Below are 267403 nucleotides of genomic sequence, written 5' to 3'. Positions count from 1 at the left end.
CTAATCGCTATTTATTCCATTCCGGATAAGTTCTAAAATTACACAACTTTTTCATCCAGTTGACGCTATCTGGGACCCTGTTTAAACAATGCACCATGCATGATACTTTTTAATGAGACCTGTTTAAAACATCGTAAATACTTCAAACACAATATTTTTTTGACTTTAATTTGAGTTTGGAAAAAGTGGATCATAATCTATCAAAGTTTACTATTGATCGCTTTCTAAATTTTTCCCTCCCTCAGCTCGTTACTGATGACCTTTGTTTGCGGCCTGTTGACCCAAACAGGAAGTTGTCTAAATGACTGTTTTTTCCGGATTGGACTAAATAGCGATAAGGTGTATTACTATTAGGCAACTTCTTCTTCTTCTTCTTCTTCTTCTTCTTCTTCTTCTTCTTCTTCTTCTTCTTCTTCTTCTTCTTCTTCTTCTTCAGCGTTGGAGCACACACAACTAGCTGTGTTCCCTTTTAACGGAACAGTTGAAAATGGTAACGTATTCACAAAAAAGTTATGTAAACTGTAAGTTTCTGTGTATTAGCCTTCTGTAAATAGGAGCACCGCCTTATGGAGTATATACCTTAGTAATTTAATCTAATTATGTATAGCACATACATATAAAATAAAAGAAGTAAAAATATTTTTGTTTCATTTAAGTTTAATGACATACAAGGACTTGGTTTTTTTTTCTCAAAAATATCTCATATAGAATATAGCAATGGACGTTAAAATCAACTAATAGTGTTTAAAATCTGAAAAAATGGTAAACCTAATTTTGTTAAAACGATAAAATAAGGTGAAATATGATAAAGTATGATAAAATATGAGGTATTTATCTGATTGAAAATTAGCGAGTTCATATTAAAAAGAAAGAGTTTATCCTATAAAGCCTTGAAGGAGTAAAAAAGTACACTTTAATATTACTAAAACTAAAGTAGTTTTTGGTGTTAACTGTGAAATGTTTGTTGAGTAAAAGTAGATGATCACTTTATTTAATTGTTGCTTTAATCATCAAATAGTATTGCATCAATAATGATTTTTAAATGAGATTAACTAGATATATTGCATGTTTTGTTATTTTTTTTTTAACTAGTATATATTACACATTATATTTTATATTTCAGATCGGTTGCCGGATTATGTGACCTTTACTAAATTATAACAGTAATTCTCTTGAATTAAACTGTCATTATGTTGGCTTGAATTATGTGCACTAGTATAAAGTCCTTCAGACAAATGTCTATCTATCTATGTTTATGTGTTGATCTTTTCAAGAGTTTTCAATCTGTCCATATGTAACTGGAAAATCAGATTTCTGGTTTTGTTCTCAAAACTGTCCATTTATTTGTTAGAGTTGTAGAACACTATTTTTTTATTTTGTACAATCTATTATTAGCTGAGAAATTGCTGTCTTGTCTTTAAAAATGCTATTCCATTTTTCAGCAGTAATCTCATTGGTATAATGACTTCTCTTATATCTGTGAAATACTTTTCTTCTCTTGTTGTACTTAATATTGGACAGGTTGTTAGGAAATATATTATGACTTCATTATCACTGCAGCAAAGTTGACATGTTGGTTTTACTGTGTAATGCGTAAATTTATGTTTATCAGATTGCAGTATATATGTCCCTATCATTACTCTGGATTTTATTATTGCTTATCGTATAGTTCGAATCGTAGAAATAGTTTTACATTCCAGACAGGGTGTGGTTTGTTTGTTTCTTAATTGCTTGTGTTTAGGAATGTTAAGCTTGATTTGTTTGCTGCATCGGCTATGGTCTTTTCAATACAGAATTTGTCCACTTTTATCTTGGTAGTATTTTTCCAATGTTCCTTCTTTGGAGTGATCTTTTGTAATTGATTGATATTTGGAAGCTCATACAATTCTAGCATATCCATTATTTCTTCTTATTGTCAAAATTTGTTGTTACTTGTCTGGTTTATATTTGATGAACTTTATAATTTTTACATGTTAACAGTGATAAAATAATTGATAGAGATCTTTTATGAATTTCTACCTCTATTGGTAAAGCTCCTATTAATACTGAGGGGCCTGATGGGTTATTTTCGTTCTTCGTGATCGGCGCAATTTTCGCTATCGTGTACCGTTTTTCTATAGATTTTTTTTTTTATATTTTCGTGATCCGTGATCATTGAAATTTATTTTCTGTGAATCGTGATTGACAAATAAATCAACTCGTGAATCGTGATGAGACCCCCCCCCCCCCCCCCCCCCCCCCAATCAGGCCCCTCAATACTAAGACTGCTGCATTAGAAGTTTTTTCTGGTATAACATGTATAAGGATTGTATATGCCGAAGATTTTCCTATTAAAATTTTCAATGCAGTTGTTCAATATTTGATTTTGTCGGAGGTAATCAATACTTCAAGTCCGTATATAAGCTGCTTGATACTTTAGTCTTAGATACATGCTTTTTTATTAGTTTGTTCATGTTTTTTTTGGCTTTGAACTAGCTGTCAGTAACTGCGAGTACTCTCAGATTTGTACTTAGTGTCTTTTTTGTTGGGATCTATATATACCCTGCCACGCCCGGTCTGTGTTTTTGTTACTTGTTTTTCTGCTTTGTATCGATCTGATGAGTTAAGCCCTTTTCAGCTGATTTTTATAGTTTGTTCATATTTTGCACTGTTACACCACTGTCCCAAGGTTAAGGGAGGGTTGGGCGCCCGCTAACATGTTTAACCCGCCACATTCTGTATATGCATGTCTCGGATCAAGTCAGGAGCCTGCCAGTGTTATATCTGTATATCATAATTGTACTTCTTTCATTGTTTTTTACATAAATCAGGCCGTTAGTTTTCTCGTTTGAATTGTTTTACATTTGTCATTTAGGGGTATGAGTTTTGCTCATTGTTGAAGGTCGTGCGGTGACCCTAGTTGTTAACTTCTATGTCATTTGGTCTCTGGTGGAGAGTTGTCTCAATGCCAATTATACCACATCTTCTTATTTTCATATCTATACTTGTACAACATATATGTTTTATAGATATTGTATGAGGTTGGATGATCTAGATCATTTCTACCGTGGACTCGATCTGTCCCATCAGTGCGTATTTCGTTCTTCTTGCAATTCGTATAATCTCTTGAATATTTATTTGGCTTTAGTTCTTTTAAGCCAGCAATGTTTACCTCGTTTCCATCGAGATTCAATTTATAGTTGCTTTTTGTCTTTGGACAATAAATAATTTGTGTTTTCGTTGGATGTATAGTATAATGATGTTCGTTAGCATAACTGTTCATTTTCATTGTTAGAAATAAATGCTATATCGTCAGCACATGTTGGGGTGCATCAGTGCATATTCGATGTATATATTTATCTTATTTTCTTGCTTTTTTCACATTTCTCGATTAGCGTGAGAAGCATATTTCTCATTTTTAGAGAAAACTTTGTTCTCGGCAAATGATTGGTCGAAATTCAATTTTGAAGTCAAATTTTCTTGATTTCTTCTGAATTTCCTATTGTGACGTCACGAAAAAGGCGACCATGCCTGATGACGTCACATATAAAGAACACAACTTTCTGCAAATCTTTGAAAAGGATGGATAAACTTTTGTTTATATATATCGCCTAAAAATCCTTAGAGAAACAGATTCCACCACTACATATCGTGTATTACGATATTTCTCCACTCTCAACAGTTAAAATTTTAATTATTTAAAAGGCTCGGCAAGCCTCGCGCTTTTTAAATAAAATATTAAAATTTTACGGTCTCGAGTGGAGAAATATCGTAACACACTTGATGCAGTGGTGGAATCTATATATTTCCTAGGTGATATCCTATGGCATGTTGTTCTAATTCTACCAGAAGATTTTGTAAAGATGAGTGAAAAGTTTTCCTCCCTGTCTCACACCCTGTTTGATATTGAATGGAGTACTTATACCTTCCAGCCATTTCACTTTTGACGTCAAGTCATTATAGAGTTCTGTTAGGACCTTCCAATACACTGGATGTATTCATTGGTTCAGCATTTTATCCATAATACACATGCGTGACATCAATTACGTTTGAGGGCGTTGTGAGAAAACGGTTCAATATACTTTTTGATACGATCTTAAATTCGTGTTTCGTAAACGAAAAACTTTACTTAAATACTTTTACCTCAATTGAAAGAAAGAACATACCGTTTTTTCCGTTGTGACAAGGCTATAGACATAAGACATAACGTTTTATTTAAAGTCGGTAAATGCAATACAATTACAAACATAACCTCTGAAGAGCTTTTAAAACCGACAAAACAAAAACACAACAAACAAAACATACATATCAAGTTAGGCACACATACAATTAAACAAACAAAACCTACATATCAAGTTAGGCACACATACAATTAAACAAACAAAACATACATATCAAGTTAAGCACACATACAATTAAACAAACAAAACATACATACCAAGTTAGGCACACATACAATTAAACAAACAAAACATACATATCAAGTTAGGCACACATACAATTAAACAAACAAAACATACATATCAAGTTAGGCACACATACAATTAAATATAGAAAGCAGGAGTTCATATTATGCATACATACAACACATACTGCTGTATTCTGGTATCTAAAAGAGTAAAAGTTTTCTGAATAATCTTCATAGGCTATATTTTTTGAAGTCATTGCGGTAGTGACTATATTCATGTTTCCGGTAAGAAAATATCATGAACCAGGGATAAAGTAAATGTACTTGTTATACTTTAAATCTTATTCCTCTCAACTTTTCATATTTCACGATATAAATGTACGAACCCGATATATATGTATAATTTGCATATGCTTGGACATTTTTCAGACATGTTTCAAACAAGACATTTTTCGGTTTACGATTTCAGTGATGTTCATTTAGCCTGAACATGCAAATAATTACAACAAATGCAATATTCTTGCTAGGTTTTACGATGATCGGATGTAATACGATATAAAGACACAAAATTGAAACGTTGGACATGATGTTTTTGCACAACGTCTGACTATACTGTATAGGGTTTTCTCATGGTTGAAGACCGTATGGTGACCTACAATTACCTATATCATTTGAACTATGGTGGATAGTTGTCTCATTGACAATAAGTAATACCACATCTCCTTATTTTTATACTGATAATTCATTGTATAAATAATTCAAAGGTGTATATCTATGGTATATTTTATTAATTTCCTAAATTATGTAATTTCTTTACATTCTTTGTTGACAATAACTGAACCAATTTAAAAACAGATGCATTTGCAAAATGGAAATGGAAGATATATATTGATTAATACATTTTTCTTTTTCTATAATTGAAAATGTTCTTATATCCTAATGGTATCGTCCCCTGCATTCAAGTTACATATGCTGCTACCTTTTATGTTTTTGATACAGGTATGATAAAGACATTTCCACATATATTTAGCATGCCAGTCAATCTTAAAGGTATCATCCCTGGTGTCACCTGCATCTAGAATACCACACTGCTATTACTTGAGGCTGACACTGGAAGGACTGTAAACATGCTGAACCTTATGAGCTTGACAACTTTATATATATCTTTTTTATAACTATGTATTATTTATTTATTATTATTTTTTTCTCGAAATATAATAAAACACACTTGTGTGACAGAAATGCAGTTTAAGCCTAAGACAATATTTGTAATTCAATGTTTAATTGTAATCCATGATAAATTACCCGTTTGAACAATGCCTTAACGAAAACTACATGGAAAATCATCCTTTAAGCCTTGGTTGCTATGAAGCTCGTTGTTGCTAGGGTGCTCTCCTTGAGGTCCGCGCTATTGGTATATAAAGACACCGATACATTGTGCGAGTTCGTTCATTTGTTATTTGGCTGTTGATGAATAAGCATCGGAAAGAGAATACCAGCAAATAAAGAAAGTCTAACTGAGAAGTTTGTAAACCAAGTTCGAGTTGAAAGCTTGTGGTTTGAAGCAAGCGGTTTAGAAGTCTTTACGATTGTTGCAAACTACCGGGTTGTTCTGAAACTGTAATTTCCCATGGGAATGGTCGCAGTCCCTCGAACAGGTAGTTTGTAATAGTCTGGTGACTTCGGTGCTTCGGAGACTAGGTGTTTCAAAACTAGTTGTCTCAGGATCTAGGTGTCTCGGAGACTAGGTGTCTCAGAAACTAGGTGTCTCAGAACTAGGTGTCTCAGGAACCTATGGTTTTGAAGCTTGTCCTCTTATAGTTTATGAAAGGTTATAATTGTTGAGCAAATCGGTTGGGACCTCGGAGTCAGTGAAAGGATTAAGGATAAATTGAGGTTATAGTTTTTAGACTACTTTTTGATACAAAGTTAATTGTGTAAATATTGTTGTTTCTTTATTAAGTTTCAAAGTTTAAAGGTTGGTCTCGTAGTTTTTAGTAAAGCTTCCAAGTTGTAGTTAGATTTTGAGTTAATTAAAAGATTGATATTGGAGTATCTCAGATTCTGTGAAAACGGATACGAACAGATAGTTTATAAGCCAAACACGTTACAAAATTGGTGGCAGCGGTGGGATCTGAGAGACTTCAGTATTATATGTAATTACATTTTTGATTGTGAGTTCATTTTCTATTTGTCCTTGCAAGAAGCAATACATTGTTTTGTAAATACATTGATTGTCAAGTTGTGTTATAAAATATTTTTAAAAAACTTGTTAAATTTATTCTTAAAATTATTCTTCAAAATATGTCGCGAACATACAGAGAAGATGAAATGTTGTATGACCCTGATAGTTATGAAACAAGAAAATTGTCAAGGGAGATAGATAGATTAAACATGGAAATAGGGCGCTTAAGAATTAAAAGTTTTGAAAATGCCCCAGACTTTGCTCAGTCAGTTCCCATCTATCAAACAACACGTCCAAGACAATCTGACTCTGGAATTGCTACTGCTAGAACTCCAAACCCCGACTTTGGTACAGGCAGCGATATACTCCAAAGTACAAACGCTGGGAAAGGGGTGAAGTTAACAGTTATGTCACAGCCTGCAATAACTGATAAACATATCCCACTGGCAGCTTCGGTAAAATCAACACCAGAGATGAGAACTTATCCAGACTCTGTTCTCGAGACCAACTTTGTCACTGAAAGGCGAAAGAAAAATATGCCAAAATCACCAGACGAAATAAGTGCATATAGGGGAGAGAGTTCTATCCATGAAAACAAAAATATCATAAAGCCCGCTACGTTTGACGGCCAGGGGTCATGGATAGATTACAAGTCTCATTTCGATGCCTGTTCGAGTATAAATGCTTGGACTGAGGCAGAAAAGGGTTTATATTTGGCAGTCTCAGGGGGTACTAGGAAATCTACCCACAGATAAAAGACAAAATTTTAAGGAACTTGTGAGGTCTCTCGAAGAGAGATTTTCGCCTGTCAATCAAACCGAATTGTACCGAACACAATTACGGGAGCGTCGTCAAAAGGCTTCAGAAAGCCTTCCTGAACTAGGTCAGGACATAAGACGCTTGGCAAACCTGGCGTACCCCACAGCCCCGAATGACGTACGAGAAACACTAGCTAAAGAGCAATTTATCGACGGACTCGAGAGTGTCGACATGAGGCTAAGAATAAAACAAGCTAGACCTGCTGACTTGAACGACGCAATTCGACACGCCGTTGAACTAGAAGCTTTTAATAAGGCTGATATAAAGCGAGAGGAAGGCAAAGGTTATTTAAGAGCTACAAATAGAGATGCGGACATCAGTGACACTAGCGACAAAACAGTAGAGCTACTTAAAAACATGCAGACAGCTTTGAATGATCTGCAACAAGAAGTAAAAGCTTTGCAACAAACTCGAGGAAAAGGGTGGTTTCCTTTTAAAGGGAATTCAAAATTCCAGAATCGCAAGAAACGTGGATGTTTCAATTGTGGGAAATTTGGACATTTCAAGAAAGATTGTCCCGAAAGTAGTGTAAAGAGAGTACATTCGACCACCCCACACGGATCTGAAGTGTCACACGAAAAACAGAACGGTGTGATAGGGGTGAATAAATTAGCAAAAGAGGCTGGTATGTTTATCAAAGCTAAAGTAAATGGTACCAAAGCAAAGATGCTTATAGACACAGGGGCGACAGTATCTCTTATTTCAAAGAAACAATTTGACAGTATGCATTCGCATGTTCTGTCACCAATGGACAGAGAGATATTGACTACCAACGGTTCTCCATTAGTTCTATATGGGAAAACATTCCTTGATATTGAGATTAATGGATTTGTTTATTCGAACATAGCTGTAGTAGCAGACCTAAACGTAGATGGTATATTGGGAATAGACTTCCAAAGGAGCCATAATTGTGTAATTAATATTACTAAAGGTAGTATTTTGGTAAACGGAAGAGAGACCCGTTTACATTTTGAAGGTCAGATAGGCTGCTATAGTATATATGTTGCAACGACTGCAAAACGGCCTCCTACAAGTGAAGTACTGGTGTCTAGAAACATCAGAAAACCAGTTCTACCAAACCAAGAAGTTGGTATTGTAAATGCAAATAAAGGTCAGGAGAAAAGCGGATTGACTTGCTACCAGTGTAGCAAAATGTTTAAGAAGTCGGCTTATCGCAGACGTCATATTAAAAGGTTTCACAGGGATAATGACGTTAAAATCGTTGAGGTACCAAGGGAACAAGACGTTTACTTTAAGGACGAAGATGTGAACCCAGAAAGGTCCAACCTTTCCGATGAAAGTGAATACTCCTTAGACAGTGTAAAAGAGTTGTCAGGTCCCAGAGAGTCGACGAAGCTGATAGAAGACGTCTCAGAAAGTGCAAGCTCCGAAAATGAAGATGAGAGTCTGATACAAGAAAAGAATGATAAAGAGCCTAACACAAATGTAAAGACTTTTGATGAAGTTTGTTTGAAAGGAAAGAGCACACGAAAGCCAAAACGACCAGAGAAAATTGTGGCTCAAAGGCAGGAAGAATTACTTGAACTTTTGAAGTACAGAAAATATATCAAGACTGTCAGAAGTTAAAAGTAAAAGAGGTTGAGCAGACAATTATGAAAGAATTTCTATCTTTGGTTGAATGTTAATCGGTTATTGCAGATAGCAGGTTTTTTTTTATATAAAATATTATTGTTATTTTAACTGTTGAGTTGTGTTGTAGAAAACTAAGTACAAAAAAATTATATATACCTATGTATAAGTCCGTCGGATGGGGACGTTAAATCCGAGGTCCCATGTTCAGGGAAACGTCACACCCTATGCATGTAAAAGAACCCTGTTGTAAGCCATAAGTGCTTCTTGTCGAGGCAAAATTACTTCAGAACCTATTTTTAGCTATTTTTGTTTACAGTGGCAATCTCATTATTCGAATTTTGGAGAAGCTAAGGACTAATCATTTATAAAAAAAATCAGTAAGCAGTTGCTTTGAGTTGATACAAATAGAAAAAAAAAATATGTTAGTCATGCGAGGACGCATGAAATCGGAGGCGTGGGTAATGTGACAGAAATGCAGTTTAAGCCTAAGACAATATTTGTAATTCAATGTTTAATTGTAATCCATGATAAATTACCCGTTTGAACAATGCCTTAACGAAAACTACATGGAAAATCATCCTTTAAGTCTTGGTTGCTATGAAGCTCGTTGTTGCTAGGGTGCTCTCCTTGAGGTCCGCGCTATTGGTATATAAAGACACCGATACATTGTGCGAGTTCGTTCATTTGTTATTTGGCTGTTGATGAATAAGCATCGGAAAGAGAATACCAGCAAATAAAGAAAGTCTAACTGAGAAGTTTGTAAACCAAGTTCGAGTTGAAAGCTTGTGGTTTGAAGCAAGCGGTTTAGAAGTCTTTACGATTTTTGCAAACTACCGGGTTGTTCTGAAACTGTAATTTCCCATGGGAATGGTCGCAGTCCCTCGAACAGGTAGTTTGTAATAGTCTGGTGACTTCGGTGCTTCGGAGACTAGGTGTTTCAAAACTAGTTGTCTCAGGAACTAGGTGTCTCGGAGACTAGGTGTCTCAGAAACTAGGTGTCTCAGAACTAGGTGTCTCAGGAACCTATGGTTTTGAAGCTTGTCCTCTTATAGTTTATGAAAGGTTATAATTGGTGAGCAAATCGGTTGGGACCTCGGAGTCAGTGAAAGGATTAAGGATAAATTAAGGTTATAGTTTTTAGACTACTTTTTGATACAAAGTTAATTGTGTAAATATTGTTGTTTCTTTATTAAGTTTCAAAGTTTAAAGGTTGGTCTCGTAGTTTTTAGTAAAGCCTCCAAGTTGTAGTTAGATTTTGAGTTAATTAAAAGATTGATATTGGAGTATCTCAGATTCTGTGAAAACGGATACGAACAGATAGTTTATAAGCCAAACACGTTACACTTGCATTATGTATTATTAAAGTTTAAGCTGCTTAAATGTTCACGCAAGACAGTTATATATCGCTTGATTTTATTGAATGTTTTACTCTCAAATTAGAATGTTTTTGTCATGTCAAATGTTAATGCCCTTAATTGGAATAAAAATATACTTCTGTATGATTATTTCTTTTAATACACAACTTTCTTATGTTATCATGTTATGGACATTGTAGAGTAAAATGAAATTCATTCTCAGTTTCACCTTAGGTACATAACATACATACTGATTGATATTTTAGTCTTAGATGCATGATTATTTTATTAGTTGTAGCTGTCAGTAACTACGAGTACTCTCAGACGTTTTGTTGGATGTATAAGTACCCTGCCACGTCCACTCTGTGTTTTTGTTAGATGTGTTTCTGCTTTGTATCGTTCTGATGAGTTAAGCATTTTTCAACTGATTTTTATAGTTTGTTCTTATGTTGTACTGTGAATTTATCATATTCAATCTGTATTACCCAAAAATTTGTGTTGGTGATCAGTCTTACTGTTCAAATATTCTGATTGTCTTTTATAGTTTTCAATATATTAAGTTAAACCACTGATTCAGAAAGTGATGAGCAACACACATCATGATACTATCGCTATTCCCTTGTCTGTAGTGACGTTATAGCTATAGATTTCAATGAATGTATCTATGTATCACTGGAAAATTATTAAATCAGGGTTTTCGTTATTAAAAATTACTTGAAATCTTACTAAATTCTTTCATTGATAAACAGATTTGGTTTTGACGTTTTACTGTACCTCTAGTAAACTTATTACAAACGGGATATCACATCCTTATTTTTACGAGCCAATCTGATGAGTCAAGCCATTTCCAACTATAAATTTTACAGTTTGTTCTTATGTTTTGCTGTTACAACACTGCCTAGGTCAGGGGAAGGAGGAGACAAAGGAGGGAAAGGTTGTTAGATGATGAGCCCTCACAAACATGTTTCATGTTAATCCAGCCTCATTTTGTATGTACTTGTCCAAATTAGGAGCCTGCAATTCAGTGGTTGTCAATGATCTCGTTTGAATTGTTTTACATTTAGTCATATTCGGGGCCTTTATAGTTACTTGTGTGGTATGGTTTTGCTCTCGCTGATGAAGGCCGTATGCTGACCTATAGTTACTAAAATCTACGTCATTTGGTCTCAGGTGGATAGCTGTCTGACTGGCAATCAAACCACATCTTCTTATTTTGATATACGCTCCATCCATTCTCTTTACATCCACAAAACAGAAAAATCAACCCTTTTTTTATTTATTTAAAAATTAATGACAACTTAACACAAAATTCTCGGTAGCTTGGCGGTGTTCTTTTTCAAACTTCCATTCTAAAAAAATAAACGAATTATAATAGTAATATATATGATTTCCTAGAAAGGTCAAGGTTATGTTTAACCTCAAAATCTTAGGCAAATAAATAGCCAGTCAATGAAATTTCATCTTTCTTTGTTTTCTTTCTATTTCTTTGCATTTCTTTTTTTCTCTTATTGAATTGAAATCTTTCAGTGTTGGGGGAAGGATCTAAAAGCTTGAGATACCCTTTAAGGTCAAATTAGACGAGTTTCTAAATCACGGTAGGTATAGTGCCCTTCTGGAATCATGTTTTTTTCGAGTGATTTGATCAAAAATGTAAACAAACAATTCTTTTCTGATAAGACGTAAAACAAGATGCGAGAACCTTATATTTAATATCCAGAAGGTAAATTAGTATTTGTGATAAAAAATTATTATCAACCTTACATTTTTTTGTTTTAAAAGTGTTTAGTTTAGCCTCACAATTCTTTATTCCAAAATAGATTAAAGCCATTTGTATGCACATACCAATGCAAATGTCAACGGAAATGCTTACATGGAATCTATATATACTGAGATATAAAGACACTTTACAAAAATTCTTGTTTTTGCATCGAAAAGTACATTTTGGAGAGTAAATTCATATTTATATGTCAGTGTTTTTTCGAGAGCAGTCCGTGTTTTATGTATTCAGGTATCTTCATGAAGGTGTACCGATATGAGTTTCATACATTAAATATTTCGTGATGTAAACAATCTTTACGTGAGCTTAGACATATTGGACTGAGACGTACATAGAAAATACATCCTAAATGTTTCATTTTCTGTTTGGCTTGATGATAAAATTAGTTATCTTGGTGTAATAAGGGTTGTACAGATTTTTTTTTACAAAAAGCTTCTTTTTTTTTTTTTTTTGCACCCCAATTTTTTTTATTTTATTTAGGGGTGTATTTTTTGCAATTTTTATTTTCTTTGGTTCTTGTCTTGAACATGTATGAAATATTTGCCACTGAACGTTAATCAGCCAACAATCAATCATTTAAAATCGTCCGTTTATAAATTTTATAATTATAAAGAAACAACTAATGTTTCAACACTATCAGGCAAAGTTGACCTTGGATGGATTTGGCTATGTTCAAATGTTTTGGTTCTTATACATATTGTTTTACTTTGAGCGTTCTGGTTGAAAGTTAATCCAGAAAAGAGCTTCGGACGCATGAAATTTATAAAGTGTTGTTTTCATTTTTTTTTTATTAGATATTCCATTCAATTCAAATGTTATTGTAATATATTTTTTTTTTTGTGGGGGGGGGGGGGGGCTCTTTTAGTAGAATATTTGGGTTTATATATATTGAATTTTTCAATTTTTTTACTGCTTTTCCTTAGTTTTCTTGCCTCTATGTATTTTCGTCACTGTACTATACATATATATATATATATCAATCATAAAATATTAGTAATATGTTTTTGTGACTTATTATAAGAATAAATAGCTCTTCGCTAAATCACAGTTTCAAACTAGAAAAGTCAGTTTTTAAGTCAAATATTGTCTTCTTTCTTATTCATATTATTTTCAAAAAACCCGGACCATTTGTTTAAAACCGGACGTTTTAGATGTTGCTCTCGAAGAAACACGGACAATATAAAACACTGAATTATGAGTGAACTACACGGAAATTGTACGTCGTTTGTGCTCAAAGCATGTATAGCATTCAGAATAAGATGAACAGTCACGAATATACTATTATATTCGCGAAATAGCAGTAAATCGTTCTGATCGCATGTAATATCACTCGAAAAAACCTGATCTACACTCGAAAAAAGTGGACCGATTCATTCGAAAAAACACGATCTCAACCGGACACTATACATACCGTGTACATGGTAATTATAATGTTTAGGAAATTATTCAACCAATGCATGCACGTATATATACTAAACTAAGTTGTTCATTTAATTAACTTAAAGAGTTTTGTTGCCGAAGTTTACCAATCATGACCCTGTGAAACAATCAAAATTGAATCATAGAACAAGGTAAGCAAGTGTATTCTTAAATAAGACCATAGAGCGATGCCAATTTTCTCGTGTTTCATAATGAAAATTAGCTATTCAGTTATATAAAACATTCATCTTGTTTGTTAGAATTGAAGAATCAAATGACTTGAAAGAGGTATGGCCAATTTCCCCTGAATAACTGTCATTCGCAAAATCAAAATCCGACAGTTGTTGAAGAGTCTAAATAGTACACATTAAATATTCTTCAATAATCTTAATCATGTCAATAGACTTATATAATGTTATTCAGCGCAATACATTGTTCAAATTGTCGTATAAACATTCCTCTTTTCCTCGACTGCGACATCACCGAATGAGCGAATGAGAGTCAACACCGAATTGTTACTCACAATGAGCAACACGACGAGTGTCACATATGAGGTAGATTGTGCCTAGCGTCCTGAAGCACCTGATAGCGTCCCCGGTTTTTGTTATTACTCAGCAGTTTTTCGTTTTTTTTTAGTGTTTTATATACTGGTGTTTCTCGTTCTTTTTTTTTGTGTATGTATTCGACTTATGAGTTTTGATTCTACCTTTGGTATCGTACGCCTCTTTTTATCTGTCTTTCTTATGACTTATGAGTTTTGATTCTACCTTTGGTATCGTACGCCTCTTTTTATCTGTCTTTCTTATGACTTATGAATTTTGATTCTACCTTTTGTATCGTACGCCTCTTTTTATCTGTCTTTCTTATGACTTATGAGTTTTGATTCTACCTTTGGTATCGTACGCCTCTTTTTATCTGTCTTTCTTATGACTTATGAGTTTCAATATACCTTTGGTATCGTACGCCTCTTTTTATCTGTCTTTCTCATGACTTATGAGTTTTGATTCTACCTTTGGTATCGTACGCCTTTTTTTATCTGTCTTTCTTATGGCTTATGAGTTTTATTTCTACCTTTGGTATCATACGCCTTTTTATCTGTCTTTCTTATGACTTATGAGTTTCGATACCTTTGATATCGTACGCCTCTTTTTGTCTGTCTTTCTTATGACTTATGAGTTTTGATTCTACCTTTGGTATCGTACGCCACTTTTCATCTGTCTTTCTTATGACTTGTGAGATTTGATTCTACCTTTGGTATCGTACGCTCTTTTTATCTGTCTTTCTTATGACTTATGAGTTTTGATTCTACCTTTGGTATCGTACGCCACTTTTTATCTGTCTTTCTTGTGATTTATGAGTTTTAATTCTACCTTTGGTATCGTACGCCTCTTTTTATCTGTCTTTCTTATGACTTATAAGTTTTGATTCTACCTTTGGTATCGTACGCCACTTTTTATCTGTCTTTCTTATGACTTATGAGTTTTTATTCTATCTTTGGTATCGTACGCCACTTTTTATCTGTCTTTCTAATGACTTATGAGATTTGATTCTACCTTTGGTATCGAACGCCTCTTTTTATCTGTCTTTTTTATGACTTATGAGTTTCGATACCTTTGATATCGTACGCCTCTTTTTATCTGTCTTTCTTATGACTTATGAGATTTGATTCTACCTTTGGTATCGTACGCCACTTTTTATCTGTCTTTCTTATGACTTATGAGATTTGATTCTACCTTTGGTATCGTACGCCACTTTTTATCTGTCTTTCTTATGACTTATGAGTTTTGATTCTACCTTTGGTATCGTACGCCTCTTTTTATCTGTCCTTCTTATGACTTATGAGTTTCGGTACCTTTGATATCGTACGCCTCTTTTTATCTGTCTTTCTTATGACTTATGAGATTTGATTCTACCTTTGGTATCGTACGCCTCTTTTTATCTGTCTTTCTTATGACTTATGAGTTTCGATACCTTTGATATCGTACACCTCTTTTTATCTGTCTTTCTTATGACTTATGAGTTTTGATTCTACCTTTGGTATCGTACTCCACTTTTTATCTGTCTTTCTTATGACTTATGAGTTTTGATTCTACCTTTGGTATCGTACGCCTCTTTTTATCTGTCTTTCTTATGACTTATGAATTTTGATTCTACCTTTGGTATCGTACGCCTCTTTTTATCTGTCTTTCTTATGACTTATGAGTTTTGATTCTACCTTTGGTATCGTACGCCTCTTTTTATCTGTCTTTCTTATGACTTATGAGTTTCGATATACCTTTGGTATCGTACGCCTCTTTTTATCTGTCTTTCTCATGACTTATGAGTTTTGATTCTACCTTTGGTATCGTACGCCTTTTTTTATCTGTCTTTCTTATGGCTTATGAGTTTTATTTCTACCTTTGGTATCATACGCCTTTTTATCTGTCTTTCTTATGACTTATGAGTTTCGATACCTTTGATATCGTACGCCTCTTTTTATCTGTCTTTCTTATGACTTATGAATTTTGATTCTTCCTTTGGTATCGTACGCCACTTTTCATCTGTCTTTCTTATGATTTGTGAGATTTGATTCTACCTTTGGTATCGTACGCCTCTTTTTGTCTGTCTTTCTTATGACTTATGAGTTTTGATTCTACCTTTGGTATCGTACGCCACTTTTTATCTGTCTTTCTTGTGATTTATGAGTTTTAATTCTACCTTTGGTATCGTACGCCTCTTTTTATCTGTCTTTCTTATGACTTATAAGTTTTGATTCTACCTTTGGTATCGTACGCCACTTTTTATCTGTCTTTCTTATGACTTATGAGTTTTGATTCTACCTTTGGTATCGTACGCCACTTTTTATCTGTCTTTCTTATGACTTATGAGTTTTGATTCTACCTTTGGTATCGTACGCCTCTTTTTATCTGTCTTTCTTATGACTTGTGAGTTTCGGTACCTTTGATATCGTACGCCTCTTTTTATCTGTCTTTCTTATGACTTATGAGTTTTGATTCTACCTTTGGTATCGTACGCCACTTTTTATCTGTCTTTCTTATGACTTATGAGATTTGATTCTACCTTTGGTATCGTACGCCTCTTTTTATCTGTCTTTCTTATGACTTATGAGTTTTGATTATACCTTTGGTATCGTACGCCACTTTTTATCTGTCTTTCTTATGACTTATGAGTTTTGATTCTACCTTTGGTATCGTACGCCTCTTTTTATCTGTCTTTCTTATGACTTATAAGTTTTGATTCTACCTTTGGTATCGTACGCCTCTTTTTATCTGTCTTTCTTATGACTTATGAGTTTTGATTCTACCTTTGGTATCGTATGCCACTTTTTGTCGTTTTTTTATATTTTGCATTAAAGTACATCATGATCCAACATAAATTGATTAGTAATTAATAGACCATATCATAACTTCCATTCGAATTTTGGCTTTGGTTCAGAATGTAAGTCTTGTTTGTTTTTGCGATAAATCTTACATATTTGCCAAAAAAAGCTACAATGAAAATATGAGCCATATCTGGGTGTTTAAAATGTTGTTGCATGACTGTTCAGAAATACAACATAATGGTGTTAGAACCTCAAAGTACCTTAATGAAGCTGTATTTCTCCGGATTTTAGTAAAGACTGAGAGCCTTTATAAAATGGCCCAATTGGAAATGAATTCAACGGAAGTTGGTCCTTCCTCTTTGAAAGAGTGATATTATAATTTTACAACTTAATTACAAATTATGATTATGATCCTAGCTTTTTCATAAAGTGGAGAGAAGGGACCTCTGAATCTATCGTTGAATATACTTATACAAAACAAAAGCACTATTATGTTCCCTACTCTTAATCCAAAATCTCACGCATTGCCACTAATTATTTTCATATACCATATATAATAATAAATACACTGTGTGCTACACATTTGCATTTAACTTTAAGAGTATAAAGAAAACAATCAACCATCAAATTTAATAGGTACCAGATCGTCTAGAATTGACATTACCGCAGGAAACATATAAAAGTCTAAAACAACATTAACGGTACCACTTTTACTGCAGCAGATTCCAATTTCGACAATGAATGGCTCTTCAGTGATGCACAAGGCCAAGTAATTTTGAAAATCCAAAATCTTATACAATAGTTGAAGAGCTGACTAAACCAGAACAGGACACAAAGTTTGGTCAACTCTGGACAATGAATCAGAGATTTGCCTGAAGAAGATGAATCGATTTCACGTATTTTCATGCCAATACTAAAGTACAGGTCTCCAGGCATATGGTACATTCGGGGACTAACAGTCCACCAGCAGAGGTATCAACCCAGTCGTAGTAATAACATTAACGCATAACATTAAAGATTGGTGCAAAGATACCGATAACAGATAATTATATACGACTAAGGTGAAATAATATCGTATTTACACATATTTCGCCGCAACAAACGGCCTTCTTCTGTGTGATTTTATTTTAAATGCAATAAGGGAATCGGAAAATCCTGAGTGTAAAATATACAGGTAATGAATGGCAACCAGAAATCTTGAAATACATACAATAAACTACACTCAATACTGAACGAGTGAGTGCGTACTTGTACATCTCAAAGCGTCAAAAGGAAAGTATAAGCGCAATCTTATTATTACAGTCAAAATTCCAATGATGCATACAGCGAAAAAATCAGCTATTTTTCTCTGTTAATGCTATTTGAATGAAAGACATTAAGTTCTTTTATCCAGAATCGTTCTACTGATCCTTGCTTCCAATATGTTGGTGACTTAAATCAACCATTCCACAAACACCTCAAATGGCATGGGAGCCATATATCATAAAAAATGAAAACAACACGTTGTAAATTTAATGCGTCCGAAGCGCTTTTCTGGATTTACCTTCATCAGGAACGCTTAAAGCCGATTATTTGATAGCCAAGGATGTATAAAACCGAAACAGTTGAAGAGCTATATAATAAAAAATGACCTATAATAATAGCCAAATCCTTCTAAGGCCAAATTTGCCTGAGGGAGTTGAAACCTTAGTTTCTTTCAATTTCAAAATTTATAAACGGGCAAATTTAGAAAAGTTTGGAATCAATCATGTCAGTACCGTATTACTGACTACTGAGCTGATGATACCCTCGGGGACTGATAGTCCAACAGCAGAGGTATCGACCCAGTGCTGTAAAAAAAGAAGCCATATCTCCCAGTGAGCCAGTACTTCAGACAGTCGGACCACAATCTCTCCTAGTGAGCCAACACTTCAGACAGTCGGACTACAATCTCGACGACCGCATGAAAGTTCTAGTGATTTAGCAGAACATTCAAATGAATAATACCCAGCGGGAGGATAAAGTAACTAACTGTCCTCGGTCTGAATATTCAAAAAGAAATTGCTAGGTGTGTTTTTTGGCTGCATTCATCAGTTATATTTATATAAGTCACAACGTCACACTAAACTTAGACCAATGTATACATAATTGGTTAGTCGGGGGATGCCTCTTCATAAAGGGTTGTAACACTGTTTAGCAGTATCCAGCTAAACGTAGACCAATGTATACATAATTGGTTAGTCGGGTGATGCCTCTTCATCAAGGGTTGTAACACTGTTTAGCCGTTTGCAACATGTCAGAATACCTTTTTTATATACAACTGGAAGTTATGTAGGGAACAATTAATCAATGTTTCGTTGTTCATACTTACTCTTTTTCACAGATGAAGAAGGCTAAATTGTCCGAGCAGAAATCATCATGCCATGTAAATCCAGTACTGTACCAAAGTATTCCACAGTTTTCACTCTGACGTAGATCTGGTTGACCAGGATTCCAATCGATGTATGACGCAGAGTGTCCGCTTTCAATCCATTTCCATTCATTTTCTATCTCAATGTCTGTTAGACCAATCCAGTAGCCATGGGGTGGAACTGTGAAATAATTGCCTGGACCTTTATAACTTTCTTATTCCAAACTCAATGTAGCAAATGAATTGCGCAGAAAATAATTTCAAACGATATATTACATGTCGTTATCACGAATGTGACCTACCGAATTAGACTATTTACCGGATTTGTAATAACATAAGCAACACGACGGGTGCCACATGTGGAGCAGGATCTGCTTACCCTTCCGGAGCACCTGAGATCACCCCCAGTTGTTGGTGGGGTTCGTGTTTCTTAGTCTTTACTTTTCTATGTTGTGTCATCTGTACTATTATTTGTCTGTTTGTCTTTTTATTTTTGGCCATGGCGTTGTCAGTTTGTTTTCGATCTATGAGTTTGACTGTCCCTCTGGTATCTTTTGTCCCTCTCTCACAATCATTCAATAAACAAATATTGTTGCTTAAAATATCTGTGGAAAAGACCCGAATCAAGAAAGCTTAACATTGACCCACAGGGGTTTGTTACAATTTTCCGGGTTAACTATCCATACGAAGCCCGAAAAAAACACAAGGGAGGAAGCTCATTTGCAACGTTGCTTCGAATTATTGTTTCAAAATTTTTCTATGACTTTATAGTTATGGTTATAGAGGTTACTTAAGGGAATACATATATGTCATTGAAGAGATAAATCAAGTGGGAACAGATTTATTCAGGTCACAAAGTTAGTGAAAGTCATAGAAAAATTTTGAAACAATAATTCGAAGCAACGTCGCAAATGAGCTTCCTCCCTTGTGTTTTTTCGGGGTTCGTATAGATAGTAAACCCGGCAAATTGTAACAAACCCCTGTGATTGACCTATGAACGATAAAAATGGGATTAAGTTCAGATGAACCCTGCCAGACTGACATGTTTGCCTTTCAATCATTCCACACACCATATACTGTTGACGTATTTTATATAGTATCTAGAAAACGCACCTTACCATGTTAATTAACTATGAAAAAGAGGTCATCTTACAATAATCACATAACAAAATACAGTACTACAGCCTATTGTATCAGATAAACGCATCTAACTCCGAGGATAGCAATAGCTCAGTAATCAGTACTTCGGTACTAATATGATTTATAAGATACCTTTCTCAAATTGTCCGTTATGAATTTCGAAATTATTTACAATCTAAAGTTTCAACTCCCCCAGGCAAAGTTGACCTGATATGGATTTGGCTATTATTCTAAGGTCCTTTTTTGTCATAAAGCTCTTCAACTGTCTCGGTTGTTATACACAATTGGCTTTCAGATATTTGTCTTTGAGGGTTCCTGATGAAGGAAAGTCCAGCAAAGCGCTTCGGACACATGAGTGTTTTAGCTACGTGCTTTGTGTTTGTTCCAAGTGAAAGGTGCATTTATCTGTATGTGCTCGTGCTATGTAATTATTGCACTGTGCATTCATTTGAGGTGTTGTAAATGATTTATATAGGACTACTGGTTGTGGTATTTTAACACTTTAAATTCTGATTTATTTGGGTACGAATCCATTGTTTGCCCGGTACACGTTAAAGGACTCTTAAATATAGACAGTGTGTACCTGAACTGAAATTACGACCTCTGACTACAGTAACGGGTATGTTAACTGTCCGCTAAAATATACGTTTTCCACTTGATTTAAATTGTAGTCACCAAGAAAGTAATTTGAATCTGATTATTTATAAATTATGAAACATTTCAAACCTGACCTGATTATTTCGTAAGGAAATCAAAAAATTGCAAAGTAAAAAATACTAAAGAAACTCCCAATATGGTGTCTAATGCTGATTCCTTCCAAAAGAGGACCCAAGTCTGAAGAATCTTATTCTCTCTTTTCAGTTACGCCAGTATTTATGAAGCTGTTAGTAAAGTAGTTCTAAACTGAAGTATAAAATAATCCGTGGACTATTGCGGACCTACCTAGATGAAGACAAGGAAAGAGATCTGATTATGTCTGATGGTTTGGGACCACGTGGCAATTCAGTATCAGTCTATTACAGAATCAAAGAGTTAGTTCATACAGATAATTCACGTCAAGGATGTACCACTCTGAGCAGATGATGGAACAGATACTTAGAGCGCTGGATTGGGTACAAAATAAAGGCAACAGTAGTATACCGCTGTTCGAAACTCATAAATCGATAGAGATAAAAACAAATCCGGGTTACAAACTAAAACTGAGGGAAACGCATCAAATATAAGAGGAGAACAACGACACAACAAAAACACAACATTAAAAATGTAACACACACAGAAACGAACTATAATATAACAATGGCCATTTTCCTGACTTGGTACAGGACATTTTAAGAAAAAAATGGTGGGTTGAACCTGGTTTTGTGGCATGCCAAACCTCCCGCTTTAATGGCAACGTCAAACACAACACCAAAACGACAACATCACATGACAGGACCACAATACAAATAAATGGGAGAACATATAGGACAAAGAAACACACGAATAATAGCTAACAAAATGTACTAGGCTTAAAATTCAATACGCCAGACGTGCGTCTCGTCCACACAAGACCATCCAGTGACGCTCAGATGAAAAAAGCTTGAAAGCCAAAACAAGTACAAAGCCGAAAAGCACCGAGGACCAAAACTTCCAAAAAGTTGCGCCTTACACGGCCAGGGTTTTCTGCCTGGGACAAGAACATCCTTATTATTTAGAATAATTTATAATTTTGCAAACAGTAAATTTTATAAAATGACTACATAATAGATATACATGATAAAACTGAAGTGGGGACTAACTACAGAATAAAAACGGATACATTACATAAAACAACTTAATCTAACATATAAAAATACACAGCCGAGTTAGCCAAAGCATCAACGCACAAAGTGTGTTATTCTAAATCATTTCAGAGAAAGACTCCGATGTCAGAATATGTTAACAAGCTGTCAAACTGGCATGTCCGAATATGTCAACAAGCTGCCAAACGGCGATAGAATTATAATAATGTTAAGGCCCATTAGAGGAACCTGTCTTCCAAAACATACATATCGGTAAATATAGAGCGACTGCACTATACAGATCAGATGAAAGCAATTGAAAATGCAATAAATGCATATAAACAGGCCATCGTGCATCGCAATGTCACAATGACTGGTAATGTCGGAATTGTGGTGAATCAGGACATAAGCAATGTGAATGCACGAATGGTGATTTAGCTGAAATCGAGAGTACCCAGACGCCAGCAAAACCAAAATCTGGACGTGGCATTGAAAAGTCTCTAGTGACACCAACTGAAAAACTACACGATGAAACATGCAATAAGGCAATCAAAATATGTAAAACAACTTGCTAGACAGTTATCTTAATTACAAAATTTAATCAACCATAGAGCAACAATCCTTATCAAAGACCTTGACGATAAACAATGTATGCCCTTATCAAGGAATGGACCCTTCCACACATACCTACGAAATGTGAAAATGTTATACTACCTTTAAATGTAATGTTTTTCAGACTGTTTTGTATAAATTTGTTTTCATCATCAGACTCTATCTCAACTAACGCTGCATCAATGTGTTTGCAAAAAACCTGCAAATAAAGTTGCTATTTTAACTTTTTTACAACCTTATCTGGTCGGTGTTTTTTCTCATTTAGAAATGCTAACAAAATATGGATTGCGTGTTATAAAAACTGTGTTTGTGACATTATTCGGTAATTTTCCTCTCCACTGGCAGACACCGATTTTGCTATCTGAATATGAACCAGTGGTACTGAGGTTACTTTCTGCCCAGGAACCAGTGGAACCGAGGTTACTTGATGAAGGTCTTTCCAAAAAAACACGTACTAGCATTGGTATATGATGCGTATGTGTGCCTGTTCCATGCTTACTTGATGAAGGTCTTTCCAAGAAACATGTATTAACATTGGTGTATGAATAAAGGCAACAGTAGTTTACCGCTGTTCAATAGTCATAATTCGATTAAGCAAAACAAAATCCGGGTAAAAAACTAAAACCGAGGGAACACATCAACTATAAGATGAAAACAACGGACAACAGAAACACTGAACTACAACAAAAGCAAACGCCAACATACATACATAGAAACGGACTGTCTGATAACAACTACCATAAGAAAAATGGTGGGTTGAACCTGGTTCTATGGCTAGCCAAACCTCCCGCTTATATGGCAATGTTAAAAATACCGCTAAAATGACAACACTACGTGACAGGAATACAGTACAAATAAATGCAAGAACACTCAGCACAGAGAAATACATAAATAAATGATATAATAGTACATTACAACATGTAAACCACAGAATAACAACGGACACCTCCCTTGTACACACCAGTACACCACAAACTAAATATAAACTCTGCGTCACATGAATAGATTTACGTCACAAAAAGTGACGTATTTTTTGTGACGTTTATATTATCACAGGAAAATTTCTAAAAATAAAATAGATTTTTACGTATGATACGTATTTGCGCCATACGCCTATCGTCATGACCATATGCGTATATACTCATATTGTCCGACCATACGCGTATAGTCCGGGTGTTTAATACGATGGACGTTGCATTAAGTACGAACCATCAAGGTGTCATTAATTAAGAGTTTTTGATTGCGATTATTACATTGTTACATGATTAATGAAATAAAGTTAATTTTACTCAAATCAAAATTTAAGTAAAAGCATTTTACATGGTCATTTTCGACTTGTCCTTACGAAACACAATATGTGTCGATTTTGACTTTGGAACAGAACTTTAAGAAATATTTAAATGTACCGTTTAACAAGAAGTCAACTGTTTAACTCACAGGTACTTGGAGCACTGTAACTTCACCTTTATTTTCCATTATTGTGATGTTTTAATTTGATTTTAGTAAATATCTTTTTTTTATATCTTAAATTATTTTTAGTTATCTAATAAACTTTAATGCGTTCATGCTCCTATTTATACAATCACTGTAGTTCAAACGTGCTGTTCCTATATTTTTTTGTTGTATGAACTACTATTATTGTAAGATCGTATGAATAGGAACAAAAACACATCAATTAAGCGAAAATAGGTAAAATTTAGAACCATTTGAAAAAATAAATTATCTAAATACCGGGGAAAGAAGAAAAAATACTCATATGGTCCGGCTCGTTAATATCCAAATGAGTATATACTTATATGGTCCGACCATACGTGTATGGTCAGATCATATGAGTATACGTATATGGTCATGACCATATAATTATTTGATGCAGGACTCTCCAAGAGGCACACAATAACATTGGTATATTATAAGAAAGTGTGCCTGTTCCATGTTTACTTGATGAAGGTCTTTCCCAGAAACACGTACTAACATTGGTATATGTTACGTATGTGTGCCTGGATACGGATATTTGTATATCTGTATTGATCAGATTTCTATTTGTAGCATGCCCCCTATGCTCATAATTTACGTTCCTTAAAAGTTCTCTAAATTGTGTAATTTCTTTTGTATTACTCGTATTTATTTGTGATCGATTATCTGTCGGTCAATCAATTGTGTGTTATTCACATCTTAACAATGATAAACAATTGTATTTTCGCATGTATTTTCCCATTCAGCGAAAATTATACACAGTGAAAATTTAACCTGCACATTTTGTCATGAAATCGCGAAAAAAAGCCGACGCGAAAAAAACCCGATATACGGTATATATATGTGTTGCTGATCCATGCTTACTTGATGGAGGTCTATCAAGAAACACGTAATAACCTTTGTATGGAATATATATATATGTGTTCTTGATCCATGTGTACTTGATGAAGGTCTTTCAAGACAAACGTACTAACATTTGGGGTATATAATACGTATGACTAGCTGTTCCGTGCTTACTTGATTAATGTCTTTCCGGCCAAGAATTACGTACTTTCATTGGTATATTATATGTATGCGTGCCTGTTCCATGTTTATTGGATGCAGGACTTTCCAAGAAGCACGTACTAACATTGGTATATTATACGTATGTGTGCCTGTTCCAATTCGCAAGCAGCTCGTCTAGTTATATATGAATGACATTTAATTTCATCAACTATGGATCTATTGTAAATATGGTTAATGATACTCACCATAGCATCCGCAAAGTCTACACTTGTTTTACTATAGAAATAACAGGACAGTCCATGACTTAACCAACCGTTTGGACATGCTCCGTTGGCAACTGTAATATAATTTCCTGTATGTAACTAATGATACAAGATTAGCATAAAGCTTATCTTACAGTCAATAGTTTTAAACATAAAATGACAACATTAGTCAGTTAGAGTCTATTTACAGTATCATCTTCATATAGTTTATAATATGTTATAGACTGTGCTCTTCCTATCAAGGATTACAAAACCAATCCTTTTTAAAAATGGAGTTTAATTTTGACGAGTTTCACTCTTGCTATTCAAGATGGTCGTTGATTGCTTTAACAGTGACACTCATATATGTAACGGGCACCTGCTTTACTGTCGTGTTGACAGCCTCTAGCTTAAGGTAGCAATACACAGTTATGAGTGTGTTTCGCATTTTTGAAGTTTGTGAATATGAAAACTATTGTGCAATAAAATTATTTTTTTAAGATAACTGAAGAATAGTATAGCATCCGACGTGTGTTTATATGAACATTAAGATAACGTTTTGCATGTTTTATGGGGTATTTTCTATCTTACGGTCAGTATTTTCATATTAATACCGGTCATAGGTCCAGCAATTATTGTAATGTTTACTAACCGTTTTATTCGCCGGAACTGTTCGATGAAATGTTAAGGTAAAAGGAGATGAAATGCATATGATTTTTATTTGATCTCTTAATAGATACATGTCAATGATTTCAGAAAACGTCCTTACTAGTATTTGGACCGTGACATTTTCACCCATTTTGCAATATTTTGTATCAAATAAATACACAGTGTTGCCATGGTTACACCAAAAACAGTTAGAGTTTTTCTGCAAACAAGGAACTCTGTGATCACTATATATATGTAAACGAGTCCTCCAACATGCACATATATGACACAAACAATAAGCTCAATTTGTTAGAAAGCTAGTGAAAGAGGGTGGTTAATTGAATATTGACTGGTTTACCTAGTGTGTCTGTTTTGTTCACGCATCGTTGTAACGGAATTTGATGCGACTGTCATACAAGTGAGAAGTTTAGCGCTATAAAACCAGGTTCAATCCATCATTTTCTACATTTGAAAATGCCTGTACCAAGTCAGGAATATGACAGTTGTTGTCCATTCGTTTGATGTGTTTTATCATTTGATTTTGCCATTTGATTAGAGACTTTCCGTTTTGAATTTTCCTCGGAGTTCAGTATTTTTGTGATTTTACTTTTTGCTACATAAGTGTATTTGGTGACCGCTCGGTATCGTCTTATTGGTTTTTGTTTTTCAAACCGGGATAAACATGATAATGCTTCGTTTCTTATTGAGGGCTTTTATTTCATTCGAAACACCGTCGCCTCCAAGAGAAGGTATATAGTGTTGCACATGTCCGTCCATTCTTTCGTTCGTCCGTCAAAAGTGTAGTTTCCGGATGATAAGTAAAGTGCTGTACTGAAAACCAGTTTACTTGGAACTTCATTCTCTTAGCTTTACTGTGTACTAAAGTACATTCGGAAGATTACTACGTCATGTTAAGGAATAACGGGATTTCCCTTTGTTTATATGACAGTCACTAACCAGATGTTATCGATATCGGACATCCCCACTTTAGACGAGCGATCAGCTAGATGACCTTATGACTCAAGCCTGGAATTATTATATACAGGTAATATAGTTCACCCACACACATAAAAAAAAATTACAGTGGTGTCAGAAGTCGGCACGATTCCACTAACTTCTTCTGCGATTGTATCATTGTATGGCGTATTGCTTCGTTGTTATTTGTGATATATAAGCTATTATCGTTTTCAGACTTTACATCTAAATAAAATCTACACAGCCCCTTTTATTAACATTTAAACAATACACAGATTTTGCATACACCATGTACACTCAAACAAAATAACTTTATGAAGAATTAAGGAATACATCTTCCACTTGCAAAGGGCTAATTTTTTGTCCAGATTTGGCTATACTTTAGGTCTTTTGGTTTGATCTTCAACGTTTGTATACGTTTTGGTTTTTTAAATATTTTGGCCTCGAGCATCACTGAAGAGGCATTTATTGTCGAAATGCACATCTGGTGCAGTACAGTTAGTACCATTAATGTTATAACTATCACTGGCTCGATACCTCTGATGATGGACTGCAAGACCCGAGGGTATTACATGCCCAAAGGTCAGTACTTCGGTACTGGAATAAAAATACTGATATTGTTTGATTGAAATTTGCTGTTATCAAATTTTGAAAATCATTTGAAATCAAGGATAAACCTCCCTTCTGCAAAGCTCTAATTCCATGTCCGGGCGTGGTTATACTTTAGGTCCGTTTTGGTTTCATCAGTCCTTCAACTTTGGTATAAGTTAAGGTTTTGTTTTTAAATATTTCGCCCTCGACCATCACTGAAGAGAGATTTATTCTCGAAATGCGCATCTGCTGCAGTAAAATTGGTACCATTAATGCTCCAATCTATGTATGTTGACGTTTGTTTTTTTTGCAGTTCAGAGTTCTGCTGTTCCGTTGTTTTCCTCTTATAGTTGATGTGTTTCCCTCGGTTTTGGTTTGTGAACCGGATTTGTTTTCGTTTAATCGATTTATGACTGTTGAACAGCGGTATACTACTGTTTCCTTTATTTACTATCACAGGGTCAATATCTCTGCTGGTGGATTATTAGTTCCCGAGGGTATCACCTTCCCAGTAGCCAGTATTTTGGTACTCGCGTGAAAATATGATTGAAATTTGCTGTGATCAAATTTTGAAAATATAGCCTTACAGATTATTCCCTAACAATAAATGAACCGGAAAAAATCATTGAATTCCAGTTATTTTGCTGAATCAAATACATAATAAATTTTCATATAGTTACAAAATATTTTTTTTCAATAATTTTTGCTGATACAACATAAAGAGGACAATAGATTAACATTTCCGATGATTTAAGAAAATGCAGGTGTCACACTCTCGGGACATTTACAACAGATGGCAATTCCATTATGGAATTTTGAATTTCGCGCGAAGATGGCCCCGAACTTGGTCAACAGCCAATAAACAAATAAAGAAAGTACGATTTCTACAGAAGTTCACACGATGACACCCCAACCACACATGAAGGCAACACAAAGATGTGAACTTTAATTCAGCTGTTTACCCGCTGGACACACGAAGGTACACGATGACTACACGATGTCGTAACGAGAGTACGATGCGTTCGAACTAGGTCATAAAGGCGTCACGTGACCTGCTGGTGTATATAACCTTCGCTCGACAGTGGGAAATTCAATTGCTGATCGGAGATTATCGGGAGCAGCACATACAATACATTTCAACTCTATTTTCAAATTTAATTTAACTTTAACATACCACCAAGGCAATGAGAGAGGCAGAGGGAAGAGGAAATATAAAACTCAGAAAAGGAAAGCTGAGGATTAAAAGGTCAAAGAAGACAGCACTGAGTCTCCAACCAGAGAGAAAAGGGGGAAGAAATCCAAGATGTCAGTCCTTGTCAAAGTAAAACTCCAGAGAGGTCTCCAGAGGGTCTCAAGGGTCGTCAGCGGTCTGAAAGGTCTCCTCAGCAGTCTAGGAAGTATTCTCAACACTTCCAAGAGTCTCGACAGCATTTACCCTCTCCCTATTTTCGTAACAGACATGCCAAATCATCGGATGAAGGTAAATATTTATAACTCATTTCTGGTATAGATGAGGACTAGGAGTTATTGATTTTGTTATATATTCCGTAACATTGTCTTCCTGCATGTACTGAAAAAATATTTCCATTTGGTATCTTTTCAGATGAGTCAGCTTCCCCTGCCTTCCCTGCAGACAAGTCCAAGTCCAAACCTCAAGTGGACAAAGGCGACAAATGGAAAAGCAAGACCACGAATAAGAACCCACCCCTGAAGTACCATACATCTTCACAGAGACACAGGAGGAGGCAATCGCTCGCTGGGCGGAGAGTTGGAAGCTACTGTATGACATAAAGGACAAATAGTACAAAGACAAGGCATTAAGGAGGCACCTATGGGAGGGAAAGGCTGCTGAGTCAGGTTTTAATTAGAAGTATACATTGCTGTAAATGAACATATCAATAATTTTACGAATTATTTGATTTGATTTCTGTCATTGCAGATTATTCAATGCCGAAATGGTACCACACACAGAAGACTCGACTCTCGACGTAGAAGCCTCACATCATACATCACAGGAAGGATACACCAGCTAGTGTGAGCATATCATTGACATTACATGCAATCTGAATTTTGTTGAACATTTTCAAATTCCAAAATGTTTATTTCTACATATAACTTTCAAATGTACTGATATTTGTTTTCTATTTTTGTCTCTGCAGTTTAAGGACAAGTTTGAACAGCGGTATACTACTGTTGCCTTTATTTGCCCTGGCTGAGACAGGTTAGCTGGCTAGGATTTACGACAGTACCATAGCAGGCAGTCTTGCAGATGAACACATGGAGCCCGCAAAGAAGTACACTGGCTACCTTACACCTTCGAGGACCAGGAAAGCCTGCAGAGGCCTGGTGCTGTGATCACATTCTGCACATCTCCAACCTACTTAATAGTCAGCCAACTTGAACGAACAGGAGGGTACTATCCACAGCGGTACCTACTACTTCGCCAGCAGAACTGCCTCCTCATCGTCAGCCGAGTTCCAGCCAAGTCCCAGACAGTGGCCTATCTTCCAGCTCCTCCTCCGCCAATTTTTAAACCCAGTCGACAGTGTAAATGTCATCAAAGACATCGATCCCTCAGCTTTAGTACCACATGACGTAAATAATGAAAAAGCCTTTAACCAGAAATTCAGAGTCCGCTCATGAAAATAATCAAGGAAAAAGAAAATCCAGAAAAAAGTCAGAAAAAAATCACACTGACATTTGAGATATTGTTAAATAGTATGGGACTTTATATTTTCGAAACTTAGATTTTAATTTATCAAAATGTTGGGGATTTATTTTATTAATAAGCGGAAAAAATAACAATCTTTAAGTATTTTCAATCAAATATTCAAAAACAAACGCCATACACATTTTGCTTTAAGTTACAACACAATATGTGCAAATAATTTTTTCTTCTTCACAATGTAAGTGTTTCTGTGTCAATTTTACTGTCACTGCTTTCTGGAAATAATGACATGATCATTTTGTCCTGCCATGGCACCGAACTAGTCATTGAGGTAAAGTAGCGTTCCATCATTAACATGTATATGGAAGAATTTTTCTTCATAACGTAAACATTAAAGACATGTGCTATCATTAACATTTATATGAAGGAACTATTCCTTCATTGATAAACATTAAAACCCTATGCTTTCATCAACATCTGTATGAAAGGACTGTTCCTTCATTAATGCTTATTAAAGACCTGTTCTATCATTAACATGTATATGAAAGGACTGTTCCTTCATTGATAACTATTAAAGACCTGTTCTATTATCAACATATGAAATTACTTTTTCCTTATTAATTAAAAACCTGTTCTATAATCGATATATTAAACGACTATTTTGACATTAATAGTAATTAAAATGAAAACCTAGTTACGAGCATCTCTGACGAGACATTGATTGTCGAAATGCGCATCTGGTGCAGAACAATTGGTTCTATTTATGTTGTTACTACAGAGGAAGCATATATTATGGTTAATAAGAATCAATATATGTAACGACTATTCATTTATTGAATAGCATTTATAAACCTGTTCTATTTACCTGCATAGAAAGCATGAGAGAAATACAAAAGCTGTATATAAACTGAACTCATATTCCACTTCTTAGATAAACCTAACGCTAGCCCTACTATATATTCAACTAAGCAGTTCATCTTATCATTTTATTACAGAAAGATAACACGCCACAAGGACAAGTAAATTCAGTTACGGTTATTCCAGTATATACTTACTTCAGTGACTGTCTACATCCTGCTTATTATCTGTTTCCTTTCCTTAGATCTGTGTCCTATGACGGCATGACACTCAAATATGTGGCCCTTTCCTCATATTTGTGTCCCGTGACGTCATAACAGCTCTTTGTTCCCATCCGTGTCTTTTTTATAAAGAAGACTTTAGTAATGTGACGTAAATTGGAACAGGCACGTGTATAGTACGGCGTGTTTAAAACGCTCAGCCATAACATATTCTAAGACCGTTGTGTAACAACAGAACATAATAACAAACTGTTGAACGTTGTTTTCAATTTAGACTTGTTTATATTTTTTTTGTTTGAGCTTGCATTATATTCGATTGCCAAATAAACATATGTTATATGGCCTTCCAAATACCGTTTCGATTCCTAACATTACTTAAGAGACATTAATTGTCGAAATCCGGATATGGTGTACTAATTTTTGCACCTTTTGTTTGCGGTACACCATCTTTTCCGCAAGTTTATTGTTTTCTGTTAGGTATTGAATTAATAGTTAAGATCCATTTTGTTACATCTGGTGATCCGTTTATTTGGCAATCGCCAATGGCAATCAGCAGGGTTTAAGAACATCCGTTGTTCGACCTGCTAGTCAAATGCGTTTTGTTAAAATATACTTTTTCACTCTTTTGGTCTTTTGGAAAATGTTGTTTGTGCTGTATTTAGACCCCTCTACCAAGAAATTTGTTTTGCATGCACACGTTAAAAAATTGCGGTTTTTATCCAACGCAATCATAGGTTTGAACGTTGTTTTCAATTTAGACTTGTATATATTTATTGGGTTGGTTTGAACCATAAGGTCAGCACAAAGCTCACAATCCAACTTACAACAGAATAATAAAAAGACGCAAAATCTTTTTTCCGGTTGTTTGACTTTCAAGACTTCTTTACTTATTTGACGACGACCACTACCTATTATGTCTTTAATATTATGACTGTTTGCGCAAAATAAACTATGTCTTTGATTTAGGAATGAATAAAAACTTGATAATAAGGTTAACTAATAACTGAAAAAAAAGTATAGAAGAGAGGCGAATTATATACCAAGTGAACATTCAAACTCCTATGTCGCAAATGAACTGACAACGCCATGGCTAAAAAAGAAACTGACCAACAGACAACCAATAGTACACTAAACATAACATTGAAAACTAAAGACTGAGAAACACGAACCCCAACAAACACTCGAGGTGATCTCAGATGTTCCGGAAGGGTAAGCAGATACTGTCGTGCTGCTCATGTAAGTACAAACCCGGTGATAAGTCTAATTCGGTAAGTCACAATCGGGGAAAAGGGGACGGGATTGTAGTTTTTTACACTTTTTTTTAATTTGCGAAAAGCTTTTAGCCTCTCTTCTTTCAGTTCCATGCGAATCTCTCCTTGGTCCCTTCCTTCTGACTCCAGCTTCTCGCCCCACATACCAAGGCTCCTTTTTCACTGTCGAACCCCCTAGGTACATAGTTTAACACGCATTAACTGTTCAATGGGATTCACTGGGCTCTTCTTATTTGAATACCACAGTCGTATTGTGACAGATAAAATATTTCCTCGAAAACGTTTTGAATAAAAGTAAAATAACAAAAATACCGAACTCTAAGGAAAATTCAAAACGGAAAGTCCCTTATCAAATTGCAAAATTAAAAGCTCAAAGACATCAAACGAATGGAAAACAACTGTCATATTCCTGACTTGGTACAGGCATTTCCTTATGTAGAAAATGGTGGACTAAACCTTTTTTTATAGCTAGCTAAACCTCTCACTTATATGACAGTCGCATACAATGTGTGAACAAAACAAACAGACATAATAGGTAAAAATGTCAAAAATAAACAGTCAACAATGTGTTCTAATCTTAATCACTCTAAAACATATGCAAACAAAGAAAAACAAAATGGCATATAGACAAACCACATAAGCAAAAATGAAAGACAAGAATACAAAAAAATGACGATAGCACAATAACACAATGGCGAGATGTATAAGTACCGAGCCACGCCAAGAGGATATTACCAAAAATAGACTAAACAGTAAAGTAGATAATATACAAAGACAAATAAAAGATAATAATGACATCAACACAAAATACAGTTCATAACTTGTTGAAATGAACATAGATTTCTCAGGTCCATAATGCCATAAAGAATCTGCGGAAAGGACACATATTTGAGGCTCTACATAGATTTGATGTTTACATATGTCTCTGCACTTTCCAAACATAAGGTCTCCAACATACCTGATGAAGACTATTCTAGACATTAGGTGTTCACCTTCTTGATGATGATTATACAAGACAAAACATTAGTTCTCTAAAGTACCTGATGGTGATAATTCTAGACAAACATTATGTCTCCAACGTACCTGATGAAGATTATTCTAAACAAATATTATGTTTCTAACGTACCTGATGATGATAATTCTAGACAAACATTATGTGTCTAACGTAGCTGATGATAATAATTCTAAACAAGCATAATGTGTCTAACGTACCTGATGATGATAATTCTAGACAGACATTAGGTCTACAACGTACCTGATGATGAATATTCTAGACAAAAATTACGTCACCAAAGTACCTTGTGATCATAATTCTAGACAAATATTAGGTCATCAATGTTCCTGATGAATATTATTCTAGACAAACATTATGTGTCCAACGTACCTGGTGATGATTATTCTAGACAATAATTAGGTCTCCAACGTACCTGGTGATGATTATTTTAGAAAATAATTAGGTCTCAAACGGACCTGATGATGATTATTATAGACAAACATTAGTTCCCCAACGTGCCTGATAAAGATAATTCAAGACAAATATTAGGTCTAAAACATACCTGATGATGATTATTCCAGACAAACATTACGTCACCAACGTACCTGGTGATGATAATTCCAGACAAATATTAGTTCTCCAACGTACATGATGACGATTATTCTAGACAAACATTAGTTCTTCGACGTACCCGATGATGATTATTCTAGATAATAATAAGTGCTCCAACGTAAGAATAAGAATAAGAATATTTATTGAATCCAATTAAAGGGCCCGTTTCCGAGCACATACATATATATATATATATATATATAGTATTAATTATACAGTAATTTCTAAGATATATTACATTAAAAATAAATGATGAGTTAACTCTACTCCATACCAGATGGTGTTTGAAATAAATAAAATAGAATATTAACCCTCTCTAATACATAAAAAAAAATTACATCACTACTACATGTATATTTAGTTTCTGGAATGCAAATTTTCTCTTATTTCAAAACAAGTTCTAATAAGTCTTGACACTGACGTATATGATAAAGATTATTTTAAACAATAATTAGTTCTCCAACGTACCTGATGATGATTATTCTAGACAAACATTAGGTATCCAACGTACCCGATAAATATTATTCTAGACAAACTTTAGGTCTCAAACATACTTGATGATGATTACTCTAGACAGGAATTAGTTCCCCAGAGAACATGATGGTGATCATCCTAGACAAACATTAGGCCACCAAAGTAACTGTTGATTCCCATTCTAGACAAACAGTAGATGTCCAAAGTGCCTGGGGAAGATTATTCTAGACACACATTAGTTGTCCAACGTACATGATGAATATTATTCTAGACAAACATTATGTGTATAACGTACCTAGTGATGAATATTCTAGACAATAATTAGTTCTCCAACGAACCTGGGGAAGATTATTCTAGACAATAATTAGGTCTGCAAAGTACCCGATGACCATTATTCTAGACAAACATTAGGTTCTCAAAGTACCTGATGAAGATTATTCTAAACAAACATTAGTTCTCCAACGTACCTGACTAATGATGATTATTTTAGACAGACATTAGGTCACCAAAGTAACTGATGATGATTATTCTAGACAAACATTAGGTTATTAAAAGCAACTGATGAAGATTATTCTAGACAAACATTAGGTGTCCAACGTGCCTGGTGAAGATTATGCTAGCCAAATACTAGTTGTCCAACGTGCACGATGAATACTATTTTAGACAAACATGATGTGTCTTACGTACCTGATGATGATTATTCTGGACAAATATTAGGTCTCTAACGTACCTGATAATGATCATTATAGACAAACATTAGGTCTCTAAAATACTTGATGATGATTAATTTAGACACTAATTAGTTCTCCATCGTACCTGATGAAGATTATTTTAGACAAACATTAGGTCTCCAACGTACCCGATGAATATAATCCTAGACAAACGTTTAGTTCTCAAACATACTTGATGATGATTATTCTAGACAGTAATTAGTTCCCCAGAGAACATGATGGTGATCATCTTAGACAAACATTAGGCCACCAAAGTAAATGATAATGATAATTCTAGACAAAGATTTGCTCACCAAAGTAACTGATGATTCTCATTCTAGACAAACATTAGATGTCCAACGTGCCTGGGGAAGATTATTCTAGACAAAAATTAGCTGTCCAACGTACTTTATAATTCCCATTCTAAACAAACATTAAGTGTCCAATGTGCCTTTGGAAGATTATTCTAGACAAACATTAGTTGTCTAACGTACATGATGAATATTATTCTAGACAAACATTATGTGTTTAACGTACCTGGTGATGAATATTCTAGACAATAATTAGTTCTCCAACGATTCTGGTGAAGATTATCCTAGACAATAATTTGGTCTGCAAAGTACCCGATGAACATTATTTTAGACAAACATTAGGTTCTCAAAGTACCTGATGAAGATTATAAATAAACAAACACTAGTTCTCCAACGTACCTAACTAATAATGATTATTTGAGACAAACATTAGGTCATCAAAGTAACTAATGAAGATTATTCTAGACAAACATAAGGGATCCAACGTGCCTGGTGAAGATTATTCTAGCCAAATGTTAGTTGTCCAATGTGCACGATGAATACGATTTTGGACAATATGATGTGTCTAACGTACCTGATGATGATTATTCTGGACAAATATTAGGTCTCTAAAGTACCTGGTAATGATCATTCTAGACAAACATTAGGTCTCTAAAATACCTGATGATGATTATTCTTGACACTTATTAGTTCTCCATCGTACCTGATGAAGATTATTCTAGACAAACATTATGTGTATAACGTACCTGGTGATGAATATTCTAGACAATAATTAGTTCTCCAAGGAACCTGGTGAAGATTATCCTAGACAATAATTTGGTCTGCAAAGTACCCGATGAACATTATTCTAGACAAACATTAGGTTCCCAAAGTACCTGATGAAGATTATAAATAAACAAACACTAGTTCTCCAACGTACCTGAATAATGATGATTATTTGAGACAAACATTAGGTCATCAAAGTAATGATGATATGATTATTATTGACACTTATTAGTTCTCCATCGAACCTGATGAAGATTATTCTAGACAAACATTAGGTCTTCAACATACCTGATGGTGAATATTCTAGGCAAACATTAGGTCATCAAAGTACCTGATGAAGATTATTCTAGACTAACATTATGTGTCCAAAGTTTCTGATGAAGACTATTCTAGACTAATATTATGTGTCCAAAGTACCTGATGAAGATTATTCTAGACTAGCATTATGTGTCCAAAGTACCTGATGAAGATTATTCTAGACTAACATTATGTGTCCAAAATACTTCATGAAGATTATTCTAGACTAAAATTATGTTTCCAAAGTACCTGATGAAGATTTTTTTAGACTAGCATTATGTGTCCAAAGTACCTGATGAAGATTATTCTAGACTTACATTATGTGTCCAAAATACCTGATGATGATTATTCTAAACAAACATTAGGTCATCAATGTACCTGGTGAAGATAATTCAAGACTAACATTAGGTGTCCTACGTACCTGATGACGATTATTCTAGACAAATGTTAGTTGTCCAACGTTCATGATGAATATTATTCTAGACACACATTATGTGTCCAACGTAGCTGATGATGATTAATCTAGACAAACATTAGTTCTCCAACGTACCTAAGGATGATTATTTTTCTAGACAAACATTACTTCTCCGACGTGCCTGATAAATATTATTCTAGACAAATATTAGTTGTCCAACGTACATGATGAATATTATTCTAGTAAAATTGAGAATGGAAATGGGGAATATGTCAAAGATACAACAACCCGACCAAAGAGCAGAAAACAGCCCTAGACCACCAATGGGTCTTCATCACAGCGAGAAAATCCCGCACCCGGAGACGGGCTTCAGATGGCCCCTTCACATAAATGTGTACTAGTTCAGTGAAGATTGACAACGGAGCAAAAAGGGTGGCTAATGATATCAAAGGAACATCCAAACTCATAAGTCGAAAACAAACTAACAACACCATGGCTTAAAAAAAGACCAACAAACAAACAAACAAACAACAGTACACAAAACACAACATAGAAAACTAAAGTCTGAGCAACACATTCAAGTAGTGATGATGGAAATCAGTTGTGAAAACAAATATAAGTCATGACAACGGAATCAGTCGTGAGTGCGAAAATTATTATTGACAACAGAAATCATTCGAGACAACGAATTTCAATTATCACAAAGAAAGAAAATCAATCGTGGCAACAGAAATAAGTCGTGACAACTGAAACAAGTCGTGACCGTGGGAATCAGTCGTGACAACGGATTACAGGTGACGACAACGGAAACAAGTCATGACAATGGAAGTCAATCGTGACCACGGCAAATATTTCATTTTCTTTGCTTATCATTTTCGTACTTATAAGCAGGATTCCTCAACTAACAATAATATATAGATATAAATAACACATATACAACATGCAAAGTTTATTTCAACCAATTATCTCTGTACCACTAGGACGAAGTCTGAAAAGAGTAAACAAAAAGATTTTATATCATACATTTATATATACCGCGTCTACATACATTTCTATTATACATTTATATATACATGTCTACATACAGTTTAAATAGTCATGTCTACATACTTCGTATGATGTGTCATGGTAGGATGGCATTTATACCTTGTATACATAAAGTTTAATGATACATTTCAATATGTATAATATTTCCGGGAAGGATGACACCAAACTTCGTCTACATAAAGTTTGATTGAAATTTTCTATATACCTCGTTTAATGTGTCCGGGAAGGAAGACATTTCTATATACCTTGTATAATATGTCCGGGTAGGGTGACATTTCTATATACCTCGTATAATGTGTCAGGTAGGGTGACATTATATAAATAACACATAGCTGAGAGGGTGATAGAACAGATTGTTACCCCGAGAAAGAATTGTCAACTGAGGTGAAGCCAAGGTTGACAAAGTCTTTTCGAGGGGTATTAATCTGCTCTATCACCCTCTCAGATATGTGTTATTTAATTTATTATACTGAATGCTCTGTTATTACTGTCTATTAAATTTCAAATTCAAAGTAATAAACTATGTCGTCTTGTACATAACAATCATCCGTATTTATTAAAGCGCACACTTGAGCAAGCGTCTCCGTGAAGGGTAATAGATTATTTGCCATGGAACAGAGTAAATTGTCTCCCTCGTATTAACCAATCGAAGTCTGGCATTTTGACATGAAGTATAATAATTATATATACCTCATCATCATAAAGTTTAAAATGATGACGAAGTCCTCAATAACAGTAAGAAAATCAATATACTAATGAATCGGAAATCGTTAACTTTTTTCGAAACAGTGCATTACCACGTTCTCATTCTGGTGACAGCAGTTATGTCAATTCAAGTAACCAAATAAGGAATAATGATAGTAATATTTGGACAAATATTTTCAATTTATTTTGTTTGTGTACTTTTTAACATGAGTTTTGTGCTTATTCAATACAGGATTGGGCTGCAAACAAAAGAAGTTATCTATACCTCACTCTGCGGAAAATTACCTGATCATGTAATTTGGTAAAGAGTTATTTTTTTCATGAAAACAATAATGTAGGGTGTCCCAAAAGTAAGGATTGTTTTTCAATGTCATAATTTGTAAAATGTAAAAATGATTGTTGGCCTAAGTACATTTTACTATTGTTTTTGTTTTTTTGTTTGAAAAAAAATCAGTATCGAAATTATAATCTATATGGCCTTAGTCCTCTTTCACAAGTAACACCTACCTCATATTAATAGATTTCTATATACTTCGTATAATTCGTCCTGTGAGGTGACTTGTCTATATAATTCACAGAATGTGTGCAGTTGAGTGACATTTATTTATTTTTCGTCTACATAAATTTTTATAAACATTTCTACAGATCTCGTATAATATATTCTGGTAGAGTGACATGTCTACATACTTCGAATAATAATGTGTCCTGGTAGTAAGGCATTTATATATATATATAGGGAAAAAAATAAGGCTGAAAATGCACCAAATATTTATATTCAATATGAATATTCATATTTTGTCTATTACAACCACAAATTGTTCAACAATGTTCTCCATAGTATCCTACCGGTTTCACTGTTTCACAGATCTTCAAGGATATGGTTGCTGGCGACGTCGTCAGGGGTAACGTCCATCAGCGACATTATTATTTAGTCCTGAACGTCATAATATAGCACAACGTAGGTACTAAAAACGAAAGTGAAAGTACATAATTATAAAGAAATGCCTTCCAGATTCTCATTTCATCTATTTAATTTAGGACGGTATTTCTTAATAATATAATTGTCTTTATTAATTCTCATTGGTTCCGTTGTATTATCTGAACACTGATAAAATGGAAAAATTAAGAAATTTGGATGATTTGATCCAGCGCATCTATAGATTTTAAATTTTTGATGGAAAATTGGAAAAGATACTTAGATGACGGTTTTATTTTATGGAATAACAGCATAGATATGTTAATGGAATTCAAAGATTTACTCAATGAAATAAACGAGAACATTCAATTTACTATGGAATACAATAGAAACCAATTACCTTTTTTTAGACATTCTTATCTTAAAGAACGGAACCAACATAGAAACCGATATTTTCTATAAACCGACTGATTCCAAACAATATCTACTTTTTACATCATGTCATCCAAAACATACTAGAGTCAATATACCATATAACCTAGCTAAACGCATATGTACTATCATTTCAAATCCAGAATTAAGGGATACAAGATTAAATGAATTAAGATACATGCTCTTGGACCGGAAATATAAGAGAATAATTGATGATGGAATAACTAGAGCCAAATCTTTTAGCTTACAGGAATTACGGAAAACTAAATCACATTCAAAAGAAAACGTTTTACCGTACATTTCTACTCACAACCCCAGAAATAATGAAGCTTTCAACACTTCACATAACAATTTACCATTTTTACAGAGCGACCAGAGGATGTTGAAATTATTTAATTCACACAAAGTAATTAAAAGCAAACGGCAACCGAAATCATTAAAAAAATTGTTGACCCGCGCAACATTTCAAACTGAAAATAGTCAACCAAAGGTACAAAAATGTGGACGACCAAACTGTGAATCTTGTTTATACTTATCCGAGAAAACAGAATTCGTTTTTAAATCAGGACACATTTTTAAAATCAAGAACAGTTTTAAATGTGCATCGGAAAATCTTCTATACATCATCACTTGCAGTGTTTGTCAAGAAAATTATATTGGACAAACCGGCAATACCATTAGAAAACAAATGCCAGTACATAGACAGCAAATTCGAGTCCCGAGCACAAGAAAAATCCCACTTAGCGAACATATTGATAGATGCGCTGGATCAAGTCATCCAAATTTCTTCATTTTTCCATTTTATCAGTGTTCAGATAATACAACGGAACCAATGAGAATTAATAAAGAAAATTATTTTATTAAGAAATACCGTCCTAAATTAAATAGATGAAATGAGAATCTGGAAGGCATTTCTTTATAATTATGTACTTTCACTTTCGTTTTAAGTACCTACGTTGTGCTATATTATGACGCTCAGGACTAAATAATAATGTCGCTGATTGACGTTACCCCTGACGACGTCGCCAGCAACCATATCCTTGAAGATCTGTTAAACAGTGAAACCGGTAGAATACTATGGAGAACATTTTTGAACAATTTGTTGTTGTAATAGACAAAATGTGAATATTCCTATTGAATATAAATATTTGGTGCATTTTCAGCCTTATTTTTTTCCCTATTTTATGCACAGCGTGGACAAAATTTAAAACTTTTTAATATATATATATATATATATATAGGAAGATAGTTTATTGTTTTCTGTTTGGTATTAAATTTATAAATTTTAAAAGATCCATTTTGTAACATCTTGTGATCCGTTTATTTGGCAATCGCCAATGGCAGTCAGCAGGGTTTAAGAACATCTGTTGTTCGACCTGTTAGTCAAATGCGTTTTGTTAAAATATACTTTTTCACTTTTTTGGTCTTTTGGAAAATTTTGTTTGTGCTGTATTTAGACCCCTCTATCAAGAAATTTGTTTTGCATGCTCACGTATAAAAATTGCGGTTTTTATCCAACGCAATCATAGGTTTGAATCTTGTTTTCAATTTAGACTTGTTTATATTTTTTCGTTTGGGCTTGTATTATATTTTCCTTCGGGTTTATACGATCCGTTCATCCTATTTCGACTCTTTAAAATTCAAGAGTCTATCCTAAATTGAGGTAAATTTTATGGCCTTCCAAATACTGTTTCGATCCCTAACATCACTGAAGAGACATTAATTGTCGAAATCCGGATATGGTGTACTAATTTTTGCACCTTTTGTTTGCGGTATACTATCTTTTCCGCAAGTTTATTGTTTTCTGTTTGGTATTAAATTTATAAATTTTAAAAGATCCATTTTGTAACATCTTGTGATCCGTTTATTTGGCAATCGCCAATGGCAGTCAGCAGGGTTTAAGAACATCTGTTGTTCGACCTGTTAGTCAAATGCGTTTTGTTAAAATATACTTTTTCACTTTTTTGGTCTTTTGGAAAATGTTGTTTGTGCTGTATTTAGACCCCTCTATCAAGAAATTTGTTTTGCATGCACACGTATAAAAATTGCGGTTTTTATCCAACGCAATCATAGGTTTGAACGTTGTTTTCAATTTAGACTTGTTTATATTTTTTCGTTTGGGCTTGTATTATATTTTCCTTCGGGTTTATATGATCCGTTCATCCTATTTCGACTCTTTAAAATTCAAGAGTCTATCCTAAATTGAGGTAAATTTTATGACCTTCCAAATACTGTTTCGATCCCTAACATCACTGAAGAGACATTAATTGTCGAAATCCGGATATGGTGTACTAATTTTTGCACCTTTTGTTTGCGGTATACTATCTTTTCCGCAAGTTTATTGTTTTCTGTTTGGTATTAAATTTATAAATTTTAAAAGATCCATTTTGTAACATCTTGTGATCCGTTTATTTGGCAATCGCCAATGGCAGTCAGCAGGGTTTAAGAACATCTGTTGTTCGACCTGTTAGTCAAATGCGTTTTGTTAAAATATACTTTTTCACTTTTTTGGTCTTTTGGAAAATGTTGTTTGTGCTGTATTTAGACCCCTCTATCAAGAAATTTGTTTTGCATGCTCACGTATAAAAATTGCGGTTTTTATCCAACGCAATCATAGGTTTGAACGTTGTTTTCAATTTAGACTTGTTTATATTTTTTCGTTTGGGCTTGTATTATATTTTCCTTCGGGTTTATATGATCCGTTCATCCTATTTCGACTCTTTAAAATTCAAGAGTCTATCCTAAATTGAGGTAAATTTTATGGCCTTCCAAATACTGTTTCGATCCCTAACATCACTGAAGAGACATTAATTGTCGAAATCCGGATATGGTGTACTAATTTTTGCACCTTTCGTTTGCGGTATACTATCTTTTCCGCAAGTTTATTGTTTTCTGTTTGGTATTAAATTTATAAATTTAAAAGATCCATTTTGTAACATCTTGTGATCCGTTTATTTGGCAATCGCCAATGGCAGTCAGCAAGGGTTTTAAGAACATCTGTTGTTCGACCTGTTAGTCAAATGCGTTTTGTTAAAATATACTTTTTCACTTTTTTGGTCTTTTGGAAAATGTTGTTTGTGCTGTATTTAGACCCCTCTATCAAGAAATTTGTTTTGCATGCACACGTATAAAAATTGCGGTTTTTATCCAACGCAATCATAGGTTTGAACGTTGTTTTCAATTTAGACTTGTTTATATTTTTTCGTTTGGGCTTGTATTATATTTTCCTTCGGGTTTATATGATCCGTTCATCCTATTTCGACTCTTTAAAATTCAAGAGTCTATCCTAAATTGAGGTAAATTTTATGACCTTCCAAATACTGTTTCGATCCCTAACATCACTGAAGAGACATTAATTGTCGAAATCCGGATTTGGTGTACTAATTTTTGCACCTTTTGTTTGCGGTATACTATCTTTTCCGCAAGATTATTGTTTTCTGTTTGGTATTAAATTTATAAATTTTAAAAGATCCATTTTGTAACATCTTGTGATCCGTTTATTTGGCAATCGCCAATGGCAGTCAGCAGGGTTTAAGAACATCTGTTGTTCGACCTGTTAGTCAAATGCGTTTTGTTAAAATATACTTTTTCACTTTTTTGGTCTTTTGGAAAATGTTGTTTGTGCTGTATTTAGACCCCTCTATCAAGAAATTTGTTTTGCATGCACACGTATACAAATTGCGGTTTTTATCCAACGCAATCATAGGTTTGAACATTGTTTTCAATTTAGACTTGTTTATATTTTTTCGTTTGGGCTTGTATTATATTTTCCTTCGGGTTTATATGATCCGTTCATCCTATTTCGACTCTTTAAAATTCAAGAGTCTATCCTAAATTGAGGTAAATTTTATGGCCTTCCAAATACTGTTTCGATCCCTAACATCACTGAAGAGACATTAATTGTCGAAATCCGGATTTGGTGTACTAATTTTTGCACCTTTTGTTTGCGGTATACTATCTTTTCCGCAAGATTATTGTTTTCTGTTTGGTATTAAATTTATAAATTTTAAAAGATCCATTTTGTAACATCTTGTGATCCGTTTATTTGGCAATCGCCAATGGCAGTCAGCAGGGTTTAAGAACATCTGTTGTTCGACCTGTTAGTCAAATGCGTTTTGTTAAAATATACTTTTTCACTTTTTTGGTCTTTTGGAAAATGTTGTTTGTGCTGTATTTAGACCCCTCTATCAAGAAATTTGTTTTGCATGCACACGTATACAAATTGCGGTTTTTATCCAACGCAATCATAGGTTTGAACATTGTTTTCAATTTAGACTTGTTTATATTTTTTCGTTTGGGCTTGTATTATATTTTCCTTCGGGTTTATATGATCCGTTCATCCTATTTCGACTCTTTAAAATTCAAGAGTCTATCCTAAATTGAGGTAAATTTTATGGCCTTCCAAATACTGTTTCGATCCCTAACATCACTGAAGAGGCATTAATTGTCGAAATCCAGATTTGGTGTACTAATTTTTGCACCTTTTGTTTGCGGTATACTATCTTTTCCGCAAGTTTATTGTTTTCTGTTTGGTATTAAATTTATAAATTTTAAAAGATCCATTTTGTAACATCTTGTGATCCGTTTATTTGGCAATCGCCAATGGCAGTCAGCAGGGTTTAAGAACATCTGTTGTTCGACCTGTTAGTCAAATGCGTTTTGTTAAAATATACTTTTTCACTTTTTTGGTCTTTTGGAAAATGTTGTTTGTGCTGTATTTAGACCCCTCTATCAAGAAATTTGTTTTGCATGCACACGTATACAAATTGCGGTTTTTATCCAACGCAATCATAGGTTTGAACATTGTTTTCAATTTAGACTTGTTTATATTTTTTCGTTTGGGCTTGTATTATATTTTCCTTCGGGTTTATATGATCCGTTCATCCTATTTCGACTCTTTAAAATTCAAGAGTCTATCCTAAATTGAGGTAAATTTTATGGCCTTCCAAATACTGTTTCGATCCCTAACATCACTGAAGAGACATTAATTGTCGAAATCCGGATTTGGTGTACTAATTTTTGCACCTTTTGTTTGCGGTATACTATCTTTTCCGCAAGATTATTGTTTTCTGTTTGGTATTAAATTTATAAATTTTAAAAGATCCATTTTGTAACATCTTGTGATCCGTTTATTTGGCAATCGCCAATGGCAGTCAGCAGGGTTTAAGAACATCTGTTGTTCGACCTGTTAGTCAAATGCGTTTTGTTAAAATATACTTTTTCACTTTTTTGGTCTTTTGGAAAATGTTGTTTGTGCTGTATTTAGACCCCTCTATCAAGAAATTTGTTTTGCATGCACACGTATACAAATTGCGGTTTTTATCCAACGCAATCATAGGTTTGAACATTGTTTTCAATTTAGACTTGTTTATATTTTTTCGTTTGGGCTTGTATTATATTTTCCTTCGGGTTTATATGATCCGTTCATCCTATTTCGACTCTTTAAAATTCAAGAGTCTATCCTAAATTGAGGTAAATTTTATGGCCTTCCAAATACTGTTTCGATCCCTAACATCACTGAAGAGGCATTAATTGTCGAAATCCAGATTTGGTGTACTAATTTTTGCACCTTTTGTTTGCGGTATACTATCTTTTCCGCAAGTTTATTGTTTTCTGTTTGGTATTAAATTTATAAATTTTAAAAGATCCATTTTGTAACATCTTGTGATCCGTTTATTTGGCAATCGCCAATGGCAGTCAGCAGGGTTTAAAAACATCTGTTGTTCGACCTGTTAGTCAAATGCGTTTTGTTAAAATATACTTTTTCACTTTTTTGGTCTTTTGGAAAATGTTGTTTGTGCTGTATTTAGACCCCTCTTTCAAGAAATTTGTTTTGCATGCATACGTATGAAAATTGCGGTTTTTATCCAACGCAATCATAGGTTTGAACGTTGTTTTCAATTTAGACTTGTTTATATATATATATAGATATATATATATATATATATATATATATATATATTAAAAATTAAATACACAAAAAGAGTTTTAAAAGCAGCATTGTGTTCCCCATAGCGACGTTCATAGTCTTGAAAAGTCCCAAGATGGATGAAAGCGCTAGACAATGCTGCTTTTAAAACTCTTTTTGTGTATTTAATTTTTAATATATAATTCTGTACACCGCTTGAAAAGAAACTTTTTTTTGTATATATATATATATATATATCTCGTTCATCTATATAAAGTTTAACTATCATGCATATATACCTCTAATGATGTGTCCGGGTAGAATGACATGTATATATACCTCGTATAATGTGAGTAGTATAGAGGTGGTTTTCAAGTCGTTTTTGAGGGGGTGAATTGCGGAATTTGATTCCTAATGTCGTCGCAAGACCAGAAATAAATATGGCGCATGTGTGACCGAAAGTAATTTTCGGAATTTCTCGGCTGGGTATGTAAGGTGTATGATTCTCTTGTTTTAACGTTATGTGTTATGGTCATTTGAAATGTGGATTGAAGTTGTGTCATGAATTAACCAATCGAATAGTTGGAAATTTCATCATAGAGAAGAAACGTTGCGGAAAATTTCCACCAAATGAAAACCTTGTCACATGGTGCTTTCGTCTCATGTTCTGATGCGGAACGGATAAATCAAAGTTTCAGAGGAATTGATTTATCAATGTTAACAAAGGGAGATAACTAGGTTTTCCTACTTTGTATAGCATATAACTTCCGATTAATGGCATCACCTTTAACGACACAGTACTGTACCTGGACACAATAAAACAAACTGTAAAAATAAGTTGGAAAGGGTTTGACGTACTAGACAGTTACTTATCACAAATATCAACTAACAGTTTGACAAAAGATACTAGATACCGAAAAATAAGAGTATTCAAAGAAACTGTTCAAAGTTAAGTTTCAATAAACAAATAAACTATGTTTACCAGTGATGTTTAAACTGTCTTAAATATCAATCTGTACATGTCAAACAGATTTAGCGAAAATACGCCATATGCAGTCTACAAAAACAGTACCATTAACGACAATATTGAAAGAAATGACTACAATGTGAGTTTGATATGCTGTCAAAAGAAGTTTATAAAAAGGACTAATAAGTTTACTTATAGATTGATCCTTCTGTATTTAGTTTTTTGGCTTTGAAATAGCTTTCAGTAAATGCGAGTACTCTTAATTCGGTACTTTGTGTCTATCGTTTTATGTGAGTACCGATTTTTTCAGTTAAGCTAATTGCAACTGATTTTTACAGTTTGTTCCTATGTTGTGCTGTTACATTAATGTCTCAGGTTAGGGGAGGGTTGAGCGTTCACAAACATGGTAAACCCAGCCACATTCTTTATGTGCCTCTCCCAAGTGAGGAGCCTGTAGTTCAGTGGTGTCGTTGATCATGTCTGTTATATTTGTTTTTCGTAAACTGTTTTGTTATAAATTAGATTGTGAGTTTATTCCTTTGAATTGATTAAGATTTTCATAGATATAGGAAGATGTGGTATGAGTGCCAATGAGACAACTCTTCATCCAAGTAACAATTTATAAAAGTAAACCATTATAGGTCAAAGTACGGCCTTCAACACGGAGCATTGGCTCACACCGAACAGCAAGCTATAAAGGGCCCCAAAAAATTACTAGTGTAAAACCATTCAAACGGGAAATCCAACGATCTAATCTATATAAAAACGAGAAACGAGAAACACGTTTGAACTACATAAACAGACGACAACTACTGTGCATCAGATTCCTGACTTAGGACAGGTGCAAACATTTGCAGCGGGATTAAACGTTTTAATGGTACCAAACCTTCTCCCTTTTTTTGAAACAATAGTATAACATCACAACATAGAAAGACACACTATAAAATATCAATTGGAAGGCTTAACTCAATCAAAAAACGTAAATTAACACAAAATGAACGAATAACTTTGATCTGTAATACCTGAATGCAAATACATAGTTAAAATAAATTATAAGGGATAAATAACTAAGGTCAAAAGTAAATAAACAGGTTGAAACAAAGTTAAAGTATGATACCACTGTAAAATGTTAAACAATATTTAGAAAAATCATCACTTTTGAAAAAACCTGCGTCATATTATACACAGGTAAATAAAAATAATTTTGTTGTTAAGTGTACTTCTTCTTGCCCTTTACAGCCGCCTTTACGGTATGGCTTTTTCTCATTGTTGGAAGCCATACGGTGTCCTGTAATTGCTTACATCAACTTCATTTGAATTTTGGTGGATAGTTGTCTTATAAACAATCATCCCACCTCTCTTTATTTTCATGTTTATCATCTTATTTATTTACGAATGAAAGAAAGAAAGAAGTGCAGTTTTTAAAAGAATGAGTAAATGTTTCATGAAGAAATTATGTAACTTATATAAAATCTGCTCCTTCATCACACTTTTCATTAGGAAACATTTGTACTGAAAAACTGAAAGGTATGATGAAATGGTCCCCCAGATAGGTACAATTCAAATTTAGTGAATGTAAATGCCATTGCTGATCTAAATACATTTATATAATGAATATTTTAGGCACACACTAATAAAAAAAAAAATAACAAAAATACCGAACTCCAATGAAAATTCAAATCGGAAAGTCCCTTCTCAAATGGCAAAATTAAAAGCTCAAACACATCAAACGAAAGGAAAACAACTGTCATATTCCTGGCCTGGTACAGGCATTTCCTCATGTAGAAAATGGTGGATTAAACCTGGTTTCATAGCTAGCTAAACCTCGCACTTGTATGACAGTCGCATAAAATTTCATTATATTGACAACAATGTGTGAACAAAACAAACAGACATAATAGCTAAAAATGTCAAAAATAGGGGTACAGCAGTCAGCATTGTGTTAAAAGTTCGTTCAGATGATATGCATTATGTTTCATAAAAATACTGTTAATGTATACTTACAACAGAACGTTGTGTAGGGAAAATTAATTAATGTTTTGTTATTCATACGTACACTTTTTCACAGATGAAGAAGGCTAGCTTGTCCGAACAGAAGTCATCATGCCATGTGAATCCAGTACTGTACCAAAGTATTCCACAGTTTTCACTCTGACGGAAATCTGGTTGTCCTTTCACCCAATGACTATACATGTTGGACAATTCTCTCCCACTTTCAATCCATGTCCATTCATTTTGTATGACGACATCTGTCAGTCCTACCCAGTATCCATGTGGGGGAGCAGAATCTACAAACACATGATAGAGAAAGATAACACAATCATCACACCAGAAAATATCTATTCATTTTCCATGTATAGGATAGTACAAATGCATGAAAGAGAGAGATTACACAACCATGAACGTATCTATCAGATCTATCAAGTTTACATAAGAGTGTAAAAATCTACAAGCATATTACGAAGAGATTACACCACCAGCCACATCTGAAACAGCAACAGCATTACTGTATCTATCAGATCTATTCAGTTTCAATGTGAGGGAACATGATCTACAAACAGATGACGAAAAGAGAACAACATGTATCATTAATGTATCTATCAGATCTATCCAGTTTCCATGTGAAGGAAATATTAATTGAGGGTCACAAAAAAAATACACGACAAAGAGAGTACATATCAATCACATCTTTTACTATAGAAACATTGCTGTATCAATAAAAAGTAAAATAACAAAAATACCGAACTCCGAGGCAAATTCAAAACGGAAAGATCCTTATCAAATGGCAAAATCAAAAGCTCAAATACATCAAACCAATAGAAAACAACTGTCATATTCCTGACTTGCTACAGGCATTTCCTTATTTAGAAATGGTGGATTAAACCTGGTTTTATAGCTAGTTAAACCTCTCACTAGTATGACAGTCGCATAAAATTCCATTATATTGACAAAAATGTGTGAACAAAACATACAGACATAATAGGTAAAAATGTCAAAATAGGGGCACAGCAGTCAACATTGTGTTATAATCTTAATCACTATAAAAACAAACATATATATCAACAAAGAAAAACAAAATGGCATATACACAAAGCACATATTAAGCAAAATGGAAGACAATAATACAAAAATTGACCATAGCACAATAACACAATGACTGGTTAATGTATGTTCGTGTTGATACCTTCGCTATTCGGAGCTCTCCTCGAAAGCTGCGAAAGTACAGTGGTATCCATGAACACTCCCTAACAGGATAAACAGAGATGTGTCACTAACATATGTACAACCCACCACAACGGACAAATCCCCAACCCAATACCACGGTAGTGCAAAAGTGATGTATAAGTACCGAGCCAAGCCAAAGGGATATTACCAAAAATGGACTAAACAGTAAAGGTAATAATTTACATAAACAAGTAAAAGAGCACTATAACACGTAATTAAGATGATAAACAGTATCTAGAATCCATACTTCAAGACCATCATGTATTATTTGTGAAGTTGATACGGAATATTTATCAACAAGGTCTTGGTATCTTCCGATGAACTTTTTTTAGAAAAAAGGACGTTGATTTTGGTACTGAGATGACCGCTTATGACAAATTCAAGGTACAAGTCTAAAAATGAGGCGGATGAAGCCGTGTCTGTTGTTTCTTCAATTTCTAGTTCTTGAGGATATATTAATTGATCCCAGTCAGAAAAGTTTGAATTGTAAATGGAAAGAACATTATCGATATGTCTGAATGTCAAATTAAATGATCTGGCTTCTTTGGTCTTCTTGTTTTTGACAAGTGTCTGAAGGAACTCCGACTCATATGAAAATAAGAAGAGGTCGGCAAGGAGAGTCGCACAGTTCGTTTCCATACGAATGCCGACAATCTGTTTAAAAAGTATACTTCCAAATTCAACAAATATGTTGTCAATAAGAAACTCCAGCATACTGATCACTTGTTTTACCTTTTTGTTCACTATTAACAAAATATTCCGTATGGTATCCCAAAGTAATAAATTTATAGCGTATGCTACCATTTTTTTTTATTGAAAAGCATTGTGGATTATTTCTTTTAGACGATTTTTCAATTTCACATGATGAATGGTGGTATACAGGGTTGAACAATTAAAAGTTTTGGTGGAACTAATTTCAGTGAAAGATCGATATTTAAAATTATCCAGAAGATCTTTAGAGTTTTTTAGAATCCACATATGGTTAATACCACTATGCGAATAAACAGTTTAACAGTATTTCTGATTACCCTCTTTAACTGCGGACAGAATCAGATCTATCCAGTTTCCATGTGAGGGAAATATCAATAGAGAGTAATAATAAAGAAATACACGCCAAAAAGAGTACATAATCAATCACATCTTTAACTATAGAAACAGTGCTGTATCTATAAGATCTATCCAGTTTTCATATGAGGGAGCAGAATAAACAAGTTTAATTACTTTGAACAATATTTTGTTCAAATAATTTGAATAAGATTGAACAACAGGCCAAGCCTATGTTAGCCCTCTCTTCAGAATATACAATTACATGACTAAAAGATTACACTGACAATCACATCTGAAACTAAATTAATATTACAGTATCTATCAGATTTATCAGTTTCCAAGAAGGGGACGAGAATCTATAAATACATGACTAAACGATTACACTGAAAATCACATCTGAAACTACATTACTATTACTGTATCTATTAGATTTATCAGTTTCCATGTGGGGGACGAGAATCTATAAATACATGGCTAAAAGATTACACTGACAATCACATCTGAAACTACATTAATATTACTGTATCTTTCAGATTTATCAGTTTCTATGAAGGGGGACGAGAATCTACAAACACATGACAAAACGATTACACTGACAATCACAGCTGAAACTATATTAATATTACTGTATCTATCATATTTATCAATTTCCATGTGGGGGACCAGAATCTACAAACACATAGCCAAAAGATAACACTGACAATCACAACTGAAACTACATTTATATTACTGTATCTATCAGATTAATCAGTTTAAATGTGGGGGACAAGAATTTACACACACATGACTGAAAAATTACATTTTCAATCACATCTGATTTTGTTATACTTGCTATACGTCCTTTTTGTTATGATCGGCTATTCAAGTTATTTGTATTTGCTTAGTAATTTAAAAATGTTTTGACTTTTAGCATCACTTAAGAGACTTTAATTGTCGAACTTTGTTTTAGGTGCAGTAACATTGGTACCGCTACTCCGTTACTCTTTTTAATAAGATATCAAGTTCTAGATATTCAAAATAAGGGGTGAAATAATACTCGCACTGTATACAAATTTCTGAAAAAATCAGAACACATTAATTAGGTTGTCATTTTTTTTCTGTTACCTTATGTTTGACATTTTGTGTTTGTGGGCATTTAACTGATGTTTACAGTTTTTTATGTTGCGCTGTTACACCACTTTCCCAGGTAAAAGGGGGGGTTGGGCGCCAGCAAACATGTAAAGTCTCTGATGCATGATTTTTTATTATTAATTGTTTTTGGCTTTTAACTAGCTTTCAGTAACTGCGAGTATTCTCAAGTCGTACTTTCGTGTTAATTTGACTTGTTACACAATTTGTAATGCATTTTTGTTGTTCAATGTTTAATTATTTTGTGCTATATCTTGTTTCACTATTTTTAACATGTACCACCTTTGATAAGTATTTAGTATGACGATAATTTTCACTGCCGTTCTCGTACTATGAACAACAAATTTATTTGTTTTGTAAAAAAATATCTCCGTACTCCTAACAACAAAATTATTATATTTAGATTAAGCTGTTATACTTGTCTTTTTGACATTGTGTCATAGATCAAATTTATTCGTTCAGTGTATGTTTACTTGTTTTTGTTAATATGTTTTTTTATTGAGTTAAGCCATTTCAATTGATATTTCATAGTATGTCTTTCTATGTTGTAATGTTATACTACTATTTCAGGTTAGGATGAAGGTTGGTGCCTATTATAACGTTTTAACCCACTGCATTTGTTTGCACCTGTCCTAAGTCAGGAACCTGTTTCAGTGGTTGTCGTTTGTTGATATGGTTCTTAAGTGTTTCTCGTTTTTATATAGATTACACCGTTGGTTTTCCTGTTGGAATTGTTTTACACAAGTCATTTTGAGGCCCTTTATAGCTTGCTGTTCGGTGTGAGTAAAGGCTCCGTATTGAAGGCCGTACTTTGACCTATAATTGTTTACGTTTTACACATTGTGACTTGAATGTAGCGTTGTCTCATTGGCACTCATACCACATCTTCTTATTTCTATTAACACCGCCACATTCTTTATGTGCCCACCCGATGTCAGGAGCCTGTAGTTCTGTGGTTGTTGTTAATGCATGTCTGTCATATTTGTTTTTCGTAAATTGTTTTTTTTATGAATTATGCCGTTAGTTTTCTCAAGGTAGAAAAATCTTATTGTTTCGAATAATCGAAACATTTTATAAACAGAAAAATTACGGATAATGACTATCAGTGATGTTTCATGCGAGCACCAAGTGCTGACTACTGAGCTGGTGAAACATCGGAATGAAACGTCCGCCGACAGTGAAATCGACCCAATGGTTATAAATACACGAAAAGTATAAAGTTTATAATTTAGAACTCCAGACGCACGTTTCATCTGCATCAGATAGTGCTCGAATCAAAACAGTTGGATTGCTTACTCAAAAACAAAATTAAAAAGCATTGAGAACTAAAAATACCAAAGCATTATGCCATATATGGCTAAGGCTATCTAGACTGATGGGCAGAAAAAAACAGTGTTTCGAATAATCTAAACATTTTAAAAACAAATTTACAGGAATTTATGTATGATTGATAATTCAAGCAAGCACATAACTGCTGACTACTAGGCTAGTGATACTCTCGTGGACAAAACGTCAACCAGCAGTAAATAAGATATAGCGATTTAAAAGAATAATTAAAGACGCCACGCCTATGATTTAGTACGTCAAACGAATGTATCGTCTAAAGACGTAAAACATTGTAAAAAGAGATATAAAACGGTCTTATTTAGATTATATGTTCAATGCGAAATCCAATTTTAATTAGATTAAGTGATTACCGTGTGTGTGTGTTTATGTTTTAATGTCGTCTGGATGAAATTATCCTCTTTTTGTGATTCTATCTCTACAAGTTTTGATCCAAATGCCTTACACAACGTCTGAAAATTCAAATTATTCATTTAACATATAATAGTTTGCTTTTTATAAAAATGTACTTCAAATAAAAGATAAGATATTAATATAAAGTGTGAGATTTCAATGTCAAAAAGAAGTATATTGCTAACTATTCTAAGTTTCAATTTACTATCACAAATGTTATATCCCGGATTTGTTTTCTCTTAATCGATTTGTGACTTTTGAACAACGGTATACTACTGTTGACTTTATTTAAGCATAACTATTTTGCTATCTGGAAAGATCTACAAATGATATTTCTTTGTATGTTCTTTATAATAGCATAGTTATTTATGAAAGTACATATATATACAACGAAGACATTAATCAAACAAAAGTACTTTTCAATCGATCAATGTATTATATTTGTAATTATGAATAACAACAATCTCATGAAATGTGTGTATGCATAATGTGCATTATAGCTTTAACATTATTAACAATGATTGTGTTTACTATAGTAAATATACACAAATTGTGACTTGGATGGAGTTGTCTCATTGGCACTCATACCACATCTTCTTATATCTATATAGGTCAATCGCTGAAAAATTCAAAGCAGCTTATATCATCTATATGTTTAACATATTCCTATTATGTTGGTTTTTACCTGTGCTATATTTAAGCGCAATTTTACAAATGTCGTGTACTATTAATAGTGAATTGTTGATATTAAGTAAAATACTGTATACAAGTATATACAAGTTTTCACCGTTTAAAATGTATAAATACTTATCTTACTTTCAGCGTATACATTCATGCTGTATTTCTAGTATACCAATATCTATTCTTGATACATATTTGAATATGGTACATGTAATAAATCCACGAAATGCACTATCGGATATTCCTTTACAGTTCAGATTACAGATATCCAAGATATTTATTTCTTCCAGACGTTTTACTTCTTTAGTAAATATCGCTAACAAAACAGTCACAGGAGATTTGAAAAAAGGTGAATTTCACATACATTATTTTCTTAAATATGTTTACATTCTGCATTCCGCTTATTTAGATAAGATTATATGCACACATTATGTGAATAAGAAACATGTATCCACTCGAGTAAACAATGGAAGACAGAAATGAACAAATAAAGGCAACAGTCGAATACCGCTGTGCAATAGTCAATTTTCGATTAAGCAAAAACAAATCCGGGTAACAAACTAAAATCGAGGGAACCACATCAACTATAAGAGGAAAACAACGGATCAACAGAAACACTGAACTACAACTACAACGTGATTTAGACATAACAAGGTCAAATAAAGCCAGTAAATTAGAACATACTCACCCCTTCTCGTTCAATGGAAAATCAGTTTTTTCCTTCTAATTTTCATAGTACATGGCTTTCCGAAGGCAATATGAAATGCTATACATGAATGACTTTTCATTGTAGATTAATTATGAAAGTGAACTCAAAATAACTACACTGATGAAGTTATACAATCCCCATGAGGCATTTTCCACAGGAAAACAGCCTACAGATTAAAGATGAAAGAGAATAGAATTATAAAAAAAAAACATTTTGAATATTGCAAACGTCTTACCTATACTTAAATGCCGTATTCACAGGTAGTGTGTTTTATTGGTCACCCGTTAATATATGTAGCATGATAAATTGTACTTTTTATGTTTGTAGAGGTATGTACATTGTCGATTTCTTTATGATTGTTATAAAATCATTTTTAACTGTACTCACGGTAGGTATAGTGTCCGGCTGGGATCGTGGTTTTTCGAGTGTGACCACTTTTATTTCGAGTGGATATGATCAAAAATGTAAATAAATAGACTTCCTTTCTTGTAAACAGTGACAAAATATGCTAGAACCTTATATACAAAATCATAGTAACGTTTATTATAGCCTTACAATGCTTTATTCCAAAATATCGATTAAAGCCATTATTATACACATACCAATGCAAATGTCTACGGAAATGTGTAAATAGAAACTATGTATGCTTGGGTATACAGACACTATACACAAAATCTTGCTTTTGCATTGAAAAGGACATTTTGGAGAGTAAAACCATTTTAAATGTCTGTGTTTTTTTCGAGAGCAGTCCGTGTTTTTTCGAGTGTGTCCTTGTTTTATCGAGTGAAAAAACTAAATTCCTACGGCTTAAAATGAATTATGCCAGTGCGTTTACGTTTAAAAAACAATGAAAAGGTTCGGTTCATATAAAGTACTTTTCAAAGCACGAAACAATGCATTAAACCAGTTTGATAATGCTATATTAAGACGTACATTTCATAAAAAGTCATCCTTTATTTGCATTCAGAAATCTTCATATAAGGGTACCGATATGGATTTCATACAGTAAATATTTAATGATGTAAACAATCTTTATGTGAGCTCAGACATGTTGGACTGAGACGTACGTAAACATAGTGTGTAAAGCGGGTAAATTTGTTTTTTTACAGAAAATATATTCTTAATGTTTCATTTACTATTTGTCTTGATGGAATTATTTGCTATCTTTGTGTTATCAGGAGTGTACAGAATTTTACACCGGTTTGAAAATATATGCACCGTGAGGCGCAGCCTAAGGTCGTATGCATTTTCAACACCGGCGTAAAATTCCGTACACCCCTAACTGCACGAATTTATTTCTAATTTAGCGTTCTTTAACTTTTTTTATTCCCGGGAATAAAATTGAAAAAAAATATTATGACCAACTCTAACTACACATTTTTGAACACCGACGTTGCTATGCATTTTTCAAATATTATCTATTTCATTTTTTTTTTATTGTGGAAAATTTGAAAAATTTATTATCTGGGGAATATTGGAGAAATATATTTTTTCTTCACTTGAATTTTTTTTTTTTTTTTTTTGCAAAATATTTCAAAAAAAATATTTTTTTTAATCTGAAATTATTTTTTTCTTATTATTTTTTTTCCAAAATTCTAATTTTCATAATTTTGGCAAACATTTTATTTTTTGGAAATTTTGGAATATTTTTTTTACCTCCTTGTGAACTAAGGTGGGGTGTTATTTACACCCGGGTAATTAACCAATCCGAGTGCAAGATGTTTGCTTCATAAGATATAATGTTTGATCGTTCTAGAAATGGAAATCAAGATCAATGTTCAATTGCTCCTACTGTGAAGAGGAGTCTGATCAAGCGTATGCTATGCTCGGTCACACAGTAATAAAGCACCACCATAGCTGAAAAATGGACAATGTATATTTGTGAGGTGAACGCATACATATACACATTTATTCTTTTTTTATTATTAAACCAAAAGGATCGTATTAAAGCTTACAGATTATTTATTTCGTTGTTTATTGAATACATTGGACAAGTCCCCGAGTTTATCACCAGCTCAGTAGTCAGTACTTCGGTATTGACATGATTTATAACAGACCTTTCTAAAAAATATTTTACCTCCAAGGGGGACAGGGAAAGAGAAATATGGTAACTTAAGTCCTCTTTCAACCGACTCTTGCCAAAGTGAGACGTCCGTTTGACTGTGTGGGATGTTCAAGAACGCAGCCACGTCACGTCCGGTCACAATGGGGCGTGTAGAGAAAGTGCTACGCTCATTGCACATTGAGAACCCTTGCAACAGCTCTTTGAAGGGTCCGTAGGTTCTGTTACAGGACCTACTTTTTGGATCTATTGTTAATTTGTTCTCGTCCTGAACATGCACGACACATTTGCCACTGGACGTTAAGCAACCAACAATGAATCATTTCGAATTATCCATTTATAAATCTAAAATCACAAAGAGGCTAAGGTTTCAACTTCATCAGGCAGAGTTGACCTTGATGGATTTGGTTATTTTTTTAGGTCCTTTGAGTCATATAGCATAAAATTGTAAAGTGTTGTTTTCATTTTTTATTAGATATTCCATTCAATTCAAATGTTATTGTAATTTATCACTTTTTATTTGGGGGGTGGGGGGTCTTCTTTTAGTACAATATTTGGGTTTATATTGAATTTGTCTTATTGTTTATTCCTTTTACTTAGTTTTCTTGCTCCTATGTTTTTTCGTCACTGTTATATATATCAATCATAAAATATTATTGACTGTAAAAACAAAGGTAGCATGCAATGAAATACAAAAAAAATATGAGTCCCTGTACTGGGTTCTTAAGACCGTTTTAAAACGGACCCATTGATTTCTTATATATCGTCATACTGCTAGGTTATGGTAAAATGTTTTCAGAACAGAAAGATATCATTAAATTGAAAAAGGTTAAATTTTATCAACATTGTAATATTTTTTTTTTCTGTGAATTATAGGGAAATATAATATTGTCCTTCACTTAATTACAGTTATAAAATAGAAAAAGAAATTTTCAAATGTCAAGAATGCCTTATTTCTTATTCACATTTTCTTCAAAAAACCCGGACCATTTGTTAAAAAACCCGGACGTTTTAACTGTTGCTCTCGAAAAAAACACGGACAATGCAAAACACTGAATTTTAGGTTAAATACAACGAAATTGTGCGTTTTTTGTGCTCAAAACGTGTATAGTAGTCAAAATAAGATGGACTCATGAATACAACTATTTTAATTGCGAAATAGCAGTTAATTTACCTGATCGCATGTTTTATCACTCGAAAAAACACGATCTCCGCCGGACACTATACCTTCCGTGGTACGGTTTGTAGACATGGACAGATAAATGAGGAACTATTGCAAAAATATGAAATTATACTTTGAAATGGCAGCTAACCTATTTGATAAACTTAGTAGTTTAAATGTAAATGGTACTAAAAATAAAGCTGAAAGAGACAGAGTACTTAAATGTCTGACGGAACAACCTCTTGTAGGGTCGTGGCTATTCTCATTAAAAAGTGACTGAATTATAAGTTGATAAATTAACATAACGATGTAGAAGGACGATTAGTTTTACTTAATGTAGAAATTGATGAAAGTGTTTTTTACACTAATGTATGCAACTAATTGTAAAACTAATAAAAAATGTCCATCCAGTAAATAGTTTAAAATCTTTAATACAAATTAATAACTTAACTGACATTTGGAGATATTTAAATAAAAATAAACAACAATATACTTGGCGAAGAAAATATAAATCACAGGCAAGTAGGATTGGTGTGAATCTGATAGGTTCAAACTTCATACCACTAGTAGAAAGTTATTAAACCTGCAATAATTGATTCTACTGATCACCAAGGTGTTTTTATGAAATTAAGAACTGGTCCATCAGAAAAGGGAAGGGGGGTACTGGAAAATAAATAGTGCTATATTAGAAGATAATAACTACATACAATTAGTTAAAAAAGAAACAAGTAAAATAACAAAAATACCGAACTCCGAGGAAAATTCTAAACGGAAAGTCCCTATAAGCAAATGGCTAAATTAGAAGCTCAAACACATCAAACGAATGGATAACAACTGTCATACTCCTGACTTGGTACAGGCATTTTCTTGTGTAGAAAATGATGGATTAAACCTGGTTTTATAGCTAGCTAAACATCTCACTTGTATGACAGTCGCATACAATTCCATTATATTGACAACGATGTGTGAACAAAACAAACAGACATAATAGGTAAGAAATAGATAGCTGCTTTACAAGTAATCGTAATTTAAAAACCTTTGTTTGGCATGGGATGTATTTGAAATAAAGGTAAGGGAGGCAACTATAGCTTATTGAAAAACTAAAGCAAAATTTACAAGAGAAAATTTACGATCTCTTGAAAAAAAATTAGAGATGAGCAAGAATCTGAGAATAACATTTTAGATAAGGATATTGAAGAACTTGAAAATGATTTACCAAAATTTACGAACAAAATGCTAAAGGGTCTTCAATCAGATCACGAGAGAAATAGGTTGAATTTGGGGGGGGGGGGGGGGGGGGGGGGGGGGGGGGGGAAATAAAAAATATTTTTTAGGTTTAGAAAAACAAAGACAGGTAAAAAAATCAACTAATAAATTAAAAGGGGAAATGATGAGATTATAACGGATCAAGGTGATATACTGTGTAGTATTAAAGAGTATTATGAAAAATGTATACTCGACGCAAAGCCCTGATAAAACATCAAGCGATCAATATATATTTGAGACAAAACTAGAGAAAGAAATGAATGAAAATGATAAATCAGTCTGCGATTACAGTAGACGAATGCCTAGATGCTATTTATAAAATGAAACTTAAAAATTCTCCTGGATTAGACGGGTTAACAGTCAAATATTATAGAAATTTTGGGATAAATTAAAAGTACATAGTAGTTAAAATTCTTAATATTGGATATAAAGATCAAACACTTACATATACTCAGCGTACAAATGTATGAACACTCTTATTTAAAAAGGGTGATCCCTAAATAGTTATCGCCCTATTTCTCTTTTGAATATTAACATAAAACTTTTTTCGTACGCTCTAGCACAATGATTGGAAAAGATCCTACAAAAGCTTATTTGGGAGATCAGACTGGATATGTAAAGAATAGATTTATTGGTTTTAATCTTAGACAGATACAAGATATTATTGATTTCGCTGATTTATACAAAATTGAAGGGACAATATCCTTTGTTAATCTTTCTAAAACGTTTGACTCTTTAGAATGGAATTTTATGTTTTCAGTTTTAAAACATTTTGGATTTAATGATTCTTTTATAAGATGGATAAAAAAAATTGTGTAGCGATATTATAACATGTGGTTGGATTTCTGATGTCTCCAAAAGCACCAGGGTACTCGCCAAGGATGTACTTTATCGGCCTTATTATTTGTTTTATCTATGTATACATTTTGAGCACTGTAAAGAGGAACGTGAAAAACTTAATTGGGAAATAAAATTTAACAGATGAATAAAATATTTTGTTTTTGGCAGAAAAGAAATCATACTATTTTGGGGGAAATTTTGATAATTAAAACATTAATTGTGCCTATTTTCTCTTTTATAGGAACTGCTTGTATATTTCCTGAGAAATATTTGTAATTAAGAGAAAAAAGTTGTTTTAAATTCGTTTGGAATAATCAACCAGATAAAGTTAAAAGAAATTCGATCATTGGTCCATATGAAAAGGGGGGTTAGAAATAATAGATATAAGAAGTTATTTCATTGCTTTAAAAACTATGTGGGTTAAAAGACTAGTAAGTGATTGTGAAGGAGATTGGAAAATCATACCTCAGCACTATTTCTATACTTTTGGGTCAAACTGGCTTGTATTTCAAACAAACAGTGGGGATAATCCAGAAGAAAGCCTTGAAAGAATCCCAGATTTTTATAAAACTATCCTTCAATGTTGGAAATTAACTGATGGGGGTCTAACGAAAAAGCCTGAAACATTAACAGATATAAGAAAACAAATATCATGGAACAACAAATTATTTAAATTTGAGATTAAAGCTATAGTTTTAAAAATTTGGATAAAAAGAAATCTTATTTATGTAAATAATATCATAGATGAAAAAGGCTGCGTTTCACCAGATGTCAGTTTGAATAAACTAAAAAAATAAATCAAACTGGATAACTGAAATTAATTTAGTGAAGAAATCAATACCAAAAGACTGGGCAGCCATCTTAAAGTCACAAAATTCTATAAAAAGCACTGTTAATATAAAAAGAAACCAATTTATATGAAAAGGTTTACCTATAAAATTAGAATCACTATCAAACAAAATTTCATATAAGTTTCTGATAATTAAAAAGATTGAACCAGCTATTGGACCAAAACATTAACAATGGCTGCGTATACTTAATATAGATGATATGTTATATCAAAACAATTTATATGCATTTTTATTCAAATATTTAAGAGAAAATAAACTTAAAACTTTTAGATGGAAATTGCTACCACATATTCTACATACAAAGAACTTTTATTCAGGTGGAAAATTGCAAACAATAGTTTTTGTAACTTTTGTACACAAGAAGAAGATTGCGATCACTTCTTTATACTGTGTCCGTATTTAGAAAACTTTGAAATAGAATAAATGCAGTTTTAAAGAGGAGTAAAACAACTTTTAAGTTAAAATTAAAATATTTAGTATTTGTTTTAAAATTTCTGACGAAGAATACTTTGGCTTTAACTACTTTTTAACAATTGTTAGTTTTTTTCAATTTACAAAGCGTATTACATATCTGATCAAAAGACAAAAAAAGTCAATGTTTTTTTTTCAATTTTCATCAATGAATTCAATAGAAGAGTAAGTATGACAATTCAAAATAATATTTAAGTAACAATTAGAAAACATTTGAACAATAATTACGAGTGATATTACTGAATATATATTTGATGTAATATGAATTTTACAACTAATTACTATCTTGAGTAATTAGTGGATTGTAACAAGGAACATCAGGAGGAGCTTGGACTCCTGAAGGATATTGTAACAAGCCAGAAATTGAAATAAATATTTAATTATGTTGTTAAAAAAGAAGAGATTAATAAAAGTCAGCATAAGCAAAATTCATGACGTTGGTTTTCTCGTTGAAAATTTCACAATTTTTTCATGTGGGGATCTTTTATAGCTTACTCTAAATGTGGGATATGCTCATTGTTGAAGACCGTGCGGAGATCTATAGTTTTCTACACATCCACATCATTGGTCTCTTGTTTATAGTTGTCTCGTTTGCAATCATATGCACCTCCTCATTCTTCTTTTATTCTTTTATACTTGTGAGATTTTTTTAAATGATCTTTCTTTATCTTAATCATTATTTCATATTTTATAAATCATAGAACAAACGTATAAAAAACATTTTATAAAACTCAGTTTAATACAAATTCATTGATAATCTAAACACTCTTAGGATGCATTGCCGCTCTCTCACAACAATCTTTGCATATGACGTTCATATTTCAGTTAACATCTTACGCTCGTGCATGTTCATACTATACGGACTTCGCTAACCTGTGTGTGCTAATTACACCAAAACTGATCCAACAGGTAGATCGACACTAAATAAGTGTTACGTTCACCATCACGAATAGATACGATGTGTCGGAGTCTCAACTCCCTAACGACATGTTTTCCCGGTTTCAGATCTTCGGATACTAGTATCGTCGTCTGGTCTGTTATTTTACCGAATATATCACATTCTCGTTTTTAACATTATGACTTGGTGTGGATTTGCATGGCTGGTGTTGCATGCATTAAGAAGGCGCTTGTTCTGTCTACGCAACACGGACCGGTTTATCGAAGAACTCTTAGGACTAGGACATGTCCTAAGATCATCTAAAAATATATCAGACTAAATTATTCTGCCCCATGTCACCCACTTTTCTTTTCATAGAAGACTTCAATAGCCCATAAAAGGTCATTTACCAAATTTTCAGCAGATTCTAGATTTCTTTTCTTACAATTTGAGACCCAAATAATGCCAATGCTAAATATAAGGTATAATTCCACCTTATGTAAAAATGCTGTATTTTGATTGGATGAGAAACATGGTATTTTTCACCAATTTCTATGTATTGAGATTTTCTTTTCTCTGCCGGGGTATTTGTCATGAGGGAATTCCATGTGCCGGGGTATTTGCTAGCAAATACCATGGCAGATGGGGAATACCATGTCTAAAAATAACCCAATGAATTATTTCTTATCTAATAGGACAAATTTATGGTCATTCTTAATATACGGTTCCAAATGAAATATTTAGGATAAAAAAAACATCGTTATTGAATTTGGAGCGAATTTTTACTACTGGTGAAATTCGAAGCATTTATATATATATATTTTTTTTAATTTCTTATATCATATTTTCCTTTACGCTAAATCTTAGGACAGCGGTGAGGACATCCTAACTAAGATAGTCTTAAGATAGCTTCGATGTGCATGCTGAGAAATGTCGTAAGTCGGTTCTAACATCATCCTGATTTATTCCTAATTTAGGTGTAAGGACAAATCCTAGGACAGCTTCGATAAACAGGCCCCCGGTCTTTTGGAGTTCGTGCGATTCCCTGAATTGTTGTTTATTGTCATGATTTGTCTCTTCTTAATTGATTTACGAGAATTGAACATCGGTAAACTACTGTCGCATTAATTTATCATACATATATACTTTTATTCATATACCTGGGATTTTTCATGTTTGATTATACAAGCACAAACAACAGGATTCCAGTCTACGCATCTCCTAGAATCAACGCTATCCTCATTGAGGCTCACAACCGAGTCTGTCCAATCAACGCTATCCTTATTGATAATTTCAACCGAATCTGTCCAACCAACGCTATCCTAATTGATACTCACCACCGAGTCCGTCCAACCTACGCTATCCTTATTGATAGGCAACACACAGTCTTTCCAATCAACGCTATCCCTGTTGATATTCGCTACCGAGTCTGAACATAAACGCTATCTCTTTTGATACTCACCACTGAGTCTTTCAAACCAATGCTATCCTAACTGATACTCTAAACCGAGTCAGTCCAATCAACGCTATCTTAACTGATACTCACCAAAGAGTATGCCCTATCAACGCTATCTTAACTGATACTCATCGCCTAATCTGCCCAACCTACGCTATCCTTATTGATACTCACTACCGAGTCTGTCCAACCTACGATATCCTTATAAATACTTACCACCGAGTCTGTCCAACCTACGCTAACCTTATTGATACTCACCACCGAGTCTGTCCAATCAACGCTATCCTTACTGATATTCAGCACCAGGTCTGTCCAACCTATGCTATCCTTATTTATACTCAGCACCGAGTGTGACCAATCAACGCTATCCTTATTGATACTCACAACCGAGTCTGTCCAATCAACGCTATCCTAATTGATACTCACCACCGAGTCTGTAACCTGCGCTATCATTACTGATACTCACCACCAAGTCTGTGCAATCAACGATATCCTTACTGATACTCAGCACCGAGTCTGTCTAACCTTCGCTATCCTATGTAACTAGACAGCACCGAGTTTCCCCAAGTAACGCTATGCTCATTGATACTCAAAACCGAGTCTGTCCACTCAACTCTATCTTAACTGATACTCACCATCGAGTCTGTCCAACCTACACTATTTTTATCGATACTCACTACCGAGTCTGCCCAACCTACGATATCCTTATTGATACTCTCAACCGAGTTTTTCCAACCTACGCTATCCTTTTTTATACTCGCCGCCAAATTTGTCCAATAAACGCTATCATTAACTGAGACGCAACACCGAGTCTGTTCGATCAACGCTATCCTTATTGATACTCACCACCGAGTCTGTCCAATCAACAATATCCTTACTAATACTCAGCACCGAGTCTGCCCAAATAACGCTATCCTTATTGATACTCACAACCGAGTCTGTCCACTCAACTCTATCTTAACTGATACTCTTCATCGAGTCTGTCCAAACTACGCTATCCTTATTGATACTCACCACCGAGTCTGCCCAATCAACGCTATCCTTATTGATACTCTCAACCGAGTCTGTCCAGCCTACGCTATCCTTTTACATACTCACCACCGGGTCTTTCCAATTATCGCTATCCTAACTGATACTCACCACCGAGTCTGCTAAACCGACGCTATCACAATTGATACTCACCACCGAGTCTGTCCAATAAACGCTATCCTCACTGATACTCAGATACTCACCACCAAGTCTGTGCTATCAACGCTATCCTTATTGATACACTCAACCGAGTCTGTCCAACCTACGCAATCCTTTTACATATTCACCACCGAGTATGTCCAATAAACGATATCCTAACTGATACTCACCGCCGAGTCTGACCAATGAACACTACCATGATTGATACTCACCACCGAGTCTGTCCATTAAACGCTATCCTAACTGATACTCAGCGCTGAGTCTGCCCAATCAACGCTATCATTTTTGATACTCACTACCGAGTCTGTCCAATAAACGCTATCCTAACTGATACTCACAACTGAGTCTGCCCAATCAACGCTATCATAATTGATACTCACTACCGAGTCTGTCCAATAAATGCTATCCTAATTGATACTCACCACCGTGTCTGTCCAATAAACGCTACCATGATTGATACTCACCGCCGAGTCTGTCCAATAAACGCTATCCTAACTGATACTCACCACCGAGTCTGTCCAATAAACGCTATCCTAACTGATACTCAGCACTGAGTCTGCCCAATCAACGCTATCATTTTTGATACTCACTACCGAGTCTGTTCAATAAACGCTATCCTAACTGATACTCACACCTGAGTCTGCCTAATCAACGCTATCATAATTGATACTCACTACCGAGTCTGTCCAATAAACGCTATCCTAACTGATACTCACTACCGAGTCTTCCCAATGAACTCTATCCTAACTGATACTCACTACCGAGTCTGTCCAATAAACGCTATCCTAACTGATACTCACCACTGAGTCTGCCCAATCCACACTTGTCTGACTAATCAGATAACAAGAAGAATCATATATTAACCAACCATTTGGACAGTTCTCTGAAAAACCTGTAAAATTCCGATAAATTATGCTAACATATTCTTATATGTTTAATCCTCGCATAGAATAACAATTCAAATATCCTGGAGTAAATTCAGTTGTTCGGAAGGTTGTATCGAAATAAAATCGCCTAAAATGTCGAATTCGAAAACAGTTACCATTTTTTAAAGAAATAATGTAAGACATGTAATAAATTGTATATTCAAAACTAAATCAATTTTGTATAAGTTAGAAATACCTGCTGGAATAAGGATCAGGAAAATCAGATTAAATCTTAACATCGCCATTGTTCTGTATAAAGATAAGAGTTTTATCTGCCAATCATGCCATATCTAAATATCTATATCAAAATCATTTTACACAAAGGGATTAACCATCAAAAGTTTATAATCTATTTGGAACAATGCTAACGTAGATAACATTGATTTGAAATGTGCACAAACTGCATTATTCGTCCATGCAAGCTTTCAAGATCAGTACAATCAAAGTAACTTTTTTGTTTTTTACAACTAAATAAAGAAATGAAATTACGTATTTGGTGGAAAAAAAATATCCGACTAAAGGTAAAACCATAAACTGATGTCCTAACCTATTAAATGTTTGTCTTTTAAATCCTGTATGTTACCAGCGATAAAACAACGGCCTTATAAAACCATACACCCTGCGGTTTGCTTTAGTTGCCTAGTCGGTTGCTGTAAAACTACACACCCTACGGTTTGCTTTAAGTTGTCTAGTGAAACTACACACCCTGTGGTTTATTCTAAGTTGCCTAGTAAAACTATACACCCTGCGGTTTACTTTAAGTTGCCTAGTAAAACTACAAAACCTGTGGTTTGCTTTAAGTTGCCTAGTAAAACTACACACCCTGTGGCTTGCTTTAAGATGCCTAGTAAAACTATACACCCTACGGTTTGATTTAAGTTGCCTAGTAATACTACACACCCTGCGGTTTGCTTTAAGTTGCCTAGTAAAACTATACATCCTGTGGTTTGCTTTAAGTTGCCTAGTAAAACTACTACACACCCTGCAGTTTGCTTTAAGTTGCTTAGTAAAACTATACACCCTGCGGTTTGCTTTAAGTTGCCTGGTAAAACTACACACCCTGTGGTTTGATTGAAGTTGCCTAGTAAAACTACACACCCTGCAGTTTTCTTTAAGTTGCCTAGTAAAACTATACACCCTGCGGTTTGATTTAAATTGCCTAGTAATACTACACACCCTGTGGTTTGATTTTAGTTGCCTAGTTAGACTACACACCCTGTGGTTTGCTTTAAGTTGCCTAGTAAAACTACTACACAACCTGCGGTTTGCTTTAAGTTGCCTAGTAAAACTACACACCCCGTGGTTTGCTTTAAGATGCCTAGTTAAACTACACACCCTGTGGTTTGCTTTAAGTTGCCTAGTAAAACTACTACACACCCTGCGGTTTGCTTTAAGTTGCCTAGTAAAACTACACACCCTGAGGTCTGCTTGAAGTTGCCTAGTAAAACTACATCACCTGTGGTTTACTTTTTAGTTGCCTAGTAAAACTACACACCCTGCGGTTTGCTTTAAGTTGCCTAGAAAAACTATACACTCTGTGGTTTGATTTCAGTTGTCTAGTTAAACTACACACCCTGTGGTTTACTTTAAGTTGCCTAGTAAAACTATACACCCTGCGGTTTGATTTAAATTGCCTAGTAAAACTACACCCCCTGTGGTTTCCTTTAAGTTGCCTAGTAAAACTACTACACACCATGCGGTTTGCTTTAAGTTGCTTAGTAAAACTGCGCACCTTGCGGTTTGCTTAAAGTTGCCTAATAAAACTTCATACCCTGTGGTTTGCTTTAAGTTGCCTAGTAAAACTATACACCCTGTGGTTTGTTTTCAGTTGCCTAGTAAAACTACACACCCCGTGGTTTGCTTTAAGTTGCCTAGTAATACTACACACCATACGATTTGCTTTAAGTTGCCTAGTAAAACTACACACCCTGTGGTTTGCTTTAGGTTGCCTAGTAAAACTACACACCATGCGGTTTACTTTAAGTTGCTTAGTAAAACTATACATCCTGTGGTTTGCTTTAATTTGCCTAGTAAAACTATACATTCTGCGGTTTACTTTAAGTTGCCTAGTAAAACTACACACCCTACGGTTTGCTTTAAGTTGCCTAGTAAAATTACACACCCTGCGGTTTATTTTCAGTTGCCGAGTAAAACTACACACACCGTGGTTTGCTTTAAATTGCCTAGTAAAACTACACACCCTGCGGTTTTGTTTTCAGTTGCCTAGTAAAACTACACACACTGTGGTTTGCTTTAGGTTGCCTAGTAAAACTTTGCATACTGCGGTTTACTTTAAGTTGCCTAGTAATACTACACACCCTGCGGTTTGCTTTAAGTTGCCTAGTAAAACTACACAACCTGTGGATTGCTTTCAGTTGCCTAGTAAAACTACACACCCAGTGGTTTGCTTTAAGTTGCCTAGTAAATCTACTACACACCCTGCGGTTTGCTTTAAGTTGCCTTGTAAAACTACACACCCTGCGGTTTGCTTTAAGTTGCCTAGAAAAACTACACACCCTGTGGTTTGCTTTAAGTTGCCTAGTAAAACTATACGCCCTGCGATTTGTTTTCAGTTGCCTAGTAAAACTACACACCCTGTGGTTTTCTTTAAATTGCCTAGTAAAACTACACACCCTGCGGTTTGCTTTAAGTTGCCTAGTAAAACTTCACACCCTGTGGTTTGCTTTAAGTTGCCTAGTAAAACTACACACCCTGCGGTATGCTCTAAGTTGCCTAGTAAAATTAAACACCCTGCGGTTTGATTTAAGTTGCGTAGTCGGCTGCTGTGGGCTTAATGAGAATGTTATGAGGTAAAGGTTTAAACTCAAAAGACTACAAACTTATACTACACACCCTGCAGTTTGCTTTCAGTTGCTTAGTAAAACTACACACCCAGTGGTTTGCTTTAAGTTGCCTAGTAAAACTACACAACCTGTGGTTTGCTTTAAGTTGCCTAGTAAAACAACACAACCTGTGGATTGCTTTAAGATGCATAGTAAAACTTTGCATACTGCGGTTTACTTTAAGTTGCCTAGTAATACTACACACCCTGCGGTTTGCTTTAAGTTGCCTAGTAAAACTACACAACCTGTGGATTGCTTTCAGTTGCCTAGTAAAACTACACACCCAGTGGTTTGCTTTAAGTTGCCTAGTAAATCTACTACACACCCTGCGGTTTGCTTTAAGTTGCCTTGTAAAACTACACACCCTGCGGTTTGCTTTAAGTTGCCTAGAAAAACTACACACCCTGTGGTTTGCTTTAAGTTGCCTAGTAAAACTACACACCCTGCGGTATGCTCTAAGTTGCCTAGTAAAATTAAACACCCTGCGGTTTGATTTAAGTTGCGTAGTCGGCTGCTGTGGGCTTAATGAGAATGTTATGAGGTAACGGTTTAAACTCAAAAGACTACAAACTTATTTCCATGAATTTATACTTGTTTTCCGACTTGTAAATAATCAAGATGATCAAAGAAACCATAAGGCAGTAGCAATTTCTGCGTTCATAGAACAATACAAATAAAACTATAGACACATAATTTAATTTGAAGACATGCTTTTCAAAATAGTATAATGTCTTTGCTATGTTTGCTAGAACCTGGCGCATCAACTATTTACTTTGACATTTCATTTTTGTTATAATCAATTTTGAAAGATTTTGTCCTTTCCCCATATGCATGTCCTGGCAAAAGCTAGTGAAAAACAGTTCATTTTAATAAACAGTTTCTATTTCTTTAGTCATGTCTTTTTTATAAATCATGTAACACAAGTTTGACTCAAGATACTGACTGCATCGTGGGTCTTAATCTGCATACACAATGTTTAACTAAAAGTAGCCTAGACTGAATGTAGCCGATTGGCGAAACCAATGAAATCAACGAATGAGTGTGTACATTGAGAAGTGAATAAAATAAACGAATGAGTGTGAAGATTGCGAAGTGAATGAAATTAACGAACGCGTGTGTAGATGGCGAAGTGAATAAAATGAACGAATGTGTGTGTAGATGGCGAAGTGAACGAAATGAAAGCAGTACCTTCGGGTGAACCCCAGGGAACGGTTCTAAAATCCTTATGTAATCGGCTGTATATCAACAACAATCTATATCGTCATGTACCAGTTTTCGACATTTTGCTTAAGTCTCACTCTTAAACAGAACCGTGCACAACTCAGAGACATGCCAATAGCTGCAACAAAATCTTGAGCAACTTTTAAAATGAGCCAAGCGTCGGTAGATGATCGTTCATCAAGCAAAATGCTTCATTCGTTCGGTAACCAAAAACCGCAATCCGATTGGTTACGACTATCACATGGTAGGTATTACCTTGAAACTGGTCAGAACTACCCATATCTCGGTTTAGAACTGTCAGAGGAAATGGATTTGTTATATGTCCATGGTTATATCAAAAGCTAATCGAACATTAGGATTTCTAAGGTGGATTTTAACAACGTCCACAAGATATTAAAGAAAGTGCATACAAATTGTTAGCGCTACCACACCTTGAGTATGCATCCGCAGTATGGGACCATATAAAAAGTGCCTCATAAATAACAAAATGGGAATGGTACAACGAAGTGCAGTCCGCTTTGTCACCTCAACCTATTCTTGGGAACCCGAATCGGTTACCAACCTCTTACAGAATCTTTTTTTTTTTTTTCTTTTTTAACGACAATATATATTTTTTCACCAAATATGCTTGTTACATTGTTACTTGTAGAATCTTGGTTGGCCAACCCTAGTAACACGCAGAAAAGGAGCCCGGCTTTTACTCCTGAATAAGATCAAGATATTTAAGCATCAGTCACCATTCCAGATTATATCAAGAAACCAACCGTAACAACAAAGTAACATGACAGAGACAGGTTCTCAACAGTCTATTATCAACGGATGTCTATAGACACAGCTTCATCCCAAGAACAATTGTTAACTGAAATCAGCTACCTGAAGGTACCATCCGAGCGACATCTTGCGGGTCTGTGTGTGGGAGTTCCTGGTGTTACTGTGGATACCTGTTTTAACCCTATACAGTTGTTGCTAGCATCAATTTACTTTCTTTGTAGATCTTTACACGTTGTTTTTTTAACTTGGCGTGTGGTGGTGGACACAGGCGCATAATATATATGCGTTATGGATTTTTTCACCGACTGCAGATTATTCACATAGATAAAGAAAAGAATATGCAATAACAAACAAAACAAAGAGGAAATAAAAAAGACTTTCAGGATTGCCGATCATTAAATCAAATAGTAATTTTTATTTTCTGAATTACGTATGAACGGGCTGCTTAATAGTTTTATTTAAACAGTATTTAATAATGAAAAATTATAACAATGAAGTAGTACAATGTTGCATGAAATTCAAATATGGGATTCGGAAACAAGTTTGGAAAAACTTTTATAAATTCGTCTCCCGAAAAAATGACATCTATTTAACAAACAATATGACGTGCCAACAGTATATTCAGTTTAAGGCAACATATAATAAATTTTAATAAATACCATTAAAACAAAAAAACAACGAAACAGTAAACTTTTACTTTCTTGATAGACAGTCACTGGAACCACCACACATGTCCGATTATAGTCGATTACGGGCAATCCACTCGATTTTACATCAATATATATATAACTAATAAAAACATATACAAGGTCAACTTTCAAAACGTCCTAAGAGTTTGCATGTAATTTCATATGTTCTTTGATTTATTTATATAATTTTGGTAAGGGAGACGAGGTAAATACGTTGGAAAGGGGGAGGAGGTAATTGCTTTGAAAAGATGGAGGAGGTAATTGATACATTTTCCATTTTCGGAAAATGAAATCTGTAACAAACATAAACTTTTAGCTTCCTAACCAAATACATGTACAATGAAAGTTCCAACTATGTACTGGCTTCCGAAGCTGCACAAAACACCTTACAAATATAGATTTATTTCATCTTCAAGCCATTGTTCCACTACTAAACTATCTATTCTACTTACAAGTACACTTGGTACAATCAAAAACCTGGAAATAAATTGTTCAAATAAGGCCTTTGAAAATAGTGGAATTAATTACTCTTGGAGTGTCAAAAATTCGTTGGAAGTACTTGATAAATTGCATGCCTATATTGGGGATTTCAAATCTGTTCAAAGTTTTGATTTTTTATATAGTTACGATACTGTTGTCAGGTCATTAAAGATGGCATATTTTGGAATTAATATTGATTCACTCATAGGGTCTTTGCATCGGAAATACACACATTTATTCTAAAACCAGTTGTTGGCATGATACGGGTTATGTTCTTCTCATATATTTTATGATGGTATGATACTAAACCCCTAACGGTAGGGATTGTGCTTGATTTTCATATGATGAAGACATAATCTTTCAATCAGTTTAATTGAGGTCTGGAGCTGGCATGTCAGTAACTGCTAGTAGTCCTTTGTTAATTTATGTATCATTGTCATTTTGCTTAGTTTCTTTTTTACCTATTCTGACATCGGGCTCGGACTTTTTTGGAGTTTTACTGCATTTTTGCGCCTTTCCCAAGTCAGGAGCCTCTGGCCTTTGTTAGTCTTGTATGTTTTTTTAATTTTAGTTCATTTATATGTTTCGGAGTTAAGTGGAGGAGGTAATTGATATATTACTATAAAAAGGGAGACGAGGTATTTCTTTGTAAAGATGGAGGAGGTAATTGATATATTAATTTGGAAAGGGAGACGAGGTTATTGTTTTGGAAAAATGGAGGATGTTATTAATATATTACTTTAAAAAGGGAAAGAGGTAATTTCTTTAATGATTAATGCAGAAGGTAATTGATATATTACAGTAACTTTAAATGTAATTCTTAAATTTCAAAGTTGACGAAGGTTAAATTAGTACAAAGTAGAAGATACACAGCATTTGTAGTCTCGCAATTAACATTGCAAAATATGGTGTATTCAATATCAGTGGAGTGACTGTTAAAAGACTGGGTATTCAGTATTTGTTAGCAAGTCAGACATCGTTTGTTCCCACAACCCTTGAAAGAGCACATCGACAAAGAGCCTGATTCAGAGGACAGATCAGCTCTCACCAGCAGGTCTTTAAAGCTTTTGGGCCTACGAAAAGCCAGGACAGGTAGCTTGGGGAAGGTCTTGGATAGTTAAGGACGATTTTTTATTTCCAATTTTTGCGGATAAGGTGGGATAACTTGTCAAATTTAGGATGGTAAGTCAGCACAAACGGGACATTTTTTGTTGACCTTTTTCTCTTTAAAGTTTTTACCTGGTAGTTAGTTTAAACAGTATTTATTATTGAAAAATTATAACAATAAAAGAGTACAATTTTACATAGCAGTCAAATATAGATATTTGGAAACAAGTTTGGAAATACTTTTATAAATCCGTCTTTCGTATACCTGGTAGTTCTTTTGTCGTGATTCAATCTTATGTAGCCGTAATGATTAACATGATATAAGTAAGTCTATTCAATGTGTATAGTTCATACAGGTGCTGTTTATATACCATGCATATGTAAATCCTCGGATTTCAATAACCGTAGTATTTGCATTAAGGAAAAGCAGCTTTGGATTAAAATATCACAAATTTCTAAAACTTTATCTAAATTTATTACAAATGCAGGAATTTACAGTAGATGTATAATTCTTCTTGTAAGGGATTGATAAATGGAACATGATATTAGGTATATGATACGGATTCTGTGTTTTGTTCAAAATATTCAATTTACCATGTTTATATAACATATCTATCACTAATGCGCATGTCTCACCTAGTTCCGAGTGAATTTATCAACTCTGACTGATAAAACCCCTCTTTTTACTATCCATACGTTGTTTTCAGTATGGATAGTAAAATGGTGGTTATAAACATAGAAAATTAAATACTTTAAGCCAAGGAACAACAAAAATCTGTTTCATATACCCAAGCGCCTGTGATAAATAGTGGTCTTCTGTGGGAAGGTGACATCATTGTGGCTCATATCTCAGTGTTACTCAAGTCACCCTCCTAATATCAGTGCGCAAGTCAGGAACATCGTCAGTGATTGCTTTTGTTCATACCTAAGTGTTACTCCGGTATCCCTACTTTATCTGTGTGCATGTTCCAAGTCTGGAACGTCGTCAGTGATTGTCTTTGTTAATACCTTAGTGATTCTCCAGTACCCCTCTTTTATAAGTATGCATATTCTAAGTCAGAAGTGTCGTTAGTGATTGTCTTTGTTCATACTTAAATGTTACTCCAGTGACCCTCATAATAATAGTGTGCCTGTTCCAATTCTGGGACGTCGTCAGTGATTGTCTTTGTTCATATTTAAGTGATACTCCGGTACCACTCCTTTATCAGTGCGTCTGTTCCAAGTCAGGAACGTCGTCAGTGATTGTCTTTGTTCATACCTTAGTGATACTCCGGTATCCCTCCTTTATCGGTGTATCTGTTCCAATTCTGGAACGTCGTCAGTGATTGTCTTTGTTTATATTTAAGTGATACTCCGGTACCACTCCTTTATCAGTGCGTCTGTTCCAAGTCAGGAACGTCGTCAGTGATTGTCTTTGTTTATACCTTAGTGATACTCCGGTACCTCGCAAAATATAATGACATTTCTCATGTTAATTTTCTGCTTTACTAGCCTAGGATTGGAATATGAGTAATAGATAATTTGATTGTTTGTATTCGCTGCATCATTGGAGATCTAGATCAGAAGGGTCATAATTGTCTACCGTAATAAACTTTCTCATGCAGTCATCCATGTGACGTATTATTACACAAAGATATCATAATAACCGGGTTACAATTCTAATATTGGCATTGGTAAAATCAATGTTTGCTTTTAACGATTAACAAAGTTTTAAATTCGATCTAAAATAATATTTTGTAACACAAATACAGTCTATAAGATGTGTAAATCGTATCGATCTATAACGGAGAGAAAATATTTGTATACAAATAGAATGAGAACAGTGTGACGTTTTTAAAGTGTCCAAAAGTGTTTTTATAAACAAATCAATACATGTAAACATACACAGATTAAAGGTGCTGGCACAGATCAATGCTTCTGATAGGATTATTCGAAGTGACTACCTATTTATTTTAGAATCCAACTTGGACAGGATATAGCTTAACAAAAATCATAACTAAAGGTAAGAAAATACTACACACAATACATGTGTTAACAAATGCAAATTATTATTTTACAAAATAACAATGATTCGCCATATTTACAAAAGTGGGACATTATTTTACGAATTTGATATTTATCTTGTAAACTTTCCTTCGTGAATTTTCGAATACCATATTTATTTAGTTATTTTTTGTAACAAATCATAACATAAATCACGTTACAGGTAAAAATGGACGCACCAGGTGTTCGGAAAAGGTAAACACGTATCATTATATGGATTATTTTTTATTTATTTAAAACTGTGTTAAAAGGAATTTTGTTCATTTTTAAAATTGTATGAATCTTTTATGAAAAAAACACAATTTCGTACAAAAAATATAATAATAAAAACAAGCTGTATAAAGCAACCAATAAAGTTTCCTTTAAGTATAGCAGTTCCAATTTGTTAGCCCACTAAGTTATGCTGGGTCTAAACATCTGTTTAATTCATAACAGGATCTTAAAGTGACTTAGTTAAGCAATTCGTAGAAATTAGATCTCTCTGATACCAAACTGACGGTTAGAGTGTTATTAAAGTGTCATTGCTACCCCCACATTCCATTTCAAACAGAAGTAGAAGTTAGTTTTTATTCTCAATTTTAACCCGAATTTACATTGTCCAGTCTCCTTAAATCTGTTTGTCATTTCAAGGCAGAATTGGAATGTGCATGTCAAAATTCTTCATTTTTTATGGTATATACTACAGAGTCTGGAAAAGCCTGTATCGCTCACCTAGATATATATCGAATGTCAACCCTTTTTTCAAAAAGTGAAAAATAAATATAAATGTCATATTGCCGGTTAGTAATCCGACTCCCTCATAATCCTTGAATCAAGCTACAAGAGTTGGATGACAACACATTCCGTTCGACCAAGTCCTCTGCATTATACTAAAGAACAAAAAACATCACTATCTCAAATCAATTTCTACTAGATTCCATATTTATATAACACCACTATCTCGAATCAATTTCTACTAGATTCCATATGTATATAAAACGATGCAAATGTATTCAATTTCATGAAGTTCGACGGTTCTTTACAGGATTAATGTTCGACGGTTCTTTACAGGATTAATGTTCGACGGTTCTTTACAGGATTAATGTTCGACGGTTCTTTACAGGATTAATGTTCGACGGTTCTTTACAGGACTAATGTTCGACGGTTCTTTACGGGATTAATGTTCGACGGTTCTTTACAGGATTAATGTTCGACGGTTCTTTACAGGACTAATGTTCGACGGTTCTTCACAAGATTAATGTTCGACGGTTCTTTACAGGAGTAATGTTCGACGGTTCTTTACAGGATTAATGTTCGACGGTTCTTTACAAGATTAATGTTGAAGTTCGACGGTTCTTTCCAAGATTGTTGTTTCGTTGCATTAGAATTAAGAATTACATCAAGCTATTGATTTATAAAAAAAAAGTTTCCGGGAGAACTTCTGTTAGACGGAACAAGTATACGTTGACAGATTGAGTTCTCTGCTAGTTAGCGGACTAAAATGAAAAGAGGAATGTTTAATAAATGACCGTTCTTTACCAGTACATTATTCCTACCAGTTTATACTAGCCAGAAATTAGAATTCCAATAGGCTTGGCTTGGCTCGCATGGGAATGTTACGAACGGACTACGGACGTAAAGTAATGACAATTTCAATCAATGCAAACATGTATGATCAGATGAAATGCATCCGTGAATAATCGAGTGATTTTGTGGCGAAATATGATGTCAATAAATGTTTGTTCTTAGTTCATAGCTTTTTGTCACGTCAATAAATGTTAGGTCTTAGTACATATAATTTTGTTGCTTAAATGAAATTGTCGATGCTACGTTCATTTCAGAAAGTATTAATTTCCCAGTTATGTCTATAGTATTGTGAAGTATTAATTTCCCAGTTATTTCTATGGTATTGTGAATTCTTGATGTTTCAATAGACCAGCTTAATTTTTGACAAATTCTTTTACTAACATTTTTAATTACTTCCCAATAAAATGTTATATAGTAAATCTGTTGGAGTTAATTTTTCTTTTGAATTGATATATAATTTTTTGTAAGTTTTATGTATTAAAGCTACAACAGCTTGTTTTGGAATAATAACGGTTTTGTTGAAGTATAATATGGTAATTTAGACCAAAGATCTATTAATGTTCCCTTACCGACATCATGACACATTCGGTTATATTGATATAATCCAAATGATTAAAGAACATTCTTCAGTCCTTTATTACGGAGGCGTGTCTGTAGTTATACTCAATATCTTGTTGAAATGAAATAAGTTTAATATGATGTGAAATAATGAAAATGCTGTGACTAAACAAAAAATGCACCACACGTTGTAATATTCACAGGAATACTAAACTATGCCCAGTTAAACTAAAAATAAACGCACACTAATATTCACAGGAATACTAAAGTATACCCAGCTAAACCAAAAATAAACGCACACTGTAATATTCACAGGAATACTAAAGTATACCCAGCTAAACCAAAAATAAACGCACACTGTAATATTCACAGCAATACTAAAGTATACCCAGCTAATCCAATAATAAATGCACACTGTAATAGTCACAGGAATACTAAACTATACCCAGTTAAACCAAAAATAAACGCACACTAATATTCACAGGAATACTAAAGTATACACAGCTAAACCAAAAATAAACGCACACTGTAATATTCACAGGAATACTAAACTATACCCAGTTAAACCAAAAATAAACGCACACTAATATTCACAGGAATACTAAAGTATACCCAGCTAAACCAAAAATAAACCCACACTGTAATATTCACAGGAATACTAAAGTATACCCAGCTAAACCAAAAATAAACGCACACTGTAATATTCACAGGAATACTAAAGTATACCCAGCTAATCCAATAATAAATGCACACTGTAATATTCACAGCAATACTAAAGTATACCCAGCTAATCCAATAATAAATGCACACTGTAATAGTCCCAGGAATACTAAAGTATACTCGGATAAATAAAAAAAATAAACGCACACTGTAATATTCACATGAATACTAAAGTATACCCAGCTACCAGAAATAAACGCACACTGTAATATTCTCAGGAATTCTAACGCATACTCAGCTCTAAAAACAACTAACGCATTTTGTAATATTCTCAGGAAAACTTCAGTATACTCAGCTCTGTCCAATATAGAACTGTAAAACGAACAGAAAGTCACAAAATTGATGGGACAAAAAGTATCAATCAAAAAATCAGCTTCGACAGCTTGTTTTCCTAATATTTATTTGATCAACAATGTAAATTTCATAAGTAAATGTAAATAAACTGAATTGGGATTTTTGTCCTATGACAAGTTAGTTCTAAACAAAGAAATCACACAATGTGATATACACTGTTCTACTAAGATATACTCATACTGTAATATTCTAAATAATATTAAAGTATACTCAGCTACTTACAGAGTAAGAAAAAAAAAGCAACCGCACATTGCGATGTTTTTGGGGGGGAAGGTATACTCAGTATCTTACAGAGCAACAAAAATAAAAATAACCAACTTCACATTGTGATGATCTTAGGGGGGAAAGTATACTCAGCTACTTACAGAGTAAGAAAAAAAAGCAACAGCACATTGTGATATTCTAAGGGGGAAAAGGTATACACAGTATCTTACAGAGTAACAAAAAAAAATAACCAACCTCACATTGTGATATTCTTAGGAATAAAAAAAGTATATTCAGCAACTGACAGAGTTACATAACTTACTACGCATTGTGATATTATAGGTAATAGTTAAGTATACTCAGCAACGTACAGAGTTACAAAAAAAATCAACCACACATTGTGATTTTATTAGTAACCGTTAAGTATACTCAGCAACTTACAGAGTTACAAAAAAAACAACCACACATTGCGATATTATCAGTAATAGTTAAGTATATTCAGCAAGTTACAGAGTAAAAAAAAAACAACCACACATTGTGATGTTGCTGCACATTGTGGTATTATCAATAATGGTAAAGTATACTCAGCATTTTACAGAACCACTATACATTGTAATATTCTCACTAACGATAAGGTATCCTCAGCTACTTAAAGAATAACACAAAACCACCACATACTATGATGTATTCTCAGTAATACTAAAGTAAACTCTGCTATATATATAAAACACCACACATGTTCTTCTAATGTATACTCAGCTACTTACAGAGCAACAAAAACAACGTTCATTGTAATGTTCTTAGGAATATTTAAATATAATCAGATTTTATCAGAGCAATAAAAATATTAACCACACATTGTGACATTCTTAGGAATAAAAAAAAGTATATCCAGCTACAGACAGAGCCGTTCTGTTACAATTTTTTTTCCATGTGTTCTACAAAAACCGTCTATATTTTATCAACTTGTTGGGTACCTGTTTCTTACATCTCTGATAGAAACTACACTTGGCTGATTGTAACAAATTGGCTCGAAGTTCCGACTTTAGATGTCACACTACCACTTCAAATTCATTATATATTCAACCAAAGTTTTCAATTTTTACAGTTCTCTAAGTATTTGCATTAAGTTGAACTCCCTTAAAAACCATATATGTCATGAATGATCTCGAATTTATATCAATACTTAATTGATATGGGGTGCCGCTTGGGTTCTAATACACCACCCTTTTCATATAATTTGAGTTTTAAAAATGTATACCTTTTCATTTATTGCGTAGGTAAAAATGTAATCTTTTCCCATATTGGTCGGGTTTCGTGTGGTGTGTTGGAAAAGTGAAATACTAAAGTGTCAAAAGAGGGAAAACTTGTGAATACAAACACAGCCGGGATTTCCAAGAAAGAAGGACAGACAAACTTTATTAACCTTATCATATATTTCTGATAGTTTTCCTCACCTTTTCACATATTTTCCAACTGGAAAATGTGACATATTCCAGCGGCACGTCCTATCACTTTGTACAGAGGAAGCACCCCCCCACCCGAGTCAAAGTCTTGTAATGAAACATGACGTTCTGGTAAAAATAGCATATTGGTTTACTGAGAATCTTAATCAGCATACCGTTTAAAACATCAACCCGAAAATTGGGATTTAAATTAATGCACAAGTAGATGTGAGCTCAAAGTGACATTTCTTGATCAGAATTTACCTTCATTTAAATTTATATGCTATTTGCTAGATTTTTGTCAGTTGTGTTGTATATATCTGTGTCTGTGTTTACCCAATTTTGGCTGTCTGATCATAATTAATGTCACATTAACCTATAGCTATAATGTCTGTTTGGGCTTCTCACCCAATTTTGTCAATGTAATGGAACTATAAACAACTGTCATACAAGTGGGAGATTTAGTGAGCTACGGTTTACCCCGTCATTTTCTTCGGAGGAATATGACAGTTGTTTTTCAATTGTTCCATTGGTTGATAACGTTTAATATTGTCAGTGTTTATGGACTTTTTGAATTTACCTTGGAGTTCGGTATTTTTCTTACACTGTTTTCGAGCTTTATGTCTGTATATATCAGAAGCGGATTTAGGGGAACCAAGGGGCGCGGCCCCCTTATAGAGCTACATATATAATAAATGTATAGAATTTTTACAAGTGTCACTCCAAACGTTGGCTTGCCAGGCTCCACCTTTTCAAAGTCCTTGATCCGTATCTGCACATATGATGGTTATTTGTTATTTTCTTTTAATAGCCATAAACTAGATTTGTTTTCCAGTTCCGTAAAGATTATTGCACGATATTGTTAATAGTTTTTTTATAACCCCTCTTTTTAGAAAGTGCCATTTCATAATTGACCGGACGTTCTCGTATTAGTGTAGAAAGTCGCATTAGATAATTAACTTGACGTTCTTGTATAAGTGTAGCAAGTCCCATTTAATAATTAACCGGAAGTTCTTGTATAAGTGTAGCAAGTCCCATTTAATAATTAACCGGAAGTTCTTGTATAAGTGTAGCAAGTCCCATTTAATAATTGACCGGGCGTTCTTGTATTAGTGTAGCATGTCCTATTTGATAATTGACCGGATGTTCTTGTATAAGTGTAACAAGTCCCATTAAATAATTAACCGGGCGTTCTAGTATTAGTGTAGCAAGTCCCATTTATAATTGACCGGGCGTTCTTGTATTAGTGTAGCAAGTCCCATTTGATAATTGACCGGGCGTTCTGTATAAGTGTAACAAGTCCTATTTAATAATTAACCGGAAGTTCTTGTATAAGTGTAGCAAGTCCCATTTAATAATTGACCGGGCGTTCTTGTATTAGTGTAGCATGTCCTATTTGATAATTGACCGGACGTTCTTGTATAAGTGTAACAAGTCCCATTGAATAATTAACCCGGTGTTCTTGTATAAGTGTAGCAAGTCCCATTTAATAATTGACCGGACGTTCTTGTATTAGTGTAGCAAGTCCCATTTGATAATTGACCGGGCGTTCTAGTATAAGTGTAGCATGTCCTATTTGATAATTGACCGGATGTTCTTGTATAAGTGTAACAAGTCCCATTAAATAATTAACCGGGCGTTCTAGTATTAGTGTAGCAAGTCCCATTTAATAATTAACCGGAAGTTCTTGTATAAGTGTAGCAAGTCCCATTTAATAATTGACCGGACGTTCTTGTATTAGTGTAGCAAGTCCCATTTGTAATTGACCGGGCGTTCTAGCATTAGTGTAGCAAGTCCCATTTAATTATTGACCGGACGTTCTTGTATAAGTGTAGCAAGTCCCATTTATAATTGACCGGGCGTTCTTGTATTAATGTAACAAGTCCCATTTGATAATTGACCGGGCGTTCTGTATAAGTGTAGCAAGTCCCATTTATAATAATTGACTGGACGTTCTTGTATAAGTGTAGCAAGTCTCATTTAATAATTGCCCCGACGTTTTGTATTAGTGTACATAGCAAGTCCCATTTGGTAATTGACCGGACGTTTTGTATTAGTGTAGCAAGTCCCATTTGATGATTGATCGGACGGTCTTCTGTTAGTGTAGAAAATGCCATTTTATCTTTGACTGAACGTTTTTGTATTAGCGTAGAAAGTGCCTTTAAAAAAAGCGGACGTTCTCATATTAGTTACATTGAAAAATATAAATATGGTAACTACAATAAGAGTTATACGTAAATATTATCTATTATAAGTACATATTCAGTGACTATTCAGCAAATAAGCATAACAATTATTTGATTTATTTAATCTTACACATTAATCTACATAATGATCTTGATTATAGATAATAAACTATTCCATATCAAGGATCTCTTAATTATCAAATCAAATATGGACTGTTATTAAATTTTTTCTTTTGTTTTATTTAAATGTTCAAGTTTGCAAACGTTTTAAGATTTTCGTTTTAGATAATAAAAGCTATAATATTATGTTTGTGTTTTGAAAACAAATGACATTATTTGTAAACGAGTTGTATAATTACACATACTTTGACTGATCAGTAATAATAGGTTAAGATTGCAAGAACAAACTGATGTGGTATTCGTAAATTTTATATAATTTCTTACTCCGTGCCGACGTTTTGTGCTGGTGCAAGCAATCCTTTCAACGTACCATCAATGGGCTCTCTGTCAGTAGTTTACCGCTATGTTCTTAATCTATTATTTTTTTTTATTTTTTCTGTCAATGGCTCGTCTTATTTTTATATTTTTCTTACTTCCAATTATTAGCCGAGCTGTGAAAAAGTCAAACTCATCTTATAATATAAGGAATGCCGTCCAGGTGTCCGTAATGTCTGGGCTTTTCGGTTTTCGGACAAAGTCTGTTGAGCTATAGATAATATCTTCACCAAATTGGGCTTGACAATGAGAAAGATTTGTATTGATTGTGGTTTCAATAGACCAAAAATCAAGGTCTCAGCACCTTATGATAGACTAAAGTTTGGGCAAAACTTTCGCTTCAGGATGTTGTCTTTTGAACCATATGTCCAGTTTACCAAATTTGGTTTGAAAATGCCCCATGGAGAACGAACACAACTATTGATTTGAGGTCAAAGTTCAAGGTCAAGGTCACAAAAGATCTATTAATGGACTGAACTTTGGGTAAGTTTATGATTTCCATTGGTATCATTTTTGGTCCTACGTTTACCAAATTTGTTTTGATAATGCCCATGGATAAAGAATTGGGTCTGTGCATTTCATGTTGGTAATCTGTATATCGGTAGCACTGTATGCAACGTTTGCTGTAAACGTCCTTGTAGAACCCTACTGAATTTTAATCTTTTGTATTTTTATCTTGAGTTCCAGTTTTTTCTTATTGGTATTGCATTTTAATATCTTTCAATGCAATCTTCTACGTTACCACATAAAACAGAATTTCTATTTTCTCTGCTTCCGGTTCATTTTCTTACGCCGCCAACTCTATCATCTCTATCATTTGAAATTTACATGAAACATACAGAAAATATTTGATGGCAGCGGCATATCCAGGATTTTTTTTAATGAGGGGCGGCGGTAAAATCAGACAAATGTATCCCACGGAGTTCGCTATGCCCGTGTCTGTTGTGACGCTTTGGATTTCAATGAACGTAATCTATGTATTACAGTACTGGTAAATTATTAAGTCAGGGATTTCGTAACCACAAATTCTTCAAAACCTTTACTAGATTCTTCCATAGATACAAAGATTTGGTTTGGAAGTTTGGTTGTACCTGTGGAAAAATCTGTTTTTCAAACCGGATATCACATCCTAATTTTTACAGAGATGTTGTTTACCGAGCCCGGAAATTTAGATATGATCCGGGTAAACTTTTTGATCCTTTAAATAAACTTATTCCAAAAGTTTACCAATTCGACACCGCAATTAGATCTTTGAATATTGTTTTTATTGGTATTAATATTACTTTTGTTACCAGTAAATGAAAATCAAACTAAATGTTTTTTTTAAATGCACATCCATGGCTCTACAGCCTGTCGATATCTGTATCTTAGCATTGCACAAGGTCATGTTTTTCTCCGACTGTTAATGACGTCTTTACACTAAATCCATTGGATGTTGGATGTGTACTGATTGATATTTTAGTCTTAGATGCATGATTTTTTATTAGTTGTTATTGGCTTTGAACTAGCTGTCAATAACTGCGAGTACTCTCAGATATGTACTTGTGTCTTTTTTGTTGTGGGGATGTATAAGTACCCTGCCACGTCTGGTCTGTGTTTTTGTTAGATAATACGTCTGGTCTGTGTTTTTGTTAGATAATACATTTAACAAAAACACAGACCAGACGTGGCAGGGTACTTATCTGCGTTGTATCGATCTGATGAGTTGAGCCCTTTTCAACCGATTTTATAGTCTGTTCTTATGTTGTACTGTTACACCACTGTCCCAGATTAAGAGAGGGTTAACGCCTTCAAAACTAGATTAACCCCGCCACATTCTATATGTGCCTGTCGAAAGTCAGGAGCCTGTAATTGAGTGGTTGTTGTTTGTTGCTCTTTTTCATATTTGTTTTTTCGTTTATTGCTTTGTATAGTGTGTCCTTGTTTTGTGCTGTTGCACCACTGTCCCAGGTTAGGGGAGGGTTTGGTGCCATCTTACTAGTTTAACCCTGCCACATTCTGTATATGCCTGTCCCAAGTCAAGAGCCTTTAATTCAGTGGTTGTCGTTTGTTGCTGTTTATCATATTTGTTTTTCTTTCACTATTTTGTACATAAATCAGGCAGTTAGTTTTCACGTTTGAATTGTTTTACATTTGTTGTTTCGGGGTCTTTTATAGCTGACTATGCGGTATGGGTTTTGCTTATTGTTGAAGGTCGTACGGTGACCTATTATAGTTGTTAACTTCTATATGTCATTTGGTCTCTGGTGGAGAGTTGTCTCATTGGCAATTATATCACATCTTCTTATTTTTATACAAACACAAATTTTAGGCCAAAACACCCTTCCCCCTAGGGAGTGTTGTTTTTTTATGAAAAAAAAAATGAAAAAAACGGCTGAAATTGTAAAAATCAATGCGTGAATATCGTATCGCGGGATAAAAACACAAGTATTACACACAATGTAAGAAAATATCAAATATCAAATTTATTTCCACTAGCTACGATGCAGAAATAAAGCTCTGCAAACCTCGCTTTTCTTCCCCCTGTTTCTAAAGCTTGTACAGTTATATTTTGCCCAATTGTATGTATAGCGTATGTACATGATACAATCATAAAACTGGATTCCCACATCAGTACATAATATTATACAATCATACACATGTACATAATATTATACAATCGTAAAACTGGATTCCCACATCAGTAGAAAATATTATACAATCATATACATGTACAAAAGTAGATACTATAATAAAACTGGATTCCCACACCAGTACTACATAATATTATATTATCATAAAACTGGATTCACACATATGTACATAATATTATACACTCATAAAACTAGATTCATACATCTGTACATAATATATAAAAATCATGCACCTACATAATATAAGTACAATCATAAAACTGTTTTACACACCAGTACATAATATGATACAATCATAAAACTGTTTTACACACCAGTACATAATATAAGTACAATCATAAAACTGTTTTACACACCAGTACATAATATGATACAATCATAAAACTGGATTTACACACCAGTACATAATATGATACAATCATAAAACAGGATTTACACACCAGTACATAATATGATACAATCATAAAACTGGATTTACACACCAGTACATAATATGATACAATCATAAAACTGGATTTACACACCAGTACATAATGTTATACAGTCATAAAACTGGCTTTACATATGCATATATTAATTAATCATAGGCAAGAAATCATTGTTTAACAATATTAAAAAATTGACATGGTCAAATCAAATATTGAATCACTGAAAGAGATTCGAAGAAATATTAACGGTCATTCTAGGGTCACATACAATCTCTGATAACATTATATTTAATGGCCATTCCGTTACTACAAAACATATATTATCTTAGAAACTTTGTGACCATTCCATACAACAGGTACTATAAATACTTTTAAAAAGATATCTGACGTAAAACTATCTAGATGTGAGCATAGAGTTTAAAACAAACCATGAATCATTATCAAGTTTTTTTTTATCATATATAAAAAAAATTGCACACAATTTGACGGCTAAAGACTGACGATTCTGAAAGTTGAATATATGCGTTTTTCTCAGTTAAAGAATTAGAATATATACTGGTACTTAACTAAATGTATATAGAGGTATGTTTCAGAGATAAAGAAGTACCTAGCTGTGAAATAGACATAAACATAAGATACATGTATTATAATCTGTAATGAATAACAAACTTGAAACAGTTTAGAACCATGAAGAAATGTCATATACATATATAACGTTATGTCAAGCACAACTTTAACTATTAGGGATACGACCTATTTCGGTGTGTATACTGGGACGGACGGACGCCAAAAGGAGATGATTTATGTATACAGCTTTTGACAAGTAATTAAATTGCGATATATGTATTTTGACATTCTTTATTTCAAGTATAATATTTTGTACTCTTTGAGATTATTATTATTACGCCTTGGAAGTGGATTACGGTTAGAGTTAGACTTCACTTGCATGTACACAAGTCGATAAAATATATTTATAGCACTCGAGCTATTAACAGCCTAATTGACCAACATTAGCTTCAGTTGCAGCTCTAATGAAACTTTCAGCGATGTTATCCTACTCATGTATTAAAGGCTAAGCCTACAAAGTCAAAAGAGTTTAACAGTGGTGACACCTTCTATACCTGAGAATGACACCTTCTATAGCTGAGAATGACACCTTCTATACCTGTAAATGACACCTTCTATACTGAGAATGACACCTTCTATACCTGATAATGACAACTTCTATACCTGAGAATGACACCTTCTATACCTGATAATGACACCTTCTATACCTGAAAATGACACCTTCTATACCTGATAATGACACCTTCTATACCTGAGAATGACACCTTCTATACCTGATGACACCTTCTATACCTGATGAAACCTTCTATACCTGAGAATGACACCTTCTATACCTGAGAATGACACCTTCTATACCTCATAATGACACCTTTTATACCTGATGACACCTTCTATACCTGATAATGACACCTTCTATACCTGATATTGACACCTTCTATACCTGATGGCACCTTCTATACCTGATAATGACACCTTCTATACCTGATGACACCTTCTATACATGAGAATGACACCTTCTATACCTGAGAATGACACCTTCTATACCTGATGACACCTTCTATACCTGATGACACCTCCTATACCTGAATTCATTCTATTTATCTGGATAATTTCATTTTAAATTTGATTTTATTTCCGTAATATTTTCCTTTAAATGTAGCATACATCTTTTTTGTTGGTTTTTGTTCAATTCAATTCAGAGTAAAGATTGGTGACTTCATGCGTGCCGTTACCATAGTTAAGCGTCATTAGGTCACAAATTAAAACTATTACTGACTGCGCCAGTAAAAATAAGAAAATGTACTTTATATGATTGCGTTCTTCTGATTTACAGTTTCAGCTTCATATGATTGATGATTACGAACCGTTGCATACGCGGAGTATATGATTAAAAATATTCAAATAATAGTTACACAACAAAATATTTTTGAATTTGTAGATTACTTGGTGTAGTGATATTTACATGAAAAAGACAACAGGTAATTAAAACTATGTACGTTGATATTTATTCAGTTAATTTGTGTTGGGGAGAACAGTCGGTGTAAAGTATGAAAACATGACCATTTGTGACTGTCTTTTGAGGTGGATATTTGCCGAAAATATTTTTCTAGTATCTGTCGGTATTACGACTGGTGATGGAATTGCAATGAGTCCATGGATGACTTTATAGAATGTTTTTCCCAATGAGACAACTCTCCACCAGAGACCAAATGACATAGAAGTTAACAACTATTGGTCACCGTACGGCCTTCAACAATGAACAAAACTCATACCGCATAGTAAGCTATAAAAGGTCCCGAAATGACAAATGTAAAACAATTCAAACGAGAAAACTAACGGCCTGATATATGTTCAAATTAATGAATGAAGAACAAATATGATATAGAGCACTAACGACAACTACTGAATTATAGGCTCCTGACTTGGGGCAGGCACATGCAGAATGTGGCGGGGTTAAACGTGTTTCCTGGCGCCAAACACTGCCATTAACCTTGGACAGAAGTGTAACAATACGACTGAAGAACAAACTAAAAAAATAAGTTAATTAGAAATGAGATAAACTCATCAGATCGATTCAAAGCACATAAAACCCTAACACAAACACAAAAGACACAAAATACCGATCTGAAATACTCGCTTTTAACTGAATGCGATTGAATTCAAAGCCAATAAGGGAGCAACCATTTAACTTCCAGTTGGGGGAAAGGGGGGGGGGGAGGGTATGGGTTTTTTGTCGGAGTCAGAAATTTTTTTCTGCGCAAAGTGCGAACATTTTTTTTTTAGTTTTTCGACGCTATCAATCAAATTATTTTTTTCAAAATTTAACACTATAAGGTATAGGGAAAATCTGGATTCAGAGTATTTTTTTTGTCATCTGCTTGACCATCAAATTGAGGAATATTTTTTTAGGAAAAAACATTAACACCCCACCCTTGAAGTTAAATGGCCGTTCCCTAATAACTAATACAATTAACTGTCCAGTGTTATCCGCGAAAGAATAGTTGTAATATACAAATTATCACACAGTCCGCTTTATTGTATTTTCAAATCATCATTTAATATATTTTTCATAAATTATGTTTGTATGAAAATCCTCCATGTTGCCTGACTTGTAATGTATTTGATGTGCCGCTGTTTTGAAGAAAACACCTATAGAACATGTTGAACACAATGGAGATCGGTACATATGGAGTTTTACAAATATTAAAGATTTTTTTGTTGTCATTTTAAATTAAGAATGCTATCAAATTATGAATGGATGTTATAATGAATAACATATCCGTATAATGACTGATGTGGTTCTATTGTTGTACAGAAAACATTCCCTTTAATAGCGTCAATTGTCGTCACAGCAATGTACGTGGTGATAATTGTAGATATCTACATGTAGCCACACAAACTGCATGTATCTGAATAATCTCTTGTGAGGTAAAATGCCACTCGATAATTCTATTTACAAACAAATAATTTGTTCACAACGGGAAGCCATATTAAAGCTAAGATCGTAGTGATAACGACCTATTATATTTACTGAGGTCGGGTAGACAATATCATTAAGTAAACGGATGAAAGGGTCGATCATTTAATATACAATATATGTAGCCGAAGATGTATTGAGCTTTTGTAAAGTTTTATATACAATATAATGTAGCCGGGAATGTATTGAGGTTTTGTGAAGTTTCATTGCACACCTTGATGCACTTTAAAAATAATAGATTATTTTACCTGAGCATTATTTGAAAAGACCAAGAGAAAATTGTAAGGTATGCTTCAATTTTATATTACATATTCAATAATGTATAACTAAATACTATAGTAATCGGTTATGTTTTCTGCACCACTTGTTCTGACAATGATCATTGTAGCTGTCTGTTCTGACAATGCTCATTGTAGCTGTCTGTTCTGACAATGCTCATTGTAGCTTTCGATAAACAATGAACGTAGATGTAAATATAAATAATTTCCATGTATCGTGTTAAGTCAGCCATTATACAAAGACAATATTTCATAAATAATTACAAAATATTTAGAAAAATTACCAAATAGTAATCAATACGACAGTAGGAAATATGGGTCCGGGTCCGACACATCTTAGAACATACATTAGGATAATATGTTAGAACCATTGGTGGCCTTCTGCTGTTTTCTGTTCTTTGGTCGGGTTGTTGTCTCTTTGACACATTCCCCATTTCCATTCTCAATTTTATTTAGGTTTTACGGCACATTTGATACTGCACGTCAAAACAATCTTAGGACTAATTCAGCTGGAATGTCCTAACCGCTGTTCTAGAGACAGCTTTTTCTCTAAAAAAGCAAACTTTTCATCTTAATTAAAAAAAAAAAACGAAAAATGTGTATACTTTAGTTTAAAATGCATCACAATTAACCGATCAATATAATAGCGAGGATGATAATAACAATTGATTATGATAATAATAATAATAATTGAAACTAAAGGAATCCTTAATTTGCAAATGCAATTCACCATGTTCACAGTTACAATTCAAAGATTTCATTGTGTAAATCAATGATATCAAAGATCAGCCTATATAAATCCTTTCGCATATAAGATGGATAGAATAATCATTGGTTTTTACTACTTGCAAATATTTCAATATGTTCATCTATATGTGTTGCTGTAGAGAAGGACACCAGCATTTATATTTTGGAACTTTTTTATCTTACCAAAAAGTTCATATCCCTGTTCAGTATAAAGCGGACGAATACCTGGAGCTATCAGGCAAGTGGTCAGTAACACGATGTTGATTTAATGCACTTGCCTCATTCCTAAGCTGGCAATAAAATTGAGAATGGAAATGGGGAATGTGTCAAAGAGACAACAACCCGACCACAGAACAGACAACAGCAGAAGGCCACCAACAGGTCTTCAATGCAGCGAGCAAATCCCGCACCCGGAGGCGTCCTTCAGCTGGCCCCTAAACAAATATATATACTAGTTCAGTGATAATGAACGCCATACTAAACTCCAAATTGTACACAAGAAACTAAAATTAAAAATAATACAAGACTAACAAATGTATGATATTGTATTTTCGTTTACCAATATTAAAACATGCTGGACAGTGGATGATATCTTCGTTCAACACACCTTTATACTTTGTATAGCTAGCAATGTATTTAATATCATCTTCAAGTGAATTCCATTTACCCAGGATATTTGGAATATTGGGCGGGGGAGGGGGAGGGATGGTACTCTCTCCGATGTTTTAAATTGTACTGTGTACTAGAATTGTAAGTTGATGTGCCCTCTGTAGGTATATATCATGGGATCTTTCTAGATAAGACCTTATGGAGTAATTTATTTATATGTCGTCTTCTCTGGAGGGAATGCTATCCATATTCTTTGAACAACTTCCCCCTTGAAGTTCCCTTTATACAATTTTTCCTTGCGGTTCCCTTTTCTAAGACCAGGGGCGTGTTTTTTTTGTTCTTCGGTAGTGAGGCAGAAGATGTCCATTTCTATTTTTTTTGCATTGGGAAGATCTTCTGGCTCTCTTCTACCTCTTCCTTTTAAATAGGTGGTTTAGACGGCAGAGGCACATAACAAAAATGGCGTCGTTAAGTCTAAATGACATTAATAAATGTATGAATGCAACTATATTAGAATGTGAGCTTTGTGATAAACATTTTATGGTATGGCAGCCTTAGTAGTACATCCCTGTAGGGACGATAAGCTGGATAAATATAAGAACTACACGGACAATAACAGTAAGGGGACGATTATTTGATATTCTGGGGAGGGGAGGGGCAGGACGATTTTTTTGCGGATTTATTATTCATTTTAATCTGTCGCTAATCATGTCTATTTTTTCAGCTCTTACCAGGCCCCTATATTCATATGTAAAATCCTCCTGTCCCCCCCCCCCCCCAAAAAAAAATATATGGTTTTCCCCTCGTTTAACACAAGTTTAACATGTTTCAATTGATTTATTGTTGGTGGCTTATTTTTAACGTCCAGTGACAAATATTTCATGCTTGTTCAGGAAAACACGAGTTTAAAAGTCAGGTATATAACATAAAAAAGCCTTTAAAATGTTAAAGGAGATGCTGTATGATTGCCAATGAGGCAACTATCCACCGGAGTTCAAATGAATGGATGTAAGCAATTATAGGCAACCGTACGGTTTTCAACAATGACAAAAACCCATACCGTATAGTCGGCTATAAAAGTTCCCGACATGAAAAATGATAAACAATTCAAACGAAAAATCTAACTCTCTAATTATATATTACAAAACAATTTACAAAAAATCAAATATGAGTCGACAGATATGAACCAACGACAACCACTGAACTACAGACTCCTGAATTGGGACAGGCACATTCAGAATATGGCAGGGTTAAACATGTTTGTGAGCGCTCAACCCTCCGCTAAACTGGGATAGTGGTGTATCAGTACAACACAAGAACAACATGAATAAACTGTAAAAATCAGTTGCAATTAGATTAACTCAAAAGATCGGTACGAGACTCAAAAAAACAACTAACATTAACACAATAGACACAAAGCACCGAAATAAGAGTATTTGCAGCTAATGAAAGTTTGTTCAAAGCTAATTACAACGAACACTGAAATAAATCTCCCAGATTAAAGTATCAATCAGCTAGTACACAAGCAACGGATTTAGTCATAAACAGTCTGAGAAACACCATGACCTTGTATACCTTGTATACATGTACGTGCATATACAATGAAGGTTTTCGAAAAGTGGTGGTCTGAAGGTTATGCCTATCGAAATTTTGCAATAGAAATAATAGTTAGGACCAGCAGAATTTATTCAAGGACCACCAGGGAAAATGATTTTGAGAACTCTGCGATGTCTTTGCTTTACACCTGTCCCAAGTCAGGAATCTGATGTTCAGTAGTTGTCGTTTGTTGATGTGGTTCATAAGTGTTTCTCGTTTCTCGTTTTTTATATAGATTAGACCGTTGGTTTTCCCGTTTGAATGGTTTTACACTAGTAATTTTTGGGGCCCTTTATAGCTTACTGTTCGGTGTGAGCCAAGGCTCCGTGTTGAAGACCGTACTGTGACCTATAATGGTTTACTTTTATAAATTTTGACTTGGATGGAGAGTTGTCTCATTGGCACTCATACCACATCTTCTTATATCTATTTATACAAAAATAATCCAGTTTGGTCACTTTAAAAAAAAATGGATAGACAAGATGTCCTTTTCGATCATATGCCAGACAATCATTGACAAATTCTTGTACAGTTTAAGATTATTCCTGAAAGTCAAATGGTCGGGGCTTTAATATTTGTTTAGCAAAATTGAGTTAGGACAGCATAAAGAAAAAAATGTCACGATCACAGCGATTTCTTCCAACCAATTTTCTTTGTTTTTACACGTATTGTATAATTGCATCAATGTCAAAACAGAGCACACTATATTACAGTCATGCCTACCGTATCGGAACTAACGTATCTTAATTTTCTAATGAATCATCGTAAACTTCATTTATGTAATCCAACATAAAAAAAAAATCAGTTATTTTCGACGGCAAATTGAATTTTTGTTTTATTGCTTCTTCTACAGAATATCTCCAAAAGAGGTCCAGATTAATTTTTTTGGACTCTTCACCAGAAGACTTTCTGGAGATGTACAGAAGAGACCAATAAAACACGCCCCAGTAATTATTCGAGCAGCATCTTTATGGACGATTCGATTAGTTCTGATTTTTCCTAGCTTCGGTTATTTCAAATAGAATTCCCATATATTAAATTTGGGTCTTATCAAGACATTGGCACTCATACCACATCTTCTTATATCTATATACAAAGTTTTTCTAAAGAATCTGTGTAAATCTTATCTTTTAGATATCTCATGATATCATGCAATGCGCATACAGGCGTTCGTATAAATTTCTCTATTATGGTCTGCCCATTTGACATCAGATGAAAAAGTAAGACTCAAGTGTTTATACTTAGACAAATTTTCCCTGGGAGTGTTATACATATACAGTGACGTCACATCATAATGGTTTTTCTGGTAAAATACATAGATTTGGTCTTGGCAGCATTAAATGTACAAGCAACATCAACTGTGTCATTAAAAAACAATAGAAATAAGAAAGGACATACAATCGATCCTTAGGGAACACCAGCATTTAATGTCTTCCAGTTCGGAAAATATTCATTTATGCCTCCCTTTGTTGTCCATCTTTTAAAAACTTTTAAACCAGTTTAGGAGATTTCCCTTTAACCCATTTTTTTTAAAGTTTTTATAATAGTCCCTTGTGCCAAACACGATCAAATGCCTCTCAAATGCCATGCTACAAACTCTCTTGACAAAGATGAAAAATCATTTATCTTTATTCTCAAGTAAGGATCATTCTAAGACCTTTATAATACACCTAAACTGGTGTTCTAAACTTAGGATAAACTTCGAAACATATGCTAAGTTAAAACATATTTGCATTCAGGTGTCACAGGTCAAATTTATTCGTTCATTGTGTGTTTATTTACGTTTTTTGATTGAGTTAAGCCTTCCAATTGATATTTTATAGTGTGTTTTTCTATGTTGTGATGTTATACTATTGTTTCAGAAAAGGGAGAAAGTTTGGTACCATTAAAACGTTTAATCCCGCTGCAAATGTTTGCACCTGTCCTAAGTCAGGAATCTGATTGCAGTAGTTGTCGTCTGTTTATGTAGTTCATACGTGTTTCTCGTTTCTCGTTTTTATATAGATTAAACCGTTGGTTTTTCGGTTTGAATGGTTTTACACTAGTAATTTTTTGGGGCCCTTTATAGCTTGCTGTTCGGTGTGAGCCAATGATCCGTGTTGAAGGCCGTACCTTGACCTATAATGGTTTACTTTTATAAATTGTAACTTGGATGGAGAGTTGTCTCATTGGCACTCAAACCACATCTTCTTATATCTATTGATTATCCCAATTTTGACTAAGATATGTTCTAAGATGCTCTACGGCGTGTCCTATTCGATTAACGTGTCCTAGTCCATGACACATTCGATTAACGTGTCCTAGTCCATGACACATTCGATTAACGTGTCCTAGTCCATGACACATTCGATTAATCAACAGTTCAATAAATTAATCTTTATTATAATCATAATATTGTAAATATAAAGTTAATCCAAAGAATACTGTAACAATACAACTCAAAATTACGCTTTTAATCTATGAGATTGTAGTTGTCAGAAGAAAAATATTAATGATAAAGGCAAATAGTTTTAAAATTGTACCCCTGTGGACATAATTAAAATTGTACCCCTGTGGACATAATTAAAATTGTACCCCTGTGGACATAATAAAAATTGTACCCCTGTGGACATAATTAAAATTGTACCCCTGTGGACAAAATTAAAATTGTACCCCTGTGGACATAATTAAAATTGAACCCCTGTGGACATAATTAAAATTGTACCCCTGTGGACATAATTTATTGTACCCCTGTGGACATACTATTATTATTAGTTTTAACTATACAACGTATAAGGGGAATGTTGAGATCTCACAAAAAAATGTTTAACCCCGCTGCATTTTACGCGCCCAAGTCAGGAACCTCTGGCCTTTGTTAGTCTTGTATGTTTTTAAAATTTTGGTTCATTTATTTAGTGTGACGTCCATTTTCGCTTGACTAGTATACATTATTGTTTAGGGGCCAGCTATCTTGCTGTGTTGAAGACCCCTTGGTGGCCTTTGGCTGTTTTCTGCTCTTTGATCGGGTTGTTGTGTCTTTGTAACTTTACACCCCTGATGACATAGACTTATAATTTGTTTTAACTTTACACCCCTGATGACATAGACTTATAATTTGTTTTAACTTTACACCCCTGATGACATAGACTTATAATTTGTTTTAACTTTACACCCCTGATGATATAGACTTATAATTTGTTTTAACTTTACACCCCTGATGACATTGACTTATAATTTATTTTAACTTTACACCCCTGATGACATTGTCTTATAATTAGTTTAAACTAAACACCCCTAGGAAAGGTGTTATAATTTAACCATATACCTGTGTTTTTTTTAAATCAAGTAATGTATTTCATTCACCGAGTCAGTTTCGTGTTCCTGAATGGTGACAAGAGTCAGTTTCTTGTTACTGAGTGGTGACAAGAGTCAGTTTTTTGTTCCTGAATGGTGACAAGAGTCAATTTCTTGTTCCTGAATGGTGACAAGAGTCAGTTTCTTGTTCCTGAATGGTGACAAAAGTAAATATGAAACGGAATTACTAAACATTTAAAAATAAATACAATTGTATTTTTATCTACATAAAAATCAATTGGTGCATTGAAATACGGAAAAGCACCAAGTACACGTTTATGTGGTAAATAACATTAGTACCTTGGTACATATTAGTATTACCATATCAGTAGGGACCATCTATGTTTCATTATATCATCAATGAAGGATTGATCATCAACACTCATGTCGTGTCAACAAACACATTTCGCAGGTAAATAGATTCGCAGAGTTCAATTCGATTGTCAGTAAAAGTTTTTTTTTCAAATCTTTTCTTTTATTAGTTCTCGTCATCGAACTGCACGAAATACTTACAACTGGACGTTAAGCAGTCTTACTTACTTATACATAAATAAATCGTAGTAACATGAATTTTAAGAAAAGGTATCTTTTAATCTGGTGTCAAAATGCAATCATGTACAGGTAAAATTATACTTAAAGATTATGAAAATTATCTATTAAAGAACCAGGGTAACACGGGGAACCAGTAGTCAAACAGGAACGTCTTGTCTTATCTCTGTAAAATAAACAACTCCGTAAAGTTAAACATAATTTAATTTAATTTAGAATTTATCATTGTTTGTTTTAAATATTTAGTGGGTATTCGATAAAAGTCCATCTAACAATTAAATTGTGGTGTATTACTTTTTGTTGGGAAAGTTATTAAGTGAAGGCTGCATGTTTAGGTAAGGAACTTTTTTTTTAGATGTTATACTTTTAGACTGGATTACCCAACCCTATCTATAGTTTTTATTTCCCCGTCACTTTTGTTACATGTTCTGCAAATGATAAACGTTGGATTAGGATTTTTTTCAATACAAGTAATTCCATTTTGATTCTCTTTTTCTTAATATGTGTTTTTATCTAACTCCAGTAACCATGGTAATCGTTATTAAAACGATGAAAGTTATGTCACGTTAGTTATCAGTAGATCATGCAATGAAAGTGATGCATCCACTTAACATGTACCAAGACATAAGAATGTATGTAGTCATACAGAATGGTTATTCTTTTATATTTACACGGAATCTTCTGTTGCTAATTTCTTCAGTTTGGAGACAACTTTCCTATATTTAACTCCAATGTTTTGTAAAATGACCCTTATAAACAAGTTGAACTCATTCTTCTTGAAGTCTTTAGGTAAGGAACTGGATTCAAAATTTAAATATACAATGTACTTGGTTCCGCGCGAAAAATTTGTATAGTGTCCGGGACAATACAGAAGGTTCGCTCTTGACTATTATATTTAAAAACTTTCGAAATATTTTACAATTAAAGCTATGTACATTTTTGTGTTGCCTAGATCATCTCAGAGCATCATTTCAATGCAGTTCTGAATCGAAAAACTGTGTTGGCGGACGATACAGTTGTTGCTAGGTTGTTCCAATCCCTGATGGTCATTGGAAAGAAAGATTGGCCGTAGGAATCTGTACAGGTACTTGTAAAAGCAGTTTTTACTTCTAGTCTGGCTATTGTTTTTGAGTTGGACATTGTTGACGATCTTTGTCAATTAGATCATGCTGTATCTTGAGTAGCATGCAAAATCTGTGTGTTTTCCTCCGATCTTCAATGCTTTCCCATGTTAATGTGTTTACCATATGTGTGACACTGCCAGGTGTTCTGTCTCTGCAGCTGTTATGCACAATTACTGCTCTTTTCTGTACCTGTTCTATTGTCTTGATCTTATTTTAGTTTGTTGGGCCCAATACAGCGCATACATATTCCTCTTCTGATCAGGTCTCATCATGGATACATATGCAGCTGTTTTTACAAGTTTTGAGCAGCCTTTAAACATTTCTGCGGATAAATCCTAATGTTTTATTTCCTTTTCAAACAGTAGTATCAATGTGTCTATATGTGGATATGATAGTTTAGTGTAATGGTGTATTGATACTAACTCAGTCTAAAGTCAGAATGGTATTATTCTATGTATGATAGTTTAGGGAGCTACCATTTGATTTTTATGGGGGAGGGGGTGGGGGGGGGGGCTAGGATGAAATTTGAAAAAAAGGCAGGACAGGAGTTTTGAGTAAAAAAAAAAGGCAGGATGAGCTACTTCGCAAAAAAAAAGGCAGGATGACAATTTATGTAAAAAAAGTCAGGATAAACTAATAAAAAAAAGGTAGGCCCGAATAGAATGAAAAATAAAAAGGCAGGACAGAGATTACAACTAAATGAAAATGCAGGACAACATTTTTCATCCTAGTCCCCCATAAAAAACAAATGGTAGCTCCCTTAGTGTCATGATGTATTGATACTGACTCAGAATAAAGTCAGAATTGATTATTCTATGTATGATAGTTTAGTGTCATGATGTATTGATACTGACTCAGACTAAAATCAGAATGGCATTATTCTATATATGTATAATAGTTTAGTGTCATGATGTATTGATACTGACTCATGCTAAAGTCAGAATGACATTATTCTATGTATGATAGTTTAGTGTCATGATGTATTGATACTGACTCAGACTAAAGTCAGAATGGATTATTCTTTGTATGATAGTTTAGTGTCATGATGTATTGATACTGACTCAGACTAAAGTCAGAATGACATTATTCTATGTATGAAAGTTTAATGTCATGATGTATTGATACTGGTTCAGACTAAAGTCAGAATGGATTATTCTATGTATGATAGTTTAGTGTCATGATGTATTGATACTGGTTCAGACTAAAGTCAGAATGGATTATTCTATGTATGATAGTTTAGTGTCATGAATTATTGATACTGACTCAGACTAAAATCAGGATGACATTACTATATGTATGATAGTTTAGTGTCATGATGTATTGATACTGGTTCAGACTAAAGTCAGAATGGATTATTCTATGTATGATAGTTTAGTGTCATGATGTATTGATACTGACTCAGACTAAAGTCAGAATGACATTATTCTATGTATGCTAGTTTAGTGTCATGATGTATTGGGCATTTAATGCGTTCTTCACGCATGATTTGATGGGGAAGGGACATGACTAGGTATATATCTTGGCTATTGCTGGTTATTTATATACTATCTATATATTCATTTCCTTTTACCTACAAATGAGTACTTTTATATTTGGTTGTCAACACGAACCTTGTTTAACAGAACAATCGCTTATACCACTGGTTGATAAGAACCAGTATTTTCTAAATATAGAAGTGTGCAAGGAGCAACGAATTTTGATATTTTAATGGCCAAATAAAAAAGGTTAAGTGAAGTGAAATCTTACACACATTTCAATATAACATGTTTCAGTTGGCTGAACAATTCGAGTTATCAACTATTGTTTAAACTCACATAAAACATGAAAAAAATCTGAATGTCGTCATGAAATTATATCTTAAGAAACACACGAACATTTTTTATGATAAGTAGTAATGTATACTCGACATCACACCTCTAGATGTAGTAGAATATTAATGTTCTATTGTATATCTATATAAACTACTATGCGGGTGACCTTTGAACTCCTACAAGTAACATGTATAGCTTTGATGCTTTAGATAATACTTACAGGACTAACTTTGTAGTCAGTGTAATGGTAAACTTAGGTCATGATATGTTTAATATATTCCACTTTATTGCTGTTTTCTTCATCATGGCCCTTATTAAGGAATATGATACGTTATTAACACAAACAACATATTATTAAATGCAAATCGTCGGTTGCTAGAACAGAACAAATTGTATTAAAGGTTTTATTTTAAATGCTTTGATAATAATCACACATACTTAAAAGTATTCAGAATGTTAAACTCAATCAGATATATATTTTTCGTCTTTATTTCAGGTATATCAGATAACCGCCATGATTGTGTTTTCGTTACGGTGATGTTTGATGACGAAAGTTAACGGACATTTCATCTTCGGCAGGGCATCATACTACAGGTTACACATCTAGTGAATAAAAAGACTTGTCGAGCATAAAATGTAAAGAATTTTATGGGTAAAAAAACTATTGTCAACTATACGTGAGTGGTGGATTGATTTACGCTTGCATGTTCGTCCGAGGGTAATGTGAATTTAGTAAATTTGTGTCGAAGAAAAATTACATGGCTAAACTGTGTCGTTATTAAGACAATTGCATAATTAGATGGACACGAGTGTGGCGACTTGATACCGAAAATAAACTTACTCGATACCTGAGTGATTAATATGAACAATTCTACTTCATTTATGTCAATTCTAAACTTGTTACCTGTAACTATTCTCCGTTACTCGAACTTTTAACGGTTTTGTACATTACTAAATGAGATATTATAATACGGATAATGGCAACCTATCTACTGATTGCCACTACATTGTCCTTCGACAGGAGTGCATAGTGATTGACACTACACTGTCCGTAACAGAAGTGCATAGTGATTGACACTACTGACAATGCTACGAAAAACTGAGTGACACACGGCTTTCACACAACTAGCAATGCTAGGCATAGTGTTGTCAATAACTAGCATGGTATTATACCTGGCAGAAACAGGTTTAAATATACACCTGTGTATAACCCGAATTACCTCCGATTTCACGTCATCTGTAATCATTTTATCTCTGACCGCCGGACCATTAGTTCTTGTGAACGTCATCTCTACAATACTGGTGCTAAGAACCATGGACTTCAGTGGGAGAGGATGTGCCCGTACAATCTGCATCCTACTCCATTTTTTACAAGTAGGACTTATTTGGCGATGTTTAAAATTGCTTTTATTGTTTGATGAACATGACTGGAGGGAGTTTATAATACTCAGATTGATTCATACAGCTATGCAAAGCTTCCCAATCTTAATCCTGAAAGGCAGCCATTTCTTCAGTGGTCACGATACGACTTCAGAAGTAATAACTGTAGTAATTGTAGGAGTAATCGCTAATGCTGTTGTGTTTTCAATGTACAATACACAAAAGTTTCTCTTTGAAAACGACGACTTTTCGCAATTAGGTGTTCGGATAAGAAAACCGTTTGGTATCCTAATGCTAACATTCGGTACCATCTTTCTCATGGCCTCACGATGTGGATCTATTATGTTATTTCAAGCTGTTATACCACTTTGGCTTCCTCTGCCAATAGGATTTCATTTTCTAGTATATTTATTTTCCACAACTATTTTTCCTTTTTGCAATAACAAAGGCAGCATTTTACAAGTTTTTAAAAATATATGTTTATCTTATTTTAACATTTTTGACATTTTCAACAAGGAGAAGCAAAAGATAATTTGCGTGAATGTTCTTCTGTACAGTGGACTACTTGTAGAAAATGTCATCATGACAGGATTCTGGATGATGAACAACAATTGGGATTATAAATACCAACTAGGAACAACTGTCTCAATTATACTCACGTTTGTATGTGGAATGTTTCTTAAATGTTGCAGTTGTAGTTATCTGCAGAATGAAACATTCAAACCATTTTCTGACGCTACTTACCAACTTGCATTAGAAATAGCAATGAAAAATACATCTCATGATTTCTCTGTAAAACACGGGATTGAGATACAAAATCATGAACAATATGGGGAAAATCATTGTTCAATTATTAGCTTACAAAATGGATATATTCATAAAGTTCCACATTCTATTAACGGAAACAGTAAGAATGGGACATCCGAAAAATTAAAGGGAGAAATATCAAGTGAAAAGGACGAGTCCACACCATCAAGGAAAAAGCGAAGAAAACATAGTAGCAATGTAGATTTAGCATCTAGTAATAGTCGAAATACAAACACTTTAAATGTAAGTGACCCAAGTAATGTTTTCTGCCATATAAACAACTCAAATTTGCAAAATGCTCAAACAATGCCATGCCTTACAGTCAAAAGACGACCAGAACTGTCTGTGCGAACATCTGATCGAAAACCAAATAATTCGGAGACAAAGCGATCGTTCTGTAAAAGTCCACCAAAAAGTAGAAAATCTCCCCTTCCATTATTTCCAAACGAGTGCTCTGATTTCGTTTCAAATAAAACATTTGAATCAAAGCACGTGCTTAGTAATTCTGTTGAAGAATACAACGTCGGTGGCAGTGACACGTCATATTCTGTCAGTTATAGTTATTACGCGGACTCCAGTGACTGGTCATCCATGTCATGTGATTCTAGTAGTGCGATGACGTGGCCCCCGTCAAATCCTATATCATTTATAAATCTTCACTGCTTGCCGAAAGATAAGATATCGCCCACCGATAGTGTTCAGCATTGGTTGACCCAGTTAGACGAATGGGAACAATCCATTGAAAACGATTCATTTGATATATCATCCAAAGACAGAAATTCATCTCCAGTCCCGTCATCAGAATACACAGACAAAAGTCAAAGTTCAAGATACAAAAACGTCCTGATAGGAACACAAGCAAATAGACACACTCCTGCACTAACAAACAGAGAATCAGACATTTTACTGAGACCAAAGGACGCATTATTACAATTCAGAGAATCAAAACCTTTAAGTTACCTCCCTTATGATCCGTCGGATTATAAAAAAACTCAGCAGTTAGCTAACGAGAATACAATTGTTATATGGCATGAGAGAGATACGACACCGACAAATACAGTTCAGGAATCTATGGTATAGAATAAAAAAAGTCAATTATTATACTATTGTCTTTCTTTTTAAGACATGTGCATGATAATAATGATATGTATTCTATAATTCGTTAAGTTTAACTTATCTTCTTAGAGGATTTCTTACGTACTACAAAGTAAGAAAAGTATAGGTCACCGTACCGCCTTCAACAATGAGCAAATCCCATACCGCAAAGCCCATACCGCATAATAGCATGAAAAGCAAACAATATTTTAATAAACAAAATCAAAAACCTTGCTCGAAATCGGTGTCAAACGTTTATTTTTGTCCCTCGCCGATCTTCTCGAGGTGGATATTGTAACATTACTCCTCTGTCACAGGTCGCCCGAAAACTTTTATAAAAAGTACAATTTTGAACTCCACTAAGACCAAATGTATGAAAACGTGAGAAGACTATACCATTATACGAAGCTGACCATACTAAATTGCCTCTTTGATTTGCCAATTTTTGCGAGAGTATCAACTGATCATTGCTATCCAATGGAACGTTGTTAAATCTACTTCTTTGGATCTACTGTTCCGGAAGTTTTCATGATTGATAAGATTATTTATCATTCTAATATGACGACCTCTATATATATATCGTTCATCAGTATAATCACAGTTTATCTACTTTTAGCGAAACGCATAAAATACACAAAATTGGCTGTTTCGCGTTACGCCTACCTTACGACCTGTTACACTCGTTTTGCGACAGTAAAACCGACATTTAGCGTAGCCCAAGCTTCAAATACAATACGGTTATCTCTATTTTAATGCATAATAAACAAATCAGTCCATTTCAGTTATTATTTCGGTGTAAAATTTCATGAAACGAAAATTCCGCGAAATATTGTTAACGTATTTGTCAACTAAACAAGGTGAGTCATATGAATGCTCTCAGCTTCAAATGTAAACACCGAACGTTTTCAGACTTCTTGTACTCCTCAGATTAAAATACAATTAGATAAAAAGAATATTTTTTGGTGAAAAAATGTAATTTTTGTCTCGCCTTGACGGAGTCAAAAAGCGAGACATAGGTATGCTGTTTCCGGCGTCGGCGACGACGACGACGACGACGACGACGACGGCGGCGGCGTCAACAATGTATAAGTTTGTGATTAGGTCTAGTTCATGGTGAACCACTAGAGGTAGGTCAATGATATTTGGTATGCAGTTGTATTAGCATTGACACATCTCATTACCCTGGAGATTATTCGACCCCGCCCCCTCAGTCAAGGTCTATTGACTTTGAAACTTTGCTTAGTTTACATGTATTAGTTTGTGATTAGGTCAGTTTATGGGGAACCGTTAGTGGTAGGTCAATGATAATTGGTATGCAGTTGTATAAGCATTAGCACATCTCATTTCCATGGAGAATATTTCGTCCCTACCCCTCAGTCATGGTCTATTGACTTTGAAACTTTTGCTTAGTTTACATGTATTAGTTTGTGATTAGTTCAGTTTAAGATGAACCACTAATGTTAAGTCAATGATATTCGGTATGCAAATGTATTGGCATTTGCAAGTTTCATTTCCATGGAGATTATATAATCCCACCCCCTAATTATGGTTCATTGACTTTGAAACTTTTACATAGTTTACAAGTTAATGTTTGTGTTTAGGTTTGTTTAAAGAGAACGACTTATGAAAAGTCAATGGTATTTGATTTGCAGTTGTATTAGCATTGGCACATCTCATTTCCATGGAGATTGTTTAGCCCTGTACCTTCAGTCATGGTTCATTGACCCCGAATATTTGCATAACTTACATGTTAAAGTATTGCTATTTTAATTTCAACATTTGCATTATCAAAATAACAAATAGGCGAAACATATCTCTGTGTTAACAGTTTATTAATTGTCTCGCCTGTGACAAGAATGCGAGGCATAGGGATTGTAATCTGGCTGCGGCGTAAACTATATCAGAAGGTAGAAGACCTGGACGCTTCATACCTTGTATGCAGATACCTTATGTTACGAAGTTTCCGACTGTCATATGTCCTATGTCCATTGTCCTTGAACTAATTTTCATGGTTCATTGATTGTTTGAAATTGGTTTTTTTTTGTCATGTGAATTTCTCACTTATTATGAGTAATAGGATACCTGTATTTGGTATATGGGTTCCCTGCACGTCTACATGTCCGTCAAACAGGGTTCACTTGACTTCGACATTATTTCATGGATCAGTGATCAAGGTTAAAGTTTGGTGGTCAAGTCCGTTTCTCAGATACTATAAGCAATAGGTCAACTATATTTGGCGTATGGAATGATTGTAAGGTGTACATGTCCGACTGCCAGGTTTCATCTGACCTTGACCTTTATTTCATGGTTCATTGAACATTTTTTAACTTTTGTGTTTTTGTCCAGGTTTTATTTGACCTTGACTTATTGGTCAGTGTTAAGTGTTCATGGTTTTGTCAGTTAATCAAATACTATAAGTAGTAGGTCAACCATATTTGGTGTATGGAATCATTGTAAGGTGTACATGTGTGTTTGGCAGGGTTAATCTGATCGGACCGTGAGTATAGGGCTTTCACGGTTGACAAAATAGCCGTTTTGACAAGTTAACATGAGTCTAACAACTCCTACGATTTTATCTCTACTGTAGCGAATGGTATCTTGTGAACACTATGCCAGTACTATTGAAACCGTATATCCTAAGCTGCTATACTAGTACTATTGAGACCGTATATTCTAAACTGCGATACCAGTACTATTGAGACCGTATATCATAAGCTGCTATACCAGTACTATTGAGACCGTATATCCTAAACTGCGATACCAGTACTATTGAGACCGTATATCCTAAACTGCTATACCAGTACTATAGAGACCGTATATCCTAAGCTGCTATACCAGTACTATTGAGACCGTATATCCTAAGCTGCTATACCAGTACTATTGAGACCGTATATCCTAAGCTGCTATACCAGTACTATTGAGACCGTATATCCTAAGCTGCTATACCAGTACTATAGAGACCGTATATCCTAAGCTGCTATACCAGTACTATTGAGACCGTATATAATAAGCTGCTATACCAGTACTATTGAGACCGTATATACTAAACCGCGATACCAGTACTGCAATACTGCTATCAGTAACAGGATAAACAAAACGGGTTACAGGATATAATTTAATATGGTGATATATATATATCTTTTACGTAAGTTACTATTACCAAAAACAAAATGACAAAACGACAAAAGTAAAACAATATGCGAGGTAATTACTTGATGTTGGGTTTATTAGAAAGAGAAAAACAAAATAATGAACATTATGAACTGCTATCTTAGACTAACGTTGCTGGTGGTTATTTTAATAACATTTGAAAACCAATTATTAACGGTATTTTTTGGTACAACATGTAAAAATTGACGAACAATCCACCAATACACAGAATAAATATATAGAAGTTTTTACTCTTAAAAACTACCTCATTGGCCATGAACATTGAACGATTTTTACCGAGACCTTTCCTAATTAGCTGAAAATTCCTTTTAAACATGGTAATAGGAGTGGCAAAATATTGCAACACCTATCAAAAAATGTTTCAAATTATTCTTGTATGACATTATCAAGATTGCAATCTTTTATATGTTCTTCCAAAAGAAATGTTTGTTTTGATTTGCTTATAAAGAATTCGACTTCTTCTTAAAATGACACATATAATTTTTTATCATACCTCCTATACATTTCTAGGAATATGATTGGTTAAAAGCAACCGCGTGGAGACCGTGTATATTTCATATAGGTTTAGTAGGCGTGGTTTATTTCAATACACGGTTAATTAGTAGAGTAGTGTTACGTCCCTTTGTAAAACAAGACGGTGTTGAGGAAAAATCTGAAAGGTTTCAACAGACGAAGATATTGATGATGAACGATGATTACTTTAGATTTGTTGCCTTACTCGGCAGTATTCGACACACTGCTTTGGTTGCCTTACTCGGCAGTATTCGACACACTACTTTGGTTGCCTTACTCGGCAGTATTCGACACACTGCTTTGGTTTCCTAAGTTAGCTAGCTTCACGTAGTAGCGAGCACTTTCTGACATTGATTTCTTTGTTTCAGTTAGTGGACATCGTGTAGGTAGTTGTAGTGTGAAGTTTTTATTTTACTTTGTATTACTTTTCTAACATTTGGCCTTGCGGTCATAAAACTTTTGAGTACGATTATCGTACTCAGACTCAAAAATCAACCAATCATAACACAGTTTTATTACCTAAAGCACTGGCCTAGACAGGCTAAGCGGAAGTTTGTTTGCAGGTTAAACTGGTTACACCCGACCACATGTTGTACCAATACCAATCTACACCATGTGTTGTTCGTTTTTTTTTTTTTTTTTTTTTTTGTTAGTCCTTGTTTTAACATCAATTTTGTAGGAGAATTCGCATTTTGGTGGTTTCTGTGAATAGTTGTATCGTCCAATAGTTTTCGTAAATATAAAAGTAAAGAGATGTAGTGTGATTGTCATTGAGACAAATATCAAATAAGTCCAAATAGCGTAGATTGAAGCATCTATAGGTCATTACACGGCCTCCAACAATGAGGAAACTCCGTACCGTATAGTTGGCTATAACATGCACCGGCACAAATTACTTAAAACCTTTTCTAAAGTTTTCCATAGATATAAAGATTTTGTTTGAAGTTTGATTTCAAACGGGATAGCATATATTAATTTTTACGGAGATGTTGTTTTACAGAGCCCGGATATTTAGAAACGATCCGGGTAAACTTATCGATCCTTTGAATAAACTTATTCCAAAAGGTTACCAATTCAACTGTAATCAGATCTTTGAATATTGTTTTTATTGGTATTAATATTGAATTTGTTATCAGTAAATTAAAATCAAACTAAATATCATTTTTATATACATATGTACATTCATGGCTCTTCAATCTGTCGATACCTGTAGCTTGGCATTGCACAAGGTCATGTTTGTTTGAATGTTAATGACATGTTTACACCAAATTCATTGGATGTTGGATATACTGATTGATATCTTAGTCTTAGATGCATGATTTATTTATTAATTGTTATTGGCTTTGAACTAGCTGTCAGTAACTGCGAATACTCCCAGATTTGTACTTAGTGTCTTTTTGTTGTGGGGATGTATAAGTACCCTGCCACGTCCACTCAGTGTTTTTGTTAGATGCTTTTCTATTTGTATCCATCTGATGAGCTTTTTCAACTGATTTTTATAGTTTGTTCTTATGTTGTACTATTACACCACTGTCCAAGGTTAGGGGGAGGGTTGGCGCCTTCAAACTAGTGTAACCCCGCCACATTCTATATGTGACTATCCCAAGTTAGGAGCCTGTAATTGAGTGGTTGTCGTTTGTTACTGTGTAACATATTTGTTTTTCGTTCATTATTTTTTACGTAAATTAGGCCGTTAGTTTTCTCGTTTGAATTGTTTTACATTTGTCATTTCAGAGCCTTTTATAGCTGACTATGCGGTATGGGATAGACTCATTGTTGAAAGCCGTACGTGTTGATTTCTGTGTCATTTGGTTTCTTGTGGAGAGTTGTCTCATTGGAAATCATACCACATATTCTTATTTTCATATACAGACATGACAGAATGTGAAATAATTCAAACGAGAAAACCAAAGCTTAATGTCAAAACAATTACTGAAAAAAATTAATATGACATACAGCAACTAACGACACCCACTTTGGTTCCTGGGACAGGTACATAAAGAATGTGTCAAAGTTTAACCAGTTAGAAAGTGCTGAAGCCCCCCCCCCCCCCTTAAACTTAGTACAGCGATGTTACTGCACACCATGAGAACATGAGAACAAGCTGTAAAAATAAGAACTGGCTGTAATTCTTTTTATGTTTTATTGTTACATGCGGTTTGCCGAAAACAGTGATGATGTATGTAGGTCAAGGAAACTAATAGTGTAAAATGAAGGCCTATTTGTTGATATAAACCTGTAGACACACACCCAAATAAAAAATTGTCTCTTTGACACATTCGCCATTTCCATTCTCAATTTTACCCATACTAGTTTGTATAGATCATATTCTCTTTATTTACACCCCAGTTCTATTGTTATACTTCATAGTTTCTATTTCTGAAACATGTGTAAATTGAATAGATCTATTGTTACGAATAACAATGGATTTTGACCACAGGGCGTGACGAGCGGGGTTTCTGGAAACCCCTGCTTCTACATCCCGAAAACACAGTCCATTGTTATTCATTACAATAGAAATTGATTATTTTCTAAATAGCATGAACATAAGAAATTACTAATAGTGTTCACTACAAGTTGTTTCAAGATATTAAAAAACACATTTTAGAAAATTCCAAAAATTTTTAAAAAAAAATAAGCATCTATTTTGAATTAAAAAAAATCCTTTACTTTAAGGGAAAAATAATTTGATTGATAGCATTGAAAAACTAAATAAAATTGTTCGCGATTTGCGAGAAAACAAAATTTCTGACTCCGATAAAAAACCAAACCCCCCCCCCCCCCTTTCCCCCTGTGAAGTTAAAATGGTTGCTCCCTAAATACTCCTTTGCTTGAAGGTAAATTTTTTGATCCCAGTCATATGTCTCTATTCTAAGGCATTGATCTTAAAAAAAAACAGGGATTCTAACTCCCGGACCCTTCATCTTTAGTCTCTTCTACCAAATCCAACGCTTGACTCAAAATATCGTCCGTCTTATACCCGTCCATATTGACAACTGCATACAAGGAGCATGATGTATTTTTTTTTGTGATAAGAATGCACGAAACGGTCAACCTTGAACTGCTGATCCATATTAGCACCAGGATTTAACGGGAATATGCAAAACAGCAACTTTGACATTTGTAAAATCTACTCACTTGTCAAAGTTTGAAAGCACATAGACAAAGTAATGTTACTCGTGGGGTTTCATGTAAAAAAAAATGTTTTTGTTATAAATCATGGTTCGATTTTGTCAATAAATATGCTATCCGTTCTTTTTCATTTGATAATCAATGTTAACAAATATTGGGTTTAGCATTGGGTGTAAATTAGTTATACACCTCGGGATACGGCGTGTCTGGATAAGAAACCCCTCCAGCCTCCGGCCGTCGGGGTTTCTTATCCAGACACACCTATCCCTCGGTGTATAACTATTACAAAATTATTTGCAGTATCGCGTGTCAATAACAACTTCAGAGGATTGTGGTTCTTACCTGTTTGTATCTGATTTCGATATCACCACATTGCAGACGATTCGATATACTAGAGATAGAATACCTTTATGTCGAGGATTCGATATGCTAGGGATAGATTACCTTTATGTCGAGGATTCGATATGCTAGGGATAGATTACCTTTATGTCGAGGATTCGATATGCTAGAGATAGAATACCTTTTTGTCGAGGATTCAATATGCTAGAGATAGACTACCTTTATGTCGAGGATTCAATATGCTAGAGATAGAATACCTTTATGTCGAGGATTCGATATGCTAGGGATAGACTACCTTTATGTAGAGGATTCGATATGTTAGAGATAGCATATCTTTATGTCGAGGATTCGATGTGCTAGAGATAGCATACCTTTGTGTCGAGAATTCGATATGTTAGAGATAGCATACCTTTGTGTAGATATTCGATATGTTAGAGATAGCATACCTTTATGTCAAGAATTTGATATGTTAGAGATAGCATACCTTTGTGTCGAGGATTCAATATGCTACAGATAGAATACCTTTGTGTTGAAAAGGATTTTGGTTCTTACCTGTTTGTATCTGATTTCCATATCACCACATTGCAGACGATTCGATATGCTGGAGATAGAATACCTTTATGTCGAGGATTCGATATACTAGAGATAGAAAACCTTTGTGTTGATGATTCGATATGCTAGAGATAGAATACATTTATGTCGAGGATTCGATATACTAGAGATAGAATACCTTTGTATCGAGTATCCGATGCGCTAGAGATAGTTTACCTATGTTTCGAGGATTCAATATGCTAGGGATAATGATGTATTTTGCTATTTTGAGTATCATTACACATTGTCTTGTATTATATCAGAGAAACATATTTGTGAATTAATATGTTTGTAAAATAGATAAATTTGTATTCATAATATGTATATGTAAGTATTAAAGGTCATTCATTGTGAGCATTTGATTTCTGATTGATTGTTTTGTACTTTCAGTGTTCAAAACTCTCCGAGGGGTCTATATATACAATAGAATCGAACCAAACTGGACCACTTTCTTGAATGTTGTCAGGTCATTTAAACAGAGGCGGAAGAAACCAAAGATGTGGATACTAAAAAATTCAAAAGATATGTTTGAGTACATTTAATCTAACTCTCTTTCCTGTAGCAATAGTATTAGCGGTAAAACATTTGATTTTTCTACCCTTTGCACAAGTATTCCTGATTACAAAATAAAAGATTAATTGACAGAATTGATCATTCTTTGTTGCATAAAAAGAAATGTCAATGTAGATACAAGTATCTTGTTTTAGGGAGGGACAAATCGTACTTTGTAAAATATCACTCTGATTCAAACAAAAACATATCTTAATTTCTTGATTGACAACATATTTGTTACGTTTGGAGAACGTGTTTTTCAACAAACTATTGGCATTCCCATGAGAACCAACTGTGCTCTTCTGATCAATTTGTTCCTGTATTCATACGAGTCTGACTTCATACAGGAGCTTCTTACCAAGAATAAAGAAGCTAGCATTATCCTTTACTTTCCGCGATATAAATGATGTCCTCTAAATAAACAATTCAAAGTTTGGTAACTATGTTGAACGCATCTACCCCAGTGAACTTGAAAACAAGGATACAACAGATACAACTAAGTCTGTCTCATATCTTGACATAAATTTAGAAATTGACAATTAGGGTCGGTTGAGAACAAAAATTTAAGACAAAAGAGATGATTTAAGCTTCACAATTGTGAACTTTCCATTTCTATGTAGCAACATCCCAACAGCGCCTGCATAAGGAGTATACACCTACCAGTTTTCAATGATGCTATTAAACCAGGAGTTCCAAGTGGTGAAGTTTAAGTCAACGTTTCGAAAATATTTCAGACGCCATCACGAGTTAGTTGACCGTTATGGAACATCTGTTCCACAGATTATGACACATATGTTCCAATTGTTGTTACCACAATCCCATCCTCTTCTCCTCGAATATGACCTATCATATTAGACTTTTCATCGGGTTTGTACTAACATGAGCACCACGACGGGTGCAACCTGTGAATCAGGATCTGCTTACCCTTCCGGAGCACCCCGATCAACCCCACCCCATCCCGGTTTTTGGTTGGGTTTGTGTTGTTCAGTCTTTAATTTTTCTATGTTTTGTTTTGTGTTTTGTATACTGTTACGTGTAATACATCCTCAATTCAAACAAATTCGCCTTTCTGTGTCTGCTTGCAAAACAATGCGCTTGTTCCGCGTGCAAATAGTTACACCCAAGCAGCATCGCGGTTCTGTAACCGCACTGAGGCCTTTACCTGGTGCTCATAGTTTGTCTCCCAAAATAATATGAGGCAAGATGATCGAGGAAATCAAGTCCTAAAATAACTGATCATTCTATTCTATTCAAACCTATCAATCATATTTACCAAATGCTATTATGACTGATATAAATTTTCAAGGACGGTGTTCACACCCAGTCGCAAAAGAATTAATAATTCTTTACTGACAATTGAGTATCAGTATCAAGTTTACAAATCGCGCAGAAGGAAGACAACAGTCATTATCTAAAAGTTGAAACATAAATTTTCGTTCATATTAGGTAAAAGCACACCAAATCAGCGAGTATATATTACATATGATAAAATAGAAATGTTCATCAATAAATCACGGGTTCTTAGTAAAAGTACCAATAGTATCAACAGAATAAAATGTTCATCAATAAATCACGGGTTCTTAGTAAAAGTACCAATAGTATCAACAGAATAAAATGTTCATCAATAAATCACGGGTTCTTAGTAAAAGTACCAATGGTATCAACAGAATAAAATGTTCATCAATAAATCACGGGTTCTTAGTAAAAGTACCAATGGTATCAACAGAATAAAATGTTCATCAATAAATCACGGGTTCTTAGTAAAAGTACCAATGGTATCAACAGAATAAAATGTTCATCAATAAATCACGGGTTCTTAGTAAAAGTACCAATAGTATCAACAGAATAAAATGTTCATCAATAAATCACGGGTTCTTAGTAAAAGTACCAATGGTATCAACAGAATAAAATGTTCATCAATAAATCACGGGTTCTTAGTAAAAGTACCAATGGTATCAACAGAATAAAATGTTCATCAATAAATCACGGGTTCTTAGTAAAAGTACCAATGGTATCAACAGAATAAAATGTTCATCAATAAATCACGGGTTCTTAGTAAAAGTACCAATGGTATCAACAGAATAAAATGTTCATCAATAAATCACGGGTTCTTAGTAAAAGTACCAATAGTATCTTAGTAAAAGTACCATTAGTATCAACAGAATAAAAATTATTCATGCACGTTAATGTTATTTTAAAATATTAATTAGGTTAATAGATAATGTTGAAGTATGATCTTGTTACAGGTCGTAATTTTTTCAGAAACCTAGAACAATTGTTTAGTCAATTGAGCATTGCTTGTTGTCAGCTTGTCTTCGACTTATGAGTTTGAGTGTTATCTCCTGCCTCTCTTGTATCATACTATCAAACAAAGTTACAGGAATCTGTTGAAAAATGAGATGTGGAAATTCTTCAGCACATTTTCCTTAGGCTTTGATGTGAAATTAACTGATTGGCTGATCAGTTAATATTTGAAAAAAGGAGAAGTAGATACCGAATGACAATCAATATCAGACAGACGACACCATGGTTAAAACAAAAGCAAACTCTTACTCGGCAAAACGAAAGAGTATTTACCTTTATCATTAAGACATGGAATAGTTATACCTATTCATAAAGGAAATGATAAAGACAAAACAAATCCGAATAGTTATCATGTCGTAACTTTAGCTTCTTCGTTAGGAAAACTATTCGATAAAATGATTTTAAATCGGTATAACACGTCAGGTGTTTCTTATCGAACAAGGAGTAGGCCAAGGCCGTATACTGCCTGCCTTGCTATTTTCCGTGTTTATCAATAGCTTTATTTGAGAACTTATATCGACAAACATTAAAACTGATGCCCAGGTTTGTTTTCGAAAGGGGTATTCTGTCCAAGATAGTATGTTTGTCATGCATGCTTTAATTTCACTATATTTGAGTTCGGGAAAGAAATTATTTTGCGCTTTTGTAGATTTTACAAAAGCTTTTGACACAGTGTGGAGGGTGGGACTATGGCAAAAACTATTAAAAAATAACATTGGTGGGAAAATGTTTAAAGTTATATTGAGCATGTATACAGATATTAAGTCTTGTGTTAAAAATGGAGAACTAATTTTCCCGTGTGAGGTAGGTGTAAGACAGGGCGAAAAAATGTCACCCTTTCTCTTTGCCTTATACCTGAATGACTTGAAGGAATATCTGAATGAAAACTCTGTGGATGGTCTAAAATTTATGAATAAAAACTTTACAGAGAATCTTGATTTGTATATCAAGTTATTTATTCTTCTGTACGCCGATGACACAATTATATTTGCGGAGTCGGCAGAAGGGTTACAAAAGGCTCTGGATGTGTTTGAGCAATATTGTTTTGAGTGGCAACTCACTGTTAATGTATCAAAAACAAAGATTGTGATTTTTTCAAAGAGAAAGTTTAATAAGAATGTTACTTTTAAACTATGTAATGAAATTATTGAAAATAAAGATTCATATATGTTTATCTTGGTCTGCTGTTTAATTACAACGGAAATTTCTTTCAAGCTCGGAAAAAATTGGTAGACCAAGCTTAAAAAGCACTTTATGCTCTTTACAAGAAGATACAAAATATCTCACTTCAGATTGATTTACAGTTAAAATTATTTGATGCATTGGTGGTTCCTATTTTGACCTATTCCTCGGAAATATGGGGATTTGAAAATAAAAATAATACTGAAAAATTACATCTACAGTTTTGTAAGCGCAGTTTGGGGGTGCGATCATCTACGCCAAATTTTATGGTGTATGGGGAACTTAGAAGATTTCCACTTGAACTGCAGATCAAGTTAAAAATGGTATGTTTTTGCCACAAGCTAGCAACAAATGATAAAAAAACTATCGGGTAAACTGTATAAGTTACTTTGGTACATGCATGAGCATGGAGGTTATAATTTCAAGTGGTTTAACTATGTAAAATCTGTGTTTAATGATTGTGGCTTTTGTGAACTATATAATATTCAGGGGCAAGTTGATTATAATTATATTAAAAGTAATGTAAGGAAGCGTCTCCAAGACCAGTTTATTCAAAAACGGTTCTCTGATATAAACAACTCATCAAGGGGGGATTTTATTTACACTTTAAAGAAGAGTTTTGCTTAGAACCATATCTGTTAAAATTAAGGCGGGGTCATAGAGTAAATATATGTAAATTAAGGGTATGTAATACAAAGTTTCCCATCGAAACAGGAAGATGGAGAAATGTACCGCGAAATGAGAGAATTTGTCCACTTTGTAAAGCTGGTCTTGGGGATGTATACCACTATATATGTAAATGTACCAATTGTGAAGTTAAGGATTTAAGGGGGAAGTTCATACCTCCATATTATTTAAAATATCCAAATGTAAAAAAAGTACTAGGCATGCTTAAATATTGTAATAGTAATGTGCTGTCTAAGCTGTTAATTTTTATTCAAAAGGTAGAAAAGATGCTTGTCTAATTTAAAACTGTAATAAACAAAGGCTTATTTCTGAAGATGTATAATTCAACAATGTATACTGTTTGTATTATGAACTATGTTGTAATTAATATTGTGTATAATATGCTCCTGTTACGCAGTCTTCTGCGCTGAGTTTTCTTTAATAAACTATGAAACTATGAAACAAATTGTGGATTACTTGTAGGCCCGATCAGCATACGAACAATTTTATTAGCCGATGACACAACTTCAATAAACGCAGTATTAAATGGTACTCAAACATTAATAAACGCTGTGAACAGTTATGCACTCAAATGGCGGCTAAAATATAATGCGTCTAAAAGCAATGTTATGGTTTTTGCACTATCAAGAAAGACTCTCACCAATAATGACTCTCACTGCAACATGTATTAACCTAGGTAATGTTGTACTCAAAAGATAATGTACATTTAGTTACACTAAAACATTTATTAATTCAGATTGTCAGCTACTCTACACCGAATTTTAAATGTTAGCAATTACTCAAAGATGCTTCGTCAGAATTATACTAATAATGAATAAATAAAGTCCGTCTGACTCTAGCATTAGTAATGTTGGTTTATGGTCTGTAGAAGGATATATAATAAAATGAAACTTTTGTTTTTTGGAAGCTTGTGTCGTGCAAAACCAACAACAATACATAAAAGATGATCACCCCGGCTTTTGGTGGGTATTGGGTTGGTCAGTCTTTAGTTTTCTATGTTGTGTTTTGTAAACTGTTGTTTTGTCGTTTGGTCTTTTTCTTCTTTTGTCATAGCGTTGTCTGTTTATTTTCGACTTATTCGTTTGGATATCTCTTTGGTATATTTCGCCTCTCTATTTCGTATTAGACACATGTTAGCTGGTGAGTCCAGTCAAATATCATTGAATAAAGATTATATTAAGATTTTGATGAAATATCAATTCAATGTTTTGTTGAAAATATCTTGGCTGAAAATTCTTTCTCTAGACGAACGGCTGTGGAGCAAAATTGTGAAACAGACTATTGACATATACGAGGAAAGCAAATGGAAACACTCAGTTGAACGTCGACCAGAACTTTAGTTGTAAGCTAAAATGCATACGGAGCATCGTTTATTACGACTAACGGTAACCTATCCATCTTTAAATTTAAAATTTATGACGCCTGTGAAATTAGGAGCCACATAGCTATTAAAACAGGCAAATGTCCATTGTGTAACTTAGGTAATACGGATATACTTAAGATTACATATTATGCTGTAAATCTATTTTACAAATTTTGACAGAACTGTTTTACAAGATATTTGATATAATTGACGAAGAAGATTTCGTTAATTTCGTTAATAAGGATGATGACGAAATTGTAGAGTCGTTACTTCATGTACTTGGAATTATGGATCATACCATGCAAACCCTAAATGTTGATGTGTGAAGCTTCTTGATGTGCCATTCGTTTTATGTGTTTGAGCTTTTGATTTTGCCATTTGTTAAGGGACATTTCCGTTTTCAATTATCCTTGGAGTTCGGTATTTTTGTTATTTTACTTTCTTTGTAAGTATTTAAGGTCATTCGTTATAAGGATTTGATTTTTGATTGATTGTTATTTTACTTTCAGTGTTCTAACCTCTCCGGAGGTCTTATATCTGTAATAAAATTGAACCCAACTGGACCACTTCTTGAATGTAGTCATATAATTTGAAAGAGTTGCGGAAGAAAGCAGAGGGATAGTCAAACTGATTAGTCGAAAAAGAACGGACAATGCAATGGCAACATAAAAACGAAAAAATACCAAAAAACAAAGAGTCTACAAAACATGAAATAAATACTATAAATGATCTATTGTAAACCGGTGAAATCTGACATAAATTCCATTGATTACTATATGAACGAATGAATTTTTGCATTTCACATTTCAAAAATAATTTAGAAATTGATAAGAAGGTTAGTAATACGCATATTTCAAGAATTAAAAACAAACTTGTAGTACTTTAAATCCCTTTTGCGGTTGAAATTGCATACAAAGCAACCAACAGCGTTTAAGTGGTTTGACGTTAATACTACAAGGACATTTTAAAGATTCATCTGCATTCACAGCCGTGCGGCTAAACAGTGAAATAGCAAAACAATCATTTCACTATAACATCACAAGAATAGGCTTAATGAACATTTTAATGTCATTCTCCTCTCATGTGACCCATTTTGCAGACATAAGCTAATTAATTTATTGTCGGTTGGCGTGGATTAAATGCGGATACTAAAATATTTCAAAGATCTGTTAGAGTACATACAATCTAAGTCCTTTAAAACGATGAACATTTTACTTTTCTACCTTTGACACTAGCGCCCCCTTTTCCAAACTTAAAGAAAAGGTGGAAGAATCGTTCCTTCTTTGTTACATAAAAAGACAAGTATCTTGATTTAGGGAGGGATAAATCGTACTTTGTATAAAAAATCATTCTGATTAAAAAAAAAGTCTCTGAAGCTGCTTCAAGATGCTTGCTTTTTGAGGGGACGTGTTTGTTTTCTACAAACTATTGACATTCACATGGGAACCAACTGTGCTCTTCTTCTGGCCGACTTGTTCCTTTATTCATACGAGGCTTACTTCATACTGGAGCTTCTTATGAAGAATGAGAAGAAGCTAGCATTATTCATTAACTTTACGTTCCGCTACATAAATGATGTCCTCTCACTAAATTATTCAAAGTTTGGTAACTATGTTGAACGAATCTATCCCATCGAACTTGAAATAAAGGATACAACAAATATAGTTAAGTCTGCCACATATCTTAACTAACATTTAAAAATTGACAATTAGGGTCAGTTGAGAACAAAACTTTACGACAAAAGATATAATTTCAGCTTTCCAATTGTGAACTTTCCATTTCTATGTAGCAACATCCCAGCAGTGACTCCATATGGAGTATATATCTCCAAGTTGATATGATATTTTACAACTTGCCTTTCTTTTCATGGTTTCCTTGATAGAGGGTTGCTGCTTACAATAAAGCTATTAAACCAAGATCCCAAGTGGTAAAGGTGAAATTTGTATCCTCAAAGCTATTCAACTTCGTACTTTATTTGTCTTTTTTTATAACTTTTTTTATTCGAGCGTCACTGATGAGTCTTTTGTAGACGAAACGCTCGTCTGGCGTACAATGGTTTTTTTTCCAGGTGTTTATGATGAGTTTATTTACATGAGCAACACGACGGGTACCTCATGTGAAGCAAGATCTGCTTTCCCTTCCGAAGCACCTGAGATCACAACCGGTTTTAGTTTGGGTTCGTGTTGCTCAGTCTTGTGTTTTTATACTGTTATTTATCTTTTGGTCGTTTTTCTTTCTTTGTCTTGGCATTGTCAGTTTGTTTTCGACTTATGAGTTTGAATATCCCTTTGGTATCTTTCTCCTTTCTTTATGTTTCTGTCCTGAATAGACATGAGATAGTGGCCACTGGACATTCATCAAAAATTATTAAAATATTATCAATACAAAATTCCCTTCTATATCTGCATGGACACAAATGTGCCGTTTTCTTGTACAAATAGTTACACCCAAGCAGCATCGCGGTTCTGAAACATCAATGAGACCTTCACTGTCAAGGTGCTAATACTTTGCCTTACAAAAATATCAGTCAAGATGATCGATGAATTCATGTCCCAAATAACTGATCATTAGAAAATAAAATCATTCTATTCTATTCAATCCTATCGAGCATAGTTGCTAAACGCTATTATGACTAATATACATTTTCAAGAACGGTGTTGACACACAGTCGCAAAATAATAAATAATTCTATACTGATAACTGAATCAGTATCATGTTTACAAATCGTGCAACAACAGTCATTATCTAGAAGTTGAAACATTATTTTTTTTACATATCAGGTATCGAAACTTCAATTTATCGGATATTTGTTACATATGATAAATATAAAGGTTTATCAATAAATCACGGGTTCTTAGTAAAATTTAAAGTACCAATATAATCAACAGAGTAGAAACTATTCGTGTCTGGTTTAAGGTGGATTTCGTGCTGCTCAGTTTTAAGTTTTCTATGTTGTGTTTTGTGTACCGTTGTTTATCTGTTGATCTTTTTTTTTCTTTTGCCATGGCGTTGTCAGTTTATTTTAGACTTATGAGTTTTAATGTCCCTTTGGTATCTTTCGCCTCTCTGTTAATGTTATTTCAAAACATGAATTTAGTTTGATCAATAATTTAAATGAATATGTCATAGATAACACAAGTCGTAATTTTTTCAGAAACATAGAACAAAATTACAAGCCTGGTATCTTTGACGAGAAATGTATTACAACTAATGGGTCGATGTCACTCCTGGGAGAGGTTTCCTCCCCGAGAGTATTATATAAAGGCAACAGTAGGATACCGCTGTTCAATAGTCATAAATCGATTTAACTGAAACAAATCCCGGTCACAAACCAAAACCGAGGGAAACACATCAACTATAAGAGGAAAACAACGGAACAACAGAAACACTTAACTGCTACAAAAACAAACGCCAACATACATAGAAACGGACTATTTGATAACAACTGCCATATTCCTGACTTGGTACAGGACATTTTAAGAACAAAATGGTGGGTTGAATCTGGTTTTATAGCTAGCCAAACCTCCCGCTTATATGGCAATGCTAAAAATACCGCTAAAATGACAATATTACATGACAGGAATACAGTACAAATAAACGCAAGAACACTCAGGACAGAGAAATACATAAATAAATAATATAAAAGTACATTACAAGATGTAAACCAAAGAATAACAACGGACACCTCCTATGTACACCACAATAGAATTATGAACTGTGCGTCACACGAATGTATCATTGATATTGTCATATCTATAAATGAACTGTTAACAAAACTTTGAATTGTTCGAAACTTTCAGGACTATTTACCCCAAGAATAGATAACCTTAGTTGTAATTTGTAAAAACTCTTAAGTCAATAATAAACTGACAACGCAATGGTAAAAAAAAGACCAAAAGATAAACAAGTTCACAAAACGCAGCATAGAAAACTAAAGGCTGAGCAACACGAACCCCACCAAAAGCCTGGGTGACCTCAGGTGCCCCGGAAGGGTAAGCAGATCCTGCTCCACATGTTGCATTCGTCGTGTTGCTCATGTTACCCGGTGATAATTCGGTAAGTCTCATTCGGGGGAAAGATGACGGGATTGTGGTTACAATTGGAATTTAGCTGTATTTGGCTAATTCTTTCGGAATTTCTGGCTTTAAATGCTTATCAACTACGTACTTTATTTGGCCTTTTAACTTTTTTATTCGAGCGTCACTGATGAATCTTTTGTAGACAAAAAAATTACTGTACAATACTGTCAACTACACATTAGGAGAGCTTTCTATCAAATGGTCTCAGTTCACAAGGTGTTGTCACAATACTAAAAAACATAGTCAAAATACAGTAGGTCCTGTAAAAATAGTTGATTCGAAATAGCGGAATAGTATGGTCAACTACACTACTGATTGCAACACTACTACTAAGTATAAAAGCTTTCTTTAAAATGCACTCAGAGAAGTTGCGTTCAGACAATGTCACTGCTGGCGGAGTATTATTCCCCCGATTTATTACCAGCCCAGTAGTCAGCACTTCTGTGTTGACATGAATTATCATCGATATGGTCATAATTATAAATCAACTGTTTAATTACAAAACTTCGAATTTTTTCGAAATATTAAGGATTTTCTATCTCAAGAATAGATTACCTTAGCTGTATTTGGCAACACTTTTAGGAATTTGGGGTACTCAATGCTCTTCATCTTCGTACTTTATTTGGCCTTTTTAACTTTTTTTAATAGTACGTCACTGATGAAACGCGCGTCTGACGTTCACAATTTCAATCCTGGAATCTATGATGAGTTTATTTACAACCCCTCGGTCGTTGCCACTGCTGGTGGAGTTTTTATCGCCGAGGGTATCACCAGCTCAGTAGTCAGCAATTCTGTATTAACATGAATTATCATTTATATGGTCATAATTATAAATTAACTGTTTACAAAACTTAGAATTTTTTGAAATACTAAGGATTTTCTACCTCAGGAATATATTACCTTAGCTGTTTTTGGCATCACTTTTATGAATCTTTTGTAAACGAAACGCGCGTCTGGCGTTTTCAATTTCAATCCTTGTATCTATGATGAGTTTATTTACAACCCCTGTGTCGTTGCCACTGCTGATGTAGTTTTTCTCCCCGAGGGTATCACCAGCCCAGTAGTAAGCACTTCTGTGTTGACATGAATTATCATTGATATTGTCATAATTATAAATAAACTACTTACAAAACTTAGAATTTTTCGAAATACTAAGGATTTTCTACCTCAGGAATAGATTACCTTGGCTGTATTTGGCAACACTTTTATGAATCTTTTGAAAACGAAACGCGCGTCTGGCGTTTTTAATTTCAATCCTTTTATCTATGATGAGTTTATTTACAACCCCTGGGCCGTTGCCACTGCTGATGTAGTTTTTCCCCCCGGGGTATCACCAGCCCTGTAGTAAACACTTCTGTGTTGACATGAAATATCATTGATATTGTCATAATTATAAATTAACTGTTTACAAAACTTAGAATTTTTCGAAATACAAAAGAGTTTCTACGTTAGGAATAGATTACCTAAGGTGTATTTGGCAAAATTTTTAGAAATTTGGAGTTCTCAATGCTCTTCAACTTCGTACTTTATTTGGCCTTTTCAAATTTTTTGATTCAAGCGTCTCTGATGAATCTGTTGTAGTCGAAACGCGCGTCTGGCATACACAATTTCAATCCTGGTATCTATGAAGAGTTTATTCACAAGGTGTCATTGTTTATGAATGCAATTATTCTGGAAACCAAAATTGACAAAATTTTACATCCACTTAATTTGAATTTTGGTGGATAGTGGTCTCATTGGCAATCATACTACATCCCCTTGTTTCTACATTGACAGACTGAATGATGGATGGATAGATCGATCAAAAACATACTTGATAGCCTTGGTTATAACAAATAATTTTATATAAATATTACCTTACCTGTACTTAGCAAAACATTTTGGAATTTTGGGTCCTCAATGTTCTTTAACTGTGTACTTTATTTTGCCTATTAGCGTTTTTAATCCGAGCATCACTGGTGAGTCTTTTGTAGAGGAAGTGCGCGTCTGGCGTAAATATTTTAAGCCTCGTATCTATAATGAGTTAATATGTAATTTCAAAAATTACTGCAATTCAGGATGACGTATGTGAACTTAACCTACAGCATATTGAAAGGGGATAATAGCAAATCTAAAGGATTTTTTAACTTCATTTTGTACTGTCAGTTCAAATTTTGAGACAAAGTTCTGCATGTCACAATGAAGATGATGATTCAATGTGACTTTGAAATATACTGACGTCAGTACAGATTGTGAAACAAAGTTCATGATGTTATATATATGAAGTGAATACATTCATGTAGAAAAAGAACTATGAGGTTTTGCAGTTTTTATGAAACGTTGATAAAAACACATCTGACATAGACATAGAAGGTATCACACTAATCAATCAAAATTCAAAAAGTAGTAAAATTTACTTTAATATTTTTTTCTTTTATTGACATTTGATTTACGTTAATTATTACAACATCAATGTATTTATAATAGATACCATTAATACATTAATACAGATACCATAAATACTTTAAACACAGATACCATTAATACATTAAATACAGATATCATTAATACATTAAACACAGATACCATTAATACATTTAACACATACCATTAATACATTAATACAGATACCATTTATACATTAAACACAGATACCATTAATACATTAAACACAGATACCATTAATACATTAATACAGATACCATTTATACATTAAATACAGATACCGTTAATACATTAAACACAGATACCATTAATACATTAAACAGATACCATTAATATTTTTGTTCTATCAGAAACTATTCATGCAAATAGAAATCTGTATCTTTGTTTTTACAATTATCAGACATTGTAAAAAAAATAAGGATGGTACAGAATTCCAGGTGCATGACCCCTTTTTAGAGTAACCTTACAGCTAGTTTATTGTTGAAGACTGTATGTTGCCCTGTAGAGGTTTTTGATTATTTTCGTCTTGTGCTGCTGTATTATTGATGATCTCCATTTTTTCATATTTATCTGGCAGGCTAGGATCAAAAGTTTTGGAAACCAAAAAATAATACATTACAGAAAGGGCCTAAATAAAACATCAAAAACAAAGGTCGACTTTGCCTGAGTTAAGTTACAACCTCAGTTTTTGGTACCATTGCATTTTCTATGAAGTGGAAGTAAACTCACAAAATATATTATTTAAAGCAAGCCCCTACCAGAGGTTAGCTTCCTATGGACTAATAAGCTATCAGCAATAGTATCCACCCAATGGTACAAAGCAGGATTACACAATGTCAAATCTCTACAATAAATATATGTCCATTCTAGCTGAAGTATTTGAAATGAAGGTAAAATGTAGCACTTAAGAGCCTTAATTGCTCTATTTTGGTATTGATTTTTTTTCACAGATAAGATATTTATGCAAATAGTTTTTTCTTTGAGTTCCATGATAACATTTTTCTTCTAAGCCCAACCTCAAAACAAAAAGGCTCTCCCCCAAGCAGTCACCAATTTTAACAACTAATGTTATGATTTGTAGATTTTAATTTTTCTGTTTTCCTTTTGTCTGCATCCATTTCTACCGAAAATGTTGAAAAGATCATAACAATCTTCATTGAAAGACAATATCTCAAGTGAAGAATTAATTGACAGTTTTGATGGATAAGGTTCTGCAGACCTTGACACTCTGAACTTTCCCCCTGATAAAATTTTCTATCTACATAGTTATTTGGCATTCGCTTTAATTTTAACCCACAGATCTTTTTTCCGTTGGTTAATAAACCATTCATACTGGACGATAAATCATAAATTAAAATCTACACACACTGAAGATCAATCTTTAAAATCTGCACACTGAAGATCATTCATTAAAATCTACACACACTACAGATCATTCATTAAAATCTACACACACTACAGATCATTCATTAAAATCTACACACTAATTCATTTCAATCTACACACACTGTTGATCATTCATTAATATCTACACACAAAAGACCATTCATTAAAATCTACACTCACTAAATTTCATTCATTATTATTATGAAATATTCATTAAATATCCACACACTGAGGATCATTAATTAAAATCTACACACACTGAGGATCATTTATTAAAATATACATGCACTGATGATTATTCATTTTAATCTACACACTGAGGATCATTCATTAAAATCTTCACACACTGAAGATCATTCATTTAAATCTGCACACACTGATGATCATTCATTTAAATCTACACACACTAAAGAGCATTCATTAAAATCTACACACAATGAAGATCTTTCATTAAAATCTACACATATTGAAGATCATTAATTAAACTGTACAGTAAAAAAGGATCATTCATTAAAATCTACACACTAAGGATTATTCAAAATTAAACATGGTTCCAATTGATTCCTTGGTTTAAGCAAACATATTTTTAACACAAATTTGAATAATGAGTACACAAAGTAAATTAAGTGGAATATTTTAATAAACAGTTAATTGACAATTTAAGTAACATGATATATTTGGCAAATCTTGTCTTGATGATCATTTTTGATTTCACAGTCTATCTGTCTATACTATATTTCAGATAAAAGGCAAAACCGCTAGCATTAGTCAATAATTGTTATTTAAGATCCATTACGCCTATAATATGTCAATTTATGGTTTCAGTAATATTGGCACTTTCATAGATCTTGAATTGCTGGTCAGTTTGTTGTTAACAGTTCCTATCAGCAAAAACATTTCATTTGGTCAAATATTGTCATTAGAGGGTAAATATTCCTATATGAAGTCATCTGATAATTTTGATAGAAATGCAAAATAGGAAAACATTGAATTTTTAGGACTTGTCCCATTCACATTTTCTATTATAGTTTTCAAAATATAAAACAATAGCTTACATGTTATCCTTGTTTCTATATTTTAGCCAGGGCAGCCATGATAGTTGGTTAGTGTGGACAAAGGCACAAATTTTAAATTAGGCATCCTATGAATCATTCAAGCCAAATTTTGATCAACCTTGTCTTCACTTTTAAGAGACGAACAATCTGGTCAACAGGTTTTAGAGACAAAGACAACAAATGTTTAGTGACGGCAAAAGATCACATAAATCTAAGATCACCCCAAAATTGAATAATTTGTATCTTTTTCTTTTTTTTATACCAAAACCTTTTTCATCTTAACATTGTTCTTAGTAATAAGTGGCATTAAGTGCCAGTCTTTGTAAGAATCAGGCAATTTAGAAAAATTTCAAAACATGGCTGAAAAAAACCCACCGACAAATCTATCCTATTTTGAAGTTACCCTCATCCTGAGTTAGAAATGGTAGGTCTTTTGTTTCTGCTGTTCTGGTAATTCGAGAAATCTCTAGATAACTTTTGGTTAGAATGATAGCAAATTACAGAGTTATCTCCCTTTAATTGTTAATTTCTAGTGCATTTCAACCAAATTATATCTTGAGTTACCAGAACAGGAAGAGGAAACGAATGTTATATTCGTGCACCATGATACAATTTGAACATAAATTAATGTCAACTTGAGTGGGTTTTTTTTGTCATGTTTTCACCACTACCTGATTCTTAGGCAGATTGGCACTTAACATATACTTTGTACAGGTGGTTAAAATAGATATGTATTTAATCCACTCTGAATTTGTTAATCAATACATTTTACCTTCACCATGAACAGTTTACCTGATAAATCAACTAATATACTGCAGATATATAATTATTCTAGACAACATGTTATCTTACAATATCATTTTATAATCTCACTATAAACAGTCAACATACACATCTGACATCTGGAATACGATAGTAAACAGAGTTCCATTAGTAAACAAATAATTCAGGAAACTGCATATCATACACAGGTACAACATTATCACTAAATGCTTTCCTATTCCTCTCTGGACTCTCTGGAGGTTTGGATACCATGTCTAAAATCTCACTTAGTTTGTTATGGAAATGATTGGACTGAAACAGTAACGTAATAAACGTTTAAGTAAACAATTAATTTAGGAAACTTGTATGTCTAGCAAACATTGTTCTAGTATTATCTAAACAAAAAACCCAACTCCTTTTACCAGTAATATAAGGAAACATTTTGTAAATTTGTTTTTCTTCAGATGCCATTTCTTGATCATGAAAATGTGTTTGTCCAAGTTTAGTAACATTCAAAGAAGGATTAGTAATGTTATTGCTGTCTAAAAATATTTAGCCCGAGACTGTACGTAGTCTATCTTTCAGTAAAACACAGAAGTTAAAATAAATATTATTTACTTCATAAAAAAGCTCCTGTCTACGTTTCATAAAACTCCTTGAAGGTTAGACAAACTAATTGATGTCTAAAGAAAACTAACTATATACTAAACCTAAAAGTTGATGATGCTGAGAAGAGAATGTAGGAAACCTATATCTGGTTTCTGCAACGTTTGTCGCAGACTTAACAAAAAGCATAAAGGAAATTTGCATTTGTGTCTAACACATTTAATCATGGTTCACATATTGTCACTAAATCAATGAAAAAGACTATGAACTGTCAAGCAGTGCTCATGAATTACACCCAGCATATATCCAGAAGATAAGACTTATACTGGATAACAAAAATGTGATGACAATTTCATATACCAAACTCAAAGGTAAATTCAAAAAGGGGGAAATAATTACTAGCAGTGGCTGAGAAAAATGCAACAGAACTGTATTACAGGCAGACAGATGTAAACCAGTACTTAGTTCCCCATGATTAATAGTCTTCATTTGTGTTATCTTAATATCTCTGTACAATTTGTTTACCTTGGCCTCAGAACGAGCTACTATTTCTTCAAATGGTGCTGTCCTAAAGGTATGTACAATCTCAAGTCGTCTCTTCTCTTCTTCTTCCTTCTTCTCTCTACTGTCTTCAGCTTTACACATAAAGAAAACAACAATTTACACATTGTCCGTTTTTAAATTTAGAAATTATTAAGAAACTAAGGTTTCAACTCCCTCAGGCAAAGTTGACTTTAGATGAATTTGGCTATTTATTTCAGGTATTTTTGTCATATAGCTCTTCAACGGTTTTGGTACTTATACATCCTCGGATTTCAAATGTTTGGCTTTGAGCGTTCCTGATGAAGGTAAATCCAGAAAAGCGCTTCGGACGCATGAAATAATTAAACGTGTTGCTTTCAATTTTTTACACAGGGCTTAGACAGACCTTAATGAATAGGTTTGTCAAAACAATAAACATGATAATATCACCAAACAAATATAACTTACAAAAAAAATAAGATGAATAAATTTAATGCATTGCCAATATTGATATAGATCATTTTCCCGGGCACAGCCCAAGTTAATTTTCACCAAATTTGTTATTTCTTTAATAGTTTTCATAAACACACCGCTAACATCTTTACATTGTATAAGTTCCAATGCTTCCTTGACCCAAACATATGCAAATATGTCCTCATCTGAAAATGCATTGTTACCTTTCAGTTAAAGGAGTAATTAAACTTTTTTTAACTGCTGTTAAACATTCAATTAAGACCAACTTTTTAAAATTTCCTGTCCTGGTGAAAATCTAGCATTTAAACAATAAAATTCCCATAGCACTAGTAAATGAAATATGGGAGAAAACAAGTCAGATGCTGAAATCCTTGTCTGTTTGCCGACACTGGCTGGTATACATAAATCCTGGGTTAAATATTTAGATGTGCCCCGTTAAAAAAATAAAGTATTTAACTGTGTTCTTTTGTTACCTGTAGTAAGGCACTCCTTTTGTGCAGTCAGCACTTATTTGATGTACTATAAGTATACCACATGTGCTATAATGTGTCAGAATAAGAGGCTATCAGAGTGACAGCAAACCGGATTTCCTGCAGAGGTCGAACCCTGAATAGTTGAGCAAGTATGGACACTACATTTAAGCTTAAAACAGCTCTGAATTTGGATTGTTTGAATATTTGACACAGCATAGGTTTGTGACACAAAATGAATGTGGTCAAAGAACTGAAAAATTTGAAATTGGACATTTACCTATTATAGTCCAATATCCAAAATCTAAGCACATTGTTAGAATCAGCATATCAAAGAACCCCAATAATTCAATTTTTTATGAAATCAAACAAAAGTTTAATTTAGGACCCTTTGGACCTCAATGTGGACCAATTTGATAAAGGAGCCCAAAATCCAAAATCTCTAAATACATGGTTAGATTCAGTATTTCAAAGAACCCCATAAATTCAATTTTTGTTGAAATCAAACAAAGTTTAATTTTGGACCCTGATTTGGACTGACTTGAAAACTTGGCCCAAAAATCCAATATTTAAATACAGGTTTAGATTCAGCATTTGAAAGAACCCTATATATATTTAATTTATGTTGAAATGAAACACAGTTTAACTTTATCCATATACTTATTAATTTTCTGTTCAAAGGGAAATAACTCAAACTGAATAAATGATATACAAATAGTTCTCTAAAATTAGATATGATTTAACCACTAAAAAATAGTTCTCTAAAATTAGATATGATGTTATATCTATTTTCAAATTATAATCAATAAAATTCGATATGATTTAACCACTAAAACATTGTTAGAATCAGCATATCAAAGAACCCCAAGAATTCAATTTTTGATGAAATTAAACAAAATTTTTATTTAGGACCCTTTGGACCTAAATGTGGTATAATCTAATTAATAATGAAAATAAATACAGGTTTAGATTCAGCATTTCAAAGAACCCTATATATATTCAATTTTGGTTGAAATCAAATACAATACAACTTGAAAACTGGGCCCAAAATCAGAAATCTAAATATATGTTTATTAATAGACAATATAAGCTTAGTTTTTAAAGGAGTTCACCTCATCAAAATATATATATATATATATATATATATATATATATAGCATTCAGAAAATGAGTTTATACAGAAAAACAAACAAACCTACCACAAAATTCTTCAAACAATTTACCAAAGAAAAGAAAAAAATAATCCAAAATGTCATTTATCATTAATACAATGTCTTTTAAATATCTATAAAACTTATCTGTAAGTGTAATCAAACTTTATATATATAATTAACCATTTCTTTTCAAAGGGAAATAACTCAATCACATAATAAGTATCACTTTTGGCTACTGGAAAGGGCCCATAACTCAACAACGAGAAAAGCTAAAGTCGTGAAAATTGAACTGAACCTTCATTTAGTCACAGGGAACAACATATCTAAATTTGAATATGTTAGGGACACTGTTTGGCAGCCGCCAGCCCGGCGTACATCCCCAAATCAATAACCGATTTTTCCTTCGAAAATCCGGTTAAAAATCAATTTTCAGAATAAATTCTTATACAAAGAGTTAACCCAGTGCTTGTTAATCAACTCATCATAGATACCAGGCTTCAAATTTGTATGCCAGACATGCCTTTCATCTGTTATCTCCTTTTAATATGCTGTAGGTTTCCTACTATGTCATCAAATATTGCAGTCATTTTTAACCAGGCTTAAAAATGTTTACGCTAGATGCGCATTTTGTCTACAAAAGACTCATCAGTGAAGGTTGACTAAAAATACTCAGAAGTCAAAAAAAGTACTAAGTTGAGGAGAATTGACGACCCAAAATTCCAATAGGTTTCAGCAAATAGAGTCAATACAAAGAGAGATATTAACAAATAACCTACAAGTTAACTTACCCAACATTTTCTTTAATGACTCAACAGTAATTTCCTCTTTCACAGATTTCTGCAAAAATAACAATAAAGTACATTTTCATAGCCAAGAGGTAATCCCTTCTTCTAATTGGAATAAAGGCTCACAAGAGCTGAATAACTCACCTGTTAAAAATACATCTTCTATTGCTGACCATTCATTTTCCTGTTTACATATTTATTCAAATTTTCAAAACAATAAACAAAAACTTGAAAACTGCTAACAAATTATTATTGAAAGGCAAAATTCCTTTAAGGAGTCATCCAATATTACCCCTACCCTAGACACCATTGGTAAAGTTTCAGCATTCTCTACCTCAGGCTGTATAGATCCTGTGTTACACTTACCCTAGACACCATTGGTGACGTTTCAGCACTCTCTACCTCAAGCTGTATAGATCCTTTGTTACACTTACCCTAGACACCATCGGTGACATTTCAGTACTCTCTACCTCAAGCTGTATAGATCCTTTGTTACACTTAACCTAGACACCATAGGTAAAGTTTCAGCATTCTCTACCTCAGGCTGTATAGATCCTGTGTAATACTTACCCTAGACACCATTGGTGACGTTTCAGCATTCTCTACCTCAAGCTGTATAGATCCTTTGTTACACTAACCCTAGACACCAGGAGTAAAATTTCAGCAATCTCTACCTCAAGCTGTATAGATCCTGTGTTACACTTACCCTAGACACCATTGGTGACGTTTCAACACTCTCTACCTCAAGCTGTATTGATCCTATGTAACACTTACCCTAGACACCCTTGGTGAAGTTCGAGCACTCTTTTTCACTAGCTGTTAAGATCCTTTGTTACACTTACCCTAGACACCATTGGTAAAGTTTCAGCACTCTCTTATTACCGTATATCGGGGTTTTTTCGCGTCGGCTTTTTTCGCGATTTCATGACAAAAATGTGCAGGTTAAATTTTCACTGTGTATAATTTTCGCTGAATGGGAAAATACACGCGAAAATATAACTGTTTAGCATTGTTAAGATGTGAAAAACACACATTTGTTGGCCGACAGATAATCGATCACAAATAAATACAAACTAAATTACACAATTTAGAGAACTTTTAAGGAACGTAAATTATGAACATTGGGGCATGCTACAAATAGAAATCTGATCAATACAGATATACAAATAACCGTGTAAAAGTGATTTATTTTTATTCTAATTTTTATTGTTTGGGTTATGACACCTATCAATACAATAGCTCGTCACTAATTAACATCTGATTGCTGTGTTTTAAAAAGGTGTGACACGTATGTTAAGCCAATTTAATTATCATGAAAACAGAGATTGTAATTAAGTATACTCATTCTTGTGATCTGTTGAACAACACAAAAGACTCCATAATTAGTAGTAAATTGTATACAACTTTCAAATTTTGATAAATCTTGGAATATGCAGGGAAATTTACCCAGGGTAAAATTTTCGCATTTCTTTAGCTACCGCAAACAAAGCGAAAATTAAACACAAGCGGAAAAAACCGATATACGGTACTAGCTGTATAAATCCTATGTTACACTTACCCTAGACACCATCAGTAACATTTCAGCACTCTCTACCTCAAGCTGTATAGATCCTATGTAACACTTACCCTAGACACCCTTGGTGAAGTTTCAACACTCTCTTCCTAAAGCTGTATAAATCCTATGTTACACTTACCTTGGACACCATCGGTGACATTTCAGTACTCTCTACCCCAAGCTGTATAGATCCTATGTAACACTTACCCTAGACACCCTTGGTGAAGTTTCAACAATCTCTACCTCAAGCTGTATGAATCCTATGTTACACTTACCCTATACACCATTGTTGACGTTGCAGCACTCTCTACCTCAAGCTGTATAGATCCTATGTAACACTTACCCTAGACAACATTGGTGAAGTTTCAGCACTCTCTAGCTCAAGCTGTATAGATCCTTTGTAACACTTACACAGACACCATTGGTGAAGTTTCAGCAATCTCTACCTCAAGCTGCATAGATCCAATGTAACACTTACCCTAGACACCATTGGTGAAGTTTCAGCACTCTCTACCTCAAACTGTATAGATCCTATTACACTTACCCTAGACACCATTGGTGACGTTTCAGCACTCTCTACCTCAAACTGTATAGATCCAATGTAACACTTACCCTAGACACCATTGGTGAAGTTTCAGCACTCTCTACCTCAAACTGTATAGATCCAATGTAACACTTACCCTAGTCACCATTGGTGAAGTTTCAGCACTCTCTACCTCAAACTGTATAGATCCAATGTTACACTTATCCTACACACCATTGGTGAAGTTTCAACACTCTCTACCTCAAGCTGTATAGATCCTATATTACAGTTACCCAAGACACCATTTGTGAAGTTTCAGCACTCTCTACAGAAACTGTGTAGATGCTATATTACACTTACCCTAGACAACATTGGTGATAGTTCAGCACTCTCTACTTCAAGCTGTTTAGATCATATGTTACACTTACCCTAGACATCATTAGTGAAATTTCAGCACTCTCTACCTAAAGCTGCATAGATCCAATGTAACACTTACCATGGACACCATTGGTGAAGTTTCAACACTCTCAACCACAAACTGTATAGATCCTATGTAACACTTACCCTAGACACCCTTGGTGAAGTTTCAGCACTCTCTAGCTCAAGCTGTATAGATCCAATGTAACACTTACCCTAGACACCCTTGGTGAAGTTTTAGTACTCTCTACCTCAAACTGTATAGATCCTATATTACAGTTACTCTAGACACCATTTGTGAAGTTTCAGCACTCTCTACAGAAACTGTGTAGATGCTATGTTACACTTACCCTAGACAACATTGGTGAAGTTTCTACACTCTCTACCTCAAACTGTATAGATCCTATGTTACACTTACCCTGGACACCATTGGTGAAGTTTCAGCACTCTCTACCTCAAGCTGTATAGATCCTATGTCACTGGCACTGCCACTTGTACCCACATCTATAATAAAGCAACAAAAAAAACTAGCATACGCCAACAATTTCTTTTAAAACAGGTAAAACTACTTTTTATAGTCCTTAAAACTCATATAAAAAGTGAGTGTTTTAATCTCAAAAGAACTAGAATAATTTCCCTGTATATCCTCACTCAGCAATGAGCAGAAGCCCTGCAATAATATTTATGATCTGTTGATCTCAAATTTCCCGAGAACTGTAAAATAATCAGCTTTTCAGACAAGATAACAAAACAATAAGAAAACTCTAAAAAGTCCTTTGTTCACTAAATATTTTCTGAAATAATAAACTTTGACAGTATACATGATTGAAAAATTGAGAAGTTTTAAATACTTTGATCTATTTTGCTTACAAAAAGATACTTCAATATTTAATTAAATGCCTATAACTATTTTAACTTCCACCTGGTTAAAAATGAAAATACAAATAACCAGCTATATACATCAATGAGATAATACATGCTATATATATGTGTCAATCAATTGTACCAAGGTATATGCATGCTGATATAGCAGTGATTAATGCCAGTTAGTTAAAGGAATATTAGGTAAATGTTTTGAAAGGACAGAGTAATCTTTTATCTTAAATGTTCTGCATTCATTTGGATAATATTGAGTTTTCAATAAAACTAGAGGCTCTCAAGAGCCTGTGTCGCTCACCTGACTCTACTTTGGTTTTAGAAAACATGTAAAGATAGATAAAAATCATAACAGATACCCAAATAATGATTGAGGCCAAATTTTGATTAATATTGGTCCCGTTATTTAATAAAATATCCTGGTGGCCATCTTGAACAGTAAATCGGCAACAAAGTAGCAACACTTGGTCAGCACTTCATAAGGAACATTCATGCCATGTTTGGATTCATTCCATTCAGTGGTACTCTAAAAGAAGACATTTGTATGTATTTCCCATAGGGTCCTATGTTAAACTAAGCCCCCCCCCCCCTAGCAGCCATCTTGGATGATGGATCGACTGCAAAGTAACAACACTTGGTCAGCAACTCATAAGGAACATTCATGCCATGTTTGGTTCAATTCCATTCAGTGGTTCTCTAAAAGAAGACAATTGTATGTATTTCCCATAGGGTCCTATGTTAAACTAAGTCCCCCGCTGTCGGCCATCTTGGATGATGGATCGGCTGCAAAGTAACAACACTTGGTCAACATCTCATAAGGAACATTCATGCCATGTTTGGTTCCATTCCATTTATTGGTTCTCTAAAAGAAGACATTTTTATGTATTTCCCAAAGGGTCCTATGTAAAACTAAGTCCCCCGCTGGGGGCCATCTTGGATGATGGATCGGCTACAAAGTAACAACACTTGGTCAGCATCTCATAAGGAAGATTCATGCCATGTTTGGTTTCATTCCATTCAGTGGTTCACTAAAAGAAGACATTTGTATGTATTTCCCATAGGGTCCTATGTTCAACTAAGTCCCCCACTGGCGGCCATCTTGGATGATGGATCGGCTACAAAGTAACAACACTTGGTCAGAACCTCATAAGGAACATTCATGCCATGTTTGGTTTTATTCCATTCAGTGGTTCTCTAAAAGAAGACATTTGTATGTATTTCCCATAGGGTCCTATGTTAAACTAAGTCCCCCGCTGGCGGCCATCTTGGATGATGGACCGACTGCAAAGTAACAACACTTGGTCAGCATCTCATAAGAAACATTCATGCCATGTTTGGTTCCATTCCATTCAGTGGTTCTCTAAAAGAAGACATTTTTATGTATTTCCCATAGGGTCCTATGTTAAACTAAGTCCCCCGCTGGCGGCCATCTTGGATGATGGATCGGCTACAAAGTAACAACACTTAGTCAGCACCTCATAAGGAACATTCATGCCATGTTTGGTTTCATTCCATTCAGTGGTTCTCTAAAAGAAGACATTTGTATGTATTTCCCATAGGGTCCTATGTTAAACTAAGTTCCCCAATGGCGGCCATCTTGGATGATGGATCGGCTACAAAGTAACAACACATGGTCAACACCTCATAAGGAACATTCAAGACATGTTTGGTTTTATTCCATTCAGTGGTTCTCTAAAAGAAGTCATTTGTATGCATTTCCCATAGGGTCCTATGTTAAACTAAGTCCCCCGCTGGCGGCCATCTTGGATGATGGATCGGCTACAAAGTAACAACACTTGGTGAGCACCTCATAAGGAACATTCATGCCATGTTTGGTTTTATTCCATTCAGTGGTTCTCTAAAAGAAGTCATTTGTATGCATTTCCCATAGGGTCCTATGTTAAACTAAGTCCCCCGCTGGCGGCCATCTTGGATGATGGATCGGCTACAAAGTAACAACAATTGGTCAGCACCTCATAAGGAACATTCATGCCATGTTTGGTTTCATTCCATTCAGTGGTTCTCTAAAAGAAGTCATTTGTATGCATTTCCCATAGGGTCCTATGTTAAACTAAGTCCCCCGCTGGCGGCCATCTTGGATGATGGATCGGCTACAAAGTAACAACACTTGGTCAGCACCTCATAAGGAACATTCATGCCATGTTTGGTTTTATTCCATTCAGTGGTTCTCTAAAAGAAGTCATTTGTATGCATTTCCCATAGGGTCCTATGTTAAACTAAGTCCCCCGCTGGCGGCCATCTTGGATGATGGATCGGCTACAAAGTAACAACACTTGGTCAGCACCTCATAAGGAACATTCATGCCATGTTTGGTTTCATTCCATTCAGTGGTTCTCTAGAAGAAGTTCAAAATGTAAAAAGTTAACGCCGACGACGGACGACGCTGGACGACGCCGGACGCCGGACGACGGACGCCAAGTGATGAGAAAAGCTCACTTGGCCCTTCGGGCCAGGTGAGCTAAAAAAGTAATAGCTTAATCAAAATGACAATGTAGAGCTAACCATTTTTTATGTCAATATGCACACCAAATTCTAAAATGGCCTTCTAAATAGTCCTTTCATAATAACAAGTGAGATGTTTAGCTAGCTATAAAACCAAATTTAATCCACCCTTTTCTACATAAGAAAATGCCTGTATCAAGTCAAGAATATGACAGTTGTTATCCATTCGTTTGATGTGTTTGAGCTTTTGATTTTGCCATTTGACAACAGACTTTCCGTTTTGAATTTTCCTCGGAGTTCGGTATTTTTGTTATTTTACTTTTCACTCAATTATGTTAAAAGTGACAAAAATAATAAGATCTCACCACATTCAGATAAAAAATACTTTTAATTCATTTGTATAGTTTCTTTAAATTAAGATCTAAGACAACACAAGTAGAAACAATAAAATGTCTCAGATCCTCACCTCACTCAGTTTATATCTGAATAACAAAGACCTAAGACAACAAGAGCAGACACACTGAAATGTCTCAACTCCAAGCTTAGCTCACTCAGTTTATACCTAAATAATAAAGATCTAAGACATCAAGAGCAGACAATCTGAAATGTCTCACCTTCTAGCTTAGCTCACTCAGTTTATACCTAAATAATAAAGATCTAAGACAACAAGAGTAGACACTCTGAAATGTCTCACCTTCTAGCTTAGCTCACTCAGTTTATACATGAATAATAAAGATCTTAGGCAAAAATAGTAGACACACTGAAATGTCTCACCTCCTCAACTCATTCCGTTTATACCTGAATAATAAAAATACAAGACAACAAGAGTAGACACTCTGAAATGTCTCAACCCTCAACTTACTCAGTTTATACATGAATAATAAAGATACAAGGCAACAAGAGTAGACACTCTGAAATGTCTCAATCCTCAACTTACTCAGTTTATACCTGAATAATAAAAATACAAGACACCAAGAGTAGACACTCTGAAATGTCTCAACTCTCAACTTACTCAGTTTATATCTGAATAATAAAGATACAAGGCAACAAGAGTAGACACTCTGAAATGTCTCAATCTTCAACTTACTCAGTTTATACATTAATAATAAAGATACAAGGCAACAAGAGTAGACACATTGAAATGTCTCAACCCTCAACTTACTCAGTTTATACCTGAATAATAAAGATACAAGGCAACAAGAATAGACACACTGAAATGTCTCAACCCTCAACTTACTCAGTTTATACCTTAATAATAAAGATACAAGGCAACAAGAGTAGACACACCGAAATGTCTCAACCCTCAACTTACTCAGTTTATACCTGAATAATCAAGATACAAGACAACAAGAGTAGACACACTGAAATGTCTCAACCCTCAACTTACTCAGTTTATACCTTAATAATAAAGATACAAGGCAACAAGAGTAGACACTCTGAAATGTCTCAACCCTCAACTTATTCAGTTTATACCTGAATAATAAAGATACAAGACAACAAGAGATGACACACGGAAATGTCTCAACCCTCAACTTATTCAGTTTATACCTGAATAATAAAGATACAAGGCAACAAGAGTAGACACATTGAAATGTCTCACCTCCTAGCTTAATTCACTCAGTTACTACCTAAATACTAAAGCTCTAAGGCAACAAGAGTAGAAACACTGAAAGTCTCACCTCCTAGCTTAGCTCCTTCAGTTTATACCTGAATAATAAAGATCTAAGGTAACAAGTAGACATACTGAAATGTCTCACCTACTAGCTCAACTCACTCAGTTTATACCTGAATAATAAAAATCTAAGATAACAAGAGCAGACACACTGAAATGTCTCACCTCCTAGCTTAGTTCACTCAGTTTATACCTAAAAAATAAAGATCTAAGGAAACTTACTGAAGGTATAATGAATTTAGACAACAAGATTAGACACACTGAAATGTTTCATATCTTTTACTAACTCAATTAATACATGTACAAGAATAACAAAGATCTAAGGCAACAAGAGTAGACATACTGAAATGTCTCACCTCCTCAACTCATTCAGTTTATACCTGAATAATAAAAATCTAAGACAACAAGAGGTAACTATATCTTACAAATAGATAATACCATCACTATCTTAATAACATCTATATTTCTCAACAAATTTCATTAAAAGTTTACACATGGATCTTTATCCATCATCAAAAAGTTTACACACGGATCTTTATCCATCATCTAAAAGTTAACACATGGATCTTTATCCATCATCTAAAAGTTCACACACAGATCTTTATCCATCATCTAAAAGTTTACACATGGATCTTTATCCATCATGTAAAAGTTAACACACGGATCTTTATCCATTATCTAAAAATTCACACATGGATCTTTATCCATCATCTAAAAGTTATAGTGCTCTATTCATTGTTTTTTGCCTAGTGGATTTGTTTGTGGATAAGGGAATTCAAACTGTTTCTAACTACAACAAAATCAGTCATGTAAGTGAAGTTTGTTAAATTTGTTAAGAAAGAAACGCAAAACAAATATAATGGTTTACCTTCCTCACCTAGAACAAAGTATCAATCTAGCTAATTAACTTTACATGGTTGTCATAGCAAATACATGTAGTTCAATAATAACTTCTAATAAAACACAACAATCATGCTGTTATAAAACAAATTACAGTAAAATCAGTGAAACCTCCACCTCCAACAGACATGCACCTTCACACACAATATTATCTATAATTTACTTGCTAATGATCTTGGACATTGTATATAATATGTTTATTTCTATATACAATTGTTAACTAAATAAAGAACAATATAAATACGAGTTTTTTCAATGAATTAATCATTCTTAGTATGTTATGTTCATTTCTATTCCTATCACAGTGTTGAATAAGACTAATGAAAGCCCTTGGACAAACTCTTGAAATTGCTAAATTTGTAGCTCTATCTGAATGTAAAACCAAATCTGTCAGGCAAATTAATTTCTATTAGTATATTAAATAGAGCATCTTCAAAGTCACTAAAGTTTCTAAGCATCTACCTAAAGTACCAAACACTACAAACCAGTAAAAGTCTGAAATGGCCTATATCTGTACTCGACTGTACTGATTTTTACTCGACCAGTCTGAATTGGTCTGAATTTTACTTAATATTACTCGACCCAGTCTTAACCATACTCGACTGTACTGATTTGTACTTGACCCTTATCTTTGCTATTGAAAATAGTCTCAACTATTACTCGACCAGTCTGAAACAGTCTTAACCCAGTCTGGACCAGTACTCGACCAGCTCTCGACCTATTTTTTCAGTCTGAACCATACTCGACCAAAGGTCTGAACAATACTCGACCAGTCTGAACCATACTTGACCAAATAACCTCTTCTTTATAATTTTGATTTTTTAAATAACTTTCTCTTTAACTCACATGACAACAGCCACAATTAAATAAAGATATATATAAAAACATTTTTTTACATTCTTTAATAATACATGATCCTCTTAGATTTGGCAAATCGAGATAGTTAAATTATCTAATTTTAAAGTCTGAGTCTTGTTAAATAAAAGACTTTTTTTACCTGACAACCACACCTATACTGAGGGTAATAAAACCTTATTAAAAATAAGGTGCTTTTTGTTTGGCATGCGTTTTTTTTTAAAACAAAACTTGATTTTCCTAAATTCCTAAATAAAAGCGAATGTAGGACAGAAAGTCACAGGACAAAAAGTCACAATTCAGTTTTGAGATTATTTTTCTTTGAACAATAAAACACTTATTTTTAAAAAAACATTTTTGTATTTTTCTTGAAACAATATCAATAATGATCAAATAATTGTTAAGAAAACAAAATGTTACAATGTCTTGGTACTTAAATGGCTTCATGGTTCTAAGAAATATATCCTTTGCATGATTAAAATTCTATAAATCTTTATTTATCAAATTAAATCTTATGAACAATTTTCTAAACTGTAAAATGAATATGTGTAATAAAAAGTAAATATTTCAAGATCTTTCTCATAAATATTCAAACAATTGTATACAAATTATTTGTGACTTTTTGTCCTATCAAATTTGTGACTTTCTGTCCTGTGACTTTCTGTACTTGGGTTTCATGGTTACATACAATAGTTATATAACTATCTTTTTAATGAGCGCGAGGTAACAACAGCCAACAAAATCACTGACATTGTTTAACCTTATATCAGAAATATATCTATTCCTATTTATAATTTGGGATATATATATATATTTTAAAAGGGATAAAAAAATTAAAGAAAGGAATAAAATTTTTCTTCTGATTAGGGGTAAACTATAAAGTAATACATCCTGCTTGACCCACACTGATTAAAAAGATCACACCTGGTCAGAGAGTAATAAATTTTAAATAACATCCATTGAAAATTACAACATCCTGTAAAACTTAAATAACAAGGCTTTTTGAATTCACTAGATAAGTAATACACGAGTTTAAGAAATATAGGGTTTTCTTTTTACCTGTAAAACACCTGTGTTGAGGTAATTAAACCATTAAACCTTATTAAACTGCTTCTTGTATGCCATGTCTTTAATTTTGACAAAACGTATTTAAATTTAATTAAAATAAATTTCTACTGCAACTTTGGAATACATATCCTTTTTTAAAAGGTTATCATGCAGGATTGCTATGTAAGTTTTATTATTATTATTATATTAAATTTTTGGTTTTACAAAACAAAGGTGTCAATTTTAACATTTATTAAGTTCCTTTATATACTATTTTATATTTATTTTGATAAAAAAAAAATTGAATAACATTTAAGATATTTGAATAATGGTTGAAAGTTCTAGTATTTTTGATGTGCATAAATCAATGTGAACATGATATCATGTATATAAAAATTCATTTAACGAACTTAATTTATTACATGATATTTTTTTAATCCAACCAGAAATTTGATCACCTTGTTTTATTTCAATTTTAAATGTGATATACATTTTATATATATATATATATGAATAACAGTTCCTAAATTAATGAAAAAATAATATAGATAGATACAAAAAATAGGTCTAGGTTGGTTAAGACTTGGTCGAGTATGGTTCAGACTAGGTCGAGTATGGTTCAGACTAGGTCGAGCATGGTTCAGACTTGGTCGAGAATGGTTAAGACTATGTCGAGTATGGTTCAGACTCGTATAAAATGGTTAAGTACTGGTCGAGTACAAGTTCAGACTGTTTAGTATGGTTCAGACTACAGTCGAGTAATATCAAGTAAATTTCAGACCAATTCAGACTGGTCGAGTAAAAATCAGTTCAGTCGAGTACAAATATAGGCCATTTCAGACTTTTACTGGTTTGTAGTGAAAGTATTACTATCCATGATCCGAAAAAAACATCAAAATACCTACCCATTGCACTGAATGGTTTCTGTGCCAAAGAGACATTAAGACGTGAAGCATCTTGTCCACATTCAACCAATAACTCCTGTAACATGACCTGATCAAACAACCATTCATCTCTCATTGTGTCACTTGATGGGTAGCTGTAACAAATACAAAGCATTGTGTCACTGCATGGCTAACTATAACAAATACATATCATTGTGTCATTGGATGGGTAGCTTTAACAAATACATATCATTGTGTCACTGGATGGGTAGCTGTAACAAATACAAAGCATTGTGTCACTGGATGGGTAGCTGTAACAAATACAAAGCATTGTGTCACTGGATGGGTAGCTGTAACAAATACATATCATTGTGTCACTGGATGGGTAGCTTTAACAAATACATATCATTATGTCACTGGATGGGTAGCTTTAACAAATACATATCATTATGTCACTGGATGGGTAGCTTTAACAAATACATATCATTATGTCACTGGATGGGTAGCTTTTACAAATACATATCATTATGTCACTGGATGGGTAGCTTTAACAAATACTGACTCAGTAAAAAAGTAGGAACAATAGATCCAAATCATTTATTAAAAAGACAGGTATATACAAATAAGATTCAAATCATTTAATTAAAATTTATATATATCATTGTGTCACAGGATTAGCATGATTAGCAGCTATTCAAATTTTAATCAAAAAACTAAATTGGAGTTGCATAATAGCATTATTTGTCATTATGAAAAAGTTTTGATACATTGTATGAAGCACAGGCAGGAAGTTTAGGAGTTAGTATGCGTATATGACATTGATCATGTCCATGGAATCCAAAAGTGAATCCCAGAAATCATTCAGATGAAGAAATGAAATAGAAGGTACAAAAGAATATCATGTGCGTAAGATTCAGTGAAAGATACTTCTGTCAAGCCGATCAAGAGGAGTTGCTGATACGAAAGAAGGACAGAATAACAAATGATCTGACAAGAAGACATATAGATCATTATATACTGCCTACTTAAGACAGCAGAAGTTATGGAAAGAAATGACAAGCATACCCCAACTCTTAAAGGAAAGTATAGGAAAACAGGAAGTTGGTGTCTGACAGACCCTATAACTTCTCAAATGTTAATAGAACAGGAAGTAGGTGTCTGACAGAGCCTATAACTTCTCAAATGTTAATAGAACAGGAAGTAGGTGTCTGACAGAGCCTATAACTTCTCAAATGTTAATAGAACAGGAAGTAGGTGTCTGACAGACCCTATAACTTCTCAAATGTTAATAGAACTTACACCCCAGTTCTATTGTTATACTTCATAGTTTCTATTTCTGAAACAAGGTTAAATTGAATAGATCTATTGTTACGAATAACAATGGATTTTGACCACAGGGTGTGACGAGCGGGGTTTCTGGAAACCCCTGCTTCTACATCCCGCAAACAAAGCCCATTGTTATTCGTAACAATAGAAATTGATTATGATTATAAGAAATTACTAATAGTGTTCACTACAAATTGTTTCATGATATTAAAAAAAACACACATTTTAGGAAATTCCAATAAGCATCTATATGGAATACAAAACTAATCCTTTAACTTCTTTTTTGCTTGAAGGTATTTTTTTTATCCCAGTCATATGTCTCTATTCTAAAGCATTGATCTTTAAAAAAAATTGGGATTCTAACTCCCGGACACCCCTCCCCTGGTTACCTAGTGGCCGATCCGGGGTTGGGGGTTCCGCGGGTTGGACCCGACTTTTATTTAAAAGATCAATGCATTTGAATGGTTGGACCCCCCCCTTTTTTCTCGAGTTGGGAACCCCCGGCTGGATCAGCCCCTGATTGCCCCTCAAAAAAGGGAGTTCCTCAATTTTAAATATTGTATGTTTAGCGTGTCTTGTAGTCGGGTTTCTAATGCAGACACACCTATTCCTTAATATTTTCGAATATGAATGTTTGTTTATTCTCGAGATGAGGGAGGGGGCTTTTGTTTTTGATAAAATCGTAAGATATAAAATACAGTTATGATTACCTTTATTAGACTGATACAGGTAAGTACTTTGGGTTATAATATTGCCTTTATCTTTAGTCTCTTCTACCAAATCCAACGCTTGCCACAAAATGTCGTCCGTCTTATACCCGTCCATATTGACAACTGTATACCAGGAGCATGGTGTATTTTTGTGTTTGTAATAAGAATACACGAAACAGTCAACCTTGACCTGCTGATCCATATTAGCACTTGGATTTAACGGGAATATGCAAAACAACTTGACATTTGTAAAATATACTCACTTGTCAAAGTTTGAACGAAGATAACCAAAGAAAGGTTACTAGTTGGGTTTCATGTAACAAAAAAAAATTCTGATATATCATTGTTTGATATTATCAATAAATATGCTATCGTTTTTTGTTTTTTTTTATTTAATAATCAATGTTAACAAATATAGGGTTTAGAATGGGGTGTAAGTTAGTTATACAACTCGGGATACGGTGTGTCTGGATTAGAAACCCCTCCGGCCTCCGGCCGACGGGGTTTCTTATCCAGACACACCTATCCCTCGGTGTATAACTATTACAGAAAGTAGGTGTCTGACAGACCTTATAACTTCTCAAATGTTAATAGAACAGAAAGCAGGTGTCTGACAGACCCTATAACTTCTCAAATGTTTATAGAACAGGAAGTCGGTGTCTGACAGACCCTATAACTTCTCAAATGTTAACAGAACAGGAAGTAGGTGTCTGACAGACCCTATAACTTCTCAAATGTTAATAGAACAGAAAGTAGGTGTCTGACAGACCCTATAACTTCTCAAATGTTAATAGAACAGGAAGTAGGTGTCTGACAGACCCTTTAACTTCTCAAATGTTAATAGAACAGGAAGTAGGTGTCTGACAGACCCTTTAACTTCTCAAATGTTAATAGAACAGGAAGTAGGTGTCTGACAGACCCTTTAACTTCTCAAATGTTAATAGAACAGGAAGTAGGTGTCTGACAGACCCTATAACTTCTCAAATGTTAGAAGTCATTCTATGAAGAAAATTTGTTTAGTAGTACTTGAGAAAAGTGTGATGAAAAACATTTGTGTTCATACAACATACTGAAAAACAAGTATCAGCAAACACGAAGTAGATGTCTGATAAACTTGAAAATTGCTCCCACCGCATAATCCATCACTGTCAGACTGCCGTCCAATTTTGAAGGTATTCTGTTTTTTTCTTTTTATAATTACTGAGAAAAGTGTGGGGAAGATAATGAACAGATGGACAACATCCCCCACTCATAGAGCTCGAGAGGAGGCATACAGATGGACAGCATCCCCCACTCCTAGAGCTCGAGAGGAGGCATAAAAAGGAGACATCAAAACATGAGAATCTTAGAAAGTAAGTTTTGGCATGAATATATGCAAGTATAATCTGTCCATTAAATTTATTCAATTACATTACTCTGAAGAATGTTCATTTTTACTTAATATAAAGCACATGTGAATAATTTTACAAATGATCATGTGCATATTTGAAAATTAAACTTGTATATTCAATGTTTCCCAAGTGATTTCTGATAACACTATTTGAAGAATGATAATAAAAGTACAAGCTTATTCCCTTGATAGCCTTGGAATGAGGATAAAAGTACAAACCTATTCCTTTGAGAGCCTTGAAATGATGATAAAAATACAAACTTATTCCCTTGAGAGCCTTGGAATGAGGATAAAAGTACAAATGTATTCCCTTGAGAGCCTTGGAATGAGGATAAAAGTACAAACTTATTCCCTTGAAAGCCTTGGAATGATGATAAAAAAAACCTTGAGAGCCTTGGAACGAGGATAAAAAGAACAAGCTTACTTTCTTGAAAGCCTTGGAATGATGATAAAAATACAAACTTATTCCCTTGAAGGCCTTGGAATAATGATTAAGTACAAACTTAATCTCTTGAGAGCCTTGGAATGATAATAAATGTACAAACTTATTCCTTTGAGAATCTTGGAATGTGAATAAACGTACAAACTTTTCCCTTGAGAGCCTTGAAATGAGGATAAAAGTACAAACTTGTCCCCTTGAAAGCCTTGGAATGATAATAAAAGTACAAACTTATTCCCTTGAGAGTCTTGGAATGGGGATAAACGTACAAACTTTTCCCTTGAGAGCCTTGGAATGAGGATAAACGTATAAACTTTTCCCTTGAGAGCCTTGGAATGAGGATAAAAGTACAAACTTATTCCCTTGAAAGCCTTGGAATGATGATAAAAGTACAAACTTATTCCCGTGAGAGCCTTGGAATAATGATAAACGTACAAACTTATTCCCTTGAGAGTCTTGGAATGAGGATAAAAGTACAAACTTATTCCCTTGAGAGCCTTGGAATGATGATAAAAGTACAAACTTATTCCCTTGAGAGTCTTGGAATGAGGATAAAAGTACAAACTTATTTTCTTGAGAGCCTTGGAATGAGGATAAAAGTACAAACTTATTCCCTTGAGAGCCTTGGAATAATGATTAAGTACAAACTCATTCTCTTGAGAGCCTTGGAATGATGATAAACAAACAAACTTATTCCCTTGAGAGTCTTGGAATGAGGATAAAAGTACAAACTTATTCCCTTAAAAGCCTTGGAATGATTATAAAAGTACAAACTTATTCCCTTGAGAGTCTTGGAATGAGGATAAACGTACAAACTTTTCCCTTGAGAGCCTTGGAATGAGGATAAAAGTACAAACTTATTCCCTTGAAAGCCTTGGAATGATTATAAAAGTACAAACTTATTCCCTTGAGAGTCTTGGAATGAGGATAAACGTACAAACTTTTCCCTTGAGAGCCTTGGAATGAGGATAAAAGTACAAACTTATTCCCATGAAAGCCTTGGAATGATTATAAAAGTACAAAATTATTCCCTTGAGAGCCTTGGAATGATGATAAAGTACATACTCATTCTCTTGAAAGCTTTGGAATGATGATAAACGTACAAACTTATTCCCTTGAGAGTCTTGGAATGATTATAAAAGTACAAACTTATTCCCTTGAGAGTCTTGGAATGAGGATAAACGTACAAACTTTTCCCTTGAGAGCCTTGGAATGAGGATAAACGTATAAAGTTTTCCCTTGAGAGCCTTGGAATGAGGATAAAAGTACAAACTTATTCCCTTGAAAGCCTTGGAATGATGATAAAAGTACAAACTTATTCCCGTGAGAGCCTTGGAATAATGATAAACATACAAACTTATTCCCTTGAGAGTCTTGGAATGATGATAAAAGTACAAACTTATTCCCTTGAGAGCCTTGGAATAATGATTAAGTACAAACTTATTCCCTTGAGAGTCTTGGAATGAGGATAAACGTACAAACTTTTCCCTTGAGAGCCTTGGAATGAGGATAAACGTATAAACTTTTCCCTTGAGAGCCTTGGAATGAGGATAAAAGTACAAACTTATTACTTTGAAAGCCTTGGAAAGATGATAAAAGTACAAACTTATTCCCTTGAGAGCCTTGGAATAATGATAAACATACAAACTTATTCCCTTGAGAGCCTTGGAATGATTATAAAAGTACAAACTTATTCCCTTGAAAGCCTTGGAATGATTATAAAAGTACAAACTTATTCCCTTGAGAGTCTTAGAATGAGGATAAACGTACAAACTTTTCCCTTGAGGGCCTTGGAATGAGGATAAAAGTACAAACTTATTCCCATTAAAGCCTTGGAATGATTATAAAAGTACAAAATTATTCCCTTGAGAGCCTTGGAATGATGATAAAGTACATACTCATTCTCTTGAGAGCCTTGGAATGATGATAAACGTACAAACTTATTCCCTTGAGAGTCTTGGAATGACGATAAAAGTACAAACTTATTCCTTTGAAAGCCTTGGAATGATTATAAAAGAACAAACTTATTCCCTTGAGAGTCTTGGAATGAGGATAAACTTACAAACTTTTCCCTTGAGAGCCTTGGAATGAGGATAAAGGTACAAACTTATTCCCTTGAAAGCCTTGGAATGAGGATAAAAGTACAAACTTATTCCCTTGAGAGTCTTGGAATGAGGATAAACATACAAACTTATTCCATTGAAAGCCTTGGAATGATGATAAAAGTACAAACTTATTCCATTGAAAGCCTTGGAATGATTATAAAAGTGCAAAATTATTCCCTTGAGAGCCTTGGAAAGATGATAAAAGTACAAACTTATTCCCTTGAGAGCAATGGAATGAGGATAAAAGTACAAACTTATTCCCTTGAGAGCATTGGAATGATGATAAAAGTACAAACTTATTCTCTTGAGAGCATTGGAATAATGATAAAAGTACAAACTTATTCTCTTGAGAGCCTTGGAATAATGATAAAAGTACAAACTTATTCCCTTTAGAGCCTTGGAATGATGATAAAAGTACAAACTTATTATCTTGATAGCCTTGAAAACATGATAAAGTACAAACTTATTCCCTTAAGAGCCTTGGAATAATGATAAAAGTACAAAATATTCTCTTGAAAGCCTTGAAAACTTGATGAAGTACAAACTTATTCTCTCAAGAGCCTTGGAATGATGATTAAGTACATACTTATTCCCTTAGGAGCCTTGGAATGCTTCCACTGGATGTGTGGGTCATAAAGTTGGCTTTAAATTAATCCAATTTAATTTTCATATGAGACAGCAATGTTGTCCAAAAAAAAGAACAGAGTTCCAATGTCCCCCTTGTTGCACATATTCTATCTATCCAAGGTACCAGGGCACTAACTAAAAAAAGCACTTGTTAGAGAAATGAAAGCTTCATGGCAAATGCAATACTATTTCCATAATAATAAATATTTCCAAGGGGCATAACTCATTAAAAATATTTGATCAGACCTTATTTTCAAAAGTGTCAAAGACATTATTGCTTATATAAAGCTATGATATAAGTTTCAGAAAATTCTGGCAAGAATTGTACACATTAAAGCGCTAACAATGCAATTTTCCAAATAATTAATGTTTCCAAGGGGCATAATGCTTTTAAAAATAATTGATCAGCACTGATTTTCGAACTCATCCAAAACTTTATTGATATAAACATATGATATATGTTTCATAAAAATCTAGCAAGAATTGAACAAATGAGAGCGCTAACGATGCAATTTTTCATATAATTGATATTTCCAAGGGGTATAACTCTTTAAAAAATAATTGATTGGGACTGATCTAAGAACTCCAAGACATTGCTGATATAAATTTCATAAAAATCTGGCAAGAATTGAACAAATGAGAGCCCTAACGATGCAATTTTCCATATATTTAATGTTTCCAAGGGGCATTACTCTTATAAAAATAATTGATCAAGTGATTTTCGAACTTGTCCAAGACTTGGCTGATATAAACCTATGATATAAATTTCATAAAAAATCTGACACTAATTGTACATGTGAGAGCTCTAACAAGACTGGACAGATGGATGCACAGAGGATGGACAGGCGCCCAGTATTTCTATGTCCCCTACAACGCGTTGCGCAGGGGAACAAAAAGATTGTTTTAAAAGTACAATTCTATATGTGTTAACTGAGCTGAGATAATGAGGTTAAGGAAAACTGACATTTCCAAAATGGACACCTCAGACAATAAGGCATCTATATATTAATTAGTATAATATCATATAATATCTCATTACATAAATATTCTGTATGTTAACATATATATATATAAGTATATACACACACTGAGAATTGCCAACAGAATATACATATATATAAGTATACACCAAGAGATGTCAAGATAATATGTGTAATAAATATTAATTGGAGGCAGTGTCTCAAATCTATACTTACATCTCAGAACTGAATTTTAGAAACAAAATAAGATTTTACAATGTACTAAATAATTATCAGTAGAGCAAGAACCAAAAGAACAAGAAGAACCATGCAACATTCTCTATGTACCTGTCCCAAATGAGGAGCCAGTAGTACAGTGGTTTTTGTTGGTTCATGTCTGTCATATTTGTATTTTATAAATTATTTTGTTATAAATTAGCTCATTAGTTCTCTTGCTGGAATTCTTTAATATTTTTCATGTTGGGAACTTTAATAGCCCACTATATGGTTTGTTTTTTTCTCATTCTTGAAGGCTGTACGGTTGTCAATAGTTAATAACTAGCACTCCATCTTAACTCTGGTGGATAATTATCTCATTGGCAATCATACCACACCTGTACTATAAGAAGAATAAGAAATACTCCTGCAACGTAACGTAAATCACTTGTATAATTTGTCACAGGAGAGACTATCACTTGTATGATATATCAAAGGGGAGACTATCACTTGTATGATTTGTCAAAGGAGAGACTATCACTTGTATGATTTGTCAAAGGAGAGACTATCACTTGTATAATTTGTCAAAGGAGAGACTATCACTTGTATGATTTGTCGAGTGAGAGACTATCACTTGTATGATTTGTCAAAAGAGAGACTATAACTTGTATGATTTGTAAAAGGAGAGACTATCACTTGTATGATTTGTCCAAGGAGAGACTATCACTTGTAAGATTTGTGGAAGGAGAGACTATCACTTGTATGATTTGTCGAAAGAGAGACTATCACTTGTATGATTTGTCAAAGAAGAGACTATCATTTGTATGATTTGTCAAAGGAGAGACTATCTTTTGTATGATTTGTGGAAGGAGAGACTATCACTTGCATGATTTGAGGAAGGAAAGACTATCACTTGTATGATTTGTCAAAGGAGAGACTATCACTTGTATGACTTGTCAAAGGAGAGACTATCATTTGCATAATTTGTCAAAGGAGAGACTATCACTTGTATGATTTGTGGAAGGAGAGACTATCACTTGTATGATTTGTCAAAGGAGAGACTATCACTTGTATAATTTGTTAAAGGAGAGACTATCACTTGTATGATTTGTCAAAGGAGAGACTATCTTTGTATGATTTGTCAAAGGAGAGACTATAACTTGTATGATTTGTCAAAGGAGAGACTATCACTTGTATGATTTGTCAAAGGAGAGACTATCACTTGTAAGATTTGTAGAAGGAGAGACTATCACTTGTATGATTTGTCAAAAGAGAGACTAAACCTTGTATGATTTGTGAAAGAAGAGACTATCATTTGTATGATTTGTCAAAGGAGAGACTATCTTTTGTATGATTTGTGGAAGGAGAGACTATCACTTGCATGATTTGAGGAAGGAGAGACTATCACTTGTATGATTTGTCAAAGGAGAGACTATCACTTGTATGATTCGTCAAAGGAGAGACTATCACTTGTATGATTTGTGGAAGTTGAATGATTTGTGGAAGGAGAGACAATCACTTGTATGATTTGTCAAAGTAGAGACTATCACTTGTATGATTTGTGGAAGGAGAGACTATCACTTGTATGATTTGTCAAAGGAGAGACTATCACTTGTATGAGTTGTGGAAGGAGAGACTATCACTTGTATGATTTGTCGAAGGAGTGACTATCATTTGTATGATTTGTCAAAGGAGAGACAATCACTTGTATGATTCGTCAAAGGAGAGACTATCACTTGTATGATTCGTCAAAGGAGAGACTATCACTTGTATGATTTGTTGAAGGAGAGACTATCATTTGTATGATTTGTCAAAGGAGACACTATCATTAGTATGATTTGATGGAGAGACTATTGTATGTATGATTTGTGGAAGGAGAGACTATCACTTGTATGATTTGTCGAAAGAGAGACTATCACTTGTATGATTTGTCAAAGAAGAGACTATCATTTGTATGATTTGTCAAAGGAGAGACTATCTTTTGTATGATTTGTGGAAGGAGAGACTATCACTTGCATGATTTGAGGAAGGAGAGACTATCACTTGTATGATTTGTCAAAGGAGAGACTATCACTTGTATGACTTGTCAAAGGAGAGACTATCATTTGCATAATTTGTCAAAGGAGAGACAATCACTTGTATGATTTGTCAAAGGAGAGACTATCACTTGTATGATTTGTCAAAGGAGAGACTATCACTTGTATGATTCGTCAAAGGAGAGACTATCACTTGTATGATTCGTCAAAGGAGAGACTATCACTTGTATGATTTGTTGAAGGAGAGACTATCACTTGTATGATTTGTCAAAGGAGACACTATCATTAGTATGATTTGTTGGAGAGACTATTGTATGTATGATTTGTGGAAGGAGAGACTATCATTTGTATGATTTGTCAAAGGAGATTTGTATGATTTGTCCAAGGAGAGACTATCACTTGTATGGATTTTCAAAGGAGAGACTATCACTTTTATGATTTGTCAAAGGAGACACTATCATTGGTATGATTTGTTGGAGAGACTATTGTTTGTATGATTTGTGGAAGGAGAGACTATCTTTTGTATGATTTGTCAAAGGAGATTTGTATGATTTGTCCAAGGAGAGACTATCACTTGTCTGGTTTTTCAAAGGAAAGACTATCATTTGTATGATTTGTCCGAGGAGAGACTATCACTTATCTGGTTTTTCAAAGGAGAGACTATCATTTGTATGATTTGTCAAAGGAGACACTATCACTTGTATGATTTGTCAAAGGAGAGACTATCACATGTATGATTTGTCAAAGGAGACACTATCACTTGTATGATTTGTGGAAGGAGAGTCTATCACTTGTATGATTTGTCTAAGGAGAGGCTATCACTTGTATGATTTGTCAAATTAGACACTATCACTAGTATGATTTGTCAAAGGAGAGACTATCACTTGTATGATTTGTCAAAGGAGAGACTATTGTTTGTATGATTTGTGGAAGGAGAGACTATCTTTTGTATGATTTGTCAAAGAAGAGACTTTCACTTGTATGATTTGTCAAAGGAGACACTATCACTTGTATGATTTGTCAAAGGAGAGACTATGACTTGTATGATTTGTCAAAGGAGAGACTATCACTTGTATGATTTGTAGAAGGAGAGACTATCACTTGTATGAATTGTCAAATGAGACACTATCACTAATATGATTTGTCAAAGGAGAGACTATCACTTGTATGATTTGTCAAAGGAGACACTATCACTTGTATGATCTTTTGAAGGAGAGACTATCATTTGTATGATTTGTTGAAGGAGAGACTATAACTTGTATGATTTGTTGAAGGAGAGACTATCACTTGTATGATTTGTCTAAGGAGAAACTATCACTTGTATGATTTGTTAAAGGAGACACTATCACTTGTATGCTTTGTCAAAGGAGACACTATCACTTGTATGATTTGTCGAAAGAGACACTATCATTTGTATGATTTGTTGAAGGAGAGACTATCACTTGTATGATTTGTTGGAGAGACTATCATTGGTATGATTTGTCGAAGGTGAGACTATCACTTGTATGATTCGTCAAAGGAGAGACTATCACTTGTATGATTTGTTGAAGGAGAGACTATCATTTGTATGATTTGTCAAAGGAGACACTATCATTAGTATGATTTGATGGAGAGACTATTGTATGTATGATTTGTGGAAGGAGAGACTATCACTTGTATGATTTGTCGAAAGAGAGACTATCACTTGTATGATTTGTCAAAGAAGAGACTATCATTTGTATGATTTGTCAAAGGAGAGACTATCTTTTGTATGATTTGTGGAAGGAGAGACTATCACTTGCATGATTTGAGGAAGGAGAGACTATCACTTGTATGATTTGTCAAAGGAGAGACTATCACTTGTATGACTTGTCAAAGGAGAGACTATCATTTGCATAATTTGTCAAAGGAGAGACAATCACTTGTATGATTTGTCAAAGGAGAGACTATCACTTGTATGATTTGTCAAAGGAGAGACTATCACTTGTATGATTCGTCAAAGGAGAGACTATCACTTGTATGATTCGTCAAAGGAGAGACTATCACTTGTATGATTTGTTGAAGGAGAGACTATCACTTGTATGATTTGTCAAAGGAGACACTATCATTAGTATGATTTGTTGGAGAGACTATTGTATGTATGATTTGTGGAAGGAGAGACTATCATTTGTATGATTTGTCAAAGGAGATTTGTATGATTTGTCCAAGGAGAGACTATCACTTGTATTGATTTTCAAAGGAGAGACTATCACTTTTATGATTTGTCAAAGGAGACACTATCATTGGTATGATTTGTTGGAGAGACTATTGTTTGTATGATTTGTGGAAGGAGAGACTATCTTTTGTATGATTTGTCAAAGGAGATTTGTATGATTTGTCCAAGGAGAGACTATCACTTGTCTGGTTTTTCAAAGGAAAGACTATCATTTGTATGATTTGTCAGAGGAGAGACTATCACTTATCTGGTTTTTCAAAGGAGAGACTATCATTTGTATGATTTGTCAAAGGAGACACTATCACTTGTATGATTTGTCAAAGGAGAGACTATCACATGTATGATTTGTCAAAGGAGACACTATCACTTGTATGATTTGTGGAAGGAGAGTCTATCACTTGTATGATTTGTCTAAGGAGAGGCTATCACTTGTATGATTTGTCAAATTAGACACTATCACTAGTATGATTTGTCAAAGGAGAGACTATCACTTGTATGATTTGTCAAAGGAGAGACTATTGTTTGTATGATTTGTGGAAGGAGAGACTATCTTTTGTATGATTTGTCAAAGAAGAGACTTTCACTTGTATGATTTGTCAAAGGAGACACTATCACTTGTATGATTTGTCAAAGGAGAGACTATGACTTGTATGATTTGTCAAAGGAGAGACTATCACTTGTATGATTTGTAGAAGGAGAGACTATCACTTGTATGAATTGTCAAATGAGACACTATCACTAATATGATTTGTCAAAGGAGAGACTATCACTTGTATGATTTGTCAAAGGAGACACTATCACTTGTATGATCTTTTGAAGGAGAGACTATCATTTGTATGATTTGTTGAAGGAGAGACTATCACTTGTATGATTTGTTGAAGGAGAGACTATCACTTGTATGATTTGTCTAAGGAGAAACTATCACTTGTATGATTTGTTAAAGGAGACACTATCACTTGTATGCTTTGTCAAAGGAGACACTATCACTTGTATGATTTGTCGAAAGAGACACTATCATTTGTATGATTTGTTGAAGGAGAGACTATCACTTGTATGATTTGTTGGAGAGACTATCATTGGTATGATTTGTCGAAGGTGAGACTATCTTTTGTATGATTTATCGAAGGAGATTTGTATTATTTGTCCAAGGAGAGACTATCACTTGTATGATTTGTCTAAGGAGAGACTATCACTTGTATGATTTGTCAAAGGAGACACTATCACTAGTATATTTGTCAAAGTAGAGACTATCACTTGTATGATTTGTCAAAGGAGAGACTATCACTTGTATGATTTGTCAAAGGAAACACTATACATTTATTTCCCATGCTGGAGGGAGATATTAAGATTTGTTCACCCAAGAATATTCATATTTCATGAGGGCTCTGCCCGAGGGAAATATGATTTTTCGAGGGTGAGCAAATCTTCATATCTCCCGAGGCAAAGGGAAATGAATGTTTTATTCCACTGCCTATGCTTTATTTACTATCAATACATGAAATATTATTTTGCATAGATTTTTTTTCTTATCCGCTTGTTTTTGTAAGTCAAACTAAACATGAAATACCCATTTATAAACAGTAAGGATCAAAATTTAATTATAAGTCTTTGTTTTATCGTCTAAAATAAATTTGAACATGATAATGTTTTTTGCTATCGCATAAGAATAAGAAGTTCAAAACGTTATGTACATTAACGGAGCGTAACATCGCACAAAAGAGAGACTATAACTTGTATGATTTGTTGATGGAGAGAATATCACTTGTATGATTTGTGGAAGGAGAGACTATCTTTTGTATGATTTGTAGAAGGAGATTGGTATGACAATTTTCTGTACTGCTTACCTGTTTGGTCTGTTGGCTCTATTGAAAGCAAACTCTGGAAGGTAGTGTGGGGCTTCTTTTCTTCTTGTCTCTATAATCTAAAAGTACATATAAAGGATAACAGGGAGTACCAAAAACCTAAAGATATAAACCCTTACACTTTTATAAGGCAATATGTTATCACAGACTTTATGTGCTTTCTTGTTTCTGTTCAAAGTTGGTGCTTAAAGACTTTTTATTGCATTTATCAATCATTAAGTTAATGACCAAATAAATTAAACTAAATTTGCACTCCAACAACAATTAAACAAATTTTATTTGACCAAAGTGTTGGAGTCCAAAACTTGATACTGTGAACAGGGAAATTTCCGCAGCAGTTTTATTTTTCGTTCTTTTCCCAAAAGGAGTTAATATGCGAAAATAAAATGACAGTGAATATTTCAAAGAAAACGCAACACATAGATAAAGACCATTGATGACCTTTTATCAATAGGATATGTAAATGACCAACTTAAAACATTGTTTTACTGACGACAAAACATTCCTGTAAATGAAAGTCATTGTTTAAAATCAAAACTTTACCTCATGATAGTCACATGTAAGACATCTCAAGCAAGTGGACATTAAGGATATTGCTAGATAAACAACTATCATTACTGTTATGTAAATGACAACCGTCAATCAGTAAAAGTGTTATGTACTGGCTGTTTCTGTATTGGCCCTGTTATAGATTCTCAAACAGCTGTATAGGCCCTCGACTCTTCAAGTCTTTGGTTCAAATCTAACCTCAAATCTATAACTGGGCCTATACAGAAACAGCCAGTTAATAACACTATATTACTATTACTTACTTCTGAGATATACTGACAGACTGGTTGTTCACAAATGCCTGGTTAAGTAAAGGTTAGCTGTTAACAATACCTTCTTCTGAGATATACTGACATACTGGTTGTTCACATAACAACTGACTGGCTAAATAAAGGTTAGCTGTTAACAAAACTTACTTCTGAGATATACTGACATACTGGTAGTTCACATAACAACTGACTGGCTAGGTTAAGTTAGCTGTTAACAATACCTACTTCTGAGATATACTGACAGACTGGTGTTAACATAACAACTGACTGGCTAGGTTAAAATTAGCTATTAACAAAACTTACTTCTGAGATATACTGACAGACTGGTAGTTGACATAACAACTGACTGGCTAGGTTAAGGTTAGCTGTTAACAATACCTACTTCTGAGATATACTGACAGACTGGTTTCCACATAACAACTGACTGGCTAGGTTAAGGTTAGCTGTTAACAATAATTACTTCTGAGATATACTGACAAACTGGATGTTCACATAACAACTGACAGGCTAGGTTAAGGTTAGCTGTTAACAATACTTACTTCTGAGATAAACTGACAGGCTGGTTGTTCACATAACAAGTGACTGGCTAGGTTAAGGTTAGCTGTTAACAATACTTACTTCTGAGATATGCTGATAACCTGGTTGTTCAAATATTAACTGACTGGCTTGGTTAAGGTTAGCTGTTAACAATACTTACTTCTGAGATATACTGACAGACTGGTTGTTCAAATAACAACTGACTGGCTTGGTTAAGGTTAGCTGTTAAGAATACTAACTTCTGAGATATAATGACAGACTGGTAGTTCACATAACAACTGACTGGCTAGGTTAAGGTTAGCTGTTAACAATACTTCCTTATGAGATATACTGACAACCTGGTTGTTCACATAACAACTAACTGGCTAGGTTAAGGTTAACTGTTAACAATACTTACTTCTGAGATATACTGACAGACTGGTTGTTCACAACTGACTTGCTAGGTTAAGGTTAGCTGTTAACAATATTTATTTCTGAGATATACTGACAGACTGGTTGTTCACATAACAACTGACTGGCTAGGTTAAGGTTAACTGTTAACAATACTTACTTCTGAGATATACTGACAGACTGGTTGTTCACAATTGACTTGCTAGGTTAAGGTTAGCTGTTAACAATATTTATTTCTGAGATATACTGACAGACTGGTTGTTCACATAACTACTGACTGGCTAGGTTAAGGTTAGCTGTTAACAATACTTACTTCTGAGATATACTGACATACTGGTAGTTCACATAACAACTGACTGGCTAGGTTAAGGTTAGCTGTTAACAATACTTACTTCTAAGATATACTGACAGACTGGTTGTTCACAACTGACTTGCTAGGTTAAGGTTAGCTGTTAACAATATTTATTTCTGAGATATACTGACAGACAGCTGGTTGTTCAGGCTAGGTTAAGGTTAGCTGTTAACAATACTTACTTCTGGAACATACTGACAGACTGGTTGTTCACATAACAACTGACTGGCTAGGTTAAGGTTAGCTGTTAACAATACTTACTTCTGAGATATACTGACAGACTGGTTGTTCACAACTGACTTGCTAGGTTAAGGTTAGCTGTTAACAATATTTATTTCTGAGATATACTGACAAACTGTTTGTTCACATAACTACTGACTGGCTAGGTTAAGGTTAGCTGTTAACAATACTTACTTCTGAGATATACTGACAGACTGGTTGTTCACAACTTACTGGCTAGGTTAAGGTTAGATGTTAACAATATTTATTTCTGCGATATACTGACAACCTGGTTGTTCACATAACAACTGACTGGCTTGGTTAAGGTTATTTGTTAACAATACTAACTTATGAGATATACTGACAGACTGGTTGTTCACATAACAACTGACTGGCTTAGTTAGGATTAGCTGTTAACACTACCTTCTTCTGAGATATACTGACAACCTTGTTGTTCAAATAACAACTTACTGGCTTGGTTAAGGTTAGCTGTTAACAATACTTACTTCTGAGATATACTGACAGACTGGTTGTTCAAATAGCAACTGACTGGCTTGGTTAAGGTTAGCTGTTATCAATACTTACTTATGAGATATACTGACAGACTGGTAGTTCACATAACAACTGACTGGCTAAGTTAAGGTTAGCTGTTAACAATACTTACTTCTGAGATATACTGACAGACTGGTTGTTTACATAACAATTTACTAGCTAGGTTAAGGTTAGCTGTTAACAATACTTACTTCTGAGATGAACTGACAGACTGGTTGTTCACATAACAACTGACTGGCTAGGTTAAGGTTAGCTGTTAACAATACTTACTTCTGAGATAAACTGACAGACTGGTTGTTCACAACTGACTTGCTAGGTTAAGGTTAGCTGTTAACAATATTTATTTCTGAGATATACTGACAGACTGGTTGTTCACATAACTACTGACTGGCTAGGTTAAGGTTAGCTGTTAACAATACTTACTTCTGAGATATACTGACATACTGGTAGTTCACATAACAACTGACTGGCTAGGTTAAGGTTAGCTGTTAACAATACTTACTTCTGAGATATACTGACAGACTGGTTGTTCACAATTGACTTGCTAGGTTAAGGTTAGCTGTTAACAATATTTATTTCTGAGATATACTGACAGACTGGTTGTTCACATAACTACTGACTGGCTAGGTTAAGGTTAGCTGTTAACAATACTTACTTCTGAGATATACTGACATACTGGTTGTTCACATAACTACTGACAGGCTAGGTTAAGGTTAGCTGTTAACAATACTTACTTCTGAGATATACTGACAGACTGGTTGTTCACAACTTACTGGCTAGGTTAAGGTTAGATGTTAACAATACTTATTTCTGAGATATACTGACAGACAGCTGGTTGTTCAGGCTAGGTTAAGGTTAGCTGTTAACAATACTTACTTCTGGAACATACTGACAGACTGGTTGTTCACATAACAACTGACTGGCTAGGTTAAGGTTAGCTGTTAACAATACTTACTTCTGAGATATACTGACAGACTGGTTGTTCACAACTTACTGGCTAGGTTAAGGTTAGATGTTAACAATATTTATTTCTGAGATATACTGACAGACTGGTTGTTCAAGCTAGGTTAAGGTTAGCTGTTAACAATACTTACTTCTGAGACATACTGACAGACTGGTTGTTCACATAACAACTGACTGGCTAGGTTAAGGTAAGCAGCTACCATACCATGGACAGCACATTTATGTGTTAGGGGTAAAGATGAATTAGTCATTGCTAATTGCTGGAAAAAAATATCAATATTATTCTTTAACATTGTATAAAATAAGTTTTATCAAATATGATTTAATATTCTATTCATGAATTATGCTTGATATTTTAATGTTGGTACCATATGAAAAATATTTCTCATGCAGCCATCTGAATTTGCTATCAGTATTTCAACAATGGTACATTTCTTAAAAACAAATTTTATTTACATGTACACATGTGACAGTTTAGGTGGGTAGATTGCTATAGAATTACATGTTAAATGGCATCAATAATGATTATTTTCATTTCCCAGCTCATCAGTTATAACTTCTACATTATTAAATACTGTAAATGAATCAATTATAGAATTTATTTAATTCCCTTGATTTATTGTCAAAACATCAAACAGACAGTCATTTTACCAGATATGGGTTAAGCTAGAGAATTCCTAAGAAGTAGTGGATTCAGAAACGATTAACAACTTGAGACTAACCCGGCACATATATTATCTTTAACAAATCCACTACTTCTTGTAAATTCTCTAATACAGAATACCTGTAAAATGAAATTCTAATGAAATCTTTATGTAGCAACTCTTTCCATTGGCTAAAATTTACAGAGCTCCAGTAGATAAGCTGCGTCTTTGCCTGATCATGCAATAAAAACAATTGAAAACCCAATGCAATTGACTATTACAGCGTTCAAAAACCCAATTCATGCAAAGGAAAACCCGATTTAATGTCAAAACCATGGGTTCTCAACCCTTTTAGTTGTTTTCGTGTGCGTTATTCACCCTTATCTATACATTATCGTCCCGTAAATCAATTGTTGTAATATTTTTAATTGGAAATCTATCGTTCTTAAAATAGAGCGTTACATCAAATAGTTGATCTGGGTCCCTGTTGGAATTGTCTGTTGCTCAAAAAGGTAAGCCTGCTGATGTAAATAAATTTCGATCTTCTCTGCATTTATCCAATAGGCATAAGTGATCATAATTATTTTGGTTTTGCTCAGGATTTATGACAATGAATGAATTAAAACCAAATTAAATTTCCAGTAAAATATTAAATGTTTTCAGCTTCTTTTTGATAACTGAGGGATCATTATGATAACAAGACTCAGCTACATGTAGTGTTATCAGGAAGCGTTCCTCGGACACACTGGTTCATGCATAGAAAACCATGTGTCAAGGGTGAGTATATGCGTCTTAACGAGAACATTGTTAGTACAACAAACACGGGTTTCGTCTCCTGTGACTAATCAGTGGTGCAAGAATTAAATTAGTTGGAACAGTGAACGGCCAAATCAATTATATAGTTAAAAGTATTGGAAACCAAAAGTTCTTATAAGGGACAACTATAACGACCAGATAATTTTATGTAAGTACAATTAAACAAACACATTCAAGTATTATTTCAGTTTTAAATGAGTATTTTTTTTTCATTGCTGTTGATGAGTGAACACACATATTTGTTTGATGTCAATGTAGCTTGCCGTCTTTGTTTTTTATCTAATTGTTCTTATGACAATAAGACAATTGGCAAGTGTAGTACAACATTTTCATTTATTTATTTGATGTTGCAGGATCATTTAAATTGAGTGTGGTCTCAAGTCATTAAACCACCCCTTGGTCATATCCTTAACCTGGTCATTCTAGTCAAGGTTTTAAGGTGTATCTTAATCCAACTGGGAACTATATTTTTTTTTTTTAAGTAGGTCTGGCAAACAGTTGATAGGACAGGCAAAACTGTCCTACAGGATCCAATGACAACAAGTACTACATAAAAATCTAAAAACTTAGCCACACCTACCCCAAATAAACCCTAACCCTGATCCAATGATCACAAGTACTACATAAAAATCTAAAAACCTAGCCACACCTACCCCAAATAAACCCTAACCCTGATCCAATGATCACAAGTACTACATAAAAATCTAAAAACTTAGCCACACCTACCCCAAATAAACCGAAGGGTGATCGAATGTGCTCTAGAAAGGTACTTAGTTACTGCCCCACTAGTGACACCAGTTTATATAAATTTAGAGAAAATACAAAACTAGCAGAACAGTTAAACAAACCAGACACAAATTAAACGAACAATTGCTCATCAGGGTATAAACCAAATATAAACTGTTATCACAGATATATGTCTCGCTTTTTGGTTATTTCGATAATGCAAATGTTGAAATTGAAATAGCAACACTTTTACATGTAAGTTTTGCAAATATTAAAAGTAAATGAATCATGACTGAAGGTACATGGCCAAACAATCTCTATGGAAATGAGATGTGCCAATGCTAATACAACTGCATATCAAATACCATTGACTTATCATAAGTAGTTCCCTTTAAACCAACCTAAACACAACCTAATACATGTAAACTAAGCAAAATTTCAAATTCAATAAACCATAACTGAGGGGGCGGGGTCAAATAATCCCCATTGTAATGAGATGTACCAATGCTAATACAACTGCATACCAAATATCATTAACCTACCACTAGTGGTTCCCCATAAACCGATCTAATTACAAACTCATACATGAAAACTAAGCAAAAGTTTCAAAGTCAATAGACCATAACTGAGGGGGCGGGCCAAATAATCTCCATGGTAATGAGATGTGCCAATACTAATACAACTGCATACCAAATATCTTTAACTTACCACTAGTGGTTTACCATAAACTAGACTAATCACAAACTAATACATTGTTGACACCGCCGCCGTTGCCGGAAACAGCATACCTATTTCTCGCTTTTTGACTCCGTCAAGCGAGACAAAAACAGCCATCTCATATATATATATAATGAAAGAAACACATTTAAGATGGATGGACATCTCGGTTTGATATAAATTCATTATAACATGCCTTAATTCAATATCTTGTTGATGAAAAGAACTAATACATGAAGGAGCTTGGTGGTGAAATACACAATTTGATATTTGCTTGAGGGGTGAATTGGAATTAATAATGCAATTGAAAAAACTGTTTCACTCAATTACATAAAAAAATGGTAGGTAAAACCCCAATTTGTGAATTCTTATCTGGAGCTCTGAATTAATACCTTCAAATCCACAACTGACATATGCCTTGGACAACCATTTGAATTACTGGAATCCATAAATGTTAGTTTAATACAATTTAATAGAAATTAACATAATCTACCTCAAAAATACTGTTTCAAAGAAATCTTATCCAAATCTGTGTTGCACAAATAAAAAAATAACCTCAGTTTAAGTGTTCTTGCTTGTATGACATATGTTGTGCTATGATGTAAATGCACCAAAATCAGTCATGACGTTTCATAGAATTAACAAATAAGAATTTTATTTTAATTTTATAGGAGGTACATACCTGTAAATCTAAACCAAGTCTAAGTAATTCTATAACCATTTCATCACATCCAATTTCAACACATAATAAACACATTGTACAATACAGGGATTCAAAGTTGTTCACTTTGTTGGAAGTCATCTGAACATTTTCCAATATATGCCAATAAAACTGCAGGCCATTCTGAAAAATAAATACAAAACACAAAATAACAAAAAAAATCTTAAAAAAAAAAAATCTTCCAGTTCTCAGACACTTCCACATCAGCAAAAAAACCCAATGCTGGCTTGCCTTTATCTCCACAAAATAAATAGAATGTGCTATAAAAGTGGAATGTGCCCATGGGACACAGATGATGCCCCCACTTATAACACATATAATGTTATAAAGGGGCAGAACTCAGGGCTTATAACAGTATAAGTGACGCTACCTAAATTCGTACTTGATCTGAGTTTTGTGGTAATAAGCATTGTGTATAAGTTTCCTAACATTTGGTTGAGGCAAACTTAAGTAAGAGAACGGAACAGAAAAATCAAGAATTTCTCCATTTCTAAAGGGGCATAACTCTAGAACAGTAAAAGTGATGCCACCAAAATTCAATCTTGATCTGTGTTTTGTGGTAATAAGCATTGTGAATGAGTTTCACAACATTTGGTTGAGGCAAACTAAAGATAGAGAACGGAAACCAATTTTTGGATGTACAGATGTATGGATGTACAGACAGACAAGGGTAAAACTTAATGCCCCCTCCGCTTCTGGTGGTGGGGGGGGGCATAAAAAATCAGTAAAATTTCAAACTATTCTTTGAAGCAATAACTCTGATGCATTCATAAAACTAAGGTTTTTACGTCTGTCTGTAGGAAGTTTAGTTCCGGTAAATTTGAACCTTGTCTAAATGTTAAACAGAAGTGAAAATGCTTCTATCCTTTAAAGATATGAATGTCACAACTGTAAAAGATCTGGCAATGGAATTCCTCATGGGGATTACTTGGGTGAACTTTCAGACTCACTTTCAGATTAAACATGTGGAATAAAGTATGTGAGGTTCGTTGGAAGAATAAAGTATGTGAGGTTCATTGGTAAAACCTAACATTAGACTGTAACACAACCTTTGTTTAACTCATTCGATCCCAAGAGATTTCTGGAAAATCAGGCATTTTCGAAAATTTGCAAACATATGCAAATTATATGCAAATTAGTAGACTCTTGATGCTCTACCTGATGCTGATCTTTTAAACTATGTATTGAGATTTGGGGGCAGATGGCATGGGTGGGGGGTGGGGTGGGGTGGGAGTTGATATATTTTTTGGTGGGTTTGACCACACCCCTACTGAAAAGTGGTCATTTTCAGTCTATTTTTCGATTTTAATATGACCTTGAGAGGTGAACATTGACCAAACTGTGTTTCTTATAGTATTACCTTATAGTTACAGCAGTGTATCCATTCTGACTGGAAGTACATGTGACTTGAGTGTCTTGCTGGGGAATTATTATTGGCAAGCCAGGTCTGCCTAAATGTCTGTTTTTACAGATTTCTGACAAAACGGTGACCTAGATTTTACAGACCAGATTTCTTTTGGCCGTATTATACCTCCTTGTGTTCCTGTACCTCCTATGCATGTATTTATAATAGTTAATACCTACAGCCCATACCAGTAACGTAGTGGCCATCAAAAGACTCCCACCCCCACCTGATTTTGGCTACTTTTCACGTTTTTCCGATTTTGAACTCTAAAAAGGCCATTAAAGTTGCCATATTTTCATAAACACACATCTGAGATAAGTTTATGAACCATGAATTGCATGGTTGAAGTCCCTGCTGTCAAGATAGTTCAGCTGGGGTAGTTCGAAAAAAAGTATGGAGGGTCATATGGGCCATTAAAGAATGGTGGTCGCCATCACGACTACAGGCGGGATTGGGGGCGAAGGGGTCTAAACGTAATTTATCGAAATCGTCAAATTTGACTTCTGTTGGGTTTTACGGGCGTTTTGGGGTGTAAAACTGACCAAAACATTCTTTTAAGGTTGAAAATAGGAAAACAAATTTTTAAGTTTAACTCATTCGACCCCAAGAGATTTCAGGAAAATCAGGCATTTTTCGAAAATTTGCAAACATTAAAGTTGCCATATTTTCTTAAACACACATCTGAGATGAGTTTATGGACCATGAAGTGCATGGTTGAAGTCCCTGCTGTCAAGTCAGTTCAGCTGGGGCAGTTCTAAAAAAGTATGGATGGTCATACGGGCCATCAAAGAATGGTGGTCGCCATCACGACTACAGGCGGGATTGGGGGCGAAGGGGTTAAGCAAGCAAAAACAATATCACTGAACTTTTCAGTTGATATTTTTGGTCGAAATTATCAGAAATTTATGTGTTTTGACAGCTGATAATGAATAGGTTGTTGAAATAGGAATTCTAAATAAAGCATGAAGATAGATGCAGTTCCTCTATCAGTTTATTTAAGAATATTATACAGAAAAAAAGATACATTTCCAAAAGAACTTAAAGGAATGAATTATTGTGTGATTCTGATTTAATGATATACTTGTGCCAAAGCTAAGGTGCAATAAACAATATTGATCATATTCTTGATTGTCTTTATAGTTCCATTTCAATGTTTTTGGTTATCTATGAAATTAATAGGTGTTAATATCCGATCTTTGGTGATCTCTGTTTAATTTCACAACTTTTCTAGAATCAAGGCTGAATTCAAACTGATTTAATTTATCTGTCTGTTCAGCTCTTTTGGTTTTTGTGATCAATGTGTGTTGTTGAGTTGGGGTCTCATTGACCTCTGCCCAATGACTCTTTTTATTCATGATTCTTTACAGTTTTGGTGGTTCTGTTTTGGCAGTTTTTGGATTTCATTTTGCTAGACACAATTTTTCAGCAAAATTTAAGTATTTAAGGGACACTTTTTATATTCTATAAAATCAAATACCAGTTTTCAAAACATATTCAGATGGTAAAGTATTACTAAAAGTAATTTAAAACTTTTATTTTATGTTTTCATTGCATGTATTAATCATTAAATTTTGATTTATTATATTATATCAATTCTCATTTTATTGTTTCATTCACACAGTCATTAATAAAACCAAAATTCAAATGTGTTAAGTTTTATAATAGCTTAAAGAAACACTAATGATATGGTATCATTACTCATTTTTCTTGACTGTACATTCCAGTTTAAACTACTACTAGGGGATGCATGTTCAACGACCTTGACTACCCATGACGGTCTTGCACGGTGGGCAATTTTTTTGAAACCACTACTAGTGGCCGGGGTGTTTAACAACCTTGACCACCCATGGGTCAGCCTTGGCTTAAACTCTTTTCGGCCATTTTAATCATTTATTTTTACCTTAAGGTAATTTATATAATTTGAGAGATCAAAACATAACATAAATATTATACATGAATAAATAGTGAAATGAACAATAATTGGATGAAAAATAAACGAATAAATAAATTGATGAATAATAATTGGTAGATGAAATAATTAAATAATAAAAAAATATAAATAAATAAAGAACAACAAGAATGTGTCCATAGTACACGGCTGCCCCACTCACACTATCATTTTCTATGTTCAGTGGACCGTGAAATTGGGGTCAAAACTCTAATTTGGCATTAAAATTAGAAAGATCATATCATAGGGAACATGTGTACTAAGTTTCAAGTTGATTGGACTTCAACTTCATCAAAAACTACCTTGACCAAAAACTTTAACCTGAAGCAGGCACTATCATTTTCTATGTACAGTGGACCGTTTAATTTGGTGTCAAAACTCTAATTTGGCATTAAAATTTGAAAGATCATATCATAGGGAACATCTGTACTAAGTTTCAAGTTGATTGGACATCAACTTCATCAAAAACTACCTTGACTAAAAACTTTCACCTGAAACGGGACAGACGGACGGACGGACGGGCCGACGGATGGGTGGACAGACAGATGAACTAACGGACGAACGAACAAACGAACGGAACATAAAAACATAATAAATAAAAATAGGTGCCACTAAAAGCCAGAACAGGAGAAAACAACAAACAAATGACAAAGAGCAGCAGCAACATTGTTATAGTACACCAGCAGCCAAGTAAAGAGTGGAGAAATTTGGTATGCCAAATTGAATTGTGTATATAATATGTGAATTTAGTAGCTAAATTTGTTGTATAAACCAAGATAGGCCTAGATATGTGTTTGTGAATTTAGGAAAAATAATTAAGAGTTGTATATGTGCATTAAAAAAGATAAGGAAGTACAATAAAATAATAAAAACATCATTTTAAAGAGTGTACAGTGAAAAGTGACAAAAAAGGGGAAGCAACCTGGGTTTTTTTTTCAAGCATCTTTGAAATTCACAAATTATTTATGGCCTTAGGCTAAGGTAATTGGTGTTAATTAACTGTGTTTCTGACACCAAAGCTGTCAAGTGAAGCCATGTACTTAATGGGTCGCTTAATTTTACAATTAACACAGCTAGTTGAACATTTTATCCAGGAAGAATAATGAATTTTTCCGAATTTGCCTGTATTCCAAAGGAAAATCACTTATGAAATCTATCTTTTTTGTGATGCAATGCCCCTTTCTGTTGTATTCTATATAACTCTGCAATCAGTGCTGTGATTCATCTTTTAGTAAGATGGTTTGAGTTATCTCCTTTTTGGATGCAATCCAAATTTTATAGCTGAAATTTAATCAAGTTTCATAGTTTGAACTGTTACAAATATGTTTGAACTTTTTATAGTGTTAGACTAAGTACAAATATTGTTGATGATTAAATGGAATTTAGACAACAAAAACTTTGTATCTCTATGGCTTTTGAAATGTATACAATTGAAAGGTGAACATTTCGATTGTAAATTTACTTTTAAACCAATAATTGTTAACTAAGAAGCTGGCATTTGTTTCAATTATATGAAAGGAATTCATTTCTATATAAATCATACATGAAAAAATCCTGAAACTTGTGTATGAAGTCTCAAACTTGGGAGAGGTGTTTGAGAAAACAGAGCACTGGGAATGTCTGAATCTGCTTGCTGAAAGTAGATTATGGTTAGGTTCCTTCTGTGCAATACATTATTTGGTACTAACAATACTCAACAAAGAAATTTTGATACTTTTACTTATCTTGGCCGCTTCAAAACCACCACCCTGTGTCAAACATAGCCAACACCCCGCATGTGGCGTTTTACATGGTGTATTTGGTGGATGGGTGGGATTAGGTGATTGTTAATATTTCAATCTAGTTAGAACAGTATAACTATTTGGTGGACAGGTGGGATTAGGTAATTGTTTATATTTCCATCTAGTTACAACAGTATAACTATTTTGTGGCTAGGTGGGATTAGGTGATTGTTTATATTTCAATTTAATCAAAACAGTATAACTATTTGGTTGATGGGTGGGATAAGGTGATTGTAAATGTTTCAATTTAGTTACAACAGTATAACTATTTTGTGGCTAGGTGGGATTAGGTGGTTGTTTATTTTTCAATCTAGTTAGAACAGTATAACTATTTTGTGGCTAGGTGGGATTAGGTGATTGTTTATATTTCAATCTAGTTAGAACAGTATAATTATTTTGTGGCTAGGTGGGATTAGGTGATTGTTTATATTTCAATCTAATTAGAACAATATAACTATTTTGTGGCTAGGTGGGGTTAGTTGATTGTTTATATTTCAATCTAGTTAGAACAGTATAACTATTTTGTGGCTAGGTGGGATAAGGACGGATCATCATTACGTGATTGTTTATATTTCAATCTAATTAGAACAATATAAATATTTTGTGGCTAGGTGGGATTAGGTGGTTGTTTATATTTCAATCTAGTTAGAACAGTATAACTATTTGGTGGCTAGGTGGGATTAGGTGATTGTTTATATTTCAATCTAGTTAGAACAGTATAACTATTTTGTGGCTAGGTGGGACTAGGTGGTTGTTTATATTTCAATCTAGTTAGAACAGTATAACTATTTTGTGGCTAGGTGGGATTAGGTGGTTGTTTATATTTGAATCTCTTAAGAACAGTATAACTATTTTGTGGCTAGGTGGGATTAGGTGATTGTTTATATTTCAATCTAGTTAGAACAGTATAACTATTTTGTGGCTAGGTGGGATTAAGTGATTGTTTATATTTCAATCTAGTTAGAACAGTATAACTATTTGGTGGCTAGGTGGGATTAGGTGATTGTTTATATTTCAATCTAGTTAGAACAGTATAACTATTTTGTGGCTAGGTGGGACTAGGTGGTTGTTTATATTTCAATCTAGTTAGAACAGTATAACTATTTTGTGGCTAGGTGGGATTAGGTGGTTGTTTATATTTGAATCTCTTTAGAACAGTATAACTATTTTGTGGCTAGGTGGGATTAGGTGATTGTTTATATTTCAATCTAGTTAGAACAGTATAACTATTTTGTGGCTAGGTGGGATTAAGTGATTGTTTATATTTCAATCTTGTTAGAACAGTATAACTATTTGGTGGCTAGGTGGGATTAGGTGATTGTTTATATTTCAATCTAGTTAGAACAGTATAACTATTTGGTCTATGGGTGGGATAAGGTGATTGTTAATATTTCAATTTAGTTACAACAGTATAACTATTTTGTGGCTAGGTGGGATTAGGTGGTTGTTTATATTTCAATCTCTTTAGAACAGTATAACTATTTTGTGGCTAGGTGGGATTAGGTGGTTGTTTATATTTCAAAATCTATAGAACAGTATAACTATTTTGTAGATGGGTGGGACTAGGTGGAGATTTATGATGGCTTTCTTTATGTTTTTATCTAAATTAGGAAAGAACAAAAGTTAAGAGAACTGCTGACAGATTGCTTTGATTGCAACATTATATAACTTCAACAGAATGGAGAATGAAAATGGGGAATGTGTCAAAGAGACAACAACCCAACCAAAGATCAGAAAACAGCACAAGGCCACCAATGTGTCGTCAATGCAGTTAGAAAATTCTGCACATGGAGGCAAGCCTCAGCTGGCCCCTAAACAATAATGTATACAATGCATGTTCAGCAGCCAGAATGTTATTCTTTGACCAATCGGTGAATTTTAAATGTTTTATCTTGACCATGCATTTATTGTTCTTTCCTATATTACCATCATGGAATGTTGGACTTCAAAGACAACAGCCATAAGAAGTAGTAAAACAGGCATGGACACATTTTGACAGATGAAAACATTGATTGATTGATTGATTATCTGTGTTCAACACCACTTTCAGCATTCTTGGGAATATTGTCCAGCCATTTTTTATTGGTGGAGGAAGCCAGAGTCCATGGAGAATTCATATAAACTACTTATACCCCTCAAAAACAGTTATTTTGATTTCAATATTGTTGTCATTAATGTTGATTTAAATGCAATTTTTATCTAAAATTTGTAATCTTTATGTAAACAAACCTTCTTCATAAACAGGCTGTCATGTCGGGAATTTTTTTCTACAACTAGATCTAAATCACCAACATCTTTAGGTATTCTGGAATAAAATTTGTAATTAACATGATTAAGCTGAATACAAATCAATTTTCTTGTTTAAACATATTTATTTTATAGTGGATTGGGAAACAAGTTATTGCAACTTATATTAATCCCTTTCAACTTTGCTGATGCAAGTGCTGCCTTGTAGCGGCATTATCCTGCTCTTTCGAAATCTACAAGGGTGTCTTTTACGTGCAAGAGATATTGCTCTCTCTTACCACGGGTCAGCCATTTATCGTCTCAAGACCATACTTGCAAATGGTGTCTAGGGAGAGCCTAAAATTCAGTCCCTGAAATTTTCTCCCCGGAACAGGGATTGAACCAGGAACCTTTGTGTTTGTTGTCCGATGCACTAACCACTACACCACGGCTCTCCTATTTATGAACTAAATAAAATTATCAATTTTCTTGATCGTTTTGGTATATTTTTTTATTGGCATTCTCGTACAAATCTTTGAATCACCTATTGGCATGGGAGTAGAAATCTTTGAATCACCTATTGGCATGGGAGTACAAATCTTTAAATCGCCTATTGGCATGGGAGTAGAAATCTTTGAATCATCTATTGGCATGGCAGTACAAGTTTTTATCCTGCAATCGATCTTTCCACTATACAAATACAGGGGTACAGATAACTTGAAGTGATATATTATATGTTTATAGTCAACTGGTATCCTGCTTCTGTTGCGAGCGAATGGCTATGTTCAAATTACTGTTAACATCACAGTTCAATTTGGGATACTCATTGCGGTCTGCAGTTAAGTCAATGTCCATTTCATTAAAAAAATCAAATTCAATGATTGGGATGGAAAACAAGAGTGAACATACTGAAATGTCTCACCTGCTTTATTATCAATGATCTATTTTATGTTGATAGAACTAAAAATAAAGTTTTACTACAAGTATAACTTAAACTTAACATTATCAATGATCCATGAAAAACCAAGCCAGACAGATACCTTACCATCATTACCATGATTACATACATCAGTTGATATTTTGCTTATAGTATACAAGAAACAGACCAACCTGTAATTCAGTGGTTGTCATTTGTTGCTGTGTTACATATTTGTTTTTCGTTCATTATTTTGTACATAAATTAGGCTGTTAGTTTTCTCATTTGAATTGTTTTACATTTGTCATTTTTGGGCATTTTATAGCTGACTATGCAGTAAGGGATTTGCTCATTGTTGGAAGGCCATTCAGTGACCTATAGTTGTTAATTTCTGTGTCATTTGGTCTATTGTGGAGAGTTGTCTCATTGGCAATCATACCACATATTCTTTTTATACAAACAATGAAAACATGACATTGACCGATGAACCAAGTAAAGGATGTCAAAGTCAGATGCACATGTACACCATACAATCATTCCATATATCATTGTATATATCAAATATAGTTGAACTTTTTGCTTATAGTATCTGGGAAACAGACTTAGCCAGGAAAACTTAACATTGACCATTGACCCTTGAAAATGAGGTCAAGGCCAGATGAATCCTGACAGACTGACATGTAACCCTCACAATCATTCCATACATTATATATAGTTCACCTTCTGCTTATAGTATCTGAGAAAAAAACTTAGTCATGTAATTTTAACCTTGATCACTGATCCATGAAATGAGGTGGAGGTCATGTGAACTCTGTCTGACAGACATTTGCAAGGACCCTATTTACTCAATATAGTTATCTTATTACTCATTAAGAGTGAGAAATTTACATGAGAAAAAAACTGTAATTTGTTTTTTTTATGGTGTTACTGAACCATGAAAATGAGGTAAATGACAATGGACATATGACAGACAGAAATTTCATAACATAAGGTATCTGCATACAAGGTATGAAGCATCAAGGTCTTCTATCTTCTGAAATATAAAGCTTTAAACAAATATTTTATGCTCAGGCTGCCACTGGATAGTAATTCCTATGTCTCGCAAGCTGCATCAAAAACCAAAAGCCAACTAAATGTCAACATATATGGTGAGTTTAACAGTTTTACAGTTTTGCATTAATAACTTATCATAATTATGTTGTATTCACTGAACTATGACAATTGACTCACGTTATATGTTTTAGTTTATCAGTATTGTCATGACGATCTATAAGCTTGTGTAGTATATCCTGAACAGTGGCCCTCATTGAAGCATCTGGCAATAGAGATATTCTGAGCAATGGCAGCAGGAATTCAACAGGAAAAGTTTTCTGCATTTCAACTGTTTTATATTTAGAGGCAACCTGCAATGTACAAATTTTAGAACCTCATGTTTGTGGTATACCATCTTGTCGCAAGTTTATTGTTTTCTGTTTGGTATTAATTTAATATAAAGATTCATTTTCTTACATCTTGTGATCAATTTATTTGGCAATCCTCAATGGCAGTCAGCAGGGTTTAAGAACATCCGTTGTTCGACCTGCTAGTCAAATGCGTTTTGTTAAAATATACTTTTTCACTTTTTTGGTCTTTTGGAAAATGTTGTTAGTGCTGATTTAGACCCCTCTACAACGAAATTTGTTTTACATGCACACATATAAAAATTGCAGTTTTTATCCAACACAATCATAGGTCTGAACGTTGTTTTCAATTTAGACTTGTTTATATTTTTTCGTTTGGGCTTGTATTATATTTTCCCTCCGGTTTATATAATCCGTTCATCCTATTTCGACTCTTTAAATTCAAGAGTCTATCCTAAATTGAGGACAATTATATGGCCTTCCAAATACTGTTTCAATCCCTAACATCACTGAAGAGACATTAATTGTCGAAATCCGGATATGGTGTACAAATTTTAGCACCTCATGCATTTGTCATGTTTGTGGTATACCATCTTGCCGCAAGTTTATTGTTTTCTGTTTGGTATTAATTTAATATAAAGATCCATTTTCTTACATCTTGTGATCAATTTATTTGGCAATCGTCAATAGCAGTCAGCAGGGTTTAAGAACATCAGTTGTTCGACCTGCTAGTCAAATGCGTTTTGTTAAAATATACTTTTTCACTTTTTTGGTCTTTTGGAAAATGTTGTTTGTGCTGTATTTAGACCCCTCTACAATGAAATTTGTTTTACATGCACACGTATAAAAATGCGGTTTTTATTCCAACGCAATCATAGGTTTGAAAGTTTAGGCTTGTTTATATATATATATATGTATATATAAGAAAATTAATAAAAGATAATAACGGTTTCAATTCATCACATTTACTAGCGCTTTCACTGCTTTTACAGATCTTCAGGTAATGTGACTTGTATACAAAACAATTGATTGACGTTAACAATAGTATGACGTTAACAAATACAAGGGAGACTACTAATGTCATTTAAAATTTGAGTAAAGTCTTTAAAATGTTATCTAAGTAAAAAATAAAATATTATTTATCATTTAATCTGGGGTTGAGAATGTTTATGAATAATTCTTCTTTCTTCTTATTTTGATTTAAAAATTCTAAATCGTCTCGTATAAAACTGGGAATTTCACGAAATAAAGGTTTAAGTACAATGCCTATAAAATGGCTTAAATTCTGTGTGACGCTGTTGGGTCCGCCCACAATAGGTCGAAATTTTAAATCATCTGGTCTTAAAAGTTCGATGTATTCACTGTTCTGTTCTGCAGACTAGAATGACTGTTCATAGGCAGCAAACCAACCATGAAGATTTAACAATCATCCGGTCTAACGACCATTTCCATCGTTGTTCTAATGGAGGATTTAAGATATTTCCACTGTATATAGTGAATCGTCAAAATGATTTTCTCCGAAAGAAGAAAGAATTATTCATAAACATTCTCAACCCCTATTTAAATGATAAATAATATTTTATTTTTTACTTAAATAACATTTTAAAGACTTTACTCAAATTTATAAATGTCATTAGTAGTCTCCCTTGCATTTGTTAACGTCATACTATTGTTAACGTCAATCAATTACCTGTAAAAGCAGTGAAAGCGCTAGTAAATGTGATGAATTGAAACCGTTATTATCTTTTATTAATTTTCTTATGTTACCAGCATATGGATTCTACTTAACTTTTCTTTATGTATATATATACAAGTCAAAATTGAAAACAACGTTCATATATATATATATATATATATATATATATATATATATATATACTGGAAATTAAGAAAGCAACAGCCAAATAATTAATCAATTAGAAATCTTTAAGATCCAAACTATTAAACTGAACATCATGGTGACTGCGATCTTGGATTTGAAACATGTTTTGTAAAGTGATATCAAATGTTTTAAAAATTTTAAGATAAAATTTCCGATTATTTTTCTAAGAAATTCACTTGCTTTTAAACATTTTATTTTATTCTAACAGATATATCTAAGGAATAAACTATGATCTTTTGCCAGGGGTAGGAACTTTGCACAAATGAATTCAGTTCAAAGGGTATTAAGGTGGCTCACCCCAATAAGGACCCCCGGTAGAATTTTTTTACTTTCACATATTTTGTAGATTTTTTTATGCTGAATCCAAAAATGCAAAGAAAAAAGGGGGTCACCAGGCTCGTTTTCCCCTCAAATGGAAGCGAAATGTGCTATTTTGACCCTATTTCCAAACGTTTCCACCCTTACAACAATAACGACTACATCAAATTCAAAGACTTTTAGAACCATGTCAGTATGATTATTATGTGAAAAAAACAGTTAAATTTGAAATGTAAACGTTCCCCTTGGTTGTTTTAGACTTTAAAATCCTTTTATTTTCAGATTTATGTCTAAATTTTGCATTTTCTAATTTCAGTTTAAGGCTAAAAATATTGGTTAAATCGATTTTTCGTAAAATTTCTCCGGTAGATTTTTTTTTAAAACGGATATGTCAAAGATATGAACTTTTCGAGCATTTTAAGGTAAAATTAAATTGGGGTCACCAGGCTTTTAAAAAAGTTACGAGCTTTTGTTTAACCCCTCTACCCCATGAGGCCTGATTTCAATGCACTCCATTTATTACTTTCTTGTGGATTTTTATTGATGTCTTTGAATAAAATAATGTTTGTAATTATATCAATGAACGATAGCTGAATATAAATGTGATTAACATTTTACTGTTTGTTATAAAAAATCGAAATTTTGATTATTTTGGTGAAATACGGTAATTTTGTCTGGCGCGAGTTGCTTCCCTCTAATTTGACGCCATAATCGGACAACAGAAATTTCAGGGTCGCCATTGTTGAGCAGCACACTGCACTGATAAATACGACAATGTGCATGAATAACAGACATAGTGGCGAATAGACAACGATGAGGTAGAGTCATTACATAAGAAAACATAGATTTTAATATATTAGACAGCCAAATGTTATCAGTATCACGAAAAATACAAAGTGGGGGGTTATCTCAAAATACTCGCTACTGTTGAAAATCACTGCCAGAGTATTGGAAAAATCTTGGAAGTTCAAAGTCTAGATCAGAGGAACAAGCATTTCAGGGAAAGACTATTATTTTGGAAAAAATACATCAACTAAAAAAGAATACAACATTAGCTTTCACTGATGGCTCCTGCAAAGGAAACCCAGGTCCATGCGGGGCTGGGGCAGCTATTTTAATATCAAACAGCACAGAACATGTGGAGTTAACACAGCCAGTTTCCAATAGAGGATCTATTTTATTAGGGGAATTAGTAGCTATCAAGCTGGTAATAGATTTTCTTATAATTCCAAACAACAGAAAAAATACTGAATCCATCAAAATTTTCTCAGACAGCCAATCAGCAATCGGAATTTTAACTTTAAATTGGAAATCAGATAATTACGGCAAAGCTATTCATGATATTAAAATCGGTATATTGGCACTAAAATCTGAAGGAATCATTGTTTCCATTGAATGGACCCCTGGACACGCTGATATACAAGGTAATGAACTAGCAGACCAACTAGCTAAAAAAGCAGCACAGGAGGCAGAAAAAATACAAAGCATTCCAATATTTACAAAACAAGATATACAAAAAGGAGCAAAAGACAGTGTAATGTTAAAATGGCAAAACCGATGGGACACCAGTGATAAAGGAAGAAGATATTATTCCTTTCAACAAAATGTAAAAAATACAATTCCAAAAGACAAACCTTCAACTGAAATATATCGGATAACTACTAGTTTAAGAACAGGATATTGTAATTTAAACTCTTACAAATCAATGATATGCCCAGCACTCATCGACAAATGCAGCTGTGGACAAATAGAAACAGTTGACCATTATCTGTTGTATTGTGAAAATTATGAGGAGGCTAGAGAGAAACTCCGCTCTGCACTCTACTTCATAACATCAAAACTAACACTTGAATCAGAAGTATTATTAGCAACAACAGAAAATGAAAATTACAAACATCACATAGAAGATATTCAACATTTGTTAGGGGTCTTTATTAAAGATACTGGAAGGTTCACAAAATAGATAGTTAAGGTTTTATAAGGGTTAATTACTTATTCCCCTTTTTTTCTTTTTTTTTTAATTAATTATTTAATTATTTATTTATTTATTTATTTTTCTCTGCAGTGCCACATCATAAATACAAATGTACTAATGAGTTTTATACAATAGTGACATAAAATTACCAGAGTGATCAAAAGTACAGAGAGATTATAGTGTCAAGTTGACACTTCTAAAGACTAAAGGCTGAAATCTTGCATGGGCTAAATTTCTGTTCTATGTATAATCGTTATGGCTGGTATCTTATTGATGTGTTTACTTGACCCTTAACCTGTTAACTCGCAAGTTTTGAACATGTATAGCCTGTTTTGAAAAATATCGGTGTCAAACAGTCAAAGACAAAGTGGAGGGGATGCATGGTCATTTTCAGCATCTACCGTTAGCGTCAAATGAGTCTTGATTTTATATCGTCATTCGTAAAATCTAATTTCATAGCCACGTTAGGGTCAAATGGAGTAAAATATTTATCGTTAACGTCTATAATGACTAGTAAAAGGGTTTACCCCATATAAAGGCATAACTTCCCTCCGAAATGATTCCCACTCCGCATCCCCAACCTCTATTTCTCTTCCCTTTTACTCTAAAATTTTCTCCCCTAACTTCTACTTCTATCCCCCTTGCTCCCAGACAAAAAAATGGCAAAATATATTTCCCAGATTATTCATCCCCCCCTCTTTTCGAATTCTTGTCTTTTGACTTTTCACCCAAAATCATGTTCTCTCCAATTCACGTTCATCCCTTTTACATTCGCACCCTGAGTCTGTTTGTACCCTTCCTTTAATCTAAATCATGTAAATCATGCTTTTGTTAGTATAGTTCTATAACCTATAACACAATAAAATAAAGATATATTAAATTTATTTTTATTGTTTAAAAATAAAGTGACTCGCATGAGATCAAAGGGTTTTTGTATTAGATTTACTTCTACCAAATTAGTTACTTTTATTTTCACTTCAGACCAGACTTACTAACGGACATGCATATAATACCCCCTTTTCTCGCTTCTTGATCCCTCATTCCCATGTTCCCTTACCCCTGTCCACCCGCTCATGGGGTTCGATTGTTTCGTTTGTTTTTTTGAGAATATGAATGGCCTAATTTGTAAACATTTTATTGATGGATTTGTGTTGATCACAATTTGTCTCTCTTTGGTATAAAAAATTTCATAACGTTTAGTATCAGGTTTAAACATACCATGCATACACGTAGGGCTTATCTTGTTTACCAAATAACACATACATTTGAGTTGAAAAATTCATTATTGTTTTGTGCTTAGTATTTTTAAATACAAAATTTGTGTATCCCATATTCCAAACAAGGTACAAGACACCTCAGCATGATTTGGTTGACGAGGAGTACAAATGTAGCTCCGCTGCATTTCAGAATTTTTAGGCAGAGAAATAACTTGTCCCTGGCAGCGAAACAGCATGCCCCGAAAAGTCTGTATATAACATATAAAAACAAAATCACTATTTACACTTGCTGGGCATGTACTTTTATTTTGTTTGCTCATTATTGTTGCCACAAATTCTTCATTTTTTTACGCCGTAGCGGAGGGGGTATTAAGTTTTACCCTTGTCTGTCTACGTACGTCCCAAAATTGGTTTCCGCTCGCTAACTTCAGTTTGCCTCAACCAAATGTTATGAAACTTATACAAAATGCTTATTACCAACAAACACAGATCAAATTTGATTTTTTTTTCATTTTGGTGGTGTCACTTTTACTGTTCTAGAATTATGCCCCTTTACAAATGGAAAAATTGCTGATTTTTTTTATTTCCATTCTCTAACTTTAGTTTACCTCATCCAAATGTTATGAAACTTATACACATTACTTATTACAACAAAACTCAGATCAAGTAAAAAGTTGGGTAGTGTCACTCTTACCGTTGTTTAGTTATGTTCCTTTATAACTTTATATGCAAGCGGGGGCATCATCTGTGTCCCATGTACACATTCCCCATTTTATATTTAAAATATGAATTAGATTGTGCTTTTAAATGTCAATCATGGTTGATTTTCTGACAGAATTATTCTGACATTTAATTTCAGGCTTCAAGTACATGTAAGAGGAAGGAGTGATTTGTTGTGAAAGATCCTGGAATGTTCAACTTTACTTGGAAACTATTGGCAGTGTACTGATAGAATTTACAGGAGAAGCCAGTATCCTCTTGTCTTGCAATTGGGAACTATATGTAAAGTGCTGAAACTTAAGAACAACCAACATTAGAAGCCAAGATCAACAATACTTGGAACTACATGTATAATCAAAGTACTGTCAGAATCCATATATGAGAGAACCCAAGATCATCTACACTTGGTGTCTATTTGCAATGTGTTGTCAGAATCCACTTAGGAAGCCAAGATCGATTATAATTTGGAACTATAAGCTTTAGTGCTGTCAAAATCCATAAAAAAAAGTCCAAGATCAAAAGGACCTACTTTACCTACCTGTCCCAATGATGAATACAGATTATTGAGTCTTATAAAAAAACACTGAAGATTAATATTGATATAAAAATAATGAAAATATAGAGCTGATCAGATAATAATTGTACATGTACAAATGTAAATGATGTCTACATGTCAACAATTACTAGTATATTGAAATTAACAATGCTAATAAATGTTTTATAAATTTGATCTCATAGACATTTGATGAATAAAAATAAAATAATGTTTTAAAAAATGAATTTTAATAGAGCTGAATTAATTTTTATGCCCCCGCCGTAGCGGAGGGGGCATTAAGTTTTACCCTTGTCTGTCTGTACGTACGTCCGTCCGTATGTCCCAAAATTGGTTTCCGTTCTCTAACTTGAGTTTGCCTCAACCAAATATTATGAAACTTATACACAATGCTTATTACCACAAAACACAGATCAAGTTTGAATTTTGGTAGCGTCACTTTAACTGTTCTAGAGTTATGCCCCTTTATAAATGGAAAAATTGCAAAATATTTAGTTTCCGTTCTCTAACTTAAGTTTTGCCTCAACCAAATGTTATGAAACTTATACACAATGCTTATTATCATAAAACACAGATCAAGTTTGAATTTTGGTGGCGTCACTTTAATTTTTTTTGCTGTCTGTAGTGAATTTTGCTGCAAACACAAGTCATGATATGCAAACTGCAATATATGCAGTTGTCTTTAATACAGAAGGTAGCTATGAGATTTGTAAATTTTGGAAAACATAATACCAAGTGGCAGTTGTGGTAAATGCACATGTCTTTGCCTCATCTTTTACCTCACCAACCCCTGACCTAAATTGTAACTTGAATTATTTTACATCATTTGGCATTTGTTTTCCATCCATATGCTATTCAGTTTCTATTTCAAAAGTTATATTTTCTGGATAAAAGGAGAAATAAAATACAGTTTTGTTCAATGAGACAGCAACCAAACAAAAAAACAAAAGAATTATATATTGTCTGGGAAAACTTGTGTCTCACTATTAACTGACAACATTTTTACCTACTGTAAATTCAGAAATTATTGCATGCATTTATTATTGCGATTTTTATATGACCGCAAAAAAAATTTTGTGGTCGTATATTGGTATGACGTTGGCGTCGTCGTTGTCGTCGTCCGAAGATGCATTAGTTTTCGCACTCTAACTTTAGTTTAAGTGAATGGATCTCTATGAAATTTTACCATAAGGTTCAATACCACAAAAGGAAGGTGGGGATTGATTTTGGGGGTTATGGTACCAACAGTTAAGGAATTAGGGGCCAAAAATAAGCATTTTCTAGTTTCCAGACAATAACTGTGGAACGGTGTATGGATCTCTCGAGCTCTGAAATTATACTACAAGTTTCCATACCACAAAGGGATGGTTAGGATTTGCTTTGGGGGGTTATGGCTCAAACCGTTTAAGAATTAGGGGCAAAAAAGGGGGAAAAACAAGGTTTTCCTGGTTAATGGACAAATACTTTAGTACAAAACATAATTTAAAGCAGTGTAAGGGAGATAAATCAAATACATCATTGAAATTATCTCCCTTACACTGCTTTTAAATTATGTATAAAGTAATGGTTAATGAACAATTAAGATAATTTAAAACAGTGTAAGGGAGGTAATCCAAATGCAACGTTTTGGTTACTTCCCTTACACTGCTTTTAAATTGTGTTTAAAGAAATGCAAATTTATAAAGGAAGACCAGTAAAAATATCTGCAAATGTAGCATCTTTTTTTTTACAAAAAAATCCATATGAAAGATTTGACACTATATTTTAAATTCTATTATAAAATAGATTAAGTTAGCACTATGGTAAATTTAAATGGGTAATTATGGTTGCAAACTCCATTGGAAATTTGAATTGAGATTATGACCATATCTTGAGGGAAAGAATTTTTTGGGGGAAAAGGTGGAGGGGGAGGGGTAAAAAGAAATTGTGGGGGGTCAATTTTTTCTCATTTCAGATTTCAGAAATTAAAAATAATTATTCTTCAAATATTATTTTTTTTTCAAATTTCAAATATTGAAAAATTTCAAGAAGTAATCTTTAATTGCACAGTATGGCGCAATAGATTTGTAAAATCGTTGACCACATTTATTTATTTGTTATGCCGAATCTAACCATGTATTTAGATTTTTAATTTTGGGTCCAGTTTTCAAATTGGTCTACATTAAGGACCAAAGGGTCCAAAATGAAACTTAGTTTGATTTTAACAAAAATTGAATTCTTGGGGTACTTTGATATGCTGAATCTAAACATGTGTTTAGATTTTTGATTATGGGACCAGTTTTCAAGTTTGTCCAAGCTGGGGTCCAAAATTAAACTTTGTTTGATTTCAACAAAAATTGAATATATGGGGTTCTTTGATATGCTGAATCTAACCATGTATTTTGATTTTGGACATTGGACCATAATAGGTAAATTAAAAAAATTAAGTTCTTAGACCACATTCTTTCTGTGTCTGAAACCTATGCTGTGTCAAATATTTAATCACAATCCAAATTCAGAGCTGTATCAAGCTTGAATGTTGTGTCCATACTTGCCCCAACTGTTCAGGGTTCGACCTCTGCGGTCGTATCAAACTGCGCCCAGCGAAGCATTTTATTGACGAATGGACTCAATTGCGAGTTTAAAAAAAATCTGCCTAAAGATCTATAATTCAGTTTTCAGAATGCAAGTTCTTATTATTGCTATATTCACCCTGTTGCATTATTTGCATTAATAAAAACCTCACAATAATTTCTAAATTTACAGCATCACAATGATCCAGATTAATATTGTTTTGTAAATTTAGATATGCACTCAAATTGATATAGATTGCTACAAAGATCTCAACCTCATTTCATGGATCAGTGATCAAGGTTAAAGTTACCTGATTAGGGTTGTTTATCAGATACTGTTAGCAATAGGTCATTTTTAAATGTCATGTTTTTGTGTTTTTGTCTGTTTTTTCTAATACTAAAAGTACATGTAGATAAACTATATGTATACAATGATTCACAAATGTAAGGAGTACATGTCTGTCTGGCAGTTGTTATTGACCTCATTTGCAAGGTTCATTGGTCAATGGTAAGTCCTCTTTTAACATGCTACATTGTGTAATCAATAGGTTATTATATTTGGTGTATGGTATGATTATTAAATGTATATATTGAAATATTAAGTAAAAAGATGTGATATGATTGTAAATAAGACACTCCACAAGAGACCAAATAACACAGAAATAAACAACTAAATGTCACCATACGACCTTCGACAATGAGTAAAACCTATACTGCATAGTTGGGTATAAAAGGCCTCCAAATGACAAATGTACAATTTAAAAAATTCAAATGAGAAAACTAGCGGCATGATTTATGTACAAATGATGAATGAAAAACAAATATGCCTGTCTTGCAGGGTCTATCTGAACTTAACCTCATGTTCATGGTTTTTGTCGAGCCTGCGACTTTTGTCGCAGAAAGCTCGACATAGGGATAGTGAACCGGCGGCGGCGTTAGCTAACTTCTTAAAAGCTTTATATTTTAGAAGGTGGAAGATCTGGATGCTTCATACTTTGTATATGGATGCCTCATGTTACGAAGTTTCCTTCAGACGTCACATGTCCAATGTCCTTGACCTCATTTTCATGGTTCAGTGACTACTTGAAAAAAAAAGTTAAGATTTTTTATAATGTTAAATTCTCTCTTATTATAAGTAATAGGATAACTATATTTGGTATGTGCGTACCTTGCAAGGTCCTCATGCCTGTCAGACAGTTTTCACTTGACCTCGACCTCATTTCATGGATCTGTGAACAAGGTTAAGTTTTGGTGGTCAAGTCCATATCTCAGATACTATAAGCAATAGGTGTAGTATATTCGGTGTATGGAAGGACTGTAAGGTGTACATGTCCAACTGGCAGGTGTCATCTGACCTTGAACTCATTTTCATGGTTATGTGGTTATAGTTAAGTTTTTGTGTTTTGGTCTGTTTTTCTTATACTGTATGCAATAGGTCTACTATATTTGGTGTATGGAATGATTGTAAGGTGTACATGTCTAGCTGGCAGGTGTCATCTGACGTTGACCCCATTTTCATGGTTCAGTGGTCAAAGTTAAGTTTTTGAGTTTTGGTCTTTTTTTCTAATACTATATGCAATAGTTCAACTATATTTGGTGTATGGAAATATTTTATGATCTATATGTCAGTCACGCAGGTTTTATTTCACCTTGACCTCATTTTCATGGTTCATTGGTCAATGTTTAGTTTACTTGGTTAATGTTAAGTTTATGTGACAGTTGTAATAAAGCTTTATATTTAGGACTATCAACATAATATCAATGATTAGTAAAGAAGGCGAGACATTTCAGCGTGTGCACTTTTGTGTCTGTTACTGGCATACTATATATATATGTTTCAAAATATTTGGTTGATGGGGTAATTGTAACAGAGGCGGATTTAGGGGGAGGGACCATTTGTTGATTATATAGGGAATCATTGAAGCGTGACTGGAGCAAGCCTCTCTTAGGCAGTCCCCCCTACCCCTTTTATGAAAAATTCCCGACTTGGTCAAACCAAATATTTTACGCTGATATTTCCTCTTTTTTTAAATGCGAACTATGTTGGCATATTGAAAGATACAACAGAAAATACAAAATTAACAAATATCGAAATAAGTAAATGGAAAATATCATAAATACAAAACATTGGCCCCGAGGTCTCATGTTATAGGACTAGAGTTCCAAAAACCATAGAATCATGATACGAGAAAATTTGTTAGATATATTTTTCGTGCCCATTATTTGATAAAGTATATAAATCTTTAAATAAAAATGTTATGTGTAACTGTCAAGTATTTAGTCTTTGTTTGAAAATTGTAATGTCCAAAATTTTTTTGGGAAAAATAAAAAATACTTAGCTATTATCAAAACTTTGCAGTGTTAAAATATTTCACATACTCCGGAATTGTTATGTTCAAAAATTTTTGGCAAATAAAAAATACGTAACTATTATCAAAATTTTGCAGTGGGAAAATATTTCACTTACTCCAGAATGAGATCCCACCAATACTTGGAAATGAAGATATTTCAAGTAAAAAAGAAATTTATGACAGTAACAAAATGTTATAATACGCCAAACGGATAAAACGGTTAAAAGCTCATTAGAGCTTATGTTGACTCTATTTGTATACTTTGCCGACTCTAAAAAACGCTTATTTTTTATTATTATTTATTTATTTATTATTTATAGCGTGCAGATGAACCCCGATGCTTTTATACTATAATAGCATACTATATGGGTTTTACTTGTTTTTGAAAGCCCATAGGCGAATCCATAGGTCCTAACGGCCCGCTCCCCCCCTTTTGTTGGAAAAATTTGGTTGATTATATAGGGAATCACTGAAGCATGACTGGAGCGGCCCCCCTTAGGTCAGTCAGTGGGCCCCCTTACAAAAAGTGTTGGATCCGCCAATGAAGCCGTAAGGTGGCATGCAGTTGTTTACATCGATCGCTATCCTTTGTTTACGGTCACGGTAAAACGTTGAGTCATTGGCAAAATATTTTCATATATATATATATAAACAAGTCTAAATTGAAAACAACGTTCAAACCTATGATTGCGTTGGATAAAAACCGCAATTTTTATACGTGTGCATGCAAAACAAATTTCTTTATAGAGGGGTCTAAATACAGCACAAACAACATTTTCCAAAAGACCAAAAAAGTGAAAAAGTATATTTTAACAAAACGCATTTGACTAGCAGGTCGAACAACAAATGTTCTTAAATATATATATATATACTAATACATCTAAAAGACATCTTTTGATATATTCAACCAGTATTTAAATGAAAATAGGGTGCGAACGGATCTAAGGGGCGAACGTGTAGGTGAGTTTTGGAGCGAACGCACCAGATACCGTCGGCGTCGTACATGTCAATATTTATATTTTCTTTTTTTCAATGTTATGCTTTAATATATCATGTATAATTCTGTCCTTTTTATGTGAAATGAACAAACCACTCTGTAGTTCTGACCGTACGTATTTCATGTTTTGTAGAACGTTTTGCATGGTTTGTTGACATCGGGAAAGGGTGCTTTCATACACGCCCGCGTTCCAATGTCGTCAAAACTATTTTTGAGAAAACCCCTCAAAGCGACCGTTTCCAAGGAGCTCGTCGTTAGAAACATGCGTTAAAATATGCGCACTGTTAAAGGGCCGAGCCACCTTAATTGAAGCAGACCTTACTGTAATTCAACCAATTGTTGCATTATTCAAGGTAGGACAAGAAAAGAACTCTTTTTGTCATATTATGAAAGCTAATGACTTAAGAAAAGTTACCCCACAAAGTTATCAATTTCGATAGTATATTTTTTGTTGCTTTGTTCATCAAAAACTGATTTTCCAATATATTTAATACTGAGGACTCATTCATTTTCAATGATTTCTATTTTCCTAAATTGGGACAAAAATGCCAATTTCAGGGTACTTAAGGTGGTACCCAACACCTTGACTAATATTAATTTGGCTCGTTTAATTTTCATAAAATTTTGACAAAATGTTTACTTTGACCCTTTGACAAAAATATAAAAATTTCAAAAAATTTGAACCAACCACTTTATCAGAAAAATTTCATTGGTTATATAGCAGTTTGACAAACACTAATTTTGATCATTGAGAAGCTTAATATTTCCTTAACAATACAACGTAATTAAAACATTTAGCTGATTTTTACAAAGTTATCTCCCTGTAGTGTTAGGTACCACCTTAAGAGCATACCATACAGTTACAGGGGAGGTAATGATGCTATTTTTCTGGATGTCAAACTGTGACATATTGGTAGAAGATGTATTTTTCTACTGATTTTAATCATTAGCTTGAAAACAAGTATACTACCACCTCTGTTTTTTAAAATGGCATATGGCTTATTTATGAGTGAAGATTATGTGTACCAATTTTTATGAACAAATTTATAGCATACTTATGTAAAGAAGATATTCCAAATGTTATTAAAACAAACTGTTGATACAGAGATATGTCTATAGATGTAAGAAGATGTGGTATGAGTGCCATATACACTAACTCTCTTTCTGAAAAATTTGAGAAAAATCCAAAATTTGTAATTGAAAGTTTTTGTGTTTAATCACCAAAAAAAGGTCCAAATATGGCTTTAAACATGTTTACATATGGCAAATTTAATTGATAAAAACTTACTTTAAGTAATGTTTTCAGGAGCATGGTCTGCATTCTTGTATCTACTGCTTCTCTGGAAATAAACATTAATATCCAATATACATCCTGCAGTCTAGTTACAATATTTTAAGCAAAATAAACTCAGAAAATAATTTTCAACCTTAAGAAATGATAAATCAATAATGCTTAATTCTAATTGGCCTATTTATGTACCAACCAAAATAGTCCCATTCTACATCGTTTGCTGAAATACTTTTTTCACAGTTGCCACTTTAAAAATATCAGAATTTTTTAATCAATTCAGAATGAAACCACAGATAGTCACATTCAGTACTCCATAGTCAGTGCTAATGTACTGACATAATTTATCTAACATTCAATAATCATCTTTATTAAGTAGTCACTATTAGTTAAAAGGGAGTAATTAAAGATGACTGGTGCCACCTAGATTTTGCACCTAAGATAATAGGTAGAAGTAAATTTATTTTCTGCTGCCCTGGTAATTAGAAATCAAAATTGAAATAGTGAGAAATGAGTGTTGGCCATTGGTGTAGAAATAGCAAGAAATTTGGAGGAAACTCTATGTGACGAGCAACATTGTCTGTGCCAAATTAAGCAAGGGGTGTTCTTCATTCATACTATTTCGAAAATTACAAAACCATTGATTACCCCAAAAAAATGCCATTTTTCTATCAATAAGCTGCGGTACCATATATGTTTTGCAGTTTTATTTACACCCAAAGGTGTTGATAATTCAGAATTTGACATTTTTATCAACAGATCTTTTATAATAAAAATGCAGGACCCAAAAATGCTACCATTGTCGCCTAAGTAAATAATTACATCATTTCAACCTATATGTATTTTTCTCAAACATATTCTCCTAAACACGTGGATCAATGTATAAAAGATATAAGGACGACAATAGACTAGTTTCATGTTACAGACTTTTGACTCCAGAATTTATATTTTGTGACAGGTTACTTACTGTCATAGGGCATCCTGGTACTTGGTCAAATGAGAACTTAAAGAAATAAAATAATGCTTACCATCGGTACAGTTTTTGGGGAAAATTAACTGTTATATGTTTTCTATACACAACAAAGTCATCGGAAAACAGCTTTCAGATGACCAATGACAAGACTGACAAGCCTTGGGACGGACAACAAATGACAAGACTTGGGACAGATGAACACTGACAAGACTGACAAGCCTTGGGACAGACAACCAATGACAAGCTTGGGACAGATGACCACTGACAAGACTGACAAGCCTTGGGACAGACAACCAATGACAAGACTTGGGACAGATGACCACTGACAAGACTGACAAGCCTTGGGACAGACAACCAATGACAAGACTAGGGACAGATGACCACTGACAAGACTGACAAGCCTTGGGACAGACAACCAATGACAAGACTTGGGACAGATGACCACTGACAAGACTGACAAGCCTTGGGACAGACAACCAATAAAAAGACTTGGAACAGATGACCACTGACAAGACTGACAAGCCTTGGAACAGACAACCAATGACAAGACTTGGGACAGATGATCACTGACAAGACTGACAAGCCTTGGGACAGATGACCACTGACAAGACTGACAAGCCTTGGGACAGACAACCAATGACAAGACTTGGGACAGGTGACCACTGACAAGACTGACAAGCCTTGGGACAGACAACCAATGACAAGACTTGGGACAGATGACCACTGACAAGACTGACGTGCCTTGGGACAGACAACCGATGACAAGACTTGGGAATGACAACCAATGACAAGACTTGGGACAGATGACCACTGACAAGACTGACAAGCCTTGGGACAGACAACCAATGAGAAGACTTGGGACAGATGACCACTGACAAGACTGACAAGCCTTGGGACAGACAACCACTGACAAGACTTGGGACAAATGACCACTGACAAGACTGACAAGCCTTTGGACAGACAACCAATGACAAGACTCGGGACAGATGACCACTGACAAGACTGGCAAGTCTTGGGACAGACAACCAATGACAAGACTTGGGACAGACAACCAATGACAAGACTTGGGACAGATGACCACTGACAAGACTGACAAGCCTTGGGACAGACAACCAATGACAAGACTCGGGACAGATGACCACTGACAAGACTGACAAGCCTTGGGACAGACAACCAATGACAAGACTTGGGACAGATGACCACTGACAAGACAGATAAGCCTTGGGATAGACAACCACTGACAAGACTTGGGACAGATGACCACTGACAAAACTTTGGACAGACAAATAAATTGCTGCAAGACGACCACTGACAAAACAATGGACAGACAAATATTTTGATGCAAAACAACCACTGACAAAACTTGGGACAGACAAATATTTTGCTGCAAGATAACCACTGAAAAAACTTGGGACAGACACAAGACATGTGCAAGACAATCACTGACAAGAACATAGGACAGACAACTACTGACAAGAACATAGGACAGACAACTACTGACAAAACATGGGACAGACAAATATTTTGCTACAAGACAACCACTGACAAGACATGTGCAAGACAACCACTGACAAGACTTGTGCAAAACAACCACTGACAAGACATGTGCAAGACAACCACTGACAAGACTTGTGCAAGACAACCACTGACAAGACATGTGCAAGACAACCACTGACAAGACATGTGCAAGACAACCACTGACAAGACTTGTGCAAGACAACCACTGACAAGACATGTGCAAGACAACCACTGACAAGACTTGTGCAAGACAACCACTGACAAGACATAGGACAGACAACCACTGACAAGACTTGTGCAAGACAACCACTGACAAGACATGTGCAAGACAACCACTGACAAGACTTGTGCAAGACAACCACTGACAAGACATAGGACAGACAACCACTGACAAGACATGTGCAAGACAACCACTAACAAGACTTGTGCAAGACAACCACTGACAAGACTTGTGCAAGACAACCACTGACAAGACTTGTGCAAGACAACCACTGACAAGACATGTGCAAGACAACCACTGACAAGACTTGTGCAAGACAACCACTGACAAGACATGTGCAAGACAACCACTGACAAGACATGTGCAAGACAACCACTGACAAGACTTGTGCAAGACAACCACTGACAAGACATAGGACAGACAACCACTGACAAGACTTGTGCAAGACAACCACTGAAAAGACATGTGCAAGACAACCACTGACAAGACATAGGACAGACAACCACTGACAAGACATGTGCAAGACAACCACTGACAAGACATGTGCAAGACAACCACTGACAAGACATGTGCAAGACAACCACTGACAAGACTTGTGCAAGACAACCACTGACAAGACTTGTGCAAGACAACCACTGACAAGACATAGGACAGACAACCACTGACAAGACATGTGCAAGACAATCACTGACAAGAACATAGGACAGACAACTACTGACAAGAACATAGGACAGACAACTACTGACAAAACATGGGACAGACAAATATTTTGCTACAAGACAACCACTGACAAGACATGTGCAAGACAACCACTGACAAGACTTGTGCAAAACAACCACTGACAAGACATGTGCAAGACAACCACTGACAAGACTTGTGCAAGACAACCACTGACAAGACATGTGCAAGACAACCACTGACAAGACATGTGCAAGACAACCACTGACAAGACTTGTGCAAGACAACCACTGACAAGACATGTGCAAGACAACCAATGACAAGACTTGTGCAAGACAACCACTGACAAGACATAGGACAGACAACCACTGACAAGACTTGTGCAAGACAACCACTGACAAGACATGTGCAAGACAACCACTGACAAGACTTGTGCAAGACAACCACTGACAAGACATAGGACAGACAACCACTGACAAGACATGTGCAAGACAACCACTAACAAGACTTGTGCAAGACAACCACTGACAAGACTTGTGCAAGACAACCACTGACAAGACTTGTGCAAGACAACCACTGACAAGACATGTGCAAGACAACCACTGACAAGACTTGTGCAAGACAACCACTGACAAGACATGTGCAAGACAACCACTGACAAGACATGTGCAAGACAACCACTGACAAGACTTGTGCAAGACAACCACTGACAAGACATAGGACAGACAACCACTGACAAGACTTGTGCAAGACAACCACTGAAAAGACATGTGCAAGACAACCACTGACAAGACATAGGACAGACAACCACTGACAAGACATGTGCAAGACAACCACTGACAAGACATGTGCAAGACAACCACTGACAAGACATGTGCAAGACAACCACTGACAAGACTTGTGCAAGACAACCACTGACAAGACTTGTGCAAGACAACCACTGACAAGACATAGGACAGACAACCACTGACAAGACATGTGCAAGACAACCACTGACAAGACTTGTGCAAGACAACCACTGACAAGACATAGGACAGACAACCACTGACAAAACTTGGGACAGACAAATATTTTGCTGCAAGACAACCACTGACAAGACTTGGGACACACAAATACTGTGCTGCAAAACAACCACTGACAAGACTTGTGCAAGACAACCACTGACAAGACATAGGACAGACAACCACTGACAAAACTTGGGACAGACAAATATTTTGCTGCAAGACAACCACTGACAAGACATAGGACAGACAACCACTGACAAGACTTGTGCAAGACAACCACTGACAAGACTTGGGACAGACAAATATTTTGCTTTAAGACAATCACTGACAAGACTTTGGACAGACAAATATTTTTGACAATTTCAAAGCGCATCTTTAATTGAAAAGATATTTTCTATGAAATTATAAAACAGTTGGGGACTATTATTAATGCTAGGGACCATTTTCCCTAATTGTGGAGTGCTTAAAATTTATTGAATATAAATTGAAGGATTATTGGTACGAACATTTACCCGAATTATGGAGTGAACTATAGAAAACTTATTGATTATAAGCACTGGCTATGTAGGTATGGACTTTACCCTAATTCTTCTGAGGAGAACTGTGGAAACTTTCCCATTATAAACATCATAATTTCTATCTTCTGGTAGTCAGGAAGATTCTTTGCAAATTCCCCTGTAAAAAAAAGAATATGTAATCTACATATACCATAATACAAATGGCAGTTTAATCTTTGTATCTTTTTTAAAATCAGACCATTAGTAATTAACTTTATTTCAGAGAAATGTGTCTTTACAATTATAAAACTGTAAAAACAAACAAGAGGCACACTTGAGGCTGTATCACGTATTTGTGTAGCCTGGGGTCCTGGCTAATCTTGTCAGTATAGCCAGGCGTGTATCAATGTCCTGCCTGTCAATGATTGGTTAATACTAATTTTGTCGCGCAATGTTTGTTTTACATCTGTATCCAATCAATTTTTGTTTAACATCAATTAGTAAAAATTAGACTGTATTTATTTTTCTTTATGAATTGATGTACAGTGTTATCATATCTAATTATTTGTATGATGATAATTAGTAAGCAGAAAAGGGTTAACTCTTATCAGCAATCAACTGGTGAGAAAGTTAAAAGTTTAAGATTTCACATGACCAAGGTGTGAATTGGATTTCACTTTTACGACCTAATTTACATGTACCCATGTATCTCAAAGGGCAAAATATATATGGAAAAAACCATAAAAAGTAAAGGCCAACAAAAATTGCAGTTATTTTTTTTGGGGGGTTACATTTCAAATGATGTGTACATGTGCGAAGATACACCATCGTACATCTATTTTAAATTATAATTACATTAGACAATTACAATATTTATTAAGTTTGATTTTTTTTATTATAAAGAGTTGTTTCGTTGACTCTTACGCCATATAATCCTTCCTGATAAAATATATATTAAATGTACAACATTTTTCAAAGTTTCTTTTGATTACACATACTAGTATTTATTTATACTGTTTAATATATATTTATTTTATTATATTACTGACAATGGGGACTCGTCAATCTGAGAGCAAAATTTATTGAATCAGAAGCAATGTTTCTTAATCATTGGTTTGAAATCGCTGGTTTACATCAAACATCAAAATTTATGCAAATATTTATTCAGCCTCACTTTAGATTCAGAGTCAACTGGCACTGAATCAATCACGTGGTATTTGTTCCCCACCTGGCCCTTGCGACGCGCAGCTAGATTGGGCCGGGATGCCAGGCTAGTACTTGTGAAAAAAATCACCCATTTGCTTATTAAGACTTTTATATGCACATAATGCAGTTTTGCTACTCTTGTTTGGCTGATCATGTTTGCAATTCACAAGTTCGACCAAGCTCTTATAGTTTTTTTAGATAACAGTAAAAACTGCAAAACGCAACAAAAATCAATATATTAGGAGCAACAACTTTCAGATTAAATAGATCTTGTCATGCTGATCATCTATTTGCAGTTAACATTTTTAACCTAAATACTACAGTTTTCACAATAACAGCCAAAAAATGAATAAACTAGATATTTCAGGGGCAATAACTCCATAAAGTTGCTTTCTAATGGCACTCAGTATAGATTGTCATATAACCTATAGTATTGTAGGTGTTGCTTTTCTATCAGCACTCAGTATATATTGTCCATATTACCTATAGTATCGTAGGTGTTGCTTTTCTATTAGCACTCAGTATATAGTGTTATATTACCTATAGCATGTATAGTATTGTAGGTGTTGCTTTTCTATCAGCACTCAGTATATATTGTCATATTACCTATTGTATTGTAGTTGTTGCTTTCTATGAGCACTCAGTATATAGTGTTATATTACCTATAGTATTGTAGGTGTTGCTTTTCTATCAGCACTCAGTATATATTGTCATATTACCTATTGTATTGTAGTTGTTGCTTTCTATGAGCACTCAGTATATAGTGTTATATTACCTATAGTATTGTAGGTGTTGCTTTTCTATTAGCACTCAGTATATATTGTTATAGTACCTATAGTATTGAAGGTGTTGCTTTTCTATTAGCACTTAGTATATATTGTCCATATTACCTATAGTATTGTAGGTGTTGCTTTTCAATGAGCACTCAGTATATATTGTCATATTACCTATTGTATTGTAGGTGTTGCTTTTCTATTAGCACTTAGTATATATTGTCCATATTACCTATTGTATTGTAGGTGTTGCTTTTCTATTAGCACTCAGTATATATTGTCATATTACCTATAGTATTGTAAGTGTTGCTTTCTATGAGCACTCAGTATATATTGTTATATTACCTATAGTATTGTAAGTGTTGCTTTCTATGAGCACTCAGTATATATTGTCATATTACCTATAGTATTGTAGGTGATGCTTTCTTTTAGCACTCAGTATATAGTGTTACATTACCTATAGTATTGTATGTGTTGTTTTTCTATCAGCACTCAGTATATATTGTCATATTACCTATAGTATTGAAGGTGTTGCTTTCTATTTAAAGTACTCAGTATATATTGTCATATTACCTATAGTATTGTAGGTGATGCTTTTCTATCAGCACTCAGTATATATTGTCATATTACCTATTGTATTGTAGTTGTTGCTTTCTATTAGCACTTAGTATATATTGTCCATATTACCTATAGTATAGTATGTGTTGTTTTTCTCACAGCACTCAGTATATAGTGTTATATTACCTATAGCATGTATAGTATTGTAGGTGTTGCTTTTCTATCAGCACTCAGTATATATTGTCCATATTACCTATAGTATAGTATGTGTTGTTTTTCTCACAGCACTCAGTATATAGTGTTATATTACTTCACTACAAACCAGTAAAAGTCTGAAATGGCCTATATCTGTACTCGACTGTACTGATTTTTACTCGACCAGTCTGAATTGGTCTGAATTTTACTCGACATTACTCGACCCCAGTCTTAACCATACTCGACTGTACTGATTTGTACTTGACCCTTTTCTTTGCCATTGAAAATAGTCTGAACTATTACTCGACCAGTCTGAAACAGTCTTAACCCATTCTCGACCTGTACTCGACCTTTTTTTTTTCAGTCTTAACCATACTCGACCAAAGGTCTGAACAATACTCGACCAGTCTGAACCATACTTAACCAAATAACCTTTACTTTTTCTAAATTTTAACTGTTAAAATAAATTTCTTTTTAACTGACATGACAACAGCCACAATAAAATAAAGATATATTATAAAAACAGATTTTTACATTCTTACATGATTCTCAGATTTATCGAATAGAGATAGTTAAATCAAATTATCTTATATAATAATTTAATTATATTAATTTTAAAGTTTTAGAGTTTTGTTAAAAAAAGATTTTTTTTACCTAAAAACCACACCTAAACTGAGGGTAATTAAACCTTATTAAGGTGCTTCTTGTTTTGGCATGTTTTTTTTTTTTAAATTATCCTAAATTCCTAAATAAAAACTACATAGGTTGCATGGTTACATACAAAAAATGTACAATAGTTATATAATTATCTTTTTAATGAGGTAACAACAGCCAACAAAATCACTGAAATTGTTTAACCTTATTTTAGAAATATATCTATTATTATAATTTGGGATATATTATATACAATATATATCAAAAAGGGATAAAAATTAAAGAAATTAATAAAATTGTTCTTCTGATTAGTGGTGAAGTATAAAGTAATACCTCCTGCTTGGGGCAAACTCATGAAAAAGATCACACCTGGTCAGAGAGTATTAAGTTCTAAATAACATTCATTCAAAATTGCAACATCCTGTGAAACTTAAATCGCAAGGCCTTTTGAATTCACTAGATAAAGTTTAAGAAAAATAGGGCTTTCTTTTTACCAGTAAAACACACATGTACTGAGGTAATTAAACCTTATTAAAGTGCTTGCTTCTTGTATGCCATGTCTTTAATTTTGACAAAAATTATGTAAATTTAATTGAAATAAATTTTTCACTGTAACTTTGGAACGCATTTCCCTTTTTAAAAGTTTATCACAGGATTACTATGGATTTTCTATTATCATGATTCTTGGTTTAACAAAACAAAGGTGTCAATTTTTAAATTTATTAAGTTGCTTTATATGCTATTTTATATATATTTCAATAAAAAAAATGTTCACTGCATTATTAACTAAACTCAAATGACACCATAAATCTATACGAGGCTTAAGTTAATGGTGAAAATTGTCCAGTAACCATAAAATATATCTGAAACATTCAAAAAATTTTAAATAACATTTAAAATAATAGTCAATTCAGTTTTGAGATTATTTGATCAGCTTGTTTTATTTTTATTTTAAAGGTGATATATACCCGGTATGTATGTATATAAGTGTTGATGAATATGGTGATGAAGTTATATTTTGTTTATTGTGAGATTTTGGTTTCAATGCTATATTGAATACATTTTTAATTTCAAATTGTTGTTCAAATTTCTAGCCAAGGGAAATAGCTGTTGTTAAAAACAGTTCCTAAATTGATGAAATACAATAGATAGATACAAAAAATAGGTCTAGGTTGGTTAAGACTTGGTCGAGTATGGTTCAGACTAGGTCGAGTATGGTTCAGACTAGGTCGAGCATGGTTCAGACGCATATAAAATGGTTAAGTACTGGTCGAGTAAGGGTCGAGTACAAGTTCAGACTGTTAAGTATGGTTCAGACTACAGTCGAGTATTATCAAGTAAATTTCAGACCAGTTCAGACTGGTCGAGTAATAATCAGTACAGTCGAGTACAGATATAGGCCATTTCAGACTTTTACTGGTTTGTAGTGCTTATAGTCAGCACTCAGTATATAGTGTTATATTACCTATAGTATTGTAGGTGTTGCTTTTCTATCAGCACTCAGTATATATTGTCATATTACCTATAGTATTGTAGGTGTTGCTTTTCTATTAGCACTCAGTATATATTGGCATATTACCTATAGTATTGTAGGTGTTGCTTTTCTATCAGCACTCAGTATATATTGTCATATTACCTTTAGTATTGTAGGTGTTACTTTTCTATCAGCACTTAGTATATATAGTCCATATTACCTATAGTATTGTAGGTGTTGCTTTTCTATCAGCACTCAGTATATATTGTCATATTACCTATAGTATTGTAGGTGTTGCTTTTCTATTAGCACTCAGTATATATTGGCATATTACCTATAGTATTGTAGGTGTTGCTTTTCTATCAGCACTCAGTATATATTGTCATATTACCTTTAGTATTGTAGGTGTTACTTTTCTATCAGCACTCAGTATATATTGTCATATTACCTATAGTATTGAAGGTGTTGCTTTCTATCTAAAGTACTCAGTATATATTGTCATATTACCTATAGTATTGAAGGTGTTGCTTTCTATTTAAAGTACTCAGTATATATTGTCATATTACCTATAGTATTGAAGGTGTTGCTTTCTATCTAAAGTACTCAGTATATATTGTCATATTACCTATAGTATTGAAGGTGTTGCTTTGTATTTAAAGTACTCAGTATGTATTGTCATATTACCTATAGTATTAATGATATTATCCTCAAACTGTTCTTTTGTTTGATCATTTGTTTCTATAGAAAGCCTTAGATGTCTTAGTAAAGTGTTGATTACGTCTAACACAGAAGGTCCGATTGATCCACCAGCAGCTATTAACACCGACTCATATAATACATCTATAATACTGTTCTTTATCTGTGGTTCACTTTTAGTATGTTTATCTAAATGTTCCATTAAAGTCTGTATAACAATATAACCGTACTGTTGCTGAAATAGAATAATAGTTCATGTGGTAGGGTGAAACTAGTTTTTTGAGATCTCAGCATTATAACAAAACATACATTAACATGATGAAAGAACATACAGTAAAAACCATTTAAACAGCACTTAACACTAAATTAATGATATAATACTAACAAAAAATAAAAGAAATAACAAATTATACTGCACTAAAGAATGCTTGCAGTCATTGAAACCATGATGAAAATACTAAAGGGCATATGATACAGTACCAGTAGCAAGGGCAGAAAATAACTTCTCCAAGTTAAACATGTTGTTTCCGGAGGTTGCTCACAATATGCATCCAAATTTCCCAAAAAACACACTGACGTCATCAAATCAGTTGCCTGAATTTGTAAGCAGTGTCATCGGAAAACAGAGATGCAGTTTATGGAAACTTGTAAAATCAACTTTGGGTAAATAAACAACTAGTTATTTTTCTGTCACCAAGTAAAGTCAATAAAGTTAGAAATTGGTATTGGGTTGTAGTACATAACAATTTTGCAGGAAAAAAAGAAATGCCATTTATAGCATTAAATAATGAGGTTTTCAGCTTTAAGGCAAAAAATAAGCAAATTGTGAATTGGTTCAAAAATGTTTTGTCATAATTGCAAGAAAAAATGAACAGTAGAATTTTTTTCTGGAAGCATTTGTATTTGCAGGAAAGCTGTCTGTGATTTTCTGTCACCGATAATAGCACGATTTCAAAACAACTTATCTTATTTTCCTTCAACTTGGAAATTACCTTTAAAGACTATAAGTTAAGGAAAACTTTATGAAAACACAGGTGAAAATATATTTTCGTTTCAAAGTGTTGCTATTTTTTTCGACAAAGAACTGAGATATAAAATTTATATTTTATTCTCAAACATGCCAAAATCAAAGCCAAATCCTCAGATAGTAAGTGAGGAAGGTATATATTTCTTCCAATATTTTAATAGTGCATATAAAAATTCCCTTTGAGTTATAAATTGTTAATAAAGTTAAAAGAGAGATCTTTTTCTATATCATAATTCATCAAATCCTAATGTCCGTAAAATGGACCAAAATGTTTACACAAAGAGCACATCTTCAATGTATAAACAAACGGTCTAAAATATTGAAGCCTCTGGGGGTTGAAAACTATAGGAATTGATTACACAAACTAGATGTGTCAGAATTACACGAATGGGCCTGCTTGTAAAAAGGCTTGAAGCTGTTTTAGGAGTGAAAATTTAATAAAGAAAGTCTATATAACTGTTATTTTTACGAAATTTTCAAAGCTCGTAATTTCAAACAAATCAGTGGCCGCTGTTCATTGTGGAATTATGGAATGGCTGAATGACAGAATGACGAACAAGGGTAAAACCATATTGCCCCGACCACTTTGTGGAGGGGACGTAAAAAAAGGTTTCCCCTTTTTCTTGTCTACCAGTCTACCATTCCCTACAAAAGTTCAACATGTTGTAAGCTTAATTTGCAATATGCATGATATGTGAATCACACGAAGAAATTGGTAGGTTTATCAAGAAAAAGTTTTCACAACAGAGATACAACCTTGACTTACCTGTACTGAGTACATTATAATCTTAAAACATTTAACAACAAAATCACTTGGAACCCATAACTTGTGGTTGTCATAATGTCTGAAAAATATAATTATCAATTATAAGTACAAACAAATTACTATTAAAAAACACGTAATATCACAGACACCAAAGTCTCAATAACTTCTGATAATGTCTGAACTTCTACATATAATCTTAAAACGATTGACAATTGAACCACTGGTGTTATTACTAGTTTTAAAGCTGGTATGACTATAAATTTGTTTATCTATGTTTATTTCGATCTTGACATATAATCAATTTATTGAATGGATGAGTGTTAAATGTCCATAGGGAAATAGTTTGAAAAGCAGGGTGAGAGCTGTGATATGAGGCCTGTTTGTACTTAACTGATTAGTATGCATGTCAGGGCAAGAGCATGTTGATATCAGTTCAAGCCCTGCTTTTCACTAGATTTGATTTGCATGCATGTCAGGGCGTGTTACAAGGGTGGTAATATGTTGATGTGATATCTTGTTCTTATTTATGTACTCACATCCATGTGCATGCTTGTTCTTATTTATGTACTTACACCAGTAATGGATTTATGTATGTACTCACATCAGTGCTGGTTTTTATATATGTACTACTATCAGTGCTGGTTTTAATCTATGTATTCACATCAGTGCTGGTTTTTATTTATGTACTACTATCAGTGCTGGTTTTAATCTATGTACTCACATCAGTGCTGGTTTTTATTTATGTACTCACATCAGTACTGGTTTTAATCTATGTACTCACATCAGTGCTGGTTTTTATTTATATACTCACATCAGTACTGGTTTTAATCTATGTACTCACATCAGTGCTGGTTTTTATTTATGTACTACTATCAGTGCTGGTTTTAATCTATGTACTCACATCAGTGCTGGTTTTAATCTATGTACTCACATCAGTGCTGGTTTTTATTTATGTACTCACATCAGTACTGGTTTCAATCTATGTATTCACATCAGTGCTGGTTTTTATTTATGTACTACTATCAGTGCTGGTTTTAATCTATGTACTCACATCAGTGCTGGTTTTTAAATATGTACTACTATCAGTGCTGGTTTTAATCTATGTATTCACATCAGTGCTGGTTTTTATTTATGTACTACTATCAGTGGTGGTTTTAATCTATGTACTCACATCAGTGCTGGTTTTTATTTATGTACTACTATCAGTGCTGGTTTTAATCTATGTACTCACATCAGTGCTGGTTTTTATTTATGTTCTACTATCAGTGCTGGTTTTAATCTATGTATTTACATCAGTGCTGGTTTTTATTTATGTACTACTATCAGTGCTGGTTTTAATCTATGTACTCACATCAGTGCTGGTTTTTAAATATGTACTACTTTCAGTGCTGGTTTTAATCTATGTATTCACATCAGTGCGGGTTTTTATTTATGAACTCACATTAGTGTTAGTTTTAATTTAAGTACTCACATCAGTGCTGGTTTTTATTTATGTACTTACATCCGTGCTGGTTTTTATCTATGTACTCACATCAGCGTTGGTTTTTATCAACGTACTCGCATAAGTGTTGGCTTTTATTTGTGTACTCACATAAGGGTTGGTTTTTATTTATGTTCTCACATTAGTGTTTGCTTTAGGGATCATAGATTTATTCTTACGAGGAAGCTCCGAGCATGCTCAGAGGATGCTCGGAGCTTTTTAAGAAGGTTCTTTTCAGCAGTTAATGTGACAATAATTATCATGATCCATTAAGATGTCAATCAAATCTACACCACTTCTCTAATAAGGAAAGTAGAGCATTATAGAGGAAGCTCCATAAACACCTGTGTAAACATCTGGTCTATTCAAATACATTTTACAAAACTATAAAATAGATTAGAAATTCTTCAACAGAGCTGTGTTATGCTTGGAAAGAAATCTGTCTCCACAAAAAGTAAAAGTCATTTAAATATTTTCTTATTATATTTGATAATCATTCCTTTTTTAATAATAAAAAAATTCTCAAATTTTATAATTAGATGATATGATTTAAAAATAGTTTATATTATATAATATGCTACATAAAAGTTATCAAGACACAATCAACATTCAGGTGGCGATACTAAACAAGTAATTTTTTTTAGTCACTTTTATAAGTATTTTTTGTTTTTAAAAATTATTTAATAACTCAATAGTTATTTTAAATGTCAAATAAAGCATGGACTAAATGTAGTTTTCAAGAATTTTTATATCATTTCATTAAATAAAATTAAGTATTTATCCAATTTTAGATGAGTATAGAGAGGTTACTTTAAAAAATAATGACAAAAATATTACTTTAATAAATTATTTTATACAACTTCAAAAAACTTAGTACTTACAATTATTTAAGGAATATATGTAATTGCTTTTGATTAAGATTCAAATTATAATTAACTTCAAGTCTTAATTAAAGGTTCCATATCTAGTTATAACTGTCTATCTCTAAGATTTTAAGGGGAAATGATATTTTAATAGCCCCAAGAGGCCAATCTTTGACCAAGAAATGTGGCATCAGAAAAGCAATTAGTGCTTGTTGAGGATTTAAATAGTTTTACCAGTATATTTCATGGGGAAAATAACCAGATGTCTGTGAAAATTTGTTAAAGCTAGTAAAACCTGTATGAATGAACACCTATAAAAATAATATTAACAGAAGTTACTTATTCATGATATAGAAGTAATATTTGAAACAGCCTTGTTTTCAACATAACTTGTATAGGTAATTTTGAAAATTACTTGTATAAGTAATGCCCCTAACTAAACAATGGTAATATGTTTTTTAAAATAGCAAACTAAGTTCTTTTATAAAAATTTATGGCTACTTTAAGAAAAGTTTTAATTCATTAGTGGAAGCCTGGTTTGAGGGGGTAATACCTCCATTATTTTCCCTCTAGTACATCTCTCTTTACTTGGCATTTTTTTTTTAATTGTGCAGATTTAGCTTTGTTTTAAATAAAGAAATACTTGGCATGAGTAAAATTATTTTCCCCCTATAAGTCTTTGTTTAATTGTCATGATTGTTATATTTCAAAAAAAATGTGCAGAATTTATCTATGTTTCAAATAAAGAAATACTTGACATAAATAAATGTCCTGTACTACAGTGAAAATATAGCATAACTTTTCAGTACATATAAGAAAGTAAACATCACCAGAAGTTAACCAATCTAATTCCCTCCCCCTTTTTTCCCTGTAGAATATAGTATATTTTTATTGCTTTGAAACACCCAAGAAACATGTTTACGACTCAAAAAAACTTTTCTGCAATGAAATGGAGGGTTAATTTCAAACAACTGTCAAATTAAATGGAATATAAAAAAAGATCAACCCTTTTTCGCATGAAACTGAATGTGCTATGTTTTGGTAGTGTCTTTGATGACTTTTATATTTCATTTTATATAGTATAGATTTAAAATATATTTATATTTCAAATATAAAATTTGAGTGTTTTTTTGTATCATGTGTATTGAAAAAGAATGATAATTATTAAGAAAATGTTTTAAAATCATTTTCTTTCTGTGAAGACTTGATACCAAGCATTGTACAGTAATATTGAAGAATTTCTCATCTATTTTATAGTTTTGAAAAATTAATGCAAGATTTGTTTGAATAGACCAGATGTTTACACAGGTGTTAATGGAGCTTCCTCTATAATGCTCTACTTTCCTTATTATAAAAGTGCTATAGATTTGATTGACATCTTAATGGATCATGATAATTATTGTCACATAAACTGCTGAGAAGAGCCTACTTAAAAAGCTCCGAGCATCCTCTGAGCATGCTCGGATCTTCCTCGTAAGAATAAATCTATGATCCCTTAATTTGTGTACTCACATCAGTACTGAATTTTATATATGTACTCACATTAGTGCTAGTTTTTTATTTATGTACTCACATCAGTACTGTTCATTTTATTTATGTACTCACATCAGCGATGTTCTTTTTATTTATGTACTCACATTAATGCTGGTTTCAACACACTTTTGATATTTCCATAAGAAGCTCTGCACACCAGATCTCTGAAGACAACTTCTGATAAATATGCTGGGTGTTCTTCATCTTTAGGACTTTCTAAATCCACAGACATAAAACTGAAAGATGAATGTGTTATTATGATCATACATGAATAAGAGTTTCAGAATGAACACAGCTGTCATGTTTGATCAAATAAGAATTCTAATAAAATACTTAAATGTGTAATGGTGTCATGGCAGATTAAACAAAATGTGTAAGAATGTATGTTGTTGTCATGGTTATATTAAACATGTTGTCATGGTTGTAAAAGCTAAAAAGGCCAAAGTGTATTCCTTTGATCATCCTTAAAGTCAAGGAACAGTAAATGGGCTATGTCACAAATTTTGCTAAAATTTTGCATACAACCTTGGCTTGTTGAACTATAAATGAAGATTGAAAAAATTATGCTTTTATCTCTTTTATTATCTGAAATATTACTGATTGAATTCTTTAAAAATAGGTAAACGTTTGTATAGGAAGCACATACAATCGGCGAAAAACTTTCTTAAATTTGTCTTAAAATCATCAAATCTCTAATTTCTAATACATAGATTTTTCTTATGCTTCTAATACAAACACTGAGATATAACATAACACATCCAATCAAAAGCAAGAAAAACTGAGATATAACATAACACACTGTATTATGAGCAATAAACAGTGAGATATAACATAACATATCCTATTATAAGCAAGAAACACTGAGATATAACATGACACACCCTATCATAAGCAATACACACTGAGATATAACATAACACATCCTATCATAAGCAAGAAACACTGAGATATAACATAACACATCCTATCATAAGCAAGAAACACTGAGATATAACATAACACATCTTTTCATAAGCAAGAAACACTGAGATATAACATAACACATCCTATCATAAGCAAGAAACACTGAGATATAACATAACACACCCTATCATAAGCAAGAAACACTGAGATATAACATAACACATCTTATCATAAGCAAGAAACACTGAGATATAACATAACACACCCTATCATAAGCAAGAAACACTGAGATATAACATAACACATCTTATCATAAGCAAGAAACACTGAGATATAACATAACACATCTTATCATAAGCAAGAAACACTGAGATATAACATAACACATCTTATCATAAGCAAGAAACACTGAGATATAACATGACACACCCTATCATTAGTAAGAAACACTGAGATATAACATAACACATCCTATCATAAGCAAGAAACACTGAGATATAACATAACACAACCTATCATAAGCAAGAAACACTGAGATATAACATAACACACCCTATCATAAGCAATACACACTGAGATATAACATAACACATCCTATCATAAGCAAGAAACACTGAGATATAACATAACACATCTTATCATAAGCAAGAAACACTGAGATATAACATAACACATCCTATCATAAGCAAGAAACACTGAGATATAACATAACACATCTTATCATAAGCAAGAAACACTGAGATATAACATAACACATCCTATCATAAGCAAGAAACACTGAGATATAACATAACACGTCTTATCATAAGCAAGAAACACTGAGATATAACATAACACATCTTATCATAAGCAAGAAACACTGAGATATAACATGACACACCCTATCATAAGTAAGAAACACTGAGATATAACAAAACACATCCTATCATAAGCAAGAAACACTGAGAGATAACATAACACAACCTATCATAAGCAAGAAACACTGAGATATAACATAACACACCCTATCATAAGCAATACACACTGAGATATAACATAACACATCCTATCATAAGCAAGAAACACTGAGATATAACATTACACATCTTTTCATAAGCAAGAAACACTGAGATATAACATAACACATCCTATCATAAGCAAGAAACACTGAGATATAACATAACACACCCTATCATAAGCAAGAAACACTGAGATATAACATAACACATCTTATCATAAGCAATACACACTGAGATATAACATAACACATCCTATCATAAGCAAGAAACACTGAGATATAACATAACACAACCTATCATAAGCACGAAACACTGAGATATAACATAACACATCCTATCATAAGCAAGAAACACTGAGATATAACATAACACATCTTATCATAAGCAATACACACTGAGATATAACATAACACATCCTATCATAAGCAAGAAACACTGAGATATAACATAACACATCTTATCATAAGCAAGAAACACTGAGATATAACATAACACATCCTATCATAAGCAAGAAACACTGAGATATAACATAACACATCTTATCATAAGCAAGAAACACTGAGATATAACATGACACACCCTATCATAAGTAAGAAACACTGAGATATAACATAACACATCCTATCATAAGCAAGAAACACTGAGATATAACATAACACAACCTATCATAAGCAAGAAACACTAAGATATAACATAACACACCCTATCATAAGCAATACACACTGAGATATAACATAACACATCCTATCATAAGCAAGAAACACTGAGATATAACATAACACATCTTATCATAAGCAAGAAACACTGAGATATAACATAACACATCCTATCATAAGCAAGAAACACGGAGATATAACATAACACATCTTTTCATAAGCAAGAAACACTGAGATATAACATAACACATCCTATCATAAGCAAGCAACACTAAGATATAACAGAACACACCCTATCATAATCTATTAACACTGAGGTATAACATAACACACCCTATTAAGAGCAATAAACAGTGAGATATAACATAACACACCTTATCAAGAGCAATAAACACTGAGATATAACATGACACATCTTATTTAGAGCAATAAACACTGAGATATAACATGACACATCCTATTAAGAGCAATAAACACAGAGATATATCATAACACCCTGTATTATGAGCAATAAACAGTGAGATGTAACATGACACACCGTATAAGCAAGAAACACTGAGATATAACAGAACACACCCTATTTAGAGCAAATAACACTGAGATATAACATATTACATCCTGTTATAAGCAATTAACAGTGAGATATAACATAACACATCCGTTTTAAGACCAATAAACACTGAAATGTTACATAACACATGCTATTATGAGGCTTGTCTAAGTAAAAAACCATATTAACATCCCTTTGGCTTGCATGTAATACTTACTTAGGATTATGCATGTTAAACAACAACGATGGAACCATTTTATCCATGTGTATAGACTCCCAAATGTTCACTTGTAAATCATCTGATACAGTCTTTCTAACTACACCCTGCAGACCTCTTAAACCAGCATTACGTATTCTGTAAATATATGGAATAATTTATTATTGTCATAATTACACCTATACCAGCATTAAAAAATGAAAACAAAGCGTTATAAATTTAATGCGTCCGAAGCGCTTTTGTGGATTTACCTTCATCATCAGGAATGCTCAAAACCGAATATTTGAAAGCCAAGGATGTATAAACAGTTGAAGAGCTATATAATCAAAAATGACCTAAAATATTAGCCAAATCCTTCTAAGGCCAACTTTGCCTGAGGGAATTGAAACCTTAGCTTCTTTACAATTCAAAATTTATAAATGGGCAAATTTAGAAAGGTTTGTTATTAATCATGTCAATACCGAAGTACTGACTACTGAGCTGATGATACCCTCGGGGACTGATAGTCCACCAGCAGAGGTATCAACCCAGTGATGTAAAAAATGAAAACAACGTAGATTCTGTAAATATATGCAGTTATTGTAAACTGCAACCTGCAGTACACTTAAAGCAAGTAAGTTTGACAGGAATAACCTTCATAAGGTATTCTAATATGAAGACTAACTACTGTGGATTCATTTATTTTCGTGGGTACCAATTTTCGTGGATTGAGGAAAACTTACATATTCGTGGATATTTAAATTCGTGGTTTTGGCAAAGTCTGCATACATTCCTTTAGAAAATTTGTAATTCGATGAACATTTAACTTCGTGGTTCCCCTGTACCCACGAAATCAACGAAAATTAGTATCCAACGAATATTAATGAATCCACAGTAATAGGCAAATTCAAAGAACATTTAAGCTACATTGAGCACCATAATCTCCTATTCATTTCATTTATCTACTGCTTCTTTGATCTTTGCAGTTTGTTTTAAGTTCAATGTAACGTACTATTGCTAACAGTATCTGAATCAAAGCCTGAAAGGCTGTTAAAGCAATTGCTGCCTAGTTAATGTTTTTGTGACTTTTATCTTTCATCCACATGTAAAAGAATTAAACCTGACAGGAGTCTAGTCTAGTGAGAAGTAAGGATTTTTAACGGAAAGTCCTATTTACAATGTTTTACATCCCAGGGGGACGACACATTTACCCGGCTTATGGTCGAGGCAAATATATTTGTGGAAACATATAACTCCTGAAAAAATCCTAATAGATTAGCCCCCTTGTAGGGTGTTTATTACTGGGCAATAATTTACCTGACAATCCACCTGGCATCATTTTCTTTTTTGTTTTTCTTTTAATTTTCATTATCATAATTGGTTTAAACTTGACCATTCAGTTGACTATTTCAACTATCATGATGTGAGTGTTCTAAAAAACTATGGTTTTTTTCAGAATATTATTATGTCTCTGTTCATACATACCGATTAAAGATTTGAAGATGGAACCGGCTTCTGAAATTTTCATGAAATGCACGTTAACTATCACTTAACCTGTGAACTGGCTCAAGCTTTACCCCTTTCAATAATATTACTATTGACATAGCCGTGTAAAATATATAACAACAGATTTTCAAATAAATAAATTTTTTAGTTAAAAGTTTCATGAAGTCATAGTAAATACGCTTTAAAACTTTTTTATTCCCGAGAATTCCAGATATTCATTTTCAATTGCCTAGAGGGTCATTTTGACATTTGACACTGTCTCGATAAGTAACCTTGATCAGTTGATTATTATATCACTTGTTTACAGAGTCTATCAGTATCAATCAGCAATTAAGGAAGCCCTTAATAAATAACAGGGCCCGTAAATTCATAAAAGTATTAAAAACATGGTAAAGTTAATCAGAACGTGTAAATTGTGCTACTTTTAAAACAAATAATGTGAGATTAGATTATTACTATAATGTGCGTAGTGATTTTACAATAATTTTATGAAGGAACAAGAGCAAATTGACCTCTTTCAACAAAAAAGATGAATTAAACAACATAAAACCGTATAAGGGATAATTCAGTCAAATTTTCAATATTAAATCAATAACTGACATGATTCAATATTTTGTTAAAACAACTCAAGAACGAAATCACAGGTATAAAAAATGCACTTTTTCAATCGGACTTCTATCTTCTTTGATAGTCAAACAGTTGTCACCTTATATACAATCAAAGCACTGTAAGCGCTGTAGGCAGTTAACCAAAAACCAAGGCAAACGTAATTATGAAAACTGTGGCAGTGTTGCTTCAATTTTTTTTTTAAGATTTGAAAGAACAAACATTAAACATTCGTATATTGTACATTTATGTTCATAAAATGAATTGATTATTAAGGCAAATTAATTAATATTTCATCAAGGTTTTCAAAAGCAACTCATATATCAATGTAAATGACCCCCATCTTCACCCCCAAGTGATGTTACTCCATACCAAGTTTGGAATAAAATGACAGGTGATTATAAAACAGTTGGTCAAACATTCCTGGGCTTTACACTGCTTGAAAGATTTATATGTTTTCTTTAAAATGAGCCATAAATGAAAATTATTATAGGCCCAGAAATAATTGAATAAATAATTAAAGTAAATTCAATTAACCTAGACTCATTTTTTGCATCAATAAAATTTTATAATAAACAAGAAATAATTGTAACAGGATGCCGTTACGAAGTCTCCCAAACAAAGCCCCCATAATTCGTCATTCCCATGGTCTCCTGACATTGGGCAAAGTCCAGTTCATATTGGTTTGGTCTAGTAAAGTGATATGCATGTGACACCTAGGAGATTGACCCTGTATGTCATTAAAATCTTTTTGAAATGATGAACAGAAATAAATATGGTTTAGGTGTGGGTATCTCGACCGTTTACAAGTTCTCATACAAGAGGGGGTGGGGTGTTCCCATGGACTCCCCTATATTTCATATGATTTGTTTTATTGTCCCATACATGAATATATATGGTTTAGGGGTGGGGATCTCGACCATTTCCAAGTTCTCAAACAGGAGGGGGTGGGGTGACCCGAGTAACTCCCCATATATTTCATTTGATTTGTTATATTGACCCATCCATGAATGTATATGGTTTAGGGGTGGGGATCTCAACCATTTCCAAGTTCTCAAACAGGAGGGGTTGGGGTGACCCAAAGGACTCCCCATATGTTTCATTTGATTTGTTATATTGTCCCATACATGAATATATATGGTTTAGGGGTGGGGATCTCGACCGTTTACAAGTTCTCACACAGGAGGGGGTGGGGTGACCCTAGGGACTCCCCCTATATTTCATTTGATTTGTTTTATTGTCCCATACATGAATATATATATGGTTTAGGGGTGGGGATTTCGACCATTTCCAAGTTCTCAAACAGGAGGGGGTGGGACAACACCGGGGACTCCCCCAAATTATTTTCATTTGATTTCTTTTATTGTCCCATACAAGTATATTTATTGTATAGGGGTGGGGATCGCGACGGTTTACAAGATAAAAGTACATTTTCAAATTGAAGGGGGTTGGGATGACCCATGGGACTCACCCTATATTTTGGCTGATTTTTTTTATTGTCCTGTTCTCATTACTGAAGACTGCATGTGTCTATCACTTACTGTTTTCGAGAAATAGTCATTTGAAAATTTAAAAAAATAAAATCCCATAGGGTTCTATAGTAAACCCCTCCCTTCTTCAGGCCCCTCCAAATACCCCTAAATAGACCCCAATGCACAAACAAAAGATTAATGGCTCTGCTAGACATGTTAGTCTAATATTTTATGAAACCCTAAGTAAATCTGACAAACGGTCAAAGTTGTCTTCTTAGACGGTTTGAGTGGATTTGGTCCGACTTGTCTCGGGGACGAGTTGTCCACATTACTTAAAACATCCCATCAACGTCGATTTCCGCATGTTTCATTTATAAAATAACAACAACCTTATTTGGCAATATAAGTTAAAAATTACCGCCCACTTATATAACTTTATTTCCTCTATCATAGAGATTTGTTGTACATGAACAGTATTCCTGCGCATTTTGCCATTTGGGAAATATAAACGACTTGTAATTACCGATTTTCGGCGATGAAATATTTCATACAATTGTTCTTTGAAATCGTAGCCAAAAGCACAGGGGATAATAAACTACGTACAGATTTCTATTGAGCTCTACTTCCTGTGTGCAACTTCAATAGTTTTGGGTAGTTCGACGATCATTTAAGGTTTTTCTGGTCATATTTTTTGTATTCCAGAAATAAAAGTATTAAAAAAATGTCCAATTAGTTATAAATAACATAATAGCCAGCTAGATAATAACAATGGCCCGTATTTCAGCATTTATTGGGTAGAACACAAATCTAGGGTGCTCGCATAAGGCAGCTTAACTGCCTAAAAATACATCTACTAGAACATATGTTGAAAATTCACAAATCCACTGTTGTTTTTCAACTGCTTTTATTAATATATGTCATAAGGAAACATACATATATACATATAGAGTTTTTAAAAAAACTTTGGCTTGATCTGGGTCACAAAAATAGCTATACACCATAGCATTAAAGCAATTAATTTAAAAATGGATCGAATCACAAAAAAGTGAATGCTGACCAATGAATCATGAAAAGAGGTCAAGGTCAAAGGAACTCTGCCAGATGGATATATAGCTTTTATATAGTTTAAGCAGTTGCTAAACCATGAAAGTCAGGTCAATAACACTGTACATATGACAGACGGAAATTTGTAACATAAGTCATATGTATCTTCAAGATTAGCATCCCTAGACGGTCTTACATTCTGCAACTTTTGTTGAAGGCAGGACAAACCTGACCTTATCATGAAAAAACTTTAAATTGATCACTGAACTATGAAATTAGGTAAATGTTATGTGAACCCTGTCTGCCAGACAAGGGTATGCTTTCTCAAACAGTTTATGACATTTTCACTGTGTTTTGAATGATACTTAAGTCTGGGAGAATATCATTTATCTATTACTTATTATTTGTATTGAAATAGCTTTCAGTAACTGCAAGTACTCTTAGATCTGTACTTTGAGTGTTTGAGTTGTCCCTGAATGTGACCGACTGATTTTGACTTATCACCAGGTTTGTACTTACATGAGCAACAAGACGGGTACAACATGTGAAGCAGCTCCGGAGCACCTGAGATCACCCCCAGTTTTTGGTAGGGTTTGTGTTGCTCAGTCTTTAGTTTTCTATGTTGTTTTTAGTGAACTGTTGTTTGTCTGTTGGTCTTTTTAAGTCAATTTTGACTTATGAGTTTGAATGTCCCTTTGGTATCTTTTGCCTCTCTTTGTCATGTGTGCTTCTGGCTGATCTGATTAGTCAATCCATTTCCAACTGGTTTCTACAGTTTGTTCTTATATTGTGCTGTTACACCACTGTCTTACTGGTTAGAGGGGGTTGAGTGTTCAGTAATATATTCAACCCTGCAATATTCTATATGTGCCTGTCTCAAGTCAGAACCTGTAATTTAGTGGTTGTTGTTGGTTGCTGTTTATCATTTATTGTTTTGTCATAAATCAGGGTTAGAATTAGAGTTAGAGTTAACAAAGATGTAAAGTCATGTTATGTTTCTCTTTTCTAATGAGTGACGAGGCTAAAGGTAGCGGTTAGGGTATTATTTACACTAACCAATTCTTATAAGTTCTAGAGTAAAGAGGCTAGAGGTAAGGGTATTATTTACACAAACCAATTTTTATAAGTTTTAGAGTAAAGAGGCTAGAGGTTAGGGTATTATTAATATCTCACCAATTCTAACAAGTTCTAGAGTGTAATCAGGCTAGAGGTTAAAGTATTATTTACATTCACCAATTCTTATCAGTTTTAGAGTAAAGAGGTTAGAGCTTAGGGTATTATTTAAACTCACCAAGTAGTATAAGTTTTAGAGTAAAGAGGCTAGAGGTTAGGGTATTATTTACACTCACCAATTCTTATCAGTTTTAGAGTAAAGAGGCTAGAGGTGAGGGTATTATTTACACTCACCAATTCTTATAAGTTTTAGAGTAAAGAGGCTTTTAGGATAGGGTATTAACTAAACTCACCAATTCTTATCAGTTTTAGAGTAAAGATGCTAGAGATTAGTGTATTATTTAAACTCACCAATTATAAGTTTTAGAGTAAAGAGGCTAGAGGTTATGGCATTATTTACACTCACCAATTCTTGTTAGTTTTAGAGTAGATGCCTTGAGGTTAGGGTATTGATTAAATTCACCAATTATAAGTTTTAGAGTAAAGATGTTATAGATTAAGGTATTATTTAAACTCACCAATTCTTATAAGTTTTAGAGTAATGAGGCTAGAGGTTAGAGTTTTTTTTTTCACTCAGCAATTCTTCTGAGTGTTGGAGTATAAAGGATAGAGGTTAGGGTATTATTTATACTCACCAATTTTTTACAGGATTAGTTATAATATTTACAATATCTATCTTATACTGAGTACTAGATATGGTAACCCAAAAGAAAAGTGTTACATTTAAACAATCATGCCTCCTTGGTATCTTGTGAATCTTTTCTGCCAAATTGTCCTTAATTTCCCCCCCCCCCCGAGACAACAGATACATGCAACCAATATCCTGTTCTTAATTTCTCCCCAGAGACAACAGATACATACTACCAATATCCTGTCCTTAATTTCCCCTCAGAGACAACAGATACATACTACCAATATCCTGTCCTTAATTTCCCCCCAGAGACCACAGATACAGATGTATGCTACCAATATCCTGTCCTTAATTTACCCCCCCCCCCCCCCCAAGAGACAACAGATACAGATGTATGCTACCAATATCCTGTCCTTAATTTCCCCCCCAGAGACAACAGATATATGCTACCAATATCCTGTCCTTAATTTTCCCCCCCCCCCCAGAGACAACAGATATATGCTACCAATATCCTGTCCTTAATTTCCCGCCCAGAGACAACAGATACATGCTACCAATATCCTGTTCTTAATTTCCCCCCAGAGACAACAGATACATACTACCAATATCCCGTCCTTAATTTCCCCCCAGAGACAACAGATACAGATGCATGCTACCAATATCCTGTCCTTAATTCCCCCCCCCCCAGAGACAACAGATATATGCTACCAATATCCTCTCATTAATTTCCCCCCTCCCTCCCCAGAGACAACAGATATATGCTACCAATATCCTGTCCTTAATTTCCCCCCAGAGACAACAGATACAGATGTATGCTACCAATATCCTGTCCTTAATTCCCCCCCCCAGAGACAACAGATATATGCTACCAATATCCTGTCCTTAATTTCCCCCCCCCCCCCCCCCAAGAGACAACAGATATATGCTACCAATATCCTGTCCTTAATTTCCCCCCAGAGACAACAGATACAGATGTATGCTACCAATATCCTGTCCTTAATTCCCCCCCCTCCCCCCCAGATATATGCTACCAATATCCTGTCCTTAATTTCCCCCCCAGAGACAACAGATACATGCTACCAATATCCTGTCCTTAATCCCCCCGAGACAACAGATACATGCTACCAATATCCTGTCCTTAATTTCCCCCCAGAGACAACAGATAAATGCCCAATATCCTGTCCTTAATTTCCCCCCAGAGACAACAGATACATGCTACCAATATCCTGTCCTTAATCCCCCCCCCCCCCCAGAGACAACAGATACATGCTACCAATATCCTGTCCTTAATTTCCCGCCCAGAGACAACAGATACATGCTACCAATATCCTGTTCTTAATTTCCCCCCAGAGACAACAGATACATACTACCAATATCCCGTCCTTAATTTCCCCCCAGAGACAACAGATACAGATGTATGCTACCAATATCCTGTCCTTAATCCCCCCCCACCCAGAGACAACAGATATATGCTACCAATATCCTCTCATTAATCCCCCCCTCCCCAGAGACAACAGATATATGCTACCAATATCCTGTCCTTAATTTCCCCCCAGAGACAACAGATACAGATGTATGCTACCAATATCCTGTCCTTAATTCCCCCCCCCCCAGAGACAACAGATATATGCTACCAATATCCTGTCCTTAATTCCCCCCCCCCAAGAGACAACAGATATATGCTACCAATATCCTGTCCTTAATTCCCCCCCCCCCCAGAGACAACAGATATATGCTACCAATATCCTGTCCTTAATTCCCCCCCTCCCCCCCAGATATATGCTACCAATATCCTGTCCTTAATTTCCCCCCCAGAGAAAAACAGATACATGCTACCAATATCCTGTCCTTAATCCCCCCGAGACAACAGATACATGCTACCAATATCCTGTCCTTAATTTCCCCCCAGAGACAACAGATAAATGCCCAATATCCTGTCCTTAATTTCCCCCCAGAGACAACAGATACATGCTACCAATATCCTGTCCTTAATCCCCCCCCCCCCAGAGACAACAGATACATGCTACCAATATCCTGTCCTTAATTTCCTGCCCAGAGACAACAGATACATGCTACTAATATCCTGTTCTTAATTTCCCCCCAAAGACAACAGATACATGCTACCAATATCCTGTCCTTCATTATTACATCTTATCTACACTGAGACAAAAGAGACATGCCATCAACTTCCTATCCTTAATTATCATACCTGTCTACATTGAAACCAATACCAGTCCTTTCCTTTATTAAACATAACCAACATATATTGAGACAATAATATAGGCATCCTGTCCTTAACTACCCAATCCCATCTACATAATACAATAAAAACAAGCTACCAATTTCCTGTCCTTAACTACCCAATCCCATCGGCACTGAGACAATAGAAACATTATACAAACTTTATATCCTTAATTATCCTACCTGTGTACACGGAAATAACAGAGAGATGCAATCAACTTTCTATACTTGGTAACCCTACCCTAACCTCACTGAGACAATAGAGCCATGCTAATGACTTCCTATCCTTAATTACCCTACCCTACCCTCACTGAGACAATAGACACGGTAGCAACGTCCTATCCTTAATTTCTCCCACCCCAACCTCATTTAAACAATAAAGACATGCTAACAACTTCTTATCCTTCATTACCCTCACCCACCCTCAATGAGACAATAGAGACAAGCTATAAACTTTCCATCCTTACTTTCCCCCACCCACCCTCACTGAGACAAAAGAGACATGCTAACAACTTCCTATCCTTAATAACCCAATCCCACCCTCACTGAGACAACATAGACATGCTATCAACTTCCTATCCTTGCCTACCCCAACCTACCCTCACTGAGACAATAGAGACATGCTAGCAATATCAGATTTAATTTTACCTTTGACTCATTGTCAATTGTCCAGATCTAAAATGACACATGGAACAATTTAATTGAGGGATACAAACGAAATTTGGAATTAAATATTACTAAATTTCAAATACTATTCATTCATCTTACTGAAGTAAATAAATGTAAACTATCATTTGACATAATGACCAATAAGGTGACAAGGGTATGACATAATGACCAATCAGGTGACAAGGGTATAACATAATGACCAATAAGGTGACAAGGGTATGACATAATGACCAATAAGGTGACAAGGGTATAACATAATGACCAATAAGGTGACAAGGGTATGACATAATGACCAATCAGGTGACAAGGGTATGACATAATGACCAATCAGGTGACAAGGGTATAACATAATGACCACTAAGGTGATAAGGGTATGACATAATGACCAATAAGGTGACAAGGGTATAACATAATGACCAATAAGGTGACAAGGGTATGACATAATGACCAATAAGGTGACAAGGGTATGACATAATGACCAATCAGGTGACAATGGGTATGACATAATGACCAATAAGGTGACAAGGGTATGACATAATGACCAATCAGGTGACAAGGGTATGACATAATGACCAATAAGGTGACAAGGGTATGACATAATGACCAATCAGGCGACAAGGGTATAACATAATGATCAATAAGGTGACAAGGGTATAACATAATGACCAATCAGGTGACAATGGTATGACATAATGACCAATCAGGTGACAAGGGTATGACATAATGACCAATCAGGTGACTAGGTATAACATAATGACCAATCAGGTGTCAAGGGTATGACATAATGACCAATCAGGTGTCAAGGGTATGACATAATGACCAATAAGGTGACAAGGGTATGACATAATGACCAATAAGGTGACAAGGGTATGACATAATGACCAATAAGGTGACAAGGGTATGACATAATGACCAATCAGGTGACAAGGGTATAACATAATGACCAATAAGGTGACAAGGGTAAGACATAATGACCAATCAGGCGACAAGGGTATAACATAATGATCAATAAGGTGACAAGGGTATAACATAATGACCAATCAGGTGACAAGGGTATAACATAATGACCAATAAGGTGACAAGGGTATAACACAATGACCAATAAGGTGACAAGGGTATGACATAATGACCAATCAGGCGACAAGGGTATAACATAATGATCAATAAGGTGACAAGGGTATAACATAATGACCAATCAGGTGACAAGGGTATGACATAATGACCAATCAGGTGATAATGGTATGACATAATGACCAATCAGGTGACAAGGGTATGACATAATGACCAATCAGGTGACTAGGTATAACATAATGACCAATCAGGTGTCAAGGGTATGACATAATGACCAATCAGGCGACAAGGGTATAACATAATGATCAATAAGGTGACAAGGGTATAACATAATGACCAATCAGGTGACAAGGGTATGACATAATGACCAATCAGGTGACAAGGGTATGACATAATGACCAATCAGGTGATAATGGTATGACATAATGACCAATCAGGTGACAAGGGTATGACATAATGACCAATCAGGTGTCAAGGGTATGACATAATGACCAATCAGGTGTCAAGGGTATGACATAATGACCAATAAGGTGACAAGGGTATGGCATAATGACCAATCAGGTGACCAAGGGTATGACATAATGACCAATAAAGTGACAAGGGTATGACATAATGACCAATCAGGTGACAAGGGTATGACATAATGACCAATCAGGTGACAAGGGTATAACATAATGACCAATATGGTGACAAGGGTATGACATAATGACCAATCAGGTGACAAGGGTATGACATAATGACCAATAAAGTGACAAGGGTATTACATAATGACCAATCAGGTGACAAGGGTATGACATAATGACCAATAAAGTGACAAGGGTATAATATAATGACCAATCAGGTGACAAGGGCATAACATAATGACCAATCAGGTGACAAGGGTATAACATAATGACCAATCAGGTGACAAGGGTATGACATAATGACCAATTTAGTGACAAGGGTATAACATAATGACCAATAAAGTGACAAGGGTATGACATAATGAGACAACTCTCCACCAGACACAAAATGCAATAGAAATTTTAACAACTATAGGTCACTGTACTGCTTTCAACAATGAGCAAAACCCATACAGCATATATATAGTAAGCTATAAAGACCTCGAAATAAATAATATATAACAATTCAAACAAAAAAACTAACAGCCTCATTTACTTTGTTTAATGCAGTGGTTTCTACATTCAATATTATTGCATCATTTATAGATTGCAATAACTACTTACTTTGTATTTAATGCAGTGGTTTCTACACTCAATATTATTGCATCATCTATAGATTGCAATAACTACTCACTTTGTATTTAATGCAGTGGTTTCTACACTCAATATTATTGCATCATTTATAGATTGCAATAACTACTCACTTTGTATTTAATGCAGTGGTTTCTACACTCAATATTATTGCATCATTTATAGATTGCAATAACTACTTACTTTGTATTTAATGCAGTGGTTTCTTCACTCAATATTATTGCATCGTTTATAGATTGCAATAATTACTTACTTTGTATTTAATGCAGTGTTTGTTACACTCAATATTATTGCACATTTACAGATTCTAATAACTACTTACTTTGTTTTAATGTTTTCATTATCTTTGCCACAATGACACATTGCACTAAATTTTGATACAAAGAAATCATATCGTCTGTGGTATGAAGGGTTATCTTCTTCTATATTGGCAAACTTTACAAACTGAAAGAATATATGTATAACTAGTTATACCGGGTACAATTAAATCATATTGTTGGTGGCAAACTTTACAAACTGAAAGAATATATGTATAACTAGTTATACCAGGTACAAATAAATCATATTGTTGGTGGCAAACTTTACAAACTGAAAGAATATATGTATAACTAGTTATACCGGGTACAAATAAATCATATTGTTGGTGGCAAACTTTACAAACTGAAAGAATATATGTATAACTAGTTATACCGGGTACAAATAAATCATTTTTTTGGTGGCAAACTTTACAAACTGAAAGAATATATGTATAACTAGTTATACCGGGTACAAATAAATCATATTGTTGGTGGCAAACTTTACAAACTGAAAGAATATATGTATAACTAGTTATACCGGGTACAAATAAATCATATTGTTGGTGGCAAACTTTACAAACTGAAAGAATATATGTATAACTAGTTATACCGGGTACAAATAAATCATATTGTTAGTGGCAAACTTTACAAACTGAAAGAATATATGTATAACTAGTTATACCGGGTACAAATAAATCATATTGTTGGTGGCAAACTTTACAAACTGAAAGAATATATGTATAACTAGTTATACCGGGTACAAATAAATCATTTTGTTGGTGGCAAACTTTACAAACTGAAAGAATATATGTATAACTAGTTATACCGGGTACAAATAAATCATTTTGTTGGTGGCAAACTTTACAAACTGAAAGAATATATGTATAACTAGTTATACCGGGTACAAATAAATCATATTGTTAGTGGCAAACTTTACAAACTGAAAGAATATATGTATAACTAGTTATACCGGGTACAAATAAATCATATTGTTAGTGGCAAACTTTACAAACTGAAAGAATATATGTATAACTAGTTATACCGGGTACAAATAAATCATATTGTTGGTGGCAAACTTTACAAACTGAAAGAATATATGTATAACTAGTTATACCGGGTACAAATAAATCATATTGTTGGTGGCAAACTTTACAAACTGAAAGAATATATGTATAACTAGTTATACCGGGTACAAATAAATCATATTGTTGGTGGCAAACTTTACAAACTGAAAAAGTATATTCATAATTAGTTATATAAATAAATGAGTTGCCTGTGGTAGGAAAGATGTCTTCCTCTTTATCAGAAAACTTTTCAAACTGAAAAATTATATTCAAAACAAGTTATATAAATAAATCATGTTGTCATTGGAATGAAGGATGTCCTCCTCTACATTGACAAACTTTACAAACTGAAAAAAAAACACATGAATATTTATAGGTTTCATAATTAGTGAGACTAGGATACATGTATATAACTATTTAATTCCAATATAATAATAAACAATCTTCATGAAAGTTTATTATTGAAATTAAATAACAAGCTTATATATATCAAGTGAAATTCAATTCTCACAAGTTAAACCTATTTTTCTTAATATGGTACAAATATAATTCTGGTGATTTATTTTTGAATTCACAAGCTTCATTTCAAAAATTAGTACACTTACAATATTGAGAATAAAGTATCAGAAAACAGCTGTACAACTATTAAATCTGGCAGTCATTTTCAAGCTTCTTGGATGCAACAGAAAGGAATCGACATAAAAAAAGATGTTTTAGTGAAACATATGAGTGCTTTGTATATTATTGAAGAAATCACAAATCTCCATTGATAAGGGTCCAAAGTTACCTTCAAAGTCACCATTGGCAAAACTATAAGCCAAAGGAAATGTCTCAATTCTGTAACACGTTGCAGGATAGGCCAACCAAGTTAACACATTTTTTGTTCCACTTATTCATAGCTTACTACACAGCCTGTCATTTAGTGGTTGTCATAGGTTTACGTCTGTCATATTTGTTTTTTCGTAAATTGTTTTGTTAAAAATTTGGCCTTGAGTTTTCTTGTTTGAATTGTTTCCTTTTTGCATGTCAGGGCCTTTTATAGTCTACTATATGGTATGGGTTTTTCATTGTTGAAGGCCATACTGAGGCCCATAATTGCTTACTTCCACTTCATTTTAACTCTGGTAGATAGTTGTCTCATTGGCAATAATACCACATTTTTAAACATATGCAAAACGCACATTAATATCACAAAAGATATTAATCTGATTTTAAAGACTTTAAATTGTGTTTTCTCAAAAACCTGTCCTACTAATTTTCTTTAAAAGTTATATGTTGTTACCACTAAAATATCCATTTTATTCATTCACAATTTATAGGGATCATAGAAGTAGTTTTTGCTGTATAATTCATTTAATTTTAACAATTACATAAAAATCACAGAAAAATAAGAATTTGATGCACAGCATAGTCATAACCTTAAGCTTACTGTTTCCTTTTTGATGCTTCCTTCACTGTGCAAAAGATTCAACTTGTAATACTCAATTAACAAGTGCAGTGACTCCCTATAATTTCATTTCAATAAAACAGAAATTTCAGTAGCAATAGATATATCTTTTCAAGATACTTTGTAAGACTTGATTTTGAGAAATTATAATTCAAAGTCCAATAGTTACCTCTAATATATACATTTGCACTTCTATTTTTCGGAATTTAATTTGCTTTCCACAAAAATGAAAGTTACATATACCATTTTTTGTATATTCATATTTAATATGTCATGCTCTATATACCTACCTGCATGTATATGCAAATTTCAGGAGAATCAGTGTGATAGGCCATTTATGTACCTGTTACCTTAAATCATGAAGGTACCCTAACAGTCAGACAAGACTAGAGACAAATTAAATGCTGGAGTGCAGAATGAACAGTCATTGGTATAGAGTAGAGACAGATGACATGCTGGACAGCAGACTGAACAGTCATTGGTTTAGAGTAGAGACAGATGACATGCTGGAGTGCAGACTGAACAGTCATTGGTATAGAGTAGACAGATGACACGCTGGAGTGCAGACTGAACAGTCATTGGAACAGAGAAGATACAGATCACATGCTGGAGTACAGACTGAACAGTCATTGGTTTAGAGTAGAGACAGATGACATGCTGCTGGAGAGCAGACTGGACAGTCATTGGTATAGAGTAGACAGATGACACGCTGGAATGCAGACTGAACAGTCATTGGAACAGAGAAGATACAGATGACATGCTAGAGTGCAGACTGAACAGTCATTGGCACAGAGTACAGACAGATGACATGCTGGAGAGCAGACTGGACAGTCATTGGTACAAAGTAGAGACAGATGACATGCTGGAGTGCAGACTGAACAGTCATTGGAACAGAGAAGATACAGATCACATGCTGGAGTGTAGACTGAACAGTCATTGGTATAGAGTAGACAGATGACACGCTGGAGTGCAGACTGAACAGTCATTGGAACAGAGTTGATACAGATGACATGCTGGAGTGCAGACTGAACAGTCATCTGCACAAAGTACAGACAGATGACATGCTGGAGAGCAGACTGAACCGTCATTGGTATAGAGTAGAGACAGATCACATGCTGGAGTGTAGACTGAACAGTCATTGGTATAGAGTAGACACAGATGACATGCTGGAGTGAAGACTGAACAGTCATTGGAACAGAGAAGATACAGATGACATGCTGGAGTGCAGACTGAACAGTCATTGGAACAGAGAAGATACAGATCACATGCTGGAGTGTAGACTGAACAGTCATTGGTATAGAGTAGAGACAGATGACATGCTGCAGTGTAGACTGAACAGTCATTGGTATAGAGTAGAGAGAGATGACATGCTGGAGTGTAGACTGAACAGTCATTGGTATAGAGTAAAGACAGATGACATGCTGGAGTGAAGACTGAACAGTCATTGGAACAGAGAAAATACAGATGACATGCTGGAGTGCAGACTGAACAGTCATTGGAACAGAGAAGATACAGATGACATGTTGGAGTGCAGACTGAACAGTCATTGGAACAGAGAAGATACAGATCACATGCTGGAGTGAAGACTGAACAGTCATTGGTATAGAGTAGAGACAGATCACATGCTGGAGTGAAGACTGAACAGTCATTGGAACAGAGAAAATACAGATGACATGCTGGAGTGCAGACTGAACAGTCATTGATATAGAGTAGACACAGATGACATGCTGGAGTGAAGACTGAACAGTCATTTGAACAGAGAAGATACAGATGACATGCTGGAGTGCAGACTGAACAGTCATTGGAACAGAGAAGATACAGATCACATGCTGAAGTGTAGACTGAACAGTCATTGGTATAGAGTAGAGACAGATGACATGCTGGAGTGAAGACTGAACAGTCATTGGAACAGAGAAAATACAGATGACATGCTGGAGTGCAGACTGAACAGTCATTGGTACAGATTAGTGACAGATGACATGCTGGAGTGCAGACTGAACAGTCATTGGTATTGAGTAGAGACAGATGACATGCTGGAGTGCAGACTGAACAGTCATTGGTACAGAGTAAAGACAGATGAAATGTCATCTTCAACCTAAATATTATATCAGAATAGAAGTTGAAAATAGCCTCTTATTTCACTTACTGATTGTGTAGCTAACACTTGTAAGTCAGGGTCATCAGATTCCAGCAGTTTCTGTACCATCTTCAGGAAACTTTCCACGAACAAGTTTAGTGAATGGGAGTGACAGGCTACTAACAGCTGGTCTAAAGCATCCATACTAATAAATACATATCTGAAACAAAATAAAATGTTATTGCAAATAAATATATAAAACAAGATTGCTTCACTGTAGTGAAATGTCCCCCACTGCTGTGTAAATGACTACAATGAGGAATTGTAGTGAAATGTCCCCCATTACTGTGTAAATGCCTACAATGAGGAATTGTAGTGAAATGTCCCCCATTGCTGTATAAATGACTACAATAAGGAATTTGGTGTTAGAATTAACAACAGAAACATAGATTACATTATAACGTGTATTTCAAGCTTTAGTATGTGCTGCTGTTATTTCAGCCAAACATGGTGTCATTGTACAATAGTTGAAAAAAGCCAAAGTCTAACCTCTTCCATGAAATCCCTCAAAGTACAGGAAGTATGAAAGCTTTCTGTCAAACATTGTCAGAGGACAGAGGAATTGCATTCACAAGATGTCATATCCATTGTGGTACAATAGTGAAAAAGAGGCTCCGATGAGCCTGAATTGCTCACCTGGTTAAAAGATGCTATTTTGATATTCATTGTACTTTTATTGCAATCAGTTATGTTTGCTCATTTAAAAATCTTAATCAGGGGCATTTATGTAGATTTTTGTATTGATGATCATTTTTACTACTACTACTTAGGGGGTGTTTAAGGACCTTGACTTAGCATGAGGGTCTCGCATAGTCGGATGACATTTTTACTGATAGCAGTTTATATCTATTTTCTGAGCTATGGAAAAATTATAGAAATCAGTAAAAAAAAACTATAAATGTTTTCTTTATTTGTAGATCTGATTGTTCTCATCATTCATAATGTTAAAAATTACACTCTATCTGTTACAGTTTTCAAGATAATAACCAAAAATTCAGTATTTGCACAATTTTTACATTTCAGAAGCAATTACTATAAAAAAAAATATTTTTCAGAAAAATCCCAGGGAAGTGGACCTTGACCAGTTGATAGTTGATTTATTTTTTTAGATATAAGTCAAAAACTGTGAATTTTTCTAAAGATTTACATTTCAGGGGCAATCGCTCAAAAGTGGGTTGTCAAATTTTCTGAAAACTTTATAGAAGATAAGACCTTGAGTTTCAGAGGATAAGACTTTAAGTAAAGATTACAACGGCAGACGGACAACAGATGACATACGAGGAGTAATGGCTAAAGCTCAAATGGACTTTTAGACCAAATGAGCTAAAAAAAAAAAAGGGTCAGAGTCCCATAAATTCAAAAAAAACTGTTGACACAGAAATATGCCTCCCCTTTGTGTAACTTTGATTTTATAGTGCAAATGTGAAAATTAAAATGGCAATACTTTAACATGTACACAATGCAAAACATTCAAAGTAAATGAACCATGACCATGACTGAAGGTGCAGGGATCAAAAACCTCTGTGGACATGAGAACTGCCAATGCTAATACAACTGCATACCAAAATACATTGACTTATCATAAGCTGTTCCCTTTAAACTGATCTAAACACACACTTTAACAAGTAAACTATGGAAAAGTTTCAAATTCAATAGACCATGACTGACAGGGGGCCAAATAATCTCTGTGAAAATGAGATACTACATTGACCAACCATTAGTGGTTCTCCCTAAACTGATCAAATCATATACTACATTGACCAACCATTAGTGGTTCCCCCTAAACTGACCAAATCATATACTACATTGACCAACCATTAGTGGTTCCCCCTAAACTGACCAAATCATATACTAAATTGACCTACCTTTAGTGGTTCCCCTTAAACTGACCAAATCATATACTACATTTACCAATCATTAGTGGTTCCCCTTAAACTGAACAAATCATATACTACATTGACCAACCATTAGTGGTTCCCCTTAAACTGACCAAATCATATACTACATTGACCAACCATTAGGGGTTCCCCCTAAACTGACCAAATCATATACTACATTGACCAACCATTAGTGGTTTCCCCCTAAACTGACCAAATCATATACTACATTGACCAACCATTAGTGGTTCCCCCTAAACTGACCAAATCATATACTACATTGACCAACCATTAGTGGTTCCCCCTAAACTGACCAAATCATATACTACATTGACCTACCTTTAGTGGTTCCCCCTAAACTGACCAAATCATATACTACATTGACCAACCATTAGTGGTTCCCCCTAAACTGACCAAATCATATACTAAATTGACCTACCTTTAGAGGTTCCCCTTAAACTGACCAAATCATATACTACATTGACCAATCATTAGTGGTTCCCCTTAAACTGAACAAATCATATACTACATTGACCAACCATTAGTGGTTCCCCTTAAACTGACCAAATCATATACTACATTGACCAACCATTAGGGGTTTCCCCTAAACTGACCAAATCATATACTACATTGACCGACCATTAGTGGTTTCCCCCTAAACTGACCAAATCATATACTACATTGACCAACCATTAGTGGTTCCCCCTAAACTGACCAAATCATATACTACATTGACCAACCATTAGTGGTTCCCCCTAAACTGACCAAATCATATACTACATTGACCTACCTTTAGTGGTTCCCCCTAAACTGACCAAATCATATACTTCATTGACCAAACATGAGTGGTTCCCCTTAAACTGACCATATCATATAATACATTGACCAACCATTAGTGGTTCCCCTTAAACTGACCAAATCATATAATACATTGACCAACCATTAGTGGTTCCCCTTAAACTGACCAAATCATATACTAATTAATACATTGTTAACACTGCAGCTGCTGGTAACTGATGTCTTTCTTTTTCAACTTTGTAGAGGCTAGACAAAAATGGTCCAATCAAAATATGGTTAACTAAATAAGATGGCAAACAATGTTTCATGGTATGAGAGCTTTCTATCAAACAGTCTCAGAAGGTTCAATCTTTCATGGTATGAGAGCTTTCTATCAAACTGTCTCAGAAGGTTCAATCTTTCATGGTATGAGAGCTTTCTATCAAACGGTCTCAGAAGGTTCAATCTTTCATGGTATGAGAGATTTCTATCAAACGTTCTCAGAAGGTTTAATCTTTCATGGTATGAGAGCTTTCTATCAAACGGTCTCAGAAGGTTTAATCTTTCATGGTATGAGAGCTTTCTATCAAACGGTCTCAGAAGGTTTAATCTTTCATGGTATGAGAGCTTTCTATCAAACGGTCTCAGAAGGTTTAATCTTTCATGATATGAGAGTTTTCTATTAAACGGTCTCAGAAGGTTCAATCTTTCATGGTATGAGAGCTTTCTATCAAACGGTCTCAGAAGGTTTAATCGTTCATGGTATGAGAGCTTTCTATCAAACGGTCTCAGAAGGTTTAATCTTTCATGGTATGAGAGCTTAAATTTTTATCAAACGGTCTCAAAAGGTTCAATCTTTCATGGTATGAGAGCTTTCTATCAAACGGTCTCAGAAGATTCAATCTTTCATGGTATGAGAGCTTTCTATCAAACGGTCTTAGAAGGTTTAATCTTTCATGGTATGAGAGCTCTCTATCAAAAGGTCTCAGAAGGTTTAATCTTTCATGGTATAATAGCTTTCTATCAAACGGTCTCAGAAGAATTAATCTTTCATGGTATGAGAGCTTTCTATCAAACGGTCTCAGAAGGTTCAATCTTTCATGGTATGAGAGCTTTCTGTCAAACAGTCTCAGAAGGTTCACAAGGTGTCATTGTGGTACAATAGTGAAATAAAGGTTCAAAGTCCCATAACTCCCATAGCAATGGTTGGATTACAAGGCTCAACAATAACGCTTGTCCAATTGTCCGGTACCAGAGGAAAAAAAGGTCAGACGAGTAAAATCATTCTGTAGGAAATAAATTAAATCAAACTTTGATGATCAAAAGTAATAAACAAAAAACAAGAAAAGAAGATAAAATAAATATTTATTTGACATGTTTACTGGCTATCGATAATTTAAAACTGGTTCTTTGTCAGATACTTTATAACAGTTAAAAAGCATACTATTCTCGGAAACCAGTCTTACCGATCGGAATCATCGGTGTGCTTTGTAGATAAGGTAACAAGACAGTTCGGCACCGTCAAGGAAACGAATCAGCTCCATATTTAATAGACAGTTCGGCATCGTTGGAGACATTTCGGGACCAAAACAAACCAGTACCTCGTTTTCCTACCTTATCCTGTTGCTTTATAATAAATGTATGATAAATTTTATTTAACATTAGTATTTTTAAAATAAAAATCACTATAAAATTCATAAAATCATATTTGATCATATTTAGACAAAACAATATTTGATTGTGTTTAGTTAAACATTTTAATATATTAAAAACAAAGCTGATTGCAGTAAGGCATTAATCATAATAATCAATATTTTATAAACTTAAAAGACCAGGATACAAACCAAATGAGTGTAGACTGACAGGCCTACCAGACTGTGCCTCATGTGCAGAGTCTGATGAGACTTTGGCATTGATGAAAACTAAAACCTAAGTCCTGTGACTAGACATGACTAGATTCAGTTGTTCTCGACTCATATTTTTGAAAAGGATATCAAGAGATATCAATCAAATTCTGTTCTATTGTTTTAATTCATTTTGTTCATTGAATGCAAAAATGGTTAATATAAAGGTTTTTTTTTTTTTGGATAAGTTACAATTCCATTCGAACAAGTAAGTTTTGGTATGTACTTGTCCTATTGGGCAAGTTGAAAAAAAAGTTATTGTAGAAGCCTGGATTAAAATGTCTGTATGATATGGTCAACAACACATGTTGGTAAACAATACTACTAAGTATGAGAGCTTTCTGGCCTCAGGAGAAATGGGTTTACAAGGTGTCATTGTTTCAATACTCCAAAAAAATGCTAAAAGTCCAATAACTCTCATAAAATATGGGGATATAATATGATCAACTACTCATGATGGTAAATTTTTCTACAGCTTTGTGTAAAACAGACTCAGAAGAGATATAAATAAACCTTACCCAATCCTCCTTCGCTGTAAGTCTCTTCCTAGCTTTTGTTCCAGATAAGCTCCAATTCGATCAAGTTTTTCTGAGTTAGACATGGCATAGTATGTTAGTTTGTCCATGTTGTTTTTAACAAGTCCATCCTGAAGTAGAGATTAAGTAATTAATGCTTCAGAAAATCAAACAATACATATTTTTTCCCTTTTTTTATTCTGGTAATATCAGAAAAGTCATTACAATTCACTGATTGTATTTTAAAACTGAAATTTTAATAAACCATACCAATTTACATAATTTCTTTCAAACTATTTGGTTTGTTTATATTGTTGTTCCTTAATCTTCTGTTTCCGTGACATTGACACATCTACTTTTACTTTTAAAGCCTATAAAATCTACAGTTTTATAAAGTATATGTAATAAAGCTCATGCAATTAAAAAGGATCTTTTTGTTATTTTTTCAGACAATTTCTTTTTGACTTAATATTACCTATATCTAAAGTAAACCTCTGGGTTACCTGATCAATTTCACCTCTGGGTTACTTAAGCAATCTTACCTCTGGGATACTTGATCAATCTTACCTCTGGGTTACTTGATCAATCTTACCTCTGGGTTGCATGACCAATCTTACCTCTGGGTTTCCTGATCAATCTTACCTCTGGGTCGCATGACCAATCTTACTCTGGGTTTCCTGATCATCTTACCTCTGGGTTACTTGATCAATCTTACCTCTGGGTTACTTGATCAATCTAACCTCTGGGTTACTTGATCAAACTTACCTCCTGGTTGCTTGATCAATCTTATCTCTGGGTTACTTGATCAATCTTACCTCTGGGTTACTATATCAAACTAACCTCTGGATTACTTGATCAATCTTACCTCTTGGTTACTTGATCAATCTTACCTCTGGGTTACTTGATCAATCTTACCTCTGGGATTAGTGGGAATATATTATCAACAAGTCTTTTGTAGCGTGGCTTTAAACATGCACATCCAAAACAAACTGAAATGATATAAGAAATTTATTATTATTTTATTTAAGCATGTTAAACAGATGCATGCAAAGAAATTTGAAATTACAAATTATTACAAATCTTTAAACAATAGCAACAGAAAACTAGAGGCTCTAAAAAGCCTGTGTCTCTCACCTTGGTCTACATGGTCTATGTGCAAATTCAACAAAGGACACTCTCCAACATTGAAGACGAAAATAGAATTCATGACAAAAATTTGTTGTCATCATATAGACCCTGGACCCAGCATGGCTGGATCAAAAAATCTGTTGTCATCATATAGACCCAGCATGGCTGGATCAAAAAATCTGTTGTCATCATATAGACCCAGCATGGCTGGATCAAAACATGTGTTGTCATCATATAGATCCAGCATGGCTGGACCAAAAAAATCTGCTGTCATTATATAGACCCAGCATGGCTGGATCAAAACATCTGTTGTAATCATATAGACCCAGCATGGCTGGACCAAAAAAATCTGCTGTCATCATATAGACCCAGCATGGCTGGATCCAAAAGTCTGCTGTCATCATATAGACCAAGCATGGCTCGACCAAAAAATCTGCTGTCATCATATTATAGACCCAGCATGGCTGAATCAAAAAATATGTTGTCATCATAAAGACCATGGACCCAGCATGGCTGAATCAAAAAATCTGTTGTCATCATATAGACCTAGCATGGCTGAATCAAAAAATCTGTTTTAATCATATAGACCCAGCATGGCTAGATCAAAACATCTGTTGTCATCATATAGACCCTGGACCCAGCATGGCTGGATCAAAAAATTGCTGTCATCATATAGACCCAGCATGGCTGAATCAAATCAAAGCATCGTCAATGTTGTGATCCAGCCATATTCATAGCTAGTCTGATATTCTTTCTGACCATACTTTTTCAATATTTTTTTCTCTTTTCATTTCCAATCTTACTGTTAAATTTCTATATTATTGCCCATAGGTAGGGAATTTCGCAATATTGATACAAATAATGATATATATATATTCATATTTAAATTTTAGACTCTGTCAGATTTTTTTTTATATCAATATTTTAAATTTAATGGTGACCGACATGAATGGAAAGGGAAATCGTCAAACAAGTAATATATTTTTTTATATGCCCTTAATAATAACTAGCTTAATAATTTCCAGAAAGAGGCCTTGGAAATGCACTTTCTCAACAACAAAAATGAAAAAAAAATAATAACTGATTTTTATCTAAATTGGTATTCATTCTTCATTTAGAAAAAATACATTTCCTGTATTCAAATCTAAATGTACAAATACCTAATGCTGATATATTTCCAATTACCATGATTACTGTTAAGTAGTGATATAATGGGATATAAATGTAGAACAAACAAATAAATTTTATTGCAGAAAATGCTCAGGTAAGAGTTATGCAATTTTGTTTATTGTTTCAACCAAATTTCTGATAATTGTAACTAATTAATTAGATCTTGATTATTGACTTATGTCAGATGATAATGACACTGATTTTACAAGTGAAAAAAAAACCCATGTCGGATTAATCATTCAGCTAGCTAGCAAAATTAACAGAATATTTTAATGTAGTGTAGATCAAAATAAATAATACATTTGTAGGTTTACTATTGAGGTGAAGAATGTGTGTATTCAGTTAGGTGTGTAATAAATTGTGCCTATTTAGTTATGTAACAGGTCATGAGATATTAAATCTGGTGAATTAAGACTGGGGTTGTTTCCAATTAATACTTACATCTTTGAGTGTAATTATTTGAAAATCATGACAGTTTATAATCATACTGACTCTTACTTACCTATGGAAAGAACTGGAGTAATACCATTTCAAAAAAGTGTGGGAATCAACTTAGATATATTAACGCACATGTTGACCTAAATTTCAAAACTTACACAAGCATAAGATAATAATATAATACTTTCAAAATTGTTATCAACTGCTTCAATTGATGTAAAAATACTTTTTCAAATTAATTCATAAAAAGTAAATCATTATAAATTTTGATTTACAAAGGAACTATATGCAAGTGTATATCTAAAACAAAAGGGTTGTTCGACCAATCTTTTATTAATTTAAGGGCAAATAAACATGTCAAAAGTTGGCAGTTGATGATTAAAATGGTGTAGAAAGTTTCTGCAAGCCATAAAAACGCATAATTAGTTTCATGACATGTCTTCAACTAAGTATATTGCACCATTTCCAAAAACAGAGTGATCGCATAGATTCAGCATGGCTGAATCAAAAATCTGTTGTCATCATATAGACCCAGCATGGCTGAATAAAAAAATCTGTTGTCATCATATAGACCCAGCATGGCTGAATCAAAAAATCTGTTGTCATCATATAGACCTAGCATGGCTGAATCAAAAAATCTGTTTTAATCATATAGACCCAGCATGGCTAGATCAAAACATCTGTTGTCATCATATAGACCCTGGACCCAGCATGGCTGGATCAAAAAAATTGCTGTCATCATATAAACCCAGCATGGCTGAATCAAAAAATCTGTTGTCATCATATAGACCCAGCATGGCTGAATCAAAAAATCTGTTGTCATCATATAGACCAAGCATGGCTGAATCAAAAAATCTGTTGTCATCATATAGAGCCAGCATGGCTGGACCAAAACATCTGTTGTCATCCTATAGACCCTGGACCCAGCATTGATGGATCAAAACATCTGTTGTCATCATATAGACACAGCATGACTGGATCAAAACATCTGTTGTCATCATATAAACCCAGCATGGCTGGATCAAAACATCTGTTGTCATCATAAATAGCCAGCATGGCTGGACCAAAACCTCTGTTGTCATCATATAAACCCAGCATGGCTGGATCAAAACATCTGTTGTCATCATATAGAGCCAGCATGGCTGGCCCAAAACATCTGTTGTCATCATATAAACCCAGCATGGCTGGATCAAAACATCTGTTGTCATCATGTAGAGCCAGCATGGCTGGACCAAAACATCTGTTATCATATAGACCCAGTACTCTCAGATATGTGCTTTGTGTCTTCAGTGTTTTTGTTAGTTGTTTTTGTGCTGTGTGTCTTTAGTGTTTTTGTTAGTTGTTTTTGTCCTTTGTGTTTTGTTAGTTGTTTTTGTCCTTTGTGTCTTTAGTGTTTTTGTTAGTTGTTTTTGTCCTTTGTGTCTTTAGTGTTTTAGTTAGTTGTTTTTGTTCTTTGTGTCTTTAGTGTTTTTGTAAGTTGTTTTTGTGCTGTGTGTCTTTAGTGTTTTTGTAGTTGTTTTTGTGCTTTGTGTCTTTAGTGTTTCAGCTAGTTGGTTTTGTCCTTTGTGTCTTTAGTGTTTTAGTTGGGTTTTTTTGTCCTTTGTGTCTTTAGTGTTTTAGTTGGTTTTTTTTGTCCTTTGTGTCTTTAGTGTTTCAGCTAGTTGTTTTTGTCCCTTGTGTCTTTAGTGTTTTTGTTAGTTGTTTTTGTCCTGTGTGTCTTTAGTGTTTTAGTTAGTTGTTTTTGTCCTTTGTGTCTTTAGTGTTTAGTTAGTTGTTTTTGTCCTTTGTGTCTTTAGTGTTTTAGTTGGGGTTTTTTGTCCTTTGTGTCTGTAGTGTTTCAGCTAGTTGTTTTTGTCCCTTGTGTCTTTAGTGTTTTTGTTAGTTGTTTTTGTCCTGTGTGTCTTTAGTGTTTTAGTTAGTTGTTTTTGTCCTGTGTCTTTAGTGTTTCAGCTAGTTGTTTTTGTCCTTTGTGTCTTTAGTGTTTTTGTTAGTTGTTTTTGTCCTTTGTGTCTTTAGTGTTTTTGTTAGTTGTTTTTGTCCTTTGTGTCTTTAGTGTTTTTGTAAGTTGTTTTTGTCCTTTGTCTCTTTAGTGTTTTTGTTAGTTGTTTTTGTCCTTTGTGTCTTTAGTGTTTTTGTAAGTTGTTTTTGTGCTGTGTGTCTTTAGTGTTTTTGTAGTTGTTTTTGTCCTTTGTGTCTTTAGTGTTTCAGCTAGTTGTTTTTGTCCTTTGTGTCTTTAGTGTTTTAGTTGGGGTTTTTTGTCCTTTGTGTCTAGTGTTTCAGCTAGTTGTTTTTGTCCCTTGTGTCTTTAGTGTTTTTGTTAGTTGTTTTTGTCCTGTGTGTCTTTAGTGTTTTAGTTAGTTGTTTTTGTCCTTTGTGTCTTTAGTGTTTAGTTAGTTGTTTTTGTCCTTTGTGTCTTTAGTGTTTAGTTAGTTGTTATTGTCCTTTGTGTCTTTAGTGTTTTTGTTAGCTGTTTTTGTCCTTTGTGTCTTTAGTGTTTTAATTAGTTGTTTTTGTCCTTTGTGTCTTTAGTGTTTTTGTTAGTTGTTTTTGTCCTTTGTGTCTTTGTTAGTTGTTATTGTCCTTTGTGTCTTTAGTGTTTTTGTTAGTTGTTTTTGTCCTTTGTGTTTTTGTTAGTTGTTTTTGTCCTTTGTGTCTTTAATGTTTTTGTTAGTTGTTTTTGTGCTGTGTGTCTTTAGTGTTTTTGTTAGTTGTTTTTGTGCTGTGTGTCTTTAGTGTTTTAGTTAGTTGTTTTTGTGCTTTGTGTCTTTAGTGTTTTAGTTAGTTGTTTTTGTTCTTTGTGTCTTTAGTGTTTTTGTTAGTTGTTTTTGTCCTTTGAGTCTTTAGTGTTTTTGTTAGTTGTTTTTGTGCCTTGTGTCTTTAGTTTTTTTTGTAAGTTGTTTTTGTGCTTTGTATTGTTTTGATGAGTTAAGCCCTTTTCAACTGATTTTTATAGTTTGTTCCTATGTTGTCCTGTTACACCAGTCACTGTCCCAGGTTAGGGGAGGGTTAAGTGCCCACAAACATGTTTAACCCTGCCACATTCTGTATTTGCCTGTCCCAAGTCAGGAACCTGTAATTCAGTGGTTGTTGCAACACTGTACAAGCAGTAAATACTGCATATCGAAAGGCATAGAAATGTATAAACTATGTAACTGAAAATTACTATGTGTAGATTACATAAATATATTTAACTAAAGGCAATTTTCATCATGTTTTAACATGTTTAATGAAGTAACATACTTATTTTGTGAAAATCAGATTGTTTCGATGCAAACAAGTACAGAAAGTGAAAGAAAGTACTTTATAAAAAGTTGTTTCTTTTAAATAACATACAACCAATCTGTAAAGTCCATGCAAGAATGGTTAAAGTGACGACACCAAAATTCAAACTTGATCTGTGTTTTGTGGTAATAAGCATTGTGTATAAGTTTCATAACATTTGGTTGAGGCAAACTTAAGTTAGAGAACCAAAACTAAAAATTTTGCAATTTTTCCATTTATAAAGGGGCATAACTCTAGAACGGTTAAAGTGACGCCACCAAAATTCAAACTTGATCTGTGTTTTGTGGTAATTAGCATTGTGTATAAGTTTCATAACATTTGATTGAGGCAAACTCAAGTTAGAGAATGGAAACCAATTTTGGGACGTACGGACGGACAAGGGTAAAACTTGATGCCCCCTTCCCTACGGCGGGGGCATAAAAAGAAGATGTGGTATGATCGCCAATGAGACAACTCTCTACAAGAGGCCACATGACACAGAAATTAACAGCTATAGGTCACCGTACAGACTTCAACAATGAGCAAAGCCCATACTGCATAGTCAGCTATAAAAATTAAAAGGCCCCAAAATCACAAATGTAAAACAATTCAATTGAGAAAACTAACTAATTAATGTACAAAAAAATGAACGAAAAAAAAATATGTAACACAGCAACAATGGACAACCACTGAATGACAGGCTTGAACATTATTGAACATAGTACACTAAGATTGTTCGCAGATGACAGTATTATTTATAGGGAAATTAAAAAACCAGATGACACATATAAATTACAGTCTGACTTGGAAGCGGCCGGCAGATGGGAGCAGGACTGGCTCATGTATTTTCACCCTGATAAGTGCAACATTCTCAGTGTAACTCAAAAACGCAAACCTTTAGACTTCACTTATAAATTACACAATCACTCTCTAGAAAAAGTTGACTCTACAAAATATTTAGGCCTAACTCTTCAATCAATTTTAAAATGGGACAAACATATCGATACCGGTAACATGACATCAAAAGCAAATCAGTCTCTTGGATTTATTCGTAGAAACTTTAAAATAGCCTCACCTAAAGTTAAAGCACATGCATTTAAAGCTCTTGTCCGACCAAAACTAGAGTACTGCTCAACTATTTGGGATCCACATCAAAAACAGCAAATTTCACAAATTGAAAAAGTTCAGAGAAGAGCAGCGCGCTTCTCATGCAACCGCTTCCATAACACCAGCTCAGTTACTGAAATGGTGACAGGCTTAAATTGGTACCCACTTGAAATTAGGCGTTTACAGACTTGTCTTCTTCTACAAAATTATACATGAAATTGTTGCAGTCCCTACATATAACCTTTTGATCCCACTAGACAATAGAATTAGACATAGCAATCCACACTCATTTAGGCAAATACAAACATCTAAAGACAGTTATAAATATTCATTTTATCCACGAACAGTTATAGTCGGGTAATTAATACGGATAGCGTTTGACATCTTTAGCCGAACAGATTTATCATTTTTACATAATTCAATTCATTGTATGCTGGTTCATATTCTGAACGCCAGTCTTTGCTCCTTTCTAATATAATTCACAAACAAAAAACAAATATGAAGCTTAGAAATGGAAAAATATTAAATACTAAACTCGTTCAAAGGGTATCTACACGTCTCAATCTTCAAAATCGCTTATCTAAAAATACTACCATCGCTAACATTTTTAACAATAAAAATCGTGGTTACCCTTCTATCGATAAGTGTCATGCCAAAAAATGACTTACATGTCCCCGTCTTTCCACCAACAATACGGTAAGGTCCACGTTTAATGGTCGCACATTTTCTTTAAATTTTGAAACTGATATAACTTGAAAAACAAACAGTATAATTTATTTACTCACATGAAACAAACCGGGATGCGGTATTCAGTACGTAGGTGAAACTGGACGATATTTATCTAAACGCACTCAAGAACATCTGTATCGTTTTAAAAGACCCAATAAATTCAAAAGTATCATTTATCAACACCTTAAGAAGCACAATCATCCTATTAAATATTTAGCAGTTCAACCTTTAGAAGTAGTAAATAAGCAGCCTGGTGAATCTCATTCAAAGTTTGTACGATCGCGGAAAATAATTGAATTAAATTGGATTAAAAAATTACAGACAGTCTACCCTCTCGGTCTTAATGATAATATCATGGGAATTGGTAATATATCAAGAACCGATTCTGTTAACATTTTGGATATAGTTTCTAAAACTGTTCGTAAAAACCGTTCTCATGGTCGTAGAAAAAATCGCAATCAAAGAAAATTTCGGACCAATCATACCAATATTTCGGACCTAATTTCTATTTCAAAAAACAACGGCAGACATTATCTGTTAACAAAGCTCTGTTCATTACCGGTTAATAAGTTAAATAAAATTTTAGAGGATTGCAACACAATTTCATATAGCAGTCCTAAGTATGAAATCGTTCAAATTATAATGGCATATTGTTATTCTAAACTGTTTCCCAAAATTGATCGCCCTGAAGATCATAAAAAACAGTTTATTAAAATAAAGTATGTCAATAAAGGTTTTGATTTTGTAAATATTGCCGGTATTTTTAACGACCATTCTGTTAAAGAACAAATTCCAGGATATTTTGATAATACTGAGCTCCCTCTTATTTGTTATATTTACAAGAAATCTACCCGGAAATTTGTGTTTAATTATAGCCAATTGTGTAAAGATGTTAATATCAGTGAAAATACACCTACTTCATGTAATTGCAGTAATTCCGAATACATTTATGGACCCATTTCCCATGTTATAACAGGAGATCTTAACATCGTTCAAGACCGAGAGTTAAAATCATTCCTCAGTAAAGGACCTAAATATCGTCCCCCGTCAATTATTAATTGGAATGAGTGTCGTAATATCATCCACGACTCACTCCATACTTACTGTTTGAAATGGATAAAACGGGAAAAAGCTGACAAAAAATCTTTGGACTCTTTTTTTAAATCAGTAATGAACATAGTTGATATACGTATTCAACATTTTAAAGAACATTTTACTCTTAACAATAACCACAATAAACCTATTTCTCGTATCAAACATAAACTAAAAGAACTAGCCAAGGAATTTGTTTTTGTCCCGGCCGATAAAGCTGCTAATAATATTATTATTGTTTGACGTAAATTTTACATTGAGGTTCTGAAAAAAGAAATCACCAATTCACCAACATTCCAACTGACTCCATTTTCAGAAAACGACATCTGTAACAAACATAAACTTTTAGCTACCGCTTTACAAGCAGAACCAAATACAATGAAAGTCCCAACTATGTATTGGCTTCCGAAGCTACACAAAACACCTTACAAATATAGATTCATTTCGTCTTCAAGCCATTGTTCCACTACTAAATTGTCTATTCTTCTTACCAGTACACTTGGTACAATCAAAAACCTGATAATAAATTGTTCAAATAAGGCCTTCGAAAATAGTGGAATTAATTACTTTTGGAGTGTCAAGAACTCGTTGGAAGTACTTGATAAATTGCATGCATATATTGGTGATTTTGAATCTGTTCAAAGTTTTGATTTTTCTACCCTATATACCACATTGCCTCACATTCTCATTAAGAAAAAATTCACACACCTAATTAAATGGGCATTTAAAAAGTCAGAATGTGAATATATATGTTCAAACTCTTTTAGGTCATTTTTTAGTAGCAATAAACAAAAAAACCTATGTCAATTGGACATGCTTTGATACAATATATGCCCTTGAATTTTTACTAGATAACATTTTTGTTCGCTTTGGAGATTCCGTATATCGTCAGGTTATCGGAATTCCAATGGGGACTAACTGTGCACCACTTATTGCGGACCTTTTTTTGTATTGCTATGAGTTACAATTTATGACAAAAATCAGTAAAGACCCATCGAAACAACATCTGATACACAAATTTAATAATACTTTTAGATATTTGGATGATATTTTGGCTCTCAATAATGACGACTTCAGTATGTATACTAAAGAAACTTATCCTGTTGAACTTACTTTAAATAAAGCTAATACTAACAATGACCACTGCCCTTTCCTCGATCTTGATATCTATATCATTAATGGAAAGCTTAATACTAAAATATATGATAAAAGAGATGATTTTTCATTTCCTATCGTTAATTATCCATTTTTAGATGGTGACGTTCCCTTGTCACGGTGTTTATATATCTCAACTTGTACGATTCGCTCGTGTGTGTAACAATGTTTTAGATTTTAGCGAGAGAAATTTATGTATTACTGAAAAATTATTACACCAGGGTTTTCGATATCACAAACTAGTCAAGACATTTGCTAAATTTTATCATCGGTATAAGGACATCATTCGTAAACATGGTAAATATGGCTCAACATGCAGACTTCTTATACGTTCAGGTATTTCACATCCAATTTTTTATGGAAATATTCTTTATAAAGCACAAAAATGTCAGTATTCACCTCTGAAACTAACAAAACCTTTAAATAGACTTATTAAGAAGGGATATAGTTACGATACTGTTGTCAGGTCATTAAAGATTGCATATTTTGGCGTTAATATTGATTCACTTATAGGGTCTTTGCATCGGCACTAAACACATTTATTTAAAAACCAGTTGTTGGCATGACACGGGTTATGTTCTTCTCATATATGTTATGATGGTATGATACTAAACCCCTAACGGGAAGGATTGTGCCTGATATTCATATGATGAAGACATAATCTTTCAATCAGTTTAATTGAAGTCTGGAGCTGGCATGTCAGTTAACTGCTAGTAGTCTGTTGTTATTTATGTATTATTGTCATTTTTTTTATTTTCTTTGGTTACATCTTCTGACATCAGACTCGGACTTCTCTTGAACTGAATTTTAATGTGCGTATTGTTATGCGTTAACTTTTCTACATTGGCTAGAGGTATAGGGGGAGGGTTGAGATCTCATAAACATGTTTAACCCCGCCGCATTTTTGCGCCTGTCCCAAGTCAGGAGCCTCTAGCCTTTGTTAGTCTTGTATTATTTTTAATTTTAGTTTCTTGTGTACAATTTGGAGTTTAGTATGGCGTTCATTATCACTGAACTAGTATATATATTTGTTTAGGGGCCAGCTGAAGGACGCCTCCGGGTGCGGGAATTTCTCACTGCATTGAAGACCTGTTGGTGGCCTTCTGCTGTTGTCTGTTCTGTGGTCGGGTTGTTGTCTCTTTGACACATTCCCCATTTCCATTCTCAATTTTATAGATTGGAATCTTCTGCCACAACAAATAGTATCATGCAGTACAGTACAGGGATTCAAGAGTATGATCTCAGAATCTGCTCTCATCCCCATTTTCTATCCCTAACTATTTTGTTATCAAATGTATATAGTTTTATCTAAATGAAATTTTTCAAATGCACATACATTATTTTGATTTTTTGATTTTGTTTCTTTTTATTTTTCTTGCAACAATGTAAATTATAAAATTTTATAGTCGACGACCGGCGAATAATCTTCAATAATTGAAGGATCGCTAGAAACTTAAAGAAGAAGAAATAGGCTGTTTTTATCACAGAAAATTTTAACATAATGTAACATAAGGAAATAATGCCATTAATGGTTATTCCTGACAGGTTATACTCAAAATAGTATTGATTATTGCTCTCTTAAATGCCGGTCATGACCTTTCAAGAATTCTCCAAGAAACCATGGAGGGGGCTATGACAAAATAGTTGCAATTTTGCAGTCTAATATAGGGAATAAAAAATCTGCCCCTCAATTATGATAAAATTGCATTGAAGTAATGCGGGAAATAATTGGGTCCCCGTTCCATATTACTGCTTTTTAGGACTATAGATTCGAATATTTTCATACCTGACATACTGATTGTTCTTTAAAGCGTAAAGTATAAAGCTAGCTTCACCAAAAATATATGTATAGAGAACAATTTCGCTTTCATTGAGAAAATAATGCGATCATCAGTCACTTCGTATTTTTTCCCAGTTTTCTCCCTTTCCAAATGCAAAGTAACATTCGATTCGTGACGGAAACAACTACGAGGAAATACGTATAATGAGCATTTGTGACAAAACGATTTTAATATTGGCAGAGACATATGTGTATATGTCTCTGATATTGGGTATATAATTTAGAACATAGGTAAACACGTGTTAAAATTTGATATTTAAAAAACTAAGAAATTCATTTATAAGCACTAAGAAATCAGAGAATGAGCCACTTTAAACATAATAAGAAATCCGAGAATATAGACATCTACTAACGGGACTGGAAACGGATCGATCTGATGAGATTTCAATGTCCCGATAGCGGATTATTGATTTAGTATAATAGTCCCAGGTTATATTCAAGATCTGTGTGATAATTTAAACTCAATAAAATGAAACATAAGCATTTAACTATAAATAAAGCGCCTGCAGTTAGCAAAAAATAAATATATATATATATATATATATAGCGAGACCACAAATTTGTATAAATTGAAAAAATGTATGTGTTGAATATAGATCCAAATGTGGACCCATCGGTGCTACATCTAGTACTAGTTCTTATCTGTGGTATTTCCAGGATGTTACTATACCTTAAATTATTTTTATACCCGCACACGTATAAAGTTTTGTCAATGACATTGTTCATCATGTTACTTTGTTGTTTAAATGTGTATACATGTTTTTGTGTAAATGTACTTTAATCATTCAATTCATTCTAATCATTTATAGTGTGTTTTATTTTGTAATTCATTTGATTGTATAGCTCAAATTTTGGGCACCATGATTGGTTAATAAAATATCTTATAAAAGAGGGACGAAAGATACCAGAGGGACAGTCAAACTCATAGATCGAAAACAAACTGACAACGCCATGGCCAAAAATAAAAAGACAAACACAAATAATAGTACAGATGACACAACATAGAAAACTAAAGACTAAGCAACACGAACCCCACCAAAAACTGGGGGTGATCTCAGGTGCTCCGGAAGGGTATAAAGCAGATCCTGCTCCACATGTGGCACCCGTCGTGTTGCTTATGTTATTACAAATCCGGTAAATAGTCTAATTCGGTAAGTTTCATTCGTGAAAAGGGAAGGGTATTGTAGTTACGACATAAGGAACATATCCGATATCATCTGTGAAACGGTTATTCCATAACGGTCAACCAACTCGTGATGGCGTCCGTAAAATTTACGAAGAGATGATTTCAACTTCACCATTTGGAACTCTTGGTTTAATAGCTTCCTTGTGAGCAGCAATCCTATATCAAGGAAATCATGATAGGAAATACAAGCCCGGGAATATCGTATCAATTGGGAGATATATACTCCCTATGCAGTCGCTGCTGGAATGTTGCTACATAGAAATGGAAAGTTCACAATTGGGAAGCTGAAATCATCTCTTTTGTCGTAAAGTTTTGTTTTCAACCGACCCTCATTGTCAATTTCTAGATGTAAGTCAAGATATGAGGCAGACTTAACTGTAACATCTTATCTTATGTATACGTAAATGAGGGTGGTAAAGGGTTATTTTCGTGCAACGTGTTTTGTATATTAAACTTTTTGGAGTATCTCTTATGTTTTTCCAGCTCAATGATTGATTTTGATTTACATAACACCCACACATCACATATGTAAATAATATAAGTTGGTAAAACTTAAACAAAATAAACGCCAGAACTGTATATATATAATTTTCAAAGTAACACTCATCAAAAACATTCTACATAGAGTGCTGTACATAGTTATAACAACACAATTTTCTCTACAAAATTACCCTTATACTCTAATATGTGTAGCTTCCTTCTCCTTTTTTACGTAAATCCAACCTTTTCGTACCCTCCTTGAACTTGAATGAGTTTGATGCTGAACAACATCTTAGTAGACGAGCAGTCTTTTTCTCACATCGAGGGGTAATTCTTAAATTGAGAAAGTCCAAAAACTATTCAAAACAAGGAGCGACTTCTTGAAATCCCTTTGCCCAGAATTCCTGGTTCCCCACTTTGTCCAGCCAAGCCCTGCTACTTTTTTTAAGATTACCCCTACAGCAGGCTTCCCCCTGTCTTCAGCCTTTATGTATGTCTCACAAGGTAAATTAACTGGGCATCAGTTCTCTGGCCAGAGGCGGTGCGTCTTTTGCGCTTGAATGTGGCATTCCTACGGAGTTAATACAGGCTTAGGGAGACTAGAAAAGTGATGCTTACAAACGCTATATAGACCCTTCCCTTGACCATAGGCACATAGTTATGGATACTTTTGCAAAGCATATCATGAAAAAACTTTGATTATTTCTATTATCTGTAAGTTTGTGTTTTGTACATGTATATAAAATATGTGCTCTTTTTAATGTTGCCTAAATTAAGATAGCATTTATAAGGGTCTTGTCATGCACTGCAGAATTGTATTAATATACCGCAAAGTCTGATATGGCATGGTTGAAATAGACACTTTTCATAATAAATAGTGACCTTCATCTCTACTGAATTTATGGACGTCTATTGTTGGACTTGTATATATATTTGTGTTGGTACCATTTGTATAGACATTTTGTATGGTACAGATCGGACTGCTTCTAATACGTGTACTTTTGTGTATTATCAGTAAATTTGGTGTTACATTGTTTATATTTTGTTTTTACCAATTTTTCAATTTTTATTTATTTTTATTTTTTTAATTTTATCTATTCTTTTTTTTTCGTACCCCTACTAACAGGTTTGGGATATTTCAATTAGAGAACCACAGTTTGACTTACACTTTCAGTTATTCATTTCAGTTAGACATTTTGTTTATCATGCATATACATTTGTACATGTATTGTATATTTCTTGCTTTATTTGAAATTTGAAATATGCTTTATAAACTGTGGTTAGTTTGCCCAAACCGGTCTTTGTTTACATATACCTATATATAGACCTGTTAGTAAATGCGTTTTGTTTAAATATACTTTTTCACTTTTTTGGTCTTTTGGAAAATGTTGTTTGTGCTGTATTTAGACCCCTCTACCAAGAAATTTGTTTTGCATGCACACGTATAAAAATTGCGGTTTTTATCCAACGCAATCATAGGTTTGAACGTTGTTTTCAATTTAGACTTATTTATAGATATTTTTTCGTTTGGGCATGTATTATATTTGCCTTCGGGTTTATATGATCCGTTCATCCTATTTCGACTCTTCAAAATTCATGAGTCTATCCTAAATCGAGGTAAATTATATGGCCTTCCAAATACCGTTTCGATTCCTAACATCACTGAAGAGACATTAATTGTCGAAATCCGGATATGGTGTACAAATTTTTGCACCTCATGTTTGCGGTATACCATCTTTTCCGCAAGTTTATTATTTTCTGTTTGGTATTAAATTAATAATAAAGATCCATTTTGTTACATCTTATGATCCGTTTATTTGGCAATCGCCAATGGCAGTCAGCAGGGTTTAAAAACATCCGTTGTTCTACCTGTTAGTCAAATGCGTTTTGTTTAAATATACTTTTTAGATTTGAAAATTATTTAACAATTATAAAAGATTTTGGACAGAGAAGAATATTCACCAGATTCAGAATATCAGCTCATAGACTTCAAATTGAGTCATGAAGATATCAAGGTACTATCAGACATTAGAGATTGTATATTCATTGTCCATCCGGCGAGATAGAAGATAAAAAAAAAAACACTTTTTACTAACGAGTTCAAAGTATAAAGTTCAACGTTATGTACAAATTAAAGAATAGAAACGTTTAGAATTGTGAATATTTCAATTGACTGGTATTACGAAAGACTTTGATTATTCGTATTTAAGAAAAGGGGGTCGAAACATATTTTTTGTACAAGATAGGCGTTAACGCAGAATGAAACCTTTGAACTGGCGTTGGTGTTATTCCTGTCAATATAATACTCTTCCATGCTATTACCATGATTGCTACTATAGAAAGTGTCGTAAAAGAACCGAATAATAATAATAAACGCGGTCGTAAAAGGTATCATAATGATTATATTTATGCAAAGAGATGCTTAAACCTTTTGCATTAAAGTGATAGATAAATTACTTTTGTGCACTACTCACGAGGAGGTTACCACAGTGTCTAAAAATACTGCAAACTGTCTGATAAATTGATTACAATGTTTGTGTTATCACTCTGGCATGTCAGTAAAATCAAAGATATAAGACTTTGAAAATACTCTGCACTGATTTGAAAAAAAAACTAATAATTATTATGATAACATATTTTTTTATGTTGTGCTTTTAAATATGATCATATGCATGACATATATCATACGATAATCTCATCCACTTGATGTGAATTTTAATTAATCAATTAGAAATAAAGAACTTTGAACTTTGAGCTATATTAAGAATGGAAAAATGCTATACATAGGAAAAATTGCAACATATGTTTCAATATGTTTTTCATATATTTTAAAACGTATGGAAACATATGTTTAGGACCGGTATGGAAACATATGTTTAGGACCGGTATGGAAACATATGTTTAGGTCCGGTATGGAAACATATGTTTGGGACCGGTATGGACACATATGTTTTTGAACATATGAGAAACATATGAAAAACATATGTTTTTAAAATTCATATTGAAAACTTTTCATATTTGTAAACATATGATTTTCATTTGTCCTAAACATATGTTTTTCATATGTATTATCTCTATTTTCAAACATACGTTTTTCGTGTTTTCTTTTTGATTTAATGAATATAGATAAGAAGATGTGGTATGATTGCCAATGAGACAACTATATATCCATCCAAGTCACAATGTGTAAAAAGTAAACAATTATAGGTCAAAGTACGACCTTCAACACTGAGCCTTGGCTAACACCGAACAGCAAGCTATAAAGGGCCCTAAAAAGACTAGTGTAAAACAATTCAAACAGGAAAACCAACGGTCTTATCTATATAAAAACGAGAAACGAGAAACACTTATGAACCACACCAACAAACGACAACCACTGGAAACAGGCTCCCGACTTAGGACAGGTGCATACAAATGCAGCGGGTTTAAACGTTTTAACAGGCGCCAACCTTCACCCTAACCTGAAACAGTGGTATAACATTACAACATAAAAAGACACACAATGAAATATCAATTGAAATGGCTTAACTCGATCAAAAAGACAATACACAAAAACAAGTAAATATACACTGAACGAATAAGTTTGAACTATGACACAATATAAATAAAAAACATATTTTTTTGGCATGTTTCCCTTTGGTGCTTAATTAACACAGTGCTCCATATTTTTTATCTGAGGTGGCAGTTATTCATAAGCTGTTGTCCCATTTCCATTCTCTACACAGCAAGAATTGCATACCCGTTTTAGGTATGTTATAAAACAATTTTTTTCGTCTACATCTCCCGTTATATGTATGGTTTTTTTTTTGTTACAGAACACCTGTTTAACATGTTTTTGTTTACACCCAAATATTTCATGATTTTTTACTGGTTGGTTATGAATAAACAATAGATACTTGTCTTTATATATATATATATACACTAACAATTTGAAAAATATTTTTGACGTATATTAATGATGGAATAATGAAGTATAGCACCGGGTATATCATTGTATATTTAGTTTGAAATCAAAATGAATACATTTAAATATGATGGTGTTGTCTGTCCTCTCAAACTTGATTGCCACCTTTCCATATCTGTTTTGGCAAAGCATACATTTAGTATGTGCTATCTTATAATTAGAATGGAAGCACAGTTTCAGCTGCAAAAGATGCTAATAAAAAAACTAAATTCACTCTTATTTTATGCTCATAAAACAAACATAAAATTGAGAATGATAATGGAGAATGTGTCAAAGAGACAACAACTATCCGACCAAAGAGCAGAAAAATGCAGTCACTGGCCAATCAAGAATTTTTATAGTCCGCTCAGGTCATTTTGCACGGAATTCAACTCCTTATTAAATCTATTCATAAATTTACACATCTTTTGCTTTCAAACCTTTGACAAACTTTCCGATTTCAAAATACATTTAAATTTTTAAAGATAAAAAAAAACATCACAGAACTAATGGAAAGCAAGAGCTTACTTATATTTCACCAATAAATATAAAGCAATTTTTGAGTGTTCCTGATAAGCCAAAATAATATAACAGAAAAAAAACATTCAATGTAGCACATTAAACAATATTCTATGACTTCCTATACAAATGATCTGTATTCATAAACCTAAATCCATGAAGCACCCTCATGAGAAAGATAATCAATTGCAATTTAAAAAACAGGCTATTTGCCCTATTTGTCTTTGGTTAATTTGTTGTCTAATTGATGTATACACAATATCTTTTTTTTATACATATATGTTACATTCAGTAAAATATTCTATTGAGAAGAAAAGAATATGGTTGAGCCAGTGTGAGGGAGGGAAGATATATATAAGAAGATTAGACATTATCATTTTCTGTTTGTCAGAAATTTTGTTCACCACAATTGTGATTTGGATGGAATGACCAAGGATGGACCTATTATAGTAATTGACAACAGTTCACATGATCCATTAAATACTGGTCTTAAACATAAAATTTGCTAATAGACCTCAAAATATGGTGGTCATATAAACCTTACAAAATTTAGTTATTTCAATTCAATTTATTTAACAACTACATTTTTTTTAAGACCAGATATTCAAAATTATACAACAAGTGTACCACAATTCTAATTTTATTTGCATTAAATGTTATTAATGTACTTGTGGTTGACATATATATATACACTCCAAGTTTATTCTGCGTTGCTCTTTATCTCTTGAATTCACAACTGTATGTCTGTTAGTATTATTTAGACTGTTCTCCTGTTTACAACTATGATTTTCGCACATGAGTTCCTTTATTTATTTGCACTTCTCCTAGTAAGATTCCAATGATATAATGTTGTTTTTCATAATTAGTAAACGTATTCTTGGAAAATTTAAGCAGCTCTAATGTAAAAATAAAAGAAGATATTTAAGTGGGCAATCAATAATATTTGACATGAAATCATTCGGAATAACAAAATATACCTACATATTATTTTTTATTGAAATCCCAGCAAAAGGTATCCATTTTTTTAAAAACAAGAGTACATATGCTGAAATGTCTCAACTGCTATACTTATCTTGAAAGTCTGATATATATATAGGTTTAACTACAAGTATCACATAAACTTAACATTATCAGTGATTAATATAAATGGGGTCAAGGTCAGATGAGAAACGAAACAACAAAAACTTAACATTGACAAATGAACCATAAATATGAGGTCAAGGTCAAAAACTCGATTGCGGGATGCGATAATACTAAGTCTCGTCAAAAGTCATGCGACCAAAATAAACATAATAGCAGTCGGCATGGAGACAAATAAAGGGAAAACTGTAGAGTAAATAAAACGATACTCATCTTCTGCTCTCAGAATCTATAAGTCAAGACCATCTTGTATTATTTATTTGTTATCAATTTTTAAAAGCATATTATGTCTCTATACAGTGTTCTGCCAAGTTTTTAAAAAATGATGGATTAGAAAATTTTCCACACATAGATATCCTGTGAAAGTGGGTGAATTTGTTAGTACTAAACAGGTTGAAACGACATGCAATAACCCATTTAGGGAAGAATATCCAAAATGGGATATAAATTAACTATGAAATTTTTTTATCATCATTTTGGAGAAATTTTTAAAAAGTGTGTCTGTTTAGATTAGTCTGATCATCTACATACCTTTTGGTATTTTTGAAAATCCAAAATAAAATGTAAATATTACACACTTGATAAATTTTCATGCTTAATATTGAAAAAAAAAGATGTGTAAAATATGCAAAAATGTAACTGTGTAATATCAAAATTCTTAATTCGTAAATTGTTCATTTGTAACTTGTAACTGTGTAATTTCAAAATTCTTAATTCGTAAATTGTCAATTTGTAACTTTTAACTGTGTAGTTTCAAAATTCTTAAATCGTAAATTGTCAATTTGCCACTTGCAACTGTGTAATTTCAAAATTCGTATATTGAAAATCTGTATTTGCAACTTTGAAATTCAACATTTGTATCTTTGAGATTCTTTATTTGCGACTTTGTAATTCATTAAATCTAACATTCGTATACTATTTCTTATTTTGCCATTCTTCATTTGTAACCACGTCACTTAAATTTTTGCCATACACATTTATGGAGTTGACTTTCCATAATAATGCAGCTTGTATATCAATTTCCATTCAAATCCTTTCTGTACACAAAAATATGTTTCTCAGATTTTGTATTGTGTTTTAATCAAAATATTTCAATGGTAAACTATACCCCCAAATTATCATCAAAATCAATTTTTGTCATCAATCTCGAAGAAGATTCCAAACTTATTTGTCAATTTTTTATGATTGCAAAAACTGAGTATTAGCACAAATTTTGTCCAAACTTTACAAAAATAAAAAATTTCAGAAATCTGTTTGGACAATCTGGACTTATCCTACGACATAGAAGTCGTGACAGAGACAAACAGACTTGTGGATGGTGTTCTAAAATACTCCATTGATGATGATGATGGATGGCTGCTTAACGTCCAGCGGCAAATTAATATGCATATTCAGGACGCGAGAACATGTAATTTAGTCCTGCTTTATTAACGTGCTAGTTCATAAGGTAGCAGTCCGCAGGAAGACATGTCACCTTACCCGGACACATTATTATGACTCCGAGTTGACCAGTCTTTGCTCTTACTCCTTAATGCCACATGCTTAGCGGAGAAGCAGTAAATAATAATCTGAAAGTCTTTGGTTTGACCCTTTCGATACTAAAACCTCTTTTCTTATTTGAAGATGAGATGTTGCAGATAATTTTATTTCTGTTTTGATCAAAACACAAAAACATGTATAAAACATTGTCATTTAAATTAAGGAATAAAATCACCAATTCATAACCCTATTGCTTCCTATGTTAAATTCTGCAAATTCAAGCATTCGTAGATACTAAGAAGAAGAAGTTTTATTTCCATTGAATGGGCTCACTAATGAGCATAATACAATATAAAACATTATTTAGACAAGAACAAAAAAACAATAATTAAGTATACATACACAGAAAGAAAAAGCTGTTTGAACATGAATGAAACACACACACACACACACACACACACACACACACACACACACACACACACACACACACACACACACCACACACACACACACACACACATACACACACACACACACACACACACATATATATATATATATATATATATAAAACGTCTGAATAAGAGTCAACGATTTTTCCCACGAGGGCGCTGGATCGTTACGAGTAACGATACATGTACACAATAAATAAATTATATAAACGCCTTATATAAACCGTTTAAGCTTTAGAATTGTGCTAGTTCATATCGCACATTATTATTTTTATTTAAAGCATATATTTGAACTCTCTGCTGTAATTAGTCATATAACCTATGTCGTGTTTAACACATATTTAGAATTGTGCAAGCGTCTTACCTGATGTTCGGTTTGACTTTTTTATTGTATAAATTTCAAGATTGTTATAGTTTAATTTAAGTAGACTGATATATGATTCATTCAACATCACAATCATATTTACTGATGAAGGATATCTGTTATCCGAAATATTTATAAATAATTACATTTATAGTTCCTTTTTTTGTTATTGGTGTTGTTGTGTACACTTTTTAGGCGTTTATATATATATATATATATATACGTTTAACAGTGTTATACCTCCTTCTTATGCACACCCATAAGTTTGGTAGTACAAAAACAGGTACTTGTGATCTGAGAATGCTGAGCTACAGACAAGATATGCCCTCCTTTTTCAATTTCATTTTGTTTTTTACAATTCAAAGGAAACTTTCAATAAGGGTACGGCAGTGATCCCAGGTCCCTAAGCTTTCATTTGATACCACAATAACCCAAATATTTAACTTATTTACAAAGCATGCAAAGTTACAACTATGCATAGTCGCCATAGAAACTATTTTATCTTATTAGTAGATCTTTTCTTTCTATAACATCTACAGTTATATCCAAAAATGCAAAACACATGGGTAAGAATCATCATTAAAGAGCAATAACTCTTATATGGAGTTTGTTTTCTTTGTTTGAATTTTCTAACATGTTGTCATGCAGGGGTCTTTTATGGTTAACTCTATGGGTTTTTGACTTTTTCTTATTGTTGAAGACTATACACTGAACTGTCGCTTGAATCAGTTTACCTTGGTCTCTGGTGGATAGTTGTCTCATTGGCAATCATACTGCATCTCTTTATTTTGGTATTCGTCTGGTATTTTGGGAGATTCATATCAATTTGACAATTTTGATATAGGTTTTAAAAGGGCATCCTATACAGTATCAATGGACGTCATGCGTTTAATTTTCCGTTATAAAAAAAAACACTTGAACGAAATTTAGTATAAATGGTGCCCAATTTATGTTTCTCTAATGTTTTCACTATTTTCACATTTCCAAACCGATTGTGAAAAAATTGTTCTCCTCACTGGTGAAATATTTGTTCTCGGCAAATGATTGGTCGAAATTTAATTATCACGTCAAATTTTTTTGGTTTCTTCTGAATTTCTTATTGTGACGTCAAGAAAAAAGGCGACCATGCCTGATGACGTCACATATAAAGAACACAACTTTCTGCAAATCTTTGAAAACGAAGGATAAAAATCATTAGAGAAACAGATTCCACAACTATAACTAATGTTACGATATTTCTCCACTCTCAACACATAGCCAGAAATTAGTAGTACTTTTGCTAATTAATATTCATAATATGTAAATGAGAATTGTACCACGTGATAATAGTTTGAACTGGACTGGCTTGATATCATTAAAATCTTTAAAACACGGATATTATAAGTTGCCCGTCACAGAGTCCTTGTTTATAATCACTCTGATATTTCTGTAAAGTTGTCAGGCGGTCAAAATCAAAACAATGAACGCGAATTTAGTGAATTTTTCGTGTTTTCGTGAGTTTATTCTTCTTGAAATAGAGACATTTTAACTTTACGTGGGAACCTAGAGTTCAACGACTACACATACAAGGTTTGGACTTGCTTATTCTTTGGACATTCAAATTTCAAGTTTCACCCCGGCAACCTGTATTTCTAAGGCACTGGCTACGGTTACATGGAAATATAACAATAATATAAAAATTATTGTTACATTGGAGACTAATTGCCGGAATACAGGGTAGCGTAAGAAACCGATTAATTACGAATGTAACAATAATATTTGGGTCTACGGTTACATTGCGTTATTGTTACATTAACGCACTGCAATGTACGATGGGAATGGTAATAAATATGTATTAAAATAAAACTTGAAAACTTTTATTTGATATTTACAATATTGCATACAATATTTTGATTTTTTATTTACAATGACAGTTTCTACAAATCCAGTATGTTGTTTTTGGAGCATGTTTTAGTCCGACGCATTTTCGGTGAAACCACTCTAAGCAGTCATCACAAACCAGTGATACGGCAATGTGCACGCTCTATATTGCATACCGTACAATTCCATTCTGCATTTTCCCTTTATGAAGTTTAAGAAACTTTCAATGTCTGAATGCCATGCTTCAGGTGAAAAATATTTTGTTACTCTTGCGATGTTTACATTTTCGTCCAATATTTTTTTTTGGAAGCATGTTAGGTTGTTTAAATACAAGTCAATTGTGAAAGCAATTAATGTTGACATCTGCCGACAGATTGAAATTGGTGGAAACAGTGTTTTCATTTTCAGAGTCCAGATATTTTGTAATCTTATCAGTCGTGACAGTACATGCTCTATTGAACAGTTCATTAAGTATTCATCAATAGTGATATTGAACTAAACTGTAGTAGTCACGATTTTTAACAACACCAAAACAATCAATACGTATTCGCTGAATAATATTATTGTTATTAATATTATCTAGTACATATCGAAGAATTAATCAACATAACTATAGAAGGTTTAAGTCTAATAAATCTATCATACATTGCAGTCTTTAATGTAACAATAACGCAATGTAACCGTAGACCCAAATATTATTGTTACATTCGTAATTAATCGGTTCCTTACCCAACCTTGCATTCCGGCAATTAGTCTCCAATGTAACAATAATTTTTATATTATTGTTACATTTTCATGTAACCGTAGCCAGTGCCTATTTCTAATGACCTTGTTAGCCAATTTTCAACACGAAGTTTGCAAATTTGACGTTTCAGCCATTTTAGCCTGTATTTTATACTGCAATGTTAAAAGCCTCTCGCTTCGATTTTTAAAATAGCCCAGGAACCTTGATTTTTGCAACGACAGTCATTATATTTCGTTTAAATGGTGTATATTGTTGTGTATATTTATTTTCTGCCCCGGCAACCTGTCTATCACTTAAATCAAAGTTAAACAGACATTTTTTTCAAAATTCCCTATCATTTCAATATAATTTCCGTGACCCGTATCCGATTTCTTTAGTATAATATTCAAATAAGCAAAGTGGCGTTGATTTCTGGAGTTACATTTTAATTATTTAAAATGCTCGGCAAGACGCGTGCTTTAAATATTAAAATTTAACTGTCTCGAGTGGAGAAATATCGTAACACACTTGTTGCAGTGGTGGAATCTATATATATTGCTCACACACGTCAACTTCTACGCCCTTAAGATTAGTGCATTTGATTCTCACATTTTAGGTATATATATATACACGGGACAAAAGTCTAGCTCTAAATTTCCTCAAGTTTCTAAATTTAGCCGTAAAGAAATCCAACAGTCCGTAATAACTTTACCAGGAACATGAAACAATGACGGTAACTAAATGTACAAAAAAGATCGAATGATAGAATAAATACAGAAATAAAGGAAAAACTCTTAACTCTATACTATATATGTACTTAACTCTATACTATATATGTACTTAACTCTATACTATATGTGTACTACTAGGTATAAAATATAAAAGCACTAGTACAAGCCTATAATAATGCCGTGAAATATTCTTAACGCCTTCTAAAAGGAATAATAATGTATAGTTCGGGGGAGAAAAAATTGGATATAAATATAAGTATAATGCTTTTATGATTGCGAAGAAGAAGAAATAATAATAAAACGGTATCAGCTTGTATGACAATAATTTATAAATCGTTTTTGAATAATCGTTTGTAACTAAAGATAAATGTATTAACACATTTACTTCTCGTGTTGCTTCTAATTCTCTTTAAAGATATCAATACTAATTCTAGAACAGAACCGTTTGTAGTTTATAATAATCACGAAACGACAAGAGGTGCCGGAAAGTACAAGTGTATATAGGAATTGTCCAAAGTTCAAGGTTTGTAACGTCATCACTAACATTTCTCCTTAACAACTAAATAAAAATTACTATTAGAGTTATTTGTGACACTTTTCTTATTTCCGAAAATAGTATTATCATTTAATTTAGTGCGAAATAAGCAATATATATATACACCTAAAAAGGAACAATGGCGGGAGACGTCGAAATTGTCAGCCAGCGAGGTCGTGCATTTTCGCCCTAACGTTGAAGTTACAAAGGGCGGACGTAGTTTTCGGGATTTATTCCGATTTATCTCCGAATCCAGCACGAATGACATAATTTTTTATTTGTTATTTTGAGAAAGCATGACAAAAGGCAGTTAATGTAGAAAAATGAGAGAATGACATCGCAATACCTACACGATTACTGCATTTTAAAGTTTTGAAAAATCGCATCTAATTCGTGATTCCAAGCTTGGCCTGAATAATAAACTCATTATTCTTAATTGTATCTATTTTTCCCTTATTTTCATTTTTTCACGGCTTTGAAAATGAATCCATCTTGATAAATTATGACGGAAAATAACTACTCTTAAAATTTGTATAATTTAAACTTATTTTTTTTACTAAAGTGCAAGAATCCCAATTCTCAGCCTCTTCTCGAAAACTAGCCCGGTAACCTATAAATAAAATTGAGAATGGAAATGGGGAATGTGTCAAAGAGACAACAACCCGACCATAGAACAGACAACAGCAGAAGGTCACCAACAGGTCTTCAATGCAGCGAGAAATTCCCGCACCCGGAGGCGTCCTTCAGCTGGCCCCTAAACAAATATATATACTAGTTCAGTGATAATGAACGCCATACTAAACTCTAAATTGTACACAAGAAACTAAAATTAAAAATAATACAAGACTGACAAAGGCTAGAGGCTCCTGACTTGGGACAGGCGCAAAAATGCGGCGGGGTTAAACATGTTTATGAGATCTCAACCCTCCCCCTATACCTCTAGCCAATGTAGAAAAGTAAACGCATAACAATACGCACATTAAAATTCAGTTCAAGAGAAGTCCGAGTCTGATGTCAGAAGATGTAACCAAAGAAAATAAACAAAATGACAATAATAAATAAATAACAACAGACTTCTAGCAGTTAACTGACATGCCAGCTCCAGACTTCAATTAAACTGATTGAAAGATTATGTCTTCATCATATGAATATCAGGCACAATCCTTCCCGTTATGGGTTTAGTATCATACCATCATAACATATATGAGAAGAACATAACCCGTGTCATGCCAACAACTGGTTTTTAAATAAATGTGTTTAGTGCCGATGCAAAGACCCTATAAGTGAATCAATATTAACGCCAAAATATGCAATCTTTAATGACCTGACAACAGTATCGTAACTATATCCCTTCTTAATAAGTCTATTTAAAGGTTTTGTAAGCTTCAGAGGTGAATACTGACATTTTTGTGCTTTATAAAGAATATTTCCATAAAAAATTGGATGTGAAATACCTGAACGTATAAGAAGTCTGCATGTTGAGCTATATTTACGAATGATGACCTTATACCGATGATAAAATTTAGTAAATGTTTTGACTAGTTTGTGATATCGAAAACCCTGGTGTAATAATTTTTCAGTAATACATAAATTTCTCTCGTTTATGTTTTGATTGGTTATTTGTTTTATAACTCACCCATGCCTTCAAAATATTTCAAAATTATAAAAATGACAATACAACGTGAAACTGTATCGGATGTCCTTAAACTAGACAAAATGTGGTAGCTTTTTTGGCATTGCAGTTTAAAAAACATTTTGTAGAGATTTACAAAAGAACTGGTCTTCCTGTACTTTTTTTATTAATATTTTGCTGTATGAAATCTACTCCATAGAAAAGTCAACACTAATACAGTGTGGAAGACTTTTCCATCACAGGCCAAGTAATTTAAAACTGCAGGCATTCCTGTATGACCCGAAAATTGTTCGTTCAAAAGTTATTATTGTTGATTTTATATCTTTTCATATTTCATGAATTGTCTTATTATTTCGATTCCTTGTCGATCTAAATACGATTCCTTATCGATCTAAGTTATTTAGATCGATAAGGAATCGAAACGATAAGACATTTAGATCGATAAGGAATCGAAATTAATTGATCAGGTTGTTGTCTCTTTGGCACATCCCCCGTTTGCATTCTCCATTCTATTACCCATCATAGACGAACCTTATTCAGACAATTTTCAAAAAATAATGACATTGGTCGATTTCAAAAAGTACCCTTATTCATGCAGCAACACTTTATCTTAACCAAAATTTAATCTGACAGCAGATGCAGTTTTACAAAATACAGAAATCGTCAATTTTAAACCCTGAACTGGTTCTGTTCTGTATACATGTCACTGAGTCAATTCATTTAATTCCCATCTACTGCAAAACAAGTTTGATATTTTGTACCAGTTTTCAATGCACAGCTATAGCGTTAACGACATTTAGCAACAAATTTCTCTAAATCCTTTGCTAAGAGTCTTGAACTTGAAGTGATCCTGGTGTGAGCTTTTGCTGTGTTAAAGGCCTCACTGTGGTTTTGTGTTTAATAAGAGCAGCAATAAAAAAAAAACCTGTTCCTTTGCTTTGTTTTATCATTTCTGTATACATAGGGATTTATTTTATGTCATGAAGTAATAAAATTGAGAATGGAAATGGGGAATATGTCAAAGAGACAACAACCCGACCAAAGAGCAGACAACACCCGAAGGCCACCAAAGGTCTTCAACGCAGCGAGAAAATCCCGCACCCGGAGGTGGTCCTCAGCTGGCCCCTAAATAAAATTATGTACTGGTTCAGTAAAAATGGATGTCACACTGAACTCCAAAACATACAAAGGAACTAAAATTAAAAAAACATACAAGACTAACAAAGGCCAGAGGCTCCTGACTTGGGACAGGCGTAAAAATGCGGCGGGGTTAAACATGTTTTGTGAGATCTCAACCCTCCCCCTATACCTCTAGCCAATGTAGAATAAAGAAACACATAGCAATACTCACAGTAAAACACAGTTTAAAAGAAGTCCGAGTCCGATGTCAGAATAGGTAACAAAAGAAACTAAGCAAAATGACAATGATACACAAATTAACAAAGGACTACTAGCAGTTACTGACATGCCAGCTCCAGACCTTAATTAAACTGATTGAAAGATTATGTCTTCATCATATGAAAATCAGGTACAATCCCTCCCGTTAGGGGTTTAGTATCATATCATCATAAAATATATGAGAAGAACATAACCCGTATCATGCCAACAACTGGTTTTAGAATAAATGTGTTTATTTCCGATGCAAAGACCCTTTGAGTGAATCAATATTACAAATGTAATACCAAAATATACAATCCTTAATGACCTGACAACAGTATCGTAACCATATCCCTTCCGAATAAGTCTGTTTAAAGGTTTGGTTAGCTTTTGAGGTGAATGCCGACATTTTTGTGCTTTGTAAAGAATATTACCATAAAATATTGGATGTGAAATACCTGAACGTATAAGATGTCTGCATGTTGATTTATATTTACGAATGATGTCCTTGTACCTATGATGAAATTTAGTAAATGTTTTGACTAGTTTGTGATATCGAAAACCCTGGTGTAATAATTTTTCAGTAATACAGAGATTTCTTTCGTTGAAATCAAATACGTTGTTACATACACGAGCGAATCGAAAAAGTTGAGATATATAAACACCATAAGATTGTGACAAGGGAACGTCACCAACTAAAAATGGATAATTAACAATAGGAAATGAAAAATCATCTCTTTTATCATAAATTATGGTATTAAGCTTCCCGTTAAAGATATAGATATCAAGATCTAGGAAAGGGCAGTGTTCATTGTTAGTATTAGCTTTATTTAAAGTCAGTTCGGCAGGATAAATCTCTTTAGTGTACATACTGAAGTCGTCATTATTGAGAGCCAATATAGCATCTAAATATCTAAAAGTGTTATTAAATTTTTGAATCAGATGTTGTTTCGATGGGTCTTTGCTGATTTTAGTCATAAATTGTAACTCATAACAATACAGAAACAGGTCCGCAATAAGTGGTGCACAGTTAGTTCCCATGGAAATTCCGATAACCTGACGATATACGGAATCTCCATAGCGAACAAAAATGTTATCTAGTAAAAACTCATGGGCAGTTATAGTATCAAAGCAGGTCCAATTGACATAGTTCTTTTGTTTGTTGTTACTAAAAAATGACCTAAAAGAGTTCGAACATATATATTCGCATTCCGACTTTTTAAATGCCCATTTAATACACTATATCAAATCTTTGCTATTTCAGATAACTTCAGGTATCTGTTCATAATATTTATTTGTGTATTGTGAATAGTATCTGCATTGAGAGTTACTTAGGTGTGAACACATCTTCTTTATATCTGTAATCTGTCCTATTAACCTTAACTGCAGAGCATATAACCACAAATACATGCAATTTTTTGTCATAATATATAAGTATCATGTAAACAGGAAGTTGAAGGAGAGTGAATTCTAAACTGCATTACTCAGTATAGCATGTTCACATGAAGACTGGTTACTTTCAGGAAGCTCTTTATTTGTAGATCCTCAGAAAAATGTGATGGATTTGTATATTACCGACGGACATACACAGGTAAAACAGTATAAAAATCTAAATACTGATGCCTAACAGAATAATTCATGTCTGAAGGATGTACTATGGTATATCTATAAACATTTTTAAACTCAAATGCCAAAAAAGAGACCTTGTCATACCTTCTCCTTTCATGAAAAAGGACTTAATCAATTATACTTCACCTTACATGAATTTGAGTTACTTTTGAAAATTTTTCAATACTAGTACTAACAAAAGCTCCTGTTGTAAAATGTCACCATAGTGAATCCACATTATCATGATTACTATTCTAACATTATTCCTGAAAATTGTGGTCAGGTGGCTATATTTGTTGACCATTTAAATACATGGTTAGCTCATCAAAATTGATTTTTTTTACTGAATGTCAAGTAAAACCTTACTGGTCGAGCACAAAATATGGTTTTTACAGACTCTGAACAGTTTGTAGTCCTATTTTGAAATATGTAACATAGTGGCAGCCATCTTGAATTTTTTATCAGCACCAAAACAAAAATTTTGTTATAGAGGACCATAATCTAATCATTCTGCAAAACTATCATTTCAATCTGTAATTTAGTTTCAGAGAAGGAAATCTTTGTTTGTATTTTCTTTAGGGTTCTATGTTAAACTATGTCCTGCTATGGCAGCCATCTTTGGATCGGCACCAAAAACACATATTACCATAATCTGATTATTCAGGCACAACACAATTCAGTCTGTCAAACGGTTAACTGAGAAGTTGTGTGTATGTACTTCCCATAGGGTTCTTTGTTAACCATATTGACATCTGTCAATTGTTGAAGAATTGTGTGTTGCCGTTTGTTCTTTTGAATATTTTTTCGCAAATGTTCCACTGTCACCTTTCATACCAGTGCTATCTCGATTTCAAACAGATATAATATCTGTTCATTACATGTTTTAGTCTTTGATCTAAGACTTTATTTTCTTCAACGGCTTATTCTGTGTGTTCTGGTGGGATTAACTTTTGGATTTCTTTTGGATACCTATAACAATAGATACTGCATCAAATATCTTCCATGAATTTGTAAAATGTTGTTTTTCCCAACAAGCTTTTTATGGTATTATTTATGGAACTAACACTTTATAAAGTGTCCCTTGAAAAAGTACATCATGTGAGAAAGATTGTGTCAAAGGTTTGCAAAATTCTGTCAAGTAGTTCAGGAGCAGTTGTTGATACATAAGTGGGACAGTAGGACAAAAGGAGAGACTCCCGCATCACTATATACCACCGCCGTTAGAAAGTTGTTTAATCCTGCCACATACATGAACAGGAATTCATGTGCCTGTCCCAATTCAGGAACCTTTGCGTTTATAGTTTATATGTCAAATCTTCATGTTTTTAATAAAATTTGTTTTTCTTATTTTGTTAATTTGGTGTAGAATTGAAAGCAAATCATTGATAGAGCTTCTGTTGTCAAAAACTCAGATAATAATACTAGTATTGACCAGACCAGCATTAATACTGGTGAAACTTGGGAAATAGTGGTCAATTGAAATTTTATAAGATATTTCTATAACAAGAGTGCACACGCTGAAATGTCTCACCTGCTTTACTGACCATGAATTATTTTCTTTTGAAAGTCTTAATGATAAAGGTGCATTTAACTCTGTTATTATCTGAAATATCACTGATTGAATTTTCTCAAAATAGGTAAACATTTGTATAGAAACCACACAAAATCGACGAAAAGCGTACTTAAATAATTATGTCTTTAATTAAAATTTAAAATCCGTAGATTTCTCTTAAAAAATATATGTTGGCTACAGAAACTTCCATTTTAATGATGTAAATTAATAATGGTTACAAGAGCGCAATTATTTGTTTACATTTTACCGGCAAGTTTTTTACCCCAAGATGGTACTCAGAATAGAATCATATACGGCTTCTGATTGGATGATACAGGATTGGAATTACATTTAATCGAAAGCTTATCCAATTAGGTTTAAAAATTGCAGAAAATCATATTCACATTTTACGAAGTATAGAAAATATCCTCCATTTCTGCACGTCGGAGCCATTAAAAATATGCCTTTTTCATTAAGCGAAAAAATTAGACGATCTTTTTCAACTGCATTTTAAGTCAATTTCTGCCGCATGACCCTATATATTTTTTTAATTGTAATGCAACACTGGCATTTTTAGTAACAGGAACTGCAATCCGTTTTTCCCTAGTTTGTGTAGTCTTCGAGAAAAAAAAATACGGAACACCAGTGGTACCCTATGGAAAATGCATTACGAATAATTGCGCTCTTGTAACCTATAAGGATGTACTACCTAAACAGAAGGGAAATGATTGATAAAGACAAGGTGAGCACTAAAACGTAAACACTGAGAGAAATAAATCAGTCCATGAAATACACTGAAAAACTAAGTACTGTTACAGTACTGAAAAACTCTGTACTGTTACAGTACTGAAAAACTCGGTACTGTTACAGTACTTAAAAACTCGGTACTGTTACAGTACTGAAAATATTCTGAAAATATCAGTACTGAAAATTAAAAATAAGTTACTGTGCAAATATAAGTATAAAATTCAGCAGTACTGAATTTACCAAAAGTACAACATAACAATTTTAAGATGTTGTGTTCAGTACCGATTTATAAGAGGGTAGAAATGTACAATAAAAGTGTGATACAATTCTTGGTAGTGTATTATTATCTGCCCAAGTCGTTTAGACCCAAGTTGTTCCCGTCCTATGTCTATCTAGTCCCATAATGAAATAATGAATAATTCCTAAAAAAAAAAAAAAAACGTCGAGAGTTTTGTGAAGTATTTGATTCAGGGTATCAGGAAACAGTATTGATGATCAATGACAACAGGTAACAACTTTTTATGGAAGGGATTCAGCAAATCAATTTTGAATATGTACTACTTTCCAGTATGTTCTTATTGACCGGGCCCGATTTTGTAGTGTTACATCTTACATGTTTTTCCTATCTTTTTTTGCAAATCAAAAAAGTGTTGCTCTGGTTTCTTTTGGCCATTTTCAATAATGTTTTTTAAAATTGTCTGATAATCTCTTAAATTTTTTTTAACATTACTCAACTATCATTCCTTTAGTTCAAACAGCTTATAGGCGTTTTTCAAAAAATGTCCACTTTCTCTGTCCAGGGGTTAAAATTGCGATAAAATCATATATGTATTTTTTTTTTTGTCTCAGTCTATATATTGTACTAAAGACAACGACAACACTTTTTGTCTACTTTGTGGTAAGGACTCAGAAAATATCAGACCAAAGGGCTCAAAAACAGCAAAAACAAGGTCCATAAATGATTCTTTTTTATAATTTGGGGATGGCCTGCACAAATCAGAAAACATAATAAGGACCTTAATTTAGTTTTACGGTTCCGCAGTTGCGTCAACCTATGCTATTGTTGATAAAATTCATTAATATTTATGAACTACATGTACAATATAATTATATATATGTTTTATCACGTGTAAATATTTTGATCGACTTTGGGCCAGATCGACCGTGAAAACTCTTGAAATGCTTATTTTATGTTTTGCTGTGATGCCTTTGTAGTACAAATAGTTTAGCTGCGGATCCGCAAATTGTAAAACAATATCATAAGGGCATAAGAGCTACGGTTCCCAAGCTACAAATAATTATGACTTCTCGAAAGGCCATTTCTAATATTTTGCGGTGATCCCTCTGTGGAAAGGAATCACAGCAAAACATTAAAATAGCCTTTCAAGACTAAAAAGAATTTTTTGGACTAGTATATTCAAAACTTTTTGGGGACTTTGCTATTTCAATTATCTCTGGCTCAAAATAGAAAACAAGATAAAAAATACTTTTATTTTTGGCCGAAAATTATTGTATACAAGTTCATTTAACCATGGAAGTATTATATTGACAATATAATACTTCCATGATTTAACAAATTAACAAATAATCTATAAACATACACGAAAAACAGAGTATAAACAAAAATAACGTATCGAAAATTTATCTAATAATGATGTACGAAATATCTTATAGTGACTTGAGTTTCACCAGCATATTATTAGCCTAGAAAATACCTATTTAGCCTTGAGATTTGAAAAGGTCAATTTATTACCTTCTCCTCGTTACCTTCTCCTAAGAGTTGAACGATGCACAGTCTGCGGGCTGAAAGCTTCTTGCTATCTGATTGGAAGATAATTACTGACTCTATAATAGTGAAGTTCGTTAATTGGTTGGGACAATCATAATCTAGTAAATGTCTGTTGTACGACTTTGCCCCCAGCAGAGCTATAGAAAAACAGTACATTAACGGGTGTTACACGGACACTTTTTAGATGATACACGGACACTTTTTAGTTGTTACACGGACACTTTTTATGAATAGAATCACTCGTGCATGATCAGTGAGTTCATGGGCACTTTAAATTTCAATTAGATTTGAACTTTTTGTTTCACCGACATATTTCCTGTCTTTTTAATTAAAATATTTACGTTAGCATCAATAACTATATTTTTTTCAAACAATTCCAGTAACTATTCATATTAGTACACTAAGGGATTGACCATTTAACTTCAAAAGGTGGGTTATGGTTTTTTCCTAAAAAAAAACATTTTGATCCTCAATTTTATGAGAAAAAATATATAATATATTATATAGTTGAAAAACTAAATAATTTTCTTACTCAGAAAAGAACAGACCCCCTTTTGAAGCTAAATGGTCGGTCCGTAAATGTTTTTTTTTTCAATATATGGACATGAATAGTATTCTGGACAATGCTGAAAGAAATGCTGGTACCAACGTTTATACTTCAATAAAAAAAGACAGGAAATATATATAAAAAAATCAAATCTAATCAAAAGATAAAATCCCTATCAACTCACCAATGCACGATTGATCCTATAAATAAAAAGTGTCCGTGTAATACATGTTCAAATAGGCAGCAAATCTGGAAGAAAATCATTCAACTTATGTCATCAATTTTGGACGGTAAGCTCTGATTGGATCATATAATGACACGTGTTTAATCCTGATCAACACTATCAGTCAGAGACATATAAAAACCTATAAGCATGAACATTTGTTTTAATCCAAAATATATGCTTTTATGTATCTAATAACAAGACAAAATCCATTTTTTCATAACATTTCATTCACTAATGAGATAGGAAATTCATTCTTTTGATTCACTTATATTGTTATTGAATTCATATATATTGAATTCATATATTTGGCGGCAAACGTACGATTTTTACGAATTTTTTAGGGGGAATGGATGCGGGGGGGGGGGCTGGAATGGTACATCCTGCATTCTTTCAACATAAAAAGGATGAAGCCTGTTTATTTTAATTTTATAATTTATTTACCCCCCCCCCCCCTTTCCCCCCCCCCAATAAAAATCAAATGGTAGCTTGCTTACCTCTGAAATCTTTTTTTATACATTACTTACTTGTGAAGTTGCATTTCAAAAATTCTCAAATGTGTATAACATTCACCTTTAACGTGAAATGGTTCTTTTTATAAAGTTATTAGATTCTTGAATTTTTTGAGAAAAAAACTCCCGGCTGAAGGGAAGTGAGAAAAAAAAATTGAGTTTAAACTGTAACTTACATTAACTGGTAAATGGCCATTTAAGTTTCTAATATCTTTAGTTTTGCTACCTCTTCTAAATGCAAAATGTACTTCTTCCTTCTTGAAACGTCGTACAAGTCAGATACAAAACAAAGGTAACTAAAAACAGGCCGGAAACAACCTGCCGTATAGTTTGTATGCACTTGTAGTCAGGTCAAGGTCCTCGGCTATCGCCTCGGACCTTGACCTGACTACTCGTGCAGAAAAACTATCCGGCAACGGTTGTTACCGGCCTGTTTCTTTGTTACCTTTGTATTGTATCTAATACTTAATCCCGTAGAGTGTCGGATTTGAACTCTTTATTTTAGCAATTAGATTTTGCCTGGTTACCAATCATGCATATCGGTACACACTTGTCTATAAATAGCCGAAACTGCTAAAATTTTGTAAACACACACGTGATTATTTCACATTGAAACAGTCGCTCACTGCCAAGTTACGTCTAGGATAGTCTATGGAAAGGTATATACTATGAAATTTAGAGCGAGGGGCTTGCCCCGAGCTCTTAATTTCATAGTATATACCTTTTCATAGACTATCCAATTTAGCACATATTTACAACTCGAGTAATCTTTTAATTGGTCTATTGATAGTTTATTTTGGCTGACTACTAGTATCACAGGTGTTTGTAAAAAGGAGCTCATTAACGCAGTTTTGTAAATCTACTCACTAGTACTATTGTAAAATATGTGATTTCAAAAGGCCCTTCACTCCAGAATGAAAAGATGGTAGCTGCTGGTGTAAGTATGTATACTGATATAAAGCGGTGTTTTACTATACATGTTCTTCTTACATGGTAAGATGACAAAATAAATTGACCAAAAGCAGACGCTTTACATGTTTTGATAACATTTATTAATTTCACAGTAAAACTAAAGCTATAATAAATTTAAATTTGAAACATTTGAAACATAGAGATAGTTTGTCCCCATAGATATAGTCTAGCAGATAGGCATTAAAAAGCAACTACCAATAGATCAGAGATTATAGGTTTTGTGTTTTGTGTTTTTTGTTTTTTTTTTTATTATTTCAAAGTAAAAACTAAAAGATTTATCAGAATATGTTTATATATATATATAGGTGGCACATTATCTTCAGACATAATCACAGTTTTTCAATTCATGACATCGTCCTGAACATGCATGAAATATTTGCCACTGGACATTAAGCAACCAATAATCAATAAATCAATCAATTCATGACGAAATAGATCACCTTCCTTAAGAAAGTTTAAAAAATTATCACCAAGTTGCTTTAATTTGTCCTGCACAAGGTTTCATAGTACACACTTTTCTGTGTACAAGGTAATTGCATGGATGATACATTATCATAATTTTAAGATATCGTTGTACTCTAATCAAGGTATAAAGAACCATATGTATGCGCATGTGTGAACATCATGGACGTAATTTTTTGGCTCGTTAAAAAATTAACGAAATTTACAAAAATGAACTTTAAAATTATATTGTGAGAATTAATTCTAGTGAATATACAAATGAACTGACTTTTTATACTGTATGAATTCAAAAAAGGATGGAAAAGGGACTCGAAAAAGGAAGAATTCGAAGGATCAAAATATCAGCGGTGAGAAACCACAAAAACAAACACAAAAGAGTAGTACTCACAACGTTAAAAATGTAAATAAACAATCGGTAGCAGTACATAACAAAACCAATTCTATATTAACTTCTACTATGACCTCTTATGACTCTTGTCAAATGATACAGGGAAAACAAAATATGCAGCACTATATTCAGCCTCAACAAAATTTCTCATCTCCGGTTTTTCAACAGATGTCTCCTATGTCAGGATATTATCCCGTACCCTCTCAGAGCCCGAGTCACTCGATGCCCCCGCCAATTATGCAATCCACTTTAAATCAAGGCAGCGAATCTGGTGATAAAATAGACTTTTTGGTTCAGAAAGTTGACGAAATATTTAAAAAACTGTCATGTATTGATGAATTAACCAAAAAGATTGGAAATTTTGAAACCAGTGTAAATAATTTGACAAAAACTGTTGAGAAAGCTTCAAAACGAATTGATGAAGTTGAAAAAAGTATGGAGTTTATGAACCAAAATTTTGAAAGTAGTAAATCTGAGAGTGAATATCTTAAAACAACAATCACGGAAATTAAAAGTGAACACGGTGAAATGGTTAACGGTTTCAATTGTCTGAGGGCTGATATAGACGAATTACATGAGCGACATGTAGATCTACAAATAAGGTCTATGAGGGAAAACCTTGTGTTTTCGGGTATACCAGAACATTCTGAAAATGAACAATCAGAGCAAACTGAAGACATTATAAAAGACTTTATGAAAACAGAAATGAAAATGGATATGATAGTCGACTTTCAGCGCGCACATAGGTTTGGAAAAAAATCACAAATTAAAATCGACGACAGAGACACTTATACGACCAGGCCAATAGTGTGCAGATTTAAAAATTTCAAAGATCGCGAATTGGTCAGATCTTTTGCTCGCCAGCTCAAAGGTACCAAATTTGGGGTGAATGAACAGTTCCCAAAAGAGGTTAATGACCGCCGCAAACTTCTTTGGCCATATTACAAGGAGGCAAAAAAACAAGGACAGAAAACGCACTTTAAACGAGACAAATTGTTTATTGACGGCGAAGAAATTGGACCCCCTACTGATCGTCACATGGAAGCAGACAAACAGCGACATGAAACAGAAGGTGTACGACAGAAAGAACCATCCCGCCGAGGTCCTCAACAGAACAACGACCGTACCCGTGGAGCCCCTCACAGACGTGGAAGACGAAGATAGGTAAACCGTGGAGGTTTAACGGACAATTTAAATTATAGTTTAAATCACTCAGATAGAACTGGCTCTCACACTAACACTGGTATTAATTCTAATCATGTAAATAAAAATATCGTTCATTTATTGTCATTAAATGTTTGTGGATTAAAACGAAAACTACTGTATCAAGAATTTAGGGATTTATTAAACTGTAATGATTTATTATGTCTTACTGAAACAAAATTGGACGATTTAGATGAAATTAGTTTTGAAGATTTTACCTTTCATTATAAAAACAGGAAAAAATTTACTAGCTTTAGATCAGGTGGGATAGCTTTAGGCTATAGGTCACAATATGCAAAATTTATTCATTGTATAGAAACAGATTGTCCATTTGTTTTATGGTTTAGAGTAGATCGTACATTATTAAGAACAGAAGATGATATAATAATGGGTATAGTGTATATCCCGCCTGAAAATACTCGTTATACGTCTGAAAATGCGATGTCAGAAATTGAAATAGAATTTCTTGAATTACAAAAGAATAGTAACTGTATTTTTCTTCTTGGTGATTTCAATAGTCGTACTGCAAATGAACAAGATTTTTTCGATATATCTGATTTCGAAGAACATTTAACTGATTTTATAGATGTAAATGAGTTTAATGACATTCATGTCTTAGACGATCTTAATTTACCAAGAATACGTAATAGTTCTGATACTGTTATTAATACATATGGAAGAAAATTAATTCAATTTTGTAAAAATAATCACATGTATATTTTAAATGGAAGAGTCGATAAAGACCGAGTACTTGGTAAACCTACAAGCCGAAGTATTAGTGTAGTAGATTATATATTATGTACTGCTAATATTTTATGCAAAATAGATAATTTTGAAGTTTCTGATTTTTGTAATTT

At 33.8% G+C, this 267403-nt stretch overlaps 3 protein-coding genes and 3 long non-coding RNA genes across 19 annotated transcripts; 3 read left to right on the top strand and 3 right to left on the bottom strand.

The window, feature by feature from the left end:
* Positions 1 to 38224: 38224 nt before the first annotated feature.
* On the bottom strand, positions 38225 to 55469 carry LOC127737772 (perlucin-like protein). Its single transcript, XM_052248683.1, has 3 exons — positions 55217 to 55469; positions 49320 to 49551; positions 38225 to 38276 (listed from the first exon to the last, which is right to left on the bottom strand). Exons 1-3 carry the CDS (start codon positions 55233 to 55235, stop codon positions 38243 to 38245), a joined length of 285 nt encoding a protein of 94 aa, XP_052104643.1. The 5' UTR covers positions 55236 to 55469; the 3' UTR covers positions 38225 to 38242.
* A 20055-nt stretch (positions 55470 to 75524) lies between these two features.
* Positions 75525 to 103511, top strand: LOC127737718 (uncharacterized). 11 transcript variants are annotated; one of them, XM_052248588.1, is made up of 4 exons: positions 75525 to 76002; positions 88638 to 88677; positions 98241 to 98372; positions 100720 to 103511. In XM_052248588.1, exon 4 carries the CDS (start codon positions 101355 to 101357, stop codon positions 103488 to 103490), a length of 2136 nt encoding a protein of 711 aa, XP_052104548.1. In that variant the 5' UTR covers positions 75525 to 76002; positions 88638 to 88677; positions 98241 to 98372; positions 100720 to 101354; the 3' UTR covers positions 103491 to 103511. The 11 variants fall into 11 exon arrangements, with proteins under 11 accessions (XP_052104548.1, XP_052104561.1, XP_052104540.1 ...); XM_052248601.1 differs by having other exon boundaries at positions 88638 to 88691; XM_052248629.1 differs by lacking the exon at positions 75525 to 76002 and adding an exon at positions 76201 to 76238.
* Positions 87739 to 88246, bottom strand: LOC127737768 (uncharacterized). 2 transcript variants are annotated; one of them, XR_007999806.1, is made up of 4 exons: positions 88222 to 88246; positions 88011 to 88054; positions 87942 to 87972; positions 87739 to 87766 (listed from the first exon to the last, which is right to left on the bottom strand). It is a non-coding gene; the product is annotated as an uncharacterized LOC127737768 (long non-coding RNA). The 2 variants fall into 2 exon arrangements; XR_007999809.1 differs by lacking the exon at positions 87942 to 87972 and having other exon boundaries at positions 88002 to 88054.
* A 20290-nt stretch (positions 103512 to 123801) lies between the features above and the next one.
* Positions 123802 to 240199, bottom strand: LOC127737692 (protein EFR3 homolog A-like). The gene is made up of 21 exons (XM_052248551.1): positions 240064 to 240199; positions 229113 to 229186; positions 228201 to 228328; positions 223134 to 223284; positions 218503 to 218624; positions 206536 to 206673; positions 203316 to 203447; positions 199336 to 199414; positions 197531 to 197777; positions 192071 to 192164; positions 187097 to 187148; positions 173074 to 173246; positions 170931 to 171006; positions 163529 to 163690; positions 160075 to 160203; positions 156095 to 156171; positions 142270 to 142403; positions 133970 to 134055; positions 131060 to 131108; positions 128177 to 128286; positions 123802 to 127357 (listed from the first exon to the last, which is right to left on the bottom strand). The coding sequence occupies exons 1-21, from the start codon at positions 240068 to 240070 to the stop codon at positions 127214 to 127216; spliced, it is 2364 nt and encodes a 787-aa protein (XP_052104511.1). The 5' UTR covers positions 240071 to 240199; the 3' UTR covers positions 123802 to 127213.
* On the top strand, positions 215986 to 218460 carry LOC127737706 (uncharacterized). Of its 3 annotated transcripts, none has more exons than XR_007999782.1 (8): positions 215986 to 216001; positions 216033 to 216342; positions 216375 to 216529; positions 216684 to 216807; positions 216870 to 216931; positions 216963 to 217395; positions 217707 to 217737; positions 217800 to 218457. It is a non-coding gene; the product is annotated as an uncharacterized LOC127737706 (long non-coding RNA). The 3 variants fall into 3 exon arrangements; XR_007999783.1 differs by lacking the exon at positions 215986 to 216001 and having other exon boundaries at positions 216041 to 216094; positions 216126 to 216342; positions 217800 to 218459; XR_007999784.1 differs by lacking the exon at positions 215986 to 216001 and having other exon boundaries at positions 216049 to 216094; positions 216157 to 216342; positions 217800 to 218460.
* LOC127737715 (uncharacterized) lies at positions 231398 to 234765 on the top strand. The gene is made up of 3 exons (XR_007999785.1): positions 231398 to 232442; positions 232884 to 233315; positions 233360 to 234765. It is a non-coding gene; the product is annotated as an uncharacterized LOC127737715 (long non-coding RNA).
* Positions 240200 to 267403: the final 27204 nt, after the last annotated feature.

Source organism: Mytilus californianus, unplaced genomic scaffold (assembly GCF_021869535.1).
Source record: "Mytilus californianus isolate M0D057914Y unplaced genomic scaffold, xbMytCali1.0.p SCAF_1, whole genome shotgun sequence".
Lineage (NCBI taxonomy): Eukaryota > Metazoa > Mollusca > Bivalvia > Mytilida > Mytilidae > Mytilus > Mytilus californianus.
Note: the sequence above shows the minus strand (reverse complement) of the source record. Positions and strands in the feature narration are given on the sequence as shown.

Bases quoted from the DNA above. Each gene is read 5' to 3' on its own strand.
- LOC127737772 (XM_052248683.1), bottom strand. The intron at 38,277-49,319 runs GTACGTATGAAT...TACTCTTTTCAG, and splicing joins TTCTTCATCTGTGAAAAAGT to ACTTCGTCCTAGTGGTACAG.
- LOC127737718 (XM_052248662.1), top strand. From the start codon at position 101,355: ATGCTAGGCATAGTGTTGTCAATAACTAGCATGGTATTATACCTGGCA.
- LOC127737692 (XM_052248551.1), bottom strand. The intron at 218,625-223,133 runs GTAAGTGAAATA...ATATTCTTTCAG, and splicing joins AAGTGTTAGCTACACAATCA to TTTGTAAAGTTTGCCAATAT. The intron at 160,204-163,528 runs GTATGTACCTCC...ATTTTTTTCCAG, and splicing joins GACTTGGTTTAGATTTACAG to CAATTAGCAATGACTAATTC.